This window comes from Maylandia zebra, linkage group LG17, assembly GCF_041146795.1.
Source record: "Maylandia zebra isolate NMK-2024a linkage group LG17, Mzebra_GT3a, whole genome shotgun sequence".
In the NCBI taxonomy this organism is placed as follows: Eukaryota; Metazoa; Chordata; class Actinopteri; order Cichliformes; family Cichlidae; genus Maylandia; species Maylandia zebra.
The window spans coordinates 17,483,960-17,772,317 of NC_135183.1; the positions used below are offsets into that span (position 1 = coordinate 17,483,960).

The window sequence follows — 288,358 nt, forward strand, 5'->3', positions numbered from 1 at the left end:
GGTGCCGAGGACTTCTGCTGGTGGGAGGCGGCGATGCTTGGCAGCAGCGTCATTTTTATTGGCGAGAGTGTCTATTTTTATCCTTGAGCTGGACCCGTGAAGGAAACATGGCCTGAAAAAAGTTCCACGTTGACAATGAACTGATCTTTTCCACTGCCTGCTGTAATGGGAAAAAATCCTCCAGGTTCATCTTGTGTGAGCACAATGAATTCAAATCACCTCAACTACAAAATACAGCATTTATACCAGGTCCATCAGCAGTTAATAGTCACAGACACAAACCTGATTACACCTGGCCAACAAGTGAAGTGCCAACAGTGAGCTCCAGTATATCACGTAGTTATCTCTGCCTCAGTATGTGTGGGTCAGTAACTGCATGGTTTATATTAATGCTTTATACATTATACATCACACAAGTCAAATCAGTCTGCCAATCATTTCACTGGTTTGTTGCTCCACACATCACATTTCATTGTGAACATCTGAACATTCCTCCTGCTCTCCTTCTAAGAAGTTTCCAGTGATGAACAAAATAAACGTCAAAATGACAAAACAAAGTTTTCCACATTTCTAAGACAGGCACTGAAAATGAAATCACTTTGTTCCTAAGAATTAAACTATTATTGGATATATATTATTTTCACAGCTTCATTTACAGGAGTCCATCATCCTGATCAACAAGCGGTTTTTTCACTTTAGTAACAACCACTGCCAAACAGCCAAAAATAGATGTAGAAATTAACTAAATAATAAATAAAAATAGAAATAATGTCAACTAAATTTAGACTTTGGTTTATAGAAATAAATAAATTAATGAAAATAGAATCATTCAATAAATCCGTGTAGAATTACAGAAATAAATAACGTGTAATAAACACAAATAAAAATCTAGAAAAACAAGTAAATGCAAAGTGAAAAAAGATAAACTGAATATATAACTGTAGAAACAAAATGTATAGAAAATACAGAATCATATTTATGTACTTATGTATTAGTTTTGGTTCATTTCTGAGCTGCATATTAAATAATGTTGAGTATAAAAACAGAAGCGCTGATTAGATGGAAGCTGCTGCAGGAAACGATGACGTGACCTCAACAGAAAATATTTACCATCTGACCCAAACTAGGAGCTAAAACAGGTAAAAAGTCAGCGATGTCTGTGCCAGTTCTTCCACACAGATGTTTTCTCTATAAAACTCTGTGAGCTCGGCGCAGCTGCAGGATGTTATGTAACAGGAAAATGGGCGCTCGCTGAGGTTGTGCCCTTTATATTACCAGGTGGAGGTTTGGGGGGGTCGAGTTTAGCCAAAGTGCAGACTGAACACAGAAAGTCATTTTCACACAGCTTTCCTGAGAGGTTTTGGGGGGGGGTGGGGGGGGGGGGGGGGGGGTGATTTCACGCAGACGTGATGATGCATGGGATTAGCACTGCACTGATGGTATTAATTAATAAAGAAGTTCAAATGATGGCAAACAGCTGCTTTGCTGATCCAAACTCAAACACGTTCAGATGGGTTTCCAGGAAAACCAACGTCAGCGGCTCCATTTCCACGTTTCACTGTAAACTGCTGCTGGAAATCTGGATGAACATGAAGGAAGTGATGCTAATCACTGCAATCATCAGCTGCTCTGTGCTGCAGATAAAAAGCTTTGAACATGAAACCTGCTCAGCTTTTGCAAACATGCTTGATTTATTAATGATCTGATTTTAAAGCACAGATCCAGAGCGGTGTGGACGCCACGTTTCTGAGGAAACTTTATTTTAAATGTTATAAAACAGAGTTTGTATCAGCATGATCGACCTGCTCCCTGCAGAGCCTACAATAAGGAAATATTTAAGTCTGTGGCTCTTGTCAGCTGTTTTTACACATAATCAAACAGCACAACAAAAAATTAAAGATGTTCAAGAACCAGATTGATGCCAGGTGAGTTGATACGTTCACTAGTCAAGATTAAATTATTCATGGCTTAGCCTTCACTTTCTCTTCATGCTCTCAAAGCTCTTTGAAACTCTCCATGTTGAAACTTGCATGTGGATTCGGTTTGTGCAGACTCCTCAGGCCTCTGGAGGATCCGCTCAGGAGCAGACGACACTGAGTAATTAGTCACAGTGTAATTAATTCTTCAAAGGTGAAGAAGCAGTGAGGAACAAACTATTTTCAGCTTGTTTGCTGCATCAAAAAGCTGATTTTACAGAACTGCTTGAATTTGCTAATGACTAAGAGAAAGAGAAAAATCTTCATATCTTTCATATGTTTCTGTCATCACAGCTGAAACATAGTAATCAGCAGAGTTACAGCTGTGTTTTTATGGTGAGAAGAAACAAAGCTGTTAAAGCCACCGATCTCTACTGCTGAACAACACCACATCAAGCTGCAGATGGTGAGGACAGGAAGTCAGAAACAGCAATGGGAGAGAGAACCCTGAAGATTTTCAAAATAAAAGCCCTCAATCAGACTAGACACTGTTCCGGATGTGGTATGAAGCTAGAGGGATCAAGCCAGGGCCCTGTTTCAGAAAGCCGGTTTAGTGCAAACTCTGAGTAAGTATACCCTGAGTTAACGGAAACTCTGGGTTTTCGGTTTCACAAAGCGAGTTTAGATTAATTCTGAGTGAGTTACTATGACGACACACTCCGTGAAGCTAACCTGCCCCCTAGCAGGTTTACTTCAACTAACCCTGACCTTCTCCGCCTCTTTGTCAGAAACCTGACTGTAGGAAGTGTCAGACATGGCGTGTCCCTTCCTTGAAGAGCCAGTAGATGTTGAAGCCCAATTCTCCGCAGAGCTCTCCGCCGGGAGAGAGTGATTAGAGCGCGTTTGGACATTTTATCATTTCCTGATGATTTTCTGTGTGAACGTTACCGTTTTTCAGCACAATCTATAATTTATTTGAATAACATCCTCAGGCCTAATATTGCTCATGTGACACATCGCGGACATTGTCCCAGTTCTCTACATATTATTTGTATTGCACTTCGGTTTTTTGCAAACGGGAGCTTTCTGTATAATATTGGTGACGCTGAGCACGTTTCCAAGGCTACCGTCTGTTGGGCAGTCAGGAATGTTACAGTTGCACTGAAACGTCTCCTGTACTCGTTTGTGGTGTTCCCCGGTCACAGACCCACAAGATTTATCAAAGAGGGATTCCACAAAATTGCAGGTATCAGGATGAACAAAACTTAATTCATGATGTGGTGATACTTGAACAAATACTTAAATTTTACATTTATTCCCACGGTTCCCAGGCGTGATTGGCTGTAGAGATGGCACTCACATTCCAATCATTGCTCCTTCAGTAAATGAAGGAGACTATGTGAACAGGAAGTCTTTCCACAGCATTAATGTGCAGGTACATAGTTCCCTGTAGCATTTCAAACTAACAAATTATTTCATTATAGTAATGGATGCTAATTTGTGTTCTCTGCACTGTGAAGATCATATGTGATGCTGCCAACATTATCACAAATGTGGAAGCCAACTGCTCAGCCTCTGTGAGTGGTGGTGGTGGTGGAGGACCCCCACCTGTTTTTCGGGCCTCCGCTTTTTTTCTGTTGGCTATAATGGGTCGCATATGAGCATACAGAGTAAGCAAATATGTACTTGTAATGTGCTCAGATAATTTCAATAAGTGCTTACAGAAAGAAAATTAATGTAGCCTCTAACTGCAATTGATTTACATCGGACAAACAGACCAAGCACTATGGCTCATAATACAATTACACCTTACCTGTTTGGACTATATTTTTATATTTCATTTTTACTTGCTGCCAGGAACGTTTGGGGCCTGTTGGGTTGCACCTGCGCTCAAATACCATCACAAAATCCATCCATCCATCCATCTTCATCCGCTTTGTCCGGGGCCGGGTCGCGGGGGCAGCAGCCTAAGCAAAGAGGCCCAGACCTCCCTCTCCCCAGCCACCTCCTCCAGCTTATCCGGGGGAATACCAAGGCGTTCCCAGGCCAGCCGAGAGATATAATCTCTCCAGCGTGTCCTGGGTCTGCCCCGGGGCCTCCTCCCGGTGGGACATGCCTGGAACACCTCACCCAGGAGGCGCCCAGGGGGCATCCTTGTCAGATGCCCGAACCACCTCAGCTGGCTCCTTTTGATGTGGAGCAGCAGCTGCTCTACTCTGAGCCCCTCCTGGATGGCCGAACTTCTCACCCTATCTCTAAGGGAGAGGCCAGCCACCCTTCGGAGGAAGCTCATTTCTGCCGCTTGTATCCGCGATCTCGTTCTTTCGGTCACTACCCACAGCTCGTGGCCATAGGTGAGGGTAGGGACGTAGATCGACCGGTAAATTGAGAGCTTCGCTTTTACACTCAGCTCCCTCTTCACCACGACGGACCGGTGCAGCGTCTGCATTACTGCAGCTGCAGCCCCAATCCGTCTGTCGATCTCCGGCTCCCTTCTCCCATCACTCGCGAACAAGACCCCGAGATACTTGAACTCCTCCACTTGGGGCAGGAACTCATCCCCGACCCGGAGTGGGCACTCCACCCTTTTCCGGCTGAGAACCATGGCCTCAGATTTGGAGGTGCTGATCCTCATTCCCGCTGCTTCACACTCGGCTGCGAACCGTTCCAGTGCGAGCTGGAGGCCCTCACCCGATGAAGCCAACAGAACCACATCATCTGCAAAAATCAGAGATGAGATTCTGAGGCCACCAAAGCGAAAGCCCTCTGCCACTTGGCTGCGCCTAGAAATCCTGTCCATAAAAATTATGAACAGAACCGGAGACAAAGGGCAGCCCTGGCGGAGCCCATCACCCACCGGGAATGAGTCCGACTTATTGCCGGCAATGCGAACCAAGCTCTTGCAACGGTTGTATAGGGATCGAATGGCCCGTAGCAATGGGCCAGACACCCCATATTCCCGCAACACCTCCCACAGGACACCCCGAGGGACACGGTCGAATGCCTTCTCCAAGTCCACAAAACACATGTAGACTGGTTGGGCAAACTCCCATGCACCCTCAAGTATCCTGGAGAGGATAAAGAGCTGGTCCAGTGTTCCGCGACCAGGACGAAAACCGCATTGTTCCTCCTGTATCCGAGGTTCGACTAACGGACGAACTCTCCTTTCCAGCACCCTGGCATAGACTTTCCCAGGGAGGCTGAGGAGTGTGTGTTCCATCACAAAATCAAATGTATAAAATAAAAAATAAAATAAAATATAATAAAATAACGTGTTAAATGGGTGGAAATCCCTAGATCAATGTTTAAATTAACACTCACGCATTGACTCTGTCGGCTATGTTTTGCCATGCATGCTCCCTTTCTTTTGCAGCTGAGGCTGTGTTACTTTTTTTCCGCAAAATTTGCATGTTATCTGCATATACTGCCATCAGAATTTCGGCCTCAAGCGCTGTAAGATACATTGACCGCGCCTTCTTTCCCTCCGTCTCCATGGTGACTCGCTTAATCTGTGCTCCACTAATCAGGGCTTTATGTATCCTCATGCGCGTGCTTAACTTGGGGTTAAAGCAACTCCGCGTCGACTGAACTACTTGTTATCAGCCTTTCTGAAACCGAATATTCCGAGTTGGACAGTTCGGGGTTACTCAACCCTGAGTATCGTTTTTCACTCTGAGTTTTCTAAACAGGCTTCCTGAAATAGGGCCCAAGTCTCAGAGACCGGTCTATTCAGCAAAAACAAAAACAAAAGTGGAACCAACAAGTTCTAAAACTGCATCACAAAATGAAGAACAAAACAACTGCAGAAGTTACACTTCCTACCTGCAGATGCCCAGTGTGTGAGTCTGACTACACCAGGCAGCTGCTCCTGAACTCTGAGGGAATCAGTCATTCTCTGTTTGGCACCATGTTAGTGGAAAAGCCTTTTCACGGTAAATAACCATGTAGAGGCTGAGGCTATGACCACACTCTGCCGGTAATGGTAAATGGACTGATTCTCATATAGAAGTACTCAAAGCGCTGTATACAACATGCCACATTCACCCAATCTCACAAGCACTGACTCTAAACTGAGTGTTTTTCTAACGACATTCACACACATTCACAATCCGATGCATGCATTGGAGACTTGCGGCCAGTATCTTGCCCAAGGATACTTGACATGCAGACTGGAGGAGGCAGGGATCGAACCACCAACCTTCCAATCAGTACGTGACCTGCGCTACCTCCTGAGCTACAGCCAGGCACATTCTTATCTCAGGGCACTAATTTAATAAAAGATGCTGGAAATCAATGGAGATGGTCATCTTTGATCAGGGGCTATGTTTGTGTTCTCAGAGCTCAGATTCTGCTTTGGCTCCTGATGGGAAAATGCCGAGGCTATTTTTAGTTTTACTGTGTTTCCAGGGGAAGGTGTTCATTTGTGCAAACCTGAGCACGTGCTGGAGTTTCTTACACCTGCATTGTTTGGTTTTCACAGCTTTTAAGATTTCTCATCACCTGACTCAGGGCCAGAAACTTGAAATGGGCTTATTCTGCCGTTTCTTGTCATGTTTTTCATGTTCAGTGCTAACATTCATATTAAACACAACCAAAGTTTCTAATAATGTGTGTGATGTCATAAAGAGTCACATCCTTCTATTCAAACCTTCTGTTTGTGAAGGACAGAAAATCTGAAGAAATAAAGGTAAAAGAGAGAGGAGCTGTGAGGAATCCTGAAAGAAAACCTGAGATGATGCCAGCTGTCCCACCTCCACACCAAACAGCCAATCAGCATCTGAAACAAGGAAAACAATGAGCCAATCATGGCAAGCTTCCTGTTTAAGCTGTGTGGAGGCAGAGGTAAGGTCGTGTCCAAATTCATGGGCTGCATCCTCCTGAGGACCCGGCCTTCGCGGCCTATGTGGGCTGGGTCCTCAGAAGGTCGGGTAGGTCGGAAGTAAACGGCTGTGGAATTGGACGGTCTAGCCTTCAGATTTGCTTCACCGCTGTCTCTGTGGAGTTTAATAAACTCAGCCGTCTGCTCTTTGCTATCTAAAATATAACAAGTAAATTCTCGACCATCTCACACTTCTGTTTGATGTTTGCCGTGTGAAAACCAAGGAGGAACCCACCCAGGGGATTAATAAAGTTTTATTTTATCTAATCTAATCTAATAACTTTAATCTCAGCCAAACCGATTTAATCATGAACAAATAAAACACTGAAACAGCCAAACAATAACATTTTTACATTATCTAAGTGACTTATATATTATAGTTAGCCGTTCTCTGCGGCTCCAGTGACCCTCGAGCTCCCGGCTAGCTATCAAGCTGGTGGGTAACAGGCGTCTCCGAAAACGTCGAAGCACTTTTGAAAATATGTGATATCTTGATAAACTGAGCAGATATTTGAAGTTTACACAGCCTGAAAATATGTCAAAAGTTTATTTTGTGACCCAGAAAGAGTAATAAGAGTAATATTAACAACTTAGTAGCGGCCGCTATTGTTGAAAACTGGAATTGGCTGGGCCGTGCTATGAATTCTGGGATATGGTAGGCCACGAAGGATACTGTTAGGATGCCTGGGTCGTTGACCCAGGGTTTTTGAGTTTATTATATTATTTATAATTTCTAGTCTTTGGGTTTTTGTTAGAGTCATGTCTTATGGTTTGTCTCTGTGTAATCCTTAGTTACTGTCTCCCCTGTCCGCTATATCCCCGTGTCCAGTCAGTGTCTGTGTCTGCCCTGGTCCCACGTCTCTGTTCCCTCTGTTGTAATGCCGCTTCCTTGTCTCGTCAGTTCTGATTTGCCCCAGCTGGGTTTCCCTCCTGTTGTCCATTCCCTGATTGCTCCCTCTATGTATTTAAGCCCTGTGTTTCAGTTTGTCATTGTTGTGATCTACTGTTATCTTGCTGTGTGGTTTGGCTGCGTAGGTGTATTTTGTATTTGTAGTTTTGTTACCCTTTTGAGTTACTTTCTGTCTCTGGAGTCTGCACTTTGGGTCCTTCTCCTGCCTGCACACAGCCGTCACATAACAGATACACCCGACCCATCCTTCAAATTCGGGGAAAAGGAGGACGCATTTGTTGGCTGCATTCAGAGGAGCTGAATTTGGACAGCCTTTGTCGCGTTACTGTGACGTAATTGGCCTACAAATGCGTCCTCAGGAGGATGCAGCCCATGAATTTGGACACCCCCCTCTGTGTATTTTTTCAGTTTAGGGCTCTGCTGGGTGGAGTCAGAGACACCCACTGTGCTGAGCCGTTACTGAAGCTCAAACACCGTGAAACGTGTAGCAGAAATATAACTTACAGCGAATATATTTGGGGGAAAAGTCACCAAACCCTGAAGCTTAATTTTATTGGCAATTGGAAATGTGCAGTTTTTATCTTCCTGGGGCTCTAAAGTCAATCTACTCCAGTCTAAGAATTGAAAACATCAGTCTGAGCCCCTGTTGGGAGGAGAGGGAGACAGGGAGGAGTGCCTGGGTTCCCACAGCCCCTTAAAGCTATGTGATAGTCGATGGAAACAACACCAGTGCTGTGTGCTTCATTTCTGTTGCAAAGTGTCAAAACTACAATTCTGCAACTTCAATTCTAGGGAAGAAAAACCTAAAAAGAAGCACAGGTGCTGACAAGAGACGATGTTTGGTGTAGCACAACCCGTTAACACTCCCGAAGGAGGTCGCAGTATGCAAGCATCCTTGTGGTTCTTCAGGCTCGGCTCTTTGGATAATTCATTCACTCATTTGGAAGGAAATCAGAGGTGAATCCATAGGCAGACAGATACTTGCCAAAAGGGAACCAATAGGGTGAGTGCACAGACTGTGTTGTTATACAGGTTTCCTTGTTTCTGTCTTCAGTCTCTCAGGCGTGCTGTTTCTATGGTTCTTGAGAAAAACTGGAACCCATGCTCTGCATGTTGCGCAAAGCCATGTTTAAATAAACACTCTCATTTAGTGAGCATGTCCTTGTACCTGACTTTATCGCTGCCTGAACGTGGCCTGTTCAGAGGACTTCTGTAAATTGCAGTTAGAAAAACAGGGCTTACTTCTGTCTCTGCTGTAGCTTAAAATTGTCATCCTTCCATTTTCTTAATTGTGTTGTGCAGCAGTGACCTGTCGTTATAAGGCCGATGATGTAAGGCATAAAAACAGCTCTAGCCAGCTCATTTTACTCAGACTTTCAGCACTCTTTCCTGCAAACATCAAAACGTTTCATTTGCTGTGCGTTGTTTGTTTTATGAGTCACAGCTGACCGAGGTGCAGGTACAGGTCTGAGTCTTGTTGTAGATCAGTGCAGGCCCCTCTGAAGCCTCCACGTGTCTCTTGCAGGTAAAAACAGGCCCATGCTGTCCTGCCACAGCTGACAGGTGCTCTGTGTATGTTGGGCCGCAGCCTGAGGAGCGCTGCCAACTGCGACCGGGACGCTGATTTGGCAGGAAGAGAGCAGAGCTGCGGTCACGCTCAGATGGAAAAAACATAATGAGCATAAATAAGCAGGAGAGCGCTCGCTGTGCAAACACTGCTCTGCTGTTCTTTCCCTGTAAAAGCAGACGGTGGTTTCTTCACGTCCTCTGACACACCCGGACTTTGCTTCCTGTTAGAAGTCATCCCTACCAAAATATGAACTTTTCAATAGCAGCTTTATTTCCAGATTTGTAGAGAGCACTGAGGACACCACAGTCAGGTTCTCAGTTTTCACCTGAAATGAAACACCTTTGGATTCAAGATGCTTGGAGAACTTTCCACTGATGATGAGACTATGAGAAAGCCCCTCTGCCATGGAGAAAATGTCCCCACTATCACTATCCCTTGAGCACAGTCATGTTTCTGCCAGTTGAGCAGCGGCTGCAGGAGCGCTTTTAAAGTTACTTAAGCAGAAGAGGATGGATGGATGGAAGTAAATGGTGTGTAAAAAGAGTGTATGACATGAGGTTGAATGACTCAAAAAAATCACGTTCAGAAACAATAAACAACTGTGAAGAAAAAAACGTGAAGTTCATGTGACAAAAAGTGTTCAGGACACCTTCACAACCTGCTGTGAGATCTTTGTGATTCGTCATCAGCATCTTTAAATGGCCCTACTGCAGCGGACTAATAAAACCACCACCAGATATACATTCAGATGTGTAGATGTTGGTGCCCAATTAGAAAAAAACTAATAAAGAACTGATTCCAAGAGCGAGGGCACAGTCTCCAGTCCATTATTTCCTCCTGGTTTATAGAGTTGAACTCGGGAGACCTTTCTCTGAAACGTGCACCAGGTGTTTTGCATGTTAAAAGCTTTTCCAGCCTCTCTTGAGTATTAGTGTTAGGACTGTCGTGCCTAAGCCTTGAGTTTTCTTTAATTTTACTCCAGCTGCCACTTCAAAGAGTGCTCATCCTCACTTGCAGTGAAGCATAATCCTCCAACAAACAGCTGTCTGTCAAAGCCTTTAGACCACGATCAACCTCTCTGACTAAAACTGTGGATCAGAAACTTTTCAGCAGCCCGCTCAGCTTATTTCTACGAGGTAGGAAAAGTTCATCTGAGCCCTGAAAGCTCGAGTCACTCTTCTCCTCTCTGGGTTTAGTGGTTATAGTTTGTCTAAAGTTTCACGTCTTGGATTGATTTTGAATGGAGGCAGGTGGGCAAGCGAACAGTCAGGATCTGTAATGGATATGGAGTTTTTAAACGTTGCTGTTTTTCCTGTTTGTGAACAGGAAAAATGAGTTGGCTGCTTTTCATTGATCATGTCATGTGTGAAATATCAATGACGGATATGCCCAAAGATTGAATTTTAAAAGTCTTTAAAACGAGCTCTGAGAGCCAAACACAGGCTCTCTGCTTTGAAACAGCTGAGTTACAAAAACAGCTGGTCTCAGATTTCTTTATTATTAGTGATATGTGCTCCAGTTGTGAACTTTCTCCTTTTATTGTGCAACCAAACTCAGTGTATAGTCTCTAAATAGGTCAGTGGGCCCATGGCAGGTTTACTGATAATCAGATGGAGTGATTAACTGATCATCAGCAAGTGTGATCACCTGTTTAAAAGCAGAAGTTTCTGTAAGCTGGTCTGGAGTGCTCAGATCAAACGTCCCAGCAAATTCCCCCCAAAGTCAAACGGTGCAATGCTCACTGCAAAAAAACCTAAGCCTCTACAGGCTTCAGCTAGCAGGTTAAAGGCAGCATGAGTATGGCTTCTCTTAAAGAGAACACATCAGCACAGCCCAGGTTTGCAAAGCTGCACCTGAACAAAGCCTTTCCTGAGCAACACCCTCTGGACAGACGAGACCAAAGTGGAGATGTTTGCCCATAAAGCACAGTGGTGTCACAGGACCACCGAGTGAGGTCATTGTCTCCAGTCGTGTTAGTTCGCTTTATTATTGCAGATACACTAAGCTACTGATGGTGACTCTTATTGTTACTCTTTCATTATCAAACTGTGTGACTTATTTTTACAATTTTATGTAAAATGATGTCAGTAGACTGCAGCTCATGGAGCTCAGTGACTTTTTTGGATGGACCTGAACCTCCAAAGTGCAAACTGGTGATCGAATCAGCTGCATGTTCTCCACACGGAGTAAAGCTTGTTTGGCTGCAGTGCTGTTTCTTGAAACAATTCAAATGTGGAAAAAATCAAACTCGGTACATGTGGTACTCATTAACTCAACACATCGGGCCAGCTGGCAGTTTCTGGCAGGTCAGACGTGCAGACGCCTCTTTCTCCCCGATGGTCCTCTGTGAACCCGCTGAGCTGTTTCATCAACAGAAGCTTCAAATCAATAAGTTCCTCTGACACACTGACATCCTCCTCATCAGCGTATCAGATGGCACACAGTCAGCTTGCAGCTGTTAATCAGGGACTCCTGTGAGCACGTATGTAAATATGACATGTCTTTGAAGAACCAGATGCACTTCTTTGATGTTTTCCTACACATATCTGACACTGTTTCTTTTTCTTTTTGTTAGTTTTATCGTCTGAAACATTAATGTTAAATCTTTTATACATTTCTGGACTGAGCAATTGTAGTGCATTGGGATTTTGGGGAATTCTGGGCATGAGTGAAAACCGGAGGAAATCCTTACGTTACTGAAGCTCATCTTCTCGTGTGCCTGTCCATTGTTTCGTCAATGAAAATTATCTCCTTTGTGTTCGAGCCTCTCCACTAGTTCTCTTTCAAAGAGTCAAAACAGTGATGAATGAGCTTGATTTTATTTTGGGACAGTGGGCAGGGTCACATGGGAGAGCAAAGATTTTCTTGTGTTGGGAACAAAAATAATAATCTGTTTTTCTTGTGATTATATGTTCTGGAACTTTTGGCTCCAGAATCTAAAATCTGGGAACTTTCAGGGTAATTAAAGAAGACCATCCCTTTCTCTGCTTTAATTGTACTTAAATCACATGAATTAATGTGGACAATACAAAAAAATGACGACCATCCAGTCAAAGCTGAGACTTCCTCCAAGACCACCTCCTCTGGCTTCTCAAGGACACACAGTCATCCCCAATCCAGCTTTAAGATGGACTCTCCTGGTCTCTTACTGTCCTGGGTCTGCCAAAGGACCTCTTCCAGGTATTATTTGGAACTTCTCACCAAAGAGGCATCCCGGTCAGCTTGCTCCGTTCAATGTGAACTACCAGCTCTATTCTGAGCACCTATTAAAGGAGGTTTATCTTCATTGTTTGTATTAACAGTCTCATTCTTTTGGTCACTACCCAGAGCTCGTGACCACAGATAGAGTCGTAGCTCAACCAGTAAGTCAACTGCTTTGCTTTCACACTCAGCTCATATCGGTACAGTGTACACATCACTGCAAATGCTGCTGAAACAAATTATCCATCCCTTTTCTGTGCTGCTCACCCAGAGGGCAGAAGCTCATTCCCAACCTGGAGAACTGATCTCGGACATGGAGGTGTTATTTCTCGTTACAGCCGCTTCACAATCCAACAGCCAACAAAGCCAAAAGCACCACATCTACAAAAGGCAGGCACGAGATCCTGAGACCAACAAACCCTCCACCCTCTACCCCATCACTGAACCTAGAAATGGTAGAAACAGAAACGGTAGTGGGCAGGCTCCACCAAGAACAAGTCTGTTAGTTAAAGTTACGTTTACAGAGATGCTCTAAAGAGGAAACAACAAAAGAATCACTGACTGTATGTGAGTGATAACGAGATGTCCTGTGATTGACTATGACAGTTTCACAGTTACCATAAGAGGTCAGGAACAGCTGCAGAGCTTCAAGATTTTACAGTTTATTAGTGTTGATTATAGCTGATGTTTGTCTCTGAATCTTAATGGCTTTTACAATTTTAAATATGTCAATAAATACAGCAGCTCACAGTGCAGCTGACGGCACTCATGTCAGTTATTATTTAAGGTCATATCCAATACATTATCATGTATGACGGTGATCAATGAAGCTTTTTTCATAACCACCTCATCTTTATCAGAAAACATATTTCATCAAAACTGGGTCTGATTTCATGAAAAATGAATTCCAATTGGTGACACATGTCACCAGCCTGTTAGTTACAGTGTGTGTGTGTGTGTGTGTGTGCGTGAGAGAGAGAGCAGTAAAGTGGCCTTTAGTCTCTGTTTTCTGTTTCATTCTCAGAAATAAGCCTTTCTGCTCAGCAACAGTCTGCTCCGTGTGCATAATCCTGCACTGTGCTGTTTGTGTGACGAGCGGTTTGGGTTTCAGAGCTCTAGACTTTTGCAAAACAACATTTCTAGCAAATCTTTCGGGCGTGCATGATTTAATGACTGGACTTCTTTAGATATCAATAAGTGGTTAGCTCTTTAAGTCTTTTGTCTCTGGTTAAATTCTCTCTGTCTAAGAACCTGGTTGACTATAATGCTACCTCCTAACCTGAGGCCTAGACCACCAGTGGGGCCCACATGCATAGGCGCTGAGCTTCTTTACTGCTGTTTCATATGAAAAAGCGTGTACCCATGATACCCACTGGTTCCTGGGCTCTATGCTCAAACACGGTCCAGAGGTCCTTTCAGGCTGAGGTGAAGCCTAGCAGACAGCTGCAGCCACCTGTGTCACCATCCACCTGTCAGCCAAAGAGGCCACGCCCCTAATGATGCAAAGCTTAAGCCTAAATACAATTTAAACAGTTGTTATGAAGAAAGAAATTATCTATAGAGACCAAACAGTTTTTGTATCAGGCTGTAAACATGTTTATTTGTGTTGTAAAGTTTTAACATGGGAGTCTGTGGACACTCACTCACTGTTGCCTCTACTGGACTCAGAGGAACTGCAGGTTTTGGAACTTTAGCATTCGCTCAAAATCAAAGAGATCATTTTTCAGTTTCACACTGACATCTTGAAAATCTTTTAAAACAGTGTGAGAAAAGGAGGATATGTTGGGATAGGCAGATGATCCGCTGCAGAGACCCACAAAACTAATTCTGTCTGTTTGAGAATCCTGCAGTAAGTCTTCCTTCAGAAAGTTTTGATTCATTTTATTGCATATTCAGCCCTGAAAGCAATTTGGGAAAGTTTAAACTTCCTCTTTGATTCCAAACACAAAGATACAGAGTAAATTTGTTGGAAATGAAATGAGAGTATAATGTCCTACAAACTCTACAATTACCACCTAATTCAAAGTGCTGCAGGACTCTTGTTTTAGGCTGCTCTGGCTTTAGCTCTCTGGACCTAATGAAGTGGCAGCTGAGTGTAAGTTTACATGCTTTCTACTGTCTGAACTCTTCTGTCCTCACTGAGCGTTAACCTAAAAAGCGGAGCACCTCGGGGCTCTGGCTGATCGCCTACACGGCTCTGATAAAGGCTGTGAAGGAGGTTTGGCATTTTGCTGCAGCCTTGCATGTTGTTGTGGAAGCCATCTGTCATCCTGCATGGCAGGGGTTGAGGATAGCCTGGGGGGCCTGGGGGCCTTAAGGCCTGGCCTGGTCTCTCTGATCCCTGTGTGGCATTTCCATCCGGCCGTGACCACCTGAGCACCGCGCTGTGACTGGCTGCAGCCAGAGCAGGTCGGAGCCGAGCAGCAGATCGATGGAGTAACCGGTGGATGAAGCTGGGATCAGGCCTCCGTCAGTCCCCCTTTCTTTCCTAATCATGGTGATTACTCACGTTTTGGTGCCTTGAACACCATGTCAAACAGAATGATTTCATTAACAATCCATCGGTTCCATTCATGCCTGTTTTTTCTTAAAGGGCTTCTTATTGTTTTCAGAGCTCTGACGGCAGAGCCGTGGGGATATTTTTAACCCAACTCACACTGAGCAGCAGAGTAACCCCAGCACAGCTTCTCCTTTGTCACACTCACTGAGGGATCTGTGAACGCAGTGTTAACGGGACCGGCTTTCCCTCACTGTCTGTCACAGCATCGGATGTTTGTTACAGATTTCTTAACAGCACATCCAGATTCCAGATAACGCACACGCACAAAGTGGCTCTGTAGTCTCCACAGAAGGTAGCAGCATAACAGGCATTTAACATAATCCAGCATACAAATTCCTAAGGAATAAAAGAAGATACTGTACAGCTGTTTGGCATTTTACATTCTGTGTTTAGCACTGTGTCACTATGTTAACTTGGGTTGGCATTTTAGCAATGTTTTATTTATGCCATGTAAGGATATATAAAACATTTATAATAAATAAAACCCTCAGCAGACATTAGAAACATAACTCTGTCCAGGCCCAAGCAGCCAAAGGACACACAGGTACAGGTGAACTCCTCAAGGAGTGCAGAACAATGAAAATTCCTGCTTAAAAGTGTAACTACTGTTACAGTCACACTAAAGAAAACTGACTGCAGACTAAAGTAAGGCAAAATGTTAATGTGACCTGGTCAGCAGTGAGCTGTTGTCTCACTATGACCTAGGATAGCAATGAAACAGAAATAACACAGTTTATGCTGGAATGTGGTCAAGTAATCTGCAATCTGTCTGTGATAACACAGCAATTATCTGGGATAAATCAATAAAAGTCAGAAATATGTTGCTGGTTTCAAACGTCAGAGATTTGAAACAGAACAACCTTGTTTTTATTTAAGAGTATAACCAGAAGACTAGCAGCTGACTTAAGTCCTGTGTTGCAAAGAGTCACACTGCAGTCGAGCTGAGCTGATCAGACCGACTCATATGATGATGAGAATCTGTTCTCATCTATTAATTACACAGTAGTTACTTGCAGACCTGCTCCAGCCCATCTGATGCCGATTCCAGTCTTGCCGAGTCGGACCACAGTTGTTTGGAGACTGGTTGCCTCCCACTGAGCAACCTGTGCAATTATCTTGCAATCGAAAGTGTCCAACCAGAGGTTTAGTGTGTGGTTTGTCAAGAGTTGGTCACTGAGAGCAAAAACGCAGTCAGCAGGCAACAAAGCATTATAAACACAAACCTCAGACACGGCATCTAAACTCCAGAGAAAAGAAATACCCACTACTGCAGTCACAGTATGGTTCAGTCCACTTTCTTGGCCTCAACATCAGCTCCATCCTCATCTTCCTGTTTCAACAAACCAGGTAGGGCGGAGCAACAGACAGGTAAGGGTTCACTGTGATGTCAGAAACCTTGTTTGCTGTGTGATGGCATGGGAAACAAAGCTTCATGTATTATTTCTAAAGTGACTGTTGAGGATAAATATGATTCTGCATTTAAAAAATACAACAAACAGCAGATGAAACACATCTGAACTGATTAATCGGTTTAAACCAACTGAACACCATAAATATTATTTACAGGCCAAAATAACTCAAATTTACCAAATACCAATTCAAGAGTTTCATTTTTTAAATTTTACTGCCAAACATAATTTTCTGAACACATTCACCAGGTAGACCTACAACATTTAATGTTATTGCAGGTCTGTGAAGGTCCATAAAAACCAAGAACATCCACAGATACGGTGACCTGTGCAGAACAGGTCATCGTGGTTCATCATGTTCTCCTGATTGACATCGTGTGCAGTGTACAATTCACTGCTAGTGTTTGTGTGGCTGGATGAACAAATGAATGCATGAATGAATTTTTTAATGGTTGATTATATGAATGATTTTATGGCTCCTGGCTGCATAGGGGATATTTGAATATTGGACGCATTTACATTTGGATGGTTGTTTGATTGGGTGATGTATGAGTAGGCGGTATTTAGATGGATGGATGGCTATTTAAAGTGTCAGTTTCTTGATGGGTGGATGATGACTGGATGATGTATGGGTAGTTTGACATTTGAATAGTTTCCTGAATGAATGGATGGATTTTTATGAGAAGGCCGTTGGAAGCCATCCTAAAGCATGACAGAGATGTCTTCAACATTTTGGGATCCAGAAGAAGTTTCCATGCAGGACCAGCTGTCATTTGAATTTGGCCATTTAACGTTGCAGGTTGAAAAAAGAGGGAGTCGAGGGAGTTAATGGCCCACCTGATTTAAAGATGCATTACTCCACCCAGAGCAGGTTAATGCACCTCCGGAGAATTGGATGTGCAGTCCATGGTTTCACCTTATTGATCAGTACACTTTCGTCATGCCTGCTGCGCACTCGGTCCTGCACATACTCAATAAAGCTGTGACAACACATGATGACACTGAATGACTGGCGACTTTGACGGATTGTATGTCTGAGTCCGGACATGGAAACGCAGCAGCATTTCTCTGAAAGACAGTCGACCTACACATGATTTATTTCCCTCCATCGACTGATGGATCAGTGAAATGTGACACTTTGTCAGATGGTGCCAGAGAAGAACGTTTTTAAATCTCTTCAAATGTCTTTAACATTTTAATTTCATGCAAATGATTTTATTCCATACAGCTGTCTGTTACAGTTAAACTGGAGGAAACTAAAACACTCTGGATGGGAACATGTAAAATTTACAGTGAAAGGCTTAAAATATACTGATTTAGCATCTGATGCTTTTATCTGTGGAGACATTTATTATACAAACTAAACTCTTAAAAACAATCTGTGTAATGTATGAAAATATTTTAACGTGATTTAATAAGGGCAGGAAAAACAAAAAATATAAAAACTACATTTTTAATTTGTATGGTAAATATTATCCTGGAATAATGCAGAGCCATGTTCTGTACGTGTTTGTTTAGTCCATTATCGAGTTGGGAAACAGCGACCTCTGTGGCCGTACTGGTAATTACAGCCCTGTACTTTCAAGCAGCGGTCCCCAACCCCCGGGCCACAGACCGGTACCAGTCCGTGGGTCATTTGGTACCGGGCCGCGAGAGTTGAGGCTTGGGTGTGAAATTGATGGTTTTCAGGGTTTTTATTGTTTTTATCGGTATTTTTTATCGTTTTTATAGTTAACTTGGTTTCCCTGGCTCTTTCCCCGTGTGTTATGAATACATTTTCTTATTTATTTTTTTTGTACCAGTACTGGTTTTATTTTGTTGTAGTTATCCGCAACACCTTAAAGGCCGGTCTATGAAAATATTGTTGGACATAAACCAGTCCGTGGTGCAAAAAAGGTTGGCGACTGCTGCTTTAAAAGTCTGTAGCTGTGCCACTCTGATGGAGGAACAAACAAAATGTCATCATTTTAATGCTCTGTGGATTGCATCAATAAATCAAGTATATCTATTTACACAATCAAATATATCTGTAATCTGATTGGCTGTGGCCAGTTAGTGAGTTCCTTGCGTGTATCGCTGCTTTTCCTCTTCTTTATTACCTAACACGTGGCTCCCTGCTGTGGGCAGACTGATGCATCACCCACACCAGGTGAACAGGTCACCTACCCGTGCGCCTCCGAGTCTCCTCCACCACACATACATCTTCCCAGGCTTCTCCACCACCTCATCCTAACAGGCTGAACAGCTGCAGAGGTTAAGAAAGGCTCCACCTCAAACTTTCAACCTGCTCTAATGTTTGTTGTAAGCATTGCTTCAGATGCTCCACTTTGTTTCCTCCCCTTCTAAATTCCCACACGCTTGTCCTTCTGAGTCCATGCCTCCTGCACAAATGAGTGAGTGTACGAGGAGGGCAGAGAGAGGGAGTCCTGCAGAAGTGTCTCTGACAGCTGGAGGTTTTCCCGGCAGTCTTGTGTTAGAAGTGTAAAGAGGCAGATTAGAGTCAGTGTGGCTCTGAAGGACGCTGGCTGCAGCGCAGCTTTGATGTATTCTCTCACTAAAACGGCTTTGCAGTAAATAAAAGTGCCAGAAAAGAAAAAGAGAGCTGGAAAAACCGCTTTCGCTCTGGCAGGGAGAAGTTCTCTGGATACTCGGCTAACTGAGCACTCAGTTTGTTTTTCCCGTCCTGCAGAGCCCTGTCTTTGGCACGTCTGCCTGTGTTTGGATGAGGAACAGTTGGACGTGTTTTACTGACCTGGGCAGCTGCCCAAACATGAAACCCAGAAGAAAAGCCGGTTCCACGAGCCGTGCAGCCCACATACAGGATTATATTTAGTGTCTGCACAGAACCTCCGATTCTGCCACTTTATGCAAGTTACAGAGATTCTGAGACATCATCTCCATAAAAACATTTTTCACGTGTTTGAAAGTGAAGCTGAGACACAACCACTGCAAAAGGAGCCACTTTATAGTTTAAGTACAACTGATTTTTCTTCTTTACAAAACAGCGGCTACAACGTCTCCTGGGACTGCTCTTTATTTTAAACTTTAGCTTTAAGGTGTTTCTGAGGCCTTTTCTATCCACATCATAGATAAAGTGTGTCAGTGCTTTCCATTAAAATTCATACCTCTGTGGCATTTATCAACTTGCCAGCATTCAAGAGCATTCAGAACTAGAATGTCTGACCTGAAGAAGTCCACCTCTCTGGCTGTAAACAAGACTGAGAGTCTGCAGATGTGTTAAGTGGATGCTGACCAAGGTCACTTTGAGCGAGCCAGAGAAATCTGCGAGGACGCGAAGTGATTTAAATCTAAAAGTAACAGAGCTTTAAAAAAAGGAAAAGTGTAGCAGCTTCAGCTGAAATGTGAAAGTCTAAAGATTCCCAGCCCTGCGTTCACCCTGAAAAATCTCATTTCAGCTCTGATCTCTTTGGTCGCCAGCAGGCCCTGAAAGCATTTTTAAGTGACGGCTGTTAGGAAAAGAACAACTGGGTGTGACACGAGAGGCGGGAGGCTGCAGTGTCAGCTCTCTGTCACTGTTTGTTGCAGGTTTAGGATGAAGGAGGTCAGAGAAACAGATCTGATCCCCGAGGGCCAATCTGTCCCCTCCACCTTTCATCAAGAGTTTCTCTACAAAACTTTCCACTCGGCGAGGATGCAAGCGAAACCAGAGGAGGTTTGGCTGGAATGCGTCTGTCTGGGTTTGGATACTTCACTCACCTCACTGAGTGACCTTCAGACAAGTCAATGCTGATGAGGAGAGAAACCATCTGACTCCACTCAGAGGGAAAACAGTCTAAAAATACAAGAATAAAAGTTTTGTGTCCCAATCAGACACCTCAGCGTGACGCAGTCTGAGTTTCCTGATTTAGCCGCCATTTGCCTGAATCGTTCTTCAACCTACACACAGACTCTGTGGAACCAAACAGAAAAGCTAGCCTTCAAACACAACGAGTTTTACTTAAAAATGTCGTATACATTGGGTTGCACTGAATCACAGCTCAGACACTTTCTGCTCAGTTTTCTAGTAAATATTTTTCTCCTGCCACACCTGGTCCCTCCATGGTTACAAGCCAGGTTTCCATTTCCTGAGGTTCTTATTTAGGTCCACTTAATGAGCTGATATCATCAAGACCATTAACTGCAGAAGCAATGTAACAGCGCTTCTTCATTAGCCCAGTTGTAGAACAAAGGAAGCTCTGTGAGGCTCATGCTAATGCTAATCTCCAATCTTTAAATTCAAATGACAAACACACATATAAATATACACCTTTCTAGATTTGCTTCTTTCCAACAGCTCTGGGCTCGTTGTGTAAAAGAAATAATGCATTAGGCATCAGTTTTTCTGTGAATCACCTGTATTTATTCCTTTACTTTGACAAATCTGCATAAAGTCAGCCAGGTCCTGGTTGGAGCACATGCTGCAGATGTTTTTGTCTGTGTGAAACAAACAGGTAGATGTGTACAGTCCGGTGAGTCTGGACATAATGTTTCTGTTTCCAGCTAAAAGACTCACTCTGGCTGTAATCTGTTTACTGAATTTAGTACAGTGATCTGTTACACAGGTGTTGGGTCATGTCTTACTTGGAGGAGAGCTGGAGATCCTGTCTGTGTCTGTGCTTGGACTGCTGTACTGCAGTACAGACAAATGTAATTGGATTACAGTAGTGCATTACTTTGGAGCACATTACCTCATATTGGCTCATATTGCTTCATATTTGTCCTTCTGTGACTGCCAGCGTTAAATAAATCAGCAGGCATTTCTGGCAGCTTAACTACATATTTTACTTGATGATCTAGCAGCTTGTGGAGTCTGCAGGTCTGAGCTCGACAGTTAAACCTGACTGACGTTCCCTAAACAAAGCACGACAGCGAGCTGAGAGCCGCGTCCGCCAGCGTGGCGGGGAAAATGGAGCAGCGGTGGTGGGAGAAGTGACACATGAATTTTCTCTTTGGGTGAGACTGCTCCGTCTGGGAGAAACCCAGCAGCTGAAATCCTCCCAGGCTTTGTTCTTTCATCTTTTTTCTCCCAGCGTGACGTTCAAACACAATAACCAGGACACTTTGCGTATACGAGGTGGCCTACATACTGATTCATAAAGCAGCCTGGGTCTGAATGCTGTTCAGAGCTTGTTATCTGCGCGTTCACAAAAGCCAGAAACATTTACATTAAAATGCGATGGAGCGAGTTCTCAGCAGCACGCACAGACCTGCTCGCTTTAGGCTTTAATAATTAGAAGGAACACCTGAAAGAACTTCAGCTGTGACGGTTGGACGTCAGCCTGAACAGTGTTACAGTCAGCTGGTAAATATATTTACTCTGAAATGAAATTAACTTGCCACACCTTTGAAAAATGAGTCGTTATTTCCCTAAAATACCTGAAAATTAGTTTCAGTTTAGATAAGAGCTAAAGAGCCTGTTTACATCCTGAATGGGTGTTTTTGACTTGGAGCAGGGAGGAGGCTGAACTGAACCTGCATAACCATCAGGAACGTTACGCACCCTGAGGCTGGGGGCTCGCTGTGTGTTCGTGTTCTTCTGACTGCTTACACATGTTTACAGATGTGATGTGACCATCTTTTATATCCACAGTGACCTCACCCACCGCTTTAAGCACCTCCATTAAAGCCATAGAGAATCACCTCCAGACAAGGACTTACTCATGTTTCTGACCACAAATAACCACATGAGGTTCCACCTATGTCCTTTAACACAACCTATACTCACAGCCCAGATGCAAAGCAGTCTGGAGACGCCGTGGCATTGGTCACATAATTACAATTCTGTACCTTTTTTAATGAACCAAGAGTTTCATTATGCAGCAGAACTAAGGGAGGGTTTAGAGTCGCCTGATCCAGTCTACAGGTTCGGCCTCTAGTTCAGCTTTTAGAACTCTGAGTACTTCAGACTGAAGACCTCTGTTAGAAGAACATGGATAATATAAGAGGAAAGTTTTGTTTCTTGGTTGTTGATTTTGTACTAGCTCTGCCCTCTCCTCCAAACATAGTCGCTGTTGATGACGACCATCCAGGGTGACCTCCTGAAACCCTGCTTTAAAACTGTAGTCCAAAACGCAGGTGGTGACGTGTCTTCAACATGACTTATGCAAAATAATAAACAGACCAACGCACAACCGCCTGTACTAAATCTCAGAGGTTATCTTGATGTAAAACGAGTCCGTCTGTGTGAATGTTTGGACAGTGTGGGTCTGAATATTATGTACCTGTCGCCTGCATACGTTCACATCTGAGAGAGAGGCAGATGGTAATCCAGGGGCCTGCAGGAAGAATAAATCACAGCGACACCTTTAAATGTGCAAGAGCTGTTATCAAGATAAAAACAACTGTAGTGCCTGGTTTAAGTCCTGAGGTGACGGGTGTGATGAATCTCTGAGACCTGACGGGCCGTTTCATTTCCAGCCATTCCCCTCTGGATGCAGACGGAGGTATGGCTGAATTAGCTGGCTACTCGGCCTGATTGACTTTGCCTCTCTTGTCATGTTTTATTTTCCTCGTTTTCTACAGGAATCCCCTCCGTTCTTCTCATCACAGCTGAAATTGATTTTGTCATTACGAATAGTCTGAAAACAAACCAGCAGCTCATCACGTTTTCTATTAAAGAAACAGCAGGACAGTTATTTCTGGATCTGTTGAGGTCAATAAGGCTGGCCATGTTAGGTTCAGCAGCATGTCATTGTTCAACCAAATCTGCCTTCTGCCTGTGATTTGAACCATGTGACATTGGAGCTCAGCTGGTATTGGCCCTGTTTCTGTTCCATTAAACCAGACCTTCCCAAAGTGTGGGTCCCGCCCCTAGGGGGGGGGGGGGGGGGGGGGGGGGGGCGCAGAGCCATTGCAGGGGGGGCGCGGCATGAAAAGGGGAAAAAAAACAATGCTTGGACACTGCTAGCACCGGGCGCCCACACAAACGCAAAGCAGGAGATGAAGCATCGCTGAATATGTTTCCAAACCAACTTCATTCTAAGCCAAAGACTAGAAAATATGGTGAAGCATGTCTGCCCTTTGGCTTCACCTGCACAAGTGCCGAGGTAGGTCTCCCCTGCAGAATTGGTCTTTCCTTCGTCGGGAGCAGCGCTGGGCTGTTTAAATCACAGACAAACAGTATCCCACATTCTTGATTTTTAGTTCACAAACACTTGTTGTAATGACTAACTACTCCTGACATTTTGGTGATGTTAGCTCGTTATACAGTAAAGTTACAGCTGGATACAAATAATATCAGGCTGATCCTGCCACGATTTGTTCCCCCTGTCTAAATCACAGACAAACAGTATCCCACAGTTGTTTATGTTTTTAAACCCATTTTGCACAGAGAGGCATTTTTTGAAAAATTGATTGATTGCAATGTTGAATATTATTACACAGGAAAAACAACAACTACATGTAAAATAATCACACTGTGATGCCTCTGCCTTTCTAAATGGAGGGACAGAAACTGCGTGCATATATGTAAGCCTGTAAAACCTGAAGATAGAGACAAAATACTGTTAATCTGACTATCTGCCATTCTGCAATTCATCTCATGTAAACAATAACGTGGCGCACAGCGTGATGTGGAAAAAGGCACATACCTTTAACGTTGCGTGACGAACTCTGTATTCCTCGTCCGTGCATAAACCCAAAAAAGGAGTTTTAAAAAATCACCGTTTTCGGTGATTCCAAACGCCGTTTACGTGTGGACGAAACGGCTGCGTTTTCAAAATCACCCGTGTACGTGCGGACGCAGCGTAAAAGAGGTAGTTTATTTTCTTACTACCTGCAGATTACTTGTATTTGCTTAATTGTTTACTAAATGTTTGAGGTGTGAAATAAACTGCAATGGAGCAAAATATGGGTGTGTGTGGTTGGAGGATGTGTTTGTGGGGGGGGGGGGCGAATATTTTTCTTGTCAACCAAAGGGGGGCCCAGCAAAAAAAGTTTGGGAACCACTGGGTTAGAGTGCATCTGGGGAGATCTGGAGAAACTCTACAGAAAGGATTAGTTTTCCTGCTGTTTTTAATGAAATATCTGACCAATATTATAGCTGCTGTGAGGTTGTTATGCTAACAGACTGTCCAAGCAGTCTGAACTCCAAACTGGAGCTCATGCTTGGACTCTGTAAAATTCTACTATTTTATTGCCGGTTGTTTAACAGTAATTAGCAGGTACCCGTGTCTGTAGCTTGAAAACCTAGCTTGATAGTGTTTACTGATGAATGATCACTTTACCTTCTCATCCATATAAGAGAGCTTCTGGCTCCAATTAAGCAATGTGGCAACAGCTAATGCTTCAAAATGCAGTGAACATGTGATGTCACGGTGTCTGCGTCCATCTTTTATCCCATCTAGGCTAAGACCACACCTATCCTAGCTAACCGCCCAGCACACCATGCTAACTTGCCCACAGGTTCATAACACTGGAGGGCTTATATTTTTGAAAACAGTCTCTAATGACACTACTCCATGGACCCTGCACCACAAGACTGTCTGAGTTTAAAACCAAATAAAATATTGCTTTAAAAAATTTGACTGGACAAACATCTTAATAGATCAGCGTCAGCATCTGTTTAAGTCTGGTCTGGGGACGCACCATAAACATTTGAACAACGTTTGATACCAAAGCAATATCTGTTAACGGGATGATTCTGCTAGATATTCTGACTGAATCTTCTGATTTTAGAAGAATTTATTGGACGTTTCTTTTCTTTCTGCTCGGTTTGTCTTGCTGATGTGTAAGTCCATTACAGTCCAGATCCAGTGGTGTTAATCCCGTCTGAATGAGGCTTACATGCAGCTTTCTGCGTCCGGTGTGTGCATGTTTGTTAGCTTGCTTTGACCATCTTCAGTGAAAGGAAGCTGCCAGTCCATCACTGCTTATCTTTCCTGTGCAGCCTCCTCGTTGACAGTTCACCATTTTTTTAAAAGGTGACATCTGACCAAAGAGGAATCCCACCGCCACGGTGTCTCACCTCCCCCTGAGGATTATCCAGCCTATGAGCTGCAGTGTTGTGCTGATATTAGTTAGAAGCTGTGTGGCTGTGTCGCTCTGCTCACAGGTGAGGGTTTCTCTCTAGGCGTGACTGTCTGAATGCTAATGAGGTGGCGGATCGCGCCAGATCTGCTCACGATGTCTGAATGTGTGAGTCAGACCAGATGTGCAGGTCACAGCTGCTGAAAATAAATGCAAATCAGAAAGTGATGAATCACTTTTGAACTCTGGCAGCTCCTCTGTCATTTGTACAGACGTAAGCACACAGACGGCTCACAAGTGAGACTCGTGTCATGATATTTGATCAAGTCAGCTTTCACAAAGGGATACCCATCATCAAAAGTGATATACTAATGAAAGAGGCAAGAGTGTGAGTGTGGCATACCAAACACCATCCATGCTACTGTCAAAGGTATTAAATAACACTACACTACAAACCAACAAAAGGTGTCACAAAAAAATTATTTAAAAAAAACTGGCCCTTAGAAAAGATAAGCATTACCCAAACAATATCGTGTGCCTACAAAATGAAATAAAATACAGCATGAAAGAGTTAGCTGCCTCCACAAGGTGCTGTCTGTATAAAAATATATAGCAGCGAAGGCTTCATAAATATGAGAACACATTTACTGAACATTAAGTAATGACCTGTCTAAAAATGTCCAAACCTGGATAAATCTACATGAACAGCCACATCTATGCTTCCTGTTTCATATGGGACGCACTTGGATTCATTCAGAGTGAATGGGGCTCTGTGGAGCTGCAGGCAACTTTGAGAGGTGAGAATAGCAGCCTCCTGATGGCATCGCCTTCGCCAACAATTGCCAACTGCTTCTTCTACACACATGAAGCTTCTGCTGGACTTTAACTACACTGCTAACATCTGCACAACATAATCTCCAGCCATCAGCGGAGGATGCCCTGTCCTCAATCCTCAACCAACCAATCAGCACACAATAGGAGAATGAGGGTGTTTTTTGGACAAAATCGGCTTCACTGTGAGAAAACCTGAAAGATAAAAGTGTTTTTCTTCCAGCTTGTGCATGTTATGATTTATGAAAACTAAAATCAAATGTTTTTGTCTAGAAGTGGAAATCTTCCTTTTTTTTACTCCATTAAAATTAACTAAAGGAATTGACTCCAATCATCTAGCACATTAATAAAAATGAAACCAATCTAGCTCGTTATTACTTTTGTCTAAATTAGAACAGTTAAGCACCTGATTTAATTCTCCTTATCTAATCAGTCCTGTAATCCAGTCCAATCACATCATTAATTCAAGAGCTACGCCACTAACTACATTTCTATCAGTAGAAGAGGAACCATCTAGCCCATCACTGAAATCATCTGTGATAATGATTTCATTACCTCTCTCTGGAGAATTAATAGTTGACACCCTGCAGTCTGCAGAGGCAGGCCTGTAATTGAATGTGTAAGATGAAGAGTAATGTCAGTTAACTGGCTGTAGATTAGAAATGACACACACATGGAAGCCAGATTTGCTCTGTGCAGAACAAACCATCGCTTTAAGTCCTGAGATGATTCTGTGTGTCAGAGATGAAACTAATGAGTTTAAAAAGAATAACATCTTGGAGATAAGTAACGAGAAATGAAAATTAGACACCAGATTTTTCTTTATTTTATTATTATTATTATTTCTTTCTTTTATTTTTTGTTCAGAGACAGCAGCACTGACTCAGATCCTCCTCAGCCTGTGTGTGCTTACACCTTTGACCAAAAACTAAAACTTTATTTTATCAGAATTCAATGAGTAAAGTCTTGTTTTTATTTTTATTTAAGTGAATATTTGTATTTTGTTCCACAGACGTTTGGTTTGATGTTTTATGCATGTTTGATATGTGCATTAAAGTTAAACTGTACACATGACAGAAAATAAGGAACAAAATAATAGGCCCTCTTTAAAGGTTATCTAGCTCAGAGTAGTGAGGGTCAAAGGGGGCCGGATTTAATCCTTCTGTTCTATTTGAATCACTATTGGCCTCCTGTTATCCCCATGAAGTTCATGTGCTGAACATTTTTCTGGTGCAAGTGGAAATGGCGTTGGGGAGGGAGCGTGACTGTAAACCGCCACCCGGGTGTGTTGGTGCAGATAGAAGCGCCGCAGAGAAACTGGTATTAATTGGCGCTGGGAGTGTGAGGATATCCTTGCTGCCCAGAATGTCACCTTGAGATCGTAGCAACGGAAAATCAATTAGAGCCTGTGATGCAGCGCGGCAGGATGAGGAGCCGCCGCCGTCGCCGCTCACTGCTTTACATTAGCTGCTGGAGCCCACAGGCCCAGGGGCCGAGTGTTTGACTATTCAGCTGATCGTCTTCTTTGATGTCAGAGAACATTTAACACCAAATAGGACAGCTGATTACCTGTTAACATGTTTATTAATGCACTGTAATCAATAATTCCACATTTCCTCCTGGATGTAGTGCATACATCACAGAGACAACTACTCATCACTTCATTCATGCACCAACCCCTCCAGTCCAGGCTTCTGTTTTTCTGCCTTAAGCTGTTTCCGCCATTATTTAGACTCTCCTTCAGCTGCTTCTCCAAAAACGATCACTCAGACTCAAAACCAGGACTCACAGCTGCAATCACTGCTGGAGGAGCTGGACATCATCTGCAGGACGAGATCACACCAACATTATTGCTCACAAACTACCAGGTACATAAAATATGTGCAGAAATTATGAAAAAAAGTTATCAATAACTTATAAATAATGAAAGCAGCACTAAGAGGAATGCCCCTGTCTGCCCAGGACAGTCCACTCGAATGAATGTGTGTGACTGAGGAGACTCGTCCTTGGAAACATCAGACATATGACAGAGATGGCGATCACTCATGGTGCCTGCAGCGGTCTGCAGTCTCAGGGAGGATGAACTGGGACATCCTGGTGGAGCTCGTAGTAGAAGCATCTTCAGGATGGAGAGGTCTAAAAACAACTCACGGTCCATCAGGAGGAACTGGAAGAACTTTGCTGGGGAAAATAATTAACTGCTTAGCCTGCAGCCACTAGGATGGATGGGTGGATGGATGATGCTTTGTTGTATATGAGGACAACAGTGTGGAGCTCTGCTAGCTGTGGTAGACATTTTGGACTGACTGCATGTGTCTTCTGTTTGCTGTTGACTTTTAGAAGCTTCTTCTCTGGAAACAGCTTCTGGCTGTTGTTGAAGGCGATCAGCTGATGAACTCCAGGGCTGAAATCTAAAGCCAGCATGAAGAACTAAAGCTGCAGTTCTTAGAGTTGTTAGATGCCCCCACAGATAAAAGGTCAGTGATGATGGACCTTTCATCTGTTCTAAAGGGTGCTGCCAGCATAATTAGCTCACGTGTGTGTGGAGTCTGTTTCACATTTTTGATGAAGCTTCAGGACTGAAGCATCATGACAGAGTGTGGATGGTTAAGCTTTTCTTCATGGCATCACATGAATCACACCTCCTGACATGCAGACTCTGGATGCTCCTTTGAAAGATTTAATATTGTCAACATTTGGATGCCCCGGGGTGTCTTTGGGGGTTGCCTGCAGCTCGGCCGCCGTGTGCTGCATTAAACTGTGGAGCTACTGTGCATGGAAACAGATAACGCTGTGCCCATACATCAGTGCACGCTGATTATCACACCGCTCGGGGTGGATTTATGAGTCTCAGTGCGAGCTGCTGTCTGCAGCTCTCAGGACACCATGAGGACGCTCTGCTGCAACACTGACATCTGCTGGCTGTTGAGCTGCATCGCAGGCTGCAGGATCTGCTGCTCAGAGGCAATCTGAGTCCGGAGAGGAGGATAATGATGGGTGAAATGAAGCGCTTAGAAAAGTCAGATTAGCAGAATTCACAGAGGAGCTCCTTTCACTTCATTCAAACAGTAAAGTGAGGAAAACGCTTCACACTGCTTACAGCAGGAGCACATGTTAATACACTTGTTTTGTGTACAGGGTGGGCCATTTATATGGATACACTGTAATAACATGGGAATGGTTGGTGATATTAAAGTCCTGTCTGTGGCACATTAGTATATGTGAGGGGGCAAACTCCTCAAGATGGGTGGTGACCATGGTGGCCATTTAGAAGTTGGCCATCTTGGATACAACTTTTGTTTTTTTCGATAGGGCTTTGGAGTTGACGTCACGCCATGTGAGGGCCATGTGATGTTACACCCCTGAAAACAGGGGGGAAAGAATCACAAGAGTGATTATGACTTGCCTCTCTCATGCAGTAGTTTATTGCAGTAAAAATGAGCAGAAACGTTTCACATTCTGTACTGCTAAATGTCACATGGTGGAAGAAAAACACTAAATAATAAACCGAAATACTAAAGTGCTTACTATACATATACTTGAGCAGGTTTCCTGACAAAATGGCTGACAATCGCGGCGTTTTTAGCTCCTGCCGTTATCTTAATGGCCATTACACAGTACAAAACTGAGGCTCAAAACCGCCACATACATGTGCACAAAACTGTAATATAATGCTTCTAAAGCTTACAACACAATGAAGGATTACCTCTTAAATATCTTAACAGTGTACACATTGGAAATATATCAACTTTTAAACACTTTTACCTGAAAACAGGGGGAAAACAATCACGAGAGTGATTATGACTTGCATCTCGCATGCAGTCGTTTATTGCAGTGAGGAGAACGCGCGAAAGCCCCCTAGTGGAGAATAGAGACACTACTAATCGATCCCAGAAAAGGCTTACAGGCCGATTACTGATGTATAGATTGTAGTTCTCTTAAGTAACATGAAAGCCATTAATATAACATGAAAAATAATAAACTCTTAACCATTTTCTTACCATATTTACATTATTTTCGTCCTTATATCAACTGATATGAATTAGTATTAACTGAACAGTTTTATATGCAGTAGTCCTTCAACCTGTCACAGTGACACATCAAACTTATTGGTAATGTCACAAGAAAAACAATGGTGTGCTTGGTTTCAACGTAACTTTATTCTTTCATGAGTTATTTACAAGTTTCTGACCACTTATAGAATGTGTTCAATGTGCTGCCCATTGTGTTGGATTGTCAATGCAACCCTCTTCTCCCACTCTTCACACACTGATAGCAACACCGCAGGAGAAATGCCAGCACAGGCATCCAGTATCCGTAGTTTCAGGTGCTGCACATCTCGTATCTTCACACCATAGACAATTGCCTTCAGATGACCCCAAAGATAAAAGTCTAAGTGGGTCAGATCGGGAGACTTTGGGGGCCATTCAACTGGCCCACGACGACCAATCCACTTTCCAGGAAACTGTTCATCTAGGAATGCTCGGACCTGGCACCCATAATGTGGTGGTGCACCATCTTGCTGGAAAAACTCAGGGAACGTGCCAGCTTCAGTGCATAAAGAGGGAAACACATCATCATGTAGCAATTTCAAATATCCAGTGGCCTTGAGGTTTCCATTGATGAAGAATGGACCCACTATCGTTGTACCCCATATACCACACCAACCCATCACTTTTGTTGTTCCAACAGTCTTGGAGGGATCCATCCAATGTGGGTTAGTGTCAGTCCAATAGCAGTGGTTTTGTTTGTTAACTTCACCATTCACATAAAAGTTTGCCTCATCACTGAACAAAATCTTCTGCGTGAACTGAGGGTCCTGTTCCAATTTTTGTTTTGCCCATTCTGCAAATTCTGTGCGCCGATCTGGGTCATCCTCGTTGAGATGCTGCAGTAGCTGGAGTTTGTAAGGGTGCCATTTGTGAGTAGCTAATATCCACCGAAGGGATGTTCGACTAATGCCACTCTCCAGTGACATGCGGCGAGTGCTACGCTGTGGGCTCTTGCTGAATGAAGCTAGGACAGCCACTGATGTTTCTTCATTAGTGACAGTTTTCTTGTGTCCACATTTTGGCAAATCCAACACTGAACCAGTTTCACAAAACTTAGCAAGCAGTTTGCTAACTGTAGCATGGGAGATGGGTGGTCTCGTAGGGTGTCTTGCATTGAAATCTGCTGCAATGACCCGGTTACTGCGTTCACCAGATATCAACACAATTTCGATCCGCTCCTCACGTGTTAACCTCTTCGACATGTCAATGGCTGTGAACGAAGAGAAACTTGTAAATAACTCATGAAAGAATAAAGTTACGTTGAAACCAAGCACACCATTGTTTTTCTTGTGACACTACCAATAAGTGTGATGTGTCACATGGCCCTCTTCCTATTGAAAAAACAAAAGTTGTATCCAAGATGGCCGACTTCTAAATGGCCACCATGGTCACCACCCATCTTGAGGAGTTTGCCCCCTCACATATACTAATGTGCCACAAACAGGACTTTAATATCACCAACCATTCCCATGTTATTACAGTGTATCCATATAAATGGCCCACCCTGTACACAAAACAAGTGTATTAACATGTGCTCCTGCTGTAAGCAGTGTGAAGCGTTTTCCTCACTTTACTGTTTGAATGAAGTGAAAGGAGCTCCTCTGTGAATTCTGCTAATCTGACTTTTCTAAGCGCTTCATTTCACCCATCATTATCCTCCTCTCCGGACTCAGATTGCCCACCCTGTACATTTAATTTAGTTATTTGGAGAATCTATGTGTTCATAATGGAAAGCACAGGGCTGAACCTCTAAACATATGGAAGAGTCAAAGCCTCATCATTGATATCATTTATTTTATTCAATATTATTTAAGTAATATTGATTATTTGACCGATGTGTTAGTAGAATTACTCCTCATTAGAGGCCCGTCAGAGGATCACAGGCTGCTGTGCTTCTTGTGCTGATCCAAGTCTTATAGACATGCGAGGCCATTTAATCAAACATGAACATTACTGTGGGAACTCACTGAGAACTAAGGAAACAGTCAAAAGTACCTTAAGAAGAATAATCATTTAATTATTAGGTTAAATGATCAGGTTGAACCTGACAGCAGCCATACTGTTGGTCATTAAAAATGCTCCAAAGTATACAACAGCACAAACACAGTCCAGAGGTCCAGTTCAGGGACTCCAATTAGCTGAGGTGAAACTGAGCAGGCAGGTCATAAGTGAGGGGTGGGGCAGTTTTCTGCTGGACTTTAGGAAAGAAAATTACAAGTTTTACATTTAAACATCAGCTTTGTATGACCATCTTTTCTCAGCTTTAGGCTGATGACTTGGATCTTCTGGGTAATAATGATCCTAAGCTTACTAGTTGCTGGCGTTGATGGATAGCTGAACTGTTAAACAGGTGTATCACCGGGCTGCCACTTGGCACTACTGAACTGAATGAAATCAGGTTCTTTTATTGCTGGATGACACAGAGGAAGTGTTGGATGCATGTTTAAGTAAAGGACATTTTTGGATGGTTGGATGGATGCCTCCTCTTGCATACATAAGACACTGAACATCTTCATCCTTTAGTCTAAATGTTACCTTCAGCATTTTTCGGCTTTATTCCCCCTCCATCTCTCCTCCCTGACTCTATTTATAGAGCCTCCATGGTGGAAGCACATAATGAAGAAGAGGATTCCCAGCTCCCTCTCTCACTATCTCAGGTATACACAAAGGCATGTGTTCTCTCTTTCAGTACAGTCAAATATCTCTGGAGGGCTTCTTCATCTCCAGGTTTCAATACAATATTTTCGTGCCAAGTGTGAGTAGTTTTTTTCTATTTTCTCTCTAAAAAGAAACCCACTTTCCTCATAAAAAGAAATACAACGTTAGTTCTAGAAGAAGCTTAATTTTTACACCAAGGAAGTGACTGCGTGCTAATTGCTCTCATTTAAAAGATAAATCAGAAAATTCATACAGTGAGCTGCTCAGTTTATATAAACCCTCCTTTTTCCCTTGAACTATATTTAGATTTGGGGTGGTTGTAATCTTCCACTTGTACTCGCAGTCTTACTGTATGTGGAGGTGTCAAGTGTCTTCCTGCTTATGATTAGGCTCATCATTATTCCTCTCCATATTTGGGTCACATAGTCCCTATATACTTGATTTGCATAATCAGAGAATACCATATCAGAACTCTCTCCCCTTTGTGTCCTTGGCCCCCCCGCTGCTCTCAGATGGAGTTTGATGGTGCGTATTTTATTGTGTGGAGCACTAAACCATCTCCCCAGCAGTCAGCTCTTATATGTGAAGCTCTTATCATCATGAATCCATACAGTGGCTGTCGTCACGGGCTGATAAGCTAATAACGTGCATTATTCTGCTTGAGTGTGTAGCTGAACAGCCAGCAGATTATAATGAAGTCATACACGGTATCACCAGAGGGGGTTTCACGCCCCTCACCTGTTTTTCTAATGAGCAGGTCATCAGATTTGCCCCAGAAGCTCGTTAATATTCAGCGTCGACTAGAAACACACCCACGGTCTCGTGCCTCGTTTCTGATCATGTCAGCAGGAGTGGTGAACACAGCGGCCGTGAGCGTGCCGCCAAACATTCCTGGCTCTGAGGTCCTGACAGCCATCGCTGATTCCCCAACCTGACAGCTCAGAGTGCCGACCTGCATGTTTCCTGTGCTATAAACAGCTACTGTCTTATGTAATGGGGCTAATTTAACCCTTACAGCCTGAGGGGAGGGGCTGTAGTACAACTCTCAGAACACCCTGAAATATCAGAAGCATGCTGGGTTAGGATCTCATTGTGTGTGCATTAACAGACCTGATGAGGCGCCCACAGTTGGCAGTGCATCACACTCATTCCTTTGACTGTAATAAATGGCGGCAAATAGACTTCAGGTTTAGATGGAGCAGATCTTTGACCTGAAGCTTCTGCAGGTGAAGCCTGAACTCCAATACAGCTAAAGTTTTAAACTTAAGGCGTCCTCTTAGCTGCTGTTTCACTTAAAGAGTCCTGTCCTGTCTGTTGAGCTTCTGTTTTAAGACTTTCATTATTGCTCTAATGTTTCATTCAGCATATTTTACTTGTTAGCAGCATCAAGTTTATCCAGAGCTGATCAGGATCACCTCACACCAAGAAGGTTCACGCTTTGATTCCTTCTCTGTCTGTAGAGTACTCAGACTTCTCCCCACAGTCCAAAGACATGCATGTTAGGTGAACTGGTGATGCTAAATCATTTGTAGGTGAACCGGTGACAGTTCCATATCAAGTTACAGACTTCCAAGCTGCTGTAACATTAAAGGTGTTTCATTCCCTAAGTGCGTGTGACAAGAAGTGGTACTGTTGTGAGACAGGTACTCTGGTGTGAGGGATTTTTTTTTCTTTTATCATATTATAAACTCAATATTTTTGGTTTCAGACTGTTGGTCAATGAACATGCTGTTTTGTGCTCTCATGAACCATGTTTCACAGATATTGATAAAATGTGTGATTTGCTGCTCAGTTTGAAAAAGAAATGTCAGTGAGCCCAGTGCCAGACCCTGAGGTACGCCACCAAACATCTGTAACATATGAGGGAACCTAAAATGCTACATTTGAATCTTATTTTGAGGTATGATGGGCTGTAAGAGTTTGAAGTCTTGATCTGATGGGTGATTTTAAGGCAGTACGTTTAAAAGAACTAATTTTAAAGGGTGAGCTGTGCAGAGAAGGCTTAATTTCCTCTGAACCGCCTCATTTGAAACAGCAGGCTTCTGTCTGACGTTACACTGTTTGTGTTGCTGATTCTTCAGTCTGCTGCCTTCTGTCTCGTGTAACTTCCTCTTTGTTCACCCATCGCTGAAACGCTGCCGGCTTCAGACCAAATGACAAAAACCTCTTTCTTGGAAATTTTTCCCCACAGAGTTTGTGACAGCTTTGCATATAAATGTGTTTGTGAGTAAATCCTTCCCTGCAGGATTTCCTTTTAAACTGCAGCGCCTCAGCAGGAGCCATCACACTGAAAGAAACCAGAGACGCTTCATATGTTCAAATAAGCTCAGAATTCAAATGAAGATCCAGCTCTGTCCTCCATAAAACTCCTGTCTTTCAGAGAGATCCACAGAGCGATAACAGCCACAGCGTACTCACCCAAACCAGATACACTCTGTTACATACACATCATCTAACAGGTGAAGAATGCATGTTAATGCACAGACAGGTAGCAGAAAATATATCCTCTCTCTCCTGGGTTCACCTGATGAAGCTCAGAAGGGGGAAATGTTTCAGTAAAGTTAAAAAACAAACAAACAAACAAACAAACAATTTAAGGTGACCAACAGTTAGAGATGAGGGTAATTAGAGAGACTGTAAAGAGCATCAGAGGGAGGCAGCAGAGTCCAGCAGATGTCAGGCTTTCACAAGTTTCGTCCTGCAGAGAGTCTGAGAGGAAACCCTTTGATCTCCTCCCGAGGAGAACTCCAGCAGTGATGGTTTCTTCCCCAGGTGACACAAACCAAACCGCTGGCTTGGTTTCCTCTCCTTTGTGCTCTCTAATCCTGTTTCCTTCTTTAAATAAATCCCCAGTGTTAAATCCTCCCAATTCTTTCGATCTTTGGGCTGAAGGAAGGACAATACTCGGTGTATAAATGCTCAATCAACAATTACTTTATTACATAGAATTCAACACTTTTGAGCACAAACCATCCGGATGGGGAGGCAGCTAATCTCAAAACGGTGGAGGGTTCCTCTCTTATAGCCTCTGATGGCCCCCACCTAGTCGTAAAATCCTAACATTCACATGTTTTCTAACTCCTGGCTGAGCCTGACTTATGGCCTTGGCTCCCTGTCTTTCTGCTTGCAGAAAACAGGTGGGGGTGAAACTCTTGTGGAATGTGGTCCATCTCCTCCGTTATCAGACAGCAAGGCCCTCGGCAAACAATATGCTCTTCTTAACTCAGCAGTATGAAATGTCATGAAACAGTGTCATTCATTCACAGTAAATCAACAGTATAGGATAATATAAACCTATCTAAGAAATCTAATGATTTTCACATTTTCTTAATTCAGAAGTATAATGCAAACTAAAACTACTGATCATACTCTCTATAATAAGTATGATGGGGCTTACAGCAGTATAATGATTCACTCATTTCGATTACAGGCATAGGATAACATATGATAGAATAATAATCTCACACCAGCTTCACTTTCCTGATTTTCCTTTGGAGTGTAGGAAGGCTGTGACCTCCCTCTGTGATCACCTTCATCTATAAAATAGGTAATCGTGTAGTTTAAAGAACACACTGCTCACTTTGGAGAAAAATCCATGATTTAGGATTTCTGTGGACCAAACACCAGTTTAACTCTCTAAATGTTCTTATTGAATTTTATCTACAAATTTAAAAGGGGGGGGGGGGGGGGGGGGAGACCCCTGGAAAACATCAAATGTATTGAAGAAAATTTATTTTTAAGATAAACACAACAAAGAAAAATAAAGAAATAATATGGCATTAAAATTAGAAAATTTATTATTTGAAATAAAATAAATCCGAACGATAATGCACAAATATATATTCATGTGGTAGAAAACGCTTAAAATGTGACAAAATATTGACAAATTCAACGCACCACATGACTTCTGCTGCAACAACAGGAGGAAGAAGGTTCATCTCACAAATACAAAAAAAAGTTTGAATGAAAAATCATTTGAGGCAAAATAATTTGATCTGATGTTTGAAGCCTGATTCAGCTGCACTTTTACTGCCACGCGCTCATGCGTCACACTCAGGAGGAAATAAATCTTTAAAAAAGCAGTTCGATTAAAAATGTGATTCAGAGCCGAGAGCAAACGCTCACGTCAGGATTTAAATATAAAAATGTTTCGATTACAAATATAAAAAATAAATAAAGTTCTGCTTTTATTAGTATATTTTTCCTTTTATTTTCCGGAGAGTCGCTGTGGGAAACCCCTGTGCTCTGAGCATGCGCAGAGCGCCGGCCAGCCCGCGGTAGTTGGAGGAAGTTTGGATGTTTGTTACCTGTGCGCTTGGCGGTTTGTAACGTCACCTCACCGGCCTCAGGTGAGTTTCTGGCCCCCTTCTCCTCCTCCTAGCACTGATTGGAGGGCTACGTGAACCGCGTGCAGCTAAAAAAAAAACGGAAAAGAGAGCGCGCGTGGCGGGTAACCGCGAGTTTGAAGAGCAACTCAGGTGTTTTCAGGTGCGCTGTATAGGTTTCAGTTCGCTCCGGAGGGGTGTGTGTGATTGTTTGTTTTTTTGTTTTGATCAGTCTCTGCTCTCTTCCAGCAGAATGAGCTCCTCGGCTGATCTGGAGCAGCTGGCAGAAATCGGTGAGTGTGCAGCGGCTTTCCAGGTCCTGGTTTGTCAGGTGCTTTCCTGGAAACTTCTCAGCGCTTCCTGTAGTAATGGGAGGGGGGTGTTGTATTGACTCTGTGGTTGGTGAGGTAGCTCTGAGAGCTTTTCTAGTCGTGTTTGTGGCTGTGTCATGTAGATTGTAAAGCATACTCGGCTCTGCAGTAAGGTTGAATGTAAACAGAGAGGAGAGCAGATGTTTGCAGGCTTAGGGACGTGGTGATGTTCTACCCGGTGGTTAGCTGCATGATGGAGGGTCAGCTGCTCACAGTACATGTTCATACTGACGTTCTCTAATGAAGAGAAACGACAGACCGTCACAGACAGCGTTTGAGATGATCCACAGCAGGAGGTCCGGCTTTAATCTGCTGCTGCGTGTTTCACTCTCTGAGGAAGTCCTCATCCTCAGCTTCATCTTCAATGAAGTCTGAGTCGGCCTGAGAAGAGTTCAGATGTTAGGAGTCGGTGTTGCTGTCAGCCCACATTAATGTAACAGAGCAGCACATGGCTGTGCTTCACTGTGAGGTGCAAGGAAAATGATTCGTGGTGTTCAGAAGTTTTTAGTAAAAATCTGAGAAGCATGTGAGTTCAGCTGTCTGGAGCTCGTTTGTGAGTGCCTTGATTCGGGTCTAGACTTGTATCTGAGCGTTCCTCTGCAGCACCGTCTGCTTTACCTTTGTCCACCTTCTCATCTGCCTGCTGGAGACGAGCACGATGCTCTGTTAGGTTCATGTGCAGTGTTGGGTTTGTGTTTTGGTCTCATGTGACCAGAGCCCCTGCTGTGTGTCTTGTACTTGAGGCTGACTCTAGTCTTCTCAACATTCTTGTTCTTATGGATCTAAGTTCAAGCCTTTGACACTCTCTCACTCCATCCTTCTAAACAGACTTTCCTCTCTTGGCATCTCTGACACACCTCTAGCCTGCTTCCAATCATATCTCCTTGACCGCTCCCAGTTTATCCAACTTAAATCATTCTGCTCTCGTCTATTCCCAGTCACTGCTGGTGTACCCTAAGGTTCAGTCTTAGGCCCTCTTCTCTTCATAATATACATCCTCCCTCTTGGTACCATTTTAAAGTTGATCCCTACTTTCACTGTTTTGCTGGTAACATATATATATATCTATATATCCCAGTTATATCTCTCCCACAGGTCCGATTCCTCCCTCCAACTTCTTCTATTTCAGATTACTTATCCCAGTTAAAATCCTGGTTCAGCTCCAACTTTCTTAAGCTCAATGAGGATAAAACTGAAATTCTACTTATTGGCACTAGATCCAACCTACTGAAGGCAAATCATTTCACTCTCACTATTGACAACTCCACAGTTTTCCCTTCACATCAGGTTAAGAGCCTTGGTGTTATCCTTGACAGCTCACTATCCTATAAATTGCAGACCAATGATCTCACCCGTTCACATCCTTCTCTTTCGACTCAGTCTGTGTCCATTCTTGTTCATAGTCTTGTTACCTCCCACAGTGACTATTGTAATTTTCTCTTACATGGTCTCACCCAAAAATCCCTTCATAAGCTTCAACTGTTTCAAAACTCCGCTGCCCGCATTATTACCAGAACCCCCTCCTACCAGCGCATCACCCTTGTCCTTCAGGAACTTCACTGGCTTCCTGTGAAATTCAGAATAGTATTCAAGCTTCTTCTGTTCGCCTTCAAGGCCCTTCATAACCTTGCTCCTCCTTACCTTTCAGACCTGTTAAGCACCACCTCTTCTGCTCGCTCAATTCCATCTTTTTCTTCTAGCCAACTTGCTCTGCCTTCTTTTCGCCTCTTTCTGTGTGAACTTATTGTTTGTTTATTTTATCTTGTTTTTTATTGGTCTTAGTTTTGTCCTTGGGTGTCTTGAAAGGCGCTTTTAAATAAAATTTGTTGTTATTATTATTATGATTATTATAACTGATGACCTGTGGACAGACTGTGGATCTCAGCAGCTGCTCCACAGTGACTGTGTGCCTCTCAGCCATTGCTTACTCTTCCTGTGGATGACGGAGTGAGTGGATCTCTGTGAGGCTCTCAAAGCCTGAGATCTGTTTATAACCTCCGCTCCTTCAAACCCACCTGCTGTTTGTTCACTGCTGTTCTTTCAGGGACCTCTGAGGCTGTCACAGAACAGCTGGACAGAGGTGACCTGTTGGTGTCCTATTAGTGACCTGCGTTTGATCCAGGGGTCTTAGAGGAAAAGAGGCTGAAAATAAATGCACGCCACACGTTTCAGATTTTTATTTGTAGAAATGTTTGAACAGCATGAGTCATTTTCCTCTTCAGGTCATTGTCACTGTGCTGTCCGGTCACATAAATAACACACGTGTCAGTTAGACATGGATCGATGGAAGCACAGCGGTCTGAGTTGGCCTGCGGTCACAGGATGCTGGCACACTTTAAAACCTGCAGACGAAGCTTTCGGTTTCTCCAGCAGGAAAACTACAGCCCAGCGCCCTGGCTCTGATTGTTGGGCAGCTCCTGCTCGGGGCTAAAGTCGGCCTTTGTGCGCTTGGGTCACTTCCTGTCTGTTATCAACCTTGCTGTGTGTTTACAACAAACTTCCCGAGCACAGATTACAGCTCCAGTTTCCACCCTGATAATCACTGATCTCAGGAAGTCATCTCGGAAATGGGCGGAGCTACACGTTTGGAATTCAGAACTAATCACCGGTCATTTCTAAAAACTCAGCCAAAACTCAGGTGGTGATGATGGTGACGATGATAATGATGATGATGTGTGTAACTGTGTTTGGATAGTCTTTGTGAAGCTGTGTCTGAGGTTGGGACCTCGGAGGGCAGCCTGACTTGAACATGGAGACCGAGAGCAGCAGATAAGACCTTGATGAGGTCAGAAGGAGCAGGTTCCTGTTACCAGTCTGGCTCGAGTCTCATGAATGAGGCGAAGTTATCAGCTGTTGACCAATTAGAAACAGATCTTCTGATAGCAGAGAGACTGATGTTACAGAGAAAGCTAAGATTAGAAATTGTGAAACAGTAACTTCAGGTCTGTGACAGTAACGTCAGAGGAATGTCCAGAAGTGGAACTGTTCTATTCTGGAAGTCTGTGCTGTGACGGGGAAACACTGATGTGTAATTTCTTCTCCTCAGGTTCATAAATGAGCAATTTATCACATGTGATTATTCTCAGGCTAAACTTTGACTTCTTCAAAGGAGAGGGGAGCAGCTTGGCGTCATATCAGGGTTATTAATCAGAATTTATAGCTCACACTGAAGCTGACGAGTGTCACGCCCACTTCACACTTTACTACAGACACAATGGTGAGGTCATTTTCCAGAGATCTGATTGGTCAGTTACTTTTTTAATCTCAAATATAACCAGTGGTTACATCTGCAGGTTTTTATTGTGAAGGATCTTCTGTTACTGACTAAATGTGGAAGCTCCTGATGGATCAGCTGATCAGTCAGCTGTAAAGGAAAACTTTAAAGAGTTCAAATGCACCTCAGACACACGCAGGCAGGCAGAGACACATACACACTCAATCAAACAGACAGACACTGTCTGTGTGAGTTACTCAGGTGGTTCTCCCTCTAACAGAGCTGCAGAAGGAGGAGGAGGGCAGTTGTGTCACAGACGGTCCATCAGCTCCTCCAGTCAGCACACCAAGTCTCGACCCCTCCCACCCGTATTACGACGTGGCTCGACACGGCATCATCCAGGTTTCGGGTAAGCTCCGCTTCAGTCAACCAGTTCAGAACGATCCACCAATGCTAACGATCTGCTAATATTCTCGCCGTTTTTGGTTCCAGGGGACGACCACTACGGCAGGAAGCTGATTGTCTTTAGCAGCTGCTGCCTACCACCTTCGCACCAGCTGAATCACCGCCGCCTGCTCGAGTGAGTCCATGTTGCAGCCTGCCATGGTCAGAGACATACAGGTCCTCTGTGGTTGGTTTTCACAATGTTCTCTGTCTGCAGGTACCTGAAGTTCACACTGGACCAGTACGTGGAGATGGACTACATCCTGGTGTACTTTCACTATGGCCTGAGGAGCAGCAACAAGCCGTCTCTCAAGTGGCTACGAGAGGCTTACAGCGAGTTCGACAGGAAGTAGGTCACCTCAATTTCTTGTACTCTTTATGAGTCAAGTTCAGCGCTTTATTGCAGAGACCAGAACCTCAAGTTCAGGTCTGCTACAGAGCATGCTCAGTGTGACGTCAGAGTGTGTGGACCAGCTGCACCATCAGCTCCTATACAGCAGGAAACCCTTTCAGACCCTCCACAGTTTACTCCGAACTTCAGTCTCAGAGACGTTTTAGCGTTTCTGTGGAGAACTAGAACCTCCAGCTTTACTCCAGCCTTCAGTCAGAGGACGTAACAGCCGCCGGGGTCTACAGGCTGGTCGGGCGATCAGTTTTGCATTCAACTCGATTCAATCAGATTCTATTTATTTGGACCTTTTAATTGTAAAAGTGCAAAAAATGACCTTTTAAAAAATGTGGTACCGGGCTCTGCACTGAGGGACATATCTGCACCTCTTTAGCTCTTCAAATGTGCTTAAAGTTGTGTTGAGGTGCAGCAATGAGTCCTGAGGGGTGCGTCAGGGTCGATTCTACCTGTTCACCTGTCTCTGAGAAGTGGTATCGATCAGGTTACCGTGGTATCACGATCCGTCAGGGAGAGCCACAGATCATGGACCGAGAACCAGACTGCTCATTTTAGTGGATTATTCAGCAGGTGTGTTCACATGTGTTTCAGGTACAAGAAGAACCTGAAGGCTCTGTACGTTGTCCATCCCACCAACTTCATCCGAATCGTCTGGAACCTTTTCAAACCTCTGATCAGGTACAGATGTACCTGAGCACACCTGAGGCTTAGCAGGAAGTTCTCTAGCTGCTCTCGGTCACGCTGCAGCTGATTCTTCTTCTTCTTCTTCTCTTCTTCTCTGTTTGCAGTCACAAGTTTGGGAGGAAGCTGACGTATGTGAACTACTTGGCTGAGCTTCGGGAACACCTGAACTACGAGCAGCTCTTCATCCCTCCAGAAGTGCTCAGGTCGGTGCTCCTCGGCTCGGACGCCCAACGGCTCGGACGCCCAACGGCTCCTCACCGTGTTTATCGTCTCTCCACAGACATGACGAGGAGCTGCGAGCGACTCAGAAAGGAGGACCCCCGCCCTCTGTGAAAACACCCCCGCCCCGGCCCCCCCTGCCCACCCAGCAGTTCGGCGTTAGTCTGCAGTAGTGAGTGTCACTCTGTAGTTTAGTCGATCGCTAACGAGCGGTTTTAATCAATGAAACATGTTTTCTGACAGCATCAGAGAGAAGAACCGAGAGGCCGTCATCCCACCTGTGATGACCCAGACTGTCACATACCTGAAGGAGAAAGGTGAGGCTTCATCTCAGAACAGTGAGTTCAGGGTCACCTGATCCAGTTGAGAGCTCTGTCTGGATAGTCAGATAAAGTGAGGTCAGTAAGGTGAGACCTGTGATCAGAGTTTGTGAGGAGATGATCTGCAGTCGACTGTAAACCGGAGAAAAACGTTGTCAGCTGATGTCAGTGAATGCATCACGGTGTGTTTCAGGTCTGAGGACTGAGGGGCTCTTCAGGCGATCGGCTCGGGTTCAGCTCATTAAGGAAGTACAGAAACTCTACAACCTGGGTGAGTGGGGTCTCCCTGCCTCAGCAGAAGGGGCTCTCAGATCGTCATAAAAAAAAAAAAAACACAGGAAGTCATGCTGAGGCCAATGTTGCATTAAATGAACTTCCTGCCGTGCGAGGTGACGCCTTCAGATGGAGATAACTGTGAGAAATGGGAAACAGCTCGTGTTCATGAACGTAACATTTAAGATCAGCATGATCACAGATCAATCTCCAGGTGATCAATCGATCACAGCTGCTCCTGGTGATTCTGATTCATGATTTTACTGTACTGCTCACCCAAAAAACCTCTTCAATCCTTTTTCCACTCATATAAGCTACACTGCTGTAGTTCCAATTTATTAATGTTATTTTATGAAGTTTGATTATATTTATCTTATGTATTATTTTTTGTTTCTTGTAGTTTGATTCAAATATTTGTTTTTGTTTCCATTTTTTCTATTGGACTATTTTTTATTTTATAAAAAATATCTTATTTTTTATTTTATTTTCATATCTTCATTTTTAAAATTTGTGGATAAATTTGAGTTCAGGATCTGTGAAAAATAGCATTGTCAATAAAGTTAACTTTATTTAAACTCATGCAGGGAAGCCGGTGAACTTCGAGCAGATAGGAGATGTGCACGTTCCTGCCGTGATCCTGAAGACATTCCTCAGAGAGCTTCCTGAGCCATTGCTCACCTTCCGGGTCTACAGCCAGGTCCAGGAGCTGCTCCGTGAGTCCCGCACTTCCACATTTGTGCAGGAGAAGAAGAAAAAGGGGCTGTGTTCTCTAGAGACTAAAGTGGTTTTTGATTGGTTACAGATGTGGAGAGCAGTCTGCGGGTGACCCGATGCAAACAGATCGTCGAGAGTCTACCTGAACATAATTTCATTGTGGCAAAGTACCTGCTGTGCTTCCTGCACCAGGTGAGTCACAGCTCAGATGAGCATGAGAAGCACCAATCAGGAGGTGATCGATCAGACACACAAACAGCTGATTGGAGCAAACAGATTTTTATTGCTGTAAAGTTGAGACTGTAAACGGAGATGGCTGGTCAGATTTGTAAAATGAAGCAGTCTCAGCAGCTGATTTACATACTTGTGACGTCACATATGAAACGACTCAAACAGCAACGCCTTCGAATATGGAAATAAGTTACAATAAAAATCATCTTAAATATACAAAAACATCATTTGATCTGTCGGACTTGTTTGTGTATCGGTGACTTTACTCTAACAGTGAGACACCACTGCCACCAGCAGGTCAAACTGAATGCTGCAGCACCTTTCCAGTTTGTTGATGTCTTTTCTCTGTTCCCTCTCTCTCGCCTGTGCGGCGCCCCCTTCAGGTATCTCAGGAAAGCATCATAAACAAGATGTCTCCATCTAACTTGGCGTGTGTTTTTGGCGTGAACCTGGTCTGGCCTCGTCACGGCTCCATCTCCCTGACCGCTTTGACCCCTATCAACATCTTCGCTGAGCTCCTCATCGAGCACGTCCACACAGTGTTCGGCTCCCGCTGCCCACCTGCACAGGTGATGCCCTGAAGGACGGCGGCAACTGTTTTTTTTTTTTTTTGTTGTTTTTTTTAACTCTTATCGTTTTTAAAAAGGTCAAATGCAAGGTGAACCTCCAAGCATGAACCTTCACGTTTGGACTCATGATGGTGATGTTACTGGTTTTATTTATAGTTTAAGTGTTTCATCTTTAATGAAGTAATAACACTGGAGGTGATCTGATTGGACGAGAAGCTGGAATCCGTTTCCATGTTTGTGGTATTTTGTGTTTCTGTCGAGTGTAGACCGCCAAATGTAAAAACTGATTGCAGTAAGTTTTGTTTTTGTAACAACCTCAAACCCTCAGAGCGCCGTCTTCATCAGGTTTGTACAGACAGAATGTTTTCCTGATAGAAGACACCCAGAGGTTTATCTTTTATATGTACCTTTATATGTGATAAATTCTCTGCTTTCACCTGTTTTTGTTTAGATTTTATTTTCCCACTGTTGGACTTTACGCATTATTGGAGAAAAAAGGTTGGTTGATGCTGAGCAGCTTCGTCCAAGAAGTGTATGTTCATTAGCCAATGAGCATGCAGGTACACGGTCAGCTTGCCCCATTTTCTGTCCCCAATTTAAATTCAGCCGATCTCACCTTCAGCCTCTCCTGAGGTCACTTTACCTGTAACTGCTCAAACTGAGCACACTCTTATTTCATTGTGAGCCTCAAATTCAGAAAGTTCTGCTTCACACTGAGCAGAAATCAGAATCCTCATCTACAATTGAGTAAAATCCGAGCCTGAGGAGACCCGTGCGCAGGTGAGTTCAGGTTCAGCCCTCGGCTTTCTGGTGTGAAGGTGATTCATTCCTGCTCTGAACCACGTTTTCTTCAGATAAGAGGTGAACGTGAACCTTCAGGTGGTCTGAGAGCTGGAGGAGGACCACCAAAGCAAAATCCTCATCAGTGAGTCAGCTGCTAGGAAACACAAGGGCTGGACTTTCAAAATAAGAGCAGACTGTAGAGAAACTGCTAAGAATAAAACAAATTTGAGCCGTTTTTATTCTTGAATTTTGTTTATTAATGATTAAATTTTTCGTAAGAACTTGGTACAAAAAGGTGAGACTACTCTTTAACCATTTACCACCTTCCATCAATCCGCTTTTTAATGCATCATAAAGAAGAAAAACTACATTGGCATATTTAAGACAAACACTTTCCTATACACACTATCCACTGGACAGTCCCCTTATCAATGACAAAGAAAACTTCTACTTCCACAGCCAACACACACTTCACTTCCATCTAAACACCCTCGTATCGCCGTCGCCGCCGCCTCGTGGTTAAAATAATACACCGAAGCGAGAAGTCAGAATGCAGAACTGGCAAACAATAGAAAATCCAATGTTCTGTTTTCTCGTTTTGCTCCTCCATAAAAGAATATAAAAATGTTTTTGTTCAAATGTCGACTCGTGTATTAAAATAGATCTGTTTAAGCACTGCACAGTTTCTCCCGGAGAGGATTTCTAGAAACGGATGAAGAGGTTCGCTCGCAGGGACAGGTTTGTTCATTTTAAAGGGGCGGAGCATGGACGTGGCACAGAGCGCTGATATGGTTTCCTTCTGGTTTTATTTCCCTACTCGATATGCATCACATGGCATCATTCACGTCACCCTCAAAGATTTAATCTTATGTTTTTACACTTTACTGAAGGTTCGTCTCAAATTCAGAGCCAGGAAGAGTTTAGTTCAAGAGTTAAGTTACGTTAAGCTCTAATATCCACCAGAGGCAGCAGCAGTGAGTCAGTAAAAATAAACATGTTTACAGCCTGATACAAAAACTGTTGGTCTCTTTAGATAATTTCCCCCATTATAACAACTGTATGAAACTTTTGATACAGAATAAAGATAAGAGGAAGTAAAAGAGATGAATGAGTGTCTCCATATGCAGATGACAGTTTTGTATACTGGAGAAGAAGGAGACGTAACAGTTTGAGGTTCATATCTGGAGTCAGAGACAAACAACTGTAAGGGGAAGAAAGTTTTTATAACTCAACTGTTTTAAACTGTATTAAGGTTTAAAGTTTGCAGTTCGCGGGACCTCTTTGACTGGCAGGTGATGGTGGTGGCTGTAGCTACTAGCTGTCTCCTAGGCCTCACCTCAGCCAACTGGAGTCTGGACTGGACCAAATTTGTGCTGTTGGTGCCTTTTAAACAATATGGCTGCTGTGAGGTTAACAAAGTTAGTGAAAAAAAAGGTGTTGATGACCTTTTGTGTTGACTAATAATGCAGGAGCATAAACTGAACCGTTTTATTTTGAAAGGGCTGAATCCAAGACTTCATTAGCTAAGGTAGCCACACAGATCCCCGTGCATCTCTTCGTCAATGTGCTGCTTTCCTCTGATGTAAAACATTTTATTTGCACCAGGACTCACTAACCTGAGCACATGGTTCAGAGATCAGCACTTTGGGGTCAGAATTTAGGAAAATTCTTTCCTTCCAGGCTCTGTAATCGGACAGAGCTCTTATTCTGAAAAACTACTTGTTCATTTGACGATGGAGAGAACGACGGACGCAGGAAAATTTGGTGCTGAGAGACGTTCATCTGAGGTTGGGATCCCTCGGTCAGCCGAGGTGTCTGTCATCTGTGCACCTTCACAACCTACGCCTTCTTCTTACTCTCAGTAGTTTAAAATTAATCCTTTTTGATACCGTCTGTTCTTTTATTTATTTTGTCAGTTCATGTTACTGACTCTTGGAGTTACAAGAATCCATCATTATGAACATGTTCGCAGATTTAAGCCAAAATGAAAGCAGAACAAACCAAAAATCCTTTCAGTCTCTGTGCCCCTGATTTATTCGATTTGGGTTGAGGTTCTAAAATTCAATTTTTCTTTAAAACCTAATGGACGTGAAGGTGCACAGATTTCAGGCGTCAGCTTCAAAGCATCTTTTGGAAAAGTCAGGCTGTCGTGTTTCCGTGCCCACTTTTGTCTCTCAGCACGGTCAAAAGCCGATGGAGGCCTTTGCACGTGTTTTTGGAGTGAAGTCACTTTGGAACCGTTTTGCCGATGTATTGCTCATCGTTTCTTTCATTCAGAGTCGCTTGGCTGCTTTTTAATCTTTTGTGCAGATGATGTTTCTCCAACATTAAGGATCTTTTCGGTATTTTGGACTTGATATGACTCATAAAATAAAATCACGTCTTTATGTATTCCTTCCCGTCCTCCTGATAAAGCCTTTGTTTTTCTGACCGTTTCTTCATGTTTGTGCATCGACAGGAAGTTGAGAGCTGCATGATAAAGAAATAAAAAATGTACTAAATCTAACTTCATAACACTCAAATGGAACCTCTCTGGACCAGCAGGAAGACTAGCGAGACAAATGGACTGACAGCGGCGTCCCGGCCCGCCGACAGTTTGACAGAGCGGTCCCATTTCCGATCAACGTGTTTATAAAATGACGCAACAAAGACGCAAACCCTGGATTTCAAACAATTTGTACTTGAGGCAGTGTTCATCTGTCGGATTAACAGGCTTGTCGCTGTTCGAAAAACACGAGTAAAAAAAGCGAAAAATATAAAAACGGGCAGGGGAAGAAAAAAGCACATTACTGATCCCAGTACAAAAACAACAAAATGTTTTTGGCATATTTTTTATACTGGTTAAAGGTGAGAGGGGGCGGGTGGGTCACATCGACTGAACGCCGGCGTGTTCGAGTGCAGCTGTGAGCAAACACGGCGGTCCCCGCCCACTTAACCAATCACTTCCTGTGACAGCAGAGCGGGATTTTTTTACTTTAGCTCAGCACGAAGAGAGAAGTACAGCTTACAGTTTATTCAGAGACTACTGAAGATCTGCTGGTTCTTAATATTAAAGCCGTGAATGTGTTTCTCCTGTGGTCTAACAGGACTTGACTCAGTATTTTGATGGGTGATGTTGAAATGAGACAAAAATCAGTTTGAGGTCACATCAGGAGTAAAACTCTCCAGATTAAACGTGTTGTGTTGACCCCTCGTAAATGTGGAAGCAGCTTCTTCTGTCTGCTTCAGCATACACGTATCTGATACTGAAACATTTTGGGCTTTTCAAACTGAGCATGATGCAGATAATGTGCTGAGGATGAATGAGGAGCAGCCTGTCCAGCAGAGCGTGCACTGGCTGCACGGTGAGCAGCAGACAAACTCAGTGCTGGGCCTGTGTGTGAACCTCCCGTAAGGTCTGTGTTGGTTCACTGGAGATCAAACATTTGTGGTCCTACTGTCGGCGCTCATGGTATCTGACCATCATGGTGTTTGAACCAATTAAATCCAGTTTAATGTCGGGCTCAGCGGTTTTTATAAATGGTTTTCTAATAACTCATATCATTCAGAGCTTCAGAGCAGTTTTGACTTTTTAAGTGCAGTCTTAGTTTTTCAAGAGCAAAGGTTAGAGTTTGCATGGTTTGTTTTCTGCTTTTCTTCGACTAAACCTTAAAGAGAATGTGAAGCTCTGCAGTTATTTTTACAATCTAGATGCATCAATATTTACTATTGATTTAAATAGGAAATGAATTTTAATGAAGATATGTCTGGCATGTTTCTCTGGCTCGGCTGTCAAACAGGAAGTGGATGTTTTAAACGAGCAGGAACTCGTCTCGTTCAGACGTGTGACTTCGGTAAAGTTTGAAAACCGAAAAAGAAAAACCCTGCGATGATCATGATGGTGATAATAATAATAATAATAATACAACATATGTACAGTGATCCCCTTGAATACTCCAAACTTACATTTTTCAACAGGCATCAGCATGAAAATACTAAAATCTCCACTAGAAATGCTAATTTCTGTAGTTTAATCTTAAATACTTTTTTTCTTTGACTTTAACTCTATTAATACTGAAAAAAGTTATTCTCTGCTTTTGTTTGAAGGCTCGTATGCGTTCACATACACGATGAAAACATTTTCCTGAATCATTATGGCAAAAACATTGTTCATAGGAGAATGAGAACAAACATTTACTCAGATATATCAATGTACAGTCCGTCCACTTCCATCCATCCTGGATCTACTCTAACTCTACTGTTCTCTCTCTCTATACGCAGGACAGGAATCAGACCTGTGTTTCAAAAAAGGGAAATATCTTCTGGGCCGCGCGTTCCCGCCGCCACGCTGTAATCGAACTTTTTGTAATAAATACATTAAGGCCAAGAATGTTAATAAATAGAAAAGAACTTAAAAAAAGAAATCTCGTAAGCACTGTAGGTGTTGGGTTTTAAAAAATACTTGAATCGTGTGGAGGATAGAGGCTCTTCATCAATATTTTTCTGACTAAAGAAATCATCACCGCTGCCCTCTGTGGAAAAACTCGGAGCTCTGGTGGGCGGGGCTAGATGTTGACGTCGTCCTGGCTGTGGCTTGTCTGCAGGGGCGTGGCCGAGGGGCCCGGCGGGGTGGCGGCGGCGGTGGTGCTGGTGGATTTGATCCAGGACTGTGAGAGCAGCGACGTGGCGATGGTGGCGGTGGTCGTCATGGTGACCTGGATGAGCTGGTCGCGTTGGATCAACCTAATGAGAGTTTTGAGACGGTCGAGCGACGCCTGAGTGTTTCTCTGCTGCCCCAGCAGGCGCTCCCGCAGGTCCATGCATTGCTGCAGCAACAGGAAACAGAAGAGCAACTTCCTGTCAGGTACAACAGGTACACCGGCACACCCAGCATTAGCATGTGAGCTGCATCCTGATCACTCATCTGGGGACACGTATTACGTGCTACAGATCAGGTGTTAAAATCAGGTATAACCAGGTGTTCAGTCCCATCTGCCTGAATGGAACGTGGGTTCTACCAGGGATGGCTACTGAGAGGCCAATGATACAATGCTTTAAAATGCCACCAGAGGGCAGTATGTAGTGTTAACAGCTGAGGTCAGTGAGCTATGAAACAGAAACGAGGCGTGCTAAACACAGTTGAACCCTTCTTCCATTCATCTGAAGGTGACAGCAGTTTAAAGTGCTTCGTTTTTTAGCTAGCTGCCTCGCCTTCATCAGCAGGCCCTTACACTCTGTTTAGCATGCCTTTTTCTGTTTCACAGCTCACTGAGCTCAGCTGTTTACTACTGCATACTGCCCTCTGGTGGTGTTTCCATGCAGTGCACTAATAAATGTGTAATGAGTCACCTTTCTGATTTAGTGCTGTTAATGATGGTGAGCTGGCCAGTGCAAGTGAAGCTTTTAGTAACTAAACTCTAAAAAGGAAAACACTTCAAAATGGAGAAACCATCTATGGAAGACAACAGGAGTGTTTTATCAGTTAAAACAGAAATCTAAATTAGGATTAATCAAGCTGTCTAAACAGGAAATGTCCACATCCTCTGGACCATACATTTCCTTAAGGCTTACTTGTTGTTCCTAGAAGTACTAGTGTTCCTAAAAGCAGAATGGGAAGCACAGCCTTCAGTTTTCGGGCTGCTCTTCTGTACTGTTCTCTACTTTTAAGATTAGGCTTCAAACTTTCCTTTTTGTTAAAGCATATAGTTAGGCCTGGATCAGGTGACCCTGAATCCTCCCTTAGTTATGCTGCAATAGGTACTGGGGGATTCCCATGATGCACTGAGTGTTTCTTCTTCATTCTATTCATAAATCTTCATAATCTATTATTATAAAGTCACTCCAGTATAAAACACCATGAGGTGGTTATTGTTGTGAATTAACACTATGTAAATAAAATTGAACTATATATAATGTGTTTTTTTTAAAGTTAATTTGTGTTATTTTTCCCAAACTACAGCATCCATGTCCACATGAAAGTTTCACATTTAAGCTCTTGTAGAAATTGCAACCAAATCAGTTTTAAACCCACTGAAAGACTTATAATGTGAAGACTGCTGCTGCACCTACGAAGTTACGAAGGATCAAAAGCGCAGGAAAAGTTGGACCCAGACCTGTGACCACAGTGTGTCGCTGAACTCTGTGTGTGTTCGTACTTTGAGTGTCTTGTTGAGCTGCTTGTCTTGTTCCTCCAGGTGAGCACACTCTTTCTTCAGCTCGTTGTTCCTCCTCAGCAGCCGTCGCTTCTCCTCCTGCCTCACTGCTCACACACAAACATGTATCAGTGCACCGTCAGTACGCTCGGACAAACATGGCCGCTCACCGCGTGTCTTACCCGTCTTGTGTGTAACGTAGGACTGAACGAAGTTCTGTGGCCATGACATGTTCTCCTTATTCAGGACCTGGACAGCGAAAACAGATCGATGCTGTTAGACACACATGCTAAGCACCGAAAGCCAAAAACCTTTGAACCTGTGAGGACGGGAAGGTCGTACCTTCTTCTGGCACTTGGGGCAGTACCAGGGGCCTCTGGGTGGGGTTTTGAGCGGTGGGTGGAGGCAGGTGGGGTGAAAAGCTCGAGGACAATTGTGGCATTGCTGCAGCTCGCCGTCCTCCTTACATACGGCACAGTGGTCATCATGCTCCAAGTCCTGCTGTCAGAGCACGAAAAGCATCCATCAGTACCGGTCTCATCCACCAGGGTCTGCATTTTCTCTAACAGCCAGCAGGGGGAGCCTCCAGCCAGCTGACCCCTGAGCTCAGTGAACTCCATCTGATACTTTTGCAATAAAACATGTAGCTCATTTTGGAAATGACGTCCCATTAGAAGAGCAAGAAGCAGGGGGACAGTTTAGGGCGGGGCTACCTGGGATTGACACATTGCTAGCCTATGATCTCGCAGTGTCAGTGACAGTGAAAAGAGAGACGGGCTGATGATTTAAATGAAGAACTTTAATGCACATCTGAAAACAGAAGACCTGAAACACGGGTATGACATCATGAATCACATGACCTACCTTCCAGCAGAAATCCTCAGAGTCTAGCATGTGGATTGAAGCAGAGCAGAGGTTAGTGGCAGGTTAGAGGAGAAGCCGTGCAGGCCATTCAGTTAAAACATCTCAGGTAGGTTAGTAACCGAGTCAAGATCAACCAATCAGATCACTGCAATCAATGAGCTGAGTGAATGAGTGAATGAAGGAATGAGTGAATGAGCATCAGCATGTGCTACTTCCTGCTGGCAGGTCAGAGGTCACCCTAGGGAGTCCAGTGATGTCTGAACCATGAATCGTGAGGACTTGAAGGTGAAATCGGCACATTCGGAACCAAATTTGAACAGTTCAGTTCAGGATCAGTGAAATAGCCCATGAGGTTAAAGGTCATGTTTCACTGCTTTTGCTGCTGGGTAATGAGAGATGAAACTGACTTTAAAACTGTGAGAATGTGGAGTTAAAGTGTTTGATTGTGAGCTGTGTAAACATGCTGATGCAGGCAGAGGATGGTGAGCTGTTCCTTACCTCGTGCTGACAGGAAGAGTGAGCTGCTCAGGTAATGTGACGCCAGGCGTTTACGCTGCAGGGACACGAGGGACAGAGTGAGAGCATGAACACAAGCACTACTCACATTCCTCATTTAATCTAGATTAAAGGCGATCGCAGCGTTTTTTGGCTCTCTTACCTCTGGCTCGAACAGACCGCTGTAGGCCGGGTTGGCTGTGCTTCTCCTCTTCCTTTCCTGCCTCTTCATCTGGATTTCTGTTCACAGAAACACAAACACTTTAAAAACTGCTGTTTCATCTGCTAACAGAGTGTACCTTCAGCTTTTTTTTAATGTTTTCTCTGAATTGTTCAAAATGTAATGAGGAGCAGCTGACACATAAAGTCGATCAGGTTAGTACTCGAGTAAAAGTACTTGGTTACTTCTGAGCAGCCGGAAACTCACCTTCCAGGTGCTCAGTGGTGACGAGGCCGAGGGCGACCATGAAGGCGATTTTCTGGAAAAGTGAGAGAGAGAGAGACGACGTGAGGATGAAGTTCAGTTGGATTTGACTGCTGACTGTAATGATGATGAAGATGAAGAGTAACGTCTCACCTCGGGGTCCTCGTCTTTCTTCAGGGATGTGGATTTGGGGGTGGATGGGGATTTGGGGGTGGGCGGGGCCGGGGACCCCTCGGTGCTGCTGGGCGCCTGCGGCTGGATGATAATCACCTGAAAACAAACAGGTGACGTCAGAGGAGATGTGACCTGCCCCGTGTAGATGACTTCCGGTTTCATTTATCCATCCATCCATTTTCTTCCACTTATCCGGGGCCGGGTCGCAGGGGCAGCAGCCCAAGCAGGGAAGCCCAGACCTCCCTCTCCCTAGCCACCTCCTCCAGCTTATCCGGGGGGAACACCAAGGCGTTTCCAGGCCAGCCGAGAGATATAATCTCTCCAGCGTGTCCTGGGTCTGCCCCGGGGCCTCCTCCCGGTGGGACATGCCGGAAAACCTCATCCAGGAGGTGCCCAGGGGGCATCCTTGTCCGATGCCCGAACCACCTCAACTGGCTCCTTTCGATTTCATTTAACCAGATTAAAAATCTTTAAACCAGCTTCAGTGAAGTCTGAGTTTAGCTTTAGTAATCAGACACAAACACATTGATCAACAGTAAAAACAGTTGAGTTTCAGCAGGCTCCGCCACCAGGGGGCACCAAAGAAAACTAACAAATGGCTCAATATGAAAGTTTGACTTAAAGGCTGGAAACATGTCCAAAGCTGTCCAAACCATTTCCCAGGAGGGGAAGGGTTTATTATTATTATTATTATTATTATTATTATTATTAACGTGGTTTCTGTCTGTTTTTCGCACCTTGACAGCCTCGCTGACAGTAGACATCCCATTGCCGGTGGCGGGGGAGGCAGCAATGATGGCGTAGGCCACGCCAGGCCCCGCAGAGGCGTGGTGGACGGGGCTGCTAGAGTCGGGGCCCCCCGACGGGGCCGAGGTCGGTGAGGCATCGCTCTGGCCGTTGGGCTGGTGGTCGGGGCTGAAGGTGCTGTTGGCGGTGGGCAGGGTGGGGCCCTGGCTCTTGGGGCTGACCACGGCGGCGGCCCGCTGCAGGCTGAGAGGCTGCAGCTCCTGGCAGGGGCTGTGGGGAAGGCTGTCGGGGATCTGGGTCTTTGGCCTGACCTGCAGGGGGACATCAGGAGGACAGCCTTTAACAACACACACTCAACTTTTCCTGAAGCACTCGGACAAATCATTGAGACTGAGCATGACGTGTCACCCCTGATCCGAAGAATACCCGACGATGAGGAGGATGGTGAAGATGATGGTTTAAACTAGTCACACTGTGAGGCAGGAGTCAACACTGTTACACTGAGTTCAGACATTTATGAGAGGATTTTCTGATAAATGATGAAGGGACTGAAACTGTGAGCTCTGTGGTGCTGCTCTGGTTTCTGCTGCCCCCTGCTGGATGTTGCAGGTTCTTCAAGTGTGTCCAAACTTCATTTGATTTACTTCCACCTGGGAAAGACTTTCAAAATAAAATCCCATGCAAATTTATCCCATTCAAATGTTTCATTGAAAAAAGGAACCGTCCAAATAAAACTTTTATTTTCACTGATTTAGAGACACAACCCAGCTTCACAAAAAAACTCTTCCTCCTACTCTTCATCTTCTTACTCTTTTTTGTCTTCATCCAGTTAAGTAAGTAAGTAAGTAAGTAAAGTTTATTAAGCGCTTTTCGTAGACAGGTAGTCACAAAGCGCTGTACAAAAAGGTTAAAATAAACAGAAGGTTAAGTAATAAAATAGACAATATAAACAATACAAACAGTTAAAAGGGGTTGTAAAAAAACTCATCTTTTCCATCCTCCATTCCTTCCTTCTTCACTTCCTCTAGTTCCTACTTATCTCCCTCTTTCTTTTTCCCTGGTCTTCTCCTCCTTCATCTTCTTTTTCATCTTCCTGCTCCTCTTTTCTTTTTTCTCGTAATTGTTCTTTTTCCCTCCTCGCTCCTCAGCGGTCTTGTATTTACTGTTACAGTGTGTGAAGCAGCTCACAGTGTCACTGAAGCACAAAACAAAGCGACTCTGCAGCTTTTACAAAGACAGAAGAAGAAGTGGGCGTTCTCCCGCAGATCAAACCTGAAGCTCTGCTTTAAACTCTGCACTGAGCTGCTCAGCAGAAACACTTTGATTTCATCATTCTGGTGCTTTCAGCTTGAAGCAGCTACTGTTACAGACTCAGACTGTTCTGCTGACCCTGACATATTATCGTGATGTGGAGTCAGACTAACAAGGACGACCTAGCAAGTGGTTTTACCTGAGGTAGCACAGTGGCTGCTTGTCCTGCCAGCCGGTGCAGGGAGCTGACTTGAGGCACCTTGATGGGCACAGCAGTGAGAGTTCCCAGCATCTGAAACACACAAACGCAGTTATTCAGCAGGAAGCTCCTCGAGCACCAACACAGAAAGCACAAATCAACAAACTGATCACCCGCCTGAAGCAGGATTCAAACGAGTCCGGCGTCTAAATCCATCTGCTCAGCATCATCACTGACACACAACACGGGGTCAGTCTGCCACATGAACTCTTTAATTCATATAGTCCCAGTGGGCTCATTCTGCTGTGGTAACAAACACTAACCACAAGGGGAGCTGCTCCTACATCAAACCACAGCACTCCTGCATGCTGGGAAACCGTTTCATTAACCTGAACCTGAGATTATTCTGCTCAGACAAGTCAAACCGCAGCAGTGGGGCGGGCCGTAACGAGAAGCTCCGCCTTTCTGAGCTGTTGCGCGGCTGGTCTCATGAAACTCACAACTTCATTAGAAGAAATCTTCCTCAGGAAGTCGTTCAGTTTCCAGCGTCTCGTTAGTCAGCAGCGTTTTACTTCTTCCTGTTGCCAGGCAACAAATAAATAACAGACAGAAAAGCAGCCGAGTGGGTCGTCACTTCAAACTAACGAGGACTTCTCTTTGTTTAAGTAGCTGCTGCTGCTCAGAGGAGCTCAGTGGAAACTTTAAAACATCTTCCACCTGCTGGAAGAGTCGGTACAGAAGCTCAGGAGTGCCTAATTACAGTCAGATCACTGAATTCATTCAAAACACTCAAAGTTCAGTCTGTGTTTCCAAACTGTACAAAAATAAATACCAGAAATCGATTTTTACTGTTTAATGCATAAAATATTGCAGCAGTCAGTGAAATGACTCCTTTCTTCCTTCCCTTCCTCTCTGTTGGTCCTCTCCTCTCCCACCCCCCATCCCCCCTCCCTGTTGGTCGTCTCTGCTCCCTCTGTTTAATCTCCTTTTAAAGCGTGCTGCCCCGTCACAGCGCCCCCTGTCCCCCCTCTGATGTCTGCACCCTGATTGGCCAACTCCTTCTGTCAGACTAACCTATAAATGAGCCACAAGCGTCTCCTCCATGTTTCCTGGCAGCTCCCTCCCCTCCTTTCTTCTTCTATGAAAATCCCTTCGTTCCATTGTATTGAGCTGCGGCTCCATAGCGAGGAGGAGGACGAGGTTGGTTTCCATGGCAACTGCAGAGATGAAAATTCTTGCAGTGCTTTCATTTTGGTAATTGCTGCCTCTTTCCTCCAAGCCTAAGCACCCTCTCTTCAGGAGACCTTCTCCCCCTCCTCCTCGGCCCAGTGATTTCTTGTTTTTAATGAATTTTCTCTGCTTCCTTCTTTAAGTTTACACTATGACCGAGGCAGACCAAGGCTCTACAGCACATACACTGTCCTCCTCCCCTAGTCTCGCAGGCCTGCTGCGATAAACCAGAGAGGAGGGGCCGGGGTCACATTCAGACGAGGATACTGTGTTTGTGGCATCTACGAGAAGAACTGAAAACAGAAAAATAAAGCCAAACTCCTCTTCCGTCCAATCAGCTTTGATTTCATTAAACCGGATCTGTTTCTGGACCCTGCTGCAGCGGCTCGGTATGACACACGGATCAGAATAATTCTCCTGTCTCTGACCCACGGCTGCTCCTTTAGCTCCTGCCAATTCCTTCTGATTGGCTGTCCTTGTAAAGAAAAGGCTTAAGAAGCAGGTGGGTGGGGTTACTGTTCATACTCTGACTTCATTATTAGGAAGATGTTCAATGCAAACATCCATCTGGAACACTTGATATAAGGGGAAGACTGAAATATGAAACCACAACATGTGAAAGTCAACAAAGGAAGAGTTTTGTGTTTATTGAACTATTCTGGCTGTAATTAAAATAAATTAAAGATTGTTCATCAGTAGCTGATCCAGGAGCAGCTGTTTTACAAAGTACAGCTTCAATTCTCAAACTGTGGTGGTGACGTAAAAATTAAAGCTTTGTGTTCACAGATCAGCTCAGAAGTTTCTCTGACTTTTCTGCGTCACATCCACTTTTGATGGGTAAACGCTGTAAACAGTGAGCAGTGTTGGAGTCTCAACAGGTCAAAGGACGGTTTATGGCCTGAGGCGGGCGAGCCTTGGAGGTTATGAACTTTGGTTTTTCATGACGACAGCAGCAGCGGCAGCAGGAAGAGGAGGAGGAGGAGGAGGCGCACACACAGCAGAGACGACACATTTCAGAATCGGTTTGCAGCATCAGCAGCTTCAGCTGCACTCAGTGTTTCTACAAAAAACAGGGGGACTCTGTCCACCGGGGGCGCTGTTTCACAATCTGACTCAGCAGGAAAACAGAAAGCTGGAAATAAGAAGAGAATCTTTCTCATTTGAACCTGAAATCCTGAGTTTGACCTCTGTGACCTCTGTGAGCATGTTAGTGCAGCTCAGTGTTTATAACAACATAATTCAGACAGTCTTTGGTCACTGGCCTGAACCCTGCTAACCTCGGGGTATGGCCCGGCTGTGCATGTAAAATATTTGATTATTTATTCATACATGTACTGAATATGATGCTGTAGTTTAATTAAATGTGTTTTATGGTACAGGGGCACAGGTTTGCTTATTTATGAAACAGTAAACATTAAAAACTGGTACACATACAAAATAGTACACAAATGTTCCTTTCAAAAGGTTTTTAAACAATCAAATGTGATTTTTATGTTAAAAACATCTTTTTAAAATTGAACATTGATCAGGAAATATTATAATTCTGGTTCCGTCTGTGCTTCATACCGACTTCATTCACGCTCTCAGCGGTGAAACTTGAACACTGATGATGATGATGATGATGAAGACGCAGCAGACACTCGTTTCTGAAACCTGCACAAAACAAACGTGCTGACTGAAAGTAAAACTTCCTCCTCCTGCCCTTGAGTCTGTGATTGGTGCTGATTAAAGTGAACGTGCAGCGCAGCATGCTTGTTAAATACCTCCAATTATTAAAAATCAAATTAAAGCTGCCTTCAAACTTTATCACGAATCACAGAATTCATCGACTGGACCAAAACTGATCCATCATCAGAGTAGAATTAACCGTTTCTATCTCAGCAAACACAAAAATTCCAAAATATGAGAAAATGATTCCAACCCGGGAGGACTCACAGCAGGGCAACGATCCCCACCTCTAAATGTAGGTAAAAGGAGAGCTTTCATCTACTCCAACATGCTCTGATCACACCTCCACCCCACATGCCGAGACGACCCTTTAAAGTTTAGCCAGAATGCACTTGGTGAAGAAAACAGATCAGACATCAGAGTAGCGACGCAGATTTCAGACCCTGATCGATTGTCACTCTGACACTTAAAACTGATCTGACTGCAGTTTGTAATGAAGATAAACGAGCTGATGCTCATGCAGATGTCTGCGGGACTTATGAAGCTGTGAGGATCAAACAAGCTGATGATCAAAAAGGTCGATTGTTGCACGGCTTCATGATCTATACTGAGGTTTTAGCTGTAAGGAGGTCAATGAATAAAAAGGATCCATGTTTCCTCACGGACGCTCCTGTCAGGTTAACACTAATGCTGTTCCTGTGGTCGTCATGGTTACTGAAGTCACAGATGTTCATGGAAATGTTTAGAAGTCCTTGTTTAGCCCCAAATCCTGAGAAATGACTGAGCAGATCTGAGCCAGAGAGACTGAAGTATCACTCTGTGTTTCTGTGCTTCAGTCTGAGGCGCTCTCACTGAAGAGCTCTTTATGAATAAATCTATTTCAGCCTGTTTGGTCTGTGTCTATGACCTCGCACTTCTCCCTAGACACACACTTACATATCTCAAAGTAAATGATGGGCTGCAGATGAAACCCCGGTTTTGGGGTCTGGGAGGTGAAGCCTGAATCCTGAGTTCCTGTGACTGAACCGAGCCCAGCTAAATCAGCAGCAGATACAGCATGCGTGTTTGTCCTCTGCCTTCTCTTCTCTTCCAGCTGACAAATGAAATAATGATTAATGCGACCGTCGCTCTCTGCGGACCCTCTGTGCTCGTGCAGACCACTTGAAGGGGCCGTCTACCTTCCTCTGGCTTTGACGAGCCTTGGAGGCGGACGGCACCGATGACCTTGGCTGCTGTTTTTAAGAGGATAAAGATGTCTTTGGAAGGCGGCGAGAAGGAGAGTCATGAAAGAGAGAGGCAGGATTGGCGTTAAAGTGGACGACTTTCAAACAGATTTGGCCTCCTCGCAGCCTCTCTGTACCTCCGCTTCAGCTAACATGCGCTGAGCTCAGCTCCAATCAGTAGCCAGGGTTCACAGCTGACTGAAACCAGCTCCAATTATCTCCAGCTCACGTAAAACTGCTGCTTTCTCACCGGCTTCATAACAAATCTGAATAAAATCCGACATTTTATGATTTCTATTTTGAATCCCTTCCTCTGAGGCAGCACTCGCTCATGCTGAATGTTTCTGATGTCATCTTCAGATAAACTCTGGCCCAGTGCTGAAGATGCAGATTTCTCCATTCTGTTTCGGCGCCGGCTGAAACGCTGTTTTAAATGCTTTTTTACAACCAGATTTCAGACATTCAGGGAGATGTTGATGATGTTGTTTGAGACTAGTTTAAAATCAGTTTCTGTTCAGGATGGTGTTTGGGTGTTTAGGGTAGTTTAGGGCTGGATAAAGAGGCATTTAGCAAAGCTTTTCAACAATTTCTACTTTAAACATTGTTCAGGATGTTGATGTTGGTTTTTAAATGGGTTCAGACAAATTCAAAAGGTCAAATATTGTTGAGTTGTTTAAGATGGTTTGGGCATCGTTATGATGCACTTTTATATTTTGAACTTCTTTATTTGTTCTTAAGGATTTACAGCTGAGAAACTCCAGTTCATGGAACACATGGCTGTAACACATTTACTTTAACTGTCTGGAGTTTTTAGGTTAGATTTTGCTTTGTTGAGTGAGCATTTAGTTTTCTTATTTGGGAGAAGCCAAATCACCAGCCTTCAAATAAAGATGATGGAAAAAGGTCCTCACCTCAAAGTGTTTGAAAAGCTTGAAATGATTAAAACAAATTCAAAAACTCGGAGCAAAACTTTCTACCAAATGCCCCAAACTGTTCGAGTCGTGTGTGAAAGACCGAGGCCTCACCTGCTTGGCAGAGATAATGAACCCCACCAGCAGGAGGGGGACGTCTGAACACAGTCTGATTTGAATTTGTAAAGCGGGTCACGGCGGCACCTCGGCATCCCCGTCTCTCTGCACAGAGAAACTGTGTGTGTGTGTGTGTGTGTGTGTGTGTGTGTGTAGCGGCACTCAGAGTTCACTGAAGTGCTGAAACAATGCAGCTGTAATGTGTGCACTCATGCAGAGCAGCAGTCCCATTACAACTCATTATTGATCTGCAAATTAGCGGCCAGGTGGTCGGAGTGACCTGCCTCCCCCCCCCCCCTCCTCATCTCAGTTCACACATGAGCCACAGACTCTCAATTGATGGAGGCAAGAAAAGCGTCGGGGAGAGTGAGGGTTTATTTTTTCTTTTATGGCAGCTGGGTGAGGAGCGCTGGCTTCGGCTGAACAATGCAGCCATAAAGAGCTGAGAGAGTCCTGCTGCCCAAAGCATTCACCTCCACCACCTGACAGAGGAGGAGGAGGAGAGCCAGTCTGGGTTTGTCCAAAGTGACACGATGATGAAAAGCAGCTGCCTTATCGCACCAAACGTTCGACCTGCTTTGCATCCCAAGTAGAGGCAACGGCAGCTGAGCAGCTGATCGTCCACCTGTAAGAAGCCTCAAACTGACAGAAGACAGGAAGCACAAGGCCAAGGCCACAAGCTTCACAAAAAGCCTCTAAGTGCAGGCTGAGTAAACCTAATTCCATCAGCTTGCCAGGAACCTGCTTATCATCAGGGTCAGATTCACTTCATATAAAATTTAGACCTGAAATGCAAACCCACCCTGACCGGTCCCCTGGTGATGTGTGAAGAACAGTCAACACCATCGAGTGTCCAGTTATGTAGCCTGAATGTCGTGGGACTGTCAATTGTCACGTGTTCATTTTCTGGTCCGTGTTAAACAAATGGTAAAATGGCCTGCATTTGTATAGCGCTTTTCTAGTCCATAGGACCCCAAAGTGCTTTACACTACATTCAGTCATCCACCCATTCACACACACTTTCACACACTGGCGATAGCAAGCTACTTTGTAGCCACAGCTGCCCTGGGGCGCACTGACTGAGTTTTATGATTATCAGTGCAGCCCTGATGGAAGCTCAGACTCTCACTGCACCGCATGTAGATGCATGTATATTAAACAGTACATTATTTTAAACCTGTTTATGATGATGTTCTAAGTTGAGACATATTTTGGAAAGGGTTTGGGACATTGCTTCTGACATTTTGAGGCCTGATTTAAGACTCGTTTTGGACCATAGTTTGGGCTAGTTATAGTTTAATTCTAATGTTAGAAAGGCTTTGAACGTCGTCCAGGACATCATTTCCATTTAAGTCAAAATCCCTTTAGGGGCATTGATTCTTGCATTTTTAGGTGTTGATTTGGGTCTTCTTTAGAAAGCTTTGGACCTTGTTCATCATGGTGTTTAGGACTAGTTTCAGATGCAGAGCTTCCTCATGTTATTTCCTGTCAGACTGTGCAGCCTCTCTGTATGAGCCAGTCTCACATTAGCAGACGTGTTGCGTGTCATATGAGGTGTGCTGATGTGCCGGACAGACAGAGGAAGCATAAAGCCAGAGCCCAAGGGCCCCGAGGCTCGGCCCTCCTCCCTCTATGGTGCCGTGCAATTACAGTAATAGTGTGGAGGCTGCCGGTGTTGAGCGTGAAGCTCGGTTCCCGACTGTGTGCTGATGGAGGTGATGGTGCTGAATACAAAGTGTGGAAGAGGTGAGGTGCTGCGGCCTGAATCCTAACAGCTCAGAGGAGGAGGAGGAACAGTGGAAAACAGTCCCTGAGTTCAAACCATGAGTTCTCCTCCGTGCTGCACATTGTGTTCAGAATCACAACAACAATCAGCTGCTGCTTTAGCGGCGAGCTGCGGCACTCACGCCATCAGACTCTATGACAGGAAACTGACCGACATGAAAAAACAAGGCTGGCTCTGCTACATTCAGACTCAGTTTTCTGACCACACATACATGAGCTTTTGATGTGTTTTTCTCAGAGTTGAAGCTTTTAAAAAAATTGAGATTTCTTTGACGAAATAAGTAAAATGACACTTTAACAGGAAGTGTTGTGCTTGATGAATTTGTGGTTTTCAGGTCTTTGTCTGACTCTGAGCATTCACACGCTGAGCTGCATTCAAACACAATCATTCAGGATGTTAGAGCAGCTGGCACAAAATGTCAAGTTTTTGCAATTTCTTTCTTCTTCCAAGGTTTCTGAGCAGTGACTCAACACAGAAGCTTCTGGATGCTCGACAAGGTGACGGCTGTAAAGAAAACACATTTACTCCCTAAACCAGCAACTTTAAAGACCAACGCGTAACGTTAAAGCATCTTTAAATCTGTAAACTCTAAACCAGTTTGATGTTCAGAGGGAAAATGTTTTTATAACTTCAGACTAAAGACTGTAAAGAATAAAATACCTCTGAAAGGATCCAAAAAGCAGATGTTCTGTGAAGCTCCACAGATTCATCCGCTGTTGATATCCTTCATTATAGTTTCCAGGAAATAGGCAGACTAATACCAGGAACCAGGAACAAATGTTCTACATTTACTGTGGTAAATAAAGGACAAGCTAATCGTAGCACTGCGGACAGTACGAAAACATCTTCAGTGCCTGTGCTGCTGTCAGACGGCTCCATCCAAACCCACCAGACTCCATTCACAAAAACCCAAATTCTACCCATAGGAAACAAAGCTGCCTGCATCGGGTGCAGGTCTGTGTTACTGTGTGAAACCTATTAACTCATCGCTCACCTGGAAAACAGGTGAATCCACAATAACGTGTTTGAGACTCAATCTCCGGATGTGTGATGTAGTAATCCATCACATGAAATAAACTACTTTCTGTGTGAAAAAGTAAAGTAGTTTCTTTTTGGACACCTGTTCACCTTAATGACTGGAACAGAAACAGCTGGAACAGCTGCTCGCTGTGACCTCAGCAGGGACGTTACCTGGGAGGGGGGCAGCTCTCCGGCTCTCCTGCTGCTGCTGCTGAACGGGTGGACTCCAGCGGCCACGGCCCTGCCGCCCGTCTGAAGGTTGATGGGGGACGTCTGCAGTGGCTCCGAGCTCGCCACCGCCTTCTGTCCGTTAATGTGTGCGGTTACCATGGAAACGGGAGCCTTGGCCGGCACCACGGAGATGGCGATGCCCTGACTGGGAGGCTTGATGAGCGACAGCGGCTTAGTCGTCCCAACAGGACAGCTTCTGACCGCCAGCTTCTGCAGAGAGACAGGAGAGAGACAGACAGGTGAGACAGACAGATAACAGCAAGGGAGGGAGAGTGAGACGGAGATGCTTCTGTCTGTGTGTGAGGGCCTCAGTCTGTCTGTACTTTGAGTAAACCTCACACTCCTCCTGAAACTACATTTCCCTGCTGTATGAAGATGCTGCAAACAAAGCCGTGGCTGAGATTAAAAAGCTGTGTGCAGAGCGTCCTCCTGCCTTTAAGGTTACACCAATCAGGACACAGTCTGAAACACCTCCAAGCTCGCAGTCATGATACACAGTATCTGTATACACTGTGGATGTAGTGTATATGTTTACTTTTTAATTGACCTTTCATTTTAGTTTCAAGAATTAAATGTTAACATTTTAATTAACATTTAAAACCATTTACTTTACATTTTATTTTGGTAAAATACAAAAAGGTAAGCTTTGTAATACTAATTTTTTATTTCTTTTGTTAAATTCACTATTGTGATTTCAATAATTTATTCTATATTTTACTATTCTGTGTATTTTTCCATTCGCTTCATAATTTCTTCTTTGCATTGTTCTTCATTCTTGTTTATTTACTTATTTATTTTTGTATTTACTTTGCTAAAGTTTTAGGGTTTTTTATGTAGTTATTTTAAAAACCTAAAAACTTTACATTTTATTATATTTTCAAGAATGAACTCATCTTCTACTATAAAAGTGTTTAGGTTGCACTTTCTACATTCGTTTGTTTTTTACTTGGTATTTTGATATTTTAAGTATATTTTTAATATTTAATCTGAATGTTGTGTGTTTGTTAGGTTTTGTTAGGGTTTACTTTGTGTTCAAAGTAAGTATTTAGTGTACAAGCAGACTGACTGCTGTATAAATGCTGGTCATGCTCTCCGTGATCCTTTACATCTATCCTGCCTGTTAACAATGTAGCAGCAGGTGAACAGGTGACCTCTTCTAGCCTGAATCCTTGAGCAGATGTCTCCCCTCGACACAAACAGATTGAAAGTGTTCACACTGGCATTGACCTGAATCTGAAGCAGCTCACGATGACTTCGACTCGCACTCTGATGTTAAACTGGAAACACTCAGCATCCTCGTCCACATGAATACACATTTATGCCCCTCCCCCACCTCAGCGTGTACCACAGAAACATTTCCCCCGGCAGATCGGAGTAATCTCCCTTTTCCCTTCGTTTCACCCTCACACTCCTGAAGAAGAGCTCTCTAAATGTTTTATATTCCACTCACTGCTGCCCCTCTCATCCCGCCGCTGCTTCTTTCAAGCGTTTCTATAGACTACAGTGGGTGGGGCGGGGCAGGGTGTGTGTGGGGGGGCCGAGCCCAGCTGCTAATCACAAAGACTTTCAAAGTTTGGGTTTTATTAGGAAATGGCAGCAGCAACGACTGTCCATATGAGTTCATGTCAGCCGTGGTTACGATGTCACCTGAACAGAACCCAGTCAAATGAAACCTGTTGGCTGTTTGGGACGTGAAGCTTCTGGAACAACAGGAAAATCCTTTCTAGCTCAGAGTGGAGGCCTCCATGACTCTCGGTGCTCCCCCTGCATTTATTCACATGTTATTTATCAGCCCTCTCCACCATGATCGCAGTGAGGCCATTGTTTCAGGGGATCAATGTAATCCACAGGCAGCCCGGGCAGCAGCCTGCTACGGGGCCCGGGGACCGCCACTCGCCATTCAGGGTTTGTTTGAGCCGGGGCGCCTCTGATTGTCTCAAAGGTCACTCATTTAAAGGCTCTCCAGGCTGCAGAGCACAGCCTCGTCCCTCCTGCAGGGAGCTGAGGAGAAAGTGAATGAGGGGAGGAAGAAGAGAACGTGAGAGCAGCAGGGATCGCAGAGAGCCACGATTACGGTGCTCCGAGAGCGTTTCAGAGCCACCGGAGATCAGACTGAAGACAAACAATGCTGCCGCCGAGAACGTCAAGATTCATCAGCACTTCAGTCAAAGACCTGCTACGAGAAAAGAAACAACACAGGACGATAAAAAAGCCTCAACCACCTGCAGAAAGCAAAGCCTGACGAGGAAACACCTCAGATCACACTGAGCTTCTGACAGAGCAGAGAACGGCATTACTACCTGCAGTTCCTCTGACGTCCAGCAGAGGCAGCAGTGAGTCAGTCCCCATAGACTACCATGTTTAACTAAAACAGCAGAAATAAACATGTTTACAGGCTGATACAGAAACGTAACAAACACGTATACATGTTTGTTCTCTATCGATAAGTTCATCACATCTGTTTGGCCGCATTAGCTCCACCCTCGTCTCCAAATATGGTCACCTATGAAAAAAACTCAACATGGCAGCAGCCAAAATGATCCAAAACTACCCAACATATGACGTCCATGTTTAATATCCAACTCACTAAAAATGTTCTTCAGTCTTACTTTAGTACCAGCCCACAAGTTATAGGGATTTTTGACAACTTTAGAAACATTTACCCTCCCTCCAATAAGTCTAAATTAAATTACCATTAAAACCCCAAATTTAGGTTGAAATTAATTTTAGATTTTCTTTGTTAGAAATTTAAGACAATCTGTGGTCCTCACAGAGTGCTGACATATTTCCACAGCCCACAGCTACACTTAAACGTAAATCGTAAATCCTTTTTATCAGCTGATGGAATGTATTCAGAGTCTTTGAGGATCCTGCAAAAACCTTTAAACCACCCTTAAGTGTCATTAAATGACCTTCCAGGTTCTTCAAACAGGCGAGGATTTATCTTCCAGAAAAAGGACACTCAGACTTGAATGTAATGACGTGTTGCTCGACAGCTGATATCCATCTGACTCTCAGGTGTAAAGGATTTCCCAAAATGTCAGATAATGGCAGCGTGTGCTGAACCTGACCTCGGCTGCTTTAAAGCTGTGGATAAAATCAAACGGAGCTCCTGCAGCGTCGCTCTGAAAAATGTTTTCAGTGCTTCGCTTTTCTTCGGTTTTTACCAACAGTTAGGCACAAGTATCTCTAAATGAAGGATTGATTGCACATGTTACTATCAGGAGGCTTCACTAATGCATGCAGGGTGTGAAAGAAAACACCATCTCGCATAGAGAGTGCCTCTTTCTATGGTGTAACATTGAGCAGAGTCACCGGTCGAAAGGTGACGATTTAAGGATTCAGTTCCCTGGTTTTATACTGTTAAGCACCAGGATGGCCTTTTGAGTGCTGTCTAACTCCTCTGAGATATGTCTGCAGATCGGGCCTGTGTCGGGCTGATTGGTGGATTGTAGTGGAAGACTTTGGGAGGACTCTGTGACCCCTGAGCAGACAGTTTTGCCTGATAGGCAACAATCTGAGAGAGGAAACGTTAACGATGTTTTAAGGTGTCTTAACGAGCCATTCCTCCAGCTATCGGGCTCAGTTAAATGAGACGCAGCCTGCAGAGGCTTTCATCAGCGTCCACTCTCTCCTCACCTTTTATCCACACAGAGCAGCTCTAATGACGGCCAGACAGTGTGATGGAGGAAATGGGCTTTCTGATGCATGCCCAATTTTCTGCCTTTGAGAGCCGATGATTCACTTTTGTAAATTCTCCATCTGTAAGCTGGTGCACATCAAAATGGTGTAAAGCAGCACCAACTGTCTAAACTAGAGATTGAAACCAATAAACAGTCAAATAAGTACGAAATAGCCTGGTAAGCTAAACTGGTTTGGATTTTATCAGCGTCCTATTTGCTGCATGTTTATTAATGCATTCTTGTGATGTTAGAAGTTCATATTTGAGCTGCTTATAGGCCAAAATGACTGAGAGGCCATCAGAAGTTAGTGTGGGCAGTCTTTGCCTATGCAGCTACATTTGGAAACTAAGAAACTACTCTAATGGTCATCAAACCACAACTTTATTGACATATACTGAGGCGTCAGAACTCATCATAAGGTTATTAAGGGTATCAAAAGTCGTCTTTAGGGGGAAAGAGCTAAAATGGTTTCCTGACATTGCTGATGATGTTTGAGACCTCTGAGGATTAGTGAAAGTAGAACTCCAACTTTTTGGTCTTCCTGTTTCTGGTGTTTCTGTTTGATAAGCCAATAAATGGAGCCCTGTGAAGCTGTAAACTAATAACATAACATTTTCTTGTAGAATCTTTCATCATTTTTTAATAGAAAGGATTGCTGAAATTAATAAAGGCTGATTTTTACATTTTGTATTGTTTCTATTACTGTACAAAAATACTGTATATCAGATCAGTCACAGTACAACAAGCTGCTTTACACCATCCTCCATTTAACTTCATTCACCTTCAACCTCCACAACCAGCTGCTTCTCCTGCACACATGTAGGTTTCTGCTGGGCTTTAAACTACACTCCTAACCTGTGCTGGGTTTGAGTGAGGATAACGATCAGCCAGCATGTACTAAGATGTACATATTCATATATATCAATACTGTATTTGCAACAACAGAAATAAAGCTTGTCCTCGTGCCTCAGGTCAGTGGTGTTTGGAACAACATTAAACAGAATCCGAGTTTTATTCCTGGATCAACAAGGTGAAAATTAAATGGTACGCTTGTAAGAAACTAGAGTCAACAGGATGGCTTTGCTTTGGAGGAAATCATCCATGTCCTGCAGAGCCTCATGCTGATTTATGTATTGTAATAACAATTTATTACACAGTGTGAACTCTACTAGAATGAAGTTACTTGGAGAAAAATGGTTAAAGGACATCTTGTTAAAACCAAAATAATGAACATATATTCAAATGAAGCATGATTATGGCCTTCAGAGCGATTACGGCACATTTATGAAGAACAAGAACTCGTTTCTTGACTCTTGAAGTTCACAGATTAAAAACATCCAGGAGGAGAACAGGTTGTGTTAATTACGAGATTTAGAAGTTAATAATTAATCATAATGTTTCCATGTATGATGAGATTACTGTTACTAAGACACAGAATTTTTGTGGTGCACTGATAAAGAATGAACAAGTTTTAAAATTCTTTCCTAATGATTTCTCTATATTTGTAAAGCTCGGAAAAAGAAAAGTATCAGGATGTTTGATTTGTTGCCTCTGTCTGGTTCTGGTTTCTTTTTCCTAAATAACCATGTCTTGTAATGCTGTCTGGCCTCGGCATATTTATGCAGGAAGGAATAATAATAAAAATCAATCAATAAACTGGGAGTGAGACAGCAGTATGTGGGTGTTTTTGTCCGTTTATGGAGAAGGTGGTTACCCATCACCTCTGGAGAATTTATAGTTGGGGCCGGATCATGTTTTACAATCTTGTTTTAGAGGTTTCTACAATCTAGAGACAATTTTAGGTATTTAAGAATGGAAAAAATAAAGCCCTGCAGCATCAATCACACACTTCTTTTTATTTATGAATGCACGCCTGGAGTTTTTCTCAGACCCGGCTGTGACGGAGCGGTCACACAGTGTTCCCTTCCTCCCTGATCTCTTCTGCTCTTTGCTGGCTGAAGAAAGATCGTTAATTGAAACTCTGGGAGAGGTCCCAGTGGAAGTGCTCGAGACAGACGAGTCAGCTGGAACCAGAAAGCCAGTCAGCTTTCCACGGGGAGGGAGCTGGCAGAGACCTGAAACAGCTGCAGTGTGTCAGCTGATGGGAACAGGAAAGACGTCAAGGAATTGAAGACCACGACTACTAACTCCTGACTCCTGAAGCTGTTCCTGAAACAGCATTTCCACTTTAACATGAGTACGGACTCTGCTGGAGCCTCTGCTGGACGATGAAGGACTTGCAGGTTTTAATGGATGCCAGGAAGCATCAACTTCTAGTAAAGCTCATGCTGCGGAACCAGAAGCTCCACCCTCTGGTCTAAATATGGTCACTTCTGACTCTGATAAACCAACATGGCGGCAGCAGGCTATGATGGTATCAGATTTGAACGTGTACCACAAAAACAAAAACATTCTTTTGATTTTGAGCATTTTTTGTTTCCTTGTGGATTCGTGAGTGTAATGATACAGAAGCACACTTCTGATTCGATGAAGCTCTTTTTAGCCTTTTTTCTCAAACAGCGACTTTTAAACAAGAACAAAGTGAACAAAGCTGTGAAACAAAGATGAATGCATGCCTCACATGAGTTGGAATGATTTAAATCTGAATATGACGTTACTGGGCTTTAAACAACTGTAACAGTTATTCTTCGGCTTCCTCTCCTTCCTGTTTCAGCTCCCGTCCACTCCCTCGACTTTGAAAGGCACATATAGTCTGCTGCATTCGAAGAAACAACCCGTAGAGGTGAAGTTTATTCAGCATTAGTCGACGCTGGTTTTCTTTCTAATCTCTCATTCAGCAGTTAAACTGATCTCTGCGAGCTCGCCGTCTCTCTCCACTCCACTGGCAGAATTTAATTGAGAACGCCGCCGCCCGCTCCACGGCCACGGCTAAGGTCATCGCCAGCGCTGCCGATTCAGCGAGCGGGCCGGATTATCCACACTCATTATGTACTCTGGTTTGATAGTGGGCCTTTGAGATAACGGGGCTGCTGAAAAACACATTAGTAGCTGTTCAGATTTCCATCAGTGCAGCTGCCAGACGGTTCCTTTGTTTACACGCCATTTACCAGCAAGGCCCTTCAGGCCGCGAGGAGACGGACGGCTGCAGTTTGGCCTTTTCCATTCTGGTGAGACAGAAACACTCACAAACACCACCTTAAAAATGGTGAGACAAGCATAAACCCATCCAGGATCCCACCGTGGGGCCTACTTACAGGCAGGGCCAGATGTTTGATTAATTCCAGCAGGCAGGCTTCATCATAACCAGGAAGACTGTTTTTATTCAGTGCTTAATCTCGACTGAAATCCAAACTTTCAAAATAAAAGCTTTTATTAAATGAAGAAAAGAAAACAGATAAAATGTAAACAGGTTTAGGCTGAAGCTTTCCAAAGCCCACTACCATTAGACAGAGAGATTATTCCAGATTCATAAAGAGAGATTAGATTATATATTTGGTAGAAAAACAGTAGATCATGCAGTTGAAACCACCGAAGATAAAAGATTCTGACTGAAGCAGAGAAAATGTTCACGGATCAGAACCTCCAAAGTGTCCTTGGCTGCAGTTTCCGGGTAAATGGACTCCTACCAGCTCGTGTCTGGCAGCGGGACAGCTTATCAACAGGGGCACACAGGACAGAGTCTGGACCCTCGCCCACAGTTTGGCAAAAAGGGCCGTGAGGCCCCCGCTGCCCCACATGCAGAGGTGGAGCTTTAGCCAGCAAACACAGCGTGGAAATATGGCCGCCGGGTGGCTGCGACCCAGCAGGGAAAACACTGCAGAGCTGACCATCACTGCCACCGAGCCACACCTGCCCTCCCCGTCAGGAGGAGGTCTGATCATCTGGGACTCTCAGGTGGAGGTGAGACCTGTCCTAAACTATTACTGTAACAGCAGTTATGAAGCTGAAGCTCACAGGAAAAATATGAAACACTTCAGCTGATTAAACAAGATCCTAAACCTGTGTGTGATGTGAACTTTCTGAAGGTTCATCACCCTCTCGCTGATCACCAGGATTAAACAGAAACAGAACAGAGCTCCTTTATTCACCCACGTAAAGGATATCTGACATTAAAAATCACGTCTGTTTCAGGACAAACATTCGTAAAACACTGCGAACAAAGGCCATACTGACTATGTTTTTTATTTGTGTGCACAGATAAAAGGAAAGCACCCCAAGCAGAGATTTAACTATCAACAACCAACCAAACTGCCAGTACTCAGGTGCTGGTCATAGAGAAAAGATCAACCTAAGATTTTCAAAAACAAATTCTGATCTACAATGATGGACGAACACTTATATGATGTAATCATTTCAATTTCAGCTCGGTGAGCAGAGGTGATCTTGAAAAGACTATCGTGGTAATATTATTTATATCCCAGGAAATGAGTGGCAACCCTAATCTGGAGCTCTGAGGGAGAGAGCTGATGAGTAATTTAAAACCAGCTTACTGCGGTTAAAGTGTCAAAGGATTTAAGAAAGACAAAGAGCAGCTCAGTATATTTTACTGACTTTTCAAGACTTTTTGAAAGTGAAAAACTGGATCCTCACATGAGGTATAAGCCAGTTTCTCTCAGCTTCATCACCCTGAAGTCAGAAATGATGTTTCAGGAGTTACTCTAATTATTTTGACTTTAAGGCAGTTGAAATGAAGCTGATGTCCTGAAGAATCTAAAACATGAAACAGAGATTTCTACATTGGTTGACTTCATTAAAATACGCTGCAGGAAATATTAAAACACTCGGCACATCTTGTTTTTAAAACATTAAAATGGCGATGGTAGAAAACAAAAAAAACAAATGCTCAGCTTGAGGCTTTGCTGACCAATTACAGAGTCTATAATTCCACGTTATTCACTCCTCCTGAGCATCATCAGCAATTATCAGCTGGTCAATAAGTGAATCCAGCTGGTTAACTCGAGTAATTAAACCTGTTTCATGTAGTTTTAAATGAAATCAGAAAGAGTCCCCACTTGCTGTTCAGTGTTTGCTTTTTAACTTTAAGAGACAGAAAAAAATCCATGAAATCAAACTGAGTCGCGCTTCAGAGGCTCAATGACCACGACTCCAAGCTTCAGCAGAGCTTCAGCTCTGTCAGTATTGCTGCTCCTCACCCTCCTCCGCTGGCTTCCATCTGATAACAATCACATTAAAATGTTCATTATGCAGCCGAACGGGGCGCTCGGCCAAACCGTGCAGCACAGCTCCTCATTTCCTCTCATCTGATCATGTGGTCAGTCTCCACCCGTCACACCGTCAGTGGACAATAAATCCATTTAAATGCAAATCAAACGCGCCCCGAGTCTAATTGTCCCATGTAACTCGGACTCCATTGGAATGTGACAAGCTGCCGCACTGACCGACAGCTGGAAATGTCGACAAGAAGAGCCGAAACTATCGATCAATTTATTGGCCAGCGGATCAATGAAAACTCTGATGAGTAATTAAAGACCTCACAGATGTTTAACTGCAGATGACAACAGCTGTTTACTGTTTACATCGCTTTGTTTCTGACATTGCCTTTCATCACCCCTGACCTGATGACAAATAAAAGCTTCCTTAATGGTTAACTCGTGTCCTAATAAATCCACATGTGTCCTTACAGTTTGGATTTAAACCTGAGAAATATGTAAAAACACTCCCGGGAATCTGCAAACACTGCTTTCTGTTGCTGACAGACTTTTAATTTGAAATAATATATACACTCACCAGCCACATTAGAGACACTAACAACTAACTGATTGTTAAGGTAAATATTTAATCAGCCAATCAGATGGCAACAACTCAGTGCATTTAGACATATAGACATGATAAAAATAACCTGCTGTAGATCCAATTACTGTATTAGCATGATTAATTAAGATGATTTAAGTGACTTTTTTCTTGCTGATTTGCTTCGATTTCCCCATCAACCATTAAGAGCCACAGTTGTCTGGGAGAAATGACCTTGTTGAGGTCAGAGAATGGTCAGACTGCCTCGAGCTGATAGGAAGGTAAAAGTAACCCGGATAATCTCTCGTTACAACAAAGATCTGCAGAACAGCATCTCTGAACCTTGAAGCAGATGGGCTCCAGCAGCAGAAGACCACACTGATTTCACTCCTGTCAGTAAGAACAGGAAACTGAGGTTACACACAGACTCACAAAACTAGACAACAGAAGATGGAAAAATGTTTCCTGCTCCGATGAGTCTTAATTTCTGCAGTAATATTCACATGGTCGGCTCAGAGTTTTGACCTATATCAACAGTTCAGGCTGCTGGTGGTGTAAAGGTAGGGGAGATATACTCTTGGCAGATGTTGGGCCTTAGTACCAACTGAGCATCATTTAAACACCACAGCCTACCTGATTATTGTTGCTAACCATGTCCGTCCCTTTTTAGCAAGTGTACCATCTTCTGATGGTCGCAGCACATCTGCAGCAGCTGTGTGATGCTGTCATATCAACGTGGACCAAAATCTGAGAGTATTATTAATAATAAGATTATTATTATTATTAATAATAATAATAATCTTATTATTAATTAATTATTTAATTATTAATTAATTATTATTATTATTAATAATAATCTTATTATTAATTAATTATTTAATTATTAATTAATTATTATTATTATTAATAATAATAATCTTATTATTAATTAATTATTTAATAATTAAATATTTATTATTTATTAATTATTATTAATAATAATAATAATAATAATAATAATAATAATAATAATAATAATAATAATAATAAGATATATGCTCCAAAAAGCCAATGTTGAGGCTTCAAAATGTGGAGTCTACAAACCAGTGAGTGTTCTTGTCCATCTTTGGTATACAGTCTGAGTAATCAGCAGTTTTGTGATAGGGGAAAAAACAAAAACTGACTGCGAGCTTTTACTTCTTTGGAGAAACAGTTGAATTATTTTCTAAATACTAAGTGATGCTGATTTTCGCCCCCTAACGAGCTTCGTTACAGAGAAAGACAAAAGTGTTTACTCGGTAAATGGACTCAAAGACACAAACTTTAATTACACAAACAGAAACGGTGACAATACCTCTTCAATCGATCAGCAGCAGCGGCTCTAATCACTGTTTCTGCTGCCTTCGGCTCTTTGATTTCTCTCTTTTTTTTTTTACTCAGGAGAGAAAAAACAGGAAATCACAGCAGCAGCTCCAAACTCTGATTTGTTTATCATCTCAATTAACTTTTCAGCAAAAGTGCCCAGAAGATATTTCACCGACTGAATGCCAACGCAGAGACAGAACTGAGCCGAGCCCGCTGAGATTCTCTGCCGCCCTCACCAAGATTTCAATCGCCCATCTCTGCTAATTGGGTTTTTCAGAAGTGACGGAGCCGCTCGCATGAATGGAAGATCATAAAAATGGGACTTCTTTTTAATGTGATTTGCCGAAACGTGATCGAAGCTGTTGTGACGCTGCCCGCTGTTCTCGCTGCGGCGCCTCTCCATGAAAAGTAAACGATCAAACCTCACCCCTCCTGCTCTTATTACCACTTAAATCAGCTCCTGTGACTTCACGCTGAAGGGAGGTTTCTCTCTTTGTTTCAATCCTGCAGCATCACACAGAAATGTTGCTATAGAGACGTGTCACTCCATCACAGCAGGAGGTCCGAGATGTAAATGGAAACAAGAGGAACGCAAAACAACTCAAGAAGAAGAAGCTTGATTTGACTCAGACATCTCGGGGTTTGAAAAAGGCATAAAGTTCAGCCTTTTTTTTTTTCAATAAAAGCTCATTTTGTGCCAGAGAGCTGAGAACTCACAAAGGCCCAGCAGGCGAGCTTTTATTCTGAAGGGAAATCTGGGCTTCCTTCATAATAGATCTAGGAGCAGGCCTGAAACTGGGCTCCTGCATCTGCGTATAAACCGCAGTAACACACAGGCCTGTTTTGGAACTGGTTTCCCTCGGCTTTTGGAAACATGTTGACACCAACATTCAGGCCTGTCTGCGAGCCAAAACAACAACATAAAGCAATAAAGGCCATCAGCTGTAAGCTCATTAATGTGCTGTTGTAATGTAAGCAGGTAAGCACAGGTGTTCTCTCTGAGCGCCGTCTTTTGCCTGGATTTGTTCGTGCGTGTCACACAGGTGCCTTTAAAAAAAGCGGAGCTCCTGTGTGTAATGAGCCAGTGTCTGTACAAACAGTTAGAACTGGATTATTAAAACTATTAAAAACCTAATAATGTCAAATCTTTTCTGTTTTCTCCTGTATAGTCCAGATCTTTTAATTTCACAAAGAAAGATGAATTAAATGAACACCACCTCCCAGAAACATGAATCCTGTGGGAACAGAGGCCTCAGAGCTTCTCAGAAAATGTTCACCTGTGAAAACCGAGTGTCTTTAATCTCCCGTCCTCGTCCCTCAGCGTTTATCGGAGGCCAAACAAAATCACAGGCTGAAGCAGAAACGATCTGAACGTCATTGAGAAGAAATGTGGCTCGGGGTCGTCGCTTTAATGAAGACATTTATTTGCCAACCGAACAGCTCGCACCTTCAGCGAGAGCTGAGAATATTGACCAGCGGCGGCAACCGGCACATAGCTCTGAAAGGTCAAACTCTATATTAAAAAATGAAGAGCCGGAGAGAAATTATAGAGCCACTGCTGCGTCCACCGATCATCTCAGCTCTGCTCTCCTAATCGCAGATAATAAGAGGATGAAAAATGGCAGAAAGAGCAGCAGCAGACGTTATTGGTGCTGATTAAATGGCCAGTTAGTGGCTGAATGAGCAGGTTGGGCTGGAGCTCGGCCGTGTTCACGCTGAGGAGTTAAAAATCTAATCTTTTCTCAACATGATTTGGGCTGTTTGGAAGAGCAGCTGAGGAAAAATGAAGACTAGCCTGAAAAGTCACCAAGGAAAACTACACTGATGGAAGCTGCCTCCCCTAAAAGACTTCAGACATAAAGTGGAATAAAAGCAACAATGTTCCCAGCAACTAATGTACTAGTTGTTTAGTCAAGATTTAAAAAGAAGAGCTCAAACTACTCGAGTAGTGGAAAAACACCAAGGAAAAAGAAAAAGAAAAACACTCAAAGCTGACTAATGAACAAGGTTAAACACTCCTGACACACCTCAGTGATCAGGTCACGTTTTAAATGTCACTGGACGTGGTGATAACGTGGTCATCAAACAGCCACCAAACACCAGCAGTTATTTTATTATTTATTCACATTTACTACAACAGAGGGAGGTTTTTAGGATGATTTTCCACTTTTCTGCATCAATTTCCATTGAAAAGCATTTACATCACTTCCTGTTTGTTCTCTGGTTATATAACACGAGTCACACATGTGGATGTTACACAGCTTGATTTTAGGAGGTTAAGTCTCTGAATTATCATCTGAATGCCTGATTTTACTAATCATCCATCGACAGCTGCTTATATTATTAAAATCCCACCAACGTATATTCTTGTTTATACTTTTAAATGTTTCAGGTTTCAGGTGTTTGTGAGGCCAAATTACAAATTATTCTTTCTAATCATGATCTTTGTTCCTCTAAAATCCTCAGCATGGAGATCATCAATGTTATTTTGATTTATGTTTGGCCCATTGCATGTGTGATATCCCCCAAAATATTTTAATGGATATCCAAGTTTCCCTTCAGAGTGCTGATGTTCTGACCCAGTTCATAGAAAGTCAGTTTCAGTGTTTTGGCTCTCAGCTGATGCAGAAGAGAGAGAAGGAAAGAGGGTGAAAATGAAGTCATTTCAGACCACGATTTAGTCATTTGATGCCACAAATTATTAATCTGAAGGAACGAATCAGGTCATTTCAGGGTAAGAGCTGCTAAATTAAAGGCAGTGAAAGTTCTTTAAAGCCACTGATTTGAAATTTGAAGGTGCAGATGATTTATTTAAAGAACTGATTTATGAAGTGCGGCGCTCTGCTGTTGTCAGAGAAAACAGACTTTATTCAAAGTCATAAATGCTGAAGTGGTCACTCCTGAGCACTGATTATTCTTTATTTCACACTGCCACAGTCATCAGAAAAACTGATAATGGGACTGACCAGAAAAAAATATCTGATCAGATCACAAATCTTTTATATAGTTTTTGTAAAAGGTAAAAAAAAAATTAACCTAGGGTTCTTTCCTGATGGAAACTTAAAAAGTTGTGTTATTCTTCCTGCTATGAGCTGTCCCCGCTCACATACGGGCCTCAGAAACAGATACTTTATTAATTCAGCCTGTGCTTGGCACTGTGGTGAGGAGATGAGAGCACTAGACCAGGACCAGAGGGAGTCTGAGGGAGTCCAACTGGCCTGTGGGAAGCTTTAGTGCCAGGGTCGGCGCCCCGCGCTCGCTGCAGAGAAAACAACCGTTTAACATGTTGGATTAGACGGGATTAAGGACATCTGTTGAGCAAAATGAGGAGCTTCTGTTGGTTTTATCTCTCCTGCTGTGATGGCACAGAACAGACCGAGAGTTGGAGAAATTAAAAGTCAAACTCTGGAAGTCACCTGGAGGAAAATATGACAACTGAAGACGAATCCACTACTCTGGAGCTTCTTTAAGCTTTGTGAGCTCATACACTTCAAATTCTCAGTATTTCATAGTATTGTATTGTACAGTATTGTAGTTGTGACTTGCAGAACTGACTTTAACTACTGAGACAAAACGAGTTTAGAAACTATCCAAAAAGCATCCATAATGTACAACCTGGAGCACCAAAAACATCAGTATCCACCCATTGTTTCAGGCTAAACACAGAATTAAGATACTAGAGTGATTGCTAATAAGGTTTCAGTTAGTTTGATCAAAACAGAATTTATTCTTTCTGAGGTCTGCTCCATCACATTACCATTACAGACAGCTTTAAGGGCACTTTGATCTTTTTTTTTCTTAAATGGAAAACTGATAAAATGTTTGGTTTAGGTTTATTTATTTGAAATGCTTAAAACTGTTAATAAAAAGTTTTCTGACTTTTTATTAAAAGGTTAATTTAATTTGTCAAAGGTTTTCTGAATGAACCATGTTTTTAAACCTTACTATTCAGCCTGTTCTAAAACCACAAATTCTCTATTATGTTATACTTCAGACACTTTGGCTGATGGATCCTCATGTTTGTTTTGGCACAGACTTTATGCCGGATGTCCTTCCTATCCAGGTTTGTTACTGGCACTGATGAGATTTACATTTTGTTTCTTAGATGTAATACCGCTGCTGTTTGCAGTGAATTCCAACAGCTGATTTTTTTTTAAGATATAAATGCACCTATACGAGGAAAAATAAAAATATGTTCACTGAAGCTTTCAGTTCACAAGTTGCACTTCTCTTTATGCTGATGAGCTGCTTTTATTTTCAGTTGTTGTTGGTTTGTACGATTACATAAAAACTAATGAGATAAAAGTTGGAGATTTTGAGCCTGTGAAAGGGAAGAAACCATTATATTTTGTTGTGGATCCAAACTGCTTGGAAAAAAGCTTTTTTATCATTGGCTTGGCTGCGGATCACATAGAGAAGAATGGACGACTGGCTTTGGCGGAGCTCTTTGGTGTCTGGTGCCTTTCTAGATTGTGTTTATAAATGTGTGCCAGATATTTATTGGACGTACATTTGGATAGCAATCACGTTTAGAAATGTGATGTATTCTCTCAGATATCCTTGCACTGCTTAATTTTACTCAGAGCCTGAAAAGTGTTCACCTTTGTCACATCCTTGTGGTCCTTTTTTGATGATTGTTTTAGTGTTTAAAAAAAAAATTCCATTTGCTTACAAAAAAATGTCAAATTGTTCTCATAGGCAGGTCAGGTGATCCATGCAAAGCAGAGAAGTGACTGTCCAATATTGTTTGAATGACAAAAAGAAAAGAAAAAGTAGATGTTCTACCTTTGATTACATTATCTGTTGTTACTTTCATATTTTTAGTGTTTAGAGAGAGTAAAGTGAATAATGATGAATGCCATCCCATAAAACCAGCGGACAGTTTGAAAACTGCAACAAAACAGCAGCTGTCAGGTTGTGAGGCTTCCAGAAACACCAAAAGCTGCAAATTCAACACTGGATTTTTGTTTTTCAGCGCTTTCATTGATTCTTTCACTTTCTGCAGCTCCCTGTCCACACAGCTCCGTCTGATCAATACTCACAGTTGTCATTTTGAATTATTGATCCGCACACTTCACAACGTTAAGCTGAAGGCATTTATAGTCGACTAATGTTTTCATCTATCAGTGAAACAGCTCTGAACATCGCCATGAATAAACGCAATGCTTCAGCAACAGGACAGCATTCACAACTGTTTTCATTATCGATCAGTTTACCGGTCACTTCTCAGGTCATCTATATATCAACTGATCTTAAAATGTCACAGATTAGTGCGAAAGGCCAAATCTGGTTTCGCTAAAGCTGGCGATGATTCGCTAATCAATCAACATGTGTTTGTTTATTACTTGTCTCATCAATTAAAAGTGCTTGACAAACCGCTGACGAGCTCATAATCAGACCAGCATCCAAATGTAAAAAGCAAAACTAGCTGGGAAGGAATAAAGACAATAATAAATCATAAATAAACAAAATTAAAAGTAGAAACCAAGAATTTAAACCCTGAAAATATTCATCTTACTTTTAAATTTGCAGAAAAACTGTTTGGACCAATCAACCCGTTGTTGGACTATTTTTATGAAACCGCAGCAAAAATGTGTCATCTGGGATCCTACATAATAAACTGACAATAAAAAGAAATATAAGCAGCAGTTCTGCTCTGATACAGTCAGTCAGTAAAGTTATCAAAGTTTAATAACAGGCATGTCTGCTAGAGAAAGATGCATTCAGCAGGACACTGCTTCACAAATAGTTAATACTCATGTCGGAATAGCATAAGTTGACATTAGCAGGACATGACTGACAGCGGTTCAGACATGAAAAATCACAAGAGTTGTGAACAGAGTTAAGGATATTTTTACAGACATCAACATCAAGACTGTAAGCAGGTGCTGAAAACCTCAGAAATTCATCATCAGTGAAAACAGAGTTTCTTAAACTCGGAAAACATGATTAAATATGAAGATATTTTATTTGTGTACAAACTTTTTTACAGCCCGGCCCGTCTTCTCTTCTGAATGAAAGTCAAAGCATATCCACATCTACCTCTGCATCTTCCAGCAGAAGTGTTAAAATAACTTTTAGAAAAGTGCTGAAATATTCCTTTGTTTAATATGATTTTGCATGTGTTGGTTTTCCTTTCCTGACTATAAATGCCATCTACGTGCTGAGACTGTGTGAACCAGACTAATCACATTCATTTATTTCAGCTGAAGCTTTTTAAATGAAATTATCGTAAACGTAAGAATGCGCTCAGGCCAAGTTTTCTGAGCAGCCTCTTCAGCTCATCAGTGATGGAGCAATGGGGGAGAGTAAGGGGAGGACAGCTGGCTTTCCCAGCAAAGAGGAGGAGGAGGGGTGAGGCTAGAGGGTGTTGGTTGTCTGAGGCGAGGGAGGAGGGGCAAACTGGAGGCCAGCAGATGGACTCCTGCAAACAATAGAGGCAGACAGATGCAGCCACAAAGAGCAGCAAGCACACAGAGACACACTTCACAAAAAGCTGAGACGAAGCCTCAGCTCGACAAACCAAAAGACTCTGGAGGAGCAGCACTGCTCACAGCCACCAGGGACACACACATAAAAAAAAACCAAAGTTTATTCTAAAACCATGAAGTCACTCGTTTTTGTTCCTGATGAGATGGAAAAAGGTTTAAAAAAAAAAAAAAGTGGGCACAAACTGTGAAACTCTTTTTTTAACTTTGCAATCTGAAGGACTCTGGCTCCTTTTTGGGAACATGAAAATTTTTATTTTCCACAGAAAAAGATCTAACCATTATGACCATTATACAGATCTAACATAACCACTTTTTGGATTTTTACATTTTCCAAAAAGGGGTTTTTAGCACTACAGTGTAGTCTGATAAGAAAACACTGGAACATGACAACAAGTCCAAATACAAGGAGCCCTCTTTAAGAGAAGCATAAGCTTCCAGACCTCAGCATCAGTTTAGATCACATCACCAGAGGACAGAGAAAAACGTCTATGATGCTGCAAACCAGTGCTTAAAACTAGACTAAAACCAGTCCAGGACTGGAACAAATCAGCTCAAATTCAGTACCAAACTCAAATCTGAACAAATCAAAGTTTTAAACAAGGCCATAACCAGCACAAACCCTGCCCCTGAAACACACTAACAACCTGCAATAAAAAGAAGCCACTAACAGAGCCCTAAACCAGAGTGAAACCACTCCACAACCCAATCCATCAAAACCAACCCTAAAAACATTTTTGAACACATCACATCAAAAACACTGGAGTTATACCGTAAACATTACAGGAAATCATAAAAAAAGTGCAAAAAAGACTGAAATCACAATTAAGATCATTATGAAAAAAAAGATCTGACAGAGTGGAAACTTGTGATAGGGATTAGTACAAAAACACAATAAAAGTTTTTACTTAAATGTCTTGATAAAGTTTTACGGCCAGAGCTGCCACAAACCTGCAGCTTTGTGATTTTTCCAGAAATGTGGGTCATCAGAGAGGAGAAAAGATGTTAACACTCTAGCCCTGAAATGCACACACTTCTTCCTGTGCATTCACTCAAAGGTCTGGATGAAGTGCCCTGTGTAAACGGAGTGCTGTAATATCTGAACATCTGCTGTTAACAGACTCTCAGTGCATCTCTGCAGACATCTGAGAACTTCCTGCAGTCGCCAAGGGGGCTCCGAGGGGACAAAGGGAAGGACGGGCTTCTCTCTTTGTCCCCCACCGCCCTGCAGAAACAGAGAGGAAACATCCTAACACAGTCCGCCATGCATGGGAGGGGCCTGGGTGATGCTTATGAGGGGGGTGACGGGAGTGCACTGCATCAGTCCCTGCTGTGATGTGAAGTGCACACTAACAACTGGATCTATGTTTGCTCTCAGCTTTCTTTCCACATTCTGTTTTACTCTGGTTCATCTGCTCCATCGAGCACCAGGACATAACTCAGGACATCCAGAACCTGCATCAGGTTTACGCCCAAAACACCCCATCCTTACAGAAGCATCTGACTATGAGTCTGTTCCTTTATAGATGGGATTTAAACCAGCGACTAACACCAATTAAACCAGTCCAAAACCAGCCAAAAATAGACTAAAACCAGACCCTAACTCGGACTGAAACTAGTCCAGACTCATCAGTTGTTATGGATTCCAGTTGGATGTTTTGAGCCCAGCACAAAGAGTAATTCTCCACTTAGTTCATTAAAAAAGAAAAAACTTTGAAAACAGCGACTTGAGGGTTTCGCCATGTAAATATGCATTTATGCAGCTCACCTCGGTCTTTGTTCATTTAACCACATCTTACAGCTAAGACCTGGAGCCAGTGACGCCCGACTGAGCGCGCTCTGTGCCAACACGTGCTCAGGACAGATATGAGGACAGTTGCTCGGAGTGCGGGGTTGATGTAAATGTAGCGTTGTGTCCGAGCAGCGACAGCGGTAAACCAAACGCTGGGGGCAGCCTCGGCGTACGGTGTGTAATTAAACTCAGTGACAGAGGAGCAGAGATGAAGGCTGGACGAAAAGAAGAAGACCTCGTTACCCACTCAGCCGTGAAGAGGCACCTCCTCCTTCCTGTGCACCTGACAGGTGTTTCTCTGGTGGTTTATCTTTGTTCACAAAATCACCTTTAAACAACTTAGCTTCAGAGCCAAAAGTATGCGTTTCAGTGGTGTGTGAGGCTCTCAGCCTTTGACCAGATGTTGAGCCTCTGTTGACTGCCTTTCAAACACCCACACATGAGAGCGTTCATCATTGTAGAGGCACAAGTTATTAGTTAGAGATGTTTTCTGATTCAGAGAGAAATAAACTAACTATTCCTCCAAACCACAGACAACCACGGACTTGTTACTGCCTGTTATTTAGCTGTGGTAGAACATCAACTGTCAGAGAACAAATGCCATTACATATATAAGCTGGTGTACTTCTAATGAAAATCCTGCTGGTTTTTAAAATAAAATGTTTCTGTCTACAGACAATGGTGAAAAGCTTTTATTTTGAAAAGATATACAAACTATTGAGTCAGACAAACCAAGTGATTTAGTAACTTCCAAGCAGGAGAAGATAAACATACTACAATACTATCATCTGCAGAAGACATTAGAAAAGGTCAGACAAACAGCCAAAATAAAGAAAGGTCAAAGGTCACTACAAGACCAAACAGAGTTCAGTTTAAACCAGTCAAAACCAAGAAGAGAGCGCTAAGCTACAGCAAAGCAGCTGTTCTTTTAAATGTACTCTAAGAAGTTTTAGTAGTACAGGAAAAACTAGTTAAGAGTACATGACAGATGTTTACTTTGATTACACAGACATGTAGGAGTAAGTCCTGCATAAGAGATATTGATTTGTAAATACCAGATATTATTATATAATGTTACACTACAGTTTATTTCCCTTTCTCTGGACAACACTGGCTTTAAAGATGTAACACATTTTGGTGTTGACTTAAAAGAAAGGCAGACGTGAAAAGGTCAAAGGTCAAATGTGACTCTAACCTATTATTATATGCGATTCTCTATATGCCCATGTGTTGTCAGTACAAACATTAAAAACACTTTTAAACAGTTCTATGTAGCTTTGTTATCACCTTCACCTTCAGATAAATCTATTGACCTTGAGGGAGAGGTCAGAGGTCAAATGTGACACATTATTTTAACTCTTTACTTACTCTTCATTTTACTCTACCTACTATATGATGATAACACACACCACACATGTAAGAATCAGTTATAAATATAAGTCAGAATTCCTTGTGGAGGTCATAAAGCCTTAAAGCTGTTTTACAGGTTACCGCTTGTAAAAGGCAAATATGACATCACTTGAGCAGTTTGAATGAAGCCCGCTGGCTGACCACTGGCCAACCACTGTGTGCGAGTTCTGTAGTACCCGAGGAAGGATGGTCGCCACGGCGAGGCGAGGCGACTGTCTGTAAAACTAAGTCCAAAAGCAAATCACCCCTACAGTCGATGGAAGCTAACCTCACTGAGGCTCCAAAAAAGGTGACTCGACAGTAGGGCTGCCACAAACAATTATTTTGATAGTCGACTTGCACCGATTATTTTTGCGATTAGTCGACTAATCAGATCATGCATCCACTGGACGTAAAACGTACAGCTTATTGCACCAGCAGCACCTGCTATTATATAACTATCATTAGCTTACAGCTTTAAGTGTTTAAGGTCTGTGCTAACTAAAAATAAAGACAGGATGATAGTTTATTAAATTTTAATGAAATTTGCAGATTGTTTTGGTGAAGTTTAATAAACTCCTTGCTATCTAAAATATAACAGGACACCGGAGTTTATTCTCGAGATTCTCACACTTCTGATAATCAGCTGTCTGCTTGACGTTTATTCAGCTGTGTAAAAACTATAACTTTAATCTCAGCCAAACCGATTTACTCAGGAACAAATAAAATACAAAAAAAAAAAAAGCCAAACAATAACATTTTAAAGTTATCTAAGTGACTTATATATCATGTTTAACCTGAGTAGCGAAAGACGGCGGTGGGTTTGAAAACGATTTGCCGGGAGTCCGGTGCTCTCACGGTGCTCTAGTGAGCCTTTAACCCCGGCTAGCTATCGAGCTAGTGGGTAACAGACGTCTCTGAAAACATCAGCACGCTTTTAAAAATATGTGGTGTCTTGATAAACTGAGCAGATATTTGAAGTTTACACAGCTTCATTCTCGCCTGAAAATATGTTAAACATTTATTTTGTGACCCAGAAAAAGTAATAAGAGCAATGTTCCCTCTAATTTTTCATGTGTCTGAGCGAACACACGAACTCCCTGAGCGGTCCCTTGAAGCACTGTGAGCAACATCAGACGTGTGCACTGTGGTCACGCCAGCATCGAATCCATCCAAGTTACATGGTTTATTAAAATAATCAAATTACAGCGTTTACATTTATGTTACACTACTTTTAATTAACTGATTTAGCCCACTTACAATGAAAATGTAAAAGAAATCTTGTTCATGACCTGTGTAGTATGTTAACACTATTGGAAGTAAAAATAACTTTAACTCCAATTTTGAAAACACAACTTTCTTTTTTTTTTTTTTTTATAAAGCTCTGACTTGTATTATGAGTCTGTGGTCTGGGAGAGAGTCCTGTAACTCTCTGTCTGCAAAATACAGTAAATAATGACCAATGTTGGGCAATAATTATATAGTTACTTCTTCAAAAAAGTAACTGAGTTATGCAAACAAAGTTTTTTGCAGCTGTTTACCTAAAAATGCAGCCAAGGCATTTTTTAAAATAAACGTTTCAAACTATTTACAGAACAATCAGCTGTTCTGCATCAAATTTGATGTCACACAAATTATTTGTGCCACTCCAAAAAGTAATTTCTGTCCACTATGAGATAAAGGAGAACAACAGCCTGATACCTGCAGGCCTGACAACAGGAGGTGTATCACTCCTGTAACACCTGTAACATTCAGTAGTCGCCTCATTGTTCTGACACACACAACAAAACTATTGACTACACTACACACTAACACAAGATTTGTGCTAAACGTAGCAAATCTCTCACATCTCAAAACACTGCCGTCACTCCTAAAACTTCCCCCCTCCCTAAACAACTAAATGCCATGTTGCCAAATCATTTTTTGATTGGTTGACATGGTACATTTTTCCACCAATAGGAAAGGGTGGGGTCTTTTTGGTTTTGTTTTTCCTCACAGGCTGAGAGGGCTTTCCAGCGTTTTCCTTATAAAACGCCGTTTTTACCATTTCTTCGCAGTAAATATAAACAACAATAGTGCTCAGGAAGAAAACCAAACATTGCAAATATTTTTATCATAACTCTGGTTTTACGTGGCCTATCAACACAATTTCAAAACTGGTATAAAGTCCACACTTTTCCCGCCAATTGTTCCATCTGTCCTGCTCACATCTCCAATGGTTGTCCACGTTGTCATTAACGTGGCTTCTCTCCACATCAGCCACGCCCCTTTGCTAGCTAAAACACCGGTGTCGGCACATAAGGATGCTGTCATAGCCTGTCAGCAACGTTGATTAGCTGCTTATATACGAATAGGGTTGCCAACCGTCCCTTAAAATACGGAATCGTCCCGTATTTCGAAACAAAAGTACACGTCCCGTATTGAGCTAATAAGGGACGCACTTTGTCCCGTAATACAGTGAGAATCAAAAGTAGTCTATAAATGTTTATGGAATTAACGCTTTGTTTGAAAACATAATTCCCAGCCTCTCTCCTGCTTTGTGACCAATGAGCTGACAGCACACTTATGACAATTCGAGTATGACAATTCAGATTACCGCTCATCTCATTGGTCGAGGAAAGGTCGCTTGCGGAGAAAATACCGGAAGACAACAGATGACCACAACAAGAAGCATGGCCAACAGGGGAACAAACGCCGACTCTGCGGTGCAAGTCTCGGATGACAGTACACCTAAAGCTGGGCAGACACTGTGCGATTTTTTTCAGTCACGTTATTCAGCTCCTGCTCAAACTGCACGATTGACTCGCAGGGGTTAGAAGTTCATAGGTCACGATGCAGGGTCTCTCACACTATACCGCCCGATGCTCTGATGCGACCTGAGAGCTCACACTGTGCCTCCATAACATGAAGGTTATAACAGAAAATCTGTCGCTCGCTCTCTCTGTCTTTCACTCACACAGACACACCACCACCATCAACTTTGCTAAATTGCTAATGAAAAACATGATCAGGCAGCTGTGATTGAGCAGCAGTGTAAATCCAACTGTTTTCACGGTTGTTGTGGTCGTGATAATTTTGTGATGCCACATCGAAAAGGCTCGGATGAGCTTTCCAAAGTTCTACAAGTTGTGCCTCCATCGCTTGTGTCCAGATCACACGCTGCACTGCCGTGCTGCAACGTCTTTTTCACCAACGTTTACGTTTGCGCGTGAGCAGTGTGAGCGCCTGTGGTGACACCCTCACGAGCGATTGATGATCGGGAGCTGGTCGTGAGGTGTTAATCACTTCTCGTTACCCCACGTATACCACACGACGCACGATGAAGGCCAAAATCGGTCCGATCACTCAAAAATCGGCTCAAAATGGGCCAAAAATCGCACAGTGTGAGCCCAGCACTAGAGCAGCAATGTTTGTTCCCCTCAGAGAAAGGGAAGAATGGGAAAAGGAAAACACCTGGCTGGAAAACGTTAATATGGGCATGTGCAGTGAATATCAGCGCTATGTGGCCAGAAGTGTGATAATATAATTTATTTTGTGTAATAAACAACTGCAAGGATAGATGATTACAACAAATTGATGACTAATACATAAAAGTAATACATAGATGAATAATGATGATGAGTTAAGGTGCGTAATCATGGGAACAAGCGGGTTTACAAACAGGAGCAGCTGATTAGCATTAGAAAAGCTGAAATAATACCTCAACTGAAGCCAATTGTACTAAATGCACTAAATGTGCACTGTTACAAGAATATTTTTCTTTCTATTGTTTTCTATTATTTTAAGTTAAGCAGGACAGAGTTCTTTTAAAGAAAGATTTACTTATATTCTCAAAAGTTAAGCATGACAGGCTTCTGTTTAAGAAAGAGACCTGTTTTACTGTGTTAATGTTGTCATTTTGAGCTAAAAATAAATGGCTAAATCATTTGTTTCCCATGTGTTCATATCACAAAGAATAGAATATGCATCTACTTAAATCAACTTCAAGTCAAATGGTTAAAAAAATAATTTCACACACAAAAAAAGAGCTAGAAAATTCACCACACTGGGAAGGGTGAAGACAACTGGGTCGCCCGGCCCTGGCCACGAGGTGTCCCTTATTTATTTTTCAGGGAGTTGGCAACCCTATATACGAATGTGAATCGCATTATTGGCTGGACTATGGGATAAGGTGGCATCGTTCTAATCCCATACGGGAGCAGCCAGTCACTTACTGACTAACACTGCAAAAAATTGATTTTAATTTCAATTCAGGTTTGATTCTTTTTCTGTCCACAGAGACCGTCCCAGCAGTGCGCAATTGTGCACGCGCGCAACTTAGAGGGAACAGTGAATAAGAGTAATATTAAAACTAACTAGCTGCCGCCATTGTTGGAAACTGAGCTGTGCTGCGCTATGAATTCTGGGATAGGTTGGGCCACGAAGTATACACCCGACCCATCCTTCAAATCTGGGGAAATGAAGGGCGCATTTGTCGGAGTCTTCATCGTAACGTAATTGGCCTACAAATGCAGGCACAGGAGGATGCGGTTCCTGAATTTGGACACGGCTACGATACCGGAGTTGCTTCTTCTTCTTCTTCGGGGTTTAACGGCAGCTGGCATCCTTGTACATGCAGTGCTGCCATCTTCTGTTTCAGTCCGTTATTAAACTCTTAAATCCTACTACTTATTCCTGTTTCTTTTGGGATCATACAAAGCTTCAAATGACGCATCGACTACTAAATAAGTCAGCGACGATTTTGATAGTCGACGTAATCGTGACTAGTTGACTAATCCTGGCAGCCCTACTTGACAGTCAACATTAGGCAATTACAGTCGACTCCCCTGAAGCCTTTGTAAGGTATCATCTCCAGGCAAAAACATGACTTCCTTTTTTCCCCCTCTTTCAGAACATTTTATCAGTTCGTCGCACTTCATGTGAAGGATGGCGTCCTCAAGGTGGATCCTCCATGTCTCCGCCTGAATCACCACCTGCTATGAGCAAATTAAATATTGACTCTTCTATTGACTCGCCAATCTAATTTGAAGTGATTGTGGATGAGCAGGAAAAGGGGGGGGGGGGGGCTTCAGTGGCTCGGCCGCTTGTTAAAGGCGCCATAATGGGCTGGATGGAGCGAATGATTGAGTCGGAGAGGGAAGTAGTTTAGGCAGATCTGTGAGACGCGATGGAGTCTGCAGAGAGGCTGCAGTGACAGGAAGAGCAGGTCAGAACCAGTTCAGCTGATGGCAGCGGCGTGAGTGGGACAGGTGTGGGGAGAAAATGATGATGGGAGGCCTCAAACTACCTTCCAAAAGTCCTCTGTTCTCTCAGCAGCGAGGAAAAGCTTTCATTCAGAGCCACCGTGTCAACATTTACCCGCCAACCCAAAGCAAATACACAGTCCTGAACACTGTCACAGTCGGAGGGGCAAGAAAAAAGGAAGAAGAAGAAGAAGGGGCTGCCTGCTTTGCCAAGTCCGATAAAAAGCCTCCAATAAGGAACAATCAGAGCTTTCTGGAGAAGGCTCACTTCACCCTTCGGCGCCCAAGCAATTTTACCGAGTGATGTGGCCGAGTGTGGGCATTATATTTTATCAAGAAACGAGCTTTTATCTATTCTAAACACTTTCAATGTTAACTCGAGGTTTTTAATCATTAAATGCAAAAAGTTAAAAAAAACAACGACAAAAAAACAACAATATTTTAAAACTGGAGACACGTTTGAGTGAATTCTGTGTTTAACACCAGAGTATATCAATGATCCGGTGCTTCCTTTCAGCAAGCTCCTCACAGTCAGGCTGGTTTTCATCCCCTCTTACCCCAGACTAAATCTGAACAAACACCTAGTTTGAACATTTGGTAGATTTGCTGCAGAAACATCGGAAAATATTTAGATTGTTGAAATATCTAAAAATAAGACGACATCATGATAAATGTCATTTCATTGTAATTAATCGCAACTTGTAAGGTGGAAAAACAGAAAACTTCCCCTGTCTGCTCACAGCTCACAGCACTGTGAAAGCAAATCATGCTGTACTGTGCAGCACAGGGATACACCAGCAGGGGGTGATATGTGCTGGTTATACATGTATGTGAAACTAGGATTTTATTTTCTAGTATTCAAAGATGGCATTATAAACTGTATAAAAGGATGGCCCAGGTGACAAAGATAATAATAATATAATAATGACTCACTGCTGGAGCTACTAGTGGCCGTTTGAGGAACTGCAGGTTACTGAGCACTGGGAGTTTCTGTTAGCAAGCGTAAGCTGATAACTCCACCCACTTGTCCAAAAAAATAATAAAATGGCAGCCTGTACGTTAACACTGAAGCTTCAAAATGGAGTCCACATAAGTGGGTGATGTCACGCTGTCTATGACCATCTTTTGTATACAGTCTGTGGTTGAGTGTGCAGATGAAACAGGTGACTGGAGGTCGGAGGCACACGTCCTCGTCTCTGTTTGGAGGGAATTAAGCGAGCGTGGCCTCCCTTGATGCTGGCTGGCTGTTAAACACTGCAGCAGCTCCAGCAGGTCTCCTGAGGATCATTTAACAGCTTCACTCTGAGTCGTATTATGATGTTCAGAATTGATCTCCCTCTCTGGCTGTGTCTAATTATACCTCGGGGAGGTAACAAGGGAAGGTGTTCCACGCTGCACTCTTCATTTATTTGGCTGGGGGAGGACCGAGGGAGCCAATCAGAGTCTTTAACCACAGAAAAAAATAGCTGGAGTAAACTCTGTGTTTGTGTTTCTGCAGAAAGCACAGATTATTTTTTGTGGGCGCCCCTTGAGTGAAGGTTTTCAAGAAACTGCTTTAATGACCTTCCACGGTCACCTGTGGCGGTGATTGGACACCGTTCAAATGTGTACGAGTCCTGCAGTAACCATCCAAAGGGGGAAAACGCACATTTACAACCTGTAAAACAAATTCAGCCTCAATTACACACACTGATGCCTCACAACAATTATCCACTCATCACAGGGTTGGCCTTAATTAGGTTTGTTCTCTTTCGTCCGCCTGCTCGCCTCTGAGAGACCAAATAAATGGGAGGGCCTGCAGAAACCGCCGCAACGAGCGGCCAAATCGACTTCCAGCGCGTAATGAATCGCAGCTCTGAAATTAAACTGACGTGTAATGAATCTCCAGCTCTTATTCTCTCCTCCTTTTGTCTCTGCTCTCTGGAAGCATCCTCTCAGCCTGTTCACATTCCTCAGCCATCTCGCTGCCGTCACAAACGCTCAGCATCACCGGCACCGGCGAGCGCAACAAAGGAAACGGTTACGGCCGTGTTTCAGCTCCTGTCGCCTTTTATCAATGGCAGGAAAAATCAACAAACTTCAGAGAAAGTTAGGACATCATCCCGGAGACCCTCGGACTCACGTCACAGATCACACCGCCCAATTACACTACACCACAACTTCAAACCAACCACCGCCGACACATCCACATCATCCATGAAGTCAGCTCCACCTGCGGCAGCTCTGGCAGTGAAATGTGGCCGAAGCATTTTATTTTCACTGGTTTCTCCTCAGAGGACAAAGATGAGCCGCAGGGTGAAGAAGCAGACTTACAGCAGGAGCAGTGAGAGAGGAGGTGGGAGGAGCTTGTTCAGGTGAATGCACACCTCTAGAGACACCATCATGTGACCTACCTGTCCGTTCTGAAGTTCATTGAGGCCTTTGCACAACGTCTGATTCTGCAAAGAAAAAGGAGAAAGAAACGTGAGTAGAACTATGATTTCATGTCATTTCAAACAACTTTGCAAAGGTCAAAGGTCAGATTATTTTTCACGACTTTACACAAGCACACCTAAGCATCTTGAAGTGATGACAGTAACTGTTATATCTGATGAAGCCACGCTGAATTTAATCTTCATATTGTGAATATTTTCAGCTATCACTTGATAGCTGAAAATACAAGTTGATGCCTTGTAATCATTTTTACAGCAGTTTTGATCCTGAGGAGCTTCCGAAGCACACGAGATATCGACATGAACCTCTCACAGAACCAGGTCAGAACTTATGTTCCAATAACTGAAGATTAAACCAGCTGTGAGGTTGGTTAACGAGGTTAACTGGGATTTTCTGCAACAAACTGAAGTCATCATCACCCGCTCAATCTCAGAGTGACTCAGACACAGGAAGCAAACACAGACACATCTATGAAAGTGCAGGAATGCTGGCAGACGGGCGACTGATTTAAAATGGACCAAAAAAAAAAAAAATAATCAAAACCTCAGTTAGAAATTAAACATTTTTCTGAAAACCACCTTAAAAACATAGACCTGCATCAGAGGATGAAGCTTGGTTCGTTTTTACTATTCATGAACATTTTAGGTGCTGCTAACCGGTTAGCAGCAGGCCCTTCTTGCCTCCTCTTTCCCTACAGGTAGCCTGATCAGGCTGGTGAGAGAGACTCTTCTCACGATCAGAGCACCTCCTCCTCCTCCTGAATCTGACTATCCAATGGGTGTTCTGGGCCCAGGGCCACACACACAGCCCAGGAAATGAAAGAGACAAGCAAATAAAGGAGCAGATTTGATCTTGAATACAGTACATGAGTCCATGTTATGTCAGCCTGCCCCCCACCTGCAGGCTGAACCGTCATGTTTCTACTCGATGTGACTGACATGTGCTGATGGACCACGCCTGAAGCTTCACCTCAGACTCAGAGTCAGAGAAACCTACACGAGCTGATAGATGAGGGTCTCACAAACACAAATATTCGGTCGATGAAAAGGACTCACAGACATTTTTCAAACAGAAAAGAAATCAGTTTAAATAAGTGATTTTTTTCTCCGCTGAGATTTGTCCCTGCACACAAACTGAGATGCTGCAGAGCGCCGACTCAGAAACTGTAAATGAAATATTGTATAAATCAGTGAAGACGCACTCAACTGGAAAACACTTGTAATAACATGCAGTAGCTGCAGAGTGAGGTCCTCGAGGTTAATCGAGGAACAAAATGATTTATCGGCGGCTGGTTTTGGTGTCTCTGCTGCAAACTTCCTCCCTCCTCACCCGCCCCGCTCTTTAACAAACACTAACAGCCGCCGGTGAAACCTCAGGAGGACGAAATGCCGTCACAGCTGGGCCGACGCAGTCGGCAGAGGAGGATCTGGGTCTATTTGTCATCTGTAATCTAACGGATAGGTGTAGAAACGTCTGGGGAGCCGAGCGGAAAAACTGAAGCTGCGCACAGGCTTTATTTATTTCTTTACCTCCCCGCAGTAGGCCGGCGTTAGGCTGCCGCGCGGCAAGCGTGTACAGGCGTGTGAGGATAGTCAGATAGATAAATAGAGGCGGATTAATTCTGTATGCATTGCTTTTCACACTGGGGAAATTTACAAGCCGAGCGCTGATAGTTTCCAAATCAGCTGCAGCGAGGACGTCAGAGAGAGAGAGAGTACCGCACTGCACAGCCCAACGACCCACCACGTCTGCCTCGTTTACACTTTACAACGCAAACTCATTCACTGCTGCTGCGTCTGAAGCCAGACTCAGTCTGCAGAGGGGTGGTCGCCAAGGGCGACCCTGACCACCACAGCAGCACTAGCGCAGAGCAAGAGGACGGAGCTTCTGCTTGATCTCCACTGTTACTGGGGTTAATGCTACACCACCTAAAATGCTTTCCTCTGTTGACTTGTTAGAGGCACAAAGAGCAGAGAGCAGGTTTGATCAGCTGGTACCACAAATTGCACCTCCTCTGACTTCCAGCAGAGGCTCCAACAGTAAGTCAGTCCCCATAGACTCCCATGTTAAAACTTAAACATGTTTACAGCCTGATAAAGAAAGTGGTTTATCCTTTATCGATAACTGTACCCTTCATAACTGTTTCATACCACACCTGTTTCAATTCTACTATGGCTTAAAGTTTGCCTTATAAGGGGCGTGGCCTATTTGAGTGGCAGGTGGACCTTTGAATGTTGAGTCCAAAAGTCAATGTGTGATGTCACAATGGTTATTATTTTCCATATACAGAACAGTATCATCAGCGTACATGCTGAACGCTGGCTCTCCTATTAAAGTTGCAAAGGTGACTTCATGGTGGCTTCACCCATCTTTATTATGCATCAAGACAGTCTAGTTCATTCAAAACATGGCGCGCCCACAAACACCAGAGATAACCACACATTATCTGCAACAAAACCAGACACGGATGGTTCACTTGTGTTATATTTTTCATATTGTCCATCATCTCAGGGTGTTCACAAGGTCCTGTGTGAACTGACGTTTACCTGCAGAGATACTTCTGACAATAGTATTTCTAAAACACACCGCTGTGGAGTAACTTTGGAAGAAAACAAAGCGTAAAAAACTAAACAACAGTGTTGTTTGGAGGGCTGGTGAAGTCAGGCTTGCTGTCTTATAATAGTGTGCTACCTGGTGGCTAGCTACAGAGCTGTGGTTAGGCTAAAATGAACACATTAGGACAAGGAGACAGAGGTTGAGGGTCTATGTTGAGGGTCCTGAACGGCAGAGACAAACACCATCACATGGCGCTGAAAATGGAAACTTCAGCACAGAGAACCTCTGACCTCATCCACAGCAGGGGGTCAATAATTAATCTGCTGCTGTGTTCTTGATCCTCAGCTTCATATCCACATGAAGTCAGCTGAGAACGCCAGGACACCGTGAGCCCACTGGCTGTAGATACACTGAGTTTTTACAAACTTGACACATGAACATATGAAGAGCGCATAAAAAGCTGAAGAGACTGCTCTAAAAACCAAGGGAGAAAGAACGGCAGCACTTTAAAAAGATAAGAGCTTCATCCAGCGCAGGAGATGCTCAGAAACACGATCGAGACCATCCCCCAAAAATATGAACAAGCAGCACAAACTGCAAAGCTGCAGTTTCTCCATGAAAGGCCAAAAAACAAAATACTATGAAAATGCTGTGTGTGTGTGTGTGTGTGTGTGTGTGTGTGTGTGTGTGTGTGTGTGTGTGTGTGTGTGTGTGTGTGTGTGTGTGTGTGCTCACACACTAATATTTGGTTTGCAGGCTCATTCAGAAGACCCGCTGAATCTGAATGGCTGTTTTCTTCCCTCCTCCCCCCGAATGCAACAAAATGAAAACAAATGGCACCCCCTCCTCCCCTCCTCCTCACCCCCCATATTTACAGCCAGAGCATCTGTTCAAAATGCACACAAACACAGCCGGCTCTGCTTTCCTGTTAGCGTTTGGAGGCTTTCTGGGGAGAGCATTAGCGCTGTTTGGCTAACTGTGACAGGCTTCATCTCTCAAAGCCGCCGCCGCAAAGCCTCGTGGGAAATGATGGCCACCTGTCCCGCTGCCTTATCGTCTTCTTCCCAGCGCCCTGCTGTCCAGTTCAGTCCAAAACCCAAAATCACAAATAACCCAGAGGGCAACACGATGCCTGAATCATCACTGAATAAATGCTGGTCATGCTAAAATAAGACTGATTTAACGTTGTCATGGTTATCGGGTACCAGGTGACAACAATGATGTTAAAGTTGGTGGTTTAAAGGTGAGATGCACGAGGTAGCGCTGCTCTAGTGATGCTGGCTTTAATTTCTCACGCGGACAAATGCAGCTGGTTTACAATGTATGAAGTTATACAGCTGTGACTGTTTCAATGGCCATGATTAAATGACTCTATAATAGTAGTGACATTTAAAGTATCTTAACATAACCGATACCTTTAGGTTCTAAAAGTGTTACAAACAGGTAAAAAAGAGGTTCTATTTAACCAAACAGTACGTTTAGGGGTGCTTAATTAACTGGTTGATGTTAGCAGGTTCCAGATCAGGCAAAGTGAGGCCTTGATAGCGATACAAAACTAACTTTAATTTAATGAAGTAAATAAACTTGTTTTTAAACTGATGTAAAACAGTCTGTACATGTTAGTCTCAGTGAAATTAAAACCAGAAACTTCAAAAGAAAGAAAAAGTATAAAATGTTCAAGTCCACAGATAAAATTAAATTCTGAGCTTTTTGTTGACGGGGGGAGAAAAAAAAAACACACACTGATCTTCATGGAACGGCGGAATGAGCCCACAAATCTCTGAAGCTGATTTTGTAAAAAAGCAGACCTGGAGATGTTCCTCACGTTCGGAGTGCAGCAGGCCCGGGCAGGCGAGCCCGAAGATGGATTCACGATGCTGACTGAGGTGTTGGAGAGGCCAATCAGAGGAGACAGTAGGTAACTATCTGAGGACTAGAGGAGGTGTGAGGAGGCTGGGGCTCAGAGACGAGAAGGAGGTGATGAAGGGGGCCCTGTCCCTGGAGCAGCTGACTGCAGCATGAAGCTGAAACATGCTCCGACATGCCGGTGTTCAATTAGCGGCGTGGCTTTCGTATGTTCGCAGCTCCAGCAGGAGAAAGAGCCACTTAGTTACAGAAAATGACTGCTGGAGCTTCAGTGAGGACGCCTGTGGACACAGTTTCTACATGTTAATTAATCGAAGCTCCTGGAAGCTCCATTTGCCAGCTGCTCTGACAAGTTTTAGAGAAATCAGATTTTATATTTACAGCAGTGCTGGGAGGAAAGCAGCAAGGCCCTCCAAGCTGTGACTAACCAGTAAAGCCCATTATTTACTAGTTTTACAGGTTATAAATACACAAAATCAGGGTTCTTTTATATCAGCCGACATTCCCAGTACAACCTCTCACAGCTGAAAAACAGTCATGGCATTGCCTTCACTTTCCTAATAGGCACATTAATCTCACCCCTGGGGTTCCTGTTATCAAAGTGTGTGTTAAAGCTTTTTTATATGAGGAATGTGGAGAAGATGTGAAGAACTAGCTTGTAATTTTGAAAGGTTATTATTATGTCTTTGGTTTCTTATTTTCTGCTTAGATAACAGCTAAATGACTCACACAGGCCTAGAGATTGTTCAGTCACCCCCCACCCCAGCAAACTCAGGTCACCAGAAAAATGTGTATTCTCCATCAGGAAACAAAAAGTGTGACATAAACCAGACACCAGAGTGTTTTTGTTTTAAAATGTGCTGTTTGCAGCCATGAGTCATGACTTTTATGGTGAAGGTAAACGTTCTCCATTTCCAGTTTGCAGACAAGCTAGCATCTTTCATGCAAACTGTGGTGACCTGCTGGCAACCAAAGCAATCACAGGGAAGTTATTGGCAGCACCCTTTGCAACCGATTTCATCTAGCAACTTCCAGCAGCCGCGCATACATTACCGACAGCAACCAGTGGTTGCCAGATCACCAACAAGCCTGAGTGACTGAGGTCTTAATAAGGTGGTTAAAAGTGGATTTATGAATCTCCCTATTCAGCTAAGATGCCACATAGGTACAAATACTACTCAGATTAGGGCTGGACTATATGGCCTAAAATCCATATCACGGTATAATTTGAAGCATGTGCGGTAACGATATATATTGTGATATATTCTTTTATTCTGTATAACGTAGTTTACACACTATAGGGCACACTTAAAATCGACAGTGTGCCTTATGTATGAATTCTGGTTGTGCTTACTGACCTCGAACCGATTTTATGTGGTAAACAGCGCTCAAAAATCCATCAAAAAATGTTTTAGTAAGACTTTGGCAAGTTATGAAGGCGCAAAGCTTGATGGACTGCCGGAGCATTACAGCTGCTGTAGTCAGAAGCCTCGCGAAGTAATCTGGGTCCTAAACTCTGTCGGCTTCAGGTCCCAAAGTCAAACGAACACTGCGGCATCACTGAGAGTTAAAAACTGTCTAAATTATTTCATCTTTAATAAAATGATCAGCGTTGCTGCTTTACCAGGTGTAACAATTAAGTTTAACATCCAGGCACCCACGAAAACATTAAATTCAACAGAGTTAGAAGTTAGCTCGCTAGTTTTCACCTAAACATGATATAGCATGTTCTGAGAGATTCCTGAAAAAATTAAAACGTATAGCTCTGCTATCACTTACAACATAAATGAAGACAGAAAATTAAAACAGTGAAAATTAAACAGCAGTGACGTTTGTAGGGTTACTGAAGTTGGGCTAGCTGGTATATAATGATGTGCTATGTGTTGCTAGAAAAACAGCTACGTTAGCATAACATTAGCACAGTGTAGCTGAAAGATGAACACTAACTTTTTTCCACTCGATAAAAGTTAACGTGAGGATTCCTGGTGGTTAGGGACAAATGCAATCGCATGGCAGGATGCTGTAAACGGACCAAACTTCAGTTGGGAGAACAACTGAGATAATCTACTGCGAGAGAATTCAGTATTAATGAATCAATGGTACGGAAGTGGAGAATGCGCAGTTTTTGGCTTTCCCCATATTCCAAAACTGCTTCGTCTCTTTGCTATTACTGTCGCCCGGCATAATTTGCAGATGATGTTGTTTGCAGCCGCTGCAATGCTTCCAACCAAAACAGACGCAGCTTAATGACACCATCAACATGTGCTATTGCGGTAGAGCGGTATGGTCAAAATCTCTGCCGTTGGCCAAATTTATATCGTTTATACCGCCCACCCCTAACTCAGACTATTAAAATATAGTTACAGTCTTTTGGGATTATTTATCAGCTAAAAATAGAAAGATTTTTCACAACTTATAAACTGTTTTAAACTGCAGCTGGAGTTCCCCAAGGCTCAACCCAGGGCCTCCTTCAGATTGCTCAAATTATAAAGAAATTCAACTCAATATTATGTGAAAGATTAGGCTGTCTATCACAGCAGCCTAAGACTGAAAGAACTGGATTTGGCATTCATGTCCAGAAATGAGATGAATCTGAGAGTTGAGGTTTTATTTCTGTTCCATTTTGTTTCAAACATTTCTACACAGCCTCGGCTGTTTTATCATTTTTTATCTAACCCGAGATGGGTTTGATGCAACGACTGTGCAGCAGAGTGCCAGTGCTCAGCACTACATTGCAGGTGTCACTGATCTGTTTGCAGGTCTACACAGCTGTGTCCAGAGGCACTGATGGTGCCATTTGGATTTGAACATTTATCAGGTGATGCCAGGCCAACCAAATGACGTGACATGTTACAGTCCATAAAGTCCAAAATGGATTTTACCCTCTGCAAAACATGTCCATGTTTGACTTAAAGAGATGAGTCAATGTGGTCTTTTTTGAGGTTTTAGATTCCCATCAGGCCAAGGACAAGGAAAAGGAAGCGCTGGCTTTTAACACTGCAGTAACAGTTTGAAATAGTGCTATAAACTCTGCATGTGGCTAAAAAATAAACCACTTGTTGGGCTTTTACCTTTCAAATGAACAAAAAAGATGGCAGGTGGAACAACTTCGAGCACATTAGAATAAAGAAAGAATCCATTAAGACGCTGAATCCTGCCTGCATTTTACCTGGGTCTAAGTGGTCACTCATAGCAGGAGGCTTTTAAAATATCTTTCTGCTTTTCAGCTGCTGCTATAGTTTCCATCCGCTTCCAGTTTTTGCCATCATGCATCAAACCCCGGACGCGAGTGCTGAGAGGGGGCTGTTGATAGCTGGTGTCTAGCAGGTCGCTGTACAGAAACTGATTGAGTTTATGGAGCGGCAGACGTGGCGTTGCCTCTCAGTTTGCCTCTGGGAGCTGCAGATGACACACTGCCATTCATTTCTCCTCCGAACCTGCAGGGATGACGACGCCGGCGTCCCACTCCATCTTCATGCTATCACACAACAAATTGCCTTTTCATTAGAAGCAGGTAAATGAAATTGTCTTTTCTCTCTGCTGCTGCACATGTGAGAGGGAAGTCGGCCATGTAGGGACTCAAAATCCATTACAGCCTCGACAGACTGAACTGTACATCATCGCCGAGGAGGGACACCACGCTGACCATGTTATCTGTGATGGAGGAAGAAACACCTGGATGCTGTTACTGCCACACATCAGTGGATGTGTGCTGTTCACTGCTTCCTGAAACATTTCTGAAGAATGAAGTGCCGCAGGGAGGGGATCAAACACTTCACTGTTTATGCCATGAGACAGTTTGTCTAAATCTGCAGAGAATACAATACAAATACCCAGAAAGCAAACAAGCTTCTCCTTCAATTAGCACGTGTAGAATCTAAAGCAGGATTCATTAGGACCAGGATCAACAAACAAATCTTTTAAAAAAAATACTTAGCGTACATCGTGAACTAGCCTCATCAGTCGAAGGTGCTCTGACCCTCATAATCTTCAAATGATTTCTTTAACTTTTTAAAAACTTTGCTTCTGGTCTTCCACCTCCAGTTTTCAGTCTGAATTACATAAGCAGCTGCACCATGATAGTGTTTAAATGTTTGTCCAATGGTTTCTTTGGTGAGTAAGATTCCTTGATTTAGACTGTTTTAGGGGTTTTCCTAGGGCTGGGCCATATTATACCGTTCATGGTAACACCGGTATAATGTTGGGCAACGATAAGAAAATGAAATAGCGCGATAGAATATGGGTAAACACACATGCGCAGTGCCTTTGTTTTCATGCGCACATGGCAGAAAAAGCATGGCGGAGAATGAGAAGGGCGAAAGCGGATCGTTGAATCAAACGGATGAACCAGAATTGGTTTGTAAAAATGCTGCAACTTCAGTGGTGTGGAACTGGTTTAGCTTTCGTCCGTCAGATACACAACAAAGCACTATTTTTGGTAGAGCATGCTAGCGGACCCTCATTATTACCATGTTTTTTGGGAAATACGGCACACTTAAAATCAATCCTTTGATTTTTCTGAAAATCGACAGTGCCCCTTATAATCCCGTGTGCATTATGTATGAATTCTGGTTGTGTTTACTGACCTCGAAACGATTTTATGTGGCACACGGCGTTCTAAAGTCTTTGCCAGAGCCTGATTTGCACTCAGTGTTTATTGTTAAATCACTCCTGCATGTTTCAACCCATTTTCACTTCATCTTCACCTTGACCGTCTTTAGATCAGCATTTTCATGGTGTGACCTGGTAATGGACATGAGCGAAAGAAACATCCTCCTCGGCACAGTGCTACACCTTCAAATCTTTAATCCGCTCTGAGCAGCCAAACTCTTATCTGCAGGCCCTTGAGCAGCTGCAGATCGAAAGCACTGTGGGTAAAAGGTACCTGAGCAGCAGCGGTAACATTTACAGCCTCACCTCTCTGCCCAACACGCTGCTGCTGTTCTCATGCATGAAAAACAGAAACATGAGAAAAGAAGATGTGCGTCTTTCAAATATAAAGTAATTCACTCCTCTTAGTCAAAAGCTCTTGCACATTTCTCCGGTGCATTACATCATTAAGTTTCCCTCAGTCCTGTCAGCATCAGAAAATCTGCTCTCTGCCTCTTTGCTGTGCCTCTGTGCTGGCTGAGAATCACTGTAAAATGGCGGCTGCAGTAAAGAAGCTCTCTTTGATTTTCAGGTACTGAACCCAAAACGTTTGGCTGCTCTCCACAGGAAGAACAAAAATAGCTGTCCAAAAACAAGCCAAATGGTTCCTGGAATCCACTGAACATCCTGACTCGCCCTTTTTAAAACTCTTCCAGTGTTTCAGGTTCAAAGTCTGCATTTTCATCCTGAGCTGTGGGACAAGGTTCTGACTAAAATCAAGCTTTTGTACTCCACGTTCAGTTTTCTAACAATTCCTTCAGCCTTTGATCATTTCCCTGTAATGTTCCCGTACATAATGTTCCACAGGCTTCCAATTTTCACTGTGAACACTCGTAAGCAATTTTCTGACTCAATCTCAGTCCTCCTGATTTGTCTTTCAGAGAATTTCTCGTTAGAAGCCAGAAAGCTTTAACTGCTGTTAGAGGAAATGTGAGTACAGGAGCAGCAGAACAGCAGCAGCAGCTAATTTTAGGGTTTACGTGACATTAGACTGATGCAGAAAAAAACTATCAAAAGGTCAAATCAATCAGTAAAACAGGAAGGGCTGCACAGCAAGCAGAGAGCTGTGTGCATAACAACCTCAAATATGAAAAACAATTAAAGCTCGTTTATTCATCTATACTGGGGGATGCATCTTACAATTAAATTCAAATTAATTCCTTTTTACACAAAATCATAACTTGGTTTTAAGTAGTTTTCAGAGCAGATTTGTACTTTGTTTTGGTCTTCATTTGAGCTTGGTTTGATTTGGCTTTTGGTCCATTTTTGGGCTTTGTTTACAATGTTTTTAGACTTGCTTTAAAACCGAATTGGCCTTATTTTTGGGCTTTGTTTCAGACTGATTGTGGGATTGGTTCTGGGCAGATTTGGACTTCAATTAAGACTGAATTTGGTGTTTGTTTTGGACTATTTTGAGTTTTAATTATTGGCTCTGAACTTGGCTTAGTGTGGTTGTTGGACCGTTTTGGTTTTGGGTTGATCTTGGGCTTGGTTTAGATTGGATTTGGCTCGGTATCTTCTATCTCTTGATGCGATCTAGACTGACTCCACAATGCTCAGATCAGGACTGTGTGTCAAACCATCTGTAGGACTCATTGTTCTGCTTATAGATGAAGATAGCTATTTCAGACTCTGGTTAAATGTTTGCGGCTTGTCCTCTTGCCACCACCTCATACTTATGCACAGGGCCATATGTTTACTGTTGCCGTCCTCAAAGCTGATAAAAAGCAGAAAAAGAAGAAACTGCATCCCTGTGAGGCGTTTGCTGCACCGTCCGGGCATCAGCATTCATGCCTTCATGTTTTATAGACCCGAGTTTCATCAGAGACACTAAGGCCTGCAGCCCTGCTTCAGTCAGCAAACAGCATCTGCGTCGCCATCTCTTTATTTTCATGCAAGCACAAGCCTTGTTATATTTGGCATGTTGCTACGGAAACTAGCTTTCGTTTAAGGACCACAGTTGCCTCTTCCACGAAGACAAACTCAGGTAGAGAAAAAGCTTTTGTCACATTACAGAGCCAACAAAGAAGGAAAAATCTGGCAAGCAGGTCATTATTTTTCATTAAGCAAAGGCGCACAGTAATCAGTCTGCAGGCAGGCATTCAGCTGACCCTCACAGAAACACACCCAGGGCTACGAGCACTTACACAGTCATCCCAAATAACAGGGCGCCTGAAGGCAGCCGCGCCACTTCAGCTTGCTCCAAATAATTGGGTTAATTTAGCCGTTTAGTGTGATGACGCCTCAGGACGGCGCCCAAAAAGTCCACAGCAGCTCCAACCAAAAACTACAAACTGCAGCAGCAAAAGCAGCTCTGCTTCCCTTTATCTCCTTCTCTGAGGCCTCTCTGTCCAAACCCCATTTATTTTTAATTGCTTTTCACGGTTTGTCCGCATCTTTGTTTACGTCTCTGCGACGTCTGATAAGCCAGCACAATAATGGCAAATTAATTTGACTACATTCACCGAGGTAGCAAAAATGTCAGCCTGTAAAATGAAACTCATGAGCAGTGATTCTTCTTCCTCCTCTTCTTCTCCTCGCAGCACAAACATAAGCTCATTCTGCTGCTTTCATTAGTTTTCTGAGCACATTTCCATTCGCCGGCCTGCCTGCAGAGCAGCTGGGGTGCCTGGCAGCCTCCATGTAAACACAATGCATGTCAGAGGGCACAGAAGACGCATCGCGGCGCCTCAACAAAGTCCCACAGAGGACTGAAACAAGTCTGTAAGAGCCACTGAAGTGATTCTCAGGAGGGGACTGAGCTCATTTCACCTAAAACACCTGCAGAGGGCTGAAAAAATGGCCGCCTCCTCCTCTTTCATAGGTTTGTCATTTTCATAGAGAAGAACTGAGTTTTAGCATCCAGCAACACACAAACATATCTTCTGTACCTACTTTTGGCCATACAGCATGCCACTACACTCCTCTTTAAGACTCTGTCTTTTTAACCATGTGACTCTCCTCTGTGTCCCAACATCAGTAAATTGAAGAAACTCGATTTCTGCCAAACTACAGATTTTTCACATTAAGCTTGGTGTGCTTCTAAACACTAACAACCCATAACCTTCATCAACCTGTCACATGAAGCCAACAACATCTTAAACCAAGTCCTCCTTTCTCCAACCACAACCACCCAAACTTGCTTTGTTTGGATGCAGTTTCTAGTGGCTGAACTGAGGCTTTAACTGCTCGTGTTTTTCTCCTCTTCGGGCCAACTCTACATCCCATCGCTGCCTTTCACCCATCACTCATGGCGACCTTGTCGAGAAAAACAAATTAAAGTCCCATTTATTATGCGGCGCTCTTTGTTAGTGCCTGACTGCCAGTGCAAGGACGCCCCCACCTCTCCCTTTTAACTAAATTTAATCCCAAACCCCAACTGCTCCACCTGACACTCTATTTGGCTTGTTCTGATCAACAGTTTGTGGGTTTTAGTAGCTGATAGTTTGTCTTTCTCCTGCAGGAAGAAGACAAACTGGCCTCGCTCTCTGCTCTTTTTTCTTCCCTCTGTTCTGACACTCAGATCATCTACGGTTGTAAATCCTCGTCCCTGCTCGCACTCACACAGAGATGAATAAATCAAAACGGTCATTTTTCATTCAGGAGTTCAGCGGACACGCATCAAGAGCACTTCTTCTACCGGGTCGCCCTTCATCTCAAGGTTGTCCTCAACAGCCTTTAAACAAACACAAACCTCATGAAGTGTTTCAATCCTTCAGCACTAAATGTTCCCATCTCACAAAGAACCTCTCACGATATAAAAATAAATAAATAAATAAATAAGTTAATAGTCTAAATGTTTGGACACAAAAAGACCAAACCAGGGCTGTGGGAAGTGGATTTAAACCTCGATGTTTCTGTTTCAGTTATTCACAGGAAAAAGAAAAACGTTTGTTACAGACTTCAGATGTGACTGTTATTCCATCAGTTTAACACCAACTCCAGATGTTTCAAAAAGGTTTTTAGAATGTAAAATGTGAGCAACAAAATCATTGTGGTTTGACTGGAGTTGGCCTCAATTATAGCTTAGAAAACTACTGATGTTAAAAAACAAGCACAATAAGCATTTTTATAGTTTAGAACTTGGATTTGAAATGCTTTTGGCCTAATTTTGGGCTGTGATTTGGACTAATTTGTCATTTCGTTTAAAATTGAATTTTTGAGCCAGATTTGAACTGCTTTAGGATATAGATATTGGAATTCATTTAATCTTGGTTTTACTGAGCTTCACACTTGGTTTTGGACTAATTTAGGGAAAGATTTAGAGTAGTCTGAGACCTCATTTAGTGTTGGACCTAATTGCTGGAAAGGTTTTGAGCTTGGCTTGAAGCTGTTTTGGAAGTGGGCGCTGGGTTTGGTGGTGGTTTGTTGGATTAAAAACTGAATTTGGGAGCAAATTTGTGTTTGGGTGGTTTAGATCGGTTTTAGATGTGGCTTGACAGAATTGCTGCAGTTCCTGTTTAATGTTTATTTGGGACCAGTTTCAGTGGCATATTTGATCTAGTGGACATTACAGGAACTGCAAGCATTTGGTCATTCTTCATTTGTCAGCAATGTTGTGCTTGGGACCAAAACTTGGCTAATTTTGGATTTAATAATAATTAGAAAAGTGGAAAATAAAGTCTGACTTGAAATTATAAATGAAATGCAATATAAATGTGATCTTTGATTTCAGAAAAAAAAAATTTAATATTTCCAATTTTTAACATTTTCTCTTAATGTAAAAACATAAATAAAATAATGAACCAATTTCAATTGAGGTACAGTTAACACTTGATCTTGACTCATCTCAGTTTTCTTTTAATGATATGAAGCATAATGTGATTCATCTGTTTCTGTTGAGTCTCTTTAATCCAAAGCAAACATTGCAGCTGTATCCAGCAGTCAAAGGGCTTTCTTCTTTGAGGCGTTAAGTGTACGTTAAGTACACATTCAAAGATCTGTAAGCCTTCACACCATCGACCCTCACGGCTCCACCGAGTTTCACAAGAATAAAGTTTGATTGTTGTAAAAAAGAAATCCAATAAACTCAGTGCAGTGATCCCTCCAGAGCACAACAGCCCGATGAAACCCTGACTTTGTGACTCAGTTGTTGCACACGGCTGCATTCAAGGCCATTTCTGAGGCCTTCGCTGTGAATATTCAAAGAAACTCTCCTGCCTGTATTCTTTGGTCGACCATTTCCTGTTTAGTTTCCAGGCAACTTGCCTTCACATTTTCACACTCAGGCGTGATTAAGCAAACATATTATTCTCCCTCTGAAGGCCCATCAAACACATTTTAATTCCTCGCATGCAGCTCTTTATCCGGTCAGAAACACTCACTGCTTCTGCTAAACCGAGTCCAGTGCTGAAGGTGAAGAAGACGGCGCCCTGCAGCCTAGCGAATCTGTCAGAAAACGGTCTTGGCAGAGGAAAGGTGACGCATTCGCAGCTTTAAATCTGGGCTCAACGTGGGAAATCCCTCCTTTTCAGTTTTAATCACCATCATCAGCCACTTACACAGCAATAAGCTGTCATGTTGCTTTATGTTTGCATCTGTGCGCCATTTTCCAGAGCAAGGCCGGCTTGTACAGCTGTGTTCCCTCCCAGTGAGCAGCACTTTATTTACACACACACATTTAAAGGCATGGCAGGGCTATTAATAGCAAGGCGGCCCTGATCTCTGCTTTGTGAGGAGACTGCATACGAACCATGCCATCTTCTGGCTACAGCAGAAAGAGGAGAAAGGGAGAAAGAGACAGAGCAAGAGAGAGAGAGAGTAATCACTGCCGATATGCAGCCGGCACAGAAGTAGAAGCTGAGATGCTGGGTGCTCTCAGACGATAAGGAAAAAGAGACTCGGGGAAGAAGTGTTAGTCCAACAGCATCTTACTCAGAAGCACCGCTCTGAAAAAACCAGCTGGATAAAAATCAGACGCAACAGAAGCCAATCAGAAACCTCCACAGAAAGCAAAAGATGCCACAGTGATGGTCTGATTAACATCAGTGTGGATGGTTGTTTTCGGTTTCATGTCAACTTCACTTACACATAAACATCAGCGTCATCGGCATAGAAGCTTTCCACAATTTACAGACATTTGATCTGTTGGTCAAGTCGAGAGGAGCAAACGTATGCAGTTAGGGCGACATATCAAATCGAAATAACTTCTTTGCATTAAAGAGGAACAAGAATATGTTGTCAGGTGGGAAATTCTGGACCAGTAAGTAAACTAATTTATTACAATTCCATCCATTAACGCAGTGTGGTCAGTAAATTCTGCTGTGTCCACACAGCTGCTGTTAGGGGGTATTTGATAAAAAATAAACACTGCAAGGCCTTTAAGGGGGTACAACATGGATACCAATGCTGTTTGCAACAAGTAGCAAGTCTCAGGTTTAATTCCTGTTTGTTCCCATTCCCAGTTTCCTCATATTTGCTGTCTGTATCCACTGGCCATTAAATGTACCGAAAAAAAAAGGTGTTAAATAAAACCACAAACTTATTCACATTTCACATTTGTGAGAAACACAATATAATTAGTACCAAATGAAAGACACAGTCAGGGATTTGTCTGTGTTTCTGACTTTTCCCAAGGATTTTCACATAAATAAAATATTTGTGGAAAGTGGGATTTCATTTACTCAAGAACAAAACATATTTTTGTTTACTAAATGAACAAAAAAAGCAATAAAATCCACGTAGTGATTCAGCTGTATTCTACCTTGGGGCATTTCTCGCAGGCTGCAGCTAACAGCAGGATATTTATGAGGAAAAGTATCTGACAGAAGCTGAATAAACTGTCACCATCACATAAAAACGTAAACACATGATGACCTGAAGGAGGCTATATACTCTCAAAACACAAGAGATTCTGCACTGAAGATACACCACAGACATTATCTACCAAATCTAATTAAGGATTTTTGTTTTCCCTAAACCTGAGCAACGAGTGAAAACAAGCAGCCACGGAAAGTGCAAATCACAAAGATTAATATCTGTGAACAGCAGGACTAGTCACAGTTGTTTTTTGTGTGTTTACTGCAAACACACACAAACACAATCCCAGAAATTCCACATAATGTGTTCATCTAAACATCTGCACCAAACGTCTTTCACATAACGGGGGAGATGCAGGGAGCATCTGACCAAACAGCCTTCAGCCTTCACACTTGGATACTAACCGAAACTAAAAATGATTATCCTCCAGCTGACACACAGCCCCTCCCCTCACTAGCAGCTGAACACACAAATAGCAGCACAGCAACAGTAACCATTTAACTTGTTAGTCAAGTTAATTGGCTACTGTTACAGTTAAGTTATTGTTTAGGCAGCAGCTAGCAGCTAAATATAAAACAACAATGTTAATGCTGGAGAGATACAGGAAACATTATCAGCCTCACCTTCCTGTAAGGTTAGTTTAACAGCAAAACAGGTTTTATGCTTTTCTAAAATCCCAAACTGAAGTTGACAAGCAGCTAGATTAGAAACTGCTGCTGTTGCTACCGTAGCATTCATCACCAGGAGCACAGCGCTACCTCAGAAAATCAGATCATTTTCTGAAAATTTAGACTTTTTAATTTGTGGATTTGTTGGATTTAACCTCATGTTTGATTGGACACCAGGTAGCAGGATCATTTCTATTCTTTGCTAGTACGGATGTTACAGATGATGCTCTTCTTTAAACTCGACTCTAACCGCGCCGCTGAGGTCTGATGTCACATGCCCACACAGAGATATAAATGCCATAAAAAGTACCTCAAACCACCTCCTGCTGCAGCATGTGGAGTGAGGCCTTTTTGTATTTCTGGGTCTCTGTACTATCCCAAGTTTCCTGTAACCATCCTTGCTTCCAGCAGCCATTTTGTTTCCGGCCTGCTGAAGCAGTGTTAGTGTTCTGAGCCTCCTCCTGCTCCTCCTTTCATCCACCTGCCCTCCGCCGGCTCTGACGCCTCCCCTGACAAACATTGTGTTCTCCGGTCAGATCACCTGGTTCCCCCGAACCTTTCCAGCTGGAGCTCTGACTCACAGGTCAGCGTAACGGCGGCAGGGAGAGCGGCGGCTGATATTTTTAGTGAGTGACTCAGACAGACACATCTCTCTTTTCTCTCCACGCTTTTGACTTAACGTCTTTGCAGAGCGGCTGAGCTGTAATGAGCGAACACAGGGAGGATTTGCAGCAGGATGAAAGGAGCCGCTCGCCGCTGGATGGAGTGTTTTCATGCTCAGCTCCATCAAAGTTACAGCCCCTTCTTTTGTTTCACTTTAAAGGGCGAAGAAACAAACTGAACTGTCACGTGTGATGAAGGCAGATTTGCCGATTTATTCTCTGAAATGCCAGCAGCCAGAATTAGACGTTAATCCACACCTGCAGGAGGTGTTGACGACTGAACAGCACGCTGAGCACAAATCAAATCCACATCTACAAAAAGAGATTATGAGAGTTCATTTGAAGAGATTATTTTATGGCAAGAAAAAAAAAAAACCCAGCTAATTACAGCCTGAGTGGGAAGAATAATCAGAAAGGTCTCAGGTTCACTTTGTCCTCCAGAAGCTGCTAAACAAAACTGAGAACATCAGACTGTTCAAAAATATGTTCATGTCCACGACAGTGCATGGCTGCAGGGTGGTTTAGCACGTTTTAAAGTCTTAATGTTAGCTTTCTGGATGCTGCAAAATAGGGTTTTGGAGTCCGAAGTGAGGATGGTAGGATGGGAGGGTGGAGTGCTGAGCTGTTGGTGAAAGAACTGTATCCACAGATGAAGAGAGCATCACACAGACACCTGCCAAATAAAATCCTACAACTGGAGCTCCGCCTTCCTGGACAGTCTGCTAGTACAATAACCTCACAGCAGCCATATTATTGGTCACATGATTAAAAATGCTCCAAAAGGCTCCAACAGCACAAACACGCTCCAGAGGTCCAGTTCAGGGACTGATTTAGCTCAGGTAAGGCCAGCAGACAGCTAGCAGCCACAGCCGCCTGTCAGGTCAAATAGGCCACACCCCTTATAATAAAACCTTTAAATTTGCTACAGAGACCAAAACAGTTTGTGTACCAGAGTGTAAACATGTTTATTTCTGCTGTAAAGTTTTAACACGAGAGTCTATGAGGAGTGCCTCACCACTTGAGCCCCTGCTGGTGGAACAGAGGAACTGTAGGTTTTTGTGCTTCATGTTGCAGTTGCTTGGGTGGTGTTACCTTCAGGGTCACTAAAATCTTGGTGCCCCTCCACAAAGTGTGGAGATAAGAAAGTTCAGATGCACCTCTCATACAGATCACTCCAATAAAGCACAGCAAGCTGGAATGATTATCTCATTAACTGGTGACAGTTTTTAATGGTTTACCAGGACATTTAAACCAACCTTTATCCAAGTGAAACTTAACCAGCTTCCACAACCCAGCAAGGTTAATCATACAGCAACCTCCATGACGTTAAAAAACTGTTCTGGTTCTATTACAGAAAATAGAAATATAGTTCAAATCTGCAGACTCTCCCCTTTCAGGATCTTCTGCAGAGAGCGCCTCGTCTTCAGCTATCAGCTCCATATCTAAACCAGCATGTGACCAAAGAGCGGTCTGAATTAAAGCAGCAGACACGTGCGTTTAAACCAGATTATTTTAGGTTTATCTGAGACGCCTCACAGAACACTCTCACACTTTTGAGGCTGTTCATTTTCCTGACTGCTTTGCTGCCTGCAGACACCCAGCAGATTCATTTCACTTTCAAAGAACTTCTTTGACAGTCGGGACGCTCTGTCAGTGTTAGTTAGTCGGTGAGCCTCTGGGTACCCAGCCACAATAACAAATCTGGATATCAGTGCAGAATTAGCGAGTCAGGTCTGTTTTACAGTTCTGTGAGTGTACCTCTGTGACTGAAGCCCATTCTCAGTTCAAAGCTCCGAGACTTTGGAGGCACAAACGTCCCCAACTTTGAAGCCGATCGGGGAGACTGCCAAGCAGAGGCTGACAGTGGGAGGGGTCTGGATGAAGGCTGAGAGCCTCCCCGGAGGCTCCTCCACTACTGCACGAAAGAAAACACTCGACTTCAAAGCACAGCTGAAACTCACCATCTTCACTGCCTCCACCATGCAAATCAGAGAGAGCAGAGGCTTCACCTTTCACATCTGGAGGCTCTATCTACATCTGCACTCCTGCCTATATTCATATGTTTGCAGAGCCTGTCTAAGATACCACACATAGGCCACAGTCTTCATTGTTAATTCTTTGCTTCAGAACGGTTCATGGGCTAGGACGACCCACGTCTGGAAAAAAAGACCAAAGTATCGACCGGCAAAGTAGCTGAAAAGAAGAAGAAGAAAAAAAAAAAGATCAATATGAGGTTTTTAGGAGGTCTTCACCTCTGTTATATCACCAAACTCCTTTGACAAATAACAGTAATTTCGCCCTGCAGGACTGCGCTCTTCAGTGACGTTTAGGATTAGTTCAGTGGATCCAGGCAGCAGCAAAGCAGAACTTCTGACATATTTTAGGGAACAGTTACTGGTTTTGTTAATGGAGTCTGGTGGTGATTTTAAAAAGGCAATTAAAATATTTTCAATAAAGCGAACTGTTTTCACTGTTCGCAATGCAGGGTTATGTGGGTCCATTTAACATTACAACACAACAGAAGAAAGGAGCGGGAGTGCTCCCGAATGTTCAGGTTCCACTGAAGGAGTCTGACAAACTAACACCATTTACCTTCACCAAACCAGGACCTAGAACTGGCTCTAACTTAATGGCTGTTCCGAAGGTTTAAACCACATAATTTACCCAAAGTTCAGCTGCCTTGAATTCAATCCTGAAGCCTGTTGAAATGTGGACCAGAACTGTCACTTTCCTGCATGCTATAATCTCCGTGTCATGTCCATGCAATCTGTCCAAAACAACAACAAACAAACCCCAAAAACCCAAACAGGTTATCCAGCTTCGTCCAGGTCAGCTTGGCTGTCTTTATGCTGATAATCAGGTATGCAGTATACCTCCTCTCTCAGCAGTTGGACAGCATCCTTGAGAAACAGTGTCTGTGTAGAGCTGGACTTCTTGAGAGCACTGCCAAAGTTCTGTATGTTTCCATTTGTTCCACGTTCATAAAGCTCCAGGCGATGCAAATGATTTCTAAACAATGTGTGCAGATAACTTTATTTATTCTGTCCAAACAGATATGTGTTTGGTTGTTAAAGTGAATTGAAGTCGTGTTGCTCCAGGTGGCTGGATCTGTCGTGAACACTGATGATTGTTCTTCTTGAAGAGAAATGAAAGGTTTTGTTATTAAGAACTCAGACAGAGGTAAACTCAGCCGGCAGGATTGCATGTGGAAACGGGGGAAACTCTCCGTGGCATTAAGTCTTTACTGGGCCGCTTTCCAAGGCGATGTTTGTGTCACTGCTGCTTTGATTAAAGGGATTTTCAAAGCTTATATCCCCCACAAACTAGGAAGGCATTATCAGTATTAAAGCAGCGATGCCTTGAGCTATGCTGAAGATCTGTGGATGAGATCAGATTGGAGAGGGATGGCAGGATTAGACGCACAGAGGCGTAGACCTGACAGCTCATCACAGCTTAACAGAGGCATGATCCCCAAGACACCGCCGATATCCCTCCATCTCCTGAATATCTGGACCCAAGACCAGATCTACACTGTAGGAGGGGAGGAGTCAGCATGCATTTTTCAGGAAAAGTTTCCCCTGAAATACACCAGCTGCCCTAATCTGAAAGTTAGACGCAAAACGTGTTTGTCACTACCAAGACCAAGCTCAGGGGTGTATACAGCTGGGAGTCTCAGGCAGCCTTAGCAGAGATGTCCGGACCTTCCTGTCCCCACCTGAGCACCTCCTTCAGGTCTTCTGGGGGGGGAGGACACCGAGCATGCCTAGAGATATTATCTCTCCCACCTGTCCTGGGTCTGTCCTGCTTGTTAATTCTGATATTATTACCCATCTCTGGGTCCAAACCTCTTCTTCAAGCTCCACAATCAAACTCTGAGGCACCGGTGAAATTTTAAAACAGTCCAAATTATTTTGGTTCAGTTCCTGTTACAGCAAAGACGAAGAAGAGGATTTACCAGCTTCATCCTACTCCGTGTACAGATGATATGTTCTGCTGAAAGACTACTAAAACACAAAAAACAACCAGGTGCTTTATGCTAAAGAAAGAAAGCTGAACAGTTTCCTGACCGGACTCTCAGATATTTACTGTGGAGCACGTGATGTTTATTGTCGTATTTATGGTCATCATCTGGTGGAGGTAATTAAAAAAACGACCCCGTGACCTTTTACAGAGAAAAGGAGACCATGGAGGAGGCGGAGGGCACCGCTGAAACTTCACGCTCTCAGAAAAAACACCACACAAGTCAACAACAAGTAGGGATACCTGCACCAGGAGACCCTCACCTCCACTGCCTGTCTGGGACTCTCTGTAATAATAATAATAATGGATTGGATTTATATAGCGCTTTTCAAGGCACCCAAAGCGCTTTACAATGCCACTATTCATTCACTCTCACATTCACACACTGGTGGAGGCAGCTACGGTTGTAGCCACAGCTGCCCTGGGGCAGACTGACAGAAGCCAGGCTGCCATATCGCGCCATCGGCCCCTCTGGCCAACACCAGTAGGCAGTAGGGTAAAGTGTCTTGCCCAAGGACACAACGACCAGGACAGAGAGCCCAGGGATCGAACCGGCGACCTTCCGGTTACAGATGCGATTCCCAACCCCCTGAGCCACGGTCGCCCATGTACAAAGTCACAGGTAGACTTTGACCATTAGTTCACGTCTTAGTATCATTTTCTTTCAGTCCATCAGTTCTCACTGATTAAACCAGTGCCTTATTATCACTCCTGCACTGTGAGTTAATGTTTGGAAAACATAATTAGGTCAATTCAAAAAGTCAAATGCGAACGAGCATAGAAACTGAAATCTGTGACGTGCAGCAAGGTTTGAATTATTATTATTACCCGAGCTTTATTCTTCTTCCAGGCCTCATCAGGTCAATGTTTCTGCTTCCTTTTGTTTGTAGGCGTCTCCGGGTTCTCCTGCTGGCTCCTTGTGTTTTGAATTTTTTTCTTTGGTCTTATTTTTCATTTTTTGTTATAAGCAGTTATAATATGTTAAACCTTCACCTTCCTGCCTATCTCCATTATTTTGGGTCAACTAAACATGATAATCAATAAGAGTAATTTATGCTCCCTGGATCCAGTTTGGCTCCATTTGCTCTGATCCTCTTTTCTTGCTTTTAAATACTGCAGATGATTAATCTGAGGATCAAAGCCTTGAGAAAAAAAAAACAAGAGAGATGTGATCTTTCAAATGAGTAGCGACAGAGGAATTCTCAGCAGCTTTCTTCTCTTTCATGCACATAAATAAGTTCCTTTTCTTCTTCTTCCTGGTTGTGTTTTGTGTTGTTAACCTGATGAAAAGGCCGCAGCCTGAGATCTACTTTAGCTACAACCCCACCTGATCAATTTTTCAAAGGGGCTTTGAAGTAACCCTGGCTGAATGCAGAGTCCTACTTCCTTTTATGGCGAGGTCTCTACCCCCTTTTTAAGCAAGCTACTAGACTCAATAATGCATTAAAAAAAAAAAAAAAAAAAAAGCAGGGCATTGTGGGATGCTGGCCTAAAAGGAGTATGTAAGTGAGCTCCAGGAAATACGGCCACTCCCACACATAGTTCAGGTCTAAATGGGGGGAAAACTGCAGGAAATTGTTTTCTGCAAGTTGTGAGTTTTCTATTCGGTTTGTTTTGAGGCAGCTGGAGGAAAACGGCAGCTCCATCACGACTCAATGTTCCCTTTTTTTTCCCTCTCCATCTCATGAAGCTGCGAGTGAAATGGTTTAAATCTTCAGAGATGTCAGACGTACAATCAGAGCCGGCAGGAGACGAGTTATGAAACGGTTTCCATAACAAAGACTAATCAGACCAACATTCACGTTTCTATTTTTTTAGTCCTTTACTATAATTGACCTCTTTCTGGTGATGTCTGTTTAGCTGGCTCACTGAGCCCATTGTTTGTTCCTAAAAAAGCTTTGACAAATGAACCACTTACACACACACACACACACACACACACACACACACACACACGCGCGCAACAAAAACCTAATCAGAGAGCACTGAATGAGGCCTGGACAGCCGGCGCTGAGAAGGAACCAGCTGCTGCAGAGAGACAAAAACATTCCTCTCTTTGCTCTGCTCGCTTTCTCACAAAGACAAAGACGAGCCAGAGACAAACGCCGCCGATCTGCATCCTCACGCGCCAATGAAGACGTCGGCCGTGGTTAATGTTTGGAAACACAACTTTGTTAAGGTCTGAAAGTCTCTGCTGTCACAGCTCGAAATAATAAATATTCGGTTATATTTCGGCAGCATATTAGCAAGGCTCTGATGGAGTCAGGTTTCTGCTAAGCACCAAAACAATGATGGAAAATATACACTTGTTTAAAAAGAAATACAATCTCCAAACAGCATTAAAACTAAACACTGCTACAGATAATGACACTGAAACTTGAACTTATTGAATTGTGAATTGTGCGCTAAAATCAGGATTCACCTGTGTCAGGTGGCCCCGCCTCACTGTGCCCCATCATCAGGTGATGAAGTTCACCTATGTAAAATCATCTTAATCTTCTGAGGTCTGCAAAATCACAGGTAAGAACCTAAACCCTATATTTTGGAGAAAGGCAGGAGAGACTTTTTTTTCTTTTTCTAAATGTGAAAAGTTTTTAATGTCTGTCAGAATTATGAATACGTTCGTGTTCCCTGATTGGGGAAACCTAAAGTTACACATTCTGATATCCTAGGGTCAAAATTAGGGTTCGGGTTGACTTCACCTGACTTCATCCTGTTTTCTTCATCTTGTTTGAGCACACCTGGTCTTTAAAATGTCAATAGTGTGGTCTGTGTTCAAAGGCAGTGCTATTATGTTATTTCACTCTCTATTATATTACTTATTAAAGTGTTATCAGAGTATATTTACTTAATTACATGAGATATTTCCGCCAAAAGAACTGAACTTCTTTCCACACAGTACATCAACCTAACAATAGACTGGCTCTGACTGAAAACCAGTATCTATTGTTGCCCTATTCAGGTAAAACCACCATGAAGAAGCCAAATCATGAGACAGTGTGGTGTTCAAGGCATCATCAGGCCCATCGTCCTCTAAATACTCACTGTCAGGTCAATCCATGAGGCTCACATTGAGGAGTATAAAAGCATGAATGTAAACACACATTTTGAGTTCAAAAGCTCAAGTAAAACAATTAATAATTTGTGGCAAGAAGTCATTTAACATCATTCACGCAGCGGCACCTCTGCCCCTTCCATAATTACCAGCTTAACAGAGCCATCTGAGCCAATCAGGGGTCAGGGTGCTGATGGAGACAGAGCCCACGCTGGCTGGATGGGTGACAGCAGGCGTGTGTTGGCGGTGTTTAATTATAACGCCAGTCTACATCTTCTCCTAATTGTTTCCTCTAAACGTTCTCCTCCTACAGTTAAAGAGGCAGGTCCAAACAGGAAGTAAGAGGCACTGACTTTTCTTTGTTTTGGACGCTGCTCAATCAGAATGACCTCTTTAGTTCAGCAGATAAATAAAAGATTAAAGAGGAGCCCTGTTAACACCAGGGCAGCTCAGAAGTTCACTCTGAACAAGTTTTTCTGACTTCCCCCAGCCTGAGCTGCTCACCAACAACAACAACAAGAGACCGACCAAACAAAAAGCTCTTATGTTTCTGCTCTCCCACCTTCAAAAGTAAAGCCAGGCAACAGTTTTATAGACTTTACACCTTAAATTTTTTTTAAACTGACAACAACAACAACAACATGCAAAGTCAGTGAACAGAATTTAAAATCTTCAGAAAAGATGGTTTCTGATGTGTTAGATCAATTCAAAACACAGACAGCAAGTTTTCACACAGCAAAAAATATAACCCCACTGCACGTCAGAAACGTCAACATCTGAGGCTTGTAAGATAAGCAGAGTACTTCCTGGTGTAATCAGATCATTTCAAAGCACGTGTTGGCCTACGGGGATGAAAAACAAAGCTAGAAAACTGCAGTTCCTCTAACGTCCAGCAAAGCCTCCAGCAGTTAGTCAGTCCCCACAGTTTAAAGAGCCTAAATCTTATGGTCAGCAGGGGACAGTTATGTTGTTCCTGATAACTTATCCAAAACCTTTCAGAACTGGGTCTAATGAGTGCGCTTTCAGCCTGAAAGTCGGACAAACAACCCCACCAAGTGTCAGAAATGTTATATTTTAGATTAGGTTTTGCTGTCATTAGGACATTATCCTGTTTCATCTTACTGTAAACTATTTGAATGTTTCCCTAGACCTCATAAATCCTCTTGGTCACAGGTGTTGGATGTTAAAATTCACTGAAACACCTGAAAGACCATCCACACTGAGCTGAAAGAACCTCGACCATTTTAACCCTCAGTGCTTGTTTGATTTGAGGAAATGAAGGAGCACTGGACCCAAGTGGCACATCGGCAGCTATTTCCACCTACAAAAGAGCATGGACACCCCTACTATACTTGCTGGACTGCCCAGAGATGGTCACTGGTTTCAATTCCAAAATAAAAACACTCTGAGATGGCAGCTGTGGCTATAAAAATAAAACTGAACTTAACTGAATTATTTTTATTGTTCTGTGACTAAGTTGGAAGAAAGACACTTAATAGAACTTTATTTCTTGTTACACGACTGAGCTTACATCTGGATTAATTTTTCCCACCAGCTGTTTGCCACCACTCTCTCTCTCACACACACACACACACACACACACACACACACACAGTCTGCTGTGGAGGTGAGCTGCCAGCAAGTCGACTCAGCCAGCTGGAGTAACTTTCATGCGTTCACCACCCAACAGCATTTCATTCAGTCTATGTTTGTCACATGCATTTTAATGCTCTGCTCTGTCCCACCAACGCCACCCACACTCAGAGTATTTCACTCTAACGAGACACAGAGCCTATAGAAACAATGATGCCAACTCCTCATGCGCCAAATAATTACTGACAGGTAAAAACAGGAAGACAAAGACAAACATTTATCATCATATTCCAGCTGATTTACCGTCTCTGAGCTCACATTTCACTCCATGTTCAAACAGAAGCAATGATGCAAACACAGTCATTTCACTTCTTTTGTCATCATTGTCATGACCCGAGCAGCAAAATTTTGACAAACACAAAACCAGCAGCAAAAGATGCCCAACAACAGAAATGATTTCACTCTGAGGCCACGATGTGCTTCTCCTGTTCCTGTCAGACCTCACAATTTACTACAGAGACTTAAATACATCGTTGGGGATTCAAAGAAATGACCTGCGGTGATTTGTATCATCTGATAGATTCTAGTTTGACCAGGTAAACACAGAGTTCCTCTGGGTTGTGCGTGGAGGCTGATTACTTTTACATTATACATGGTTCCCTTGGGTAATCAGAAAACACTACGTTAGAGTCCTTTTTAACAAGGATGCATAAAGACTGTGTCTTTTAGGGAGGACTATTGTAATTCCTTATCATCAGCTTGCTCTAAAAGTTCTCTGAAAAGCTTTTAGTTGATCCAAAATTGTGAAGCAAGAGTACCAACGGGGATCAGAAAGGGCAGAAGATCCATCACCAGCTGCAGTCCAAGATGCGTTAAGAAAACCTATCAGCAACCAGACAAGTGAGCCAGAAAACATGAGACAGGAAGGGCAGGGGCTAACTTGTTTGCACTGACTGAACTTTCAAAATAAGAGTGAGGACAGTGTCCATTACTGGATGGCATTGTTCTTTCAGATGGACAGAAAACATAAAAATAAAATGTGCTAAAATCAGTCTCCATGCGAGGCAGGTAGTGTATATATGTTGAAAAACTGAAGTTGTCCCTTTGAAAGGAGAAACTTTCTCTTCAGCTCAGAGCTGGCACCACCCGCCTGATGTGGGCTGAACAGTATATACATTTCTACCATCTGTCAGTCACAGTAATCCGTCATCTCCGCCTCCGTTCTCCATCAAACCTCGAGTTAAGTCTGATAAAATTTTATTTTAACTGTAAATCTAATCTGAATTTAATCTGATTCTCCTGTTTTTCAGGTTTCATCTGATGCTTTATTGTTGAACGGCACCAAACTTCAAGCCTCGCAGTGCATCACGGAAGTATCAAACATTTTCCTGCTGTTTGGAAAAGCAGCTGCAGGAACGTGATGAAAATCCGATGCAACGCTGTCAGGATGAGGCAGAGAAGCTGCACTGAGCTCTCTCTCGCTCTCTGACAGACGGCGGTGAAGTGGGTTATGGGAGCAGCAGGCTGCTGCAGCCGTCATCCTGTCAGTCTCAGGGTTAATTGAATCAGATGTGTACAGGAAGCCCCCACCACCACCACCACCACCACCACAACCCTGTCCATACACGCTCTCCTCCAACTGATCAAATCACCAAGCGACATCGGACCCAAACAATCCCACCTGTTCACGGAGGAGGATCAACAGTCAGCGTCAGAGGGTTCATCCGTCAGGTTTGGGACAGGTGGCATCAAAACAAGAGTTGGCCCATGTAAACCAATCAGAGCGTGTTCTTCGTTTTCTACCAACCCAGAAAAGGTTCCAGAATATAATCTGTTTCCATCAAAAATAAATCCATACAGAACCACAAACATGGTTCTCATCTGGAAGTTGAAACTACAGAGACCCCAAAAGGGGGCAAACAGTCTGAAGTTTCTCGGTATTTCAAGTCAGGGTAGTCCAAAATGCTTTAGTCACTCTCCTCTGAAAGGCTTCCTCGGGTTAACCTGTTAACTTTTAACCTCCCGACACTCCCGAGCACGCCAGGCCATCTTTGTGAGTTGTTACCCGACTTTACCATACCCACATCATGGACCACCTCCATGTTTTTAATCTGACCTCGCTCTTATTTTGAGAGTTCAGTTGCTGCGCATCCTATGGCCCCACCTCTTCCTGTCTCGTGTTTTCTGACTGGCTGGATTGCTGGTCGGGGTCATCTGATGTCATTCAGCTATTTCTTCAAAGTGTATTTGTCTCATGATTGGATCGACTCCGTCTCCACCAGGTTCTACTGTTTCTCCATTACACAGCAGCGTTTTGGATCAGGAGCTTTGAGAGCAGCCTGACGACTGAATATTCAGTTACTTGAAGATTCATTTGATATGTAGGTCCTCAGTTTTACATTTTGGGGCATGGATTATATGTTTTTTGGTGCCCAGCTCGATTTGTCCTTTTTTTTTTCTTCCACTCTCACAATTGGTGAGTCTCTGTTCCACAGCTTCATTATCTCAAAGCTTAATTTGATGTGAAATATTCACCAAATAGGAACATGATGTGTTCATAAAAATGAACACAGGTGCAAAGTTTCCTCTGTTGTCTTTAGGTTTTTGGGCATCGTCTTGTTCTCTGACTTCCTGCTGTGCGATGAAGCATGCTGACACTATGTAGCTCAGCGTTTGATGATAAACTGAGCCTTGTGGCCGGCCTGGCTGCTGACTGTGCACAGCGTCAGCCGGTAAGCCGCTCGCCGAGGCCTCAACCGGCCTGGCCGTGCCGTCAGGTTATCAACAGCGAGCCGAACTGGAAAACCTTATCAAGGGAAAAAGTCAATACCGTCGCCTCTCCTGATGCTGTGCCCTTTACAGGAAAGAAAAATGATTCAACGAGGACCTGATTCTAATCTCCGTGGAAAGAAGTCCTTTAAATTGCAGCTTTCAAGGTGAGTTCACACTCTGCAGGTTGCGTCTGTGGGTAAACAGCAGGACGAGTGGGTCCAGCTCTCTGATATCTGCTTGTAATTTCTCTAAAACAAAGCAGGCTATTGTGGTAGCTTTATTAAAACTTTAACAGAGATTCATGTAGGGTGAAGCTAAACTGACACCAAACTGCGGCAGAATAAAAAAGAAAAAGAATTTAAGACATTTCGGGCTGGCCCCGGGGCAGATCAGTGTAAAGAAGGCTGACATTTAATAAGAGAAATGTATTGGCAATGAATGAGATTTATTTATTTATGCATTTTTCATGTTGGTCTGATTTAAAGCTGCGGTTCATAATTTATTCAAATAAGATGGGAGAGAAGGTTAGAAACCCTGACCTGCGATAAAACACACGGATGAGCTCCTTTCGTTTGTGAAAATTTCTCGTTCTCGTTATTTGACTGTTAGTTTTATTTTTTGAGACTGTTACATGTTATATTTGAAGTTTTTGCTACTCTAACGCAGGAATTTTTCACTAGATCAAATTTTTGTCTTTCATGTCCTGAGCTTCTGCTGGAAGAATTTCTTCCTTCCCACCATCATTATCTTATTTGGGGAGTTTTCTCTCCAACATTGTAGAGTCTAATCACCTGTTGTTGTGAAGTGGCATTATACACATGAAATTGACTGAATTTGGTCCTGGTTATTAACTCATAATGAATCATAACGGTCTTTTGTCTTGTTGAATGGTTGAATATTCACTAATAAAGCTCATAGAGCCCAAAACGATCCAAGCCCAAACCTTCAGTTCTATATTGTTGCCTCCAGTGTCTCAGCGAACCTTAAAACAGAGCTCAAACCTGCAAGTTACTTTCAAATCTTCAGAAAAGTCAGATTTTCTCATCATATAGCATGAAGTCTGATGGGACTCGTTTCCTGTCTTCGCGGCAGGAAGTCATGAGGACACAAAAGTGAAAGCAGAGAGGAAGAGGTCAGTCGCTGACGAGCTCAGTCCGCCGACTGACAGACGAGCAGTGACTCAAACCTGAACTGTGATCTCTTATGCATGAAAGCACTCCCGTGTCAGGGAATCTGCTCGTGCCTCATCGTTCGCCTCAGAGAGACATTATTCATCGCGTCGGTCAGCTGGACGGCCAACACGAGGAGGACGCGAGTGGGAGGAAGAGAGTGGCTGAATACGAACCACGGGAATGTGACCACAACAAACAGACACATGAGCGAACGTCTGACTCAGAGGAGTTATAAAAACCTTTAAGTTTTAACCTTCCCACCCTCTCAGATAAAACCTTTTTATCTGCTGGTCTGGACGCACAAAAGTGAGGGCAGAGGACGGCGATAAAACGCCACAATAGTGAGGGCTGAGAAGTGTGAGGGAGTTCATTAAAGGAGAGGAAAACCAGTAAGCGAGGCTTTTGTCCCGACAGCAGAGATCATTAACTGACCTCAGACAGGCCGACGGCACTGCACGCTCTCCACACGCTTTACCCTGAACCACTTCCTGTGAACCAGCACTTCCTGTCAGGTGCAGAAACTTGAGAGCTTTGAGTTCCACGCTGGACATTTTTGTTGCACTTCAGCTGCAACCCTATCAGCCTGCAGCTTTACGTTCATACTACGAAAATATTCAAGGTGTGAAGATAAACTGTGCATAGCTCATTAAATACGCTGCAGTTATTGTACACATGAGAGCTGACCTGCAGTCTTCCTGGACACTTTTACCACCGGGGTTAAACTGACCAGGTTTCTAGTCTAGGGAAGATCCCAACACTGAGCTGTGATCCACGCTGTGCTGATGGCGTTTTAAGGCCTGAAACGCAGCTCCAAAGTCTTCACAGACACTTGCTGATGGATAAATGCCTGCTGCAGGGATCAAACAGGTAAACATGAAACATATTTATAAAGCTAAGGTGTCCACTGGTTGGCTGACAGCTTTGCATTACCATGCAGCACCACTGATGAAGACTTTGGTGTCATTTTGCAAAAAACATGACTTTTATTTCCAAACAAAAGTCTGCATTTTAAAATACAAGCCAAGTGCATTGATTTTATTTAACGGATGTTGTCATAGCTGTAAGGCCTGCTGTGAACCTCTTACCCTCATAAAAAAAAAAAAAAAAGCACAGGTGTATGTTTGTTAAGCCAGATTTACCTCTCTGACCTCCTGAAGCAGGTACATATGGGTGATATTTCACGTCGAAGCTGCAACAGTTAATTTCAGAGCGGCGTGAAATCGAGCAATGATTCGGGGCTGAAAGTGCCGCCACCACAAAGGCCAGCAGAGCTCGCTCATAAACAAACGAGCAGATTACAGAGCTGCTGCTGCTTTGTCTCCGCTACACAAACACAAATCCTCAAAACAGAAGAAGAGGCTCGCAGCGCGACGCGGGGAGGCAATTTCTGAATTATTACAGTGATTTTCACGGTTTTCTGAGCCTGATAATCCGAGCTCCGTGGCGCCTCAGTGCAAGACTCTCTGGATTCCCAAAGGCCGACTGACAGAGCTGAGGGACATCTCCACCCGCCACCTTCAAAAGTCACCACAGAAGAAGAGAAAAATCACCACGTTTAATAATGTGTTTACACTGATTATGAGCATGTAAACTTTTATTAATGTTCAACTTTACTGTGGCAGAGAACTATTTAAATCCTGTGATCTAACTGTGTCTAAATTTAGCTTAATGGAAGTCACAGTATCATTTGAAAAGGCAACAAACTCAGATAAAATGTGAAAATGCCAGAAATAAATATTTTAAAGCATAAAGAGACCTTGTGTTAACATAACGTCATATTGTTATACTAATAAAACTCTTCCTTTTAAAAAAAAAAAAAAAAAAAAGATGGAAAAAGTGAAAAAAATGATCCTTTTATTTAAAAGTATAGTTAGATCATGATCTTAGTCACCAGAAAAGTTCAAATAATATCAAACAAATATTCACACACTTCTGAAGGATGTGTGCTCCCATCACTTCTTCAGCATTTCAGATACATTCGACCACATCAGCCGCTAGCAGACTGAAGATTCACCTGCTCTATAAATAAGAACAGCACAGCCGAGTCTACAAAATGACATCTGACCTGAACACACCACATACCTTGCTGGCTAAGAGCTATAAGGTCTGTAAGAGTCTCAGACTGTTCATATATAAAACAAACAGTAGCAGCCCCAGTACTGAACCCTGGGGAACGCCTTCAGTTACATTAAACAAGCTGGAAGTGATTCATTCTGTCTGTACACACTGACATCTGCCCGATAAATCATTCCCAAACCAAGTCTGTGCTTTACAGCTGCAGGATCCACTCTGTGAGATGCCTTAAAAAAAGGCCACATGCCACTGCTTGTTGATTGTTTTATCGATAAAATCATTCAGCACTTTTAAGACTGCTGTAGTTTTGATTGTTCCTGACACTGAGTGGGAGCTCAGAGAATACATGCTAACAGACAGGAGCTAGAGTTTCCTTAACAGGAGAGGATGGTAGCCGCTTAAACCTGAAGGATCTCCATCTTCACACTGGCAGTGCAATAAAAATCAGCCAAATCATCAGAATGGCTAGAAAAAGATATAATACAACAAAATAACCCTTTATTGTCATTGTACATGTGCAATGAAATTATGGTGGTGTAACCTTTCATTACAAATTTAATGGTTAATAATGCAGGACATGCACTTTTGAGAAAACTGTATATATAAGAAGTATATTTGCAAGAAAAGTCCCACAAGCAACTGATTATAATGATAAGAAAGGATCCATCTATGATTTCCTCCAGCTCTGTAAACTAGAAATCACTGCATTTGTTGTTGTTGTTGTTGTAGTAAAGTAATCGATCGGTTGCATGATGAAACACAAATACTGCATTTTTTCACAGAGGAAAAAACACGGCTGCAATCTGCTCCATCTGATTGGATCAAAGAAGCCAGATCGAGAAACAGTGACAGTTTCTTGGATTCACTTCCACCATGTCTCGCAGTAGAACAGCTTAACGTGGAAGATGTTTTTCATATCTCAGCAGCAGGCTTAAAACTCTGAAATAGTTTTGATAGAATCGGATATTTTCGGACGATCGATGGGCACGTCTCCGCTCCGGCCACTCACACTCTCATCACACAACAGGAAAAAGCAGGCAACAGTAGCTTCCTTCTCCTGCAGAGTGCACACACTTCATACAGCTACAGTACAGCATGGAGCACTCACCTCATGCTCAGCACTCATATCGATCCCTCCCATCCATCCATCCATCCATCCATCCATCTTCATCCGCTTATCCGAGGTCGGGTCGCGGGGGTAGCAGCCTAAGCAAAGAGGTCCAGACCTCCCTCTCCCCAGCCACCTCCTCCAGCTTGTCCGGGGGAATACCAAGGCGTTCCCAGGCCAGCCGAGAGATATAATCTCTCCAGCGTGTCCTGGGTCTGCCCCGGGGCCTCCTCCCGGTGGGACATGCCTGGAACACCTCGCCCAGGAGGCGCCCAGGGGGCATCCTTGCCAGATGCCCGAACCACCTCAGCTGGCTCCTTTCGATGTGGAGCAGCAGCTGCTCTACTCTAAGCCCCTCCCGGATGGCCGAACTTCTCACCCTATCTCTAAGGGAGAGGCCAGCCACCCTTCGGAGGAAGCTCATTTCCGCCGCTTGTATCCGCGATCTCGTTCTTTCGGTCACTACCCACAGCTCGTGGCCATAGGTGAGGGTAGGGACGTAGATCGACCGGTAAATTGAGAGCTTCGCTTTTACACTCAGCTCCCTCTTCACCACGACTGACCGGTGCAGCGTCCGCATTACTGCAGCCGCAGCTCCAATCCGTCTGTCGATCTCCAGCTCCCTTCTCCCATCACTCGCGAACAAGACCCCGAGATACTTGAACTCCTCCACTTGGGGCAGGAACTCATCCCCGACCCGGAGTGGGCACTCCACCCTTTTCCGGCTGAGAACCATGGCCTCAGATTTGGAGGTGCTGATCCTCATTCCCGCTGCGTTACACTCGGCTGCGAACCGCTCCAGTGCGAGCTGGAGGCCCTCACCCGATGAAGCCAACAGAACCACATCATCCGCAAAAATCAGAGATGAGATTCTGAGGCCACCAAAGCGAAAGCCCTCCGCCACTTGGCTGCGCCTAGAAATCCGAGACAAAGGGCAGCCTTGGCGGAGCCCATCACCCACCGGGAACGAGTCCGACTTATTGCCGGCAATGCGAACCAAGCTCTTGCAACGGTTGTATAGGGATTGAATGGAAATCAGTTTTTCGATCCCTCCCAGTTTATCCAAACTTTCCCCTCATTACGATTTCCTCTCCGTTCAGCTCCAAACAACAAATAAAGCTACAGAAAGATGGACTTTCTGAATCTACAGATTCAAGGTTACTGAGGGTCACTCAGGAGGCAGAAAGAGTTCACCTCACAGTAAACAACAAAAACTCGTCTGCAGGACAGAAAAAGAGCAAAAGTCTGGGTGAACTGTTGTCAGGGTGTAATTCACCATAAAGCATTTAATACCAGTCAAAGTCAGAGAGACTCTGAGTCCTCGAACATAAATCAGGGAGAAAGAGGCGGGTGAATCCGGCCACCGAGCTCAGACCTGGTTTAAAAAGCTGGCCCTTCAGACAGGTCTGCATGCTACCTGTAACAGCTCCACATGCATGAAGCTGAGATTCTAACGTGGTCCATGAGAGCCTGCTTTCATGTGTGCACCACCTGTAAAACCAAAAGAGCTCAGATGTGTGTTTTGGTTTTACAGTGCGAGTCATGAGAAAAGAAAACATCTTTCCATTACGTCCTGCCACCGCATGCAGAGAGATGACAGAGTGCTGTGGCAAGGGAAACAGCAGCGCGGCAGTCAACACGGGTTAATTCATCGCAGCCTCTCGCCTCCCGCCGCATCAGCACTTTTCTCTGAAAATCGCTGTTTGCTGCTCTGTAATAAGGAGCTGTCACTCGGATGGAGGGCCGAGCGCCTGCAGCAGGTGATCTGCAACCTGTTTACCAGCCGCACACGGCTCCTCAGACAAAAGCACTGAAATACCTGCCATTAATAACACCTGTGATCAAAAAGGAAGTCAAGTTTTAATTTCACCTTGTGAGAAATAATTTGTGGTTATTTTATTTTGTGCAGCAGATAAAAAAGTATTCCCTTGCAAGACATTACAGTATTTCTATTTGACATGTTTGTAATTCCATGAATAATTACAGACTTTGGATCAGATCACAGTATGTGTTGAATAGCAAGCAGCCTGTAAGGTCCTATGAGATGATGTTTTAATAAGCATGAAGTAAACCTGTCTAAAATGGACAGCGTGTGCAGGAAGTGGAGAGCTTTGTAGTGATTTGAATGAAAGAAAAACTGATTTCCATCTTTCCCTAAACTGTAAGCCGGCTCCTTGAAAGGCCGCCCCAATTTCCTGAATTCCATCTTGTCTTCTTTTCAGGACTTAATGAAGGTAATGCGGCCGAAAAGACGCCGCACAAACCGGCCGATCTCCACTTTCTGAAGCAGAATTAATCAAAACAAAGCTGGCGGCCCCGGTCCCGTCTGAAGGTATGTGATACACCCGGGTAAAGAACAGCCCTGCCCTCCCTCTGGAGGAGTCATCACAGGCTTTCCTGCCATGTTGCTCTTAATTAAAGCCGAGCGTGCCTTCCAGGAATGATTAAAACGAGTCTGCAAACAAAAAAGGGGACAATTTGCCGCTGCGACAGCACGGGGACAAACGAGAGCAGATTTACGCTCCTCTGAGACTCAACAGGGATCTGCTGCTTCGTGAGGCTGATATGTGGATGCCCTTTGGTTGTTATCCTATCAGCCTGAATACACACACACACACACACACACACACACACACACACACACACACACACACACACGTCTCAAAAGTCAACTATGAGGATTTAAAGCTGCAAAACCACAAATTATATGAGCACAGATCAAACAGAAAGAGCTTAGCTAAAGGAAGTGTCCACATAATCAATGATGCCTTTTAAAACTTCAAAATAAGAGCATGAGAAGCACCAATATTTGCTGCATCACAAAGTAATTTGTCGGGTGCTTCTGAGACACATTTTACCTGCTATTAAAGCTAACAGGGACAAAAAGTCCTGGATGTTTGAAAACTTCATGACAAACATGAAGTACCGAGTCCTCCTCAATTGTCATAAGTTTCAGAAACTCAAATAAGGAAGGTGGAGATTGGGTCTACTATGGTTTCCATTAGGACTGGATTTTTGAAGTTCACTGTTCAATCTAATCAAAATGACCTTCACAAGATCTGACTCTAAGTATCTTATTTTGTCTGACCGTTAGTTTGAAACTCACAGATGTTCAGTTTGTTCGCTCAATGGATGAAATTTTTTTTTTTTTAAAGGTTTTATGGACCTTTCAGCAGCCCAGACTCCTCAAGAACCTTTGAACTTTGTATAAATACACCTCTTATTCACACCTCATCAAAAATCTCCATCACATGTTCCCAGAGTCAAAGGTGACAGCTGTGGATAATTAAAAGATTTCCAAGGATGTATCACCAATGCTTCATGGAGTTGTGGATGGTCAAACCTTTATGAATTCTCAAAGGATTTCTTGAACGCTCAGCTTTAACTATAGACAGAGAGAGTAAGCGGTCCATTTTTTCAGCTTCAGGACAAATAATTCAATCTGTAGGCTTAACCATGAAATGTGCAAATTCAGTCTAGATGGCGTCCACAGCAAACAGAATTGCTACTGTTTTTTTGGTTTTTTTGAAAGACGAGTTTTGGATTGTTTGTGGCACAAAATCAGATCTAAAATCACAAGGTTGAAAATGGGAACTCGTGATGCGTCCCTAAGTTTACAGTCCAATGAAAAGCTAATGACGTTCTGAGAAGAAACAGAACACAGTGGGAGTTTTAAGCATAAGATGAAAAACAGAGCAGTGGTTTTAATTCATCTGCTGCAATGACAAACTGAAGATCTGAGGTCTGGATTCTGGAAACCTGTGACAGCCAAAATAGTCATCATTGTGATTATCGTGATTGGCTGCAGCTGTCTGATTGAAAAACAGAGCTGTCAGTCACTTCCTGTCCCTCTCTCTAAAAGTGAGATGCTCTCTGTGGTAGCCATGCCTGTGAAATCGGCTCCTTAGTTTTCTCTAACCTGTTCAAGGTGATGGGACCCAGGTGTGTCCCAGCATGCACCAAGGTACCCTGGACAGGTCTCCAGCCCGGACGCTCCCGATCATACTGACGGATAAGTTAGCATCCTGCATTGGAACATCAGACTGAAGCACTTCCTGCTGAGGTGCTCAGTCTGAAATACATCACCGGGTTTAGAGTGTTTGAGCAGAAGAAGCAGAAGAAGGAGGGCCTAAAGGTGTCAGTGTGGAGAGGACACATCAGGAGGAAAAGTGAGGGGGTAACTGAGACGTGAGCTTTGGGCTGAGTTGGGCTTTAAACGGAGGACCTGGCTGATATTTTAGGGGAATCGAGTAAGCGTTTAATCCCTCATAATCCTTTGTTTGTATTTTTAAGATCATCACCTGCTGGCAGATCAATGCAGCGCACCAAAAACTATTATATTTACTTCTGTATAATAAAGAAGGGAACATTTCAAGTAAAGTACTTTTACATTTTAAGAATGTGCTGCTTTTTTGTACCGCTGCACATCGAGGCCGTGAAGGTAATTATCCAATCAAGGTTTCCTAAGACGTACAAGCAAAAAGAAAGGAGGGCAAAGTTATTAAAAACAAAAAACAAAAAAAAAAAACTATAGATTGGCCTCAACAGAGAAAAGCCTGTCCTTTACACCAGTCTGCTTTGTTAAACCACGGTTAGTCCAGCAGAAATCCCTAAACCTTTACACGGCTTAATCAGCCCTGCAGAAGCTGGTAATGAGCCGCTGAGGGATTAGACCCCCGAGTTTGTTTTCAGATGCTGGGAAAGATCTCCTGCTCGCTGGTATTTAGTATTTAGTATTTATTTATTTATTGTCATTGTCAAGAACAATGAAATTGCGTTTGGGGCTTCCATACAACCCAAAAAAAAAAAAAAAAAAAGAAGAAGAAAATAATAAATACCCCTTAAAACCCAAGTGTACATATTTAACCCAGTGTGACTCCAATGCAATAAGACAATCCTTAGCAATAATGTTCGTAGAAAACCACGATGAGGAAAAATGGAGGGTACCACTCCCTGAAATCCGGATGGATGGACGGACGTCATGGCCCGCCTCTGGCCCACGCTCTCCAATGTCCAGCTAATGAGCAGAGCTGAAGTCTGACTCAGTATACCAGGCTGACCTCTGACCCTCACTGACTAATCTATGTGCAAAACTGAAATAAGTGAATACCAAGGAGGCAGAGTCTTTAAACGGCTGTAAACTGTTTCTGAGGTAAGCAGGCAGTTTTTAACACCTGCCTCTCTGTATTTACCCCATCACTATTTCCCCACCTTCAGCCACGTCTCATGGCTCTAATCACCCCACCGCTGCCTCACTAACCAGCTCCAAAAGTCTCAGCTGATTTTCACTGATTTCAATGAAAAATGAGCAAAGAACAGACTCCACAGCAGGTGGGCCTGATTTCTTATCTGATCTTAGACAACCCCCCGGGGCCAAATCTGCCTTTATGCTCTTATTATTTCCATTTTATGTCCATATGTTGCTTATTTACAGATTAATCAGTGTAATCTTGTAATTAGACAGTAAACCAGAGTTTAGACTGGATCATAAAGGCCTTTGGGTGGGTGACAGAACTACACTGAAGGCGATGAGTCCTCCTGTTGTTCTGAGTACTTGGTAAATAAATTCTTCTCGGCTGACTGCCTGTTGTTGGTTTTTTAATACCTCCTCATTTGCTTTGCTTGTAAAATCTTACTTTTAATTAGTAACTTGTATGAACAGCTGCTGATCTGAGGACTTAAATGCAATACTTGGGTAAATATACTTGACACACTTTAGTAGTCTTACTAGTACCAGTATGGACAGTAAAAACTTGATCTTTACATACACTGGGAGCTGCTTAATGTCAAAAACCCTTCTCTTTTTTTTTGTTTTTAAACATTTTTAGTGGAAGTGATGAAAAAAAAAAAGTTGCATATATATAACCTGACTGTTTATTACAGAACTGAGATTCAAAGCCCCAAAGAGTCCTTGAGAGACAAAACTCAGCTGACATGAAAGCTGCACGTTTGTATCCACAAGTTTAATCTGAGCATAGCACTAACACACTCCGGATTACTGAGACGCTCCTGCATGCACACACCTGCTCTTCACAAACCAGGTTACTACAGCGCATGATGACCGATTTCTGAGTAACCTGGTTTTCGTATGAGCGACTGCCGTCCCACAGAGCGGCACACAAAGCAAACAGAGCAGCTGCTCACAGCTGGAGGAGAGAGCAGAGAGTGTGCAGCAGCAGCTCACACAAGCAGACGGTCAGGGTTGATTTTCTGCTGAAATCTACTTTAAAAAGCAGCAGAAATGACTTCAGCATGCATCACAAACATGAACCAGGATACACCAAAAAGCACAAAACAAAACAAAAAGCTGGCGACCTTTAGATTTCAGCTCTTCTCGTGGTTATGGAGCAGGAGGTGATCACTCCTGCTAAATAACACTGTCCTGTTTTAGAGTTATCAGAATCCTGGAGGCTCAGCAGCGATCACAGTGTACAAAGTTAAATAAATGATCATTTTTTATTCTGTGAAGTTTAAGCACCTCATCTGCCCGCCTGCTTCATTTAGAGTCGTCAAATCTCACTCGAAACCTTATGACACACGCCTGAGGCTGCATGACGTTTCCTGTTTCCACGCTGACCTCGACTCTGGAAGCATTTTAGTGAAAACAAACACAAACACATTACTGGTCGCATGACAATGATGTCAGCGCAAACAGATACTGCTTACATCATTGTCACTGGAACTACAGACATGAACCTTCTCCTACTGGAGGTCTCTTCCTGCTAAAAAGTAGTTCTTCCTCCCCACAGTCACCAAGTGCTGCTCGATTATTGGAGGGTTTTTTCTAATACTGTGTCGTCTTTACAATATGAGGAGACCATGAGGAGACTGTAGTCGTGACTTGGTGCTACATAAGTAAAAGCAGCTTCAAGTTGGTGATGAGTATTGCAGATGCTGAGAGTGAGTTGTACGAGCTCGGAGGCTACAGAAGTCTTATCCTTCCAGTGTAGGCCGAGATAACCTCAAGCCAGGACAACATGCTGACGTCATTATCTCAGCTATAAATGCAAACATCAGCTCAGCAGCATTTCTCTGAAGCACGTTTACACTAAAGGCTGCAAACATGGATGGCCTTTGAATGTTAAAGATTCAGCCACTGCTGCGTTGGTTCATTGGAGCCAATACCTATCAGGACAACAGGTAAACTTAGTAAACTCTATATTGAACACTTAAAGGAGAGGTTCGCGTGGAAGATTTCCACTTTAAAAATAAAAGTTTACGTCACAGACTTAAACCATGTCTGGGAAATCAGTCCAGTGTTGTTTAGAAACAAACTGTGACTGTTTGGAAGCCTGATGAGGCTCAAGGGGAACAATTTTCAAAGGCCCAAAATGCAATTTTCTTATGGCTGAGGGTCAGGGATGCTTATTTTTGATGATGGCTGAGACCTCACAGAGTTCACCCAGTAGAAACAGCTGACAGCTTGTCAGGTTGTAAAGATGTTCATTTCCGCTGTAAGGTTTTAACCCTGGGCATCTGTGGGACTGACTCACTGCTGCCTCTGCTGAACGTCAGAGGAACAGTTGATGCTTCAGTGATGTCCTCTAACCTCACTGATCAACATGAGGTCATTCCAGCGTCACCCATCACCTTTAAAAAGCACACCATCCAGCAGTAGCCAATCAGAGGGCTGCATTCACACAAACACATTTCGATGAAAGCAGCCTTCCTCGCCCCCCTCTTCATCACATACATATATCTGTGCAGCTGCAGCCATGTGAAACTTTTAAAAAAGCCTTAATGACGCTCGCACACGGTTAAAGTGAGATGTAACCATGGTTACAGATGATGGCTTTGGTGTGGTCTTTGTTTCACTTCCAGCACAGAAATGGGACAAACATTAAAAACACACGTCTGATGGGCTCCGCCTGACGAGACCGCCATGACGCAACAGGGAGCAAGCAGAGCGGCAACGAATCAGTGAAGTCATTTTCTTTCCAGCACCAGCCAGGTGAAAGGTGGGCACGTCAGCCGAGGAGAGACGCTCACACTCACAGCACCACTTTCACCTTTTCTGCTTCAATTTATTTATGAAATAAATAAATAAATCAAAAACTAAGCAGGTGATTCACTTCCTTGCAAGGTACATCGCCATGGCAACATTAAGCTGCAGACTTAACCTGCTCCAGATAAGAGATCAACAGGTATACACATTGCCTAGCGACCAATCAAATCAAAGATCCTGCAGTCAGTGCGCCTCCCTGACTTTACGGTTTTATTGTTTGGTTTTATTTTTTTGTTCTTTTCTCACTCGCCATCAACACACAGCGCACACTAATGTAAGGCCATCATCAGCCTATGTCAATGCACCACAACTAAACACTAGAGATACACTTAATGTTCAGTATTAAACTTTCAAGATGTGAATGTGAGAAGTAACCCACTGTGTGTGATAAACATGATGAGGATTGGGTACATGGAATCATACCTGTCGAGCATCATCTGGTGCTGGATCTTTAATGTGTGTGAAAGCATTCAGCTGGACTGATTTAAAGAGGTTCTACAGACATCCAGCCCTGCTGTCACAGATCACGCCACGTCTATTGTCATCAGTCTGTGCTCACCTGAGCTCCACATCCACAGACACACAGATTTACCTTCAGACACCTGAGCGAGCTCCACCTGCTTCTACGCAAGGTGAGGAACACGCCTGAAACCAGCCCGACCTTTAAGAAAATTCAAAACAGCAGAGACCTGAGCGTTTACATCATCCCAATTTCGAAATGAACTTAAAGAAGAAACGTTTCATACAAATAAAATCACTGAGCGGGTCTAAAACTGTGGGCCTGGGCCCCACTGATGGGGCACGAAACCACTGGAGGTTCAACATGGATCCTTTTTTTATTACTGAGAATAAATGATAAAAAAGATTTAATGATGATTTAAAAAATGATTTCATATGAAACTATAATTACAGATGCATTTTCTTTTAATGCTCTCTACTCTTAACTTCCTGTTGACTATAGAGGTGCTTTTGTACTAACTTGCATGATCATAACCACAGTTACTTTGGCCAAGACTGAGATCAGACTTTGGAAAACTGAGACTTCTCCAAACTTTGAAAGAAAAAGAAGAAACTAATCAGATTTCCTTGAACTTTAATTCTAAATCAGCTGAATAAACTAAATGAATAGATGAATGTGAAGCGAGCTAAAGCTGCCTTTATAGGGGACCAGACGACAGGATGTGCTAGAGCAGCGGTCCCCAACCCCCGGGCCTCGGACTGGTACCGGTCCGTGAGTCGTTTGGTACCGGGCCGCAAGAGTTGAAGCTCAGATGTGAAATGTATAGTTTTCAGGGGTTTTATCGGTTTTCAGCGTTATTTTGTTATCGTTTTTATCGTTAACTCGGTTTTCCTGGGTCTTTTCACGTGTGTTATGAATAAATTTTCTTTTTTTCGGTACCAGTACTAGTTTTATTTGTTGTATTTATCCGCGACACCTTAAAGGCCGGTCCGTGAAAATATTGTCGGGCATAAACCGGTCCGTGGCGCAAAAAAGGTTGGAGACCGCTGTGCTAAAGGCCTCTGAGGGATTGTGTAAACGATATCTGCCTGAAATACCAGAAACAACACTTCCAAACACAAAAACAGCTCTCGGCTCCATCACACCTCATCCTTCTTCAAACATCAGCTGCACCTGCTCAGTCTGTGATCCAGGCCCTTCCAGTCCCCCCTTCAAGGCTTTTAAAGAACTTTTTCAGGACCTGAAGCTGTTTAATCAACATCATATGCACAATTTACTACCACATCATGTTACAGCCCTAAACTTTAATCGTGAGTGTTAAACATTAAGTATAGCAAATAAATCACAACTTGAAGATGATCCTGGCATCACATGTAGGTGAAAGTAGAGCATTCAGGTGCCTCACAGACACCTCCACCGTCCTACATGCTGATACCAGCCTTCAAAACTTACCCAGAATGCACTTTGTGAAGGAAACAGATCAAACACCAGTGTTGGTTTCTGCTCCTCCATGTCACAGATCAAACTGCAGTTTATTCAGACTGTGATGGATCCTCACTGAAGGTCACAGTTCTTCAGATGGAAACTCTCACAGTGGGATAAAACTGATCTTAAAAATGTGTTGTTATTTTTTTTTGGTGTAGATATGAAGTTATGAGGGCTCAAAAATGCTGTAATAATAAATAAAGAGCTCTGAATGTTTGCACTTTGAAGGTAAACTGTGACATGCCTTCATCAAACACATTAAAGCTGGTTCTGGGGCGCCGTGGAGAAAGTTCTCTCAAATTTTTGCTTCAAATATTTGTGGATATCGAAGCCTTTCCTCCGACGCTCCTCACAAACATCCACCTTTAGGCCTCAAACCACGACCCTGAAATGACCTCCAGGGCTTTTCCTTTTACCTCTCTAACCCCCACCCTCCTGCTCGGCTGTGAGTTCATGTTATTTCTGTAAATGTAGATAAATGTGTTTAGACGTGTGCATGGAGGATTGAAGGCCGCTGTGTTTTAAGGAGGAAACATAAAGGTCACTAAAAAGAGAGAAAGAGGAGCGTGGTAATTAAAAACATCGGTGTGCCGTGCTGACTGAGCTTTCTGTCGCTGCCTCCCCTCCCCCTGCTCCTCCACACCAAAAACAGCATCAAAGCAATCAAAATGGTAATGTTAGGCATGAATGGGGCCCATCCCCCCTTTACTCCACCACCTCCTCCTCCTGCCTGAAACTCTGCAGACTTTTTTTCCCTCTTCAGCTAGAGGAGGGGGAGGAAGAGGAAAAGGAGGAGTAGGAGGGGGGCAGGAGGTAGTAACCCCCCCCCTTTTTTTCCTCTCAAAATGGAAGCTTCCACTACCAAACTAAAGAAGAAGATGGATTAGTTAAAGTTTACCAGCAGCCAATCAGGAGCTGAGGAAGCTGCACTGTGTAGGAAATAAAGTGAGACACAAACAGAAGAGAAAGAGTGCACGGATGGAGAGCAGCTCCTTCTTCTTCCTCTGATAAATGAGGGGGAAGTTGGGTGCGCTGCTGCCGGGCTGGGACCGGCCGGCGGGGCGGTGCAGCGCCGCGGAGGAGCTCCGAGGAGCTGTCCGCGGTGCTGAACACCATCCAGCCCGGCTCCACGCTCCGCAGCATCCGCCTCAAAGTTAACCAAACATCCGCCACCTCCACATAAAGACCGAGTATTAAAGAAAAGTGAAAGCGAATCAAAGGCACCCTCTGAGGTCATGTGACCAAGAGGGACTAACAGCAGCAGAGTAAACCGTGTCAAATACGCTGAAATTAAACTACTCCATGATGGTTCTGAGAGCTGTGTGAGGTACTCAAAGTCCGGCACAGCTCCTCCATCTGTCCGCCGAGCCGCTCCGCTCTCATCCCCGCTCTCCAGAAACATGTCGACCAACTCAAAATGGACGCTAAAATTCCCCCAACATTACACAACTTTGAGAGGCCGAGCAGGAGCCACTTCCAGCCCGCAGAGCGGGGCAGAGAAGCGGCCCCGGTATGCCCCTCAGAGACCCCCACACAGCGGGGAAACTTCACGCAGAGCGGGTTTAAGCCGATAAAGTTTCTCACACAGTCCGGCCATAATTACCTGCGGCTGCCGCTTCATCTGCGCCACTACATGCAGGAAAAAGTGCCTCAAGTTAACAAAGCCGCACTCTTTGCACCTCTTCATAAATATTCAGGTCGCGTCCTGATCGCCACACAGCACCAGCAGCAGCACCGCATTATCACCGCTCCACATTCTTGTTGCTCGCAGAAAAACAGCCACGGCAATCAGACAAAGTGCTGCCCAAAGTGCCCTCGGTCAGCGGGACCGGGAAACGGCCGCCGGCGGACATTTTAAGCAGCGAGATGTCGCAGAGTTGCTCCCCGGGAGTGAGCAGCTCTGAGCCCGCTGCTCGGAACGCCACTGAAGGCGAGAACAACACGATGTTTCGTTTACCTGATGACATTGGATCTCTACTTTCAGCGCCTCTTGCAGGCCTTGTAGTTCCATGTTCCGACCAGGAAAGCACTTTTCTCCCACTTTCGACGCGGCCGAGACCAAGTTTGAGTGATTTTAAAGATTTTTTTAAGCGACAATAACAATTGAAAGAAGAACTACTCGGGCTGCAAAGCAAGTTCTCGCTTCTTTTTACAGCCCAGGACTCATCACCCACTTTCCGCCCGTCTTCAAAAGTGCTCCAAACCCGGCGGGAAGAGCTCGGGCTTCGCACGGCTCCTCTCCAGAAGACCACCGAGCGTCGACGGGTCTGACCGGGCAGCCGGGTCGCTTTTCTTTCGCTAATTTTAAGTTGAAAAACGGGGACTATATTTTGTCCGAGTCCGCGGCTTGATTTCACTTTGCCTGGGGAAAAGTTGCGCTTCGGCTGTCAATGGTAATTCTGAAGTTCCCGGATGGAGCAGCGAGAGCAGACCCCCTCCTCCCTGTTTCACTGCGCATGCGCAGTGAGCGGGGGGTTAGTTACAGTCAGGTTTTATGATTAAAAGTCGTGTTTTTACCCCTTTGGTCGCAATAAAACGGCACCTAGTCACACTCTGATGGTTCAGAGAGGTCTAGTTAAAAGAAAAGATAAATAAAAGCTGGTCAATGTGTGAATTACACTGAGCTTTTCACATTCAAACCTAAAGTGCTGGATTGTAAATAAAATTGCTTCATTACAGTCATTACAAAATCTCTAGTTATTCTACAGACTTCAATTATAAATATAACACATATATAACACATGTATAGAAAATCCACATAGATTTAGGATATAAGTTATAAAAAGTTTCTTCAGCTGCAACACTAACAAACTAAAGGCTTACCTAACATCCGAAAATGGTCTTTTATCCACAGGATGCCCACATATAATAATCACTTTAAGCTTAGATACTGTATTTTTATACCATTAAATAAGATTAAAAATAACACACAAAAACTGTGAGCAGCTTTACAGAAAATAAACATAATAAAGCTTTAAAAGTCATAACAGGGCTTTAATATGACAGCTACACCCAGTTCACACAAGCCAACCTGCATCACATGACCCTCACCTGTTTGGAAACTCACAGCAACTTTAGATTTCTCTACTAATAATATCCTAACCCTCATTAATACTTAATGTGCATGATAAATAATATGTAGGCTGTGTCAGCTGCTTCTTTGAGTCATAATGTTTTGATGTTAGGTACCACATGCACAGTTATTTTGTTAATTAAGCTGCATCAGGATACACAATATGAGTAAAAGTCAGAAATGAAAACCTGTTGATTTAATAAAAAATAAACTACACCAAACTCACATTGTGTATGTTTTTGTGATGTAAAGGTTTTGTCATTTTCACAGTTAGGCACATCTGCACTGATATTTTTAACACAACAAACAAACACACCAAAATATGTTCACTTAAAGTGGTTGAGTGGAAGGAAAAGAAAGGATGGGTATTTAAAGGCATTAAACAGTAAGTAGTGATGTAAATAGGTTGGATTTGAAGCATTCATAAAAGACTGATTTTTGTTACATGTGACATCAACTATACAAATTAAAACTATTTAAAAAAAAAATAAAGATGACTTTAAGTGTGGATATTCATCAAAAATAAACCCAGTGTGGCTTTTTTTCGTGAACACATGTTATTCCTGTCATACATGTGAAATAATGCTTGTTTAAACTCCTGCCCAGCGTCGCAGTGGAGCTGACTCGGGCAGAACAGTCTTTGTGTTGTTTACTCCTTTAACATGGATGCTCTGCAGGTTTAAACATGGCAGCAGCAGCGTTCACTCCACTCTCAACTTCCTGAGACAGAGACGCGAGGGGGGGGGGGGGTAGCAGAAATGCCCCTCAGCAGGACGAACATCCACCCACACCTGCCCCTGTACACTTTCTACCTCGTCACATGAGCACAAAGAGCTCTGCTGGGTTAGTTTCTCCTCACAAATCTGCCCCTTCTCCCCCATTTCTGTCAGTCTGACTCTGGCCCCGCCCCATCTTCCTCCTCCCGCCCTCTGGCCGCAAGCCAAGCTGCGATTGGTCCAGACTGCTTGCAAATAAAAACGGGAGCATGGTTGATGGAGGAAAGCCAATCAGGAGTTGCAAAGGAAAAGCGACAAGAAGGAGAACCAATGAGCGTGAAGGAGGTAGCGGAGGTGGCGGGGCCGCCCCGGCAGTAAGCGTGATGGGAGATGAAAGAGCGGGGATGGCAGCCGGTAACGTCTGAATCAACCGAGAACTCCGGACCCTGAGCTGCACGCGGACTTCAGCTTGTCTCAGACCGACGCTGTGACGCGTCTCTGAGGCGCAGCACCGCGGAGGAGCCGACCCTAGCACCACGGACAGAGGCAGCCGCGTGGGAGGGACTACTTCTTCATGTGCTCTAAGTGTGAGGAGGTTCCGCTCACTGGTCCTCACACAGGCCGCAGAGAAGCCGCAGCACGGAACTGTAACACGGACCTGCCTCTGTCTGCACTTCCGGTCTCCACCAGAGGCGCTCTGAGGGGTCAACAGTCAACTGGGTTTATGACCAAAGGTGGCAGAAACAACAGACACATATTCAGATTTTCTACCGAACTAAAATAATTTTCTGTAATTATAAGCACCGTCTCCAGTTTGATTTGTTTTCCCCCATTATTTTCAACTTTTTCATAGCAGAGACCACGGGTCAAAGTCTAAGTCCTACACATGACAGTTGTTTACAATTAGTTTGTATTACTTATTAATACATTATTCATTCAAAATGCACTCTAAATTAAACTGCTGTGTGAGCTTTAAATAAAGTTCATATTTGGGGATAAAACAGTTGTCTTTGAAAAGTTTGTCCGGTTTATCTGGACAAAAGGCCATAAGAAAGTGACTCTGATTTTTTTATAGCTTTGATGAGGGTATGGCAGCATTTCCATCCAGAGCTGGATTAGTTTTAGAGCACTTATGGTGGGCACGTCAGATCACTGAAGTCAGTCCATCACAAAGATTCCGTGTGTGAAAGTGATGTCACGCTCCCTGCAGCACTCGGAGTCCTGTCACTTACTGATGGAGAGGCCTGCTCATCAGTATGTGCAGGTGTTGCAGCTGACCTCATTTTATTTCATTTCATTTTATTTCTTTTTGGTGGGAGAGTGTGCATACTTGTCACAAAATCATACTTCCTACTGAAGAACAAAATCATGCTGACTCGTGATGATTCGTTTCCATGAACACAAAGACGTAAATGAGTTGTTCACAGTGACACATGCTGATGTTTACAGAGGGTAAAGGAGAAACAAAGAAAGAAAGAAAATAAATCTTCCTCCAGTGTTTAACAAACTGAACCAGAGCAAAATACAGCAGTCATCACTGAAATACACCAGCAAGAACTAAAACAGGACAGGAGATGTTTCCCATCGTAACCACAGAGTCTAGAGGTATTTTGACAATAATTAAAAAGCAGGTGTATATAGTGTCTGATGGTCCATGAAGTAAACAGAGTAGAAGCACCACACCCTTGTGCCGAGCTCAGCGGTGGGGGGGGGGGGGGGGAGTCTGGTCCTCTAACTGGAACCTGTTCTTCGGCTATCGTCACTATCGCCGTTAGCATGCACTTGAAGTGTGTAACTGTAAAGGTTAAACTTTCTGTTAGATTTTATTAGCTGCCTCTAAAAATAAACAAGTTAAAATAAATAAATAATAATCACTTTTAGACCCACAAATTTAATACTACAAAAGATTGAAAGATTGGTGGCATATGTGTGTGTGTCATTTTTTACATTTGAATATTTTCAATTATAACGTTATTTTTTTCCACATTGACTGGCACTTTACAACAAATACAAATAAAACATATGTTAATTTTTGGAAGAAGGTAAGTATAAATTCTGATCTATAAAATGGTGCATTTTTTACCGCTTAAACGTTTTTATTTATAATATTAAGTATTGGCAAATAAAACTTAAATAATAGTTTTGGTATGAGTTTTCAAACAAAGTAAAGCCAACAAAAATATCTGTCCTGAGACCAGGTGGAGCTCAGACAAGTTTTAATCGGATTTACTGAAAGCTCTCCACCTGTAACAGTCACAGGCAGCATGCAAAATATATGCAGAGCATCACACACTTCTCCAAAAATACTCTGTTTTTGTTGGTTATAATGATGATGATATTCTTACAAAATAAATAGTGTTTAGAAAAAATAATATAATTCGCAAGGCGCCTCCCTCAGACACATTTACTAAGCCCACCTGCTACCTCAGGTATCAGTGGGCTGGTTCAGTGTCAGCAGTGTGGGTGTGGGGAGTTCTGAGTGGGTGTGACCCAGAGGTGTCATCTGTGTGGCCTGGCAGCAGGTCAGCAGGTGAGTTCACATATGTGCAAAGAGTGAATGTTGGCTAATTAACACAAACACATTATTTTCTGTTAGAAATGAAGTAAGCTAGCTAATGCTAGGATACCAGTAAATACTCTTTTCTCTTTTTTAAAACCTCACCTCACCTTTTAATAGAGCCATCCTACCGTTTTACCACTCAGCATCACCTAAGAGCGCACCTGGACCAAACCAAATGAGGAGGGAGGAGGCGGGGTAAGGGGCTGAGTTGTTTTTTATTTTTTGCTGCCAAAAACAAAAGAAAACTAATGCTGGGAAACACACGTGTTTATAAAACAAGCAAACATTATTTTATGGCGATAGGTTAAAAATTTTCATTTAAAAAAGGCTAGTTTATGTTTTGTAGGGCCCCTGTCAGTCATGGGCCCTTACAGTCATCATCACTTTCTGACGTTATTAAGAGGCAAAAAGAGTTTGGGCAGTATTTTTTCTCCTGGATGAGGTAGATTAGACTTGGTGTGGGTTCACGTGTTTCTGTCTGCAAGCCTTTAAAGGAGAATGTGGTGGCAGTTAAGAAAAGGAAGCAGTCTGAAGTTTGCTCTGTGCTTTAACGCAAAGTTTTTGTGCTGCTAAAAGCAAGACGTCATAATGATGTAGATGTTGGATTTGTCGTACTACAGTTTACGTCAGACACATTATCAATGCTAGATTTTTAAACATTGAAAGTGAAATTAAATAAATATTGGAATTTTTTTTTTTTGTCTGGTGGAAAGAATCATTTTAGCTCCATTCGCTCCTGTTTATCTTCGACTGTTTCAGAGCACCACCTGCTGTGCCCCCGGCTGAATTGCAGCTTTCTGCACTCCTGGTTGTAGTTCACAGGCAGCTCACTCCCTTCGTCCGTCCCTCGACACTCGGCTGCCTGCTGATACCCTCCCCCACCCCGGCCAGGTCTGCTACATCAGCTGCTACTTTTCATTTCACGGCTCAGCGGCAAGACTCTTGAAGTCTTCTCTGTGCTTGCTTTACTATTCCAGGCTACTGCAAGTTTTTTAAGCTCCACTCACTCTGAATGGACTCAGACCTGAGATACATGCCGGCTGCTGGTGCTGAGATTTTATTATCAGTCTGCAGGACCACAGCCAGCATGGGAAAAATGTCGAGGTCCAGCTCAGCCCCAGCAGCATTCCCCCCACACCAGTATGTTTCACATTGTCAGTTTAATGTTCACTTCATAAGGCTAGAGCTTTAGTTTGAACAACAATTGTTCTTCGGGTGTCAGTCAAATGAACATAAAGACTCAACAACACAAAGCTCTGCATAAAGAGCATAAAGGATAAAAAAAAAACCCACAAAAAAACATAAAAAGTCCTAAAAAGTTATTACACCAACAAACAGACGCGACACAAAGAGACAACAGAAGAAATACATTGTCACAAAAGAGGTAAGATGGATCCACAAAGACAACTAAGAGAGGCATGGCTGCAAAAGAAATGAAAACTACAAATACATTTACCACAAAGTACAAATAACAGACCCAAATGGGAGGAAACAGACAGAAAAAAATTCAATCATTGCAAAGAAAAATACCACAAAGAAATCCAGAACTGCAAAGCTGTAATTGCACTTGTTTTTCAATTGTTTATGCAAAGTGGCATTAAAAACAAACAAAAAAACTACAGTCAGACCAAGACTGAAACAAACCACTAAGAACAACCTCTGAGAAACACCAGCACATGAGCACAGAGATATATAAAAACGCAAAACATAACAAGCGATTTGAACCATACACTGTATATAAAAGATGGACATAGCCGTGTGACGTCACCAATCATGAAGCCTGGAGCTGAGCGCCACCTTGGAGTTTTGAAACTGGGCGTGACGAGTGTGGCGTCAGTTTCCTGCTCCTCTCCAACTGTGATGGGACCTAAATTTAAAAAAGTAACTTGTTTTATTCAGGCAGACCTGAAACCGGCACCTGAGACCATAAACTCAGACTTCTGTTAAGTCTGACTTCAGAGGAGTCCCTCCCTGCTGGACAATAAATGAGGATTAGCAGTGACTTAAGAGTTTACAAATTCAGTTTGTAAACTTTCATATTCCCCAGAAAAGTCTCAAAAAGCCACACAATTTTTTTTTAATGAGGACTGGGAACCAACTCGGGTTCAGGGACTCCGATTAGCTGAGGTGAAGCCTAGCAGACAGCTAGCAGCTACAGATGTGCCTCCATCACCATCTAGAGCACAGGTGTCGAACTCCAGGCCTCGAGGGCTGGTGTCCTGCAGGTTTTAGATAACAGCCTGGGTCAACAAACCTGAATCAAATGATTAGTTCATTACCAGGCCTCTGGAGAACTTCAAGACATGTTGAGGAGGTAATTTAGACATTTTAATCACCTGTGTTGGATCAAGGACACATCTACCTGCAGGACACCGGCCCTGGAGGCCTGGACTTCGACACCTGTGATCTAGAGCCTCTGCTGGACATAAAAGGTACTATATGTTGGTGCTTCAGTTTTAGTTTACAGCAAACTAACTGGCACAATATTTGCAGACAGTGAATCTTTATAAAAATAATTATTTTTAGTCTTTTAAACCAGTAAAATGAAGATTGTGACTAAAAATAAAAACATTACTTAAAACTTTATGTTAAAACTCATAGTCATAGGTGGATAGCTTCTCTGATAGCCTTTCAGTCTTTAAACATGCAGAAGCTCAAACAGATCTGAACTCAGCTGCATGTTGTGTTTATCTTACAGTCCACCTCAGGCCAGGCTGGGACCGGCCATCTGTCAGCACTGCAAACCCAGTGAAGCCTGGCCGGTCCTGAACCCAGCCAGGCTCATGGCTGACAGGAAGTGTTTAATGGGGAACACTTGGAATCAAACAACCTGCAACAAGCCAGAAACACAATATCAAAACTTTTATTTGGTCTAGATTTGAACATCAGTGTGTGATAATAATCAGACTTAGCCTAAGAGCATTATTGCAGCAAAAACCAGAAGCAGGAGGATTTTTTAGTCCACAAAATCTGCTCTCTGCTCTCTAACACAGTCATGCGACAATGACAGCTCAGAGGCAAACTCATGGGTACTGATAGCTTCTGTCAGCTTTGTTAGGAGAGATCATGTTCTGAACGTGGTGAAAGGGGACCTCTTTACTTCATAAAACTAAGAGTAAAACATGAGAGGACCAAAATCAGACTAAAACTGAGATGACAGGATAGTACAGCTGTAAAGTTTATCACATCTGCTATGTTATATTAACATTTGTCCCATTTATGTTTGTTAATGCTTATAGTTGAGCTGCCCTGGCATTTGGGGGTTTTATAGAAATATAAAGGAACACATATTAGTCAGGCTAAAAGGGTTTTATAAAATAAACTTCTGAATGTCACAACTAGAATCAGTTAGTTTGAATAGAAAATCACACAAAAATACACTCAAAACACACACACACTGAGGAAGGGGACGAGAAACAGATGAACGTAATAAAGTCACGAATGAGGCATAAATCTGAAAACAAGATACTGGAGACACTTTCAAAATAAAACAGGAAACAACAAAATAACCACACTAAACACTGAAAGAGAAATGTAAATATGAAACTCAAGACTGAGACAGAAACGGGAACTCTTTGCTAAAAGAATTGAAAACTAGGCAGGAACCAAATAAAAAAACTGAAGAAAACTCAAATGAATATGAAACTGGATGAAAGAATGACAGTGAAATCAAAACATTCAACTGAGTCTGTCAGTGTCTGAGTTCAGCTGGAGTGCTGGCAGGTATGAGCTGTCTGAGGACACAGGTATTCAGATCCAGGTTTTTTGGGTTGGCGCCAGTGAAGCTTCATGTGTTTACGACAACCAAAAAACCAAAAGACCATCATGCCTGATATCATGATTATCGAGCCCGGGCATGTTGCTCACATCACCAACAAAAGGTCAAACTTAAGAAAACCTTCCTACATGTTGCAGACATGCACAGCATCATTGTGGTTTTAAGTATAGGGTAAATTGAAGCTCATAACATTTCTAATATAAAAATACAACATATTAGAAAATTAGGAGTCACAGCTGGAAGATGTATTAAAGTCATTGCGCATTGAAATGCTTGTGAGTGGTTAGGTGGAACTCTGATTTGTTTAATTTATCAGTTTAGCATCTGTTAAAATTAGTTTAAGATTTAAAATCAGGAATCTTCATTGATGAGCAGCGCTCGGTGAGAGATAAATATCTGGAGTTTTTCATGTTTGTCCTGATATCTTCTGCTCTTCGCTGCAGAATACTGAAAGGAAAAGCCCATCAGCTGACAGACTCACAGCCATTAACCTTATCATCGTTTCCCTGTTTGCAGCTTTAAAGTGGCACAGTTGGCACTCACACTTGGCCTAATGTGAGCAGAGATGCTGCTCTGACATTTTTACTTGCTCTTCCAAACGGATGGTTGGCAAACGGCATGGCTCCATGCAGACGCCGTGGAAGCCAAGAACGTGTCCTTCTCTGCTGACTCGGAGACACAGTGACATTTGTAAGGACCGACTCTTTGGGCTTAGAGAGGTCGTTGTAAATGTCAGCCAAGTGCAGCAGAAATCAGAGCAGGAAAACACCGCGTTCAGCCCTGCAGGAGCTTTAAGTCACTTCACTACAGCCACTGATCACATGTCAACACAGGCAAGAGGAAGTCATGTGATCTGAAGGCTTTTGTGACAGGAAGAGAGGAACTGAATGCCCAATCTGAAAAAAGCCAAACAATAACATTTTTAAGTTATCCAAGTGACTTATAGATCATGTTTAACCTGAGCAGCTAAAAACTGTGGGGGGTTTCTAAATATATAAAGGGGGTCCGGTGTTCTCGTCAGCTCTAGTGAGCCTTGACCCCCCGGCTACCTCTGAAGCTGGTGGGTAACAGACATCTCTGAAAACGTCAGAGCACTTTAGCAAATATGTGATCTCTTGATAAACTGAGCAGATATTTGAAGTTTACACACCTGCATTCTGGCCTGAAAATATGTTAAAAGTTTGTTTTGTGACCCAGAAGGAGTAATAAGAGTAATATTAAAACTAAGTAGCTGTTGCCATTGTTGGAAACTGGAATTGGCTCGCCGTGCTATGAATTCTGGGATAGGTTGGGCCATGGGAAGGATACACCCGATCCATCCTTCAAATTCGGGGAAATGAACGCAATTGTGGGCTGCATTTGGAGGAGCCTTCGAATTGGGACAGCCTTCATCACCTGGCTGTGACGCAATCCACCTTCAAATGCGGCCTCTGAAGGATGTGTCATGCATAATGTATCATGGTCTGGGTGAGTCACAGTAATTTTTCCACAGTGCCTGCTCTCCTCCTCTGAGTGGAGCCTTCATCGCCCCTCCCAGGAGTCACACCTGGAGCTAATCAGACCGGTTGTGTTTAAGACCAGCCTTTGCCAGATTGTCTGCTAACCTTGTGTTTTTCCATAGTGCTTGTACTTACCCTTTTCCTCTTGTCGTCTCAGTCGGATCACGAAAAATCCACACCCAACCCTGCAATAACCTCTCACGCCTGGTTGCTGGTCTCCTCTGCTCACTCACAGCCAGTAACATTTCTTTGCCTGCTCTCCTGCCTCACCTGCCTGCCTGCCTCCCTGCTCCTCTGTTTTGAAAACCTGGGAAAATTCTCGATTGGACTCACCCAGGCCTCTACCTCACGTCCTCCCCATCCTGCATCACTTCACCTGCATACAAAGTAAGACGTTAAGACTTTTTACTGGATGTGTATTCATTCAATCCTCAGAACCACCCTGTTTCTCCTCTCCCTTGGTTTCAGTGCCATAGACCACAAGCTCTTGAACCACAGTTTGTTTGACATGCTCGAGCACCTGTATCCAGTCGGCCTAGGCTGGAGCCTCCCTGTCCATGTATATTGTATTTAGTTAATCTCGGTCTAGAATATCATAGTTCATGTTAACTACCCAAAGCCTGGTTCAAAGTCTAGTTCATAGCTCATGTTAAGTATTCATAGTCCTGCTCAGAGCTTTAGTTCATGCTTTCACGTTGCCTTTCACAGGGTCACTTTGTAAATAAAGCACTCAGTTCACACAATCAAGTCTCTGTTCTGAATCTGCTCTTGGGTCCACTTCGTGTTTCTGATGGCCGAACCATGACCAAATGAGGCGAGGGCCAAAAAACAGGAAGACCGTAAAACCTGAAGAAAACATAAGCAACATGAGAATAAGCAATGGAACAGAAAGAAAGATGAAAACAAAGATGATTAGTGGCTGAAAACAGAGCAGTGAGAGGTCAACATCAGCCCAGTGACTGTCATCAAAATCAGATCTGTTTCTGTGTTTATTGGCGCCACAGTGCCTTCTCTCAGAGGACAGAGATAAATGCCACGAGCACTGTTGAAAAACTGGCTCATTGTGGCAGGTGTACGAATATGAAAAATTATATATTAATAAGAATACTGAGAGGTGGGCTAAAATTTCAATTTAACAGGTTATCACACTTGGTTGTACACCTCGGACAGGCCTCTGAGACCCAACATCGCATAAAACAAAGCTGTGGCGATGTCAACCACTGGTTTGAAAGTTCCTGTTGCAAAACCTCAAGCTCACTTCCACAGCTTGGTGTTTAAAAGATCCATGTGAATAGTGAACAATGGCAGTAATAGTAAGTTGCTATTAAGCTTAGAAAGCATTTATAGGGACCATGTGGAGCAAAGCAAATAATATTGAGTGATGCGAAGCATCCACTTACCACCTCATTTAAAATGGCACCATCAGCACTGCGCCAACACAGGCACCACATAGGTTACCCAGTTAGTGTGGCCATGACTGCTGTTTTATACGTGCTCATAAATAAATTGACTTGACTGCATCTGAAAAGCAGCAGCTCTCTCTGAAGTGCAGCATGAGTGTTCTCTGCATCAGCATGCTGTGGTAAGTTAACAGGAGGTTTATTGTGAAAGGAAAGCAGTCTGAGTACGTCCTGCCGCTCGGCTCTCGGTGCAGAGGTAAAGTCGCTCCAAACGTCTCTGAATTTCACGCCGCTGTGCTCAGGCTGTGACCCACTTCTTTCACTCAAAGCCTTCCTTTTACTTCAGCAGAGATAAACAAACACGAGCTCCCCACGAGGTGTTTCATTACCAGCCGAGACGCTCAAACAACATTCAACACATTTAAACAGGAATAACTCAGCTGCAACGAGAAGACGGGGTTTTGTTGAACTGGAAGTTGTCATGCAGGGATAATGTGGTGACATGATGATGAGTCAGTGTGTTTCTGTGCAGTGTTTTCAGAAACTGATGTCTCCTGTTTCTGCTTTTGTTTTGGAGCTTTTTAAAAAAAAAAAAAAATAAACATTCTCAGAGAGAAATGTAAATGAGCATCAAAGAAGAGGCAGCTCGTTAGCGGCTCAGAGGGGCTCCACAGGCTCACGTTTAACATCAGGAACAACACCAGAAAGAGTGTTTCTAATGGTACTGTTAGACTAATCATTGGTTTTTTAATATACACCACATGTTAAAATGTTTTTGTCTAAATGTAGATTTGAACCAAAGTTCAAGAAATGTTGTAATAAGATGCAAATTAATGGTGGGTATTTTGGCCTCTGTGGATAATTTTCCCCTTCATAACAACGGCGTTAACTTTGGTTACAGACAAAAGATCGGACAAAGTTAAAGCGAGGAACCAGAAGAGAGTGCAGCTACAGTGGGGCAAAAAAGTATTTAGTCAGCCACCGATTGTGCAAGTTGCCCCACCTAAAATGATGACAGAGGTCAGTAATTTGCACCAGAGGTACACTTCAACTGTGAGAGACAGAATGTGAAAAAAAAAATCCATGAATCCACATGGTAGGATTTGTAAAGAATTTATTCGTAAATCAGGGTGGAAAATAAGTATTTGGTCAATAACAAAAATACAACTCAATACTTTGTAACATAACCTTTGTTGGCAATAACAGAGGTCAAACGTTTACTATAGGTCTTTACCAGGTTTGCACACACAGTAGCTGGTATTTTGGCCGATTCCTCCATGCAGATCTTCTCGAGAGCAGTGATGTTTTGGGGCTGTCGCCGAGCAACACGGACTTTCAACTCCCGCCACAGATTTTCTATGGGGTTGAGGTCTGGAGACTGGCTAGGCCACTCCAGGACTTTCAAATGCTTCTTACAGAGCCACTCCTTTGTTGCCCGGGCGGTGTGTTTTGGATCTTTGTCATGTTGGAAGACCCAGCCTCGTTTCATCTTCAAAGTTCTCACTGATGGAAGGAGGTTTTGGCTCAAACTTTCACGATACATGGCCCCATTCATTCTGTCCTTAACACGGATCAGTCGTCCTGTCCCCTTGGCAGAAAAACAGCCCCATAGCATGATGTTTCCACCCCCATGCTTCACAGTAGGTATGGTGTTCTTGGGATGCAACTCAGTATTCTTCTTCCTCCAAACACGACGAGTTGAGTTTATACCAAAAAGTTCTACTTTGGTTTCATCTGACCACATGACATTCTCCCAATCCTCTGCTGTATCATCCATGTGCTCTCTGGCAAACTTCAGACGGGCCTGGACATGCACTGGCTTCAGCAGCGGAACACGTCTGGCACTGCGGGATTTGATTCCCTGCCGTTGTAGTGTGTTACTGATGGTGACCTTTGTTACTTTGGTCCCAGCTCTCTGCAGGTCATTCACCAGGTCCCCCCGTGTGGTTCTGGGATCTTTGCTCACCGTTCTCATGATCATTTTGACCCCACGGGATGAGATCTTGCGTGGAGCCCCAGATCGAGGGAGATTATCAGTGGTCTTGTATGTCTTCCATTTTCTGATGATTGCTCCCACAGTTGATTTTTTCACACCAAGCTGCTTGCCTATTGTAGATTCACTCTTCCCAGTCTGGTGCAGGTCTACAATACTTTTCCTGGTGTCCTTCGAAAGCTCTTTGGTCTTGGCCATGGCGGAGTTTGGAGTCTGACTGTTTGAGGCTGTGGACAGGTGTCTTTTATACAGATGATGAGTTCAAACAGGTGCCATTCATACAGGTAATGAGTAGGGGACAGAAAAGCTTCTTACAGAAGACGTTACAGGTCTGTGAGAGCCAGAGATTTTCCTTGTTTGAGGTGACCAAATACTTATTTTCCGCCCTAATTTACGAATAAATTCTTTACAAATCCTACCATGTGGATTCATGGATTTTTTTTTCACATTCTGTCTCTCACAGTTGAAGTGTACCTCTGGTGCAAATTACTGACCTCTGTCATCATTTTAAGTGGGGGAACTTGCACAATCGGTGGCTGACTAAATACTTTTTTGCCCCACTGTATACTGGAGAAGAAGATAACTAACAGTTATCTGGGGTTCATTTCAGGAGTCAGAGACAAATATAACAACTGTATAGAGGAGAATATTTTAATAAATTTGCAGTATTTGGGGTGTGACCTCTTTGACTGACAGGTCGATGGTGACATAAGCATCACTATGGTGTTTTTCACTCATGTTCAACACCATAAACTCATCAGGGAAGAGTTTCCAGAGTTCGAGGACCAGCAGGTTCATTTCTTCATAGATTTCTTATCAATCAGACTTCCGAGGAATAGCCCCCTGCTGGTAATGAGAGGGAGTGCAGGTTTAAGTGATGAGTTCATTTCAAACTACTTTTCAAACAGTAAGTAATCTGATGTCTCGGAGGGTTTATTAAGCTTTGTGTAGCTGCTGCTTTATACTTTTGTTGCTTGGTCGGAGCAGAATCAAACTAACACATTACCCTGGAACCTCCGAGCCACACTGTGCAGCTCTTTGGCAGCAGCTTGTTCTAAATTTGAGGGTTTAATAGGAATGAATTATTAATCAGCATAATTCAATCATCTTAGTCTGATTGTTCTAAAGTCCCTCCAGTGTTTGCTGAGCCACTTAATATTAAGGCCGAAAGACAGTTTCTAATCAGCCGTTCTGAAGAGGCCGACGGGCAGATTCATTCATCACACAGATATTTCCCCAGGTGCAACATCAGCCCACAGTCGGTTATGAGCTCTGATCCACAGCGGCAACAGCGGGGAGGAGCAACCAGAGACGAAGAACCGAAGACGAAGCAGCAGACGGTTTAGATGACACGGTCCAGCAGTGTTGTGCAATTAAACACAGCAAATTCTGCAACTGAGCACAACTGCAGCAAGACCTGAAACAAACAAACAAACAAAAAAACTTGTGAAACTCAGCAGCAACAACACAGCAGCCAATCCAACTGCTGTGATTAAACACCTGCAGCTCAACACAACAACTTACCTGCAGCAACAATTGCAACTAAAAACAATAATATTATAACAACACCTATAACTGTATACAGCAAGTCCTGCGGCAAAAACTGCTTAAACTAAGGATGACCTAGTTTATTGGTCCGGGTTGCAGTGTTTGTTTGCAGAAGCAGGGCCGGACTGGTAATCTAGCATGGTCCCGGTGAACCAACCCACTTTTGGGCGGATGGGTCAGTTGAGGGGCTGCACTGGCCCTACATGCACTGAGAGCAGTAGTTTAGTGCAGAAGAAATGACTTAAAGGCAGAGCTGAAAATGTAAGACAGAAAAAGAAACTAAAAGTAAATTCAGCAAAATTGGCAAATTAACCGACATGTTAGCTATCGAATCTCCTGCACAGTGGACAGTACCAGTAACAACCAGCTACCACGCTGAAATTAACGTGGTAAGAAGACAGATGGATGGACATAATTAGGAAGGGAGAGATTTATTTTTGATCATGATGAGCTGCAGTGACCGAAAAAGCCAGGGCCGATTATTTGTCCCTGTCCGGCCAGAAGTTGCTCTAGTTTTATTTGTTGCAGAAATGATTTCATGCTGTTAGTCGCAGCTGTAGCAAAAAGGTTTTGTTGTTTCTCTCTGAAAGTTCTGCAACTTGTTGAAAAATGTAAATGTTAAGTTTTCCTCTCATTGAAAACCAGCAAAAGTAAATATCCACATCCATATACGGATCTGAGAAAATTAAATCTATTTTCCTTTTTGATATGTCTGTGAAGGTTCTCAGTCATCCAGGTTATCATAGTCTAAGGAGCTTGGAAAGAAAAGCGTCTGGACTTCTTTAAGTTGCTTGAAGACGTTTCACCTCTCATCCGAGAAGCTTCTTCAGTTCTAAGGTCAAATGGTGGAGAGTCCCAGATTTAAGCCCTATGGGAGTGTCCCCCAAGGAGGTCGTGAACCTCCTATTGATCCTCTACCTAATCACATGAGCCAAGGTGTGAAAACGGGTGTGGGTCACAATCAGCCAAGGCTTTGGGTGAACCCACTGTGAAACCTAGCCCCACCCTATCATTTGATTTACTGAGGTCAAACGGCCCAGGATGTGAGTGGGCGTTGAGACGACTGGGAAGGGGTCATAAGCCACCGCCTCTGTTCAAAGATGGTCGCTCACAGTGGACATAGATGGCTTCTTTCACTCCTCTTTCAAACCATCTGTCTTCTCTGTCCAAAATGTGAACATAGGCATCCTCGAAAGAGTGACCTTCATCCTTAAGATGCAGATGGACTGCTGAGTCTTGTCCTGTGGAGGTGGCTCTTCTGTGTTGTGCCATGCGCTTGTGAAGTGGCTGTTTGGTCTCTCCAATGTAGAGGTCTGGGCATTCCTCGCTGCACTGTACAGCATTAACGACATTGCTAAGTTTGTGTTTAGGAGTTTTGTCTTTGGGACGAATCAGTTTTTGTCTGAGTGTGTTGCTGGGTCTGAAGTACACTGGGATGTCATGCTTGAAGAAGACTCTCCTGAATTTTTCTGAAACACCGCCTACATAGGAGATAACAGTGTTGTTGCATTTGTCTTTCTGATCCTCCCTAGATGGTGTCTGACTTTTTTTCTGTGCATCTTTGCTGATTTGACAAAAGCCCAATTAGGATAACCACATGTTTTAAGTGCTTCCTTTACATGTGTGTGTTCCCTCTTTTTCCCTTCAGGCTTAGAGGGAACATTTTTCTGCCCGGTGTTGTAGAGTTCTGTTGGGAGTCAAAGAGGATGTACTGGTCCTTTTGTGGGCTTCTGGTAAACTTCAATGTTTAGGTTTCCATTCTTCCATTTTTTTCCATTTTTTGATGTGATGTGGGGTCTTCCCCACCAGGGCTGTTAGGATGCCAGCAAGGTGTTTAGAAATGTTGAAAAATTGGCTGAGTTTATGCTGCTAACAGTGGGTCTGAGTGGGACCCCTTCTTTGTGGATCTTAGGAAGTCTGTAAATACAGGGTATGGCATTCTCTGGGTATAGACGATGATATGCAGGGCGGCCAATGATTTTGTTCTTTTCAAGGTCTGGAAGCCAAGCGATAATTTGGTTGGATGTTGAGCTCCATACACAAGTCCAGTTGAAAAAAAACTCTGAGAGGAAACAGTAGAAGCTCTGATAACTTAAATTATTTTATTTAATGGAGACAGCATCGGGATCATTAAGAAACATGCTGCTTCCCTTTAATTTGTCACTGTACTAATTGCTGTCCACATTGCAGGGCAATTAATTCAACCTAATTAGAGCTCCATTTGCAAAAGCCTAATTGACACGTAGATCTGTGTGCTGAACTGGCGATTAGAGCGTAGACGCATGAAAAACTGTGAGCACTGAACAAAATGACTGTGAGATCTTAACGATTTAATCAAATGAAATTAATTAGAGGCGGGAATGTGAGGGCAGGTCTGCTGCGATGAGATTATTAAAGAAACGGAGTCAAAGCGTCAACCTGACAGCTGCACCAGAGTCCATTCAGAAAACACTCAATTTTAGCTCCACGCATTTCAGTTCTGATATTCTCCTCATAAAGAAGTAAACATAAGGGCACATGAGACACTAAATATACCGATTACTCAGAACAACTCAGTGAACACATGAAAGTGTGAATGAATCACTGAAATACTTAAGTCAGCAAAAGGATGGATTCATCAGGAACTCTTTATCAGCAGAAAAAACAACAAATGAAAAATAAATATGAATAACCTGTGAAATTAACGAACATAAAGGAAATGAAAGCATGTGTGATTACATCTGTGGAATAAATGAGCTAGTGAAGAAATATAGGATATGTAGTGATATTAACTATATATAACTATATATATTAACTATATACAATAAATTTAAAAAATGACTTTACGGTGGTGTGACTGCATGACAATAACTGAGTGTAATGAACACATGAGCAAATGAGTGAATGATGTTAAATCCACGTTGTTGCTGGACTTTTGTTGGTTATTTATTTCAGCCCTCCCGAGCTCTCTGATGTTCCGCATCTCTGCTGATCAGCAGCGCATCAGCTTTCTGGGAGGAGGCGACGCCTTTGATTCGCCGCTTGGCTGAATGAATCCCCAAAAACCAGACCCCGCTGAGTGGCGAGGGCCCGGCCCGACTCGCAGTGACCCACCGCGCACAGCAGGAGGCAGCAGCTCGTGTTACAGCAGCCAAGTGTGCAGACCCGCTCAGCAGTCACACATTTTACTGACATGAAACGGAGAGAAGCAGAATTCATTCATGTTTCTGTAGTTTTAGACTTTTATGGTGTTTATAATAAATGTTTCAGAGGTTCAGTTCTGCTCTTTTTCTTTTCTTTAATTTGCACAAAATGCCTGAAACGTCACAGCCGTGGGAAATGATCTTGAAAATAAAATACTGGATGTGATATTTACATTTCCTTTTACCCTTGCAAACACCTGCTGCTCTCTGTCACATGACTATGACGTCATATGTTTCTTGTTTTTAATTACAGTCGCAGCCCAAAGTAATTTTAGCTGAGTCGATGCCTCACATGCAGTGAATTTATATAAAAGATGGACGCAGTCTAAACATGAGTTTCTTTAACCTGCATTCTTTCTAATGTCCAGCAGAGGGCGACGTCTCAGGTTGTAAAATCTGTTCGATCTGATCGTATTGACCTCTGCGAGAAAATGAGCCTGATTTCAACGTACAATTATAGATAAATCATGTTTTATCTTGTTGTTTAGTAGAGACACATTAAAACAGAACAGACTACAGCAGGAACATCAGACCTGTTTTACATAGTAGCATACGTCCACTGCACTTTGACCTTAAACTGGACTGTGAGACTCCCAAGCTCATTATTATTTAAACATACAGGTGCTGAATGTCGCACTGACTGTTTCCAGCCTGCACTCAGTTATTATACAGACACATGAAAACTGAAACTGCTTCTTATTCTTATTCTGAACAGTCTTCTTGCTGCAGCTGACTTTCTCCAAATGTTTTTAAAAATGATTTTTATGAAGATCCTGTCAGTCTGGATCATTAGTTGTTTTTTCATTCGTAAAGAGTGAGCCGATGAGATGTTGGTAAATAGAAGCAGGATTTAAAATCTGCTCTCGGTCGGTGTGAAGTGTCAGCTCTGTGTGTTTTATTTAAAAGGCTTAAAGAACCTCTGTGGGCCTGCATGCTGGCACCTTCCGCATTAAACAGGTTTTCTCTTTTTTCTGCTGCCAGCTTTTTCCATTTTCTCCTCGCCAGCTGGTCAGGGGTCTCCCGCTGCCCACCAGGCCCACAGCTCACTTCCTTCTTTCTCCAGCACCTGTTCCTATTTGGCAGGCCGGGCGGGATGCTGGAAGCTTGGAGATGAGCCATCTGCTGCCCAACTCTACCGTTTTACCCCCGATCCCTCGTGTCTCTGCACGCAGCCATGAGGTTTTCTCTCCGCCTTTTTCACAGCACTGCTGAGACGAAGCTGAAGCATAAATCAGTGTTTAGCTGAAGCAAGAAGCTGCAAGTACGATGCTGAAATCACGACAGCAGAGCTCATTTACCTCATGCAGATGGAGCCACGCTCGTCTTCCATCTCTGAGGCTGAAAGTTAGTCTGAAGTCAAATCACAGGATTGTTTTATAAACATGTTTAACGCTCAGTGGACATTTCCTGCTTCTCCTTATTTTCTGTCATATGTGAGTCGTTCCACAGAAAAATCACTGACCTTCCACAACCAGCTGACCCCGAAAGAAGATGGTCCTAGAATTTAAGCGCAGCTTAAAGAAGACCTTTAATATTCTCTGTACTGTTCTGAGCAGCCATTAATTCAACAATGTGAGCCTTCAAAATTTACCCAGAATGCACGTCTAAGATGAATCATTGAGCACACAGCTTGGCTGATGTTGACTCCTCACAGGTTTCCTCTGCTTCAGCACATCCAGCTCATAAACATTGGGTGCTCCTCAGCAGGCTTCCAGAACCTGCCCAATCAAAGAGAATGGAGGTGATCCGAGGCCCAGTATCAGATAAAGAAGGATTATTATTAACTGGTGCATTAGAAACAAACACAGAAACAAATTACAGACTGCTGTGATGTGATGTTCTCTGTTTTGGTCAGGGAAAAGTGAAGGTAACAAAGGAAGGAGGACTAATCGACCCCAGACGATCATAAAGAGCCGAAAGAAACAAAAACAGGAGGTAAAATTTAAAAAAAAAAAGGAGCATTTTAAATTCCGGATTTAACATGGAGCCAATGAAGAGAAGCGAGTATAGGAGAAATATGCTCTCTCTTTCTAGTCTTCTTTAAAAACTTCCTGTTTTCAGTGGTGAAACAACATTTCCTCTCGAGCTTACGGGTTATCTGCTCTAAGCTGCACGTTAGAGAGTTATATAAGCCACGTACGTAAGGCTCTCTTTTTCACAGGAGCTACAGTATTAACTCATTCACTGCCATTGATGTCTATAGCCGTCAATTGCAGTGAATGAGTTAAGAGTCATACACAGTAAATATGAACCACTATTGTCGAGGATAGGCGTAGCTTTGGGTCACGTGGTGTTGATAATAGTAGTAGTGATTGCTATATCTCCTGTTCACGGCCCGAGGGAATTTCCTGAACGAGTGGGTGATGGTGGAAGTTGACTTTTGCTGACCGCTCAAGCCTGGAATGTTTTGATCACTGTTTTTTCTATGGATTTTAAGGATTTGGATAACAAATAAAGGAGTTTTTAAATTGGAACTTTGAGTAACGCGTCAACATTATCCCCCTATTCAGCTGCTCAGCGACTCAAAGGCTTGACAGTCGCCAATAACTATTAATGAGAAAATCCTCAATGAGAAAGCACTGTATACTTTCAGCTTTAGACACCATGATATAAATCCAACGCAAAGGTTCACTCACTGATGAAGTAACAGTTTTCGCCATAAATGTTATAAGTGGACAGACATGGATTTTAAGGTGCAGTTTACCAGTTATGGAATGTAGTCATACAACCTCCTGTGAATGCCGGTTGTACGACTACGTTCTAATAATACTTTCAGTTTTCTTCTCACTTAAGCTGCTCTGCTGAAAATACTCTGTGAGTTCAGACTTAGTCTTACAGTCACAGAGCAGCAGGAAGAAAACAAAATGAGTGTCTTTCTGTATTTTTGTACCATCAGAAGAATCATAAAAATAAGTTTGTGACTGGAAAGAGTCACAGAGATTATCTTTAAGGCTGAAACAACAACTCTAAAAGTCGAGTTTTGTGACATATTTCAGACAGAAAGATGGAGGATGGATTAATGATGATTGACACAGTTACTGTGACTTTAACAGATGTGACAGTAAATACTGTTTGTGTCCTGCTGCACATCACTCAGGTCAGCTGTGATGCAGATTTCAGGGTCATGCTCGCGTAGTTTGTAATGAGGCATATCTGAGTGGTTAGATATCTATAACTGTGACTTTTACTCCATGAAAATAATTCAAACTTCAGAGGATCGGTGAAGCAGAGAGACGCCATCAAAGTCAGAGAGCAGAATCAGCAGCTGTCCAACAGTAAAGACTGAAACAAGGAGGAGAGAGCTGTGAGACTGATGGAGACGATTTGTTTTACATTAACTCTGATATTTGATCACTTTGTTCAGTTAGAGTCGAATAACATGTGCAGAGATGTCGCTGTGTGACCGATGCACTCCAGTGGCTGAACAAACAGCTCTCCACGGGTTACAGTTGTGCCTCAACATCTCAAACCAGGTCTTCAGTTTTCTGCAACCACAGAGCATGACTGACCTCTGCCTGCATGAAATAATCAGCTGATCTGAGCTTCTTTTGTCTACCCTCTTTTTAACAGACCAACATCCATGACTGGGGAGAGTTTTTACCCTAAATGTCCTTCCTGGCATAAAGTGTTGCTGTAAGATCTACAAAATGACCCTTTGAACAGTCCTCTAATGTTTTCACTGCAGTTTGACTTTTGTCCAGCAGGTGGATTCACTGCACAGCAGGCTGTCAGTTCTCTGCAACTTCCACATAAACATGAAAAACATGAAGAAAAAAAACTTACACGGCACATTGTTTTGTTTGCTTTTTTATTCATTCAAATTTAAATGAATGTTACAGCTGCTGCTGTTGCTGAAGCCTGATTATAACAAACACTGAATCAAACATCAGAAACACTGACAGGCGTTTCTAATGTTTAAGAAACCTACAGTGAACTGAGATTTAGCTCACAAAACTATCAGTAACAAATCAATGAAACAACAATATTTCAATTGTTATTATTTATTTTATTTTTTAAAGGCAGCATGGAGGTTAAATTGGGGGTGATAACTGAAAAAGCTTAATTGTCCTTGTTTTTCAGCCAGGTTTTTGAGACTGCCAGGAGCAACACTGAAGGAACATATGGAGTCAGCAGCTGGCATATACAGTATCTCACAAAAAGGAGTACACCCCTCACATTTTTGTAAATATGTTATTCTATCTTTTCATGGGACAACATTGAAGATATGACACTTTGATACAATGTAAAGTAGTCAGTGTACAGCTTGTATAACAGTGTAAATTTGCTGTCACCTCAAAACAACTCAACATACAGCCATAAATATCAAAACTGCTGCCAACAAAAGTGAGTACACCCCTAAGTGAAAATGTCCAAACTGTGCCCAAAGTGTCAATATTTTGTGTGGCAACCACTGGAGTTCACTACATCTTCAGAGGCTGCCACTGGAGTCCTCTTCCACTCCTCCATGATGACATCATGGAGCTGGTGGATGTTAGAGACCTTGCGCTCTTCCACCTTCCATTTGAACATGCCCCACAGATGCTCAATAGGGTTTAAGTCTGGAGACATGCTTGGCCAGTCAAGTACCTTTACCCTCAGTTTATTTAGCAAGGCACTGGTCTTTTTGGAGCTGTGTTTGGGGTTATCATCATGTTGGAATACTGTCCCGTGGCCCAGTTTCTGAAGGGAGGGGATCATGCTCTGCTTCAGTATGTCACCGTACATGTTGACATTCATGGTTCCCTCAATTAACTGTAGCTCCTCAGTGCCAGCAGCACTCATGCAGCCCCAAACGATGACATCACACCACCATGCTTGACAGTAGACAAGACACACTCTCTTTGTACTGGTTTCCACCACACACCCTTGACACCATCTGAACCAAGTAAGTTTATCTTGGTCTCATCAGACCACAGGTAATCCATGTCCGTAGTCTGCTTGTCTTCAGCAAACTGTTTGTGGGCTTCCTTCTGGGACGACAGCCATGTGATGCAGTGTGCGGCATTTGGTCTGAGCACTGACAGGCTGACTCTCCATGCCTCCAACCTCTGTAATAATGCTGGCAGCACTCGTACATCCATTTTCAGAAGACAACCTCTGGATATGATGCTGAGCATGTGTATGGGCTCAAAATGTGGTCATAAATATTTTGTACTTGTAAATCAGGATTTGTATTTGTGAAAAGAATTTGTGTGTGCGTAAAAAAGATTTGTGTGTGGACTTAGCCAAAAAAAACGTGTGAATCTCTGCAAGTTGCAAGTACGAATTCTGACCCTATTTTTCTTCCTTTCATCTGATTGGTCAATGTCATGTCAAGCACAAATGTAACAATCGAATCAGAGAACAGATGGGTTTGGCTGTCGGAGGGGAGCTATTTTGAACTAACCCTGCATGTTTTACCTGTGCAGAGCTGCCCCTTCGGAGCAGTGGTGGTGCAGAGCTTGGCCACTAGACCACAGATTGAAAGTCACTAGGGCTTGTGACCATTAAGCAAGACCCTTCACCCTGCATATAAAGTTAAATAATCACCGGTGACATATTTAATATTTAATATAATTTATGTGCGTAGTATGCATTTACCTTTGCGTTTTTTAACCTTTTATTATCGTTTTAAAAAACATATGGACTACAATTCCCAGACTAAAGGCCGCTTTGTGGTGCGCATGCGTGAAAAATGGGCCGCGCAAACCCGCTCTGTAAAATGGCGGCGTAAGGAGGTTTGTTCAAAAACACAGAGCGGTGTTACCTGTTAAGGTGTTCAGCCAGACGTTACCTGGAGCTGTCAGAGCCGCGCGGAGGCAGAGACCGGACTTTACGTTACAGACAAGGTGCGTCACATTTACCTGTTAACAAAAAATCATTAAACGCCGGAAACGAGAGGAGCTCGTGCCATTAGCCTGCTGGCTAACATTAGCTGCTTGTGAGCGGCCCGGTTAGCTTGCTTGTTTAGTTCCGCGGCTAACAGCCAGAACATGATGTTAGACACCGGAGTGGACAGGCCAGGTGGCCTCGGTGTGTGCTCCGGTAATGGTAGGCCACTTTATCAGGAGCCAGTTTTTCAGTAATCGGAAATCTGAGTAAAACGTTTGTTAGAAAATCTCTCGGCTCAGGTACACAGGTGATTGATTATACCCGGAAAGAAGCGCTAACCGAATCAGGCTAGTTGATGGTTAACCCGGATAAAGGCTGCCTGACAGGAGTGCTTAACCCTGTGCATTTGATTTAGTTAAACATCAGCTTTCCTTGGACCGCACTAGGAATTCACAGGTATGTTTCAACCTTTACACCATCCAGAATATTCGAACAGCAGCTCCACCACAGCTGTTTATAGTCGATTAATCGGTGATTATCGGCCTCCGTTAATAACTAAACACCAAATGAAGCCGGGTTTTTGGCGAAAAGCTGTAAAGAATTTGGAGCTTTTTATCATTTGACGCACTACTTTCTTTTAGCAAAATGCTCAATTTATTGTTTCACATTTTGAGGTGAAACCTTTAAATGTTCAGAATAGCCATCCAAAGCTCAGATTTACACCTGTTGTTACCTGTTGCCTGTTCACTTGAATATCAGGTGTTTTATTGGAGAAAAAGCAGAGTGGTGTGTTCAGGTGAAGTAATACTGAAAGTAGGTGAGATAAAAGCTCAGGTTCAGTAAGTTAAGGTTCAGTCTGTGGGCAGCTTTGGACTAGGGCTGCCACGATTAGTCGACTAGTCACGATTACGTCGACTATCAAAATCGTCGACGACTGATTTAATAGTCGACGCGTCGTTTGAAGCTTTGTAAGATCACAAAAGACGCAGGAATATGTAGTAGGATTTAAGAGTGTAATAACGGATTGAAACAGAAGATGGCAGCACTGCATGTACAAGGATGCCAGCTGCCGTTAAACCCCGAAGAAGAAGCTGTGTCCCAGAATTCATAGCGCGGCCCAGCTCAGTTTCCAACAATGGCGGCAGCTAGTTAGTTTTAATATTACTCTTATTATTCTTTCTGGGTCACAAAATAAACGTTTAACATATTTTCAGGCAGGAATGTAGCTGTGGAAACCTCAAATATCTGCTCAGTTTATGAAGACACCGCATATTTTCAAAAGCGCTCCGACGTTTTCGGAGACGTCTATTACCCACTAGCTCGATAGCTAGCCGGGGGCTAGGCTAACTAGAGCCGTGAGAACACCAGACTCCCGGCAAATCGTTTTCAAACCCACCGCCGTCTTTCGCTACTCAGGTTAAACATATGAGTCACTTAGATAACTTAAAAATGTTGTTGTTTGGCTTTTTTTTTTTTTTTAGTATTTTATTTGTTCCTGAGTAAATCTGTTTGGCTGAGATTAAAGTTATAGTTTTTACACAGCTGAATAAACGTCAAGCAGACAACTGATTATCAGAAGTGTGAGATGCTGGAGAATCTACTCCGGTGTCCTGTTATATTTTAGATAGCAAGGAGTTTATTAAACTTCACCGAAACAAACTATCATCTTGTCTTTATTTTTAGTTAGCACATACCTTAAACACTTAAAGCTGTAAGCTAATGATAGTTATATAAGAGCAGATGCTGCTGGTGCAATAAGCTGTACGTTTTACGTCCAATGGATGATGATCTGATTAGTCGACTAATCGCAAAAATAATCGGTGACTAGTCGACTATCAAAATAATAGTTTGTGGCAGCCCTACTTTGGACATCTGTGGATTCTTCCACAGATTTCTGTTCTGGAGCATTGAGCCAGATCTAGAAGATGAGCAGAAAAATGTTAACAGTAGTGATATTAACAAGAAAAGTCAACTAAAATAGTTTAGATTAAATAGTAATTGTAACAAACTGTCCATAAAATTGAGTAATTGTGCTAATAGACAAACTGAGCTCTGTTATCTGATTTACACCAGCTGGTTAATCAATAGTTATCAATAATAATCCTGTTTTGTTTTTGTGTTCTGAATCTTTTCTACTTCTTATTCAGTTCAATTCTGTAAAATGCTGGTTAAGACGCACTAAACCCTGGAAAAAAAAATGAAAGAGAACACAAACTGAAATCTTATGTTTTGTTACAGAGCCAGTGGGATGGCGAAGAGGATCGCTGATAAGGAGCTCACGGACAGGAACTGGGATCAGGAGGAGGAGGGCGAGGAGGTAAGAGGCCATGTTGAAACTGTAAGTCTGGCTTCAGGAAGTTGGAATTATGTGAGTCTGACTTTCTTGTCCTCCTTCAGGCCGGGACGTTTTCAGTGGCAAGTGAAGATGTGCTTAAGAATCGAGCAATCAAGAAGGCCAAACGCAGAAACACTGGAACCGAGGTACGAGGAGAAAACCATTGTTTACCTGTTGCGTCTGATTATAATCATGAAGTAATCTGAGTGTTTCCCTGTTTCAGAACGAGGGCAGTGGAGCATTTAAAGGCTTTAAAGGCTTCTCCTTGACCGCGGCGGCAAGCAGCAGCTCAGCTCCAGCTCCAACTCCAACTCCGTTCTCCGGGTTTGGGAATGGCGGAGGCTTCAAAGGCCTCGGCGGCCTGACGAATGGGAACAGCGGCACGCCCTCCTTCGGAGGTTTCGCCTCGCCTGCAGCGTCCTCGTCTGCACCTGGTGAGCAAAACATTGATCAGCTCGATCAGTTATTAATCGGAAACTATTTCCTCTTTATGTGCCATTCCATAGTTTCAGCTCAGATTCCTGTTCGTCCTTTGAATGTGATCCATAAATGAGCTTTCTTTTTGTGTTAAAATGTCTTCATTAGTTTTTAGAAGCTTTAAAAATGCTAAGACATGGACATGATGAGTTTATTGATCTCTTGTGGGTGTAAAATGTGTTCAGGATGCTCACAGCAGTTCATCTTTATGATCGATTTTAAAAAACCAAATTTTCCGGCTCTTTGTTTTAATAATAATAATAATGATGGATTTATATAGCGCTTTACAATTCCACTATTCATTCACACACTGGTGGAGGCAGCTACAGTTGTAGTCACAGCTGCAGACTGACAGAAGCGAGGCTGCCATATCGCGCCATCGGCCCCTCTGGCCAGCACCAGTAGGCGGCAGGTGAAGTGTCTTGCCCAAGGACACGACCGTCCGAGCCGGGGCTCGAACCGGCAACCTTCCGGTTACAAGACGAACTGCCAACTCTTTGAGCCACGATCGCCCCGTGTAACTCTCTTATTCTGCTTCCTTCTTCCTAAGCTGAGCTTTCTATGCCATCACTAACACTTTCTCCTTCCTCGAAGGTCTGACGTTTAACGGGCCATCCTCGGCTAAACCCGCCACTGATATTGCCACCAAGCAGACCAATGGCTCCACCACCAGTGCGAGTCAGAGCTCCAGCAGCAGCAATAAAGAGTACAGCCGGCAGCTCACGGCGCTCAACTGCTCAGTGCGGGACTGGATCACCAAACACGTGAACGACAACCCGCTGTGCGACCTCAACCCCATCTTCAGGGACTACGAGCGCCACCTGGCCAGCATTGAGCGCCAGTATGGCGGCGGATCAGCTGAAGGAGGCTCCGAAGAGAAGAAGAAGCATGGAGGGACGCTGCCAGCCACGGCCGCAGTTCTTCCTCCTCCTTCATCTTCCTCCAGCAGCAGCTCAGCGACCTCCACTCCTGCTGCCTTGTTCTCCTTCACCAAAAACACAACGGACGAATCAACACGGGAGAAAAGCTCCGCCGCCGCTCCAATCCCTGCTGGAGTCACGTTCAACTTTGGCAAGAAGGTGGACAGCTCAGTTCTGGGTTCCTTAGGGAACAAATCGAATCCCCCCAGCTTCTCCTTCTCGTCCTCCTCCTCCTCCTCCAGTCAGACCTCAGTGTTCGGAGCTCCAGGATCAGCCGCTCAGCTGTCCTTTAGTGGGGCGAAAGCCGAGGACGCTCAACCCACAGGTCAGCAAAACACTCAAATACATGAAGTTATATCTAAGTTTTAAAGCTGAGATTCTGTCTCATATTTTTTACTGTGAAGATCAAATGGGATGAGTTTGGAAATTATTTGAAAATGATTTTAAATAGTTTAAATAAATCAGTTAAAACTTAATCAGTGCTCATTTTATCAGCAGTTTGAAAGACAAAGATTCAACATGAAAGGAAAAAACATGATGTGATTTATATTTATATATATAATTTTTATATTTTATTTAATTTTATTGATATTTTTTTTGTAGACGAAAACGGTGACGAGGAGTCGGAAGACCCGCCCAAGCCGGAGGTCAAAGAGGTGAAAGAGGACGATGCTTTCTACTCCAAGAAGTAAGTTTCTGAAATGTTTCACCCTGAAGCTGCAGGTCGAGCTTCAGCTTCACATAGAAATCAATCTGAAAAGGAGGAAACAGGAGCAGCGTTGTGCACAGAACTCAGAGCTGTGGTGAATACAAGTGAAGTTAGAATAAATGAATTTCAGTCAAATTATTTAATAAAAATTAACTTCACACTGCATCTTGAAGGTTATCAGGAGGAGGAGCTTAGTAATGCTTTTGAAGCCAGCTGGAGCTGATTGGATCACATTTTTAGACAAAGATGGAGGAAAAGGAGAGGGCTTAGAAAAAAGTGAGAAACTGTAGCTCTGTAGCTTCCAGCTGTTTGTCCTTTCCCTGCACTCACGGAGTTCACCTCCTCTCAGAGAGGAGCAGACAGATCATTATGTTATCCTATTGTAGTCATGAAATACAAACTTCCAGCAAGTTTTAAAAGAACACAATGAGAAATGAACTTGACCTGCAGCTGATGGAGGAATCTCCAACCTGCTGTAAGCTTCCTCCATCTTAGTAAGATTTAGAGAGCAGACTTTAAATCTTCATCACTAAAAACCCTGAAAGTGTCCCATCGACTCTGAACTTTGTTTTTTAAAAATAATCCTGTTTATTTAATTATAAGTGATTTGTAATTTATTAATTTCTTGTCTGCTCTGCTTCCAGGTGTAAAATGTTCTATAAGAAAGAGTCGGAGTTCAAAGATAAAGGAGTGGGAACGCTGCACCTCAAAAAGACAACCGAGGGGAAAACTCAGATGATCATCCGAGCCGATACCAACCTGGGTGAGAGCATCGCGTCGACAGATTGATTTTATATAAAACATCTGATGTCATCACAATATTCAATCCAACTTGAGATTTTTTTCTTTAAATCAAACAAACACATTAATGTCAGAGATGATCAGGTTTAAAGAATCAAACGTGCGTGATGTTTGTCAGGATGGTCACTGTGTCAGATTAGTCCTAACAAAAACAAAGGGGACACAAATAGACTTTAAAGTGTAATCTGAAATAACACAGACCGTTTAAAGTGGTGTAACCAATAACTGCTCACTTATAATTGTAATAAGCCGCATCAAACCTACAACAGTGAAACATTTAATATGTCGAGCTTCAGGTTTTAGGCCCAGAAACATCCAAAACACCTAAAAGCATAAAAATAATCCACATTCAGCAGCTTCCTCTTCATGAGGTCTGAACTGTGATCAGACTGCTCCACCTGCTGGTCAGATACAAGCACTGCTGCTTCAACAATGAAAACGGATCAAATCCTTGATGACATGAAAGGACTCGATCAGGATTACTGCAGCTAATCAACGATATCAAAGATAAAGCTTTAAATTGAGAGCAAGTGAAACTTCTTCCACAAACAGCTGGAAGATCTGGAACTGGTACAGCTTTTAACCTCCATTTTTATCAAACATCAAATCCACAGATTCAGAAATAATCTGCAGATTAACCAACAGGAATCGCTGAAGGACACTAATAAAATATTTCTTTGTACTGTATTTTCCGCACTATAAGGCTCACTTTTGTTTGTTGGACCAGCTGGTAAATAATGATGTGCTACATGATTGCTAGCGAAACAGCTGTGTTAGCATAACATAAACACAAAACACAAAATTAGAAATCTTCAAGTCACCAAATATAAATATTAATTTTAAAGCCGGGTCTTCTGCTTGTATAACGTTCTCTCCTCCTCCAGGAAACATCCTGCTGAACATCATCGTGCAGCCATCCATGCCATGCACTCGGGTGGGGAAGAATAACGTGATGGTGGTGTGCGTGCCAAATCCGCCCGTTGACGACAAGAACCCCACCACCCCCGTCCCCCTGCTGATTCGGGTCAAAACCTCCGAGGACGCCGACGAGCTCCACAAGATCCTTGAAGAGAAGAAAGCCTGAGCTGACCCCGCCCCACCTCCCCCAGGGTTTTAGCAGACTCCGCAGTGGTTTTAGCAGTGGTCATCCTCAGACTCCGCCCCCTCCCACGTGGAATCACTGACCTCTTCATCGCGCCGGTTTATCCACACACACATGCACACACCCCCGTCGTTTCCTCGTCTGATCACAACGAATTGGTCGTCAAACTGTGAATCATTTCTTTGAATCGTAACAATCGAAGCAGGTCGTCGCCTACATTCCCTCCGGTTCATCGCCGCCGCTGCTGTTAGACTCGTAGTGCTTCAGTTTTACGGTTTGAATCTGTCGAGTGACTGAACGAGTGACTTCCTGAGCAGTTTTTGGGGAGCGCTCTAAGTAACGGGCCAGTCGATTTGGTTTTACAAATTAAATACCTGCAGTAACATTTCCTCTTAGAGTGTGTCTGCTGAGTGTTTTTGTGTTATTGCTCTGGAAACTATTTATTGTGTCGGCAGAGTTTCTACTTGGAGTGAATGTTCCCCCGAAGAGCGCGGCGTTTATTCTCTGTAAACACAGACTGTCGTTTTCCAAGTGTCCTTTGTGTGGCCTTCAGCTCGGCCTTCCAGATGCCGTCATCATCTGAGAACATTTGTAAAGACATTTATTGGAGAATAAAAGGAAACGAAACAAGCGGCTCCTCTGTTGTCTTTATTTCTGCTTCACCTCCACAAACATCTAGCACCGCCCTCCTGACGGGCTGAGTGCTGAGAATAATTCCAGTTTAATAGTCCCGGGAGAAATCAAGCTGAGCGCCGTGTCAGTCTTTAAACCAGAACTGCTGCCAACATCAGGAGGTAAAACTGCATGAAGCATCTTCTCGCCCGACAAGCAACCCAAACTCTGCCTTTAACACGTGAACATGAGGTAACACTTTCATGCTCATTCTTAGTTTTAGAAAACTCTTGCACTCGCTTCATTTCAGTGCAGTGATTTATTGAAGTGTAGAAACAAAAATGTAAAATACAGAATATAAGGCAAAAACAGTTTTGATGTAAGTACCTTTATTCTTCAGTCTGAACTTTGTCATCTCTGCGTCTGCAGGCTTCACAGCTCTTCTTTGGATAATTCTGTTTTACATAGAAACACAGAACTATCAGGTGTGTTTTTACTGCACTGGCAGTGTGTTTGGGATCATTGTGATGTTGCTGCTGATCAGATGTGTGTATGTTCATAATTCATCAGTTTTAATAAAGCTCACCTGATGACCTGTACATACTGAAAATGATTTCGATCCATCTCTCCATCAGAAGTTTTCCTCTGATTTTCAGTCCAGTTGTGTCATTTTCATAAGTCCGCCTTTCCCTGACACTTTTTGTCTTTTGTTTGTTTTTGTCCTCCATTTGTCCAGTTTACTCAGCTTTTAAGGACAGTGCACATCATGTATTGTTTTCAGTTTGCTGGTGCAGAAATATTATGTCAAAGTGTTGTTTGCTATTTTAATCTAAACCAGTGTTTCCCAACATATAGGAACCACGGCACATATTTCACATTAACAAAAATGATAATAATCACACGGCACACCACCAAACAAATGTCACAAAATGCATATTGATAATTTTTCCCAGCGCACCAGCAGAATCAGATCGATTTCTCCCCACTATACCAATTTTGCTTTCTTGTGACCACTACTCATGCTATGGGCTTATCTGGGTTGGAATTTTCTCCAGGACCTTTTTTTCCCCAAAAAATATTTATCTATTGCTATTACGCCCTGTGTTGTCGCACTCACTATGTAATTTCTTTGTCGCCTGTTTTACTGGCAGTTTGCAACCCATTTAATTAGAGCAGGAAGTTGTACTGCCCTCTAGTGGAAGAGAATGTAGTTGTTCTGCCCATTACACCGGTCACTTAAGAATCAGGTGGAACCAGATAATCTGCATTTCATTTGGCAAACAGTGATCTAAACAAATGAGTCGTCTATTTCGTGTAGACACGTGAGTGAAAGGTCAGCGTTGTGTTTTAACACCAACACACTCCTGTGAACACTGTCGAGTATAAGACCTGGAAAAGCCGCCAGTGTCCAAAGAACTTTGAAAGACCTTCAGGAAGAAAAATGTAAAGAAACAGGCAGTGGTTCAAGACTTCTGCACACTACAGTTCCAGTGGTGGATGTTAACATGGCCAGTTGAGGTTGGCGTGTGTACAGTAATCCCTGTGATCCAAGGCTTCTAAGACAGTTTTTTTTTCTACTTTTGGAAGGAAAGTGTTTTTTTGTTATTTATTTTGGTGCCCTCATTACTACAGCCACACCTGGTCCTCGGCAGGCTTCCAAAAGCTGGTCAACCAGAAAAAACAGCTTTTGCAGAGGGTGTATTTAAAGGGGGAGGACCTAACACAGCATGTTTACACTGAAGGGCTTCACCACAGCTCAGTGTAACTGTAGTAAGTCCACCTTAATGACCTGTGACTGTGGGGCTGAATTCAGACGACTTGACATTGAGGTGTTTTTCTGCTAATGTGTATTTCAGTAAATAAATGCAGGAGAATGTACAGAGAGTCTGGAAACAAAGGAAGAGACAGAAACATGCACATTAAGTGTGTCTGTGTACAAAAGCTGTGATGGAAGCATGAACACGTCAACAGAAAGTTTAACAAACTGCTTCCAAAAAGGCTGTAAAAGCGTTTTACAGTGCAAACCGTCACAGTCCGTCAAACGTCTCTCACTTAAAGCGCTTGTTAATCAGCGTGGATACATTCAGCTGGAGATCTATAAACTACATCAAAAACACTGACACAAAGAAAAAGGTGCAATACGACACGGAGGAAAACACTCTGAGCGACGATGGCTTCATCTGAGAGCAAACCAATACTGATGACATCTGATCAATAACACCAACAGCTGATCTGACTCCACCCTCAAACCTGAAAACACCAGGTGTTTGTAGTACAGCGTACATGCAAATCATTAAAACCTCAAAGTGTATTCTTGAAAAATTTTTTTCCAATATCTAAAACTAATTTTAATAATGTAAGATGATAACATTACATCATTTTATCACAAACTTTGGATCAGAGTTGGAGTTTTTTCTCAAGGTACGACTTACTTTAAAAACAGATTCATTTTTCTTTGAAATTTTAGAGTAAAATTGATTTCACTTTTAGGAGGTTACTGAGATTTTCTCCATTCAGGAGGTAAAAGCAGTTTTCTTTAATAAATGCCCTTAAAACTAAAATTTTTACTTACCTAGACTCAGTTCAATTTTAGCCCTCCTCCCCTCCTTACAGTGTTGAATTTGTTCCAGTTTTCTTAAAACATTTCTCAGCTGTAATTTTTTCCAACATCCAAAAAGATTAAGTTTTCACAGGAAACATAGAAAAAGGAGTCGCTGTGAGTCACACAGAGTGATTCTGGTGTTCTGATGATGCAGGTGAGGAGCAGGTGACGCTTCGAAGCCTGGGCTGGTTGGTGTGTCTAAAACGTCTCACAGGTGAGTTTAAAGAAACAGGAAGTGAAAAGAGGAGATGTTACACAGTCAGTGTGTTTAAGGCTTCGGGAGCTCAGAGGGACAAAAACTGGGAGTCACTTTAACATCAACAGCCGGCTGCTTCAGTTTCTTTTGTTCCCTTAAAGTTTCGTCTGGAACTTCAGCAGTTTTTCAAGTCTCGTCCAGTTTCAGCCGCAGGTTTGAAAATAAATCTGTAAAAAGTAAAAGCTGGTTTTTATAAGCTGCTTTTTTTCTTTTACCTTTTTTCGCTTTAGTGAGTCGACGTGAAAAGTCGAAAAAGTGATTTCGTATAAAGACGAGGACACGAGGACGGGGTCAAATACTGAATCATGGTTCAACAAGTCCTACTGAAATGATCCCAAACTGAACATGTCATCAGAATTAAAGCTGTATCTGTATTCAAACTCGTTTTAATTTGAACTTTAAAGTAGACTCAAAGATTTTGGACTTAAAATTTAAATTTTAGTCAAGTATTTAAATACTGAAATAATTTTGTGTAACAATTCATGAACTGCAATTTTACAATAAGTTTTATTTTTTTAAACTGAATATTTTTAATGAGCTTAATGAGATAATGCAACAGAAAGAAAACTCATGGCACAAACTTGTGAAAAATCTTAAGTTCTAAAGTTCTTTTTAAAAAATTTCCTTCAGCGCTGACGATAAATGCTAGTATTAAAAACACTTGTCATAAAGTTACCATTAAATGTTATAGACGGGTTGCTTTCAATCATACGTACATACAGATAAAAGTTAAAACTATTTAGTGAATACTCTGGAGTGTTGGAATAAAATATGAGAATTTCTTCATCAGGATTACTCAACGTTAGCCTTTATGATGTTGCACCAGTTAAAATAATTCAAGATTTCTCTCAAAATGACTTTAATAGATTCTCGTTTTGTTAGTTGGAAATTTTCTGTAAATTCAGTTTTATTCATATAATCACAACAAAAGTCGCCTCCAAGTGTTTCACACTGGAAGGTAAGACAGAAGTACAAATTTGTGAAAAACGCAGATATAATAACTTACATTTATAGTTTCACATCTTAAACTTATAAAATTCATTATATACAAAGAAATTAAGAACGCACAAGATGAAGTTGGGTCTTCAGCATCAGAACTGTATTTATTTTCTGTATTTTTGGTTCATTAGAACACATTTACTCAGAAAATCCAACATGAAGCGAGTAGTGTTTAAATAAAGAGTTTTAGGTTTTAGTGTCTGAAGGACTCGTTTTACTGTTTGCTGATCTTAGTGAATGACTGAGGTCTGAGTCATTCTGAGAGAAATCTTAAGCTGAAAATGTAACTATTCTTTAGATGCATTTTCTTTCAGAAGGGAAAACTTTCAACATAATGAACAAAAATGATTATTTTTATAATACCTTTTCCTGTAAAATCTTTGATGTCTGATAATAAAATTCAACAACAAATATAAATAAATATGAAATATTTCATGTTTTCTCTACAAAAACAGGGGAAAAACTTGAATAAGTGTTGTGAAAATGTGGGTCATGTCTTAGTTGAAAAAAGTATCATTCTTAGAATTATTTTTAAAATTTTTGTCTTTAGTTATAATCCTGTAAAATGATTATGACAGAATCCTTAACTGACTGTGTCATGTGACACTTATCACATGTCGTTTGGTTTAAACTGTGAACTCAGTTGTACAGGTTGGTGTTTTATTCTGAAGTGAAGCGACCACTTCCTGTATAAGTCAGGTGGATTTGACCCCGCCGTTTCCTCTCACACAATCACTGTGACCCAGAATTTCACCCGTGGTGGAGTTTAAACAAGAAGTCCACAGCGAGCCGAACAGGAAGTAGGAGGCGGTCTCTAAAAGCTCGACCTTTAGTCAAGGCGTCTGTGAGAAAAGCAGCAGGTATTTACAGACAAAAACATTCTTCGCTCTCATTTCCGGTCAGTTCACGCAGAGGTCATGTGATCCTGACTCCGGGCCCATTTCCGTGGAGATGGCCGCAGGAACCGAAAGAGTCGGAGGCACTTCTCGGATGGCTGGTTTGTTCGTCGTCCCTCTGACGCCGTTTCTGCGTCTCCGGTTGAAGCGGCTGTTTGGTTGCGGGTCTCGGTCAGAACACCGGGGGCGCTGCTGTTGTCTCGGTGGCCTGATGCAGGAGGCACTTCGTAGTGATGCTTTGAGTCCAGCTATGCTATGTCATCAGGATCGGCTTCTGCCTCACCTCCAGGATGTCTGAAACACACAGACACAATAAATAACAGAGCGCGCACAATCCATCAGTGATCATCAGCACACATCTGCTGTCACTGACAACACAAAACAATGTTAATGATCTCCTGCTGGGCAATGAAAGACAAACATGATCCTGCAGATTATCCAAAGGCAGGTTTTATCCTTTATGTAACCCTCAATAGAATCAATATTATGAATTAATGAGACCTAAAATAAATTTAAAATGTCATTCTTTACTTCCTGCAGTTCCCGCAGTGTCCCTGCAGAGGGTAGTAGGGCACTGTGGTGCTGTGTGAGACCTCTGACCTGTGGTGATGCGGTGCAGTGGCAGGGTGACGTAGGTCAGGTGTGAGTACAGCAGGAAATAATCCTCTGCCCGGTTCAGTTTGAGCCACGAGCCGACCAATGAGCGCCCGGTGCCCGACAGCGAGCGCGAGCGGAGGTTTGTGGTGGTGTGAAGATCTGAACACAAAAAAAAAAAAAAGAAAAAAAGAAAGAAATTGAAAAAAATGTTATTAATAAACCATTTTTGGTAATGCTCTTAAATGTTTTACAGAGTAAATTAAAGATTTTTGCCCACTGAGGGTTAAAATTCAGCTTTAAGTAAAACCAGAACATGTCATGGCGCCATTTTACACTTACTGTCATTAAATTCTCCAGCTGGGTTTCTTACAGAGGAGCAGGAAGTTTGCTTACTGGAGGTTCAAAGATGATCAGATATCATAGTGGCTCGGACCATAAACCATGCCAACATTTGATCGGGTAGCGTTTTTTTCCCATAACCGACCAAGCAACATCCAGGAACCCAAAGTCTGAATTCCAGGACGAGTTTAGTTTACTGAGCCACAACCGCACAGGTTACATTTAATTAACTTTACTGATCTGTTTTGAGAACTCTGTTTTGTGACACATTCATGTTTCTGGATCTTTGATTACTTCAGGGGGAAAAGGAGATTTTGAACCTGCTGCTGAGAACTGCTGTATATTAGAAACGACTGTTTAATGATCTTTTATTAATGTTGTGTTATCACAAAGAGACTCACAGCTAACCTGATTAATAAACTGAATTAATTCAGGAAAACTTTACCCACACTTGTGGTGAGCGTCTCAGGAATGAGGCAGAAGTGCCAGTCTTTACCTTCATCTTCCTCCTCCCTGAAGAACTCCTCGCTGTCGTTGGCAGAGTGAGACTTCTTCATCTCAGCGATCCGGTTTCGAGGCATCTTGCGCCTCAGAGACGGCGAGAAGAAGGAGGGGCGGTTCTTCTCCGGGGTCGGAGGCGTGCTGAACGATGTCACCTGAGGAAGGACAGCAGGTTAGAGTCCACACAGGAAGTAAGATTTAATCACATGTCACCGAGACCTCGTTATACAGAAGTGAGACGGGGAGGCAGAAGAGATGTTTCACTGGCCGAAATCCTCAGTTGCATTTTATTCGTTTGCAATCCAACCTTAAATTCCCGATGTACTGTAAGTGTACGGCTGGTGACCAGAGCAGGGACACGAAATTCTCTAAAACCCAAACTGTTTGTCTTGTTGGGAAGTTTCACATTAATAAAGTGAGTCACATACAGAGATCGGAACCATCGATCGAAACATTTAAAAGCCCCAAAGGAGCAAATGTTTGGTTTTTTGTTTGTTTTTAAAAACAGGGGCACAAATAAACCCAAGAGGAGGGGCTCAAAGAAGGTTTCATAAAGGATGGCATCATCAGCAAAAAAGTATACTTTGTGTTCAGCTGTAAAGTCTTATTCAAGTAAAAAAATATATATATCAGAAGGCCTAATGTCGAACCCTGAGGGACATCTTACTCTGGAACAGCAGAGAAATTTGGCCTTTTCAGGAACATTGTGGATTATATATTTAATAAAACATCACAGGAGTCTAGGCTTTTCTGTCTGTGGTCCACAGGTGATCAGTGGTTTAATCTGCTGATTGTGCATCATTGTCCTGCTGGTGATGGTGGGATGATATGCAGCTTGTATTACAGAGACACAAGCCAACCTGAGCTAAAATTAATTAGCAATTAACTGTGTAAATATCCTAAAATTCACACCTGACCAGCACCAGATTCTTTGGTAATGAGGAGAAAGTTTAGCTGGAAATCAGCTGAAACGTTTTCTTCTACATCTCTGTGTGATGTCCTGATGTTCAGAGAGCTTCCTGTTGGAACGTCGGGCAGTTTGAAGTTTATTTGTGGGGAAGAGCTGCTCCAATTAAGCAGAGTAAATTTATTCCTTCAGCTCTCCCATCGCTCCTGTCCTTGTTTCAGTAAACACCGTCACATCCTTTGGTTTTTTGGTTCATGTGAATTTTTTTTTTTTTTTTAATTATTGTTCAGATCAATAATCAAAGAGTGGATTCATGCTGAGCTCTCCTTCCAGCAGACGTCTCTGTGAGAGACACATCCGGCTGTTAAATGATGCACAGTCAGTCCAGCTGCATGTATTATTGATCTCGACCTGATTTCGTCTGAGCAGAGCTTCGTGCCGTTCGCTCGACTCACTTCCTGAGTTTTGGGGTTTTCTGTTCTACTTCTCAAAGATCTCGGACACAGAAGTGAAACCACACCAGTGGTTGCCCGAGCCGAGCAGGTTTTCATCACAGCTCTGTGATGGAGATGAGCTTCAGGTGAAGACCTTCAGATTTCATTTAAGAGGTTAAACTGAAACATTCAATTAGCTGCTGAGGGATTACAGTCCTCTGTTGTAACTGGACAATTCAATCAAAACCCTTTTAATGCACAGATGTGGAGATATGTGGGCTGTTCATTCACTTTTCTTTTTAATGTAAGCAGGAACAAAGGCCTGGACATGATTACAAAAGTGTCCAAGGAACTCTGATAGCAGTAAAACAGACTGTTATAAAAGAGGATGGATTGATTTTATGCAGAATGATCCTTTTATCACAACATAAAGCTAAGCGTACCATATCCAGCTCTACTGTAAAGAGGTTTTATAGAGCAAGCACAGGCTTCAGTACAAGGTTCAAACTGTTTATCGGCCTCGGGAATGAAAGTGAGATCAGACTTCAGCAGCTCAAAAAGCAATTTAACTGTAACTCCACCTGCAGTGTTGTTCTGTGGTGGATGGTCACACGAGCCTCTCTGTGGTAACTCAGATTTCAACCTAATCACAACTGGTCTCATCCTCTGAAGAAAAACTTGGTTTGAGACATAAAGCAGTCCCCGTCCTCTCCACAGAGTATTACAGTAAAGTGCTTACGTTCAATCACATTTGAGGTCATGAACACAGCTGTTCAAAAACAAAACCTTCAAATCTGTTGTGGAGACATTCAGAGGAAAAAATGAAAAATCTCAAGACCGAATATTTAAACTGCATCTTCTCCCTCACCCTCTCGTGCATGGGTGACACCTGGTCCTCCTCGGTGCCGCAGGGGGAGGTGTTGCCAGTCGGCACCCTGCTGACGGCCATCTCGGCGTGACCTTTGCCCTGCGGCCCCTTCATCCTCACAAACTCCATGTTGTTGTACTTGTAGAAGCCGAAAGACATCCGCTGGGCCATCTTAGCAGCAACGCTCACCTGAAACACGACACGGACGTCAAACTGCTGACAGTTGATTGACCCATCACACCTGAGAGCTTCAGAGTCTGCAGGTGTTCTTAGCCCAAGTGTCAAGACTTCATAAATGTGAGCATGCTAAATGAGAACACATTCACACTCCTGTAGCATGTTTCTGCTAGTGTAGTGCAGGTGTTCATGTGTGCAGGTGTTCATGTGTGCAGGTGTTCATGTGTGCAGGTGTACGCTCTGGTCTCTAACCCGGTTGTCGTAGACCTTCTTGAGCGCCTCGTAGCGGATCGAGCCCTGGAAGATGACGCCCTGGAAGGTGTTGCTCTTGTCGCTCGCCACCAGCTCCACGCACACCATCTCGCCCTCACCCACCGTCATGTCACTGAACACCTGCACAAACAGAAGGTCACATGACTTCACCTGCAAATGTCCCGTGTCTTTCTGTGCGGCAGCAGAAACATCGACTCGTGACTGTGGTCAGCAGCGTTTCCCTTGCCTTGGAGGATCATCGGTTTCTGTCCCAGCACGAACTCTGCTGCTTGTGGCGGTAAAAACGCTGCGCTTGTGCACAAGCTCGTTTTTAAAATGGGCCGAGAGCTTTTAGTCACGCTTCATCAACTAATCTGCGCAGTCACCGCCCTCACTCCTCCCCCACCTCCCCTCCTCAGTGTGATAGCACTGTGAGCTCAGAGACGTTTCACCACAGAAGCTCTGCACGAGCTGAAAACATCCTTTTACCTCCTCAAAGTTGTCGATCATGAAGAAGATGTTGGGGTAGCTCATCTTGGACTCCTCCCCTTTGCTGTCCATGGCATGTTTACTCGGAGATGCGAACACTTCCTGTGAGCACAGGAGGGGAAATAAAATGAGACAAATCACGGGTGGGATGAGAGAAGGTTGGTGGCTTCATCAGCTCGAGCTGCTGCAGAGCGCCTACCTGACATTTCTTCTTGTGGATGTGGATATCTCCTGCGTCTGAGCGCGTGCAGACGGCGCACGTCACCACATAGTCCAGCTGGAAGAGGGTGCAGGAGTCAGGTTAGTGAGGACAACAAAAAACAGTTTAAAAGATTCTTTTTTTAAACTTTACTGCTCTGCACCTTCTGAAGGATGAGGTTCAGGTAGACGCTCTCCTCCCAGTCGATGTCGGGGTCACCAAGACCCGGAAGCTTCTTGGAGTCCCTCCTGTAGACCTCCACCTCCACCTGAAACACAGCACAAAGCCTCCATCAGCACCATGTCTGAACACACTTACCATCAGACTCAGCTCCTTCAACCTTACTTCCTCCCAGATTCCCTCTCCTACTTCCTCTTTTTCCCCATCCATCCCGCCTATACACATACTTCCTTCCTTCACCGTTTCCTTGCCCACTTGGTGAATTTCTCTGGTCTTGAGGGAAATACAAGTTTTCCACAAGCCAGCCTTCATATCACTCAGAAACCATTTAGAGCGTAGGAGCGGTCGTCATGGTTTCCCTGTGAAGCGCTTGTGTGTGTGTGTGTGGTTTTTATGTGGCCTCAGATCCTCCTGCTTTGACGAACTGAAACTGAAAAAGTGACGCTGATTCAGCAAAAACACAAAGCTCATTTCAGGTCAAATGACTCTAGTTTTCCATTGTGTGTGTGTGTGTGTGTGGCAGGAGATTATGATCCTGATTTCACAGCAATGCAAACTTCATGAACATTTTCTGACCTGAACGATGAAGCAAACACGTCACAGCAGCGTGACCCGCTTTACAGCAGCTGCCATTTTGATTTCACATCTTAAACCAGGTGCAGCTTCTTCAGTTTGATGTCATGAACCATTTCTGGTCCAGATGTTCAGTCTGACATCACGCAAACTCCAAGGGTTAAAGCGATTGAAGCTCCAGGCGTCCATCAGAGAACATGAAACCAATGAAGAAGAACCAAAACCCGCAAATCCTCCAAAGGTCAAATCACACGTCACACACACTGATGCCAGCTGAAAGATCACCTGGAATGCACTTTTTGAATGATCAGAAACAGAGGAGCTGGTGTCTGCTGCAGGTTGTTCACACTCGCACTGATGCTCACAGCTGGTTAAACTTACAAATGCTGGAAAAAAGTTCCTGAGCTTAGATAAGTTTTCCCTGGAAACATTACAAATGTGAAGGAGAAAGGTTCCCAGAGCTGTTTCTGCTCTGGGACAGGAAGCAGTGGCCTGGACACAGCAGGGGGATGAAGGACGAACAGAGCCTGAGCTTATAAAATATAATTATGACGACCAGAGATGAAGAGCAGGACGAGGCTGAGATTTAGGGCATCATGAGAAATCTGCAGGTTTAAACGTTTGATCACAAAGACAAAAACTAAAATGATAATAAGTTAACCTCAGATTAATTTCAGTTACTGAGACTAATGCTTCTGTCTCATCAGCTGGTTCCATCGTTTTTCTGATCTGCTCTGTTTCAGGTTCTGTTCCTGTGACTGAAGCTGCATTCTTCAGAGGACAGAGTGATGGGAAGCTGATGGCTGCTGTCGCTGCCGATCATCTCGCCGGCTGTTATGGCGTCTGCTGTCTGTATCGTCTGATCTGCTGTTAGTCTGACTGACAGCCACGGACGCTGCAGTAAAAATGAACCACACTGTCCACCTGCGGGCGAAGCCGCTCTGCTGCAGACTCAGATAAATCTAATCATCAGATCTGTCAAAGGCCAGAGCCACGGAGGAAAGTGTGAGCACCTCAGAGAGCAGGAAGTCCTCTAGGGTCTTTTCAGGGTTGATTGTGGGAAAAAGATGTAACCACTCTGGGTCGGTGCTTTGGATAACCGAGCCAACGTCTCAGTGGTTAAAGTTTAGTTCTCTGATTTTCCTTTTTTCTGTCACATATTCTGCTCCTGTGGTGGACAAACTATCATAACCACATCCAAAATTTGCAATATGTCATTTAATGGGCCAAAAACTCACAGGTCAGGTGCACCGAAGGTAAAAATACAAAAAACTACAAATAAATAAAGGAGACGCCGGAAAGGGTCTGAAAAACTCTGCATTTTCACAGTAAAAGTAGTAGGAAAGCTCAGGGCAAGGGAGCGATGGTGGGTCAAAGTCCCCCTCTGAATGATCCTCACATGAACACCAACGTTACACAACCACTGCAGCTCACAGGGAGCCTGAACATGGTTTATTTTAATGCTGCTCCACATCCAGACCAGCAAGCCATCTATTATTCACCAACAGAGACACAAATGCAGCCTCACATCCATCATGTCTCACCGCCTCATTCACGTTTCTCTGAAACCTTTTATTTTGGAATCCTGGCCCTCAGGCTCTGCTGGTGCTCTGCAAATGTCTGAAACGTGAGCGATGATGACTCTTTACATCAAGTGTCATGTCACCTTCTTGCCCTCGCTGTTGTCGGCGCTGACGTAGGAGAGCTTCCGGCGGACGTAGAACAGCATGTCGTCCTGTCGCGGCGCCCACTTCTCCATAAAGTACGTGGAAAACATCCAGGTCCAGAAAACGATGCGGTCATCTTTAAAACAGCCTGCAGAGACAAGAAACACAAGGTCAAAACAACAAGTCAGCACGAGAATTCAGTTTAAAGCAGCTTCATGCAGATTTTTAAACAGTCTGTGGAACGATTTCTGAGTAAATGACTGGGATGGATTAGACATGACTGTCTGAGCATGCTCGCTGGCGCACACCACATAATCGTCCCGACGTCATTAATGACCAAATTTTACTCAATTAACTCCATGTTTTATTCAATGTTACTGAAACTATCGCGACTCATGAGGAGGGTGTTTACGTGTTTTCCCATCAACGTTTATGGGACCAGAAGCCTTTAGGCAATCGTTGCCCCTGGTGCAGAATGCAGATTTAAGACCTAGAAGCTACGTCTATCCTTTACTTTTCTTGTTGCTTTGTTGTACACATGTATGGAATGGGCATCTTCCTGTTCTTTCCTTTCACAGTAAAAGTACTTGACATATGTGTGACTGCCCAACAAAAACCACTTTGACAGGATTCACGTTCCTTACTGTTGTGGGTGTTCCTGACTGTTAAGAGCTGCAGTGTGTAGTCAAGTACTGTACATACACCATTTTTCTCCACTTACGGTCCGAGTCCGGCAGTTAGAAAAAAGCCGACAGTTTATTTCATGCACATATTGCTCTCTCATGATATTTGCATAGCATTATCTAATTGGCTGTCACCAACTGTGACATGACAGATGTTTCAAACGTTGAATAACTAAATAAATGAATACATTTTGGTGCTGTGTGACATCACAGCGTTTAAAACGAAGGAAAGGCGAGACTAGAGAAGCCTGAAACACGTCCAGTGATTCCTACCTTACACTTACAGAGTGATCGGCTGCTCGAGGAAAAAATATTTGTTCTTCAACTGCTAACGAAATCTGGCCTCAGTTCAAGCTTCTTTATAAATTTTGGCCTTTCAGAGGAACAAAAACAGAAAAAGGGAAGAAACTATTCGGCAACAAGAGTTCCTTCAGCAAAAATACATGCATGAGCATTTATTTACTCATATCGAGGAACATAACAGACAGCCGTGACAGTTCAGTCATTTTTAATCCAACATCAGCACCGATCTTACTGATCTATGGACAGAATCCAGCAGCTGCTGATGTCAAGCAGCACACAAGTGGTATATAGGACAGCAGTGCTCCTCAGAGGTTTAAACCAACCTGCAGCCACGGGAAACAATCAGATGATTAATTAACCAAACATCCAGGTTCAAGGTCTACACTTCAATAAAAGCTTTAACTACAACTGTGACATCACGAAATCTGAAACTGTTCCACAAAAATTAAATATTAAAATAACCTTTTTCATTCAGACGGGCTTCAAAAACCCGAGCACTGACACTAAACCTGGACTTAAACGTTTCAAAGGCCTTTCCCTGTGAATATGGTGTCAGTGAGTGTTTAATGTCTGAAAGCAGCTCAGAGGAAGTGTGCTTTGTTCACACTCTGTCTCTAAAATCTATTATTCAGCTCCAGCTTTTGTTCAGATCCACAGTTATTTCTTCCTTATGACCAATAAAATCAGCTCATGCATTATTCACAGGCTGCTGGATTACTAGACACGCTTTTATTTTGAAGGATCAAACAGGGCCGAGTGTGAGAGGATACAGACACCAATCGATTTCATACTGACGCTCTGTGTTTCACTCGGTATCGACCCCCTGTCCTCCGTCACCCCGGGTTCTTTGCTACCTTTTTACAGGCCGGAGGCACCTGCCTTGTTGCTTAGCAACAGTTGTCAGGCAGTTGCCAGAGAATGACTCTGCATTGAATTAAACTTCCTGCGAGAGCTTCTCTTGCAGATAAACCTGGAGAGCAGCAGGAGAAGGTCAGCGGGTCAGACGGCTGAACCGGAGCCAATTAAGATTCACGCTCATTAGAGTTTTTGCTAATTTTGATTTAATTAAAGAAAACTGGTGAACTTTGATTCCTCACACAGTTTAACATGTTTTAAATTAAACACATCGATGCTGAGCTGTGTGTGTGTGTGTGTGTGTGTTCCTGTCTGTGATTGGCTCTTGTTGAGTTGGACTCTTTGTGGACCACAAAGCCACTGTGACACCACGCCACATTTAGAAGCCTCGGCGTTTGTATTTTAGCTGCTAACGTTTTGTGTTTTGGTGTCAGAAGTTATTTCTGACACCAGAAGCGCAGAAAAGAAGATGAGACGCCATCTAGGGAGGATCAGAAAGACAAACTCAACATTGTTATCCCCTATGTTGCCGGTTTATCAGAAAAACTCAAGAGTCTTCTTCAAGCATCACATCCCAGTGTACTTCAGACCCAGCTACACACTCAGACAAAAACTGACTCATCCCAAAGACAAAACTCCTAAACACAAACTTAGCAACGTAGAGCATGCTGTACAGTGTAGCAAGGAACGCCCAGACCTCTACATTGGAGAGACCAAACAGCCACTTCACAAATACATGACACAACATAGAAGAGCCAACTCGACGAGACAAGGCACGGCTGTCCATCTGCATCTAAAGGACAAAGGTCACTCTTTCGAGGATGCCAATGTTCACATCTTGGACAGAGTACAGATAGTTTGAAAGATGAGTGAAAGAAGCCATCTATGTACATTGTGAACGACAATCTTTGAACAGAGGCGGTGGCTTACGACACCAACTGTCTGCCATCTATAATCCAGTTTTGAGATCCTTGAGGCTCCAACAGCACAAACATGATCCAGAGGGCCAGTTCAGTGATTCCAATTAGCTGAGGTGGAGCCTAGCAGACAGCTAGCAGCTCCAGCCATCTGTGTCACCATCCACCCAGTCAGTTAAAGAGGCCACGCCCCTAATCATGCAAACTTTAAGCCCTAATACAAGTTATATTTGTTTCTGACTCCTGATATTACAGTCTCAGATAAACAATTACAATCTTCCTCTTTTCTAATAAATAACACTGTCATCTGCAAATAGTGACAGTTTTCTTACTATTCCTCTCTTTTACTTCCTCTTTATTCCTTGGCAAAAGTTGTTGTGAAGCTGGAACTTCTCTCTAGAAACCAAAACAGTTTGTGCATCAGGGTGTAAACATCTTTATTTCTGCTGTAAAAGTTTTAACACGGCTGTCCGCAGTTATTTTTTAGCCTGTTTAATGTTTAATTACCTTCTGCTATAAATATATCTATATTGTCTATTTTACCTCCCATCTGTTTAAAAAGTCCCCCTCTCTAAAGATCAGATCAGACTTTAAGATTTTATTCTGTTTCTAGATTTTATAAGTAGCCTTTTATTTTCTTTTGCTGTATATCCAATTAAAATTAAAATCAAATTCTAAATATTCTAAGATCAGTACAAAGTTAAAGGAGACACAGCATGACGAGGAGTAACCAACCCACATGATGTGGGTATAAAGCCCTTCCATGATGGTGTATTGGCATTTCATTAAATTTCACAGATATTAAATGAATTAGTTTAACTCTATGTCGGTCCAGGAGGATAAACTTCGTTTGCTTTGATTTGTTCAGGCTTTAATTTAATTTGAGATGAAGATGAAACCAGAGTAATTGTACAAACACTTCTTATGGGTTTAATTTAGAGTGACTGAGAGGACGAGTCTGAATAAACCTGCAAATAATGGAAATAAATGAATACTTATCACTGGTTCTGGTAGGTAAATACAATTTTTTCTTTTTTTTTTTCTTTTAAATGGTACTTCTCATAAATAAACATCTCATAAAGAACTGACATGGCGATCGTGGCTCAAGAGTTGGGAGTTCGCCTTGTTATCGGAAGGTTGCCAGTTCGAGCCCCGGCTTGGACAGTCTTGGTCGTTGTGTCCTTGGGCAAGACACTTCACCCGTTGCCTACTGGTGGTAGTCAGAGGGCCCGGTGGCGCCAGTGTCCGGCAGCCTCTCCTCTGTCAGTGCGCCCCAGGGTGGCTGTGGCTACAATGTAGCTTGCCATCACCAGTGTGTGAATGGGTGGATGACTGGATATGTAAAGCGCTTTGGGGTGCTTAGGGACTAGTAAAGCGCTATATAAATACAGACCATTACTGCAGAAGTAATTAAGCTTCTCTGATGACAAGCACCCCAAGATGGGTGTTTGTGGTCTTGTTGTCTAGCCTCTCCGAATTACTCATGTTTAACTCTGCGCTCCTATAAAAGGACTAAGACTTCCTCTGTGGTGTTAGTACCCGATGTCAGCAGTCATTATTCAGAGTTTACAGCTGAAACTCAAGTGTGTGAATTAATGTTTAGGCTGCTGCTTAAAGCTGTTCACATCTCACACAAGTCAACACCTCCAAGCTAAGGCAGCAGCCAAGCAGAGCCGCTGGCTGTAGAAAGGAAGTGACCTCTGGCCTTCATCCAGTCACGCTTGGCATGAGGGATGTTTTCCCCAGACGGGGGGTGAGTCAGTGAACACGACCTGCTGGCAACCCAAGCAGAAGAAGCTCCAAAGAGCAACAGGAAGCACTGAACCAGCCAAAAGAAATCCTTAACTCAGGCTCCAATATCAGGTAACTACAGTCAGAGTAATGACTCAGTAACTTTAAACCACGCCTCACAGCCAGCATAGTTTATTAAACCTCAGCATCTCATACTTGACCATCAGTCCTTTAATTTCTGGTACTTTAAAACGGCAGCTCTGCAGGAAGGACAAACCACATTCTTCCAGGGTTTTGATGACGGTGCAGCGTCAACTGTTGCCACACCTTGTGTTGTTGGCTGTTGTTTTAATCACATGTGAACACCAAACAGCCCAGATTTTGCATTTAAGATCCACCTATCATGCCAGATGTGTAGCTGTTTACCAATATCCTTAAATATCCTCGGAGTATTTGCTGTGAAACTCTGGAGCCCAGACGACTGTGTTTGGGATAACTCTAGAAATCCGAAAGGTTCCTAAAACAAAACAAAAAAAAAAAAAAAATCATCTGAGAGAGCAAACCCTGAACCACTGAAAACCTGAACAGAGACCAATAAAGGCTCCATACAACCTTGTAGTGACTCCAACAATACCTAAACCACAGGTGTCAAACTCCAGGCCTCGAGGGCCGGTGTCCTGCATGTTTTAGACGTGTCCTTGATCCAACACAGCTGATTTAAATGGCTAAATTATCACCTCAACATGTCTTGAAGTTCTCCAGAAGCCTGGTAATGAACTAATAATTTGATTCAGGTGTGTTGAAACGGGGCGATATCTAAAACCTGCGGGACACCAGCCCTCGAGGCCTGGAGTTCGACACCCCTGACCTAAACTATACCAAAGGCCTCCTACAAGAGAACTTGAACCACATATAGACCTAAAGGAAGCACCTACATTTTCTCTAGAACTCCTAAAACTACCTATTGAATCACATTTATAATTAGAGCCAAAGGATTCTTCAAACCTCCCTAATGGCAACTCAAACCTTCTTTCTTGCCGCTGGAACCAACAAAAGTTTGACTACAATTGTCTTGAAATCTTACTAAAACCTCCTAAAGGAACTAACCACGGCAGGTTCAGGATATACGAGATCAGCCTAGTTATGGTCAGATGCAGAAGACTGAACCAATGGTTCAGATCAGGAATGATAATGACCACTAAATGTTTTAGAAGACCAATGCTGCGACACCACATAACATGCCACTAAAAGACTAGCATGTTTCAGTTTCTCCTGATGACAACGTAAACCACCTAATGGATGTTAAGGACCTCTATTACCACTCCAACCACCCAAAGAATGGCCAAACTTACCCAGAGAGCCCCCAGCTCTCTTTAAATCCCACTAAAAAGTTGTTTTTTTCCTTTGGTGTGATAATTGTTTGTCCAAAAAAGGTTTCTCCTGTAAATGAGATATTGTGTCTCAATGGGAATACCTGTATAAATCAAGGTTAAATTAAAAAAATATATATATACACACACACACACACACACACACACACACACACACACACACACACACACACACACACGAATGAAAGAAAACCAGCGCTGCCTTACATCATCCTGACTGAAAACCAGCATGTTCAAACTTTTTGGGGTCTTCAACAACTTCTCATGACATATGTCGATGACCCTGCTGAGTCCCATATGAACCACTTCTGCTGACATGATCATGAAAATCACTAGCTACCACGCATGTCATACTAAGCAGTCCGCATAATCGATTAGATCAAGTCTTTCATGAAAAGATTTTATGACAGAAACTGTGACCATGTCTGAGTGTGACATAACCCCACTTGCAGATCCCTGAAATCACAGCTTCACACTGCAACGAAGGTGAAGATGATGACGTCATGAACCAGAGAACAGTAAAAAACAAAATCATCTCGTGAAGGCTCACTGTAATGTATGAATTACATTCAAGGAAATGTATTCTGATTTGAGTCGAGGATGAGTCAGCCTTGATGTGCTGAACAGTGTCATTTAGTTTAAACTCACCCAGGTATCTTGTTGTATCTTGTTATAATGTCACCTGGGCTTCAGAGTGTTGTTTAAAGGTGTTAAAGGCTCACAGCTGACTGAAGCAGAGTACAGTTCTGCAGGAGCCTCTGGGACGTTGATAAAAGTCCAGCTCTATTTATAGCTGCATATGCCATTTTAAAAATACATCAACTGTGTTATGAAGCCCGGCGCACTATCACTCATCATCTGAGGAAAGTGAGCTGAATCACCCCAAATCTCTCTGCAGCAGTGGGTAGAAATATCATGAGCCGTGGTAGGCCTGCTGCATTTTTCATGACAGTTATATAATCCTGTGTGATGTGCTTTCGAAGCTCCAGTGACCTGGATGAAAGGATGAACAAAGTGCACGCACCAGCGCCGAATGAACCAGCGAGACTCTCTGCAACGCCTGAGCCACTGAGGCCAAACGTCTGAAAGTGCTTCGTAATTAAGCTCCAATGTACTTAAAGAAAAATGCAAATACTCACACCTACAACCTTTGACTGGCCAGCGCTCATTCTGCTCTGATACAATCTGCATGTCACAGATGTTGTACAGCAGCTGAGAGAGCGTTGGCGTACCATCCAGCTGAGTATCAGTATGACGACCACAAAGCTGACTTTGACGTGATGAAGCCAACACAGCTAAGCTTAGCTTCCTCTCCAACATTGGAGGCAAACCCAAAGCTGGGTGGAAATATTTGGAATATTAAATTAAAAGGTTACACAGACTGTGCTTTAAATATAATCAACATGTTCTTTCTGAGCGCACTGAGGGTCACTAAAGTCACAGTGGTAAGGAACATTTCCAGTGTCACACTTGTGTTTGCAGACACACTGAGTGAAACTCTTTCACACCAGCTACACGAGACCGCAGCAATCTTCTACTGACCAAAGCAGCCACAGGGAGGTTTGTTTTGCTGTCACCCTCGCTGAAACCAGCCAGTGACCTCAAGCAACCACTCACCAACGATCTGGGAAATACAGTTTTAAAGCAAGGCTCGGGAATAAATACAGGATTATTTTAAACTGTGAATCATGCAAAGCTACTCTGAAAATGATCCAAACAGGTCTGATTTTACTTTTTGTTAAACAAATTACAAAAACCTTTGTCTAGAAGTTCAAAGTTTACAGTCTTACATAAATTAAAGCTAAAAACCAATCGGCTAAATAAACGCAGCACTGAGATGTTTCCATTCGCTTATTAAAGGAAATCGACGGTAACAACTGGTCCTGTACATTAAACCTTTACAGTCTGGCTCCAACAGTCCACTCCACAGACAGACTGTACACAGCTTGGAGCTGCTGTGACGTCCTGCGGTCACACACATATGTGCACGTAGACACAAACTGGAGCACTTCAACCACCTCTGCACGGACTCTGACTGCGGCCTCATTAAATATTTAGCAGGATTTGTAATAATTTGTCAGCAGAGAGCGAGTCACGGTCAGATCGGCGGTAACTCTGCACCACAGTTCCTGAAGAGCAGATCTCAGACGATCGATGGACACTCTCACCGTTAGCGTCAGCGTGAAAGCTGCGCTGATGTCAGAGTATTTACAGCAGGAGGTAATTAAAGCTAAATCATTCATGTTCATCTCTCTGCCTCGCCTGGCTGCCGCTTCACTGCCTCAGCGAGTATTTATAGTTCAGACCGTGAATTCTCAAATAAGAGCTCGTATTCAAATTATACGAGCCGCCACCAACCGATAAAAAGCACCGAGGCGGTCTAATCGCCCTCCATGTTTTTCTATTTTCTATCAAACTTTCAGCAGCTGTGTTTATTCAGGTGTGGCTGCAGAATAATAGTCACACCCAGAGTTCTGAGCTGCTCATTAACCCAGCAGAGGTGCTGCCGGAGCTGACATCATGCCACTTGTCACCACACACAGACCTCACCTGTGTGGACTGCCCAGGTGGAGCTTTGCCCCAAGAGCTACGCTAGCTGCAATGGATTTATGCTCTTATTTTGAAAGTTCAGCCGCTATACTCAGCTCGCCTTTCCCCTTCCTCTCCCGTGTTTTCATTCAGCTGACTCTCCAGAGAGCCTCTCCGCCCACGGTCTGATAGTGATGGCTCAGCGGCGAGCTGGAGGACGTTTCCCCAACATGGAGGAGGGAGGCAGCTGGTTATCATTTCCTGTGAAGAGCTTGGTAAGTGAAATATCTGAAGCATGTTCAGCTCATGGTTTATCATAAAAGCTAAAATAAAATAAATTCTTACTGTGTAAACGAGCAAAAACAGAACTGTAAGCACATCCCTTAGGCTTTTAATGTGAAAAACCTCAGTTTCCTTATTGAGTCAGCTGTCGTGATTGTCAGCTGTGTGTGAGCTTATGTACTCACCATGCTTTTAGCGACATCACCATGTTTTTGCGTCTGAGAGACTGATCCGAGTTATTCTGTGATCAGAGCAAAGACCTGAGTCACTGTCGGATCAGACCTGAGTCACCACCAGCCGCCTGCAGAGGAGCATCCAAGGACATGACAGAGTCTGCATGAAGAAACAGGAGCACCTCCAGCCCCACTGTACAGTCTTTACCGTTAAATATTGCCCTGTGTGACACCACAGGGGTGCGTGTGTGTGATACCGCAGGTGTCACACACACGCTGTGACGTATCCACAGACTCCTCTTCTCTACGATATTTAAGTTATCGATCGATTAGTCTGGAAACCTGCTCTTATTCAGAAAAAATAGATCTGTGTCACTGTAAACTAATCCAGAGTCTATTAAAAATTAGCTCAGTTTAAATAATTGTGTTTGTGGCCTTAAATATAAAACTAACACAGACTGACTTTCTCTCCTTGAGTTCAGCTAATAAACGGTCCACTGTATTATAAAACCATGAATAATGAAGTTGAAGCCACAGCCTTGAGGAACACGTAGAGTCAAACTGCATCAACTGGTTTCATTATTATTTAAGTTGAGGATGTTTCATGTGATCAACGCTCGAAGACCCAATGTTTAGTTTGCGATACTGTGCAGAAGTCTTGAGCCAAAACTCATTATATTTTGCTTTTAAGGAGTCAAGAGTTTCTGTGAATTTTTAAAGTGCTCTTAAACAGCAGTACAAGTTCTTCTTTGGACACTGGCTGCTTTTTCACTTCTTTTCAGTCCAGTCCTTGTACCAGAGCATTTCCATAGGATCGTGTTTGTTAATCCTCTGACCTGTGAATCATTCAAACATGAAAAGGCTCCAAATTCAAGGATGAACCAGTGCTGCAACTGCACATGATGGCCACCTGAGCAACAAATCATTTAATCATGTCTTTTATTACCAGATGATCCCTGAAACACTTCATTTCTTTAGTTCTGTTAAAGAAATGAGAATGTGCCAAAGATAAAACAGGTTAACATCGATACGATTTTTGTACTAACAAGGTGATTTTCAAAGAGCTGAAGACCTAGATTATCTCAGCGTGGTGTGTCCTAAAAAAAAAAAAAAAAAATAGAAAAATAATTTTATTTATTTATTTATTTTAAAAGAAGGAAAAGTGGACAAGTGAAGGACAAAAGAAGAAGAGTGAGGCCTAAAAACCATCTACAGCAGATGATCAGAATCTGAAAAGACCCAAGACCAGGCTCATCTCTGTAATGACAGGAGGAAATAATGTGGTCAGACCACAGATCAGCTTTCAAGCTCATCAGATTTGTACAAACTCTGATTTCTATTTAGTTTAATACAGTGGAAAAGAAAGAAAGAAATGAGGCCTGGCTCGAGACTGTATGATGACACGAAGCAGAGGTAGCACTGCAGTGTCTAACATTTGCTCTGCTCCTGGTGATGACAGTGAAGTTGCTGTGATGAAGTCATGTGCTGTGAACAGAGCTTCATTGATTTATCCATCAGAACAAATGAGCAGCAGAAACAGGCGGCGCGGCGCTCCGACGATGTTGGCGGCAAACGCAGGCCGGAGCAAAGATCAACTTTCATTTTTATTTTCAACGAGGCTCGTGACGAGGACCGGGCGACAAGGCAGTCACGAGGACTCGACACAGTCCTTGCAAAAAAGAGAAACATAGAGATGGAGGATCCACGGCAGCTGAGGTCATTACAGGAGACATTCAGGTCCTCCTCAGAAAACAGATTTCTGACCTTTGTGGAGCTCAGAGTTTAGAAAATTAACCATAAATGTCATTACATTAATTCAGTTATTATTTTTATTGATCAAAGCTGCCTTCAGATCATTATTTTATAATCACTCCAATATTTTGGGGCTTTTATTCTGCTGTAAAGTTGGACATTTGTTCACTGCTGGAGCCTCTGGTGGACACTAGAGGACCTGCAATTTCTTATTTAACATTGACAGTTATTTACTGTATTTTTAAAACTCCACTGTGCGCTGTGGCTCTAAGCCCGAACCCTGTTTGAACAGCATGTGCATTTTTAGACTTTTTTGGTTAACTAAAAAACCTTTTCACACCTGTCTTTAGTTTTTAGTTTAAAGAAATGTCCACCAATGCTTAAACATGGAAACATCTGCTGGGTTAGAAAGCGAGGAGAGCACTGTGTTTGGGTCTTCACGGGGTCCCAACACCAGAGTACAGCCCCGGGGGCCTTCAGCAGATAGATCCGGCCCTGCTCCAAAGTAAACCAGACCCACAGATAAATGAGAGCCAGCCTGAAACACGTCAGAGGGCTCATCCCTGCTCACGGGAGTTCAGGTGCTGCCTGTGTGGATACGAAGAAGCCCGCAGACACTCACCGATGCCGCTGATCTCCTGTCGGCTGTTCAGGCGGCTCCTCTCGTCCGCGATGGCCTTCAGCATCTGCTGCAGGGATCCGTCCAGCTCCCCGTTCTCCTCCTCCGCGGGCCCGACAGCCTTACACAAACCGGGGAAGGACGCCATCTCCGAGCTGGGATCATGACAGTCCGAGCTAACAGCTTCCGACGGCCCCGGCTCACGGCTATCGGACGAGAATAAGCCCCCGGCTCTCCTCCTGATTTACCCCGGAACGACTGTCTCTTCGCGGCGCAAAGGAGCCGCCGGAGGTCAGGACCGGCGAGCTTTGCTAAGGTGCCCGAAAAAGCACAGACAGGTCGGACTGCTGAGGGAGACTCCGGTCCTCCTGTTGTTCAGATCAGCTGGAAACACCCCTCACACTTCCTGTAACAACACGAGGCTCTTAAAGGGACAGGGCACCGCGACGGCGGGCACGCGCAGGTCGAGCGTGAGAGCGCTGAGGTGTAACAGAAAAATACGTACCGAAGAATTCAGTGATCCTGCAGGACCTGTCTGCCTGAACAAAAATACCCAAACTTTAGACGAATAAACAATAATAAAATAAAACAAACTGTTTAACAAAAGCTTAAATAAACAATAGAAAAAGTGGACAAATTTAAAACAAAACAAAATGTAAAACAAAAATAAACATGAATCAGAATCAGAGACTTTGTTAATCCGAGAGGGAAATTGAGCTGTCATAGCAGAAACTATACAACAAACATCAAGCACTTCAATAAAATTAGTGTAGAAAAATAGATATTGATGGATAAATATTAAGATAAATAGATAGATATAGAGGTATAAAGATAAAGATAAATATAGAAAATAAATGAATACAAAAGGATGTATTCATTCATATGTCGTGGTATACAAAAGTGACAGGGTGCATTGAGGTGTTATTAAATTTGTTCCAAATGACCGACAAATGTAAAAGAAAAAGTTAAAATATAAAACACAAGCTTTTAAAAATATTAAATCAGATTCAAGAAAAAAAAATTTCAATAAAGAAAACAAGAAATATTTAAGATACAAAGTTAAATTAAAATATATATTTTTGAAAAATTATAAAACGAAGTTTATAAAGTATAAATTTTGATAAGAACTAAAAACTATTAGATGAATTTTAAATTGCAACAGAAAATTCCAGTTATGACATTAAGGAAACGGTTCAAGATAATTTTCTTATTAAACTGGGAGCTGAAAATGAAATATATGAGAAATAAAATAATTAAATAAAGACTGCATTTTTTTCTTTTAATTTAAACATTTATATAAGTTTATTGAATCTAAACTTCAAAACTAAATTAAATGAGAAGGGGGAGCAATATTTTTTCTCCCATTTCCACTCATTGTTTAGTCTGATGTGGCATGAAAGATCGTTTAAGTACTAATTATCTGGACATCGATAGTCTGCTTGGTTAAACTTCTATAACCTACTGAAAGTAATAAGCTATTGTAAATGAGTTGCTTTGCAGTAGTGACTGAGAACGATGATGTATTTGAAGGTTCCTGCCCTGTTTGTTTAACAAAACAAAAAAACACAAAAAAAAATCATCAGATTTTGATTTGATTTTCTTTTCCTTTTTTTTTTTGTATTACAACTGAAGAAATATTGATGTATATGGAACTTAATAAAAAAAGGGAAACAATCCCTTTGGTCCTGCAGGATGTCGCTGGTCTACAATCCTCCGGGGCTCAGCAGTTAATAAATCAAACACACCCTTGTTACTGTTGTTTGTAATGCGAAGACAGTCCCCGCCCTGCTGGCCGGCAAAGAGAAAGGAGAGCAATTCGAGTGTAAAACACTGAAAATCTGCGTCTCTGTGAGTCGTCATAAATCATCTGGTCATATTTCAGCTTCAGTTCACTAACGGCTTCAAGCCTGAGAAATGAACCTTTGAATTTCACTGAAGGCGCGATCAGGTCCCAGTTTGTGACAGTCACGGAATTCTGCAAAACATCAGCGTCGTCCCGCAGCAAACCCCGCACACAGAAACCAGACCTCAGCGCCGGACAAAGCAGTGCATGTAAACAAATACACCCTTTGTTCAAGACAAAGGATTACGTCATTGTTTTACGAGATAAAGTCGCGGAACGTAAATAAATAATTGAATAAAATAAAATATATAACGAAAATAAATGACTTTTTTTCTTGTACTGTAGATAAATAATAAATACTTTTCAAAGGGATTTATTAAAACCCTCTATTGCATGACTATTTAATTTTGTGGGGGAAAAAAATATTTCACCGTATTTTGGGGGAGCTTTAGGGTCCCTAATAATATATCAATCATAAAGTTTGACCCCCCCCCCCCAAACAGATATTGGTTTGTTGCTTCAAGGCAACATTGTGCGACAAGGGTAGTCAAAACGAAGTTATTCTATAATAAGTTTTATTAGTACAACAAGGATGAACCAATAATCAAACAACAAATAAACAATGTAAACATTTCACAGAACAATAAACCACCAAAATACATCCGACATTTGATCCTAACCCCATACACGCCTGCGTGCACACACATACACACACACACACATGTTGTGTTTCCATCACTTTCCATTAACTTCCATTCACTTCCTGGAGACTTATCCTGACCCATCACAACTACCTGCCTGAACCTAACCCTAAACCCTAACCTTACCCTAAACCTGACTCAAGCCTTCACCCTAAAATGTAATGATTTACCTTGCCATTTGTCCCCATAAAGTAGGCGAGACATCACAATGTGAGTGTGTAAACATTCCCTTGGTTTCCTTGCATAAAAGGTTTTTACGTCCATGTCCTGTAATTATCAGTAGATTGTAAAGTAAAAAACAGTGACTATGATCCTATAAATTCACACAAACACATCTCTACACACATATGCATTATTTTGCCTGAAAAAAATTAGGCTAACTCCACAGTGTTGCCTTGAGGCAAAGAATGAAAATTAACAGTTTTACTGTATAAATAAATTTTAAAAAGTAGAACAAACAATCAAATATACTTCTTAACATATTCATGCACATACAAGTGTTTTTTATATACATTTATTTCACTAAAGCGCTATATAAATGCAAACCATTATTATTATTATTACTATTATTATTATTATTATTATTATTATTATTATTATTATTATTACTATAATGATGTAAAATAGTGATCTTTATCTTACCTTCTAATGGAGATGTCTCTCATGTAATGCAGCCCCCCCCCCCCCCCCCCCCCCCAAAAAAAATGAAAGTCACACCACCTTCAACTCATCCTTTTATTGGAAAGTTGTCGCATTATTTGACAAAAAAAAAAATGTTTTTTTGAAGGCCCAGTGTGAGGCATGAAAATGTGGTTTGTTGCCTCAGGGCAACGCTATGCAGTAGAGGGATAAGCGTGTTAAAAATATTGGAAACTAATGAAATTAATATTTCATTTTTGTACTTACTCGTTTAATATCATTATATATTTTTGACATGAATCATTTAATTAATAATAAAGTTTATGAATAAACTTTTTAGACAAAAATAAAGATTTAAAGAACATTGTAAAGTAAAATCTCATGTTTTCTACTGATAATTTTGTGTTACAGATATGAAAACATTATTTAAATATAGGGATATAAAATAACTATAAGGATATAATAATACTACAACCTATAGCAATAATTTTACATACTACTATAAGAATATATGAGTTATTTCCAAGTTTCTCTTTGTTCACAGCCATTGACATGTCGAAGAGGTTAACACGTGAGGAGCGGATCGAAATTGTGTTGATATCTGGTGAACGCAGTAACCGGGTCATTGCAGCAGATTTCAATGCAAGACACCCTACGAGACCACCCATCTCCCATGCTACAGTTAGCAAACTGCTTGCTAAGTTTTGTGAAACTGGTTCAGTGTTGGATTTGCCAAAATGTGGACACAAGAAAACTGTCACTAATGAAGAAACATCAGTGGCTGTCCTAGCTTCATTCAGCAAGAGCCCACAGCATAGCACTCGCCGCATGTCACTGGAGAGTGGCATTAGTCGAACATCCCTTCGGTGGATATTAGCTACTCACAAATGGCACCCTTACAAACTCCAGCTACTGCAGCATCTCAACGAGGATGACCCAGATCGGCGCACAGAATTTGCAGAATGGGCAAAACAAAAATTGGAACAGGACCCTCAGTTCACGCAGAAGATTTTGTTCAGTGATGAGGCAAACTTTTATGTGAATGGTGAAGTTAACAAACAAAACCACCGCTATTGGTCTGACACTAACCCACATTGGATGGATCCCTCCAAGACTGTTGGACCAACAAAAGTGATGGTTTGGTGTGGTATATGGGGTACAACGATAGTGGGTCCATTCTTCATTAATGGAAACCTCAAGGTCACTGGATATTTGAAATTGCTACATGATGATGTGTTTCCCTCTTTATGCACTGAAGCTGGCACGTTCCCTGAGTTTTTCCAGCAAGATGGTGCACCACCACATTATGGGTGCCAGGTCCGAGCATTCCTAGATGAACAGTTTCCTGGAAAGTGGATTGGTCGTCGTGGGCCAGTTGAATGGCCCCCAAGGTCTCCCGATCTGACCCCCTTAGACTTTTATCTTTGGAGTCATCTGAAGGCAATTGTCTATGGTGTGAAGATACGAGATGTGCAGCACCTGAAACTACAGATACCAGATGCCTGTGCTGGCATTTCTCCTGCGGTGTTGCTATCAGTGTGTGAAGAGTGGGAGAAGAGGGTTGCATTGACAATCCAACACAATGGGCAGCACAGTGAACACATTTTGTAAGTGGTCAGAAACTTGTAAATAACTCATGAAAGAATAAAGTTACGTTGAAACCAAGCACACCATTGTTTTTCTTGTGACATTACCAATAAGTTTGATGTGTCACATGACCCTCTTCCTATTGAAAAAACAAAAGTTGTATCCAAGATGGCCGACTTCTAAATGGCCACCATGGTCACCACCCATCTTGAGGAGTTTGCCCCCTCACATATACTAATGTGCCACAAACAGGACTTTAATATCACCAACCATTCCCATGTTATTACGGTGTATCCATATAAATGGCCCACCCTGTAGATTGCATTTTTTAATTGACATTTTTCAAACTTCTTCTGTTTGATGTTTAACCCATAAATAAATGGCTGTCACATAAAATTATAACTTTAAATTAAAATGTTTACTTTTTTGTCTTTGTGGAATAAAAGGATTTAAAGATTTTGTTCAGTTGTGAGGTTATAAATGATTCCCAGACAGAATGTTTTAAATTCTGATTTTATTGTGAAAATGAATTTTTGTCAACCCGGAGTCAAACAGGAAGTTGTGTCATTGATATGTGATCAGTGACGGAGTGATCAGATGAATCCTCGTCGGATGTCTGAAGGTCGCCCTCCTGTTGGTCGGATTCTGTGGAAGTCGTGGCGAGGTCGTCTGTGCGGGTCTGCGAGCGGGCCTATGGGGTCGTAGCGGGGGCGGGGGAGTAGGCCGTGGGGCAGGTTTGGTCGCTGATCGTATTCTCCACCGATGATGCCCGGCACCGGGGGGAAGTGAGGGTAGGGGATGGGGTGGAAGATGTCTCCTGGATGGAAAGGCAGGAGGGGGCGGGGGCGGGTCGGGGCAGCGTTTCGAAGTTCAGAGCGAAACTTGTACGACTTTTTGTAGAGCTGGAAAACAAATAAAAACAAATTAAATTATTTACACAAAAAATCCCCAAAAAAAAAAATCAACAACAAATCACATTAAAGCTTAAATTCTGCGAGCTATCATCAATCTGCCCCACATTAGTCTAATTTATTATTACCTTAAAATATTCATATTAAAAACGACACATTAGGAGGTTTTAAGAGTTTACAGTTCTTTAGTTATTTACTTTGATGAAGTGTGTTTCTCACCTCTTTCCAGTCTGTGTCTCTGGATCTGCCTGAGCCTGAATCTGAAAAACGGCAAACACAATCAGTCACTTTAATTATAATGATTTTGTTGAAAAACTGGACAATCACAATGAATCAATCAATAAATTTAATTGACTCATGTCACAACTTCAAATCTGTGTAAATTTAGAAAATATTTTGATACTTTTTAGTTTATTTATTTCTAAAAACTATCTTAAACACGGTGGACATTCAGGTGTTTCCCCCACAATTTCTGCTTATTTGTGGAGAAAATAATGACTGATTTGTTTTTACATTTTTTAAATGTTATTTTCTTTTTTAATGCTGTCATTTAAATTATCTTATTCAGATTCTAATATTTAATGTAGAGTAAGCTGTTTAAAACTTCACTGAAAATTATTTAATTAATAAGTAAATTAAGACATTATAACAGGTTTTAATAAGTTAAGGGTGTTCTAAGGGTGAAAAATAGAAAAAAAATCAAGAACATCTAAAAAGCACATGAAAAAGAACATTTAAACAGTGTCAGTGGAACATTTGACCCATAGTTAGAGAAATTTGCAGAAATAATTGTAAAAATAAATGAAATAGTTTTAGGGACTCTTTTTCCACCTGCGAAGTCGCGGCGGTACAGGTGTCTCCACAGCGACGAGTCTGCTGTGGCGACGTTGAAGTGCCGGCTTACCGCCGACAGTCTGACCACAGAGCGAACGTCGAGCAGGCGGAGGACTCGGAGGAGCAGCTCCGGAGGAAGAGCAGGCAGACCGAACGCCACGGGGAGAGCCATCGCTGAAACACATCACAGACTGTCAGTACCAGACATTAGCATGTTAGCACGTTAGCATCTGCTTACAGAGAAACATCATCAATGAAAACGCGACTCAAGCTCATATGAGTCAAACAAGCTGTTCCTCTAAAGCAGCTTCCCAAATGTTTCGGGACAGATTTTACTAGAATTCTTCGGGATATTAACATGAAATAGTTTATTACAAAACAAATGAGTTTGTGTGAAAAGAAAAACTAGAAAAGGAAACTCTGTATGAACTCAAGTCTGAAAGTAAAAAACGAATTTAAGATGGCAAAATAATCTGTAATCCTTTTTTTTTTTTTTTTTTTTTTAACTCATGGCTTCAAAGGTTGGGATGAAACCTTTCATGGACACTCATATAAGTTCTTTATCCAACACTTTTTTACTACAAATAAAAGTTATTTGTTCTTTGGTATTTAAATAAGATGATGTAGTTGATAAAATGGGATTTCGATCAAAATATGTTTTGATCATAAGAAACGTAAAATTGAGTGTCATCTACATGTAACTTTTAAAGCTGCTAATCTTCTCAGTTCGAAGCACATAGAAGTCAAACACCAGAGGACCTAAACTGGAACCCTGGGGAACACCGTAGGTCACAGGTGTCGAACTCCAGGCCTCGAGGGCAGATGTCCTGCAGGTTTTAGATGTGTCCTTGATCCAACACAGCTGATGTAAATCACTAAATGACCTCCTCAACATGTCTTGAAGTTCTCCAGAGGCCTGGTAATGAACTAATCATTTGTTTCAGGTGTGTTGACCCTGGGTGAGATCTAAAACCTGCAGGACACCGGCCCCCGAGGTCTGGAGTTTGACACCCCTGCCCTAGGTGATAAAATACAGAATAAATTTGACTTTTAGAGGCACTTACTGCTAATTTATGGTGAAGTTATTTAATAATGTAATCCCCTTACATAATGCAAGTGAACAGTTTAAGAGACGCTTTAATTACATGTCAAAATGTCTTAAAATTTATAATAAAGCTGCAAATTCAAGGAGTAATCTTTTAATTTTGTATAACTTTAAATAACTTTCATTAAGATTTTGATTGGTTAATATAATTCTCTTTGCCCTGTATGTTTTTTATGAGTGGGATTTTGAGTTTTACATTTTAATTTTAATGAAATTGAACATCGATTTAAATAAAATCTTTCTTAAACTCACTAAAAGCTGTAACATGGCTAATGTTCACAGCAATTTAACTTCTCTGAGGTTTTCTCTGATTAAAGCTGATGAACTGGATGATGTCAGCACCAACATGTTGTGACTCATCTGAGAGGGGGCGTTACCTTCTCTGGCGGTGGCGATCAGTGGGTACGCCAGCTGGTCTTTGAAGAGTCGGGACAGTTTGCTGAGGTCTTTAAATGCTGCTGCAGCACTTCCTCCTGAACAACATCAGACACAGAAAATTAATCAAAGACGCTCCTGTGCTGGTGGCGTTATGCCAACCAATCACAGCTTTACCTGGCCACTCATTGGTCACGTAGCTGGATGCATTCAAACATAGTTTGCGGACAGTGTCGACCGTTTCTGTAACCTTCAGAGTCGCTGCATGAAGAAGAAAAAGGTCAGAAACACAGTGGGAGTTGAACACTAAAAGGTCAAAGAAAAATAAATTCAGCCCATTTAAAGAGGACTCACTGTTCATGACGAGCATTGGGCCCATGCACACAGCCACCACCGAGGCCAGGCTGCTCTCACACAGAGGATGAGTGTACTGCAGCTTGTAGACTCCACCTGCACACCTCCATCCAGCAGGCATCTCACCGGGCTTCAGCTCGGTGCCCTGTGGAGGCGCACACACTTACTCAAAGCGTCTGCCTTCACCTGTTTACTCAGCAGGATATTAACCTGTCCCCCTCGCCTCACCTGAGCAATGAACCCAGTCTCGAGCATCAGGAGATGTCCGGCCACCATGATGGCATCATTGGGACTTGTTGGCTGGGCCGTGTGGTACAGGAGCTCCAGAGAGAGTGGTGCCTGACCCTCCTCGGCCTCACTGCACAGCATTGGCTCCCAGATGGAGGCTGAAGATTCAGAGTCCAGCATCTCACAGGACGGCTGGGACTCTGAAAGGACTGCAGGACCGGCAGCCCCACTGACACTGCTGCTGCTGCTCGGCTGTTTACCAACAACAAAACTGTGAGCTTGGGCACGTCTACGCCCCATCGTCAGGTCTGATGAGTGACGCGGCACAGGCTAAAATAATCTGCTGTTGTTTCTTTGTTATAATAACTTAAAATATAAAACAGACATGAACAACATCAAAAACAACAACCTGCCATAAACAGGTCAAGGCTGATCTCCTTTAATGTTACAGCTGACCACAAACATCAAAACACAGTCAGATCCATAAGTATGTGAACAATGATGCCTCTGCTGACCAGCCTTTGAAAATGCAGGACTGTAATTGGCTGAAATTCCTGAACAGTCAACGCAACACTTTGTTGTCTTCTCGAGTTAAAGCTCAAAGTCTTATTGTTTGATATGAAATATTCTGTGATGACCCACGAGGCTAAACTACCAAGGCTCTGTCAGTTTTCAAATACTTGTGGTGACAACTGTAAAAGACAAACAGCAAGGGGCCTGGATGGGAACCTTGTGGAACACCGTACGATTATAAATCAGTGTTTGTCTTCATTTTCAGAATGATAGGGAATTTTAAAATACCATCAAACCATTACACAGATTTAACGCCCACTATGCTCTTCCAGTGAGTTTGTTTTTATTTTTTGGCACCAGTAACACTGGAGACCATCTCCTGCAATGGGTAAAGCTCATCCTTTTAAACCTTTGCAGAACTTTGTTTTTCTCTCCAGCTGTTCATGAGACGCACATCTGTAAGGATTTAAAAGCGCCCCAAGCACCAAATATATAAATGCTTCTCAGGCTGACTGAGACTTCGCTATTTAAAAATGTGTCTGGTGATGTGAAGCTGAGGATGTGTCTGAAAATGCTCCGTTAGACTCCTGCAGCTTTCCAGATGTGAAGATTTCTACTGCTGCGAGAGAGCCGGTGCTTCCACGATGAAGGCTGGCACGCCCATGACTTTTAACTGTTCTTTAATCCAAAGTTCCCTGAAAGCTTGTAAGTATCAGGTGAGAAAGCTTTTGAACCTGTGAATTCGTCCAGCTCCAAACAAAACATCTCAGGTTTCAGAGGCACAGCTGGTTCACCTAAACACTTTCAGTCTGATGCTGCTGATGCAAACTGAGATGAGTCAGAGTGTCATCAGTGTTGGATGATGTGAAATTAAGTGTGTCCTCGTGTGGATCCACAGAAGAGAAGCTGTGAGGGGGTGTGGCCCTTTAAACCAGCTTTAACCCTTGCTGTGTGCTCTGTGGTGTGTCTGTATTTGCGAATTATTTTATGTTATAATTCAGCTCATAAAAACACGAGAAAGTAAAACAGAAACTGTGCACTGAAGCCAGAAGTATGTGGATGCTTTCTGGGCCTGTTTCTGATCTCTGGCCGAGGCAGTCTACAGTCTGTGTAGACTGACCTCCCACACATGGACTGGAAACAGGCTCGATATGTCTCACACACCTATCCAGCCCACCTGAACAACCTGCTGGAGGTGAACATCATACCTGAGTGGAGGCCATGATGGGGGTCTGCTGGCTTTGCCTCTGGTTTGCAGAGCTCTTGGCTGCCGTGTAGGTGGAGCTTGTAGACGAGGCTGAGCTGGTTGAACCGGCGGCAGCTGTGGCTTCAGACTGAGGCAGATGGACACAGATCAAATCTCCGGACACGATGCCGCAGGATGCCAAAGTCTGAGCAGTGTCCGTGAGCAGCTTGGAGCCGTTCAGAGACAAACCAAACTCTGTGTCTGAACTGAAGCGCAAGTAGGGAGTCAAATAACTGAAACTTTATAAACCACAACTCAGATTACAGAGTTAGACATGTGCAGCACCGACCTGAGTCCATGTGAGGACAACAGCATCTCCTGGATGTGATCTCTGAGCTCTTTCAAACTGGGATCTTCTCCAAGTAACTCCACCCGGCTGGTCTGCCTGTTGATTCGAACTCGCAGCTTCATGATGCTGCTCACACACAGACACAGGAAGAGGACTCACACTAAGTAATGCACAGACTGCAGAGGGCCATGATGCTCTTAACAGAACTGTATTCACATGTTTGGATTTTATATCACGCAGTCTGATTTTTCATATAATTTTATTTCCATGTTGTATTTAATATTTTATTTATATGCAACTTTGTTTTATTCCTTTATTATTATTATTATTATTATTATTATTATTCAAAGGAGCTTGCAAAGAAAAGAGTCTGGACTTCTTTAAGTTACTTGAAGAGGTTTCACCTCTCATCCGAGAAGCTTCTTCAGTTCTGAGAACCTTCACAGACATTATTATTATATTTTTTCTTTATTTTAATCATCTTTCTATTAATGTTTAATTGTTTCATTTCTAATTTTTACTAATAATTATTATTTTTGTATGTAATTGTATTCATTTCTTTAGTATGTATTAATCTATTTCATTTTTTGTTATCAGGTTCTTATTTTTCGTTTCTTATTGTATTTGTGTTTCTCATAAAAATATGTTGTCAAATTTCACTAAAAACAGATAAAAAGTGAATGGAGTCTGGTGAAAAGATTCCAGCTGCTAAATCAGATCATCAGTGAACAGTGACGTAATATCTAATGAACTTTAACTAACATTAATTTAATCTGTGCACATATTAAAAAAGTATCACGTGATTTTTACTGTGCACAAAGTGACTCTGATTCAAATCCAAACCTCACAGTAAACTTTAGCTCATTAAGTACGAAACCTCATTACAAATCTGCCAAATTTAACTTTTGATGAGTCACTAATGACGTTTTGAAATTTCTTAGCAGCTTTAGCTCCGCTTTACCGCTAAAACGTCACATTTAGAGGATTTTCGTTCATTTTGCGCTGATTTCAGAGCGTCGTTGGTTCTCTGTGAGGTAGAAAAATATGTAAAGAGCTGCGTGAAAACAAACGTTTCGTTTTCGTTTCCGCAGTCTTATCGTTAGCTAACGTTTCACTGACGCTGCTGCTGCTTAGCGCGGGTTAGTGTTAACTAACCGGGTTAAGGAGCGTTTGTAGTCCTGAAAGCTGGAAGTCAAACAGAAGAACACTCACACCGTGAACTACCGGGAAGACATCCACGACTCTTCATGTGCTTCTCTGTAAACACACAAACCTGCAGCGCCCCAAAACACTCACACACCGCTTCCGGGATGGATTTTCATAATACAACACGTCGAGGGCACTCAAATCAAAAGTTTATAAACCAAAGTTTTTTTTAAAAAAAATCGTAATAATTCTGTTAGAATAAATGTATTATGCCGTAAAAAGGCCCAACTTTTCAAAATAACAACTTTTATTAAATTAGATGCATGTATTTATATTTTTTATTTATATGTACGCATGCATTATGTTGCTTTGTGTAGATTCTGCTTTTGTTTTGAAGGCTTGTCACTAAACTTCCTGAATCATTATCCAAAATAAACTTTCGTAAAACTACAAATACGGCAACCGGGCTGCATAAAATCCTGAGTATTCTCCAGAACATTTCGATTGGTATGAATAAATCTGCAGGGGAGATAAAATTAATCATCTTTATATACTGTTTAAATAACGGCATTTTATGTTCCCCAAAAGGTTGATTCTGTTCATCTGGACGTAGCTTTGTCAGTGGGAGAAACGTTTCATCACTCATTCAAGTGACTTCTTCAGTCTCAGCTGACTGTGGGTTTCCCCAGCATTATAAACAGTACATTTGCACGATAACTGAAACTAGCCCACTGAATGAACGGTGGGCTGTGAGGTCAGTTCCTTGATCATTAATATGCAAATTCTCATTATCATTGATCCATAACCACTGATCGAAGCCCGTTGATCAAAGCCCGTTGATCAATGGTACTCATTGACCACGAGTACCATTCACAGAGAGTTGGGAAATGTCTGCAATCACAGCATTGTAAGATAGTGAAAGATGTACCCTTACTGTATTTTCTGCTGAAAGTAGAAGAAAAACAAGATGATGGTTTAAGTTGAAAATTTCCGCTTCTTATTTCTGTCTATTATATCTTGAGATCATTTAATGAATTCACAGATCAGTGCTGCTCTCTCTTTCTTTGCTAATATAAGTCAGTGGATCTCACTCAGCAGTGTCTGTCTCTGTCATTTATCTCCATAGTAACCATCTCAGTATTTATTATATAATATTTATTTAATGACGCTTTGAATCTCCAAAAATTCAGTGATTAAAAAGCCAAGAAGCTGGATGTAATTCAGCCAAAGACTCTATGTGGAGCACTTTTATTCCACAACAGTATTGCCATGACAAGAAAAAGAAATCAGAAAAGAAAAAACAAATTAGTGACTGATGGAAAGAGCAGACTGAACACACAGTTCAGGAGGACAGGGCCGTGTCTTATTTGCAGCGTGGGCCACCAGAATACCCAGAAATCATAAATACATCATCGATGAACGACAGCAAAGGTTGTCGGAAATGACTGAAAGGGAAGGGTTTAGTTTATGATTCACAATACAGCAAGGACACGTGTGAGTGTGGGAGCACTGTCACGGGCAGGAACTCCTCACAGAGGGCAGGAAGTGTTTCCATCACAGAAATTGAACCCGCAGAGCAGGAGGAGCAGAGAGATCCTGGAGCACGTCCACACACTGCTGTTCTACTGAGGATAATACCGCATAGAGAATAACCGTGGAACACTGAACAGTAGGTGGCAGTAATGCGCGTGCAGCCTGTTGAGCGTAGAAGAAAAAGAAGCCGAAGAAGACTCTTTTCTTCGGCTTCTTTTTCTAATCTTACATTAGACAGCCAGTGAAACGCGGCGTTAAAGAGTGAGATTTGCCGTTTTTGGTCGTTTGTGGAGTCATGAGTCGCAGTTACAATGATGAGCTGCAGTTTCTGGATAAAATCTCCTCCACCTCCTGGAGAATCAAAAAGGGCTTCGTCCCCAACATGCAGGTACGAGCTAACAGATAACAGCTCACAGCTAGCTGGTAACGTGGCTGGGCTGACAGCTGCAGGTGACTTGATTAAACACAGGTGTCCACGGCATGAGAGGAGAACATCAGAGACAGTAGAACACAGGAGCTGACGGAACCCCCGAGAAATGCCGAATAAGCACGAGGCTAAAAATGATTCTGAACAGCAGCACAAACTTAAAAACGCTTAAAATGATTTACGAAAGTTTTAAGTGTATCTGTTCTGCTCCACCCGCGGGTGGACGCTGGGAGGAGGTGACTCTGCTCCATTTTAGTTTATTTTCAGTTGGTTTCATTGTCTCACAGAAGAAAGATTCAGAATAATCATTAAAGCGAAGCAGGGACGCTCCTTAAAAGCTTTTATTTCCTCTGCTGTCACCTCTTGACTCCTCCTCCTTTTCCTCTTTAGGTGGAAGGAGTTTTCTACGTGAACGAGTCTCTGGAGAAGCTTATGTTCGAGGAGCTTCGTAATGCCTGCCGAGGAGGAGGTTGGTGACCTTTGAACCCCTCTGAGAGCCCCCTCTACCTGACCTCCACCCTCCTCATTTCTCTCTGTTCCTCCTCCTCAGGTGTGGGCGGGTTCCTTCCAGCCATGAAACAGATTGGGAATGTGGCGGCGCTGCCGGGGATTGTGAACGTGAGTGTTGCCGTTCTGTATGTGTCCACAGTAAATGTTTTGCTTCGTACTCAGGGTGTCTCTGATTGGTCGGCAGAAATCCATCGGCCTGCCAGATGTCCACTCTGGGTACGGATTTGCTATCGGGAACATGGCAGCCTTTGACATGGACAACCCCAATTCCGTGGTGTCTCCAGGTAGGAAGTACTATGATAAAACATAAGCAGGGTCCTCTAAAACCTGATGAAAAATGAATGGAGTTTGGTGGGAAGCTATGTGCAGGAAGTAAAAAAATCTTCCAACCTGTGGATTTCCCTGCTGTGGTCACCCGTCATGAAACTTACTCTGTGACCCACCCTGTTAAAACAGTACTTCCCATGTGCCCTCCAGGTGGCGTGGGCTTCGACATAAACTGCGGTGTCCGCCTGCTGAGGACAAACCTGGACGAGGGCGATGTCCAGCCGGTGAAGGAGCAGCTCGCTCAGTCACTGTTCGACCACATCCCTGTGGGAGTCGGCTCCAAAGGCGTCATCCCGATGGGCGCCAAGTAAGTAGAACAGAACAGACCTGCCTCTCCTCACCTGTGTGTCACCTGACTAATGCATGTGTCACCAGGGACCTGGAGGAGGCGCTGGAAATGGGCATGGACTGGTCTCTAAGGGAGGGCTACGCCTGGGCCGAGGATAAGGAGCACTGCGAAGAGTACGGGCGCATGCTGCAGGCCGACCCCAACAAGGTGTCCTCCAAGGCCAAGAAGAGAGGCCTGCCGCAGGTAGCCCTGCAGCTCACACCTGTGTTCACACCTGCAACCCTCTGCTGGTGTCTAAAGCTGTGTGTGTGTGTGTGTGTGTGTGTGTGTGTGTGTGTGTGTGTGTGTGTGTGTTGCAGCTTGGCACTTTGGGAGCAGGAAACCACTATGCTGAGATCCAGGTGGTGGATGAGATCTACAACGACTACGCCGCCAAGAAGATGGGCATTGACCACAAAGGCCAGGTGTGTGTGATGATCCACAGCGGCAGCCGAGGCCTCGGGCATCAGGTCGCCACAGGTACGAGTGCCGCCGAAATGGATCGCCGAATATTGCAAACCTTCACTTCTGCCTTTTAAATTATCAACGAAAACACCTGGTGATATTTACAGATGCTCTGGTTGCCATGGAGAAGGCGATGAAGCGTGACAAAATCACGGTGAACGATCGACAGCTGGCCTGCGCTCAAATCAACTCTCCTGAGGGGCAGGATTACCTGAAAGGCATGGCAGCCGCAGGAAACTACGCCTGGGTCAACCGCTCCTCCATGACCTTCCTCACCAGACAGGTACGCTCACCTGAGCCGCTCTCGGGTCATAAACGCACCGCTGCACCCGCCCTAACAAGAGAAGTGACCTCACATGGTGCTTAAAGCGCAGCTCTTCTCATGAAGAAGTGAGTTCCATGATCAGGAGGATGAACCCACTCTGTTCCACTCCGAGTCGGGGATTCGACGAATGTACTTAAACGCACCACAAATAATATAAAAATACAACTGTAAAAATCATTAATGTGATAGAAAATTCAATTTCTGCTTCTGTTCATTTGTTTTTTATTTTCGTTACATTTTTTATTAATTTTTTTAATCTTTTAACTTTTATTTAATTCATAATTTTTGTGTATTTCTTTTGTTTTCATTTCATTTATAGGATATTCTGTAATTTGAACTTCCGGCATCGGATTGCTGTGGAGTCTAATAATGTCCCGATTCTGCTATGATCGTTATGGGGAGAGGGTTTGGGTGAGCGGAGTCTGTAAAAGCAGTTTTCGCGTCTTTCAGGCCTTCTCCAAAGTGTTCGGTACGACGCCGGATGACCTTGACATGCACGTCATCTACGACGTCTCTCACAACATCGCCAAAGTGGAGGAGCACATTGTGGACGGGAAGCAGAGGACGCTGCTCGTTCACCGCAAAGGATCCACGCGAGCCTTCCCCCCTCACCACCCCCTCATCCCCGTCGACTACCAGGTAAGAGCGCGTCATGTTCGTCTGTTTACTCGCCATCATGATGTGAGTCTTGCCTGAACTCGCTGCCATTTCCAGCTCACAGGTCAGCCGGTGCTCATCGGTGGGACGATGGGGACCTGCAGCTACGTCCTGACGGGGACCGAGCAGGGCATGATGGAGACGTTTGGGACCACCTGCCATGGAGCGGTACGAGTCTGAGCGCCCTTCGCGCTGTCACATGGTCAACCTTGGTTCGTTTCATGTCTTTAAGCAACTTCCTGTCTGTTTCAGGGCCGAGCGCTCTCTCGAGCAAAGTCACGCAGGAACCTGGACTTCCAGGACGTCCTGGACAAACTGGCCGACATGGGCATTGCCATCCGGGTGGCATCGCCCAAACTGGTGATGGAGGAGGTGAGGGGGAGGAGTCAGGGTGGGTTTTTATGCACTTTAAGCTGTTTTCTGTTTGCGTCTGACTTTTTTTTGTTTTGTTTTGTTTTGTTAAGGCTCCTGAATCATACAAAAACGTGACAGACGTGGTGAACACGTGTCACGAGGCTGGCATCAGCAAGAAGGCAATCAAACTGAGGCCGATCGCTGTCATCAAAGGATGAAGCTGAACCACAGAAATGACTCATGGGCGAAAGACGATAAACACGACTTTTCTGTTTGGAGAGAATTTACGTTAAAGAAGGATTTAAAAAGAAAAAAAAAAAAAAAAAAAGACATTCTGTTTTTGTTTGGTTGCCAAGAAAACCAGATCGCACTGCAGTGGAGGTCAGAGGTCACCTCTCAGGACTGAAGTGGCCGCTGTAGTTTCCAGTTTCTGCTTCATGAGCTCTCTGAGACACGTCCTCAGAAATGAGCGGCTGCACTTCTTGCAGATCAAAAAACGAGCCGCTGCGGCTGAAATTTTTCTCCGCTCAGCATGAAGTGAGTCCCAGAAGAAAAGCTGGATCTGAATCCTTTGAGATAAATGCAGAAATCTGCTTTCATTTCAGTGTGCTCACACTACTGCAATAAAAATCGAATTCATGCCTTAAATGTGCGTAATAACGAAGACTGTCTGAGAAAACGTAAACATGTTTAATTTCTGTTTAGTTTCCAAAAAAGATCGACTTCAATAAAGAACCAAGTGTGCAGTGAACGGGTTCAGTCTTTGTTTTCCACTGCCGCTGAGAATACAAACACCTGTGAAGTGTTTGGTCCACAGTGAGAAAAAAAGATTTTATAAAATGAAAACAGATGTGCTGTGGATGAATGATGTTCTCCTGTTTTAGGACGTAAATGTCAGAGCTGTGAGTTTAGCTTCTTCTCAAGAAGCAAAATTGAAAGAATTCGTGAATTTCTCATATTTTATTCCATTACATCTCAGGATCCACCTCTGGGAACGTTTCCGGACACGTTAACCAAATAAAAGCAGTCACATGATCTCTGTAGAGGAGGTAAAGTCAAAGTCACTGTCCTAATCCCACATGTAGGCTCAGAGATTTAATCTCACATTACGACTAGAGATGGCACGATACCACTTTTTTATGTCCGATACCGATATCATAAATTTGGATATCTGCCGATACCGATATGAATCCGATAGTGTTTTTTAATCAACAAAACTGTTTTTTAAATATCTTGCTGCATTTTGTATAAGTTCATACTCAAGTTTAAAACAACCACACTAAAGCTATTCTGTTATACCTGTATGCAAAAAAAAAATATTCCATAGTTCAGCAATACTGATCAATCTAATAAACTTAAACCTACACCATCCTCCCTATTCTGGTATTTTAAAGAGTACTTAGCATAAATGTTAAGCAACCTAACTAATAGGGTTCCAACTCCCAGCAACAACAAAAATAAAAAAAATAGGGAACCACCCCTCACGCTCCACCTCATGATGCTTAATCGATGTAATCAACCTTAATTTGATGCAGTGTGAAAAAAAATGCACAGAAATCAATTATTTTTCAAGAAATATTAAATAGATTCAACATCTTTCTTCAACAGAATTGCAGACTGCACAGATGGTGCCTTCCCAAAGGAAAAAGTACTATAGCTTACTAGGGTATATATATTAGACTTAATAGTTACTATATACAGTAATTGACTTCTATACATTTTACATCAGATTAAAACTTTGGGTGTAAGATTCAGATAAATATTAAATAATTAAAAGGTAGACATTTTAAATGAGAATAAGAAAGAAAAGTATGTCTTTGTGCCCCCTTTTCCCTGTTAATGCCCTATCGGCCCCCCTGGCTAAACTTTTCTAGATCCGCCCCTGCACAGTTACCAGCGTCAGCTAAAGATCCTCGAGTAGAAAGTAATATTAAATACATTCTAACAACAGCTGATCAAGCTTAAATGTGCTGCTGTTGTTCAGCCGCTGGTTTCCTCTTTCTGGTGCAAAGTGGGCCAAAAGCAAACAAGAGACACAGACTCGCAACAGAAAAGCCGATCAGCTGATCGTTAAGCAGTTTCATGATTGAAGTAGCAGCCGGAGAGGCAATCGCTCATTAAGCTTAACGCAGGAATGCTTTACAAACATTCAGAGATGGACTTACACACTTGCTTTACTTCTCTCGGGGATAACTTTGTCGGAGATGAAATGCCGGGTTGCTAGCGAAGCTCCACATGCTATCCAGACCACCGACAGGTCCTGCATGCCACAGCCGCTCTATCACGTGATGCATACTGCTCCGACGTGCTAACGTTCTGAGGTGAGTTACGGCGTGTTGCAAGTTTTGTGAGGTGCTTTCGTGATATTTAATGGATCGGATTACATTTTTTATTTTTCTCCGATATCCGATCCAGTAATTTAGGTCAGTATCGGACCGATACCGATACGTAATATCGGATCGGTCCATCTCTAATTACGACAGCAAACAAAAAATTAAAGGAAATAATTTGCGTGGTTCAACAGGGTTAAAATAAAAACGTTATTACAGAACCTGAGACTGACTTTACTGAATGATATTTGCAGTTTCCTTCAAACATTTACATAAATTGAAGTTTACAAACTTGTCTAACATATTTAAGTCTTTATGATCATCAAGGACTGAGCTGCTTAACTACAGAAATAAACTTTTTTTTATGTGAGCTGTTAATATTAGTAATAACAGAGCCTGGATGTCACAATATTTCCTTTGTGCAGATGATGAAAAGAAATGCAAATCTTTTCAAATTAAAGACCCCAAATAATTCACAAGGATGTAGGACTGAATTTATTAATTTACAAATACTTCACTTTGTCAATATTATTAATATACATCTTAGTTGTAAACTTTGCTTAGCTATTGTGGCACGAATATACCTCCATACATCATATAAAATGAAGCCAATTTCTGAATTTTTACTGCATCTTTATCCAGATATATAAATAAAAAAAGGATGAGGTGGCTGATTAGTGAACACTTTTTATGGACATTCAAACAGAAGGTTCAAAAATAAAAGTCAACACATTTCACCATCAATAAAATGTATTTATTTGGCAATTTTTCAGTTCTCTCTCTGCTCAGGACCACTTACAGGAAAATATAACCTGAAAATTCAAACATCCATTAAATCCTTTAAATTAAAAAAAAAAACCCAAAAAAACCCTGATTCTGCTTTTTTGTGGGTTGACGGATTTGCAGAGCTGACCCTTAGTGTCGGCGTGAATACTTCTACGGTATAAAAAAGTCACTTCAAGCTGATGGGGCATGAACAACATGTGGAGGTGCACATTTTTCTATAGAGACTACAAGGTGTAGATCCTGGTGTTAGTGTAACAGCTGAGTGTTTTTTAAAAGCGTTCGGCATTTGCAGAAAGGGAGATATTAAACAAGCAATAATTCCAGTCTTTCATTTACAGTCATTAGAAACAGGTGCTCATCAGGTGTAGTTTTACTTTGGACAGAGCTAAGCTAGTCATTTACAGTCTTTATGCTAAGCTAAGCTAAACAGTAAACTCTCAGACTTGAAGTAAAATCCAGCTGAGCATCTCCCTGAAGGAAAGTTTTAATTTTGCTACAGACATTCTTTTAAAAGAAAGGTCACCTAAAAAAACAAAAACAAAAAAAACCCCCAACTTCCCCCCCAAAAAACCCTGACATTTAATAAATGTTTTTGTATTTCTATAGAAGACAACTTGAGTGCATTTTTGTATCAACGCTGGGACCTTTTTTAAATTTTCAGTGGCGGAATATGGCTTTTATATGTTGCTAAGAAATTTACAGTCTGAGAAAATCCAAATCCAAACTGCAATTAGTTTCGTTTAGCACAAAGACTGAAATCAAGGGAAACGAAATCAGAGAAACTGCTAATCAGCGTGTCATCAAAACAGCTACCAGTCAACATAGCTAACATTACAAAGGGTATAAGCAGCCACTGTAATGTTGGGGGTTTTTTTTGTTTGTTTTTTTACATCCTTTTAGCTTTGACCATCTTTGTGATATACTAACATCATCATGGTTATGTTTAATTTTCATTGTTATTAATTAGGAATAAAACATTTGAAGGCTTTTAAAAACAGGTACCCCCCCCCCCCAAAAAAAAAAAAACCCAAAACAAAACCCTGTACCCTATAGATCCTTTTAGCCTAGCTTAACATAACGCGGAAATTGAAATGGGAGGAACCGCAAGCCTAGCCTACACTGGCAAAAAAAACAAACAAACAAACAAAGACAAAAGACCCACACATTTAATAACTACTGTAAATAATTTCAATAACAATGGATTTTTTTTGGATAAAAATATAGAAATGACAGATCTTTGTTTTAGCAGCAATTAGCATTAGCTTGTTAGCTAAACCAGATAAAACTAAAATCTACCTTTAATTAGGTAACAGGCCTCTTTAGCTATTTATACTAAGCTGGGTTAAAGTTGCGGTAACAACACTGGTCAATTTATAAATGGGACATAATGTTCAAAATGCTAATAAAATAATTTCTAACCACAGATATTTGTAGCTAAGCAGGCTAACTGTTTTCGCGTACTTAGCTTGGCAGCTTTTATTAACCTAACATCATTGAGTGAGTTCTTTCATATCACCAGAGAACTGAGGTGGATTATATCAGAGCCAGAAACCAATTGCCCTGCGTTAAACCATGTATTTAGACCACTAGCACTTTGCTAGGTCTATGGAAGCCCACATCTGCCAAAAATAAACTATTTACGATTTTTTTTTTTAAAAAGCTGAAAATATTCACATTTTAGTTCAGGCTCACTATGAATGTGATATTCGTATTTGTCTAATAAAGAAAATGTTTTTCTTTTTATTTCAAATGCATTAATATCAGATATTGTTTGAAGAGATAGCATCTTTAAATTCACCACAGAGGAGAAAAACCAACTGTATTACAGTTAACTGAAAAGGTAAACAATGATTTAATGACATTTCATTAGATTTTTGTTGTCATCAAATCCGTTCTGCATCATTAATTGGCAAACTGTACATCCAATTCAATCCGTGTTAATATGCAGCTGACAACTGTTACTCCTCAAATAAACATTCGCTTTTTGGGTAAATTACGGAGCCTTTTCTTTAAAGAAAAAAAAAAATTACTATCGTTGATTAGATTTTTTTCCCCGCTGGATTTCTTGAGAGTGTAAGATGTCCCCTTTTAACTGGAACCAACAATTTCAGGCACTTTCTCAGCAGGTTGTCCAAAGGCAACGTTTCAGGAAAATTACAGCAAATTACGATGAACACACCGACTTATTCAAACATTGGAAATATTTCCAGGGCGTCACAAAATCTGGAGGTGTGAAGAGCATCTGTACAGATTGTTGCTGTTTCAGGACAGTTATAACTGTTTAGCAGCTCCTTCACAGTAAAAGTGTTGCATAATGAATTGTCCTGAATTGTCACTGCAATATAAAATTAATCGAGCTGCTTCTGCAAACAGCAACGGTCTGTTTTTACAGGAGATTCGCATGATTTAGTTCCGATTTCTACGGTCCTCATATGCCAAGAAAAAGGAATGAAAGTTGTCCAAATTAGAGATGAACAGATTCAAATTTTAAGTTTGGTAAATCAGCATTACTGAATAAATCACAACAATTTCAATGCTAGATTACATTTATTATTGTTCAGATTTTTCTTCAAGTTTTAGATTTTGAGATTTGAGGCATCAAAAGTACAAATACTCAGAATAAGTAATTTCTTCCCCGAAAAAACATTTTTCAATTGCCAAACGTTAAACTATAAGAGACTAGAACAAAATATTTAATTAATAAATTGATGATATGAATAATGTAAAATCTATGAAAGTCATAGAAACTCACAACTTAACTGAATACAGCAAACCTCAAAATATTGAGAAACTGCATCAAAAATGTTAATTACTCAATCAAAAAAATAAAAGTCACTCATGTTTGACTAAATACATCAAAGCAGTTAATAACCGGATAAACTTTTGGAATAATAAACATATTTATGTTTACTTTCACATCACACCTGTTAAAATTTTAATTTCAAACAACCTAAAACTGTGACTTTAAGGTCGAGAAAAAAACCCAAACAAAAAGCCACAGCAAGCTTTTAAGTCACAACAGAGTAACTTGCAACCTTTGCAAATTGTAATTTTTAAATTTATCAAACGAAATGTTTTTTTTTTTTAAAGATGTGTCAGTGCAATAATAAATATAACCATGTACTGATTAATTCAATTTACATGATTTTTGTATTGAAGTAGTAAAACTAATGGTGTGGGTCAAATGTTTTGTATAAAAGTTTCATCGGTGAAATTTATAGTTTTACTTTAAAGTCACGCTTTATAGTAAGTTTAAATATTCACTTTTTATGAAATTATGGAAACCAAATTTTTACGCATTGAGTCCCCATAAGGTAACCAAAAAGAAAATTCAAAAAACAAATACAAAGTTGTGTTAATACTCAGCAAGTTGCATTTATAAGAAAATACCTGGAATAAAATGTTCATTCTGAAAGTGAATTTAATTGAATACTCCATTGATTTATAAACAAAAAGTTTTAAGAACGCATATTTAATTTTTTTGTATAAACTTTTGATGCCACAAATCGGAAACTTTCACTTTTATATTACATTTTTTCCCTGGCATAAATGGGCCTCCGCACATGGTTTCCAGATGGGAATGAATATTTAAAAAACAAAAAGAGACTAAACCTAGGAATTTTATTTACATTTTTAACATCTTATTCTCTTATTTACACTTTGTTCCTCCATTGCATTTTCATTTCCATCTGAAATTAAAAAAAAAAAAAAAAAAAGTCAGCCACTTCCAGCAAACAAAAATGTGGTGTCTATTTCCGTCACGTCTTCGGTTTTAAAATCCACGCCGAGGATCTCTGTCTGATCAGGTAACAAGATAATACTTGATCTGCAGATCGAGTCGGGCTGTAACGTTTCACTTCAAACCTAAAACCAACCGTGCAATCCTCAGCATGTATGTTTAAAAAAAACAAAACAAAAAGCCACATTTTAAATAAGAATAATGCGTCAGCCCTTTTTATTCTTCCTTCTTATAAAACTCAGTCTAGCCTGTTCGGAAATGTGGTTTCTAATGTGAGTGTAAAGCTATCGATTCTTCTAACCTAGAAGGTCACTGAGGATAATTACCCAATCTTTTCCCGACAAGAGGCATCCTCTTCTGAAAAAGGAAAAAAAAAAAAAAAAAAAGCCCTTTCCTCATGGCGTCCACAAAGTTCTCCACGTTTCTGAGCAGACGTGGCGCTCCTGCACATCTGCTGATCTCAGAGGGAGGGGTTTCACCAGGCTTCGTTCCGCCTCCCCGACTTAGACAAGCTGGGCTTTGTTATGCATTTAATTCTAAGTGCAAGAGCAGCGCCTATGCTAAGGTCCTGTATTTTTCAATTGTTGAGTGGCAGTATGACCACTTCCTGTGAAGAGTCCTTCAGTCCCCGTGAACTTCCAGGTTTTTTCCCTACAGTTTTCCTCGCTGGAAGAACGCCTGTTGACATAAAAAAAAGGTCATCAGTAGAAATGAAACAGGTGAACTCGGCCGTAAACCAAGAAAGAACAACAACTCGTACCTTAATGTAGTTTTTCAGGACTTTGACGTCAGGCTGCTGGAGAACCTGGCAGAGCTCCTGATGGATAAAAGAAAAGACAAACTGTTAGCAGGCTTTCTGACACACCCACCTGTCCAACGTCAAACACTAGGTAACGTTCAACCACAGTTCGTCCAAAGTACGGAGAGTCAGCAGGGTCAAACTATATATTACGATACCAACAAGAAACTATCAAGGGCGGGAAAAAAAATGCAAGAACAAAATTATTAAACATATTTAAATAAAGAAACACTTTGAAATGAATAAAACTGAACATAAATAAAGGAACACGTCTCGAGGTATTTTTGGACGTCAGGGTTTAAGCTTTTCTGACCTGTGAAATTTCCGGGGCCACCTGGAGTGATGGCAGGTACTCCTGCTGCAAGAACTGGATGAATTCGAGTCCCTGAAACAAAAACAGCACGTGTTCAAGTGGAAGCGCGGTGACACATAACAAAGCTTGGTCAACCACAAAAACACATTTTTACCCGTTTGAGATGAATCATCTTCAGTGTCAGAGCGCACTCCGACAGAACCTGAAAAAAAGAAAACAGTTGAGGCTTGTCACCAAAATGCGATTTTTCTTTTATTAAAGGTGGAATTAAAGAAACTCACCAGGACCGTCTGTGCATCTGACAGGTCAAAGGTCGGTTTGAGGGGAGCCAGGAAACAGGCTGGGACGATGTGTTTGTAGATAAAGTCGGGGAAGCCCACCATGCCGTCTTTACCTCCTGCAGAAGAAGAAGAGCTCAGAGTGAAGCTCACACCCTGTATTGACCAGCAGGGAGCGACAGAAAACGAGCTTCCTGCTCACAGGACACGACTTCCTGTCGAGGTCATGTTTCAGACTCACCCCACAGCTCCACCAGTTTGGTGAGGATGATGAAGCAGGTCTTCTGCGCGATGGGGTCGGGAAAGTCGACAGCGCCCTGAATGATGGTGAACACGATGCGCTCCATGTTTTCTGCCCCTGGAAACAAAACATTTAACTTTGGCCTGTTCTTTCATTTTAAGTATAATAAGAAAAAAATATTCTGGACCGTTTTCTCCTCTTGTTTCCTTTCCTCATTTGTTTCCTTCTTCCTACCATCTCTTTTTTTCCCCTTCATTCCTTCCCTTCTTCCTTTCCTAATCCATTTTCTCTCCTTCCTTTTCCCTTCATTCCTTCTATGCTTCCTTTCCCTGAATGAGCCCTCCCCTGTGAGGTTCAGACCCTACTTCTGTGTCTACGTGTTTCTTGGCATGCTGAGTGGCGCTCACCCTGATTGGCCATCACCTCGTTCATCCCACTTCCTGCGATGGTCTGGATGAAGCTGAAGTAACTCCTCCTCAGCATCTGCTTCTCCAGTGCCGCTGTCTGGTCGTTCTCTTCTGCCGGGCGTGCCAGAACCTCGAAGATGGCAAGGACGAGGGGCATGAAGATCTGCTGCAGGAAGGGAGACACCTGCCGCTGCCGTGGCAACAGGAGAAGTTTGTTAAGGATGGCGAGTCAGAGTGTGCAGGAAGGTTTGGTGCTGGTTCAGCGGCGGCTTACCTTAAACTTGGCAGTGATCTGGCTGATGAGCGGGATGAACTCCTGTAGATCTTTGGCCTCGCAGTCCTTCAGCATGTGCTCTGAGGCAGCGGGGACGAAGGGCAGCACCTCCTCCTCCATGCAGATGATCATGCGGTGCAGGAACGAGCGGACGGAGCTGCGCAGCACGCTCCGTTGCACGGGGCAGCTGAGTGCGGGCAGGAAGGCCTGCAGGCAGTCCCGGTACACCTCGGTGCAGCCACACTGCTTCACTGTCTGCTTGTTGCTGAAAGCTTTGCTGGTCCGGCTGAAATGCCACAGACGGTGGCGAGGTGAGTAGCACGCCGTGGCGATGGACAGAATAATAAATAAATAGATCGTTGATGGATTCTGACCTGGCGAAGCCGACGGCGTGACTCAGGCAGTCGGCGAGGGCGGTCTGACGCTCCTCCTCAGTCTCCTGGGGGAGTTTGGTGAGTAGCAGGCGGAAGGCGTCCATCAGCGGTGTCAGCAGGCTCCTCATCAGTGCCTGCTTCCTCTCCACAGGGCTCTCGCTGTTGACGATGAGGATGCCGGCTGCCTCAAACATAAAGAGCTGGTCGTCGCTGGTCAGGAGTGCCGGGAAACCGTTTTCCTAGACAGAGAAATGCATGAGTTAGTATAGGAGGAGGAAACAGCAAGAAGAGGCGGTGTTGTGATACTCACAGGTGGAGTGAGCTCCAGCAGGTCCTGAATCCTCGTCAGGATGTCCTCGACGAAGGCATTCATGTGTTTACTGCCAACAGAGAGCGGTAAACGAACACTGGGTTTTAAAGTCAACTGAGCGTATTTTCAATCATTCGTATGTTCTTTCTTAAATCAGACTCTTCGTTCATGGATTCATTAACTACATTAGATTCACATCCGACTGTAATGAGTGTCATTCTATATTTCTGTCATGGAGCAGCCTGAGCAGACGCCTCGGGGCCTTAAGGCCTCACTGAGGGGGCCTCCTGGTCAGATCCACCTCACTCTGCCTTCCAGATTGAGGCTAAGTTCCTTAGCATCATTCTTTCTACTCATGACCACAGCGGAGGTTAGAAATCTTAATAAATAAACAGCTGAGAGCCACACCAGTGAAAGCTGGAGGTCAAAACCTGATAAAGCCGACAGATCGAAACCGTCATCATAAACCACTGAAACTGACTCCAGCCTGAGTTATGAACAGGTTCAGCGTCAGAGGGCAACTTGCTCACACGTTTCATGTCTTTTTTGTCTTTGTGGTAATATAGAAAGAAAAAGAATCATCTGATTTCAAAAGACTAAATATTACAAATTATCTTTTAAAAACATGGCTAGACATGTAGTTTTACAAAAGTTTGCACATGTTCAGTGCGTCCCCCTCCGGACGCTGTCGTCCACACGACAATAAAACTCGTCCCAAATGTTTGTGATGTGTGGACTCACCACTGCTGTTAATCTACCTGCTGGCAACCACAAGAAACTCACAAATCTGATCTAACAGTTTGTGTTTCCATGGCTACTGTGAACGAAACGACAGCTGTAGTTTCTGTTTCATTACGTTAAAAAGAAGCTGGTACAGCTCAAAGAGTTTATGAAACAATATTTTCTCAGGTTGTAGTTTTGCTGTTTTCTGTGTAAACATCACATTTTGTTGTGGTGGAGTTATTCTTGGTGTAGCGCACACTTGTGAAGCCTGTTGCCGCATCAACGGCATCACATGGCTTCCAATGGCAACGGCTTGCCATTGGAAACTGAAACATGTGATATTGTGCAGCAAGTGAAGCTGGACTCACTGTAGGGTTTTGATGAATCTGGAGAACAGGTAGGCCACCCTGCTGCGGACCTTCGGGCTGTTGTGTCTCAAGCCTCGCTGGTCCAGGAACGCCATCAGCACGCCAGGAATGTGCTGTGGCTCCACGATAAAGAACTTGTCGTATCGCACAACCGTTTCAAAGAACTCCAGAGCGACGGAGGTGTGCTGGTAGCTGCTGACACCGCAGGAAACCAGCTAAGGGTTCAAAAAGAAAACGCGTTTAAAATTTTGCCGCACAGGCGCCGAACCACAGCCGAGCGGTCATGTGACTCACCGTCCTCATCATGTCCTGCAGGGCGCTCGTCTTGGCCGTGTCTCCAGAGAAGTGGGCACCATGCGCCGCCGGTAAGGCCTCACCCAGCATGTAGAGCAGCCTGATGGCGACCTCCACCTCCATGAAGGGTGCTGTCTGCCAGTTCCTAAGAGGAGATATTACAGCTGAAACATGGCAGCTGCGTTTTTCCCACCTCTCTAAACAAATCAAAACATTTCTTACTGCATCGTGTTGGTGAAGACGCGGCGGACGGCTTCCAGCAGCAGCTCCGGTGAAACCTGAGCGAGTCGATCCAAAAGCATCTTCAGCTGCTTCCTGTACTCCACAAACATCGCCTCGTCCTCGCCCTGAGAAACAACAACAGCAGGTGTAATGCCTGCCGCTCTGCCCCGCCCTCACAGAGGAAGAAACAGAAACTCACCTCGTTCTCAAAGTTGTACTCGTCATCGTACGTGAGTTTTTTCATTACAGCGAGCATGATGGCCTATGGTGACAGCGAGAAAACTTTTTAATGATTTGCCCTCAGATAAAGACGTGAGAATGCACTGAGCGCGCTCAGAGACTCACCTCGATGTTCGCTTTCTGCTGGTCCGTCAGCTGAGGAAGCTATGAACAGAAAACAACCTCAGAACATTTTAAACCACTGCTGTGAGATCCGAAGGTCCCTAATTTTTAACATGTTCTCACTTTTAAACTTGTTCCTAAAAGTTAGAAAAGCTGCCCGGGCCTCAGAAGCCTCACCTGTTTGAGGACGTGCAGGTACTCGTAGCAGAAGCCCACGATGTTTGCCGAGATGTCGTCATCCTCGTGCACCAGCAGCTGCACCAGCAGAGGCACTTTGGCCTCCACGGCCTGCAGCGTCTCCGCTGCGTCCTTCACGTTGCCGGTTTTCGCCAGCTTGGTCCAGCTCAGCACCAGACTCTGACCCATGCCGTTCACCAGCCGTGAGAACTTGGCCAGGAAGTCCACATCCTCCTCCTAAAGGGGACAGGAAGAGGAAACATAAACATGAAGCTGTAACGGAAACACATTCTGCAGGAACAGTTCAGCGCTGCAAACTTAAGAAAACAAAATCAATTTTTAAACTGATACATGTTTAACGAACCAGCTGTCAGACCACAAACACCAAATCCTCCTTTCATAAACACTGAGTTTTTGTAGAACTGAGGCCTCAGTGTTGCTGCTTTTTTCCTTTAAGTAAAATATTCTTGTGTTAAACGATGATCTACAGCAGCTATTCTTCACTTGGTGTCTTTTGATTAGCTCTGGACAGGCTGTGAACAACGATGATGGATGGACAATGGAAATGTTTCATGTTTACATTTAAGTCACAGCTGGAAATATTTATAAAAACAGCAAAACGGTGCTTTAAGTCACTGTCAGACATTTTCAGGACCCTCGTGAGCCTCTGTGGCTGTGATGGGCGTGTTCCTTGTATCCATGGTAACTCTAACCTGCTCCACGTTGAAGAAGCCTGCTGACTGTAGCACTTGGCACAGAGACTCTACCAGCTTGGTTTTGTCCACTGGATCCATTCCCTTGTTGATGATTTCAAACAGGCAGTCGCAGGCCTCCTCCCTCAGCTCCTCCATGGACATCTGGCTCAGCAGCAGGTTCACGAACCTGAAAACACAAAAACAGGTGAGACGTGATGGCCAAGGGTCAGAAATCATGTATACGACGCCTCTCCCCGTGCTTGTTCTGACCTGTCATTGGCGATGAGGTTGAGGTCGATCCAGGACACGTAGGCTCCGACCACCTCCAAGCACTGACAGGTGAGCTCGGGGTGGGACTGCTGGTACGTCTGCAGGATCTGGAACCAGGACTCCACCAGGCTGGGGATGCTCTGCTCCCTCATGCTGTCTTTGATCAGCGTGTTCCTGCGAGTCTCCTGCAGGAATACATGCAGCGAAATCATCACCAAAGCTACAAACGCTTCCTATGACACATTTCCTGTTGGGTCATGTGACCACTCTTCCTTAGAAACCAGTCTGTTTTTGTGAGTAACGTGTGGGCCAGAGCTCTGCGGGTTTCCTTTCCTGCAGAGGCTTCTTCCTCCCACATCAGCCTGCTCTCCTTCTCTAACTCAGCAACAAATATAAAACACCACCAAAAGTTTTCCCATCATGATCCGCTTTCTGACCTCCGGTGTGTGCAGGATGTCTCTGTCCACCACCTCGGCGTCGATGGCCATCAGTGTCCTCAGGTAGATGTCGACTCCGTGGGGGTTCAGACCCACCAGGGACAGGATGTCGAAGAAGAACTTGGGCCACAGAGTCATGTACTCCATGACGAAGGTGAGGGCGAACACCTGTGCTGCCTTGTTCCTGATGAAGGCCTTCTCGGGCTGAGTGTTCATCAGCTGCGGGGAAGAGGAAGAGACGAAAGACGTGACAGCGAGTCTGTGAGGAGATGTGAGCGAGGCTCAAATCTGCACCACTAAAACAGTGAAAATTACTGTGATGTTTAAACTGGCACAAAGTTGTGACATACCTGAAACTGGAGCCACTTCATTAGAGTCTCTCTGATGAGCTGCTGCTGAACAGCACTCAAACTGCAATGTCTGTAATACACACACACACACACACACGCACACACACACACGCACACACACACACGCACACACACACACGCACACACACACACACACACGCACACACACACACACACACACACACACACACACACACACACACACACACACACACGTGAGAGCAGCTCCAGCAGGTAATACTCATCATGTGATCACGTGTGAAGAAGCTTCTTTCTCACCTGAACTTGATCTGATGCTCCAAGACTTGGAAGCAGAAGAATTTGACGTGGTCATCACTGAAACACAGAAATGCATTTAACAGCTGCAGGTACGACTCTAACACACCTGTGGTGTGTGGGCGGGGCACTCACCTGTAAATCCCTTTGGCGAGAGCCTCAGCACAAACCTCCCAAGCGTCCTGAGACTCCTTCAGCTGCTCGAAGTAAGCGATAGCCTGGAAATACACAGAAGGGCGACATCAATGACATCACCAGCTATTGCTCTACTCAAGCAGCTCTCACACCTCCTCCTCTCCTGCACCTTTACATCCGCAGAGGGTTTACTGGTGCTGATGTCAGGTTTTGATCTGAGTGTGCTCTGCTTATCTTGTTTCTATTGGATGCTGATGGAGCTCCAGATGTTTTTTTAGCAGGCCAGTTCAGCACCTGAACGCTGTCTTTAACTAAGAAGTCGTGTTTCTGGAAGCTCTGCACCGTGTGGTTTGTGTCTCATCTTTGAAACGGAGCAACAGAAGTGTCTTCAGCGTGTTTAAGTATGACTAAATGCAGTTTTGTACCAGCTCAAACACAAACACAGTGAGAAAAGACCTGTAAACATCTGCAGGATGAAGTGAAAGTGGCAGATAATCTGTCAGGCTGGCCGGATGCATTCATGGTGCAGAGCATCCTCGTTCTCTAGCAGAGATTTAAACCTGATCTCGTGATTATTCCTCCAGATCCTCTGAACAACCTGAAGCTTCAGTACCCAGACTCTTCCTTCACTCCACTGATTAACCTCATTTTTGCTGCGTTACTTCTGTTAAAGTACCCGTGACATTGAGTAAGATTTACTACTTTCAGCTCCTGACGTGTCATCTTTGAACCATTTTCAACTCATGCATCTGTAAACCCATCCTGCTTGATTTTTGTGACTGTTTTGGGTGTGTGGGTGGGGGGTATCAGTGGCGATGTGTGGTAGTGCCTCACCCTCTGCCTGTAGCGGGCATCGGCGTTCGGGTTGAGCCCCAGCAGGGCCTGCTCGTCCATGACTACAGCGACAGACTGGCAGGCCATTCGTGGGTTAGCTTTCCTCCAAGGCTAGTTCACTCCTCTCTGCTGCTGCCGGCCAGAACTCTCTCATCTGCAGCAAGGAAAGAGACGATTGTCACAGCACAGGTTAGTGAGATTGAAGCAGATTAATTAGATGATTTAAGGGCAGTTACAGGTTTCAGGTGTCATTTGTTCAGGTAAACTGTTTCAGCAGAAGCCAAAGAAACACGATCAGCTTTAGAGTTATTAAGGTTACAGTTAAAGAAGCACAAGAGACTTATTTTTAGTGAATAATCAGAAATCCCAGGAAAACATACAGACTCCATTAAATAAAAAGTGAATGGACTCCATTAAAAAAAACAAACAAAAAAACCACACATCACATTTAGTTAAAAACTCTGTTTTTCATCTCTTGCTCCCATCCTAGTGCCGTTAAAGTTTTATTTATTTTAATTTGTCCTTCCTTTCCTTCATCCTACTTTAGTTATATTCCCTCATTCATATCCTACTTCCTTCCTTCTCCCCTTGATTCCTCCATTTTAAAAACTCTTCCTCTTCCTTTTCTGCCTCTTCTTGCTTATTTCTATCCCTTTTCTTAATCTTGTCCGTTGTTCTTTCCTTTGTGTACTTAAGACTTGTTGTTGCTGTTTGTAAATACAAATGTAATGAATAAAAGACTCAAAGTATGTGACTGATGTTGTCAGATAAAAGTAATAACTCAAAAAGAAAGGCTCCAGAGATGTGGCTCTTTCCAAAGGCCATTCCCTTTTTATCAGATTAGTGGAAATTTGATTCTGCACTGTAGTGATGATAAACACATCAGATCTAGGTTGTAGTTTCAGTGAAACATGTGAGCAAGGGTGGGATGATTAAGTTGATTATTAACACAGCTGGATAAACAGGGCGCCTCTCTACCAAACTCCATTCACTTTTTATTATATTTCAATAAAGAAAGGTTTGGGTGCTCTTCTTAACCTTATTAGCTTCGTTTTTTTTTTTAATTCACCAAGTACGTGGTCGAGTAGGTGTACACTGCTGTACAGTAATAACACATGGGTAATCTGCTGTAGAAAACGGGCATTTCTCTACCAGACTCCATTCACTTTTGGCCCAATTTAGAGAATTTGTCCAGCGTTCTTATAAAACCAGATGTAATCAAAATTACAGACTGAATTACGTTGGCTATGTACTATGACAGGTAAATAGGTGTCCAGCTGATAGTCAGTCCAGGTGAGCTGGCAGTGCTCTTGCCCGCAGTGACAGCTCGGGTGGCGTTTGTGGACGACGGAGACCGAGGGTGATGCAACACGGGGCCAATACTCCAGCCTCCATGTTTACACCGAAACACCACCCACAGCACACGGTCTCATCTCTACCGAACACCTGAGCCCCAGGCGGATATCTCCATGTCGCAGCTCCTGGATGAAGCCCACCTTCGTCAGTTAGCTCCGAGCTAACACCTTCACATCGGAACAAACTAGCTGCTAACGCCAGCTAGCCTGCTAGCCGCTGAACTCGCGGGCGGGCGGAGGGCGCTCCTCGCATGGTTGAAACTCAACCAAACCCCGCCGACTTCACCCGAAGGTGTTTAATTAGATCGGCTGTGACGGTGCGGGGGAGCGGATGGAGCCGAGGGAGGTTCTTCCCCGGTTTATGACGGCCCGGTGAGGCTACCTGCCCGCGGCTCCGCGAGCTCCACAGCAACTTAAGCCTCACGCAAAAAAACTCAGCAAGCCTCAGCCCCGTTTGCAGTTCACAGACAGAGCTCAGAGGGGAGAAGAAGAATGAGATCCTACCTTAATGAAACCGTCCTCCTCCGGTGGTTCTTCTCCGTCAGCGCCTTACAGAGCCGCCGGGAGTACCACTGCACGAAGCGTGTCCGCGCACGATCACTTCCGGCTCACCGCGCGTGACCCGGAAGAGGGTCCGCCGTCACTGCGTCAGCAAAACGTGCACATTTTTTTAATTATTTATTTTTTTAATGATCTTTATCAAAAACAAACTGTTGTTGTTACGGTTGAGCATTGCTACAAGATAAAAAAAGAACTGAAAAAGAAAAGTGAAAGAAAGAAAGAAAGAAAGAAAGAAAGAAAGAAAGAAAGAAAGAAAGAAAGGGCAATGTAAAATCTGAGAGTATAGGCATAGACCATGAGAATAAAAAGGGAAATCACGATCCACATCTCAAATAGAGAGGCCTCCTTTGAACATAAACTGAACTTATTGAATAGTACAACAAGTTTACAGGCTTTCTTGTCATTTACATGTTTTAGCAACTTACTCAAGAGTTTAAGATCATTCAGCCATCTGTTTATACATGGTTTAGCTTTGAAATGTCTGCATTTGTGAATAAAAATGTTTCCCAGTAACAAGACAGTCCTAATCACGAAGTCTAAATTGGGTTCTCAGCAAGCATCCCAAGTTTAACTACAGTTACCGTCAAATGTGCTAACTGAATTCCCCTCGGCTGTAGCCAGCTCCACGCATCAATTCAAAAGGAGTGGACTGAGAAAAACAAGTGATCCAACAAGTGAACCCTAACTCTAATTTTGAACATTTCATTAGCATTTTAATTCCTCTGTTTGTGCAATCTTTTCTTGATTTTTTAATTTTATTTATTTATGTATTTTTTCAGTGAAGCTGTCAGACTGCAGAGAAGCTTCAGACTGAATTTTGGCTGGATTTAATTCTGAGGTTAAAAGTTAAAGTTCAGCTGGAACTGTCATTTTCTCTGTCTTACACAGCCTTTGCTTCATTAGATCAGTAGATTCATTGACATGGAGATGTTGAATCAAGACCGCTTTATTTATTTTAAATCAGGCATACAAAAGGCTAAAAGGTGACAATAACAGGACAGAAAACACAGTAGGCCCTTTGTGTTGTTCCTGAGGTCACAGATTTAACATCTAGTTTGTTTTCTTTAATGAAAGTCACAAGATGGGTTCAGTATGGGAAAGATGAACTTTTATAGGCAAGCACATAGACCATGATTACTAGATCTGTTTCTTATGAAGTCAAAAGACACTAAAGAATACATTTACCAAGATAATACATTCTTCTTCTTGTTTTTTTTCTTCTTCTTCTTCTTTTAATTATACAAGGTTAAAGATTCCATGAGTATGTGAACACCTGTAACCGTGTGATGACAATAATCATGCCACAGGAAGAAAGAGTGCACACTTTACTTTGAATTTAAGAGTTCAGATCACAGCTTTACAGCAGGTAAACATCTGAAGGAGCATGTGGAACAGATGTGCTCCCTCAGACAGCACATGACAGGACACAGCTGACAGCTGATTCTCCCACACTCAGGCATCCAATCAGAGTGTGACATAATAAATCAATACTCAAGAGTGATCGACTCTCATATTGATCATATCAGTGTGGAGCTCTCTTTCTTCAGCTCCACCTGCTTGCAGTGGAAAAACCATCTTGGTCAAACTCTTTATTTTGTAACATTTTTGTGGTCTTAAAACAGTATTTCTAAACGGGGATTGAACCACGAGCCTGTTTTCTCCTCCGTGCTTTGATGTGCTGACTGAAGACTCGTCCTGCTGTTCATTAAACAGCAGGAAGCCTGATCTTTCTTATAAGGATATAGGGATAAGCACTATATCTTTCTATTTAAGATATAGACAGATATATGTAAACACACATCTGTGTGTTTGATGTCCAGTGTTCATGATTATTCTGGTAAAACGCTGCAGGATTATAAAGAGGATATATTTCAAATAAAGAAATCACTTGTATTATTATCAGTCCAGAGCTTCCTGCCATTTAACCCTCCTTCATTAAAAACAGATTTTAGCCTCAGAATGACGTCATACCATCGCTGACACAGATTGTTTGACAGATGTTTGACAGATTATGGGTCAATAACTTATCTTCTTCGGTTTCTGGGGGGAACTCAACTCGGACGGCACCTCTATGGAACTTCCGCCCTCCATTTGACGTGCGCATGCTCCGCCCTGCTGCTTCCTCTTTTACTGTGGCAGTGAGCGAGAGACACCATGAAGGCGTCCGGCACAGTACGTAAACCGTAAATTTACACTTTTTCACTCTTCACACGCGGCTTCCAACAGCACATTTAATAAAATAACGTCTAGTTTGAGGGGCTCGTGCAGAGCTATTTCCATAAAGTGCGACTTAAAGCGGCAATTTGAGTCTTTTCACCCCGGTGCGTTCGCGTCTACAACATGGCGTCAGCACCATGTGGACTGGGCTCAAACTGAGGGCTGCAGCCGGAGAGAGTGCGAGCTCTCACGCCTTCACTGAGAAAATGAGCTCGGCTTAAGGTGTGGAAAGCGGTCCAGCAGTAGCACTGATCATATTTAATCTGATTTAATTTCAGCGCAGCTTGATTTGCGCTAGTAGAAGCTAACGTTAGCAGCTAATGTGAGTTCATCTCTGACCCGAGCTATCGGCGTGCTTTTTAACCAGGCATAGTGAGCCGGTTTTTTAGTAGGTACTGTAGTTTTTAATCATTGTTTTATAAATATCTGGACTTTATGGAGCTTTTTTTTTTTTTAAAGTCTTAAACAGTTTTTTTTGTAGAATCGCTGCTTTTTCAAAGCGAGTGCGGTCAGTGAATGAGTACCGTAAAAACTCCTCCAGCTCACAGCAGTTATTCTCCACTGTAGGCCAGAACTGGAGTTGATATAAAGTGTTCAGAAACAGACACAAAGGCTTGGCAGCACAAACTGAAACACGGACTCAATGAACTGCCTTTAATCCGTATAGAAAGCACTGAATGGAGCGGCTGCAGAACCTCTTTTTAAAAAAAGCCCAATTTAAGGTTTTCTCCAGATACTCAATAATTCAGTGGCAGGTGTGTGCACACCTGTGGTGGTGATAGAAATAGGAAATGCTAAGAAAGATTTCGGCTAATGATGACAGCAAAAAAACCCCAACCTAACCCCGAGGAAGTATAAGATAAAAGGAAACAGTTATGGATTCTTGTTTTTAATAGAAAAACACAAATTTTTAGAGGATTGTGTTATTTGTAGTTTAAAATATAATTGTTCAAAAAAGCTTTAAGATATCAATAAAAACTGAAGTCATTTTAAAGTTTTGTTTTTGTTTTTTAGCCAAAATGCCACTACACACACCTCAGATCCGTCAGTTTAATGATAATTTAATCATGTTTGAATGTTTGTGGTAAGAAAATGAAACTGTTATTTTATTATTAGTTTGTTTTTGGTGATGTTTAAGTGAGCAATGTTATTTGTAGCTTGTGTGTCATTTGTGATGTCTCCGTACGCACCCAAACCCAAAGGTCACGCCGTTTTCGTGGCGTGATTTTGTCTGGCGTGCGAACAGGAACTTGGTCCTTGTCGCCTTTCTCTGCTGCTGTCGTGCCTCTGAAAGTGAATTCAGGGATCAACATGTCCTATTGTTGTCTCGCTGTTGTTGCTTTGATCATTTTACCTACATGTGACGCATCTTCATTTTCTTCCCACAGCTTAGGGAGTATAAGGTCATTGGGCGTCTGCTGCCCTCGGCTAAGAACCCCGCCCCCCCTCTCTACCGGATGAGAATCTTCGCCCCGAACCACATCGTAGCCAAGTCTCGCTTCTGGTACTTTGTCTCTCAGCTGAGGAAGATGAAGAAGGCATCCGGAGAGATCGTCTACTGCGGCCTGGTGAGTCTCTGTTTAACCCTCATTTCTTTTTTCCTTGTTAGCGACTCTGACATCGTCTAATGGCTCGTCGTGTTTTCCGGTCAGGTCAACGAGAAGACGCCTCTGAAGGTGAAGAACTTCGGCATCTGGCTGCGCTACGACTCCCGCAGCGGCACCCACAACATGTACAGAGAGTACAGGGACCTCACCACATCTGGAGCTGTCACTCAGTGCTGTGAGTACTAACAGCGGGCCAACGAGGCGCCGTTAGAAACTGTTTTTAGAAATCAGACGAATTTACCTGGATCACGGTGAGAATGAGGTTTGGATCTGCTTGGTTTACGGTTAATCCCAAAAGTGGGGATTCTGTTTTTCACAGCAGCAAAATATTAAAGATGATTTCAGATTTTGACCTTTTGTCGTGTTTTCATGAGAAATGGGGAGCTGGCTTTGTGCTTTCCTGGCAGATATATTGATCGTTGTGTTTTTGTCAGGAAAAAAGTTTGCTGATGAAAACTTGGAAATGTTTTCGCCAGTAAAATTAACGACGGTCAGCGTGCAGCCAGATTAAATTTTTCTGACTTGTTCTTCATTGTGAGGATTTCTCTGCTAAGGACGCGCCGATGGAAACCTCGGACAGTAAATCTGCAGAATCATTTCCGTTTTGTAGTTTCATGGCATCTGAGCGTGCTCCTGCAGTTTCTCCACGGTTTTAAGGACCTCCTGGCTCCAACGTCCAGCTGAGCTCGCACGAGCGCTCTGAAGCGCCTGTTCACTGGTTTTTGTTTGAGCTGCTAAACCCAGCTGTGTGTCAGCGCTGTGGTGTGTTTGGTCTGAGCTGACAGCTGGTGGTCAAACACCTGAGTGTGGACGTAACTCCTGCCTCTAAGGAGGTTTTAGGCTTAATGATGAATTAATGTCATCATCTGGATTATTTAACAGGATTAATTTAAACATCTAAAATTACTGAACTATTATTGTTCCATCACTGATGCCGTTTCCTCCAGCGTCTGATCAATGATCTCTAACGAGCAGGAAGGCGAGCATTTCGCTCACATCTGAATCTAAAAATTGAACCTTAGTAGAAACGAAGAGCAGCAGGTGACGTCTGAGCGTTTTTAGGGTTTAATTTTTATCTAAACCCTAAAAACCCTTAATTTTGCAGGGCGTGGAAGATTTTATCAACAGATGTCTGCACAGAGCGGCTGCTTCCTGTTTGTTAAGCTCTGCCTCCTAACCTCTCTTTCAGATCGTGACATGGGAGCTCGCCATCGTGCTCGTGCCCACTCAATCCAGATCATGAAGGTGCAGGTGATCGCCGCCAACAAGTGTCGCAGACCCGCCATCAAGCAGTTCCACGTAAGTCTTCCTCTCGCTGCCCTCCCTCATCAGGAGGCGGGACTCTCTCTGGGCTGCTGCCACCATTGTCAGCTCCAGCTTGAAAACCCGCCACACCAATGGCCAGATTCCTCTTCCAGGTTTCGAGTCTCCATCTTTAAACCTGGCGGTCATGAAGCTGGCGACAGACAACCGTTAGCGCCTTTGTTTGGCGCTTTAACGTCTGATCGTGTGACTTTTGTGTTTCCCTGCAGGACTCCAAGATCAGGTTCCCCCTGCCCCACCGGGTCCTGCGCCGCCAGCACAAACCCCGCTTCACCACCAAGAGACCAAACACCTTCTACTAAAAACAGCTGTATTTGTTTTTGTGCGGGAAATAATAAACGAATCGACCGAACAGCCGACGCCTCGTCTCTGTCTCCATCTTACTGTCACACAAACATCAAACGCTGAGCTGCCGGCGCTCAGTCCTCACATCACATTTAACCGTATTATGCCATTTGTATCATATTTGCTACATGAGTGTCTGAGAGCTCATCAACATGATCAATACTTGACATAATTTCAAAATGTTATGGACAAAACCTTTTTGGGGGTCTAAATTTCACATTCTTGTTAACAAAAAGTTGCCCAAAACACCCACTGTATCAACTGTGATGCAAAAAAAATCTAACAAAATATATCTTAAACAACATGATATAGCAAAACAATTGTTATGAAGGTTATTAAACATATGAATTATAATATTTCTTTGATGGGTTGGATTGGATTACAGGGTTAAAGAATAAAAAATGAAGCACAGTTTGAACAGCAAAATTACCAATAAAGTCCTGTTAGTACACAGACCATACTGTCCCATATTTATAGGGTAATTAAGTTTTTATTTTTATAAATTGATTCAGTGTGGTATGAATGGGGGAATGCATTTGCTAAATATTCTCCAAAGCTGTCTGGCGGGCTGGTTCTGGAGCCCGGGCCTTATGACGCCCCTGATTTAAAGAGCTGAACTTTGACCCACCCTCTCATGTTTTTTATTTTATTTTTTATTTTTATTTTTACATGGCTTCAAACTTAACATAAATTAATATTCTGGAGCTAAAACTTTCATAAATAAAGGATGGTCTGCCTGGGTGTCAGAGGACCGTGAATCCAATTCTGATTTTAAACTTTTAAAGGTGTCTTACAAATGTAGAAAATGGGACTTCTTCTTGTTTGATATTTTCTCAGATGATGAACTGAAGCACTTTTATCCACCTTCTCTCTAAATCCACCAGACATGACATCACTGTGATGTTTGTGATGGTCACATTTTAGTTTTTGATGAATGTGATCAAACACCAATCAGCTGACAGTTTCTATTGGTCGAACCTTAAAGAGTGATGAAACTGCTGAGGCTGACGGGCAAATCAAATCCCAACAAATCCCTGATCTCTGACCTTTGACCCTAGGAGTAATTGTGAACTTGCTGCTCTTATGCTGTCTGTCCACACAGTGGCAGTGTTGTCCAGGACATGAAGTGTAGCTGAGCAGCGATTTCAAAGCTGCCACCTCAACTGATTATTGATTAGCTTAACCTTTGTGCTGATGAAGGCCACCTTCTCCTCAGCCGACCTCAACCTCTAAACATTCAGAGCTCCGCCTGTCCAGATCTTTGTGCTGGATCTAATTTCCAGTTTGATGACATCAGGCCACACTCGAGATCATCAAGTGTGGATCGTAGCTGAGAGGCCCTGAAACCTGACAGGAATGAAAAGGAGAGACTTCCTAAACACTTTGTGTCGTCATGCTGTTTTCAAAGGTTCTGTATTTCTATGAAACTTACTCAATTGAAATTCTTCACAGTCTTTGGTGAGAATCTGAGGGACCTGCAGAAATGTGAAGGGTGAGAATGTGTGTTTGGTAGAGTGGCTCAGTGTGAATGTGGGTCCACTTCGGTTGTTCGGACTCGGCTGTAATCGTCCTCAATCTGGACTAACTTACAGAAAAGGAGTGAACTGGGCATGTGCAGAGAGGACCTCAGATAGCGCTGGAAAACTTCACCTTCATGAACACGTAAAATTGTTAGCTATACAGAGGGAGGCGGACAGCAGGAGGACGGCGGCGTGTTTTCCGTTATTTTTGAGCAGCTCCATGCACAGCACTGGTGACAGGAAGCTGGTTATAACTCCAGAAATGAATACCGCACAAAGCAGCTTAGTCTGTATGGCAGGGATTTTATTGTTGGTCTTAAAAGGCCGTTTGGTTTAAATTCTCAGGACTTCGAGCTCCGACTGCACACAGTTAAAGCTTCCCAGAGGAGCTCATTGGGAACGCCAAGCTGCCAAGAGCTCAGAGGCCCTTAAATGCTGCTGGCTGTTCTCGGCATGTTTGAAATACTGCTGATGGCTCTCACACAGAAAATAAGTGTAGGCAGAGAGGGGACGTCTGATACCAGCCTGCTGCAGGACTGATCTACGGTGGCCCAGAGGTGCCAAATACTACAAACGTCAGAACTTTCCTCTGTTAATGATCTTATTTCCGAACGTTTAACTCACCGAGCATTAGCATCAGCTAGCTCTCCACTGAAACCATTAGCTCCAGTTTAAACATGTGTGACGCAGAGCAGCAGAAACATGCCTGGGTGGATGTTTGACCCCTCTCTCATAATTCATATAACGCCCAAGCATGCATTCTGTGTAAACTCAAAGGCTTGTGGGATTTAATTAAAATTAAATTACATTTTCTGACTGGGTTATCATGGAAAGCATGACAGCAGAGACATTTTTCAGCTTCATCGCAGGAAAAACAGTCAGCCTTTACAAAATGATTCTGAACCTGAAGAAATCAGGGCTGGAAAAATGATCCTACTTTCAAATTTAGGTGAAAAACAAACCTTTCATGAATCTAAAATATTTGAATGCCGATGTGAGCCTTGAAAGTTTACCCAGAATGCACTTTTTATTAAATATGGGAGAGGAAACGACAACATGGCAGCAGCCAATAATCACAGTGAAAATACAGTCGGCCTGTTAAAGTCTGAACAATTAAATAATTGCCAGAAAATTCCTTTTTTCTGAAAATGGAGTGGTTAATGAATCTTCATAAGAGTTTTAATTTAAAATGATAATTTTAATGTTTTAAAATGTATTGTTTGTAATGTATAGTGCAATTAAAACTCAAAACATTATTAAGGGGTAGTGAAAACACTGTGAAATCACAGTGTCATTAAGTTCATGTGTTTCAGCAGTCTGAGAGTGGCTGTGGTCCAGGCATCCAGCTGGTCACCTACCAACTGGAATATCAGTGGGTTGGTCCCCAAGTCCCTGAGCAGACCCCAGGTTGTCCCTGATGCTTCCATCATGTATAAATGTTGGACAACGTCCTCGGGCACAGAGGAAGTGATGTAGGAATGTGTGTGTGATTTGGTAAAAGAGTAGTGTAGAAAGTGCTTTGAGTGACAAGCTAAGAAGGAAGGAAGTGCTCTGATTTCTCTCCTCTGCTCACTGTTTCAGGTTGTTTTAAGCCCCGCCCCCACCACGCACACAATGAACAGATTCAATTCAATTTCTTTATTGTCCCACAAGGGGAAATTAGTTTAGCAGCAGGAGGATAAAAATAAACAGAACAATACTATAAAATAATAATAACAACAATAATAATGATAGAAAGTTCAAGGACAATTATTTGCCATTAAGGAGACAAGACACAGTAGGGATAAAAGAGACCTGGAGTCTTTTAGTCCTCCTCGGAGGTACTCTAAAACGGCGGCCGGAAGGCAACAACTCAAACTCACTGTGAAGTGGATGGTTCACACAATTAATAATAGAATGAGCCTTTCTGAGCACATTTCTATTGTAAATAGGGATGGGTATCGTTTTGGTTTTATCCGATACCGGTGCCAAACTGGTACTTTTGAAATGGTGCCGGTGCTTAAACGGTGCTTAAACCGGTGCTTACAGAATGGAGAACACAAAATTGGTCCAAAAACCTCTCATGTTCAGCTGGTTTTTTGTAAAAAGATAACAATGTTAGCCTTTTCTGCAGCTATGGGGCATATATGGTATCACTCTTGGCTGGAAGCAGTGCTTAAACAATGGAAAAAACACAAACTTTGTCCAAAAACCTCTCATGTTTAGCTGTTTCCCACTTTTTCTTTGGTCATTTTAGCCTTTTTGGCCAGGGTGAAGGGAGGATCTGCCATCAAACAAGAAGACAGCCGCATGTAGCTGTGATGATGTTTGCTAGTTCACCTTACATGCATTAATGTAATAACGTGGTTAGCCTACTCAACATAAATTATACACGAACAACATTAAGCTACTCACGCAGAGAAGAACGGCTGCTGCTGCCATCATCATCCATCATCATTTCTGCTACACTGGCAGGGCTAGGGGCCAGGACTCTCCTCTTCGGGTTTTTGGGGGATGATGCTAACTCCGGGTCCGATAACAGGCACCACACCCGCAGTAGATGTGCTCGGTGTGAGGTCTCGCAGCAAGCTATCAAATACGGCGCATTTCTCGGCTTTTAAAAAAAAAACGCTATGCGTCGCCAGCTGTTTCATCGGATTTGAGGTGTTACCTCCTTTGACAGTATCACAGTATCAGCTTAAAGCACTTGTTGCAGGCTGCTGAGTTTGCATATTTTGCTGTGAAGTACAGCCAGACTTTTGACCACTTCGCCTTGGGCATTTTTAATCTGTAGCTCTGCTCTAAAAGAATGTACGTACCTGGACCCGCCTACTATCCTCGGAAACGTAAACTGATTGGCTAGAATTCAAAGTGTATGACATCTCAGGGGAAAAAAGCACCTAAATAAAGCACCGAAATGTGCGCTGCTTTTCGGTCTGGTTACTACCGTTTATGTCAGAACCGGTGCCATCATGGCACCGGATACCGGTACCCATCCCTAATTGTAAATGGCCAAAAGTTCATCTTGTCAGCGCCCTGAAATTTTGCTAGCAGTTTTTACCAGAAGTCCCAACTGATTCTTATTCTTCACCGTCAGGTTACCAAACCAGGCAGCAATACAAAAAGACATCACAGATTCGATAAAACGATAGAGCACAAGAATTGAAGTCAAGACAGCCTGTTACTGTGTTATTCTGTTGTATTAGTCTGTTACAGTATTATCCATTAGCCATCTGCACCATCATCAGTCTGCTTAGCAGTAAAGCTGCGGAGCGTGACCTCAGGTCAGGTTATTTATCCTGTACTGGCAGCAGACGTGTCACTCTGGGCTTTCTTCCTGTTTTCTGGTGTTTTTCAGCCCAAATGATTCATTAAGAAAAGAACCTGCAGCTCGTCTCAGGATTAAATCACTGATGTGTGCTGCTGTTGCAGAGTTTCATGTTAGCTGTTTGCTTCCTGCACACTGAGGGGAATCCTGAGGCTCTGACCTGACCACAGTCTGGTCTTGGCCTCAGCCAGGTTTACTGTTCTGCGGCCTGGGCCGACAGCTCGAGGTGGCCGGGAGGCTTTGTGGATCCCCAGCCAGCCAAAAACTCTCCGCAGGTACAGAGTGGCAAAGCCTCAAACCACAAAATCCACAGGGCATAAAGGCTTAGTGTCAGGGCTGCAGGTGGAGACGCAGGAGTGAGGCGGAGGTGGAGAGGGTAATTATGCTGTGGTGGCAGTGCTGAGTCCTGACCTCTATGCTGTCCTTGTGTTTGGGACTGAACAGCTCATCAGAGGGATTCATCCAGTGCTATGAGTCCTCCAGGAGCTCACGAGGTTCCCAGTGAGCCTGCAATGATCTTAAAAACCTCGACATTCATGTGAGAAGTGTCAGTGTTCTTTTACCTGACGCACTGATTGTTCTCACCTGTGTTGGTAACGATTACCTGTCCTGCTCCTTCTGTCTCATTTTTACAGTCAGTCTGTTCCTCGTGCAGATTTGTTTAGTTGAATTTGTTTGTTTCAGTGATGGTTTCAAAACAATCTGACACTAACAGCGACACTCATCACATCTGGGTGGGTTTAGGATGAAGGTCCTGGTGGTTTGATCCCCAGCTGCTGACTCCAGCTAGTAGGATGTCAACGCTCTGGAGGGGATTTAGCCTGAGCTAGATGTTTGATCCCCGCTGAAATGAACTGAAGATGAATATAATGACTAAGCATCGTCTTTTATCGTCGTCAATAAAAAAGCTCAAATGCAATCCCCCATATGAGGACACATGGTCACAGGAGGTCAAAGGTCAACCTTTAGATGCACGCAGGTCCTCACCCACTCCACACTGAGTTGTCTCCTGAGGTCACTCCACACTGGTGGATTACAGTGGTGTTTGGTATGTGAAGGCATTCTGAACTGTTTGTGGATCAGCTGAAGGACTTACAGATTAAACTGAGCTGTGGCAGTAAGAGACGGTGGGATGGAGAAAGGCGAGCAACTATGGGAGGCGTGATTGCAGTGGAGCAGCAGAACGAGAACTTCCTGTGCAGGACGAGCGATGAGACTGGATTCACAGCGTCTCCCTGGAAGCACCAGTATGCTGTAGTATTCTTTAGAACCTGGAACTAATGGGAACCTTTCCTGGAGACAAAAATATTTAAAGCTGAATGAAAATGACTTGAAGCTCAGCCTCAGATGGAGCATAAACTTCAGAGCAGCACGAAGTGTTTCGGCCCTCTGCTGAGCTCAAACATCACACCATCGTTAACTTCACACAAACTGAAAGTCTGAGTAGGACTTTCTGGCAGCTCCTTGCCCACCTGAGGCCGTCACACTGCAGGCCTGCAGGTCGCCTTACATAAATCCAACATGGCCACATAAAATCATCAGCGAGCAGCAGCCTGAGAGTACTCAGAGTAATTACCCCTCACTGAGGCAGAGCTGGCTCTTAAATAATCTCCCCTACACTTTGAGGGGAGGTCGGGGACTTTCCCCCGCGGTCCGCCTGCAGAGAAAAGACAGCGCACGCTCCAAACAAAGAAGCACCTTTCTTCGCTGCCGGCTCAGCTATCGGCAACAGGACCGCAACCCGCTGACTCAGGCTTTGATTGACGGGCTTTAAGTTTTCTCCAGCAGGAGAAAGGAGTGCGCTGACCAGGACTGAACCCAGACCACGTTCTGCCGCCGCTGCACAGGAATGTGCTAAAAGCTCCGTGCTCAGCAGCCAAACACTTTCCATCTTCCACTTAATGCTTCTCCAAACCTCCCACGAATGTTCGGAGCCGTCGGAGCCAAAACGACATGTAATCACAAAGATCAACAAAGCTTAACAGCTTCTACAGAACACACACACACACACACACACACACACACACACACACACACACACACACACACACTCACTGCAGAGTTCTCTGCAGACTTTGTACCAGTTTAAACTCATTCTTTCAGTGTAAACAGCAACACCTGATGGCCAAACCCTGCAGTTGACTCACAGGACAAACGTGTTTTAAAGTGTCGGATATTCACATGAAACCTTTTAAGGATTTAGGATGGCAAACATGTGGAAACAAATGCCTGGGAGTCATAAGCTCAGAAGGTGACCCCACATGCTGTGAGGCTCGTGCACAGGTTTGAGGACCTTTATTTCCTCGATAAAATAAAAGCACAATAAAAGCTGAAAAAGCCCCACCCACCCCTAAAGTTGCACCAGACCTCCTCCTGTAACCCCTGTGAGATTTGAGGATCACTGGGCCCTTGCATCTTTTCCAGTAGTTGCACGTTACTCCCACAGGGGGCGGTGCAGACTGTTCCACAGATTTATCGTAACCTGATGACATCACTGTTATCCCAGGTGTCAACTCGCTCACAGGTGAATCTGTTCTTTTTGAAGCATCAGTGTAAGCGTGTTAATTCTGTGGAGCCATCTGTTAGCAGCCCATCTGTACAACCAGTGAAAAAAATTGTTGAGCTTTTATTTTGAAGTTATTTAAATGTTTATTTGAACTTGCCTAAACACTGAACATGTTTTCTTTTCTAAAAAAGATTTATGACCAATCACAGCAGTCTATTTCACATTGACTAACACCTGTTAAACCTGAAGAGAACGTCATGGGTCAGAAGTCGTTCTGCAGACACCCGACCATACAATATTCTAGAGATTACGCTGAGTTTTGCAATAACAATCACATTTTTCTGCTGCAGATTTTGTCCTCACAGTTATCTGTCTGTTTTATCAAGTAAGATTATGTTTTTTTTCTGCTAAATGAGACATCAGATAAACAAACTGTCACTAAAACCTGCTGTAAGACAGTCAGTCTGCAACCAGTGTGTGATTGAATAAATGTCAACGAAGCAATTACATGCAATCTTTTTCTGATAATACAGCAATGAACAGTGACAAATCAGTGAAAATCATGTAGGTGAAGCTGTGTACAAATTTAATTATTACATGTGTGCTCAACAGCCTTTCTGATCTACAGGAATGTAACCAGAGTTAAGTCGAGTCCACTTGAATGGTCTCACTGACACAGACTCACTCACTCATGAGTCTGCAATCTGTCTGTATTTATAAACCAGACAGTAATCTCTCTGAGTGACTTCAGTCTGAGCTATGCTAGTTGCTCAGCTAACGCTGTCTCAGGATGTTGGTGAGGCCCTCTGTTCATAATATTTCCTGAGTATTTTTGTTTATTTAACAGAACACTGATATTTGGTGTCCCTGTATCGAGACAATATCAATAAATGAATATGGTGCTACTGTGCTGTATGGATCGCCACCCCTTTCAGGTTATTTGATCTTTTGTTTTTATGTCTGTATCTGCGTGCAGACTCGAGCCAGCTGCTAAATCATCTGTTTGAACTCTGTATGATCTCTTATGTTTGCCATATGTCATTAGCGTGAAGTTCTTCAAGCTAGAAGTTGTTTTCATCATAACCCTTTTGTTTTGTCTTTTAGAAAACAGACATTAGAAAACTGAGGATTACTTCGTGTTCATTGGGCAGCTTGTTGTTCCTTACTTCCTGCTCCTCTGTAACTCTACCATGACCATAACCTCCAAAATGATCATCATGTTTCATTCAATCTGCGACCAGAAACCCATCACCTGAGAAGGACGCTCATTTTCTCTTAGAAGGCGAGCTCTATACAATCTGAGCAGAGGAGTTCCCCCCCTGGACATTACAGAGAATTCAGGTTTGAGGCTTCACCTTTACTTTTCACGAGCCACAACAAGGGTTTTCATGAATATAAAATAATCTGAACTTTCACCTAAGGTCAGGGTGATGAGGGTGATGATACTGCTCCAAAAACATTCCTCTGATGCCATCGCAGCAATATGCAGAGTCGGCGTTTGAAGTTCTCAAGCCTTCACACTGTCAGACATGGAACTGCTTGTTCGCTTCGTCCTCATCAGATCATAAGTTCTGATGAGAGAAACTGTCAGCGCTGTCAAACCAGAGGACATAGAGGAGGCTTTATTCCCCAAGAGGATGCTCACAGGAAGCTGGAGGGGGCAGGGCATATCTACAGTCATGCACCTGAAAACACAACAAGGGAAACCAAACAGATTCCTGCCTTTGTACGAAAACAGTCTGAAAGGTGAAGTAGTGAAGAGGGTTTTACACACTGAAGCAGTGATTGGTGGAATGGAGTCAGGTGAGTGTTTGGGAGGGAAACAGGGCAGGTGTTAGAGGATGAGGTAACGTGTAAACTGAAAAAAGTGTTAACTTCATCCTACTCCTTTTTGAGCATAAACATTGTGTAGACATAGAGATTTTGAAGAAAACTTGATGTTTTTAAGTTTTTCTTTTCCCTTGTTATATCAATTATATTTACAAGTTTGAAATAACATCATTCTATCTATATGTGTGTGACGTTGACTTTTTTACTGAACAGAATACATTTTATCTTGCACTCTGGACACAATAAGTCAACACTTTTGACTCAGTCTTACAGTCACCACATGTTCTTAATGATTCCTTACATTAATAATAATTCATTTTAGAAGATATTTCTTTCTTCTTCTTTTTTTTTAATCTTTTTGTCTCTTAATCCAAATATTTTAAATATTTTAAAATCAAAATGGTTATTTTTTAATTTTAAAATATAAAGTATCTATAAAGTTGCATATATCATAATTTATTTTTTTCAACTGAATTTCTGTTTTTCATGAAATTTTCTTCTTAATCATTTTAATTTTTTTTAACCCACTGGGATACAGCCCCAGTGAATGATTTTGTTTTTTACCATGCCAGGTTTGAATAAAATGTGTTTTAAAGATGCTGTATTTATACTTTGACATATCCCTACTTTTAGATTTTAGTCTCATACTTTTAAATCTTATTTGGTGACTTTAATGTTCTACTCTTTATTTTATTTTCATTTGGTCACATTTTTTTATTTTGACCATTTTAAAGATTTTTTTTAAATTCATAACTCTTGATTAAAATTCCTCCTGGTGGAGGAAAAGGTTCCTCAGTATCCTGGGCTGTTTTATTTTTTATTATTTTGGCATACAGGCTGGAGAGTGCGGTTATTCCCCTGTAATAACAGTTATAAACACAGAGCTCCACTTTCTGTAATGGAGTGCAGTTCATTAAGGAGCTGGTTGCTTCTTCCTCTTCTTCTTTGGTGGCCTGGATACGTTGGTGTTGTTGTTCAGGTCTGCAGGACGCGTGCTCACACTTCAAACAGTGGCCAGTTGTTGTTGGAGAGTCCTCAGCTGGACGCCGGCTTCGTGTCTGTGCAGCAAGGAGTTAATCAGCGTGGCCTCGTTACAGGACAGGATGTTGGTTTAAAGACACAAATGTCAACAGACACTTAAGTGCAGCTCGTTAATTCCATTAACTTTCGTGAAGGTGTGTGTTTGTTCAGCTAACTGGGCTGAATTATTCAATTTGTGCATTTTGGAGGTGATGTTTGGACAGCTAATGTGTGGAGGACATTTTCCATAAAGAGAAGAAAGACAGAGTTCAGAGAGTAAAAGGAGCTGCAGCTAAATATAGTTCATGGCTGCAAGTTCGCAAACACATTTTGATTTAATCAGTGAAGGGATGAAACAGACCACCATTGCTAAACAGTCAGTCAACACTTTCAACGGAGAAACCCAGAAACACAAACTCACAAAGTCTTCCTGCTCTCAATTTAACTTAAAAACTAATATCTGAACAAAAAACACACAGCTATTAACCTCATGCTGAAGGTATTCACTTTTTATTTGTATTTTCTAAATTTTATTTAACGTTCTGAAGGAATTTAACAAACCCTCAGAAACAATGCTGTATCATCCAAAAAATGTACACTGTATATAAAAGATGGACATAGCCACCAGTTTCTGCAGTCCCGTCTCTAAGTTTTATTTGGATCCTAAGTTTTTCCAGTTTTATCCTGCTGAGCAGTAATCCTGAATTTGTGTCCATCTACTTAAAAAAACCCCATTAAACATTAAAAAAAAACCATTCATGATTATTACAGTGGTCCCTCATTTATTGCGGGAGTTACATTCTAGAAATAACCCGCGATAGGTGAAATCTGCAAAGTAGCTAACTTTATATTTTACAATTATTATAGATGTTTTAAGACTGTAAAACCCCTCACTACACACTCTATACACTTTTCTCAGACAGGCACGAACATTTTCACACCTTTCTCTCTTGTTTAAACACTCTCAAAGTTCAAACCTTCGTAGAAAAATAAGTCCAGTATTATAGAATGAAACCAAAAACCCTCGGTTGCCTTTGACGGTGCAAAACGTTTCGTCGACATTGCTGTGTTTGTTGGGGAGAAAACTTACAGACATACAGTACAGCACTTCAGAGTCACTGCTAGCAATCAAAGATTTAAATGTGACAAGCTGAACGCATTCTGTACTGTACAGGAGACACGACACGAGATTGATTGACAATGGTCTACAGCCAATCAGGTTGCAGAACACAATGTGCTGTAAAAAAAAAAGAAAAGCATGCAAAATTGCACAAAACAATTCAGCGAAACAGCGAGCCACATTGTAGCAAAGGACCACTGTAGTATATATAGCAGACTGATCAAAGAGGCCACGCTCTCTTTAATGCTGGTCAGTTATACATAGATGTATACAGATGTACTGAAGGGGGAAATTATCTATGGAGACCAAAGACTTTTTGCTTGAGACTGTAAACATGTTTATTTCTCCTGTAAAGCTGTAACAGTTTCTGGGGACTGATTCACTGCTGGAGCCTCTTTTGGACATCAGAGGAACTGCAGGTTTTTTAATTCATGTTTAAGCTGCAGGTCTGTCTCTCTTTAAGTTGTTTTCAGGCACACTGTGACCTTTAAGTTTCAAAGTGAACATGACGGCTCTCAGCAGCGTGCTGTGGTGGATTTACAGCTCCTCTCTCTCCTCCATGACGTTTCTGCAAACTGGAGACGGCACCAAACTCTGAGCAGCTGACAGAAACCGGCTGAGCAACAAAAAGCTATTTTTTAGCAGAGAACTGACAGCTGGGAGCACATCTGCCCACCACACCCTCACTCCTTATGTAACGCTGACAGCCCAGTAGGACAACCTCCAGCCTCTGACACTTTGAACAGAAGCTGCTGAAAGAAAAGGTTTTAATGCCATTTTTAAACTTATTTCAAACCCACGTTCCCCTTCTCTTTAATGTCTTTAATCCAGAGCTTTCAGCTGAATGATTTACTGTGAAGGTTTCCTCTAACTGAGGCATACATCAAAGCGACTCCAGGATGAAATAAAGCTCCTGTGACATGTCTGGAAGTCCAGACTGGACTCAAAGAAGGAGCCTGACGCCGTTTCATCGAGTCCACACTGAGGTAAAGTATCTGGAGACAGTCGAAGACCTCTGCTTCCTGTCTCCACTCAATGGACTCCTGTGTGTGCCTGACAATAAAGGATGAAGGTTACAGGCTGTCCACCCTCCACTTCATCATCCTCTCAGTGCTGGAACAGATAAGTTTCTCAGAACTCTAAGCTGCATGGAAAATTGAAGTTTTGTACTTCTGTGGCCAGTATCAGGAAGTCAGGAGGAACTTTGTCAATGTTATTCATCATCTGAAGCTCTTTGAGGTTGTTTTGTTTCTACAAGACAGAAAAGTCAAAGCCATTTTTATCCTCCCAGGAGGAGAATCATTAGGTGGCAAAACATTTGCCTGCTGGGTCACCCAGAAACACCTGTGTCACCAGAAGTGAACACAATTTATTAAACTGTAGTGCAGGGGTAGGCAACTCCAGGCCTCGAGTGCCAGTGTCCTGGAGGTTTTAGATGTGTCCATGATCCATCACAGCTGATTTAAAGGGCTAAATGGCTCCTCCGCATTTCTTGAAGTTCTCCAGAGGCCTGGTAATGAACTAATCATTTGATTCAGGTGTGTTGACCCAGGGTGCGATCTAAAACCTGCAGGACACGGGCACTCGAGGCCTGGAGTTGCCTACCCCTGCTGTAGTGTAATCATTACGTATTCTTAGCGGCATTGTCTCAGAGTACACATGATCGAATAGTGATTGGTACCTCACAGCCTGCAGTGTGTGATACTGGAAATGTTGGTACTGGTCCAATACCACATACATACTGGGTCAGTATTACAGATACCAGTACCGATACTTTTAACCTGTGAAGAGAGTGTATGCTGGGGAGATCAGTGCGTCATGATTTATGAAATGAATCATCAATCTGCAAAGGCTGAACACATTTTAATGATCACTAAATCATTGTGACTTTTACTTTCCACAACGAGTTCAACAAAACGCACCTTTCTGCTTTTTATTTTTAAACTGTTGTTTGTGGACCTGAGTGTAAATGTATGCCTGTCTGTAAAGCACTTTGGGTCACCTTCTGTTCTTTTAATCTGCTATAGTCTATAAGTAAAATAAACATGACAGTCAATACAAAAAGGCTCAGACATTTTTTTATATTGCATTTTTAAGTTACACTTTTCTTTCCACTAAGATCCTGTTCTGCTAATTTCGATCTAATAACAATACCAGAGTTGGTAGTGATGCTACTGCAGTGTGGAATGATCTGCCAACCTGTACCCTATTTGTCAAATGCCTAAATTACCTTCACAAAATTTTCAGAAAACTTGACCTCTGACCTTAACATTCGGGTCAAGGTTGCTAATAGTTGAATTGGTCTTTAGGTTTTAGTAATCGCCACTCCTTGAGTTATCGTGTTCATAAAGTTGCGTGTCCACATCGCCCACTATGTGACAACAGTAAAGGCATAAAAATGTGATTTTAGAAAGTGAGCAGAAATGCTCTTTGTTTTCTCAGAGAGCCAAGCTGCAGATACTTATCTGGGCACAAAGTGAGAGATGGAAAATCACTTATTTTACATGAAAAAGTAATGAATGTGCAACAATGACGCAACCTGAAGGTGATAATCACTGCGAGAGAGAAAAAGTTAATCAGAATCCCAAAACTGGAATGTGAAAACCTGCGCAAGAAACTGTTGAATGTTTGGGTAGATTTGATTTGTGGCTGCATGTTGATTATACTTAGAGTGGAGAGGCCGCTGGTCCAGATGACACACCTGTGCAGGTATGGAGATCTTTCCTGGAGTGAGAAGATGCCTGAGGACACCTGTGACCAGGTTCCTGGTTCAGTCTCTTTGTGTTATGGATTCTGTTAAGGATTTCTTCCTTCTCTCAGTGAACTGCTGTTCATGGGGAAGTCTCTGATAGTTAAGCTCTCCTCTCCAATATTTTTGTCTTTACAAATAAAGCAAACTGAGTTGACTTTGTCCTCGATAAATAAAGACGGTACTTTTCTGACACATTTTACACCACACAGATATAAAATCTGGCACTTTGACAAAAGAATAAAAGATGATGGTGATGGCGCTAGACAAAGGACAACAAAGACAAAATCCAAGCTAAAAAGTGAAAAGAAAAATAGTGCAAAGCAGTAAAAGGCAGAAAAGAAACAATGGGCAAAAGAGAAGAGAGACCAAAACAAAAAGGTGTGTAGGACAGCGGAGCTAAAGGGTCCATAAGATGCTTAAAATGATGGAAAACAGAAAAAAAAAATTGTAATAATTGTAAACCATGCGAAACTGCGACAGAATGGTGCAATAGACATGGAAAGGCATAAATATGCCAGAAACAGCACAAAAACTGGACCAAGTGTGTAAAGCACAACATGGTCACATCAAAGGGGTGGACATAAGTGTTTAGAGTAAAAGTGTAGATTGCCACTGAATGTCAGATTGCTGCATTTTTACTTCATTCCTCATAAATAAAGCTCAACATTAGAAGGAGACAGAGAAGGAGAAGAGATCTTAGTTGCAGTTTTCTTTTGGACACGTTAACTCAAGGACCTGGACGTAATCGCTGCCTCCCATTGGTGTTCCTTCCACAGTCACGGTCATCAGAACAAAGTACTGATTGATCCCAGCTGCTTCCAGGATGCTCATTGATCACTTCTGTGTTCCTGGAGCAGCTCAGAGATTTAGCGGCTGAATGATGAAGCAGCAAAATCCTCGACGGAAACGGGCTATTCATCCTGTGGCTGTTTGAACTGTAGGAGCTCTGTGAGGCTGAGAGCACGAAGAAAATAATTAGAGGTGGGTTTTCGGTTCAGGGAGAAGTGGAAATAATGATGCAGGAGTCTGAGTTTTCTCACGGCTGCAGACCCAACATGATTCAGGCTGGAAAATGCAGTGATCTGCTCGAAGGACTCGGCTCTTAAAGCAAATTTAATCTGACTGTAAATCTGCATCTCTGGACGAAGGAAAGCAGCACAGTGATGGTTTTTAATTCATCATGTTTATGAATCCTGAACATTTTTACCTGCTGGACAGAAGAAACGAGGATGAGGAAGCTACACAAAAAAATTAAAACATTTCCAAACAATTAAAATGATGCAGAACGGGAAAAAAATGAAAACATAAAAGGAAACGAGGAGATTTAAATCTGTGGACTGGAGATCAGAAACACCGACTCGCGAGGCCAGCAGTTGAGCTCAGTGTGTGTGTGTCTCCATTTCAGTCAGTTAACGCCACCTTGAAGACAAAAGTTCCTCCAGTATGGCCTTGCTGTTGGGCTGTCAGACTTTGTCCTGTTGAGTTGGACTCTGATTAGATTTCAGGATAAGGCAAGTGGGTGCCTGACAGTTTCTATCTTCAGTCTTGTCCTAATGATTTCGCTGTCGGGGGTCAGCGAGTCCCCGGGCCCGAGTCGGAGTGCCTGAGCCTCTCCCTGCTCACAATCAAAACAAGGAAGAGCAGCTTTCAGCGCCACGCCCAGAGAAAGCAACCCGAGCCAGGCTGGATCGCACACATCGCCCTGATGCCAGCATGGAGCTCAGATCAGAGCTCAGATACGCCGTCCTGATGCTGCAGATTAGGCTGCAGTTACGTGTCGTCTGTAGCAGCATGAACTCCATGCTGGATCAATTCTGTTTCATTTTTCTTTGAATTGTGAAATTATTCCTCAGTTTTACCTACAGTGGAGCTTCTCTTCATTGACTCATGATGTTGTTGTTTTTTCTTTCCTTATGTGCTCAAATTTACACTTATTATTTATTTCAGTGTATTATTTACACTGAGCTTTGACTTTAGGGCAAAATGATGCAAAACATGAACTATGAAACTCAATGGCTGGACAGAGCAAGAGCATAAGAGTTAAGAAAAATGGTGAAAACAATGGGGGAAAGTAGAAAGAGATGGAAAATGAATGAAATACTTGCAAAAATTGGGAATGAAAAAAAAAACAACCAAAAACTAAACAACTGACAGACACCAGACAAAAGAGCCTAAAAATACTCAAAGATTTTCAGTTTACAGAAAATTGGAAAAATGTGCAAAATAACAAAGCAGGAGAAAACATGTCAAAAATAGCAGGAAGCTGGGAGAAAAAAAATGGAACAAAAATTTGTATAAATAAATACAAGAGTGCAAAGAAACAGGACACAAGCTAAAGAAAGATGGAATAAAAGTGGTGCAAAATCCAGGACAAAGAAAACCTGAAAATGTTCTAATCTAAAATCAAGAACATGAATGGGGGGTGCGGGGAGACAGGACGCTAAACAAACGCTCAAATATCTGATTAACGTTCACTGAGGGAGGAGGCAGCAGTCTGGCAGTCGCCTCATTTCTCTGCTAAAATTAGAAAGATGAAGCATAAAGTGGGCAAGGAGCTCGTTAGGATGATAAATTTAGAGGCTCCAAGATTTGAGGAGGAAGACTCTCTCAGCGCTCTTCACTAATGGAAGCCGCCTCCACCCTCCGACTGTCAGCAGGAAGTCAGTTTGTCTCTTCTTGTAAAATATCAGAACAGAAGATTATCGGACGATCAGAAGATTTAAAGGCTAAACATGTTGTCTGATTTCACCACAATGAGCGACTGAGGCGTCACGTACAGTCTGTCCTGTAGAAAAGATAAATAAAAACACAGTTTACAGTAAACCCTCACACAAATGGTAGATCAGTTCTGTCTGCAAATTCATATTTACTTTTTTGTTTACCCTTTTCCATTCTTTCACGTTTATCTCTCTCTCTCATATATATATATATATATATACATATATATATATATATATATATTAGGGGTGCAACGATACACAAAATTCACGGTTCGGTTCGGTTCGATACTTTGGTGTCACGGTTCGATATTTTTTCGATACAAAAAAATGTTCATGCATTTTTAATTTGTCATTTATTAAAATTATAAATATATATTTTAACTCAAAAGTACAGTTTTTAAATTTAACCCTAACCCTTGTGCGTGTTTTTTATTTTGACAGCGAATGCGCACCTGCGGACCACTTATGTGCAGCCCTGGTTATTTAGCTCGTCATATTGCAGCCACAGAAATTCTTTTGTCCATGAAACCATAAAGCTGCACTTTCTTTTTGCCTTATAGTCTGATTTGTCATAACTTCTCCGTTTTGTGGTAAGCTTTTCTTTGGCTGTCACTTCTTCACCCTGACCTGTCTTATTTGGCTCAGCAGAACTGAAATGCTTTTACACACTCACTCACATAAGCTCAGCGATTCTCTGCGCGATCAACCTCTCACATGTTTAAGCTGCGGGAGATTTCACTTGTCATGTTTGCATAGTAAGCTAACGATTAATAAGACGATGTCAGAGGAATTGGTGCACAAATTATCATCACTCACAGATCAGTGCTGTCGCTCTCTATACACAGTTCGCACGATTGCAAAGTGAAAGCAAAAAAACAAGCGCAAATTCAAACGCGACTTCAATATGTCACATATTGACAGTGGCTCACCGATGCCAATGACATAATTACCCAGCTACATTTCCGAAAGAGTGCAAAAGCATTGACATATATTTTTCCTACAATAGCCCGACGGGCAGGGAAGAGATAGATTTTGGTAGCCCGACTGAAAAAATCGCTAGCTCCGGGACGTCGGGCTAGCGATATTGCGAGCCCTGTATCTGATTGAGGAATCACTCATCTTTGGAAAAGAGAGTTTATTACAGAGAAATGTCTCTTTCTAAAATAAAAGCTATACTATCCGCTTCTTCTGGGCTATATTCTCAGCAGCATAAGGAGAATCATGTGCTAACAGCTGTCTAAATGACTCGGCTAAAGTTAGTAGCATGCTTGCTTGTTTTTTTTCTGCTTCCACTTGTCTTTGCACTACGATGATGTCGGCGTAAATGTGCAGTCATATTCGTTGTGTTCCCACTAGTGCTTTCAGGTTAATCTCGTTGAAATGACCTTAACGCCACAACACGGCAAATCTCTGTTAACGAGCTACCGCCGATCACTCCGTGCATGGGGCTAGACGGCCAACACGTTAACAAGCTAACTGCGCTAACACACTAGTTCACACCAATGTAATTGAGCATTGCATGGCACATTCAACATACTGTTTTACTTTAGTCCATGACTCGCTTACCTTCAGGGTCATACGTCACATGAAAACCAAAATAATTCCAAACGCCAGATCTGAATGACGTTCAATTTGCCTGTTGCAAGGAGAGCTTAACTTCTGTCTTGCTAGCTTGCCCTGCGCTCTTCCTTCTGACTATGCTGTCTGTGTTGAGCGCTCAGTGGATCTGCGCTCGACAGTGCAGCCTAGGCGGAGTAGTCGAACACAGATTCACTGAGCGCTCAACACAGACAGCATCGTCAGAAGGAAAGTTGATAAAATAAATTACAAATGTTGTATTGTTCGATACATATGCGTACCGAACCGAAAGCACTGTATCGAACGGTTCAATATCGATACGAATATCGTTGCACCCCTAATATATATATATATATATATATATATATATATATATATATATATTCAGAGTAGCTAATGAACCTCAGTTCATTTTTTATACCTTTTCCCATACTTTTCTATAACATTAGATTCAATATTTAGGCTTTTTTCTGGGATTAATCTTCACTAGTTTTCACAAAGTTTATTTTTGGTTTTGATTATTTTAACCAAGTGTTGATCTCATTAGTTTACTTTTTCACATTTTTTAATTTTCTCTTTTAAAATTAATTATCATGTGACAACCATTTTTTAAACAGATCTATTTGAAATCAATCATATCACACGTAAATTAAATATATATTTGCTCATTTTTTTCAGGATGGCTTTTTATTTTTATCTTTTTTTTTTTTTTAAATTGACTGTTTTCTTATTATTTTGTATTTAGGAATACATTCAGAGCAGCTAATGAAGCTTATATGAAACAAAAGTTTCAGAGCGGCCTGCTTCCAGTTTCTGAGGTCAGAGGTGAAGTATTTCTGGGATTTCTTTTGTGAAACAATCAGCTGCGGCCTTTGACCTCTGGCTCTACGTGCCTTTCGTTGTGGTCTCTGCTGGGCGTGTGCCCTTAGCTGTCATCGGGCGCCTCACAAACTGTAATGAACGATAAAAGAACTCCTTATCATCTCATCAACCAATCAAATCAGAGTCTTTAGCATGATGTCATCCTCACAAAGGGGTATTAATAAACTTATTTAAACATCGTGTGATGGAGAGCTCATATCTAGCAGAGGATTCATATCTGCACTCGCCTACTCGATGACACGCTTACATAATGCTGGCCAGGCTCATGATGTGGGCTTTATCTCCCTCTGTGGCATCTGCAGGTAGAGGCAAACAGGTGGAAACAGGTTGTGAGTGTGCTTCCTGTCACGCTCACAACCTGTTTCTAAGTTGTGATGCTCTAAAAATAAACCGAAACAGGCATTTAAAGATTCATGTTTCTCGGTTTGAAGCTGAGCGACGACAGGAAGGTTTTAGTGTCAGCGTGAGGCAAACAGGAAGCAGGAAAATAACAGAGGATCATTATGAAGTCAAACACATCATAAAGACAACAAAACAGCTGCATGTTTATTTTATGGAGTCCATACAGACTGACACCGATTATTTTAAAAACACCACCAAAGGTTAAACTTACACATTTGCAGACAGAAAACTCTTTGAGTTTGAGGAGACTTGTGATATGTAATGCCTTTACACCTATTCTTAATGCTGACATTCAAACTGACCAACTCATTTTGCAGGACACCAGAACTGAATACACAACAACATGGGAGCAGTAACCTCAGACACACAGCTGCACACTGCGTCGGCTCAGTCGTCTCCCTGAAATGATCCCTCTGCCTCAGATGTAGTCCCGACTCCGCTAACAAGAGCTCAAACTGCCCTACTGACATCCTAAAATATGTACGAAAGCAGCTGTGACGCAACCTCCACTACTGGTCCAAACAGGGAAATTCTCGCTGGTGCTATATTCTCCTGTACATGTTACACGACAAATTCACATCTATAAAATTCATATATATATTTTAAAACATGCTCAGTGTGAGCCTTTTTTCTCTCTGTCATGAGTAAGTCTACTCTGCGTCCTGTTTCAGTTTATATGATGGTTACCTACTCACGTGCTTCACTGCGTTCTTAATAATAATGTATACTTTATTGATCCCCGTGGGAAATTCCTCTCTGCATTTAACCCATTCACTCAGTGAAGCAGTGGGCAGCCACTGCAGTGTGTAGGGACGGTACCTTGCTCAGGGGTACCTCAGGATAGCCATTCAGTGGATTCGATCCCCCGACCATGGGGCCACCACTCTACCTACTGAGCTATCCCTCTCCCCCTTAGTTCCCTCCTTTGGTCATGTCCTTGTTATTGTCCTGATTGATTTCACTTGATCCTTGTTATCCAGCTATTTGATCATTTTCTCCTGTTGGTTCCCTGGTTTTTGTTTAACAGTGTTTTGGTGTCTCCTGCCACTCTGTCTCCTGCTCCACCATAGTTTGTTATTTTTCCAGTTGCTTTTATACATCTGGACACTGCCTCCTCATGTGAACCTTTTAAAAAACTGTAAAAATCAAGTTGTGTTTTTGTTCAAAATCTAATTGATTAAACCCCGGATGCGCCTGTGCTTACTGGAGAATTGTTAAGTGGGTCAAACATATATAGTATATAGTGGGTCAAAATAAAAACCTCATGCAAACTGCTTTTGAAATGTTCCCTGTGTGAGATCAAGACCAGAATCAAAACCAAAGCTTAAAGTTTAAGAACTTTCCTGTAAAAACAGCATCTACATTTTAAACAGCAAACCTCTGACTCCAGGTAGACACAAAGACAAACCTGTGCACATTTATGTCTGTTTGAGGCAGGCAACAGAAGCTGTAGATATGTACCAAATGTGGCGGTCAGTTCAGACTTTATGGAGGTACCTGCTGGGACCCAGAAACACAAGAAAACATCTGGACTTGAAAGGCGTGACTGAATCTGAGCTGATTGCCCCTGCAGACGCAGACCTCTGGATGGTATCTGAAGCAGGTTTTACTAATAAGGCTGAGAAGCTGAGGACGTTGTGCCTCCTGTTAATCACCATCGGCCCAGATGAGGTTTTGTCAGAACATCTGCAGACCAAACAAGAAGCGTCCTGCTGCAGCCGCTCACTCATTGTAGAGCAGAAAGAAAAAGAGCAACGGCCTGAAAGTACGCTGTTCAGCTGGCCTCGGCGGTCAGAGCAGTGACGGCCGAGCCGAGGATCCCCGCTCACCACGGCTCCATGAACCTCATGAATGAACGAGTGTTTCATGTGGAAAATTGTTCTTGCAACCACAAACACAAGTGTTATGGAAAAGTAATTGGAGTAATTACGGGGATGGGGTCAGACTCGGGGGCTTTCCCAGAGCACAACGTTTCCTCTGCAAACATCAGCATGGAAACACCTCGCACTTTAACCTGCAGCGACACACATCATACCAGAAACACATTTACTCCATCACACTCAGCTTACAGCAGGACATGTTAGCTCCTCGATTTTAAGTGTTCACATTCTCTTATATTCAAGTGACTATTTCAAAAACTCTGAAATCACCTTTTGATTGACTCTCGGTGCTGAAGGCTCCCCCTTATTCAGAGCTGCTAACTGAGGCATCCTGTGGTGTGCCACACAGGTCCTGTGGCTTGAGTGGGGGTGCATTTTGAGACCAGTCTTTCTACCCCTGAAGAACACAGACTGTACATAAAAGATAGAGAACAAACTGGTTTCTGGTCTCCAGAACAAGAATGTTAGCTTTGTTTTTTTCACGGTCAACACAAATGACCAAAGTGCTTGGTCAGGTAAACTTTACCATAATAATAATGGTACATGTTATTTTTAAAGCTCTCTTTCTTGGTTACCAGAGTGACCCGTTGCTTCAAGTGTTTTTACACCACCTTTGTTTATTCCGTTTAAATCAAGCTCTGGCTCGTTTTCCCTCCTTTGTGCAGTTTGTTTGTGCAGGTGTGAACATGGTAATCATACTCAGGTGAAAATCAGGAAATCAGAAATGTAAAGAGTTCTATACTTTTGATGTTTGCAGGTTTACACCGTGTCTATCTTTTATCTCCCCACAGGACAGAGGTTTTCTTTGAAGGTTTCTCCTTGTCTCTGATTGGGAGAGCAGCTCGAAAAACCAGGCAAATGGCGTTTAAGCTTCGTGATCTGACCTTTCACCCCTGCTGCAGCCTAAATATAAACCTGAACACACTAAGCAAACATGTGTGCTGCAAATAGTACTGTTAAAGTCTTTAGCGGGAACTCACTGGATTGGTGTACGGCTCAGAAATAGCAAGGAAAAGAAACTGATGGCAGGCAGGTAACAACCAACCAATAGGTATTGGTTCTTCATGATTAATCAATTAAAGTAATCGGGACCACATATGGAATAGAAAACAGGAACAGAGGACCTTAGGGCTGAAGTTAGAAACAGGAAAATAACCTCAAATCTATATTTTAAAAAGGCTAATGAAGTGTTTTTAAGACTTTCTAGACCAGCAGATGTGCTGTATTAAGATCTGAGCATCGTGGGGAGCTCTATTGGGGAGGCTGAACTCTGGAGGGTAAAAACAAAGAGTTATTCTGCTGCAGAAAGCCTTCACAGATTGGTTTACACCTGAACTAGCACATTTGGCTCCTCTCCCTGGATCCACATATTGGCTTTGATTACTGTAATTGGCTGTGAGGCCCTGCAAAAACCAGCAGAACCAGTAAAAAAAGTACCCTCTCACTAAAGCCATTAACCCTGTCATAACTAAGAGCAGGGAGGAGGAAGAGGCAGAGGAGGGTAAAGAACGTCTGTAACAGGCTGCAAGCCAATCAAAACACTCGCCATCCAGTCCAAATCAGAACCACATGCAGGTAAGACGAAGCACAAAGAACCATAATCAACAGGAGGGTCCACTTCCTGTCCGCTGACCAGGGGAAGGGGGGGAAACGCAGGCAGCCAATCAGTTTGCTGGTGCAGTCAAAATAACAGCAAGTGGTTAACACAGGGATTTATAGTTTTATTACAAAAATACAGACACTATGGCTAATGAGTGTTATTGAGCAGGTTTGTCCTATAAATAAACATAATCCATGCAGAGAATATGCTGCCATTATAATTTAAACGTTTTTATTTATATTCATGATTTACCCTGGCAGGAGCTCCATTGAGATTAAAAAAACCCAACTCTTGTTCATGAGCGATCTGGACAAAGTTAACTCATTCACTGCCATTGACATCTATAGACGTCAATTGAAAAACTTACGTTGACTGCCATTGACGTCTATAGACGTCAATTACGTTTTTCAATGGGAGGGGCTAGAATACAACCTCGGGCAGCTTGTCAGTGAACATCAGACTGCTTGAAATGTATTTTTCACAAAAAGCTCGTTTTCTCCCTTTTTGTGGTCAAAACAGGCATTTTTGGTGGAACCCACCTCTCTTCTACAGCTGATTACTAAAGAATGGAAAATGGTAGAAACAAGCTTTTTTTTTTTGAATGGAAGGAGAGTCTGTTCTTCATTTTGGTAGGTTCGGCGTTTATATGATCATAACACACAGTTTTCTGTGGCTCTTCAAAAATGAGTAAAAATGCTCAAAAACCCTGGCAGTGAATGAGTTAAAGTCTAAAGTCATGCAGTACCCAGGTATGTTTTTAAAAAAAAAAAAAACCCATATAGAGTAAAAGTTGACAAATGAAATAAAAATAAAAATACTTCCTTAAATCAGTAAATAAAATCTGTGATTAACCTCAGCAGGACTTAAGATTCATGGAAGGATCATTTTGTTTTCAGGATCAGATTTGACCCCGACGGTCATTATTTTGGCTAACAATAGCTAACTGCTAGCTATTCTACATAACGTACACAGAGTGGTTCGTGGGTTGGCTTTGGAGGGTTAAAAGTATCCATAGCATCCTGTCTCATAAAGAAAAATCTCATCTTGAAGAGACAATATTGGCCAATATAGCCAAACTTGACTTTCAAATTACTTCATCAGCTAACATTGTAACAAACTACCAACCAACAAAATGTATGCAGACTATATCACAGCTACTTGGCTAACTTTAGCAACTAAGAAAGCTAAAGTTAACGAAAATCATCTATGCTTTCAAGGTAATCTCATTTTCAAACAGGAAGCAGCATGTGTTGTGCTGACTGCGAGGTCGACTGACTGGTTCAAAGTTTGTCATTGGTTTTCACTTGTAGTATTTGCAACTGCCCTCTCTCATTTTGCATTTCTCTTGGGAGCACGGTAAAAGAAGGCACTTGCACATGCTTTGGTCGACCCAGCAGGGAACAGTTATTGGAACCAGCATGCTCTGGGCTCTAAAACCCAGAGCATGCTGGTTCCAATATCAATGGGTCAAAAACCAAACAGACATTTCACTTGTAAACAAGCAATTAAATCGAAGGCCTGTGCAAACATTAGTTCTCACGGCTCCTGATATTCAAGAGGACAGGTGAAAGGGGTCAAGGGTGTGGTGGCAGGACACGCCAGGTCTGACAATACCCACAGCTTACACCAACAGAAGGGAGCTTTATCATGCCAGCAAGACATTCGTCTCCTCCATTTGAATTAAATAAACCAGCTGAATACCAACACAGCAACAGCTAGCATTAGCTGAAGGCATCCTTACAGAGCCAAGTATGAGCTATGCAAAAAAATGCTAGGTTAAACGCCAGTCACCAGCGCTTTAGTACATGCCAATTAAATTAAAAATAAATAATGAAGGACATTTATAAAACACAAATAAGAAAGCTGTGAGTGTAAATAACACACATCACATAAATTACATGGATTTTAGTCTTTTATTTACACCGTAAATAACATAACCTAACTTATATAAACACATTTTAAACACTCACTAAACTGTTTTTTAATGACTTACATTCAGTCACCAAAACAAATGAATTATTTTAGCAAGGGTGACATGCACACACATGCAACTCTCAGCTGTTGAACAACATATAGAACATATAACAGACATACAGCAGATCGACATGACAAAGCTAGACAGTTTGAGTATGACTAAGCACTCTTTTGGTTGCTCTTAGCTTGCAAACCAAGTTAGAATGATGGCTGCAGTTTATTTAATGGTGGCAGGTGTCAGTACAGGACAGTGTGAAGATGTCTAACTAAATTTAACTCCTAGTTGATTAATGAGCTCTTCTCGGGGTATTTCGTCCTTTAAATATACTCCTCCAGGTGGGTTTGGTGATGAGCTGTGGCGCACAGGAAAAATAGTTGTCTGTAAAGCAGCAGAGTTGAAGTCAGTCCTCTGTTTCACCCTCCACTTTGAGGAAAAACCTGAAGAAAAACACTCGACCTCCATCCAGAGTGGTTTTCATGTTTTGGATGTGAACACAAAGAGGAAAAACTGGAGAGCTTGAAAAACTTGAAAAACTGCAGCTTTTAATAATAACAGGAATCACATTTTGACCTGTTTGGATCTTTTAAGTTAAATAACAGTAGTACCTTGAATTTATTTTTTGGCCTGTTGTTGGTCTTTTATTTCTCGTATCAGATGGTGAAATTCAGACCACACTGAATCCTGGCTATGCTTACGGATGTTGTTTCTCTACTTTTCATCTTGCAGCTCTTGGAGGATCATCCTCCAGGTGTCCTCTGCATTTCCTCGTCGTTCATCTGCGGCGTGCAGACAGCCAGGAGCCGCTGTTCTCCTCCAGGCTAATATGTGAACACTTGGACAGGTAGTGGGATCAGAAGGCAGCAGCGAAGCCAATAAGTGACTGTGAGGTGATGTGTCCCAGACTCTGCTGATGGACTGTCGCACCTCTTTACTTCTGTCATCTGAGCCCACCTCTGCTCTTCACATCAGCCTCTTCATTGAGGCCCAGAGGACAGCTGATCCCACGCTCTCTCCAACCCCTGGACTTGCCTGAGTTTCATTCACAGGCTGATTGTCCTGTCACGATCCAATTATTGCACACCCAGAGTGTCCATTTACAGTACATGCAGTCTGTTTGACCTGTAAATCTGTGAGTAGTTGTGTTTTCTACAACAAATTTTTCCATTTGCTTCACCTGAAATGTTTTATAGTTTGTATAAAACATCACAAACATTCCATGAGTAATGTTAAATAATAATTCAGGAAGGGCCTTCGGCAAAAAAATCTCTGCCAAATCAAACATAAGGACCTACCTGCTGTGGTAAAAGTAGCTTTTAATAGAGTTGCTGGTTGAAACAGGCACTTGTTTAAAGGAGGTGGGCAGTAACGACGGTGCTGTCCTCATCTGTCTGCTGACTGCCTCACAGTGTTTCTGGTCTCTGATCCTGGATGAGGTTCTTGTCTGATTAATGTGCTGAAATTTATTTATTTGTAACACCTGTCTCATGTATATATGAGCAGGGCCTGGGTCTCTACAGTGCCGTTTACTTTTGATATTCCTTTGTTGATGCTTATAACCCATAATATGAATCATGTAAATAAACCACAAAACAAGCATATCATTTGAAATGCAACAGTTTCACTTTAGTGATTTTCAGGAAAAAAGAGAAAACAAGTAAAATCACTTGGGTTAGAAAGTAAATAACATGTAGCACTGATAAAGCGGTGTTCAGTACTGTTCATTCACTACGGTTTGTAATACCAACTGAAACACAATAATTAAACATTATGGTGGGCTCATCACACTCTCACCTACCCACACCTCTATTGCAACACTCTCAAAAGTTCTCAAAATAACCCTCGCTGCAGCCCTGGGTTGTGGCTGGGGTTTGTTGGGGCTTCACTTGTAAACAAGCACTAAAATAACAGGCACGTGCAAATATCAGTACTCATGGCTCCTGATAGTTCAAAGGACAGGTTGGAGGGAAGGGGTCAAGACCGCCAGCAGGGCGCGGCACACATGGTCCACCGGGTCACAGAAAATCCACTATCACGCCGGTAAAATGTCAGCTACCTCCTCCTGAATTAAATAAATCAGCTGAATACCGACTCATTGCCGTCTCAGCAATAGCTAGCATTAGCTGAATACAGAGTGAGCTAAGCAGAAAAATGCTACGCTAAATGCGGTTATTTATATATCAGCACTTTTTACATGGTAACACTCACAGTTTTGGAAAAACCTCTCAGACTCCTAATCACCTCTTGGTTGCTTATAACAGCTCCACATGTCCGATAACTGCATGTTGCTCACCTACGGACTCAAACTTCCACGACAGCAGTAGCTCATCTCTCATCCCTCTCACGCAAACAGCTCCCCGCCAAATCCCGCCCCTCTACCTGAAAATCTCACCAGATTGATTGGAGTCACCAGAACTTTAGTACATGCCAATTAAATTAAAGAAAAAATAATTAAGGATACTTCAAAATGTACGTAAGAGTCTAAGCAGCACACATCACACATTTTTATGAATTCCAAACTCTTCCAGTTAAAGTATAAAATACATTTTAAAATGTTGTAACTACATTTTAAATGGTTTCTTTTTGTATTTTAACCATTAATAAGCATCTTTGAACATTTAAACACACTGAACTCAGATGAATTTTTCAGTCATTAAAATAAATGAATTATTTTAGCAAGGGATACATATTTATTTATTTATTTATTGACAGACATAATCCCCCCAAAATCTATTCATCTGGATTCTCATCCTTTTCAGCTTGTTACTGATGTGAAGCACATCTTTAAGCTTAAGTTTTTAAAATCAAAGCTATGATCTCATTTTCTAACACCCGGAACATTTCTATAAAGGCCAACTCTCCTCACCAGCAGGAGTCCTAATAGTAATTGTAATCTACAGTCAGGCAACTTCTTTGGAAAGTTGTTTATACATGTACAATCATAAAAGTCAAGGAAAAATTTTCACCCAAAAGGCAAAAAATGTCAGAGGGAATTTTCCAGTGAAAGCGCTTGGAGCTGAATCCAACAGATGAAAGGCTAGAACACCGAAAATGACCTAGGAGAAAGCAGGTAACAAGGAAAGAGGCTGGGCAACTAATCAGAACTGAAATCACTTCATTTTTGGTACATAATCTTTCTCATTTTGTTTATATTGTTTTTCAGTTTAGTTTATAGAAGGATCCCATGGATCCCCCCGACTGTGTGGAAGAATGGGCCAAAATCACACCTGAGCAGTGCATGCGACTAGTTTGTCCTTACAGGAGGCATCTTGAAGATGTCATCACCAACAAAGACTTTTGCATGAAGTATTAAATACATTTGAGTGTGTTCAATATTTTTTCCTTGTGTCATATCTCATTATTGCACATAATCTAAGCCCATCTGTGGTTTGATTTCTTTCATATTCTGATTGTTTGGGTTGTTACTGACATTTGGTGAAAAATTCACGTCATTATAAAAAAAATATTCATTTTAAAAATTGGTGATGATATTCATTAAGGGAAAATGTTTAATTAATGTCAATTATGATTTTAGGTCATATCGCCCAGCCCTACTGTGTTTCCTTGATTGCACTCTGGCCAGGAGACAGTCTGAAGACAGAAGCATATTTTGGGATATGTGGAGAGTTTTGTTTAGCTTCAGGCAGGATAACAGTTCATCCAAATGACTGACAGGCGTTGGGGTTAAAAGTTTACCTACACAAAAATGAGACAAGATGTTTCATGTCTCTGTTCACACTTTAATCATTATTTCTGTTTGTTAGCTGTTCACTGTATTTTAAATCTCTCATTACCCTTAGTTTTAATCCAAGATGCTGCAAAAGAGAATGGCTGAGAAAGTTTTATTCACATGTATAATTTCTTCATATCAAAACATGTGTATTTAAAGTCTATATATGAATCAGCGAGAAAAAAGGGATACAGATATCCACCAACCACGGATGTATAAAGATCAGTTAGAAATCTGTTGTGAATTACAAATGGTAGCGCATTGTTTTTTTTACAAAAAAAGTTATTTAAATAAAATAATGTGTAAATATTGTTATTTTTAATGCTTGAGTTACAAAAATGACCAAATTTGATCACCCCACCACATCACCCATGTTTTTATATCTTTAGATGCCAGTCATTTAACTAAATGCTTTTAATATCAGAATCAGAAAGACTTTATTTATCCCCAAGGGGCAATTAAGATCACGTGTTACACATAAATATAAATGGGTATCATCAGGATAGCAGTGTTTTCTAATAATAATAAGAAGAAGAAGAAGCATTAAGAAATACTGGTCCTAGTACAGAACCCTGTGGAACTCCATGGCTGAATTTTGTGTGTGAAGAAGACTTCTTGTTTGCATGGATAATCTTAATCAGCAAGAAGGATTTAATCTTAAAATCAGTGAATTAAAGAAAAGAAAACCAATTTTCTAAAACCCTTAAGTGACTGAGTGCAAATATATTTATGATTATTATTTATGTTCATTTATGATTATTTTTAATGGCTCTCCTTGGACTTTCATACCTATTCTGTTTCCTCTATCTATGACTGAAAATAGTCAGATGCAATTAATTGTAACATTTAATCATTTTAATGCAAAACTGAGTTAAAAAACACAAAATCGGATTTATTTAGAAGACTTTTGCTTGGTGCTTCTTATAAAAAGGGAATTCTGTATTAGAGGATGTTTGTATTGTTTTGCTTACACATGTGTCAATCAACTGGTGACTGTGATACATTCATCAAAAAGTTAGAGTGAAGTCGTCCTAGTCAAGTTTTGTCTCATCCTTTGAATAAACTGGTTTATAGATGTGGGTACTTTCAGGGATTTTATTGTGAAACACTCAAAATATTTAAATGCCTTAAACAGAAAATTATCACAAGAAGAAGCCTAATTTTGGAACATTTACCTAGAAATTACAAACAAAGCCTGTGATGTCTAAAAATGGATGGATTGGACCCAATCTTTTAAAAAAAGATAAAAAAAATTAGGAAATTTGAGGAAGTTAGGTTCGTTAAAAGTTTATTTGTGCTTAAATTGGCTCTCAACAGCAAAAATGAAATTCTGCTTGACTGGAGTTCTGGAGGAAAATGTGGAGTTGGAAATTAGCAGGCTCGACCATTTGTGGGGAGAAATTAAAGAGGTGGAAAAGTTGCACATTTTATTAAGATAAGATAAGATAAGATAGAACTTTATTAATCCCTCGGGTGGGTTCCTCTGGGAAATTCGATTTCCAAAAAAAGCACAGCAACGACCGAAATTACAGTTACAGAATTGTTATATATATATATATATATACACACACACACACACACACACACACACACACACACACACACACACACACACACACACACACACACACACATATATATAAATACAGAAACAAATATAAATAAAATATACAAAGGGGATAAATAGAATAAATAGGAATAAAAAAATAAAAATACAAGTGATTTGCACATTTCAAGTATTGAGTCTATTGCACTGTTGACTATTTACAAAAAGTATTGCACAAGGTATTGTACAGTGAGGTGAAGAGGCACTACAGCTTAGTTGTTCCCCCCTCCTTTGTCCTCCTGTTTCCCCTCCCTCTCCCCTCCAGAGAGGAGTTAAACAGTTTGATGGCGTGTGGGACAAAGGAGTTTTTAAGTCTGTTAGTTCTTGTCTTGGGGAGAAGCAACCTGTCACTGAACAGACTCTTCTGGTTGTTTATGGCCGTGTGCAGAGGATGCCCAGCATTGTTCATAATGTCCAGCAGTTTCTTTAGTGTCCTTTTCTCTGCCACTGTCACCAGAGTGTCCAGCTTCATGCCGACCACAGAGCTAGCCCTCCTGATCAGTTTCTCCAGCCTGGATGAGTCCTTCTTTGCTGTGCTGCTCCCCCAGCACACCACAGCATAGAAAAGTACTCCAGCAACCACCGACTGGTAAAACATCCTCAGGAGCTTCCTGCAGATGTTAAAAGACCTCAGCCTCCTGAGGAAGTACAGTCGGCTTTGGGCTTTTTTATACAGGTGCTCTGTGTTGCATGACCAGTCCAGTTTATTGTCCACCCACAGCCTGAGGTACTTGTACTTGTTGACCACCTCCACCTCCTCCCCCTCTATCTGAACCGGCAGTGGACCTTCTCTGGACCTCCCGAAGTCCACAACCAGTTCCTTAGTCTTTGAGGTGTTGAGTTGCAGGTGGTTTGTGTGACTCCATGCGACAAAGTTCCTCACCAGACTTCTGTACTCCTCTTCCTGATCATCCCAGATACACCCCATGATGGCCGTGTCATCTGCAAACTTCTGAATATGGCATAATTCAGAGTTGTAGCAGAAGTCAGAGGTGTACAGGGTGAAGAGAAGAGGGGACAGCACAGTTCCCTGTGGTGCTCCTGTGCTGCTGACCACAGTGTCAGACGTGATGTCCTTCAGCCTGACGTACTGTGGTCTGTCGGTGAGGTAGTCGGAGATCCAAGCCACCAGGCAGGGGTCCACCTCCATCCTGTTCAGTTTTTCCTGAAGCATACAGGGCCGGATGGTATTAAAGGCACTGGAAAAGTCAAGAAACAGGATCCTGACCGTGCCTTTTCCCCCATCCAGGTGTGAGTGGGCTCTGTGTAGGAGGTACAGGATGGCATCCTCCACTCCGACACCCGCCTTGTATGCAAACTGTAGTGGGTCCTGGGCATGTTGTACCTGTGGTCGGAGGAGGTTGAGGAAGAGCCGCTCTAGAGTCTTCATAAGATGTGACGTCAGTGCCACCGGTCGGAAGTCATTCAGCTCATTGGGCCGGTTCTTTTTGGGGACCGGGACGATGCAGGATGTCTTCCATAGGGCGGGCACTCTCCCCAGTCGCAGACTGAGGTTGAAGACTCGTTGTAGCGGCTCCCCAAGTTCAGCAGCACACGCCTTTAGCATCCTAGGACACACCTTGTCTGGGCCTGCTGCCTTTCTGGGGCGAAGCTTCCTCAGTTGCCTCCTGACCTGATCCACTGTGACACTGGGAGATGTTTGGGAGGAGGGGAGGGGGGGAGATGTCTTGCTGCTGAGAGAGGGATTGGAGGAGGGGGGTGTCATGGTGTCAGGAAGGGGGGGAAGCGAGGGAGGCAGGAGAGTGGGGAGAGGACTCTGTAGTGAAGGTGAGGGTGAGGGTGGGGGGGTTGTGGGCTGGTCAAACCTGTTGAAGAAGTTGTTGAGTTCGTTTGCCTTCTCCACAGTCCCCCCCACTGTGCTTTTCTTGGTGTTGTGGCCTGTGATGGTTTTCACACCATTCCAGACCTCCCTCATATTGTTCCTCTCCAACTTCTGCTCCACCTTCCTCCTGTAGGTGTCCTTTGCTTCCCTCAGGCAGCGTTTCACCTCCCGCTGTGCTGCTTTCATCTCATGACATTGGGTTAAAATTCTGTAAACTAAATATTTGGAGTATTTCTTCGCGTTTGGCACTGCAATGCTGATATTTCACAGACTGAATGATCACAGGTAGTCAGCTGTCACTCAGTAGTGGTTGGGTCAGCTCTCTTCTCGGGTCGCTGGCGTCTGAAACTGAACCCGGATTGGAAGTAGAAGTCAAGCGTGCACGGCTAAAGTGCTGTCATGAAATCCAAGCTCTTAATTTTAACAGTACAAAGCAATAAAGTGGAGCATTAATACGACCCCCACCCTCCTCTTAACCTTCACCTCCACTCCCATCGCCTCTCTCTGTTCTTCTTCTCTGGTCCATGTAGCCTGCGATGGTTTTTCCAGCGTTAAACGGCGGCCAACAGTGCTTTGATCCTGCTCATCTGCGCGTGTCCCAGTCTGCCCACACTTTCCCTGCAGCCGGCCAACCGGCGGCCTCAAACAGCTCCGTGGAGAGCGTTCAATGACTGAACCCAGATGAGGTGAGGGACTCCTCCAAACTGCCCTGGGGCTTCAGAATTCATCCCAAATGCTTTTATCAGCTGCTAAATGGGATTCCTCCAGCCGGCCAAATGACCTAATATACTGCATGGAGCTGATGTAGAGGCTCTGTTTACTGTACCACTGTTCTCAGCTGCCTCACACATGAAAAACGCACTGTGAGATTTTATTGGTGCTGCTGGACAGATTCTCTTTTCCATCTGCTGCTTTTAACAGATCAGAGGCAGATTTCAGAGACCCCTGGACTCTTCCTTCATCTCTAAGAAAATCCAAGGTTACAGATGCAGAGGAAGGAGAAAGGCAACGCTCCCCCCAAACCAATCAAAGTCAGCGGATTTTTAATGTACGGTCACCTTAGTGTATTTAATGAAGGCATGCAAAATTTTACCTTTATACTAGGAATTTTTTTTTGAGTTACAGGCAGTCAAATTACATGAGGTAAGTCCAGAATTAGGTCTTTTAAGTATATTTGAGCCCTCATAACTTTGTAAGTACCGGAGATATCCACATGAAATTTTCAGGGCTGAAAAACACATTTTAGCTCTGTTCAAAACTGCAACCAATCAATTTTACACCCACTGCAAGACTCCCGATCTAAAGACCAAATCTGTTTTTTGGTTCTCTAACCAACTTTGAACATCAAAATGTTATTGCCATCATTTTATTTGACATCATAAAAAGAGTTTATGTCTGCGAGGAAATAGGTCTTCTATAATATAGTCTCACATGCAGAACAAAAGCAAGTCTGAGCACATCTGAGCTGAAACATTTTAGGTATGAGCCAGAAAACAAGTCACAACATTTTGTAACAAAAGGGTAACAAAATAACAAAATAGTTTGTCTCTGTTTCAGGAATAACTGAGATCTAAATTAAGTTATGTGTTTCCTTGTGAAGATGCACATATGGATCGTATGAAGCTGCAGGTATTTAATAAACTCAAACAGCTGGAAGCAGCAAACATGGCCTCAGCTCCTGTTAATGTTTTGTTTAACCAGCATCAGGCTGCATTCACTGCTGAGTCTCATTAATATCCTCTTACAGACAGGTAAACTGAATTCTGCGTCCTCTAATATTCATGGACTAGAGCTGGTGCTGAAACCTGAAAAAAGCCCCATGGTAGAACTAAAAGTTTTTATTCTTCTTCATCTTAATAATATATTTTTTTGTTATCTTTATTCTTTATGCTCCTGCTGTAACAAACTAATTTTGCTTGCAGGAGCAATAAACTATCTTATTGTTTTTATTCATTTTTAAAGCTTCAGCTTTGATTCTTCCCCCTATTTGGCATCTGAGACTGAAAGAAAAAGTAAAAATTGAGTCACACTAAAAGGACAAGTTTACAAGTCTGAGTTAGTTGTGTTGCTGTCATGTAACCACTAACCATGTGGTCTGCCATGCTGTGCAGGGTTAAGTGAATACAAGCTTTTTTCACAGACCTACATACTGGTCCATGACCATCCTTATTGTGATTACTTTAGTCACTAACTTATTGCTGCAGTCGTTCATAGTTTTAATGAAAGACGCTGACTTGTCTGCAAACATTCACAAGCTAAAGATACCTGTGAAAATTGCGGTGCAAACCGGAAGTTCCAAATCATTTGCCTTCAGAGTAAAAGTTAACCCTTTTGAAATGTGTTGCTTTGGTGGGAAAGCAGAACTTTTACTTTGAAGGTTAACAGTCTCAAATTCTGGTTTTCTTCACACTTTTTCAAGAATTTACTGCCAGTTGGCAAGTAGTTAGCAAGCGTTTGTAGAAAAGTCAGCAAAGGCAACTGCGGCATCCTGCTAGCAAAGCAATCTCAAGTAGGTTTTTAGTGCAGCAATCTCTTTGTGACTGATTTCAGCAAACAGCAGCCAGTCAGAGAATATAAACCACCAATTCCTCATCATGGGTGCATTACATCCAGTTTGACAGCTTTTGAGCAACGTGTGAATGACGTCATATGAAAAACCTGGTAGCTCTATGTTTAGTGCTTAACATATTTGCCTTCCATGTGAAGGATGCCATCAAAGGATGGTGTATGGCTAGTGCCAGTAACAAGCCAGAATAAACGATTCGGATCAGGAAGAACATCCGGAAAAAATCTGCCAAAGCAAACATGCAAATCCGCCTGCTGTGGTGACTCCAGTATAATAATTACTATATGGTCACCTTTTTTGATCGGAGTCCTATGCAGACCCAACATCTGGACCAGCTTTCACATTTGTTTTAAATTTCTTTTTTCCATACCTGCTCACAGAGGCAAAGACTAAAGATTTTTTTCCCCCTAAGATTAGATAAACGTCTACATTTTAAGCTTTAAGAGTTTTCCATTGAAGTAAAGGGTAATTGGCAGCTGTTGCTGGATAGACCAATGGGCAGCAGGATGCCCTTTATCACTGAGGAAAAACTAAGAGAGTATCAAACCAGTTTCATGCTTCCCCTTTTCCAAGAGTTCCAGTGTTTTCCACTCACTTCCAAATGTCAGGCTCAGTGTGAGCCTCTTAAACAGTCTTAAACATACAGCTGCGGTTCATTTTCAGTCAAATGTCAGTGATATAGTTTGTTCATGTAAAGATCCTCAAGGTCTAGTAAAATTTAACCAGTGAGAAAGGCTGTAGGTATCTGTTCACAAGAAATTAATATTAATAGACTTATAAAGCCAGCGAGACATTTTCCCTGAGGCCCATCTAATGGTCAACCAAGCAGATGATGAAAAACAACTTTTAATGCATGAATAATCAAGCTTTTATTTTTTAATTCAGTAATGAAGTTGAACATGTATTTCCTGCTCTGTAAGCCCAGACAGCAGAAACGACTTTTCGAAGAGGGAATCAGGGAAATGGGTCATTTGTTGTAATTAACTGTAGCTTATTGGAAGGCAGCAGACAGGTTATGTAAGTCTGAGATTATGAGAGCACAGTGACAGTGGTTTGGTTCACACTACATGACCGCTCCACTCACTTCAAAGAGGAAATGGGCTTTCATAATGTCCTGTCTTCACCAAAACCACTCGTGGGTGGGAGCTTTATAACTAGTGATTAACTGAAACACATTATAAAAACTATTTATGCAAGGTTAATATTAAGTCTGTGCTTTTGCTTTGTATTATTACATGATGGATGAAATCTATACTGTTTTACACAAGTATATACAGGTTAGTGTCATGGATCATGCTAGCTGAGAAAGCTAGACAACTAGTATTTCCACTGAGATTTTTCAAAGACTAAAGATGCAGTTAGCTACACTGTTAGCTGATAGTCATTTGAAAATGTTCAGCTAAGGTTTCACATTATCCCTATGGGTGTGGAGGAATTAGCTGACCTTATCCTAAAATTCTCAAGACACTAGCTGTGTCCCAAAAAGTAGGCTGCTGCCTCCTGAGGCCGCATTTGTCACAGCGACACGACGAAGGCTGTCCCAGTTCGTAGAATCCTCCGAATCCGGCCTTTCCCCCAGATTTGAGGGATGGGTTGGATGTATTCTTCGTGGCCCACTATATCCCAGAATTCATAGTGCAGCCCAGCCAATTCCATTTTCCAACAATGGCGGCCGCTACCAAATTTTAATATTACTCTTATTAATCTTTCTGGGTCACAAAATAAACTTTTAACATATTTTCAAGCGAGAAAGTAGCTGTGTAAACTTCAAATATCTGCTTGGTTTATCAAGATATTGCATATTTGCAAAAGTGCTCCAACGTTTTCGGAGACGTCTGTCCCCCCCCGCCGCTTGATAGCTAGCGGGGGGTAGTCCGCTATTCACTCGAGACGGCGAGAACAGCAGACTCCCGGCTTAATCATTTTCAGACCTGCGCGGTCTTTCGCTACTCAGGTTAAACATGATATATAAGTCACTCAGATAACTTGGTTCAGCTGAGATTAAAGTTATTAGATTAGATTAAATAAAATTTTATTAATCTCTCAGGTGGTTCCTCCGGGGTTTTAACATAGCTGAATAAACGTCAAACAGAAAACTGATTAAACAGAAGTGTGAGATGGTTGAGAATTTAGGGCAGTGTCCTGTTTTATTTTAAATAGCAAGGAGCAGATGGCTGAGTTTATTAAACTTGAACCTACTCCCCCCACCACGAGCGGGAGAGGGGATCAACCCGGACCGTCGGCACCCCCGGGCCCTGGTCAAGCGACAGGGATGTGTCTGTTCTGGTGGCCACCCACGCATCCAGCTGTGCCGGTGATGAGGTGTGTCCAGGGGTCACCCACGTATCCACTGGCAGCCAGGGGCCACCCATGTGGCAAGCAGCGGCGCAGCTGGTGTGGCATTGAGCTGGGGCTCACAGGCGGCTGGGCAGGCGTCCAGCACGCCGGACCACACCACGCGCCGGCCTCTGGTGGAGGTGAGGCCGCTCTGCTCAGCCCGCAGACCTCGGGCTTCGGTGGCGTGGACTCCCCTAGCACGGGCACCTCTGACTTATCCCGCAGCTCCCCGTGCTGTGCCTCCGCCGCTGCCTCTACTGGCTGGAACGCATCCCCACACTGTGCCTCCGCCTCAACCAGCAGTCGCAGTTTGCACGCTGCTTCCACCGGCTCCTTGCGCACCGCCTCCACCGCTGCCGGCTCCTCGGCTTTCTCCTGGGGCGCAGGAACGGGCACTGGCCCCTGCCGAGCCCCAGCGGCTCCCACGTGAGGGGTGGGAACGGGCGCTGGTCGCATCCCTGGGGCCGGCACAGGCACAGGCACAGACGCCGGATCCGACCAGTTCTCCTCCACTGCCACACTGGTGGGGTTGGCGGTGGTGCCAGCCAGGACCGGAGCTGGGCAGCTAGGTTCTCCATCCTCTGCAAGTGGAGCTCAGTCCGGACCTGCAGTTCTTCTTGCCAGCGTTGTGCTACTACCGCCAGCTCCTCGGCCCAGTCGTGGGTCTGCCATGCCCCCCATCCTGCGTTTCGGCACCACTTGTAACGTATGCAATACACACGGTGTGTCTGTTCACAAGTAATGTATTTATTTGACGCTCAGCATACAGGAAACAGTCCGTTCTGGTCCAGTGCGCCTTCCGCTCGACTCTGCCGTCACTATATAAACAAACAGAAAGGAAAAACACTGTCATCAACAATCGCCACCACCTGTGGCTCACCTGCCTCCCGGTACCCCTTGAGCTCACTACACCACTCCTCCCCTGCAGCTGCGCCAGGGACCACACCCCCGCCACTAATTACGTTATCATTAGCTCATCTTAAAAGATTAAATAAATTAAATGCCCTCCTGCTTTCAAATACAGCTTTCCCCTGTGGATCAAAATCCTGTTGGGTTTTGTTGAATAAAACTGTGTTTATTCTGGCATTTACAGTAGCTTAAATGCTAACACAAACAAATTGCTTTCTAAGTAACTAGATGGAAAACCTTAGTTAGCTTAGATGTTAATATTGTGGCTATTTTGTCCTTGTCATGCAGTGTTAGGGAGTAATGGAATACATTTACTGGTATTATGTATTTAAACTACAAAATAAGAGTAACTGTATTTTGTTACAGTTACAGAATACAGCCAAATTGTTGAAATAAATGGATTACACGGCGGTCTTTTCCTGTTTCGTATGTTAGGCTATGCCCTCTCTATTTTTGGTAATTCAACACCCCTGGAAACCCAAACAGAACATGCAATAAGAGACTCTAATGCAGGGGTCTTGTCACCATGTCACACCTACTTACATCATTATTGGTAGCATAATGATGTGAAGAAATATTTTTTTAAAATTATTATTCAAAAAATATTTTAGTTTGAAGGCAATATGAGCTGAGTGTTACAGGCATAGCCCTAAAGAATGTAGCATCATGGGCAGTGTAGTCCGTGCTGCAGGGAGAATGGACTGCCATACCCATTATGTGTCTGTGAGTGTGAGGGAGGGAGAAAAAGGGGAGACGAAAAGTACAAGTTGTTACCGACCAGAAACGGGAGATGGAAGCATGTACATATAATAATAACCACTGCAGCCAAAAAGAGTGCCTGACGAGCCCAGATGTAAGTAAGCTATTAACACTCGACTGTACACGGTGTTCGTGTTTTCCTCTGAAACAATAAGGTTCCGTTGGAGCAGCCTGTCAAGGCCTCCTTCTTGCTAGCAAAGTTGAAATAATAAATTAAAAAAAAAAAAATTAAAACTAAATATAAATAATATAACGATATGGGAAAAGGATCTAGGGTTTACAATGAATGAAGATACATGGGATTCTATATTGTTGAATAATGGATTAAACATTAGGCAAGCCAGGGGAAAATTTATTCAGTACAAAATTCTTGATATTATTATACTCCTTCAAGGCTGTATAGAATTGGTGTTGGTAGAGAAGACTTGTGTTGGAAATGCCAACAAGCCAAAGGTACTTTGATACATGCCCTCTGGAGCTGCCTGTGTCACGGTTCTGGGTCAGTTTGACCCAGTATTTTGAGTTGTCATGTTTTTGCAGGTTTCGTTTAGTTCCATGTGTCATTTTCTGTCTGTCTCTCAGTGTCGAGTCTGCATCTTTGTGTGATGGTTTCTTGTTCCTGTTTTATTGTGAAGGTCTGCGTCTCAAGTAAGTGTGTTCAGTTTTACCTCTTGTCTCGTCTCGTTGATTACTCCCAGCTGTGTCCCCCACCTGTGTGTAATCTTCCTGTGTTTCTCTGTGTGCATTTAAGTCGCGTCTTCTGTCTTTGTAGTTGCTGGTCTGTCTGTGTATTCCACCATGTTTCATCCGTGTGTTCCCTGCCGTCACCATCTTGTACCGTCGTCCACCTTGCTTCATGTTTGAGTTCCAGTTTGTATTCAGTAGTTTAGTTGTCTCCAGTATAGTTTAGTGTGATCTCTGTTTCCGTTTTTCCACTGGTGCATTGTGTTCAATAAACCACCTTCACTCCTCCACTTCTGCCTGCGATTGGATCCTCATTTATTATTTTTATACGGCTTATCTCACTCGCCGTGACAGCCTGCTGGTTTTTCCAGTTTGGAACAGTGTATTGAATTATATGCAGGGATGGATACCTTGCCCAGATCACCTAAATTATATCTACTAGGAGACAAACGAGAGGTGCCACAGTTAAATAAACACCAATTAGAGAGTTAAGCACTGCATTGGTAGCATGTGCCCGTGTCATTTTGGAATACTGGAAGGACTCCCATACTCCAACGCTTAAAATGTGGAAAGAAAGAATGATTGGGAACGTTGCCTGCAAAAAGATCTTGGGAAGGTTACATCATGTGACTGAAACTTCGGTGAAACGATGGGACAATTTTTACACCTACATGTCTACCTGACTTGGACATTCTAGCTTAATGCAACAGACGTTAAAAACTCACTGTTTTCTTGGTTCTCGTTTTTGTTTGTTGTTGTAAGATGTGAAATCTAATAAATAGTTGAAATAAGTCGTGTCCTTCTTAAAACTTGTTTAGCAGAAGTGGGGTCGTCGGAGGTTTGCTCGGTGGAAGACGTGGTAGCAGCAGAGGTCATTTCAGTGGGGATTTCACATTCCCATGGCAGCATGCTAGGTGCTTGCTCAGATTTGAAGTTTAATTTTTTGCTGTAGAAATACGTTTTCTTCCCACGCAGAAGAACAGTCTGAGGAGCATTACAGGCTGAAATGTGTTTGATGAACTTTAAGTCATTACAGCTCTTTGTCTCGTCATGTTGACTCTGACACCAGTCAGCAGGTCATGAACAAACGCTTTGTTAATTAACCAGCTGGAGATAGAGATGAACTAATTTGAAGTGGCATTAAAGTCACTTCTCAACAGGTAGCTGCTGTGATCATCTTCACCTCCAGACATGAAACGACACCCTAAAGCCTGAGTGTCCCCGCTGTTTGACCTGACCCGCCATCCTGACACCTGCACTCTCTGAAATGCTGCTTGGTGCTGATTGTTGAGACGTTGACAGCATGTGAATGTTTTCATAGTGACTTCCTGTGTTAATCGGTGGAAGGAGGACAGGGATCCGTTAGCTCTGAATTATCAGCCCTCCGCTAGGCATTTATTTAGCGGAAAAGTTCGGAGCCACTGGGTGCTAATTTGGCCCTGAGGGGCCAATTGTTGATGAAGATGTGGTCTGAAAAGATGTTTGTATGAATCAATAACAGAGACGGCGGCTGCTGGGAGCAAAAACAGTGATTCCTGATGGCATTTAAAGTCTTCATGCAAACAGGATGTGTGAGTCAGTTTAATATGAACATGATATCTGTTAGGTTTAATGTATGTGTTGTAGGGTGCCATTTAAAAAGCTAGAATGCTTCTGTTTGCTCTCTATGTAACCCACGCATATGAGTACGTGCACGACCTCCATAAGGGGAACAAGCAGCCTTTAGAAGAAAAGATTCTACTCAATGAAGGAAGCCACCCGGCTGGGACAAGATACCGACAGCATCCTGGGAGCGCTGCACTCCCATCATATAACCACACACATTGTATAACCATGCTTGCACAATACACTTTGTAACCAATTATAGTAACTTCTCTTATACAGCAAAAAGCTTTATGCCAATAAAAACAACCTGCAGGGGGAAAGCAAGTTGAAGTGGGTTGGAGACAACTGCTTCGCTCTCGCGAGTGAAAACTTAAGCTCTGTGTGACCTAGTTCCTGAGTGAGTTTCTGTTTATCCAGCAGTATCAGGGTAAAACTCTGACAATATCTGCAAATACATATTTCTCTGCCATAGTTTTTACGTCACTAGAAAAGCTTTGCATGAGTCATACTTCAAAAATCCCTTTTTTCCCCCCTTCTCATTGGCCAACTTCTGGAAGTCTGAAGAGGGCAGCTGTAGAGCTGTTAATAGGTGGGTGCATCAATTTTGGCTACTTTTAATAAGTAGTAGTGATTTTATGAAATACATGTATATATTAATAGAGAAAAAGTAATTTTAACCCTGTTTAATCAGGATAAGGTAGCATAATTACAGTAACAGCTCACTAAAAACATTCTAAAAGAGAGAGCCCAGGGACAAATAAATGTTCAGTTAAAATTGTTTTTAAAGACATTTTGGTTACATATACAGGCAGTGCAGAATTATTAGGCAAATGAGTATTTTGTCCACATCATCCTCTCCATGCATGTTGTCTTACTATAGGCTCAAAAGCCTACTACCATATTAGGTGATGTGCATCTCTGTAATGAGAAGGGGTGTGGTCTAATGACATCAACACCCTATATCAGGTGTGCATAATTATTAGGCAACTTCCTTTCCTTTGACAAAATGGGTCAAAAGAAGGACTTGACAGGCTCAGAAAAGTCAAAAATAGTGAGATATCTTGCAGAGGGATGCAGCAGTCTCAAAATTGCAAAGCTTCTGAAGCGTGATCATCGAACAATCAAGCGTTTCATTCAAAATAGGCAACAGGGTCGCAAGAAGCGTGTGGAAAAACCAAGGCGCAAAATAACTGCCCATGAACTGAGAAAAGTCAAGCGTGCAGCTGCCAAGATGCCACTTGCCACCAGTTTGGTCATATTTCAGAGCTGCAACATCACTGGAGTGCCCAAAAGCACAAGGTGTGCAATACTCAGAGACATGGCCAAGGTAAGAAAGGCTGAAAGACGACCACCACTGAACAAGACACACAAGCTGAAACGTCCAGACTGGGCCAAGAAATATCTCAAGACTGATTTTTCTAAGGTTTTTTGGACTGATGAAATGAGAGTGAGTCTTGATGGGCCAGATGGATGGGCCCGTGGCTGGATTGGTAAAGGGCAGAGAGCTCCAGTCCGACTCAGACGCCAGCAAGGTGGAGGTGGAGTACTGGTTTGGGCTGGTATCATCAAAGATGAGCTTGTGGGGCCTTTTCAGGTTGAGGATGGAGTCAAGCTCAACTCCCAGTCCTACTGCCAGTTTCTGGAAGACACCTTCAAGCAGTGGTACAGGAAGAAGTCTGCATCCTTCAAGAAAAACATGATTTTCATGCAGGACAATGCTCCATCACACGCGTCCAAGTACTCCACAGCGTGGCTGGCAAGAAAGGGTATAAAAGAAGAAAAGCTAATGACATGGCCTCCTTGTTCACCTGATCTGAACCCCATTGAGAACCTGTGGTCCATCATCAAATGTGAGATTTACAAGGAGGGAAAACAGTACACCTCTCTGAACAGTGTCTGGGAGGCTGTGGTTGCTGCTGCACGCAATGTTGATGGTGAACAGATCAAAACACTGACAGAATCCATGGATGGCAGGCTTTTGAGTGTCCTTTCAAAGAAAGGTGGCTATATTGGTCGCTGATTTGTTTTTGTTTTGTTTTTGAATGTCAGAAATGTATATTTGTGAATGTGGAGATGTTATATTGGTTTCACTGGTAAAAATAAATGATTGAAATGGGTATATATTTGTTTTTTGTTAAGTTGCCTAATAATTATGCACAGTAATAGTCACCTGCACACACAGATATCCCCCTAAAATAGCTAAAACTACAAACAAACTAAAAACTACTTCCAAAAACATTCAGCTTTGATATTACTGAGTTTTTTGGGTTCATTGAGAACATGGTTGTTGTTCAATAATAAAATTATTCCTCAAAAATACAACTAATTCTGCACTCCCTGTATCTGTCAAACCTAACAAAAGTTCCTCCAGCCCCCTCACAATCAGCTGCTTTTTAAATCAGTTATAGCTTATTTAATGAATACAGCAATATAGGACCTTGGAGTAAAACAAACGGAACCAAAGCTAGATCCTCTATTCTCGGCCCTGACCCACGACCAGCTGGTCAGCCTCATATATGTCTGATGTTAAAAATGTCTCATTGGGACTGAATGCATAAAAGTCACCAAATAAACCATGGAAAGACAACAAAAACGCCTTGAGGTGACTGTTGTTGTGATTTGACGCTGTATAACTAAAATTGAATTGAATTGAATTGAAAAGATCACCACGAGAATGTACCTGATCAGACACTTTAGCCATCCTGATCTAGCTGAACCTTTAAGGTATCCAGAGCTCAGAGCCAGCCACAAGCCAGCAGCCTCAGTATGACCGGTCATGAGGAAAATAATAGAGAGGAGTGAAAGTGAGAAAACGGTTGATGTCATGTTTTGTGATGAAGTTATAAGCATGTTGAAAAATGATTCTAGTACCTAACTTTTGTTCTCTAAATCTCTTTCAGTGAAGCGATCCTGTAATTTACTGCAGACATATATATATTGTTTATTACTTTCATGTTAATAACATCAATTTATAAGTGAACACACGCTCTGCATGTAGCTGTGGCTTAGCACATTGAGCCAAGCTCCTTAGATTGCATCTAGTAGAGGTTGTTTTACAGTGTAGCTGCGTTGCTTGATGGATCGTATTAGCCCTTACCTTCAGTCACATCAGGTGGAGTCCTTTCTCCTTTCTCTTCAGTCGTGTCCTGTCTCCTTATTTGTTGATGGAGGCCCACTGCAGGACTCGGTACACCTGTGGCTGCTCAGGTCTGTTATTGGTCTTAAGACCCGTGGGAGGCGAGCAGTGCCCCCCCCCCATTCCACCCTGCCTCTGCAGCTGGGTGTGCTGATCCAGATGTCAGCGCATACCAGCGCTACAACAAAGAGAGCGGGGTTTACCTCCAATCCCCCAACCTGTTGACAATAGCTGCCAGTGCTACCGTGGGAATGTGATGTGAGCTCATGAAGCTCTGCTTCTTTGGGTGGGATGAAGCATAATGTCAGCTAAAGTGAATAAAAAGAAGATTTAATCATCAGACAAAATAACAGCGGTGTGAAGTGGATGATAATCCTCAACTGAAGTCATTGATCACTTAAACTCTGAAACTGTGCATAAAAAGCGCGTTTCAGTCGCTGGCTATGGTTTGAACCTGGAGATTTCAGCCCCGTATTCCTGCAGGTGTGCCTGGAAGGTGGGAGCGTGTGTGTTTATGTTTGGGAGGCAGCAGTTCAGGGGCTACAGCGAGGTTTTCATGTTGACCTGTCTGTTCTGCGATGCTCGATCTTCCAGGCCTGGGAAGGGAGCTGCAGGCAGTGATCAGCTGGCTTTAGGGGGGCTTAGCTCCTCTAATGGGCTCCAGACTGGCGGCTCTGCCCTCCAGGACCAAAAGCCCCGAATCAGCACATCTAGTTCCTGGCTTCCTCCCAGCTCCTGCACTCTCCACACCTCGGGGTATTTACACAGCAGCGTCCTCTCCAGCTGCTGACAGCTGGTCACACCTACACATCTGTTTGATTACACTGATCAGTGGAGGTGCAAGGCTGAATATTTGATTTCAGGTTTATTACAAAGACCACAGCTCCAGCTCTGAGAACTCTGTGACCTTATCACCCCTGCTCATCATACAGACATCAGTCTACACTCTCAATCCACAGCAGCGAGGGTACTGTGAGGATAATGATCCAGGACTCACACTCCGTATCGTCTGGAGTCTCAATGTGTCAAGTGGCTCTCTATTTTAGGGTGAGATGAAAAGCCGTGGGCGGCACAGAGCTGTAAACGGCTCATTAAGCTGTCGTCACGCTCACTGAGAAGAGTTTGAAACTGCCCGAGGTTTACGCCAAACAACATGAATTAGCAATCCGCACATCCACCACATGAACCCATATTAAACTCATTAGAGATGTTCTGCTGTAGCGGACAAAGTCAGTGTAAAGCTGGATGCAGTGTTTGAGTCTGGTACACTTAGAAATATCCAGCAGGTCCAGCCAGTTTACATAGAAATCTGTGAAGAAATTTGTGATCTCTGCGCCCACTAAACTCCTTCCTGATGTGTTTATAGTCTCAGTTGCTGGTTTAAGGTCTGAATCAGTAAAACATAATATTTAGTTTGCAGATTATGGTCCCGTTAGAGTTCCAGAGAACGATAAAGTTGAGACTGCTCACGTCTGTGGCCACTTTGATTATGGAGAGTGTTTAAATTTATCAACATAAAGAGCAAAACTGTTACTTTCTTTACTTGTTTTTGTTTTCTTTGCTGAATCAAAAATGCACCAAACTGAATATTTAGTGTCCTGATGGGTCAGATCATCTCCCTGAGGCCCTCTCGTGGCCTCAGGAACATCATTCTGGGCTTTCATAGTGATTCTTAACCTTTTTTTGGCTTCTGGTTCTTAAACCAATATAATTATAGAAATCTCTAACATGGTAATTGTACGTTTTTGGTGGAAAACCACAGCAGACATGAATTATTATTCAAAGCTGAGTGTTTTTCATGCCTAAAACATGTGGCGGGGTGTTTAAACGCCTTGTGGCCATTCAGATTTAGACCCAGACCCCCGCCGACCTAAACCACCTGTTTCCCCATCCGTCCACAGCTCATTACAGACCTGCAGCTAACTGAGTGTTAGTGCTTTGACACCGTCATCATCGGTCACACTGAGTTGTGCTGCCTTCTGTAATTCACCCGGCGGTTACTTTCTTGTCAGGAATACACTCAGTTGTGTTTACCCTCAGTAGATTGTACATGTTTCGTGTTCATGCTGTGGTTAACCAGCAATATAAAATGATTTTCTACCCCAAACCACGGAGTGTCTGTGCCGCCACAGTCCATCTCCCAGACTTCCCCCTCCTCATGCTGTAAAAACGCTGCACGGTTATTAACTGCCCCATCACTCTGTGACCGGGCAGAGTTAGGTTTCGGGGTATTCGATGCTCAGGAATGCCCGTCAGCTTCTCAGATTTGCATAAGTGAGCAGCCAGCTGACTGGCAGATGCCCCTCATCATTGTACTGAAGCCACAAGCAGTTTATCCAGAAACAGATGCTCAATCACAAAGAAGAGGTAATGATTTGAGGACTGAGCCATACCAAGGCACATAGTATCCAATACATTTCCAGCCTGACTCAATCCCTCCACACAAAGGCAACAGCAGCAGGAGGGTCAGAGGTGGCTGAGAATTAAATCATTTACAGTTTAGGGTGATTATTGAACACAACTGGAGTTCCTCTAACTTCCTGCAGAGGCTTCAGCACTGAGTCAGTCCCCATAGACTCCCATGTTAAAATGGCCAACTTTATAGCAAAAAGTAAATATTTACAGCCTGGTATAGAAACTGTCTTGGTCTCTAAAGATACTTTCCTCTTTCATAAGAACTGTATGGATGTCCTAAAAACTCCACAAAAAGCCTTTAGTTAGTTCAAAATGCTGCAGCAAGAGTACTGACAGGGACTAGAAAGAGAGAGCATATTTTTCCTATATTGGCTCCTTGTTAAAGAATTGGATTCAAAATCCTGCTCCTCACATACAAGGTCTTGAATAACCAGGCCCCATCTTATCTTAATGACCTCATAGTACCATATCACCCCATTAGAGCTCTTTGCTCTCACACTGCAGGCTTAGTTGTTGTTCCTAGAGTATTTAAAAGTAGAATGGGAGGCAGAGCCTTCAGTTTTCAAATCTGTCTTCCTTCTCTCACCCCAACTGGTCTCAGCAGATGGCAGCCCCTACCTGAGCTTGGTTTTGCTGGTTTCTTACTGTTAAAAGGGAGTTTTTCCTTCCCACTTTTGCCAAAGCGCTTGCTCATAGAGGGTCATATGATTGTTGGGTTTTTCTCTGTCTGTATTATTGTAGGGTCTACCTTACAATATAAAGCACCTTGAGGTGACAGTTTTGATTTGGCGCTGTATAAATAAAATTGAATTGAATTGGAAATTGAATCATTAAAGATGTGGCCTCTTTGACTGACAGGTGTCTGTAGCTGCTAGCTGTCAGCTTGGCTTCACCTTAGCTAATTGGAGCCCTGCTCTGCTCCAATTAGCTAAGGTTGTTGGAGTCTTTTGCTGTTGGAGTCTTTTGAAACATTTTTAATGCAAATATCTGACCCATAAATTGACTGCTGTGATGTTACTGTACTAGTAATTGTCCATGAAGTCTGAAATCCAGTTTTGCTGAGTGAACTTCTTGGATTTTAGTTGGGGCCTCCAAATATGGTCCAAAAAACTAAATGCTAATAACGAGACTTCAAAAGCAGTGGGTTAGGTCAACTACTCTCTACAGCAGGGGTCCCCAATCCCAGTCCACGAGGACCGGTGTCCCTGCAGGTTTTAGATCTGTTGCCTATGTTGGACAACAATCATCTTACTGAGCACCAGCATGACATTAATAGGATGTCATGATTAACAGATATTTCTGTGATCATCCTTATTGACTGTTAGTCAACAGGACAGCCTGATAATCAAGAAGAAGGTTTTCTGGTGTCAGCTAACACCAGGTCAGATAGAGATGAGGATGATTCAGTGCCTCAGTAAAAACAGGAGGCTCCCTACACTGAAAATGTCCTTTTCCTGAACACAAATTCTCAGAAATTCTGATAATTTGTTTAATAAAGTTTAATTTTCCAACATTACACTTGCCAACAGGTTTGTGAAGTGGGTAGTGATGTCTCCCTCACTCTCTGCAGTTTAAAAGCAGCCAATTTGGACAAGATAGGGAGGATCTGCTGTCCAAAGGAAAGCCGCTCAAAGAAGATCTGGGTGTGGGCCATGGTGTAAGATGTCCTTAACCTATCAGACTGATGAACACTTGGACTGCTCACCTAAGAGCTGGGCTGTTTGTTGGTTTTGGAGAACCACCCCGGAGTCCTTGAAGCGGCTCCAGGTGCTTCGATCGACTCTGACGGTGAAACGGAGCTGAGCTGAGAGAAGGAGGGAGCAGAGGAGCTTTAGCAGAAAGTGATGATACAGCTGAGATCCCACTAACGCTTTAAGGAGGGAAGGATTTTAAGAAGCTGCCGCTCTCTCTCGTTTATCCTTTACATTTGTTTAATTTACTCCTCGAGGTCCAGCGAGAGCTGCGGAGTCGACAAAATAAAAAATGCCTTCATACTTTAATACCGGTAATTTGCATCTTCTCTAAGGTCCATAATTGTGTTGTTTTTCTGACAGTGTAGATTTTAACCAGTCAGACAACAAGTAAAGGTGCATTTGTTACTGCACATTAATGTCCAGTGAACACGTTCTCTGGAACTCCAACGGGACCATAATCTGCAAACTAAATATCACGTTTTACTGATTCAGACCTTAAACCAGCAACACGTTCAGCACAGGCTGAACTCTCTGAGGGAACTTTCTTGTAATTTCTTTAAATATTCTTCAGGAATAATTTTCCAGACTTCTTGGAGGACATTCAAAGCTCTTCTTTAGATGTTTCTGCCTTTTGATCATTGTCATGCTGGAAAATAAAGCCACTTAGACCCTTTGACTGTATGCTGGCTTAAACTCTGATGGTGCTTTTCTGAGTTCATGATTCATCAACTTTGGCAAAGATCTCCAACACCACTGGCTGAAAGGCAGCCCAATCCATGACAGAGCCTCTACCATGTTTCACAGATGACTAGACTCTCACTGTTGGACGTCTCCTCCATGTTTCCCTTCTTTAAAAATGGCTTCTCGATAGCTTCCATTCAACTGAGGCCATTTCTGATGAGGCTTCAGTGAGCAGCAGATGCATCTATCAGGTCTTGTGTCAGGTATTTGCTGGATTTCTTCCTCTTTCTTAAAGACATGACTTTCGTATACTGTTCATATGCTGTAGGTAGATTTTTAGGCCATATACTTATACCATATACTTGCCCTCCAAGTGTCCAGTTTCCTCAGATTTTTTAAGGACAAGCTGTACATCATGCTGAGACATACTAGGTTTTCAGGCTGACTGCTTCAGGGGGCTTAACAAACAAAATAATTTCTCAGAAAATTGTCAGGTTCAAGGACTGGACTGAAAATTAGTGAAAAAGTAGCCAATGTCCAAAGAAAAAAAATTGAAAAACCTGCTGATGAACTGTCCCTCAAAAGGACTTACTTAAAATACAAGTCTATCTCCCTGTAACCAGTATAGACCTTTGCACAGCACTGTATGTGATGATCATGTCCAAGTCAGTTTTGTTGTCATTACTGAGGTTTACAGTATATAAATCACTAACCTGAGGGTGGATAGCCAGTAAACACCTGTCAGTAGCTGACAACCTGAACTGAGCTCTGGCTTGGAAAATGAAATGTGAGGCTTAGATTTAAAACAGAAACCTTTCTAGGCTAAATTTAACTGTAAAACCAAAATGATTGCGTTTGCATTTAGCAATAATATCCCATTTACATCCAGTCTTAGTCAGTGGGAGTTGTGGGAGTTGTTAAGCGCTCCATCTTGGAGACTTCTGAGAAAGTAAATCACATTACCAACTTAAGATCTTAGCTCTAAAGTTGATGAGTGCAATGCAAGCACAACCAATAGGAATAAAGGACAGAACTACAAAATAAGCTCCAGACTATTAAAAGACTGACAGTCCCTTCGCTTTAGAATGTGGAGGCTTGGACGTGAACACAAACAGCATTTTTCTTCAGCTGTAAACCCTGTCGAGGACGAATTTTGGGTGGTTTCCCTGTTTTACATTTTTTTTAATGCATTTCAATGATTAATTATGAGTACCACAAAAGACTGAAACCCTCCAAGTTGGTGGTTTAGGTTCCCGCATCAATACCTCTTTTATTGAAACAGTGGCTCTTTATAGGAGAGCAACTAACAGGACTCACATCAGCAGATACTGTTCCTCAATAAAGGAAATGTTTGCCTTGGCCCTCGAGGAAAAAGCTGACTCCCTCTTCCTCCTTTGACAACCTCCCAGCGAAGGTCCAAGTTTACATGACACAAGCAGAGATCTCGCTCCAATCCTGCTCTGAAAAAACATGAGAGTTTGTTCAAAAGCTGCTTCATAAACCGGATGCAGAGAAATGTTCCTCTGTGGAAGGAAAAGGAGGCTTCAAAGGAGGCGATTTATACGGGGAGTATTATAAACTGTGGAGAAAATGACCACACGCAGCAGCGCTGACCCCAGAACTGCTGAACAAACAGCGAGAAAGCAAAGAATTACTTAATTCTCCACTTAAAACATAAACCGTGAAATGGATTATTACACATAGAGAAGAGCGAAATTACTCAGGTATCGGATCACGCCGGCTCCAGAGTTCCCGTCTGATTACTTAGAGCTGCAGCCAGCTGACAATTTACACCCTGCTCTGTATGTTTGCTCTGTATATGTTTCTCTGTAATGGTTCCCATGCACTTTGGACTCAAAGACACATTTGTGCAAAAATCAGAAACCTGGTGCCTCAAATTCCCAAAAAGCGTTGTGCAGCATCACTCTTTGGCCTTATCTGAGATCTGGTTGTTGAACTGTGCAGCGGCTGAGGGTAATTTAGTAGAAAGGAAAAATATTGGCTGAAGGTATTCCACTATAATCCAATTTCATGTTCATGTGCACGTCGGCCAAGAGTGAGTTTTCCCTCTGCAGCACTAATTCTCCAAACATTCATCCTCATGTACTTTTATTATTTGAAAGGTATGGCAGGTTAAAATTCACTGGAGGGAATTTAAACAGGAAAATACACTCTACCACAAAGGAAAAGACATTTAAGTACATCTTACCTGACCTTTTCCCCCCTTCTTTTACACTCAACCTCTCAACATCTACCGGGGCACCAGCGACTGGTTAGGGTTTTTTTTGGCCACATTTCATAAACTTTAAAGAGTTTAAATAAATTTTGTCATTATAGTTTTTCTGCTAAAGGTTTTCCCATGTTTCCCATGACAAATAGAAAAAACTAAAAAAAAAAAAAGATAAAAAAGAAAAGGGATGGACAGTAACCCACCCTGGAATGGATGTTTAGAGGTTAAAAAGCAAGAATAGTAATTTTAGAAATATCAATTATGATGATTTATTAGGGTGGGTAGCTCTTTATCCTCTCATGACTACTTGAGGGTCCTTGGAAAGTTGCCCAACCAGGTTGCTTGTGCACGCGGCGATCGTGGCTCAAGAGTTAGGAGTTCGCCTTGTAATCGGAAGGTTGCCCGTTCGAGGCCCGGCTCTGACAGTCTCGATCGTTGTGTCCTTGGGCAAGACACTTCACCCGTTGCCTACTGGTGGTGGTCAGAGGGACCGGTGGCGCCAGTGTCCGGCAGCCTCGCCTCTGTCAGTGCGCCCCATAGCAGCTGTGGCTACAATGTAGCTTGCCATCACCAGTGTGTGAATGTGTGTGTGAATGGGTGGATGACTGGATGTGTAAAGCGCTTTGGGGTCCTTAGGGACTAGAAAAGCGCTGTATAAATACAGGCCATTTACCATTTGTGAATTCAGTAGATGATCTGATGGCATTCCTTGAGGTGTCCTGTTGGGAGTACTTTGGAGCCTTCCATCTCTGAATCTACTCTCTATTGCAGACAATAATGGAGAATTGGTTCTCAATGTTGGCCTGCCCACTGTCACTGATTCTGTTCATAACTTCAATAGACAAACTTTCTAGGGTAGCCAAGGGGTGGAAGGTTTTGCAGCTTTCTGGCTTCATGTCTTTAGTATTTTAAGGATGTGTGGTCCATCCATCCATCCATTCGCTTCCGCTTATCCTTTTCAGGGTCGCGGGGGGCGCTGGAGCCTATCCCAGCTGTCATAGGGCGAAAGGCGGGGTACACCCTGGACAGGTCGCCAGTCTGTCGCAGGGCTGGATGTGTGGTCATTCTTTCTTTTATTTCCAGATTATATTAGACCGCTTTACAGTCAAGTGTAAAGTGGTAGCAATGAGAATAAACATATGAAAGTCTGATACGATGCTTGAAGGGTGAGACGTGTCCACTTAGGCTCTTGTTTACGAGCAGAGGAAAAAAAATCGATCAGGAGATTGGCAGATGGACTGATGCAGCAGTCTGTCATTATGAACAGAACTCAGCGAATTAATTAATTGCTGATCTGGGTTCCAATCCTCACCTACAGCCACAAGCTGTGGGTAAGAATGAGATTGAAATGAACTTCCTTTGAAGGCGTCTGGGCTCAGCCTTAGAGAAGTTGTTCAGAATAGAGCTGCTGCTCCCTCACATTGGAAGGATTTTAAGTAAAATCAGGAAAGGCTGTGTAAACACATTGCATGCAAAAAGCTATCATCCTTACAGCCTAATTAGTGATAAAGACATCGAAATGACCACAGTCTAACTCAAACACTGTCTTCATATGGCTCCTCTCATTGACTGAAGTATATCATATCTCTGGTGATGTCAGGGTCCTGGGTCTCCTGACCCAGCGTTTTAGTTCATTGTGATTTTTGTATTATTGTACTTGGTGTGAGTTTCTATGGTTTCTAGTTTCGATCCCTTGCCCTTCATGTTTCTCTGTGTCCCCTCTGTTCTGTGTAAGTCTGTGTCTGCATGTTTGAGTTCCCCTCTGTGTCTCTCGGTTCTTAGAGTCCTCTGCCTTATGGTTTATGTCTCTGTGTTTCTTAGTTGCTGTCTCCACTGTGTCAAGTTCGCGTCTCTGTGTGATCCTTCCCGTTTTACTTTGTAGGTCCGTGTCTTATGTGAATGTGTCCTGCTTTGCTTGTCTCGTCAGTTCTAATTTCCCCCAGCTGTGCCCTCCTTCTGTATCTCATTCTCCTCGTTACTTCCCAGTGTATTTAGTCCCTGTGTTTCTCTGAGTCAGTGTTGCGTTGTACCCTCAACAAGCTGTGTGTGTTTTGCCTCCGTGTTACCAGTGTTTTGTTTCCAGTTCCAGTTCAGTGTTTTCTGCTTCAGTGTTTTAGTCCACCAGTGTTTTTGTTTGTCTTTTGATGCCTTTAGTTAGTAAGAGGGTTTCCAGCAATAAAGCTGCGCTTTAAGTTGAACTTCTGTGTCTGAGTCCTGCATTTTGGATCCACCACTCCTGCTTGCACGCCTGCCACACAGCCAACCATGACAGGTGACCCTTAACCTTTTGGCATGCGTCCGGCTTGATCTCTTTGTGAGCTCCTCATCCTGATGTCCCACTGATCACGGCTGGGTGCCTGTTTACACGGCAAGAAATACAAATAATGAAACCAACTCTGACAGTGTTGGGCTTCTACATATGACCTACTTTTACATTTTCCCTGGCACTAGCTTATCTGAGGCTGGGGAAATGTATGAGAGGTATTGGGAGCCAACCAAACAAAGAAATGTGCTGAGAGAAACTTCGTCCACCTGCGAACTGCGACTGACGGACCAACCGCTGGGTGCTAAATCAACCAAAGAAATACAAACAGTGAACCTTTTTACTTACCTGACCTCTGTGAGAAACAGCTGGACAGCGGTTTTCATTGAAACCTCTGTCGTCACTTTACCTCTGCTTCAGTGAAGTTAAATCAAAGCCGACCAGGCTTACGCTCAATAAAACTACAATAAATAAAAGTCACTATCAGTCCTATGGATAATAGGCACTGCATATTAGAACATATTAGAACAGTAATACCATTGTAATGGTGAGGTGAAACAAAAAAAAGGTAACAATTACAAAATTACCATATAGCTACCAAAGTACTTGGTATAAATGTATTTCAGTAATGTCAGTATGAATTTTATGTATCAGTAACTATAGGTCTTCTTTTTTGAAGTAAAATGGTAATACGCCAACGTTAGTGGCATAATAAGCTAATAATAATAACAACAACAACAATAATAGTAATAATACATTTTAGTCTCATATCCAAATTAACAGTTTGTAATGCTGACATTATTTCCTCTCTTCCTCTCTAATTAGTTTTCCAATCAAATTATGCTAAGCATGAGTAAAATTAAACTGGGGTTCTTTTTCATGTTTATTGCTTATAAAAATGCAGGATGAGGGGACATTAACTCAGGAGTATCATAAAAAGTTTGAGAACCACTGATTTAACATGCCAGATTTACAAAATAAAAGCCTATTTATGTTTTCTAACTTGTACAATGTAACCTGTCAACCTACAAGCAAGCAACAGCCCAGTTCTGGTAGTAGCAACAATCCTGTTGCAACTAATACAGAAATTACACAATCTAGTTGTTATTATTAATATTATTATATTATAGTCTTTCAAAAATGTTAAACTTATCTAGACCCATACTCATAGATACACTGTTTAAATACTAAAATAATGGACTTGTTCTTTATGCTTTACCATTATCCCATCCATTTCACTTTGGAGAAGAAGAAAAAATATTTTATTCCAATTTTACTGTTAGCTGATGACTGTATTGGTGGTATTTAATATGAAAAAGTATCTATGTGACTGAAAATACATAAACCTAAAATAGGCCCACATTCCTTTAATAATAGAAAGTGAAGTTGGTGCTGGATTATATTTACATTAATTCCATTTATCCACAAAAGAAGCTTAAGCTGTTATGTGAAAAAGTGTGGCTGTGTGCAGACCTATGAGGCAATGTAACAGGAGGCTGAATGAGCTGTGGTTTCTGTGGACAGGAGATGCTGTAGAGCTGAAGGAGTAAAGTGGGGAAATGTTTCGGGATGTGATTCAGAGATCAGGACTACAGCTCTTGGCTCACTAAGAGACTCTCTCTGAGACTCCATGCATCAATGTATTTACTGTTCTCCTATGTCAATTTGGAACAAGCGAGGCCACCAGCGACTCGCCAATTTACTGACATCACTTGGTAAATAATACCACTTATGAGAATGCAAGCCCCGCCCTGAAGCTGGGGCTGGCTTCCCTGAGCTTAATTTAGCTCTGAATCACTGCAGCCATTATGAAAACCTCTCAAAAGTGTATTCATGCTTCTCCCCCTCCAGCATCTTACCTCCTTTTTCCACACGATTCTTCACTTCACCCTGCCGTGTCCACACATCATCACCACGACAACGGCAGCCTGCAGAGGGCCTTGAGATGAAGGGCACGCTATTGTGTTTTCATTCACTTTGTGGGTCCTGGGTCCTGGCAGCCAACATTAAAAATTCTTGCAGAGAGAAGAAGAACAATTAGCTTGATGTTAGAAACTCAAAGAGGAATGAAAAACTCGTAAAGAATCTTCAGTATTGAGAAAAACTAAAGCTTCCAGTCTGTAGATCTGTATTTGAAGGCACTCAGCCTAACCTCAGGAAAAACATCATTAATCACACCTGCTGCTGTTAAGTCAGCTTTACTCATCAGTCTGTTGCTCACATTAGCCCGCATTGAGCATATGAATGGCAGGGTCAGCAACTGTCCTGCTCTGTCATGTTCCCTTACTGCATATTATGTATGTCATGTATGCTGTCCAGCATCTGAGAGGGGAGCATATTTGCTCTCTCTGAGTATCAGTACGATGACAGCAAAGTTCCTTGGACGTTATGAAGATACCAGTATCAGATATATGGTGTATAGCTAAGTTAAGGTAGCTGGCTAACCCTCCCATGTTTGCTGTTACTGTGGAAAGTGTAAGTGTAGTCTAAGCTGTACTTACTGTCCTGTATAAAGGATGAATGACATGAAATTATAATTTGATAAAGAGTATTAAATATATAGATAACTTCAATAATGTATAGAAGGTTCAAGGTTCAAGGTTCTTTATTTGTCACGTGCATAGTTATACAAGTATAACACACAGTGAAATGTAGCCTGACACGCTCCTCGACATGTGCAAAAATTATATATATATATATATATATATATATATATATATATATATATATATATACTGACCGAGTGCTCAGTGAATACCTCAGGCAGCAGAAACCCAAGAAAGAGGAGGGAGACGAGGAACCATCATGGAAGGACAGGCCCCTGCACGGTATGTACTACCGGCAGATAGAGGAGGTGGCTGATATCCAGAAATCCTACCAGTGGCTGGACAAAGCTGGACTGAAAGACAGCACAGAGGCACTAATCATGGCAGCACAAGAACAAGCTCTGAGCACAAGATCCATAGAGGCTGGGGTCTATCACACCAGGCAAGACCCCAGGTGCAGGCTGTGTAAAGATGCCCCAGAGACAATCCAGCACATAACAGCAGGGTGCAAGATGCTAGCAGGCAAGGCATACATGGAACGCCATAACCAAGTGGCCGGCATAGTGTACAGGAACATCTGTGCCGAGTATAACCTGGAAGTCCCGAGGTCAAAATGGGAGATGCCCCCAAGGGTGGTGGAGAATGACCGAGCTAAGATCCTGTGGGACTTCCAGATACAGACGGACAAAATGGTGGTGGCTAACCAACCGGACATAGTGGTGGTAGACAAACAGAAGAAGATGGCCGTAGTGATCGATGTAGCGGTTCCGAATGACAGCAATATCAGGAAGAAGGAACACGAGAAGCTGGAGAAATACCAAGGGCTCAGAGAAGAGCTCGAGAGGATGTGGAGGGTGAAGGTAACGGTGGTCCCCGTGGTAATCGGAGCACTAGGTGCGGTGACTCCCAAGCTAGGCGAGTGGCTCCAGCAGATCCCGGGAACAACATCGGAGATCTCTGTCCAGAAGAGCGCAGTCCTGGGAACAGCTAAGATACTGCGCAGGACCCTCAAGCTCCCAGGCCTCTGGTAGAGGACCCGAGCTTGAAGGATAAACCGCCCGCAGGGGCGTGCTGGGTGTTTATATATATATATATATATATATATATATATATATATATATAGTGTATATATATATATATATATATATATACATATAGTATATACACTGGGTGAATGTGCAGTAGTAGCAGCAAGCAGGTGAATTCTGTACATTAATATGAATATACATTGACTATTTTACAGGATAGACAATATAAACATATTTAAAATTAAAGGAATTGAAATGTACATTGTGCCTTGGTTTAGAGTGTCTGGAAGAGTCCTGTCTCAGTCAATTATAGATGATGTGAGCGGGCGGGTGTGTGTGTTTAGGGCACGGATGGCTTGGGGATAGAAGCTCCTCTTGAGTCTCTCTGTCCTTGCCCGGAAGATGCGGAACCTTCTACCAGATTGCAGAAGTTGGAACAGTTTGTTGCCTGGATGGGACGGGTCCTTCAGTATCTGCGCTGCTCTAGTCCGGCATCTCCTGGTGTAGGTGTCCTGAAGTGGGGGGAGAGCAATCCTGCAGCAGCGTTCTGCTGTACGGATCACTCTCTGGAGAGCTTTTTGGTCCTTCACACAGCTGTTCCCAAACCACGATGTCATGTTCTGTGTGAGGATGCTCTCCACAGCGCCTGTATAGAAAATCCTGAGGATCTTTGGAGAGACCCTGAACTTCCTCAGTTGTCGTAGGTGATGCAGGCGCTGCCTAGCCTTTTTGGTCTGGACCTGAATGTGGGCAGCCCATGTCAGGTCTGAGGAGATGTGGACACCAAGATACTTGAAGGACTGCACCCTCTCCACTGGAGCTCCATTGATGATAATGGGCTTGTAGTCTCTGTGCTGACCCCTTCTGAAGTCCACCACCAGCTCCTTGGTCTTGCTGACGTTCAGCTGGAGGTGGTTGTCCTGGCACCACGATGCCAGATTCTTCACTTCATCCATGTAGGCCGCCTCATCGTTGTTGGAGATGGCACCCAACACCACTGTGTCGTCAGCAAACTTCACAATGGTGTTGGAGCCATGGGTGGCCACACAGTCTGAAGTGTAGAGGGAGTAGAGCAGTGGCGAGAGGACACATCCCTGAGGTGCTCCTGTGTTGATGGTGATGCTGTTGGAGAAGCACCTGCCCACCCTCACCACCTGAGTTCTGCCAGTGAGGAAGTCCAACACCCATGCACACAGACGGCTGTTAAGTCCCAGATCCCTGAGCTTTGTGAACAGTCTGCAGGGCACCATTGTGTTAAACGCTGAACTGTAATCAACAAACAGCATTCGCACATAGTTACCCTGTTTCTTGTCCACGTGGCTGAGAGTGGTGTGTAGGACGTGGGCGATGGCATCCTCTGTGGATCACCGCAGACCACGGCCTCTCTGTGTGAGGATCTAAACGTATTCTACGCTAGATTCGACGCAGCGAACACCATGAGACCGGACAGTGTGCGCACCGCGGATGACGTCAGTGCGCACACTGTGTCTGAGGAGGATGTGCGGA

At 42.8% G+C, this 288,358-nt stretch overlaps 8 protein-coding genes, 4 long non-coding RNA genes and 1 other non-coding gene across 23 annotated transcripts; 8 read left to right on the forward strand and 5 right to left on the reverse strand.

Moving 5' to 3' along the window:
• Window positions 1-37,198: 37,198 nt before the first annotated feature.
• LOC101481405 (rho GTPase-activating protein 8) lies at window positions 37,199-45,159 on the forward strand. Of its 3 annotated transcripts, none has more exons than XM_012922889.3 (13): window positions 37,199-37,302; window positions 37,531-37,571; window positions 41,144-41,272; window positions 41,356-41,443; window positions 41,525-41,656; window positions 42,305-42,391; window positions 42,502-42,600; window positions 42,678-42,788; window positions 42,860-42,933; window positions 43,130-43,207; window positions 43,794-43,922; window positions 44,012-44,115; window positions 44,538-45,159. In XM_012922889.3, exons 2-13 carry the CDS (start codon window positions 37,532-37,534, stop codon window positions 44,733-44,735), a joined length of 1,269 nt encoding a protein of 422 aa, XP_012778343.1. In that variant the 5' UTR covers window positions 37,199-37,302; window position 37,531; the 3' UTR covers window positions 44,736-45,159. The 3 variants fall into 3 exon arrangements, with proteins under 3 accessions (XP_012778343.1, XP_023008601.1, XP_012778342.1); XM_023152833.2 differs by having other exon boundaries at window positions 37,207-37,302; window positions 37,528-37,571; XM_012922888.4 differs by having other exon boundaries at window positions 37,301-37,441.
• Window positions 45,160-45,755: 596 nt separating this feature from the next.
• On the reverse strand, window positions 45,756-137,396 carry phf21b (PHD finger protein 21B). Of its 4 annotated transcripts, none has more exons than XM_023152832.3 (14): window positions 136,569-136,906; window positions 92,022-92,066; window positions 63,918-64,187; window positions 55,792-55,884; window positions 54,332-54,652; window positions 53,574-53,690; window positions 53,424-53,475; window positions 53,160-53,236; window positions 53,000-53,054; window positions 52,502-52,524; window positions 51,980-52,135; window positions 51,820-51,886; window positions 51,641-51,744; window positions 45,756-50,311 (listed from the first exon to the last, which is right to left on the reverse strand). In XM_023152832.3, exons 1-14 carry the CDS (start codon window positions 136,650-136,652, stop codon window positions 50,051-50,053), a joined length of 1,725 nt encoding a protein of 574 aa, XP_023008600.1. In that variant the 5' UTR covers window positions 136,653-136,906; the 3' UTR covers window positions 45,756-50,050. The 4 variants fall into 4 exon arrangements, with proteins under 4 accessions (XP_023008600.1, XP_076731777.1, XP_004564934.1 ...); XM_004564877.3 differs by having other exon boundaries at window positions 45,757-50,311; window positions 51,980-52,138; window positions 136,569-136,905; XM_004564879.4 differs by lacking the exon at window positions 136,569-136,906 and adding an exon at window positions 136,923-137,396 and having other exon boundaries at window positions 45,758-50,311; window positions 51,980-52,138.
• A 9,279-nt stretch (window positions 137,397-146,675) lies between these two features.
• On the forward strand, window positions 146,676-154,788 carry LOC101480532 (uncharacterized). The gene is made up of 2 exons (XR_191544.3): window positions 146,676-146,978; window positions 154,467-154,788. It is a non-coding gene; the product is annotated as an uncharacterized LOC101480532 (long non-coding RNA).
• A 486-nt stretch (window positions 154,789-155,274) lies between these two features.
• Window positions 155,275-156,291, reverse strand: LOC143413138 (uncharacterized). The gene is made up of 3 exons (XR_013093724.1): window positions 156,177-156,291; window positions 156,013-156,064; window positions 155,275-155,933 (listed from the first exon to the last, which is right to left on the reverse strand). It is a non-coding gene; the product is annotated as an uncharacterized LOC143413138 (long non-coding RNA).
• A 4,091-nt stretch (window positions 156,292-160,382) lies between these two features.
• On the forward strand, window positions 160,383-167,499 carry nup50 (nucleoporin 50). Its single transcript, XM_004564876.4, has 8 exons — window positions 160,383-160,542; window positions 162,764-162,842; window positions 162,923-163,006; window positions 163,084-163,294; window positions 163,932-164,582; window positions 164,861-164,945; window positions 165,611-165,729; window positions 166,652-167,499. The coding sequence occupies exons 2-8, from the start codon at window positions 162,774-162,776 to the stop codon at window positions 166,849-166,851; spliced, it is 1,419 nt and encodes a 472-aa protein (XP_004564933.2). The 5' UTR covers window positions 160,383-160,542; window positions 162,764-162,773; the 3' UTR covers window positions 166,852-167,499.
• Window positions 167,500-169,311: 1,812 nt separating this feature from the next.
• On the reverse strand, window positions 169,312-191,082 carry kiaa0930. Of its 2 annotated transcripts, none has more exons than XM_004564872.6 (10): window positions 190,656-191,082; window positions 179,417-179,565; window positions 177,161-177,265; window positions 176,998-177,075; window positions 176,799-176,900; window positions 176,310-176,450; window positions 175,881-176,069; window positions 173,667-173,826; window positions 172,835-172,990; window positions 169,312-172,528 (listed from the first exon to the last, which is right to left on the reverse strand). In XM_004564872.6, the coding sequence occupies exons 1-10, from the start codon at window positions 190,798-190,800 to the stop codon at window positions 172,488-172,490; spliced, it is 1,266 nt and encodes a 421-aa protein (XP_004564929.1). In that variant the 5' UTR covers window positions 190,801-191,082; the 3' UTR covers window positions 169,312-172,487. The 2 variants fall into 2 exon arrangements, with proteins under 2 accessions (XP_004564929.1, XP_004564932.1); XM_004564875.5 differs by lacking the exon at window positions 190,656-191,082 and adding an exon at window positions 187,848-188,059.
• Window positions 187,222-188,974, forward strand: LOC105941225 (uncharacterized). 3 transcript variants are annotated; one of them, XR_013093945.1, is made up of 4 exons: window positions 187,222-187,517; window positions 187,721-187,864; window positions 187,980-188,101; window positions 188,360-188,974. It is a non-coding gene; the product is annotated as an uncharacterized LOC105941225 (long non-coding RNA). The 3 variants fall into 3 exon arrangements; XR_001167854.4 differs by lacking the exon at window positions 187,721-187,864 and having other exon boundaries at window positions 187,228-187,517; XR_013093944.1 differs by lacking the exon at window positions 187,222-187,517 and having other exon boundaries at window positions 187,547-187,864.
• A 4,837-nt stretch (window positions 191,083-195,919) lies between the features above and the next one.
• Window positions 195,920-202,598, reverse strand: fbxo7 (F-box protein 7). 2 transcript variants are annotated; one of them, XM_076875892.1, is made up of 10 exons: window positions 202,490-202,598; window positions 201,278-201,403; window positions 200,951-201,194; window positions 199,230-199,481; window positions 199,002-199,146; window positions 198,825-198,908; window positions 198,650-198,745; window positions 197,165-197,341; window positions 196,553-196,593; window positions 195,920-196,324 (listed from the first exon to the last, which is right to left on the reverse strand). In XM_076875892.1, the coding sequence occupies exons 2-10, from the start codon at window positions 201,397-201,399 to the stop codon at window positions 196,016-196,018; spliced, it is 1,470 nt and encodes a 489-aa protein (XP_076732007.1). In that variant the 5' UTR covers window positions 201,400-201,403; window positions 202,490-202,598; the 3' UTR covers window positions 195,920-196,015. The 2 variants fall into 2 exon arrangements, with proteins under 2 accessions (XP_076732007.1, XP_004564928.2); XM_004564871.3 differs by having other exon boundaries at window positions 202,433-202,570.
• A 1,545-nt stretch (window positions 202,599-204,143) lies between these two features.
• Window positions 204,144-208,100, forward strand: rtcb (RNA 2',3'-cyclic phosphate and 5'-OH ligase). Of its 2 annotated transcripts, none has more exons than XM_004564869.4 (12): window positions 204,144-204,344; window positions 204,774-204,852; window positions 204,934-205,001; window positions 205,078-205,177; window positions 205,371-205,527; window positions 205,596-205,752; window positions 205,869-206,028; window positions 206,121-206,296; window positions 206,789-206,977; window positions 207,053-207,163; window positions 207,248-207,367; window positions 207,460-208,100. In XM_004564869.4, the coding sequence occupies exons 1-12, from the start codon at window positions 204,252-204,254 to the stop codon at window positions 207,565-207,567; spliced, it is 1,518 nt and encodes a 505-aa protein (XP_004564926.1). In that variant the 5' UTR covers window positions 204,144-204,251; the 3' UTR covers window positions 207,568-208,100. The 2 variants fall into 2 exon arrangements, with proteins under 2 accessions (XP_004564926.1, XP_012778341.1); XM_012922887.4 differs by lacking the exon at window positions 204,144-204,344 and adding an exon at window positions 204,435-204,619.
• Window positions 208,101-210,411: 2,311 nt separating this feature from the next.
• On the reverse strand, window positions 210,412-224,318 carry xpot (exportin, tRNA (nuclear export receptor for tRNAs)). The gene is made up of 24 exons (XM_004564868.3): window positions 224,183-224,318; window positions 222,324-222,477; window positions 221,490-221,572; window positions 221,358-221,414; window positions 221,079-221,148; window positions 220,729-220,947; window positions 220,292-220,476; window positions 220,040-220,208; window positions 219,327-219,563; window positions 219,153-219,191; window positions 219,007-219,069; window positions 218,808-218,932; window positions 218,586-218,730; window positions 218,292-218,506; window positions 217,201-217,270; window positions 216,891-217,129; window positions 216,517-216,802; window positions 216,243-216,432; window positions 215,836-215,952; window positions 215,598-215,713; window positions 215,471-215,518; window positions 215,317-215,388; window positions 214,965-215,021; window positions 210,412-214,882 (listed from the first exon to the last, which is right to left on the reverse strand). The coding sequence occupies exons 2-24, from the start codon at window positions 222,408-222,410 to the stop codon at window positions 214,856-214,858; spliced, it is 2,916 nt and encodes a 971-aa protein (XP_004564925.2). The 5' UTR covers window positions 222,411-222,477; window positions 224,183-224,318; the 3' UTR covers window positions 210,412-214,855.
• Window positions 224,319-226,252: 1,934 nt separating this feature from the next.
• Window positions 226,253-229,738, forward strand: rpl18a (ribosomal protein L18a). Its single transcript, XM_004564867.4, has 5 exons — window positions 226,253-226,411; window positions 227,845-228,024; window positions 228,109-228,238; window positions 229,253-229,362; window positions 229,596-229,738. Exons 1-5 carry the CDS (start codon window positions 226,394-226,396, stop codon window positions 229,686-229,688), a joined length of 531 nt encoding a protein of 176 aa, XP_004564924.1. The 5' UTR covers window positions 226,253-226,393; the 3' UTR covers window positions 229,689-229,738.
• On the forward strand, window positions 227,640-227,771 carry LOC111500654 (small nucleolar RNA SNORA68). Its single transcript, XR_002721196.1, has one exon. It is a non-coding gene; the product is annotated as a small nucleolar RNA SNORA68 (small nucleolar RNA).
• A 1,122-nt stretch (window positions 229,739-230,860) lies between the features above and the next one.
• Window positions 230,861-239,694, forward strand: LOC101477510 (uncharacterized). The gene is made up of 3 exons (XR_191543.2): window positions 230,861-231,139; window positions 238,169-238,405; window positions 238,486-239,694. It is a non-coding gene; the product is annotated as an uncharacterized LOC101477510 (long non-coding RNA).
• Window positions 239,695-288,358: the final 48,664 nt, after the last annotated feature.

Bases quoted from the DNA above. Each gene is read 5' to 3' on its own strand.
- fbxo7 (XM_076875892.1), bottom strand. From the start codon at position 201,399: ATGAAGCTGCGAGTTCGAATCAACAGGCAGACCAGCCGGGTGGAGTTA. The intron at 201,195-201,277 runs GTCGGTGCTGCA...CTTGCGCTTCAG, and splicing joins TTGTCCTCACATGGACTCAG to TTCAGACACAGAGTTTGGTT. The intron at 196,325-196,552 runs GTGAGAAACACA...TTTGTTTTCCAG, and splicing joins GAGACACAGACTGGAAAGAG to CTCTACAAAAAGTCGTACAA.
- rtcb (XM_012922887.4), top strand. From the start codon at position 204,518: ATGATTCTGAACAGCAGCACAAACTTAAAAACGCTTAAAATGATTTAC. The intron at 206,029-206,120 runs GTACGAGTGCCG...TGATATTTACAG, and splicing joins CGGGCATCAGGTCGCCACAG to ATGCTCTGGTTGCCATGGAG. The intron at 207,164-207,247 runs GTACGAGTCTGA...TGTCTGTTTCAG, and splicing joins GGACCACCTGCCATGGAGCG to GGCCGAGCGCTCTCTCGAGC.
- LOC101481405 (XM_012922889.3), top strand. From the start codon at position 37,532: ATGAGCTCCTCGGCTGATCTGGAGCAGCTGGCAGAAATCG. The intron at 41,273-41,355 runs GTAAGCTCCGCT...TTTTGGTTCCAG, and splicing joins CGGCATCATCCAGGTTTCGG to GGGACGACCACTACGGCAGG. The intron at 44,116-44,537 runs GTGAGTCACAGC...CGCCCCCTTCAG, and splicing joins TGCTGTGCTTCCTGCACCAG to GTATCTCAGGAAAGCATCAT.
- kiaa0930 (XM_004564872.6), bottom strand. From the start codon at position 190,800: ATGGCGTCCTTCCCCGGTTTGTGTAAGGCTGTCGGGCCCGCGGAGGAG. The intron at 176,901-176,997 runs GTAGGCGCTCTG...CTGTGCTCACAG, and splicing joins TCCACAAGAAGAAATGTCAG to GAAGTGTTCGCATCTCCGAG. The intron at 173,827-175,880 runs GTGAGGGAGAAG...GTCCTTCCTCAG, and splicing joins TGTCACCCATGCACGAGAGG to GTGACATCGTTCAGCACGCC.
- rpl18a (XM_004564867.4), top strand. The intron at 228,025-228,108 runs GTGAGTCTCTGT...TTTTCCGGTCAG, and splicing joins AGATCGTCTACTGCGGCCTG to GTCAACGAGAAGACGCCTCT. The intron at 228,239-229,252 runs GTGAGTACTAAC...CCTCTCTTTCAG, and splicing joins TGGAGCTGTCACTCAGTGCT to ATCGTGACATGGGAGCTCGC.
- nup50 (XM_004564876.4), top strand. From the start codon at position 162,774: ATGGCGAAGAGGATCGCTGATAAGGAGCTCACGGACAGGAACTGGGAT. The intron at 162,843-162,922 runs GTAAGAGGCCAT...GTCCTCCTTCAG, and splicing joins AGGAGGAGGAGGGCGAGGAG to GCCGGGACGTTTTCAGTGGC. The intron at 165,730-166,651 runs GTGAGAGCATCG...CTCCTCCTCCAG, and splicing joins CCGAGCCGATACCAACCTGG to GAAACATCCTGCTGAACATC.
- phf21b (XM_004564877.3), bottom strand. From the start codon at position 136,652: ATGAAGAGGTGCAAAGAGTGCGGCTTTGTTAACTTGAGGCACTTTTTC. The intron at 92,067-136,568 runs GTAATTATGGCC...TTTTCTTTGCAG, and splicing joins AGATGAAGCGGCAGCCGCAG to AATCAGACGTTGTGCAAAGG. The intron at 51,887-51,979 runs GTACGACCTTCC...TTCGCTGTCCAG, and splicing joins GCCCCAAGTGCCAGAAGAAG to GTCCTGAATAAGGAGAACAT.
- xpot (XM_004564868.3), bottom strand. From the start codon at position 222,410: ATGGCCTGCCAGTCTGTCGCTGTAGTCATGGACGAGCAGGCCCTGCTG. The intron at 220,477-220,728 runs GTCAGAAAGCGG...GTATTCCTGCAG, and splicing joins ACATCCTGCACACACCGGAG to GAGACTCGCAGGAACACGCT. The intron at 215,953-216,242 runs GTGAGCGCCACT...TTTTGTTTCCAG, and splicing joins CGAGGTGATGGCCAATCAGG to GGGCAGAAAACATGGAGCGC.